This window comes from Phodopus roborovskii, unplaced genomic scaffold (genome assembly GCF_943737965.1).
Source record: "Phodopus roborovskii unplaced genomic scaffold, PHOROB, whole genome shotgun sequence".
In the NCBI taxonomy this organism is placed as follows: Eukaryota; Metazoa; Chordata; class Mammalia; order Rodentia; family Cricetidae; genus Phodopus; species Phodopus roborovskii.
In genome coordinates this window covers 21,335,328-21,621,328 of record NW_026126459.1, presented here as the reverse complement: position 1 = coordinate 21,621,328, position 286,001 = coordinate 21,335,328, and the positions used below count along the sequence as shown (strand labels likewise).

The window sequence follows — 286,001 nt, the reverse complement described above, 5'->3', positions numbered from 1 at the left end:
ATAACTCATTCCTCTCCCTCTGTTCCCATTAATCCTTCCCTCTCAATCCATTTCCCTAAGTGAAGAGACTTTCTGGTTGTCTCTGCATTTTCCTTTCTTGCTCATTTGAGAAAAATTAAGAATGTCTCACAGAGGCTTATGAATATATTACAATGAGATAGACTTTTCATTTTCTCTAAGATCTACAGAATAAATGGAGTTAAAAGAAACAGAACGGGAGTTAAGGACATGACAATGTTTTTTCTTTTTATGAAACTGTCCTTAATTAAAATATAGTTTTGTCACTTCTCCCCTCCTTTTCCTTCCTCCAACACCTCCTGTGCCCCCCATTACTCATTCTCAAACTGATGCTCTCTCTGTACAAAGAACTGCAAGCAACATGACAGCTATTCAAGAACTTTCTGACCTAGAAAACCTCTCTTTAAACAAACTATTGAGATCAAAAAATCTTAAAAGCTCTTTTCTAACATATATAGTTCAAAGAAGAAAAGGAAATGGTGAGAAGGATAACCACTGTTCGTTACTCACAACAATTTTAGTATTTCTGTTATCCATTCATCTTACACCACCCCACACAGGAAAAGGTCTTAGCAGGGTGCTCTTACCAAGAGGCAAAACTGAAATGTAAGTGTGGTTTGAACTTCTACAGCCTGAACACACAAGATACAAAATGCTAAAAGTCCAAACTTGTTGAGAGTCCATATCAATCACTTGACTTCATGTAACCAGTTGCCTCAAAACTCAGGGACAAATCATAATTTATTCAAAGGGAGAGATGACCCTTCCAGTCCCTTCAGCCTGGCTACACCTTCCGAGAGACATGGTCTTGAGTGACTGAAATAGTTAGCCCTTTGCTTTACGGTGGCTCAAAGTGCACAGAATCATTAAGACACTATATTAAATCATTTTCAGTCTATGTGCATAAGGAATATATTAAATATAAGTGAATTTTGTTTTTGGACATGGGGGTCATCCTCAAGCTATTTCATTGTATACTGATATGAAAAAAAAATGTGAAATTCCAAAAACACTTCTCCTGTCGAACATTTCAGGTAAGAGATACTTAACTTGGTTTATCTAAGTTCAAACCCTGAGCTCTGGGCACATATCTTTAATATCTGTCTATGGTTTTCACATATAGATAATGAGTCTCAAACAATGTATCTTTTACTTCTAATTCTGTCCATGTCATTGAGCAGGAAACCTCTTAGTTCTTTAAAAGCCTTTCAGATATGATAACTTGAACTTCTCATCTTATGTTGGTTATCTCTACAATCAATATATATTTTCAAGTTGGCACAACAGGGACTACAGTTCACACGAACTATGGTTGTGCTGAGATCACAGGAAAGAATGCTCTTGCTATTATCAGTGTCAGAAGCCTTTATGATTTCTTTCAACCCTGTTCTGTACAAATAACCAAACCCTTTATGTCTAGAGGCTGAAGTCTATGCACATATTAACTGGCACACTTTCCTTATGTTTCCCTGAGCCTCTTAGGGTTCTGAGAGTTTGAGTATGTTTTAGGAAAGAGAGGTTTTCTTTGTGTTATCTTTTCTTTCACATTATTTAAAAGGGGATAATTCTCAGAAGGACATTATGATCAGGTTTGTTGGATTGTTTTTATTTATAGACAGTTTTGGCTGGCTTGGTCTTCTGTGTGCAATCATAGCCCCTGTCAGGTCACATATGTGACACTGCTGTCCTGTCCTGAAAATACTGTTTTGTTGCAGATGTCCACTCATCTGGCTTTAACAATTTCTGCCATCTGTCACTATGATTCCTGAGTCTTGGGATGAAGGGGTGTTATATAGATGTCCTATTTAGAGCTGATACTAATTTATTAGAGTAAAAGTTTTAAATGGATCCACCTACTTATTTAGTAAGTTTCTCAATAGCATTATGCGCTAAGCACTGTCTCAAAAATTTCATAAGAATTGTTCATTTTGTCCTCAGGTTAATCCAGTGGTATTGGAGCCATTATTATTTTTGTTTTGGAGATGAGGAAACTAAAATCTGGTAACTTAAGTTACTTATATTACACAGTTGGGAAAGTGGGGGAGCCAGGGTTTAATTCTAAGCCCTTGAACTTCCCAAATAACCGATGGTCTCTACATCACAGGAATGAATATATTTTGAATAATTCTTTGAGAATCTCATACCATGTATTTTGACCATGTTCTCCTCCAACCCTTCTTTTATCCTCCAAGAGCTGCCCCGCTTTCCAACCCCCTGACTTCCTGTGCTTTCTGTCCTTTTTAAAAAATTTAATATTCCATCAGCTTGAATTAGTGATGTCCTTATGCTTACTAGTGTGAGGCCAGACTCTGGAGTGGGGTTGCCCTCCCAGGAACCACACCCTTAAGGAAAACTCTGTCTCTGTCTCTGTCTCTGTCTCTCTCTCTCTCTCTCTCCCTCCCTCCCTCCCATCTCCCTCTTCCTCTTTCCCCCATCTTCACCACCACCTCCACCACCCTGGGCAACAAGTGCCAATAAACCTCAGTTAGGGACTTGTTACCCTCTGCCTCCATGTGAACGATCATAGACGATCATCACCCAGATTAAGTGCAGACAGGCCAACTATGTCCAGGTGACACTGTTCGTCTCCAGTCTTCCCAGGCCCCTAGCTCTTAAAATTTTTAAGCTCCCTCTTCCAAAATGATCCCTGAGCCTTGAGGATAAATAGTATATAGATGTCTATTTGTGTCTGAGCCCCTGTGAATACTTATTCTCTGCATTTTGATCAGTTGTGAAGTTTCTGTGTTAACCACCCTCTACGCAAAGAAATTTCTTTGATGAGGTCTGAGAGCTACACTAATCTATGAGGAAAGAGATGAATTTCATACTATGTCCATTTAACAAAATAATAGTAGGTTGTGCTGGCTAGTTTTATGTCAACTTGATACCAGCTAGAGTCATTCTGGAAGAAAGAGCCTCCATTAAGAAAATGTCCCACCAGATTGGACTGTGTTAACAAGCCATTTTTTTCCAGAGTAGATCCAACACCAGATGTTCTCCCTGGGTAGCTCAGCTTCAGGCATCATGGAGTCCTCTCTCTTACCTGCTGCTGTGACTTTGTGACTGACCATTTTAGTCACAGCAACACAATGAGGTAAGACATAAGTCATTAGTAACAGATAATCTGACTTACAACTAAATAAATTATACTTAAAAACAAACAGTAAATAGTCAAAAAAGCATCATTTCCTAATTTGGTTACAACAGTTTACTGTTACCTATGCTTTCGGTTTGTATGTACAATGTGTGTGCCTGTGTGTCTGTGTGTGTGTTTGATGTGTGTTTAGATGGGTATATGCAAGGAGGCCTGTGCATGTCATGGTACATGCCCAGAAGTGAAAGGACAACCTCAGGTGTTGGCCCTCATCTTCCACCTTGTTTGAAGCAGAATCACTTGGGGCTGTCTGCAGATGCATAGCATACCAAGAAATTACCTGTCTCTATCTCATAAGGAACCTATGAGCCCTGGATTAAAGGCACACCCAGCTGCACATGGTTTCTAGAGACTGAAACCCAGGTCCTTCCTCACACTTGTGCAGCAAACACTCTCCCCCCTGGGCCGCCTCCTGAGCCCTGTGCTCTCAGTCTGTATCTTTATGTGGTGGGAAACACACTTAGTGTTGACCAGATTGTATCTCCTCATAAGTAGCAGTGTTACATTAGTAGCTTGGGGTACATCATGCTTGGTTTGTACCATAAAAATTCATATTATGAAGAAGGTGCCCCTACCTAAAGCCCTTTGTTAAGACTATGATGCCACAACACAGCTTATTTAATTTGTCTAGGTTTGTTTTGTTTTCTAGTGCTGATAGGATATCTGAAGCCCATAAATAATGTGAGGATATCATTGGCATGGAAACATCCAGGGTCTCCTGGTTTGAATTTGACCTTCACCACTTACTGTCTGACCTTGGGAAAGGCATTGGTTCTTCCTATAAAACGAGGGTGAAAAACAGACTACCAAGCACACAGGATAATGGCAAAGCTTAAAGGAATTATGATGTGCGTGGAATATGTAGCACCATTTGTTTTGCAATTATTTTAATGTAGAATCAGATAATGTGGTGGAAACACCTTTCTAGTCTTACTTTACTATGAATTGTTTAAAGTGGGTACTAATGTCTAATTTTATCAAATGGCCCTAAACACCTATGTAATTAGAGGAATTAACTTTTCGTGTATTAATACAATGAGCCATGTAGTGGCATTCCTACTTGAAGACACTCAGATCCCAGCAATGAACACCCATGGGCCATGTTATGATCCCCTTAAGTGCAGTGCTGAATTCTATTCAGTAACAGTTGTTTGGCCATTTCACCATCATTGCTACATTCTCTTGGTTATAATTATCTTTCATGTAGTCTTGAAGGTTTTGTTCTTAGTAGCTTGATTGCTTTATGAAGATGTTAAGGATCTTCTAATTTATATTTTCACAAATTTCACTAGCCTTGGAAAACATGAAACTTGCTATAGGGTAGAAAGGACTTAACCTATGGAGTTACCAGAAGCTAGGACTATTAGGACCTTAGTTTTTGTCACCTTTACCTATTTTCATGATTCTCAGGTAAGGCTTGATTGCACATTAGAATCACCTGCATAACTTTTAAAATTATCATGTGGGGGTGATTGATATGTTATCATTTTGATTTATCCCATAATACAGACATATGTCAAAACATCATGTTGTACTTCACACACACATCTATCACCTATTTATCTATCCATCCATCCATCCATCTATTGCTGTCTCCATTCATCCATCTGTCTCTCTATCCATCTATCTCACCATCTATCTGTATATCGCTATCATCTACCTATAGCTCTCTGACAACCTATCATTTTTCAATATATATACTTCATCTATACTTATCTATAGGTCGCTCTCCATCCATCCATCTACCTATCTATCCATCTATCTATCTATCTATGATTATTATTGTGTATTTAAATTTTAATGTGCTGATGCCTGAATACCTCCCAATATCTACTTTTTTAATGGTCTGGTTAACAGCCTGGGCATAGAGGTGTTTTTAAATTCTCTAGGAAATCATAACATGTAATTAGCATTTAAAATATTCAGCAATGAGAAATTTCACTTAGAATATTAGTCTAATTCCATCTTTCTTTCAATGAATTTTAGTGTTTTGTGTTAATCCATAAAAATGACCATTTCCTCTCTGCTTTTAAACTGATTCCAGAATTTTGCAAAAACACTGTCGAATGATTTTTTTTTTTTTTGCACTATTGGAGTCTGGTGTACTTATTGAGGTTTCACAGGAAAAGTAAATTCTCTCTTCTTGATGGGAAACCTATTCACACTTAAAGAGAGCTCTCAGATTCTGCCCATGTCTTCACTTCAAAGTTCCCTTAAATGCTTTGTTATGCTGTTCTAGATCCTGTTTGTCTCTAAACATAATCCCACCAATTTAAGACCACTTCAGCAGTCCATAAGCACTATGAAATGATCAGTCAAGGAGTTAGCTGGGCACAGGGGATTAGTGGATGAGTAAAACTAGACTGGACACTCTAGTGTCCAACTTGTCACTGATTCTCCAGTGCCCAGAATATATAGCACCAAAGTGAACCAGAGTGAACTGGAATGTAAGCTATTAATGTTGGTGCCTATGGTGTGTAGATATTGACTTAACAATCATCAGATACTCCACTGTGCTATGAGATGTTGACAGTTGGGGGTATGTGCATATATTGATATAGAGACTAAAGGTAATCATTAATCTCTCTTCAATTTTGCTATGAATCTTAAATTTATCTCTCTATATAACTGGGGAGAAGTAGGAGAAACTGAAGATGGCATTTCAGGACCAAACCAGTAGACACAAAAATCCTACAAGCAATCCTTGGTTGATTATTACACTACTGAAGCCTACAATAGCCCTGACATGTTCTGTGCCTTTAATAGAATTTAGTGTAATTATAACTTGCTATCTTTTTTGTTCATTTACCCCTAAACTATACTTATACAAGTATGTTATCCAAATAGCTTCTTATACTGGGTAATCTTTGTCAACCTGAAGCAAATCTTAACATACCATGGAAGGAGGGTATCCGTTAAAGAATTGTTTCCATTAGATCTCCCTGGGACACACCAGTGGGGCACTGTCCTCATTGTTGCTTAACGAAGGAGGGCCAAACCTATGGACAGTGCCATGTTTGGGAGTGTGTGCTTGGCCTGTGTAAAAATGGTAGCTGAACAAAGCCAAGTAGAGGAAATAGTAGGCAGCATTCGTCCAGGGTTCCTTCTTCAGTCTTCCCTGTGGGTTCCTGCCTTGAGTTCCTGCCTTGAGTTCCCTTAATGATGGAATACAACCTATAGCCAAAATAAGCCTTTGCCTCCCCAGGTTGTAGGTGGGAGTTTTCCCATCCTGGCAGCCACTTCCTAAATAACAAACACAAAGATTTAATATTAGTTGAAAATACTTGGCCAATAGTTCATGCTTGTTATTAACTAGCTTTTACAACTGAACACATTTCTATTAATGCATATGCTACCCAGAGGCTTGTGGCTTTTACCTCTGTCCCACTTTGAGTGTTCTGTGACTGATTGGCGACTCCTTGGTCTCCACTCGTCCTCTTACCACATTCTTAGTTTGGTTGTATACTTTCTGCATGGCTACTGGCCAATCAGCTTTTTATTAACAATAAAAGCAATACATATTCACAGTGTACAGGATTATTTCACAGCACCAGGTTGCTTTTTAGTCGGTGTTTTTTTTTTTTTCCACAGCAACAGAAAATCAAAGTAAATCATTCCTCCATACTGTTCACTCACATGTCCTTCCTTTCTTCCTTTCCTCTCAAAGCAAACTCCAAAGGGTGAACCAACAGAACACCAGTGCAGTGACAGAGTTCGTTCTCGTGGGCTTTGAGCAGAGCTCCCCTTCCACACGGGCATTGCTCTTCACCCTCTTCTTGGCTCTCTACAGCCTCGCCATGGCCATGAATGGCCTCATCATCTTCATCACCTGGACTGACCCCAGACTCAACAGCCCCATGTACTTCTTCCTTGGACACCTGTCCTTCCTGGACATCTGCTTCATCACCACCACCATCCCACAGATGTTGATCCATCTGGTGACCAAGAACCACACTGTCTCCTTTGCCTCCTGTTTGACTCAGATGTATCTGGTCTTTGGTGTGGGTGTGGCCGAGTGCATCCTCTTGGCTTTCATGGCCTATGATCGTTATGTTGCAATCTGCCACCCACTGAACTATGCCCAGATCGTAAGTCGGCAGATGTGTGTCAGGCTGGTGCTAACTTCCTGGATCTTTGGGATGGTCAATGGCATCCTTCTTGATTACATGACATTTCAAGGTCCTTTCTGCAGAGAAAACCACATAGAAAACTTCTTCTGTGAGGCCCCCATAGTGATTGCCCTCTCCTGTGGGGACCCTCAGTTCAGCCTGAAGGTGATCTTTCTTGATGCCATTGTCGTGCTGCTCAGCCCCATGGTGCTCATCGTCACCTCCTATGCCCGCATCCTGGCCTCCATCCTTAGCAGAGCCTCCTCCTCAGGTAGGGGGAAGACATTCTCCACTTGTGCCTCCCACCTGACTGTGGTCATCTTTTTCTACACCTCAGCCATGTTCTCTTACATGAATCCCCGCAGTACACATGGGCCTGACAAAGACAAGCCTTTCTCCCTCCTCTACACCATCATCACCCCCATGTGCAACCCCATCATCTACAGTTTCCGCAACAAGGAAATGAAGGGAGCCATGGGGAGGGCCCTTGGGAGAGGCAACCTGGCTCAGGCAGAGTCTATCTAGCCCGAAATTCCCTGGAGGGGTTCAACCTACTGTAAATAGAAGTCCATCCCTTTTCCAGTCTTATTCCCCAGCACTGTAGGGCTCCACAAAGGACACTCATGTCTTCCTCAACACCAGACTTAGACCTTGAAGTCATTTATCCTGATGTCTAAGGCCCAGGGCTTGAGTTGACTTCCAGCAAAGAGCCCCTTTGATATCTCTTGGTAATGTTTTTGTGTGATTAGAGGGACTAATGCAATGCAATAGGAGCTAGGTTACTAACTGAGAAGAGGCAGGCATCCTTCTCAAGATAAAACAATTAGTGTAAAAAACAAAATTACTTGGAGAGCTTTTGCTTGGGGAAGAGAATTGTTTGAAAGTCAAAGTATGGAGACGGCTGGAGAAATACTGTGCGAGGTACGCAGAGTCCTATTCCTGTGTGGCGGTCTATAAATTCTTTAAGTTTATAGAGGAAAGGGGCAATTAGTGTAGTTTTATTACTTGCCAAACCCAGCAAGAGGAGGCATGAAATTCTCGACTAATGTTTAAAAGGGAGACTAGGACTAGGAGTCAAGCCTGAAAGCACCAGCTGGTCCAGCTTGTGACCATAACCTGGGAGTTCCATCTGTATCACAAATGGCCCCAGGGTCAGGGAGTCTTTGAGGAACTTAAAATCATTCAACAATAGAATAGGGCTACTTTGACACATTTGTACATTTGTTGTTGTTTTTATCTTCTTGCCCCTGCTTCCTAAGTAGTGAAAATACATGCATGGGCTACCATGCCTGACTCCATTTGAAGCTTCTAACACCACCCTAGTCATATGTTGTACCATTTAATACCCTTGTTTTCCTCCTAAGCTGGGTCCTGGTAGCTGGGCCTTTATTAAGCACCTCCATGAGCTTCCTTGCCTTCCTTACATGACATCTTCCTTGCCTAAGAAGAGTTGCTGGCGGGGTACAGGAGGGTACAGGAGACAGTGTGTGGGTACATGTATTTTCCTGGCTCCTTGGATTACCCAGGTTCTACAACCTTGCTCCCAAAGCCACTAATATCTCTGCTCCCTTTCCTCTCCTCTTAAGGAGGTTCATGATTGAAGAGGAAATAGGAAACATGACTTATCTACAAGTACACCTTTAAACCTGTAGTTTAAATATTCCTATAAATGTAGAGACAGACACATAATTGTAACATTACCAAACAGTCAAGAAAAAAATGAGTCTGCTTTTGAACATTGTTATAGTTAGGATCTTAGATGTCCATAAGGCTCATATGTTAAAGGCTTCATTGTAGTTTCTGTCTGGGTTTTTCCCCCACAGGCTCCTGTTTGAACTCTTGGTCCCCAGCTTGTACACTACTTAAAAGGCTCTGGTGGTTTTAGACAGTGAAGTAGGGCACCAAGCATGTGCTTATAGAAGCCATACTCAGCCCTGGTTTGGGTCTTGGGCTCTGCCTCCTGGTCTGTACTATGTGAGCAGCTGCTGTCCCTAGCCCCCACTGCCACAGATGGAGTCACTCCTGTCTCCATAATTTCTTCCATCTTGATGCACTAGAATCTCTCTGAAACCATGAGTGAAATAAATTATACCTGGACTCAAGAAAACCTAAAGCAGACTTAGTTCCCACAGTGCTGCCATAGAAAGATGACAAAGAGATTGGGCCAACGGGAGCTCTTTAAGTTATTGGTGTCTTGCCTTTCAATGGACTTGTGAGGTCCTGATTTCTTTTTTACCCTCTTTTGCTTCCTGGTGATAAAATAAGAAGACTTTTCTGCCGCACATTCTGGCAATTGTCTGCTGTGTCACCACCGGACTAAGTAAACAAGCCATTCAATCATCAACTAAAACATTCAACTAACTGAAACAGACTTTTTCTCTGTAAATATTAATTACTTTGGGTATTTTGTTATAGTGATGGGAAACTAACTACACAAATACAGTAGAAAGGGACCAACTGAACTTTGGAAATGATGTTTACCTAACATTGAGACCAAACTTGACAAAACCAAAATAATCTCTTTGTGAACATAGTTGCAAAGTTCCTAGGGGAAAAAAATTCAATGAATTCTATCCTATACTGTATTAACAGATGTTTTATGACTTCCTAGGGGAAAGTGAACAAACATCCATTCATCTCAGAGAGGGCAGAACAGACCAAAGAAATTATTCCATCCAAATCTAGGGTAGTGAACCAATGAATTTATTGGGGTTACTGACAGGAGCATGTGTGACTCAAAGGCAGGCATATCACCAAAAAAATCACCCCCAGAACAACTCACAAAAGCTGCTGTCTCCCATGAACTCTTGGCCCAACTCCCAGATGGAGAGTCTCCTCTCCTTTAGCACATGCTTATGCAACATTGGGGAGGGGGCCTTATGAATCTGCTAGATTCCATGAACTTCCTGAGCCTTGTGAGTTTCCCAGGCTTTTCAGTCTTATGATCTGCCCCATCCTTCACCCCTTCAGGAAGTCCAAAAGAAATAGCTATAAGAATTGAGACTTACATTATAGCCTAAATGCAGCTCATCCTAGAGCTTCAACATTGAATGAACATTAGAAAAATAATTACTATAAATCACCACATTTCCAGAAAAATTAAGGAAAACACACAATCAACTCTGCTATAGCTTCAGGAAAACCATCCAGTCTTACTTATAATTTTCAAGGAAGGCACTTTGAGGGATGGGGGAAATGTTCATTAAATTATTAAAGATATTCTTGAGAGAGGGATGGTGGTACACACCTTTAATCCCAGAACTCAGGAGGCAGAAAGATGTCTGTGAATTCAAGGCCAGCCTGGTCTACAAAGCAAGTTCCAGTACAGCCTGGGCTGCACAGAGAAACCCTGCTTTGAAAACTAAACCCCCTCAAAAAGTGTTAAAGAGGTAACTACATGAAAACCAGCTGGCAAACAGCATCTCTAATGGTAATCATCAAAACCATTACCTTAAAGAACAAATAAATTTAACTCTAGGAGCATCACAGGAAGGGAAAGAACTTAATTATCAAGGAATGAGGAGTGTGGTGATACTTTATGATATAACAAAGTTTCCCTGAAGATCAGAGTACAAAGCTAGCCACACTAGCTATCCATAGAGGCCAGACAGTAGTGACACACACCTTTAATCCCAGCACTTAGGAGACAGATGCAGATGGAGCTCTGTTACTTCAAGGCCATCCTGAGCTACAGAAAATTGATTCAGTGTAAAAGAGAAACAGAGCTCACATGAAGATGATCTCAGTACTTGGGATCCCTCACCTTTCATCCCAGCACTAGACAGGAATACAAGGTGGAAAGAGACAGGAGTACGTTGCAGTCTGAGGTTTGGTGGAGAGCAGTGCAGTCTGGAGATGCGATCTGAAGACAGGATCGCCCCTTCAGTCTGAGCATTGGTAGAGGTGAGAACTCTCTGGTGGCTGGCCAGTTTACTTCTCTGATCTTCAGCTTTAACCCCAATATCTGTTTCTGAGATTTTTATTATTCGTGCTACAGAGGAGTGCTAAGAAATGCTGTCACCTGGATATGACATGACTGTTGAAGTCATCAACTGACACTGATTCTGTTTACCTACACAAGACTGAGCCTGTAAACATTCCAGCATGGGTGGGGGAGGGGCTCATGAGGCCCTACTCCTAGCCAAGGGACAGTTAGTGGGTACTAGTAGAAGAAAGCCATTTTTTTTTCTAGTACAAAAAAACAGCCATCGACTGTAGGTTTTTATTAGAACCTTTGGTATGTTGAGATATGCTCCCTCAATACCTATCCTTTGCAGGACTTTTGCCATGAAAGGATATTAGATTTTGTCAAAAGCCTTTTCTGTGCCTACAAATATGATCATGTGATTTCTGTTTTTGAGTCTATCTCTGTGAATGACATTTATTGATCCGTTTGTGTTGATTTATCCCTGAATCTCTAGAAAGAAACCACCTTGGTCCTGATGAATAAGGTGATCTTAAATTGGTTTGCAAGTATTTCACTGAGAATTTTTGCATCTATGTTCATTAGCAAGATTGATCTTAGTTTTCTTTTCTTTGTTGTTGATGTGAGTTATCTACTTATCAGCACAATTCTGTCTTCACAAAGAGTTGGGATGGGAAAGGTGGCTCAGAGGTTGAGCATGTACTATTGTTGTAGAGGACCCTTGTCCAGTTCCCAGCAGCCACATCAGGTGGCTCACAACTGCCTGCAGCTCCAAGTCCAGGTGAATCTGACTCTTTGGGCCCCTTCAGACACTTGAACTCACATGCACATACCTAAACACACACACATGCATAGAGAGAGAGAGAGAGAGAGAGAGAGAGAGAGAGAGAGAGAGAGAAAGGGTTCTGAAGCATTTCTTCCTTTTTATAATATGTAATAACTTGAGCTGTAGTTCTTGCTTCTTTGAAGGCCTTGAGAATTCTGCAGAAATATATAGAGAAATGGGCTCTTTTAGTTCGGAGACTTTTTTTATATATTATTATTACTACTTCAATTTCAGTGCTTGTTGTAGATTTTTTTAAATTTACTTCATCTTGGTATAGTTTGGGTAGGTTATGTGCATCTAAGTAATTCATCTAGTTCTTTTAGATTTTCCAGTTTAGTGGAATGTAAGTTTTTAAATGTTTTCTCTGAATTTCATTGGTATTTGTTATAATATCCCTCCTTTGATCTCTCACCTTATTAACTTGTATAATTTGTGTCTTTTTTGGTTAATTTTCCCGAGTGTTACCAATCTTTTCTTTTCAAAGAACCAACTTTTTGTGTCATTGATTAATTTTAATGTACATTGTATATGTAAATGTGGGAGTGTGTGTTCTACAGTATACATGTGGGAGCCAAAAGATAACTTCCAGGAGTTGGTCCTCTTCCTCCACTTCACTAAGACAGGGTATTTTTGTTTTCTTGTTTCTAACCACTCTCTGGATTCTTGGTTACCTGTCCCACAAGTTTCCAAGTCATTGTCTTGCCTCTGTCTAGACCATCTAGCCATAGAAGTACTGGAACTACAGACATGATCACCACATACAGCTTTTTGTGAATTTGAGATCAAATTCGGGTTATCAGGATTGTATAACCACGAAATCATCTTGCCAGCCCTGATTCTTTGTAGTCTGTTGTTGTCTCATTTCGTTCATTTCTGCTATGATTTTAATTTCTTCCTATCTACTGCTTTTGAGTCTAATCTATTCTTGTTTTCCCAAAACCTTAAGATCCATCCCTATTGTTGAATCTTTCTGTTGTTGCCTTTTTTAAAAAATGTAGGCTATACTGTGTAAATATAGCTATAAATGTCCTTCTGAGGACTGCCTTCTATATTCCATAGGTTTTGATACACTGTAATTTCACTTTCATCCATTTCTAGAATATTTTTAAAATTTCTTGATTTCTTTGATGATTCATTCATCTTCCAGTAGTGTGCTTGGTGATCTCTATTACTTTTTTGAATATTCCGTATTCTCTTGCTGGTGGTATTCAGTTGTGTGGTCAGACAGAATGTAGAAATTTTCCCGTTTGCTGAGATTTGTTTGTGTTCTCATATGTGTCCTATTTTTAAAAATGTTCCATGGACTTCTGAAAGGAAGTGTATATTCTGTTGTTCCTGGTCAGACTATTCTACTTATGCCTGTTAGGTCTATTTAATTTATAGCATTACCTCCATTGTTTGTTTAGTTTTTGCCCAGATGAGGGTAGGTTATGTAAATCGCCTATTGATATGGTAAAAGCACATGTTACCATTAAAAGGAATGTTAATATTAGAACAAAATAAAAGATAAAACACTGTGGATAAAAGCTGAGTATGAGATAACCTCAACAGTTGGACACTAGGAGATAGAGATAGATAGATAGATAGATAGATAGATAGATAGATAGATAGATAGATAGATCAGATAATAGGATATATAGAATAGATATACCAGATTAGATATAGATAGATACATAGATAGATAGACAGACAGATATATTAGGATGATTAAATATAGGCTGATTAATACATAATTATAATTCAAATTATCTCAGAGTCAGGACAGTAGAAAGCTGAACTTGATCTTTCCTGATGGTAGTGACACAGACAGGCTGCAGTTTACCTACATTTTCTGCTTAGGGGCAGTCTTAGTTAAGGTTAGTCTTGCTGTAATGAATGACCAAAGCAACTTGGGGTGGAAAGGGTTTATTCAGCTTACACTTCCACATCATTTTTCATCATTTAAGTAAATCAGGACAAGAACACAAGCAGGGCAGGAATCTGGAGACAGGAGCTATTGAAAAGGCCACGGAGGGGAGCTGCTTACTGGCTTTGCTCCCCATGGCTTGTTCAGCCTGCTTTCTTACAGAACCAAGGACTACCAGACCAGGGGTGGCACCACCTACAGTTAGCTGAGCCCTCACCCATCAATCATCAATCAAGAAAATATCCGATTTGCCTCCAGCCTGATCTTAGGGAGACACTTCTCTTTTTAAATTTTATTTACTTGTATTTTATGCACGAATGCTCTGCATATACACCTGCAGGCCAGAAGAGGGCATCAGATCCTGTTATAGATGGTTGTGAGCCACCATGTGGTTACTGGGAATTGAACTCAGGACCTCTGGAAGAGCAGTCAGTGCTCTTAACCTCTCAGTCATCTCTCCAGCCCTTTTAAAATTTATTTATTTATATCTTATGTATGAGAGGGAAACATTTCCTAATTGAGGTCTTCATCTCTTAGATGATTTTAGCTCATATCAAATAGATATTAAAGCTAGCAAGCACAGGGACTAAAGAGTCTGGAGGCCCTAATAAACACCTCATAAATATTCATAAAACTTCTTTAAAGTCCACAGTGCAGGCCTAGGCTGCTCCCTTAGTGGGACCATCCACACCAATCGCTCTGTAGAGGGCCCTGCTTAGCTATACTCACTATGCTACTTGACCTGTCTGTTGCCTGATTTTACTCCTTCAGGAAGACTAGTAGCAAGGTACGGTCATAACATGTCACACAATTAAACTGTCTTGGGATTAAACTGTGATTTCATGTCTTGCAGTATGTGTTTTTATGAAACACATTTGTGTTTGGTGAGCCCAACGTTTAGAAATGCAACATCCTCTTGATGAATCGTTCCATTGTTTAGTGTTAAATGACCCTGTTCATCTCTTCTGAGTAGTTTCTGTTTGAAGTCTGTTTCTTTTTGCAGGCATTAGAAAAGTGATTGCTGACTGTTTCCTGGTTCCACTAGCTTGGAATATCTTGTTCTATCCTTTTGCCCTAAAGTGATGTCTGTCGTTGATAATATGCTGTGTTTCTTGGAGGCAGTAAAAGGAGAGAACTTCACTTCTAATCCAGTATGCTAGCTTGTTCATTTTTTAAAGAGAATTTAGACCATTAATATCCAGTTGTTTTTCTTCCACGTTCACGAGGCCTGGTTCTGTCCTGTGGTAGTTCCCCAGCTGTTGAATGGACTTTAGGAGCCCATCCTCCATGGAGGGATACTCTCTCAGCCTAAATACACTGGGGAGGGCCTAGGCCCTGCCCCAAATGATGATTCCCCCATGGAAGGCCTCGCCCTCCATGGTGGGTGGGGTGGGGGACATGGGAGGATGGGGGAAGAGGGAACTGGAATCAATATGTAAAATAAGATTGTTTCTAATTTAAATTTAAAAAAGAAAAAACAAAAACAAAAAATATATACAGTTGTTATTAAAAGATCCATATTAATTCCTGTCATGTTGATTTTGTGGTGTTTTCTTGGTTTTCATTTGTCTAAACTGTCCTGGCATTGTTTAATTGTCTTCCCTGTAGCATCTTGAGATGTTAAAACACCTCCTTAAATGTTTTTTCTCTTCTCCGCAGTCAGAAGTGTTCTTACATTGTCTGCAGAGCTGGCTTGGTGGGCATGAGTCTGCTTAGCCTGATTTTGTCCTGAAAAATTTTTGTTTCACCTTCAACTGTGGCCAGATACTTCAGGGTATCATGGCTTACATGTGCAACTGTGGCTTTCAGAATTTGAAATCTCTCTTGGAATATATCCATTTCATCTTTGGGATCTTTGAACATATATATATATATATATATATATATATATATATATAATCACTTATTTGAATTTTTGTCTAAGTCCCTCTCATTGGAGGCCATACTTACAGGATTGATATTTCATGGAGATATGTAGTCCTGGTTTTAAGGATATCTTGTTTATGCACTAGAGCCTTTGTATCTGTTATTAGATTTATGGTTATGTGTAAACTGGCATTTCCTGTCCTGGCTGCCTGGTCCCAAATAACTGACTCACAGGCTTAATATGAATTATGAATGCTCAGTCAATAGTTCAGGCTTGTTACTAGCTAACACTTACACTTAATCTATATTCCTTATTTACACTCTTCCTTCTCTCAGTATGGCGTGCCCATCTTGCTCTTTCTGTGTCTGGCTGGTGACTCTAAACTCCACCCTTCTTCTTCCCAGCATCCTTAGTTTGGTTGCCCCACCCATATTTCCTGCCTGGATACTGGCTAATCAGTGTTTTGTTAAACCATTTCGAATGACAAACCTTTATAGCAGCATATAAGAAGCTTATTCCACAGCAATTGTGGGTGGTTCATATTAAGTCATCTTTCAATGAAGATGTTTGCAATGTACAGGGGGAATGTGTTATAGTACGGTCGAAGTGTCATTTTCCTCTATTAGACTGGTGTTCTAGAGTGTCTTAGTGAGGGTTTCAGTTGATGTGAAGAGACACCATGACCATAGCAACTTTTATAAAGGAAAATGTTTAATTTGGAGTGGCTTATAGTTTCAGAGACTTAGTCCATTATCATCATGGCAGCATGCAGGCAGGCATGGTGCTGGAGAAGGAGCTGAGAGGTCTACGTCTTGTGCAGTCAACAGGAAGTTAACTGTGTCACTGAGTGTCACTTGAGCATAGGAGACCTCAAAGCCCACCCCCACAGTGACACACTTCCGTCAACAAAGTCATACCTCCTAATAGTGCAGAGCCATTTTTCTTCAAATCAACACATTCCACCTCCTGGTCCCCAAAGGCTTATAGCCATATCATAAGGAAAAAATGCATTCAGTCCAAATTCCAAAGTCCCCATAGTCTATAACAGCCTCAAACTTACTTAAAAGTCTAAAGATCAAAGTCTCTTCTGAGATTAATGTACTCTTAACTGTAATTCCCTGTAAAGTCAAAATGAAAAAGCAGATCACATACTTCCAATACATAATGGCACATGATATACATCACTGTTCCAAAAGGGGGAAAATGGAGCACAGTGAGAAAATACTGGATCAAAGCAAGACTGAAAGCCAGCTGGGTAAACTCCAAACTCTGTATTTCCATGTCTGATGTCAAAGCACTCTTCAGATCTCCAACTCCTTTCAGCTTTGTTGACTACAACGCACTTTCTCCCACAGCTGTTGGCCTCTCCAACATCATTGGGCCTCCAAGGAAATCCAGACTTCATCTTCACAGCTTCACACAATGGCTTCTATGGGCCTCCATTCAGGGACACCTCTGCCACACACCTGGTCTTGGCAGCTATTCCTTAGTCACAGCAGAAGATTCCATATCCCTTTCTTCTATCCTTGATTCTAAAACCAGAACCATGTGGCCGAAGCTGCTAAGTTCTGCTGCTTGCTAGGGCTGGAACATGGCTCTCTTGTCCAATTACATCTTCATCAGATTTCTGCTTCCATGGTTTCCTTTACCACCTAAGCTTGGCTGTCTTGGGACTGAACCTGTAGACAAGACTGGCCTTGAACTTAGAGAGTTGCTTGCCTCTGCCTTTCAAGTGCTGGGATTAAGGGCATGCATCATCACACCCTGACATGAAACTGCAGGTACAATGATCATATTTACTAAGTCTATTATCTACAGTAAACACAAATTTCTCAAGAAAGCCATGAGAATGGCCTCTCAAGGGAGCTCTTAAGAGGACCAAGTAAAACTAACCCCCAGAGACACACTTGGAATGGTCAGACCTCAAAAATGAATAGTTGGCCTTATTACAGTTGGCTGCCATAGTAACCAATTCCTGTCTACCTGGAGGAAGGGGGGAGGAGGGAGTTCATGTGCTCAGGCAAGAGCACCTGAGACATAGGATGGAGAACAGTGGGAGGGAGGAGCCCAAGTGCCCAGCCCTATAAATGCACAGCTGGTCTATAGCAATGCCCTGCACCCTCATTCTGAACCTCTGGACTTCTTTTCTTCATCCAAGACCAGCACAGACAATGTCCTCATCAGCGTGCCCCAAACCCCAAGGTCAAGGTCAGTGAATGATCTCTCTTCTTCTATGAAGCTAACCTTGTCTTTGACCTTGTCACCAGAGCCAAGCATTCTCTGGATTTCTCAGTATTTACATCACACAGGACTCTGTACACGAGGGCTATAAGAGAGGTTCCAGATTTGACTCATTAACCTTTGTCTTGTTCAGTTTCTCCCTTTCTAGAGTCCACCAGCGTCCCTGTTATCCTTGATCTTTTGCTGGTCACTTCCTCCTCTGTGTCCCCTGCATATGTCCATCAGGATTGCCACCTGCCCACCTGCCCTCCTGGCTGAGGCAGAAGGCCAATAGTTTGGATGTGACTGAGATGCAGAGTCCAGTTTCCAAGGCAGGAAGAAAGAGGCATCTCAATTTAATCCCGTCTTCCTAGAGCTTGGAGAGAACCCAACTCCTTAGTTTTGCTTCCACATCACCGGACAAGCATGGCCAGCCTCCCTGGCTCCTTCCATAATGGGTTTCTTGTCTTGTTGCCTGGTGTGCATCTCTGTATTAACCTTTCCTTCATTTTCACACTTCTCTTCTTTCACATTCGTATTAGCTCATTGAGAATTTGTATGTTTTGATCACATTTTCCCCTTCATCCCAGCTCCTCTCAGACCCACCTCCCCTTCTCTATGCATCCAACTCAATGCACTCTTTTTTTTTTTTTTTTTTTTTTTTTTTTTTTTTTTTTGTTAACTTGTCAAGTATAACTTGTGCTGTCTGCACTCTCAAGTGAATGGTTTTCCACTAGAACATGAACAACCTACCAGGGGCCACACCCTTAAAGAAAAGAGACTCTCCTTCTCCCGGCAGCTATCAGTTGCTTCCTCCCACCTTCCCTCTCCATGCTGGGATTTTATCTGCCTTGAGTTTCTGCAGATCTTGTATATGCTGTCCCCACTGCTGTGAGTTCCTATGTGCAACTGCCCTGATATGCCCGGAAACACAGCTTCCTTGCAGTCATCCACTGCCTCTGACTCTTAGGATCTTTTAGTTCCCTCTTCACAATGATCCCTGAACTTCTGAAGGAAGGGGTCTGATAAAAAAATATTGATTTAGGATTAAGCATTGTTCAGTGTCTCTGAAGTTTCTTTGTTATTTGTCATTTCTTGTAAAAAGAAACTTCTCTGGTGAGGTTTGAGATATATGATGTCTATGGGTATTTACACTAAGTTGTTAGGAGTCTGTTTAATTTTTGTGTCCGTTTAACAGAGTAGTAAGGGCTTCTTCTTTGGGCTTTGTGACCTGTCTAGCCACAAGTTCCTGGCCTCAGTAACAATGCCAATTTGTGAAGCAGGCTTTTTCCAACCAGAAAGTGGTAGGTTGCTCTCACGAAATTAATGCCACTATTACACCAGTGGTCATGGGCTGTCAGGTCAGTCATTGTTGTGGCTCTCCGCATTCACAACTGGGAACAGCTGACAGTAACTTTTCTCCCCTGTAGCATATATACATTGCCTCCCAGAACTAGGAAAGTTAGACAATAAGAATGACAATTCCAGGTTCAATACATGCTTGGTTTCGTTCCTCACTGTTTCAATCAGCTGAGTTCTTTGTTCTCCCCCTTGTCTTTCTATATTGTTTAGTGCAGTGGTTCTCCACCTGTGGGTCACAGCCACTGGGAAATACTATTTCTGATTGTCTTAGGAGAAATTTACTTTTGCTGCCACCTCATAACTTTAATTTTGCTGCCGAGTGGTGTCTCGGTTCTTAAGAACTTCGAACCTATGTGTTTTCCAATGGTTGCAATGCACAGGTTGAGAACGACTGGTTTAGTGGGCACTCTCCCTCTCTCTGATTACTTTGTCTCATTTCCGTAGTTTGTGTTTCTGTTTCTCCATTTGGCACTTTTCTTTCTTTTCCCTTGGGAAAAGGAGGCTAAGAAGTGACTCATGAACAGCCTTCTCCTTGAGGCTGTAGTATAGAGCATGTGTTCCATACTATGTTGTTGTCGTGTGTGTTTCTTAGGGAAGTGGAGGGAGATTATTACTAGGAGGCAAATAAAAGGAAAGGCTAGTTAAATATATCAGCAAATGGACAAGTCAGGTGTGTTATGTCTGGAATGACGAGCCCAAGATTTTGCCAGACAAAGATTTTATATGAGAATTTTTAATAAAGAATAGAGAGTGTAGACAGAAACAATGAGAAAATTCTCAGAGAGAGAGAAGGATGGAGAGGGCAGAGAGAGAAGAATGTAGATGGAGGCGGGGATGAAGGGAGATATGGGGAGGAAATCACTCTTCTGAGGAGAAACAAGGTCCTTTCTTAGCACCCGGTTTCTTGATCTATTTGTGCTGAGGTATATTTGGACAGAGAAGAGGTATGCAGCTCACAAGCTTGTTAGAAAGCACATTTTGCATCATCATTTGTCTTTCCTTGAACTGGTCATTGGGGTGAGGTACCAGTGGCCGCAGGTTCTAATTGTAGGCTATCCCAATTCTCAGGATCACACTCCAAGCTGCTAGGGATGAAGTGTTAGTGAGAGGAGATTTTTTTTTTCTCTATGCTTTTGGCTTTCTCGTCTTTGTATTTATCCCTTGACAAACCAACAAGAACAAGTCACTGATGAGGGACAGTTCTCTTTTCTTCTGGCACTGTTTCAGAGATGAGAAGGAACAGGTACATTGTTGATGTGTTACAAGGTAAAATTACTATGAGTCTCAGGGACATGTTTAATAGGAGGGCTATGAACAGCGAGGAAATTTATCTAGAAGGCTGGATGGGTGCGGTTCATATGGAACACATAGGCCAAATCTATTAAGTTTCCTATCTGCCCCCAGTTGGAGAGCCCTAAGTGAGAGCAATGATCTCAGGTTTGGGGGGTGAGATGGAATGACTCAGAAGGAGCCCAAAGCATATGACTAATGCATATCCAAAAGCCTGTGTCTTGCTACCAGAAGACTTCTTCTATTTGTAAGCTGGCATTTGGAATGTTGGGATTCAAATTTTGGCAAAGTTTTACAGTGAGTTCTGGAGTTTGTAGGAGAGTCTAGCCCTTGTTCATTCTGTTATCTGGTGCCCAATAAAAGACCTTTGTGTTGAGTGCTTTATAGTTATCTGGCAGGTTTTTAAATTTGGTTAAGTTGGTCTTTTTAGGGCTTCTAAATTATCAGGTCACCTGCTGGAATCTGCTGAGGGAAACTGGGTCCTCCTATAGATGCTAAGAGAACTTGTCTGCCTGGTCCCCTGGGCTGTTTGCATGGAGTCATATCAGAGAGGAGGAGGTGGATGATCATGTTCTTGTTAGTGAATTTTATAGTGCCACTGTAGCCTTCCTATGCCTGCCCATTTGGAGTGAGGTGCATGAGTCGTTAGGAATTAGGCTCTAATTGTGTGGTTTGACAAGTCACTAAGTGAGCCTCTAAGAAGCTGAGTACTGACGATCAAAGAGTAGGGGGGTACACTCTCCTTGAGAGTGAAAGGCAGGAAATATTGGGGAGCATTATAGAATGGCATTCTCTTCTCTCTCCACTAATAAGGAGCAACTGGGCTATGAGTGGGAGGCTAGACAAGTCTTTGTAGCATTCCTTCCATAGGAAAAGAGACCACAGAGAGATAAGGGGAAAACTGAATCAGAACTAATATATATTGTCAAATCTGTGCCAGAAGGCCACTAATTATTTGAGTTAATTCTCATTTAGTAGAAGGAAAAACCTGAGACTCAACTAGCCCACACTTATCTAGAGTTGAATTTCAGATGTGCCTGCCTCAAATCAAAGTCCCTCTGCCATAGATGTATATTGAACCTCACTGTTTCCTAAGAAGGTGTATGATTTTGAAAGGGGTGTGTGAGCATTTACATATTTTATTTTTAAATTTATGTGTCAGTTTTGAAGATATATCTGAAGAAAATGGGTTACGTATTCAAGAAGAATAGCTATATAGCAAGCCACCTAGTTAGGGATAAGAAAGGCTTTTGTTGCAAAATTTAAGGTCCCAGTCTGTGCCCCAAGAAGTCAAGTTTGATCAGCCATCCTTGATAAGGCAATTAAAACAGCCTTTGGGCTGGAAACATTCAGTTGTTAAGAGTACTTGCTGCTCTTGCAGATTCCCAGCTTCCCTATCAAATGGCTCACAAGCATATATAACTCCAGCTCCAAGGGATCCAACACTCTCTTCCAGTCTCCATGGTCACTCATGTATAAGTGTCACTCACTCACACAGATACACACACATACAAACACACATGAAATAACAATAATAAAAACCTTTTCAAAAGAGAAAAGTAGCCAAATTGATAATGAAAAGCAGACAAAGGAAAAGTATTCAATGTATTAGGCAAAGTAACAAATAGGTCCAGGCATCCTGAGTTCATCCTTGGGTCCTGAAATGAAATTAAAGTTTTAATAGATGGTCAGAGATATACCCCAAGTAGTCCTAGGACAAGGTGTGGTCCCACCCATCACTGTCTCTTTGTTATGGTGATCTAATATCATCTAATCTCTTTCCATTCTGGTTGGCCCAGACTTTAGGCTTTCTCTTCTGTCAGCATGGGATTCCTGGGGGATTCTTAAGGCCCATCGTTCAATAGCCAAGATAACAACACAGTGACCCTTGAAAATTGTGTCACTCCTGCCAGACTAGTTACAATTTAATTTTGTGTTCTGACTCCGATTCAAAGCAAGACTGAACTCCGTGTGTGTGTGTGTGTGTGTGTGTGTGTGTGTGTGTGATATATGTGAGTGTGAGTGTGTGTGTGTGTGTGTGTGTTTGTGTGTACAATGTGCTATTTCATTGCTTGTTTGTTTTCTCAAGTACTGGAGATAAAAGCTAGTGCCTTACACATGCTAGGCAAGCACACTACCACCGAGTTATACCCCCAGTCTAACATGATGTTTTCACATATGTGCATACACTATGAAACAGCTAAATCAATTTAGCTGTCATATCTATTTGTTATGGGGAGCCCACCAGAAATGACCACTCAAGACACAGTCTATAGGAAATTGAAAGTCTACTCCAGCCAACTGGGACTATACTCGGGTATTCAGGATCCAAGTGTTGCCCCAAGCATTTATAGCAAGGGGCTTTTAAAGGCAAATACGCTCTACCCAAACCCCACATGTTGTGATCTTGCTGGGAGCTAGGGGAGGGGTGTAAGCAAGTGTCTAACAGAAGCTAGGATAAGCAGTTAGCTTGAGAGGGAGGCTTATACAAAGAGTCAGTTTAATAGAAGCCAAGATAAGTTTAGCTGGGCCATAACTCCAGGTTCCTAGAATAGAACTTGGTAATTTTTCACAGGCTTCTCCATCAATGACCTCAAATTTCAGCCAAACCTAAATGGCCTCTGAAAGAATACAAGATGGAGGAACCACTGCACTGTCTTGCCTGTCACATATTACCTCACATAACTATTAATCCTTTTGTGGTAAGAATGCACAAAACCCAATACCTCAGCATTCTTCAAGCATATAACGCATAAGTCGCCATGCTGTATAATAGCTCAAACTTTGTGCCCTTAGACAAAACATCTTCCCTATCCCACCTGTACCCCAGTCTCTAGGAACCACCTTCCTGCTCTCTGTGTCCTTCATGTAGGCTTTACAGGTCCCACATTTAATGGTATTATATAGTATATGTCACTGTACTTATTTAACATGATATCTTCCAAGTTCTTCTGCATTATCCCAAAGAGTAAGATTTCCTGCTTTTTAAAGGCTAAATGATATTTCAAAAAATAAATGTCATGTATTTCTGAAGTCTGCTCATGTGCTGATGGATATTGTTACAGTAACAATAAAGATCTGGTTAAAGAAAACCATTTTCTCCAGTCAAGAAAATGGAGTATCTGACACAGGTGGACACTTAACATTCCAGTAGGGCAGATCAGTCATCTGGCTGAGGGTGATTACTTCCTCAGGAAATGAGACCATTTCTCAGCAAGTTTGGACTACTTCCTAGGATAGTAAATATCCTTAAGTCAAGCTAAAGAAATGGGAGGAAATAATTAACCCTGTCTATGAGAAAACAAAAAAACAAGCAAAAAAAAACAAAACAAAACAAAACTCTCATCTTAAAGGGAATTAGAAATAATTTATTCTGGGGCCATTTTGAGTGACCATGGCCTGGGGCACAGATTTAGGTTACCTTAAATTCCATGTTCCAACATGGAAGCAGTTTCATGAAGTAGTACAGTTTACAGAACAAAGAAGGTCACAGATCAAGGTGTGCTGGCTAGTTTTATGTCCATTTCTCAGGGACCCTTTTATGGAGTAGAACCATGAGTAGCTGCAAAGCAGGTTTACAGAAGCTAGATGATGGAGCAGTTAGTAAGTATAGGAAAATCTCAAGAAACAAAAAAAAAAAAAAACCCATCACCACCAAAGTCATCATCATGTGGTCACTGGAAGGGCCAGGGTATTCTCAAAAACAAGTCAAGGTCATGGGTTGGGGCAGGCCAGGTTCCAGGAAACAGAAACTTAAAAATAGAAATTCAGTTCTTACCGTAAATGGAAACTTGTTTTTAACAATACAACAAAATGGCTCCTGCCTTCAAAATGAAGTCAGGCAGGTTCCCTGGGAGCCTCAACGGAGGAAATGCCTCCATAAGATCAGGCTGTAGGCAAGTACTGAGCAGGCCAGTAAGCCGCTGCCCTCCATGGCCTCTACATCAGCTCCTGATCCAGGTTCCCACCCTGCTGTCCTGTCCTGACTCCCTTCAGTGATGAACTGTCAAGTAGAAGCAGAAGCCAAATAAGCCCTTTCCTCTCCACGTTGTTTTAGTCATGGTGTTTCATAACAGCAAGGCCAGCTTAAAGTGAATTGGTAATATATCAGAGAGTTGGTTACAGAAAGATGAGGTAACCTTTTATACAGGCCTGTTTTAGGGTTTCTATTGCTGTGAAGAGACATCATGACCTTGGCAATTCTTACAAAGAAAAACATTTAATAGGGGAGGCTCGATTACAGTTCAGAGGTTTAGTACATTATCATGGTGGAAAGCAAAGCAGCATGTAGGCAGACATGGTGCTGGAGAAGGAGCAAAGGTGAGAGAAGGAACTACACCTTGATCTCACGGGCAACAGGAAGTGGTCTGAGACACTGGGAGGTATCTTGAGTGTATATGAGACCTCAAAGCCTGCCTCCACAGTCACATACTTCCTCCAACAAGATCACACCCACTCCAATAAGGTCACACCTCATAATAGTGCCATTCCCTTTGGGTGCCATTTTCTTTTCATACTATCACAATGCCCAAGATGCTATTGGTGACATTTTTAGGTTGTGGGTTGGTGGAAGCTAGTGGTTACTTAGTTAACAGATTCCAAAAGGTTTTTATCTATTAACTGAGGGATGTTAGTTCTGACAGAGATGGACAAGGAATGATAATTCCAGGAGCTAAAGCTAGACCAATAGAAGTTAGCCTCTGGAGCTGTAACATTTCAGTCTCTCCACAGTCCGGCAGCTCTATGCAGTAAATCAGTCTCTGCAAACACAGCTTCTCTCCAGGAGTTTTCATTCACAGCCTTTTAATGAGATATTTTAGGTTCTTCCCCGAGCCACCATGAGGCTCTGTCAGGTCTGCCCACCCTTTTGAATCCTCTCTCAGAAGGACATAATGTTCTTTTTTGGTCACTGGCCATAGTGGAATATGCTTCCTCTGGGACTTTGGGCCTTTCTTTCTCTAAAGCCCTCTTCCCCATCATATATCTGCTTATAATTTCCTCTTTTTCTCTTCATTTCCCTTCTCTGGGCAGCTGCCAAGGTTTACATCTTGCCTGCCCTGGGATTTTTCATTTAAAGGCTAATAAATGTGTCCTTGACCTTTCTTCAGAGTCTGTTCTTAAGTTCTTTTATTAACAAAACTAAGAACCCCAAGAGGATCCCCTGATTTCCTGGGTAACATTTGGTGACCATGGCAGGTCCCCCCAAAATTTCCAGTAACAAGACCTTTGATTTCATAAACATAAACAGTGGCAGTGAACATGGAAGATGCTCTCCAGTATCCTATTTATGCTAATTTAGTCTCCTTCAAACAAGGTACTGCTGCATCAGATGCTACACCTACTTCAAACTTGTTTGGGAAACACCACATTTAATATAATGGCAGGACTCACATCCCCACCAACAGTGTGCAAGAATGATACTTTTTCTCCACATCCTTGCTAACACTTACCTTTCACCTTTTTGATGGCAGCTATTCTTGTTCTTAACAAGTATGAGTTCATATCTCCTATGGCTTTGCATTTCCCTGATTGTAAGCTGTTGGGTGTTTTCTTCATATTCCTATTGGCTACTTGTCTATATTATTTTGAGAAATGTCTATTCAAGTAGTTTGCCCATTTTCAAATTTATTATTATCTTTCTTACTAAGGAGTTGCTTTGAACATCTAAATTGTTTGAGCTTATAACATTGCACATCTAAAGATCATCTATATTTAGTCAAGGACTCTCTGTGTTTGAGTTTCTCTATTACACTTAAGGCCTGAAAGGTCACCTTTATGGTGAATAAGACCCAGTGTCATTTCCTGATTGTTATAAACCCACTATTGAATTTTTTCACTCCATTCCCATTTGCTTATTGATGTCCTTAGGTCATTTCTTCTTTTAAATGTGAAGGCAAAATTGGATCACAGGCCTGTGGAGGAAGCAGCCTAGAGTGTTCTAGCTACTTTTAGCATTAGGCCATTAAGAGCTCCAGGAGAAATAGCTCATCATGCAATCACCCCACTCATGAGATCTAGGACCTCTCCCCCATAAGAGTTGGGAGCCAAATAAATGATTTCCCTAGACTTCTCCTGAGAAGTCTTTCTCAAGAAAGACCTGGTGGTGGGATTAGATGCTCATTCCTGTGAGAATCTCTGCGACCACCAGGGCCAGAAGAGTATAATCCATGTAAAACAAGAAAGAAATTCTGTTCAATGTGAGTCAGTAGGTGGTGTTGGTACTAGGGTCTCACACTGGGCAGTTTATTTTAGGCATATTTAAACACAGCACACTTTTGGAAGAAGTTTTCTGGTGATAATTAACTCAATACTGTGTATACAACAAAGCTAAAGATATGATTACATGTGACCTCTTCCATAAAAAAAGAATAGGACAGTTTTTCAAATTTCCCTGCTTCTGAGATGATCTGTCAGACACTCTAGGCCTTAGCCAAAGTTGGTTGCCCCGATGTAACTGTGAGACTGTAGGTGACTATCCAGGTAGCCTGTTGTGTCTGTCATTTCTTGCACCTTTAGAAAGTCACCCACTTGCACTTCCTACTTACCCAAGTAATGTTATTTCCCTTCTCAGGTCTTTGATGAGATTGAAGACTAGACAGTCACAGCTAGTATCCTCTCTTATCTTAGCTAGAGCATATTAGGTACAAGACTTAACGCTTTCCAGAATAGGACAGCTATTGGAGTAATCTCTGTTATATGCCATTACCCTGGAACTAGACATTTAGTATGTGCTTCTTGCTTAATGTGTCTCTTTCTGGTTGTAGGTCTAAATTTGTGTATGTTTTTAACTTTTCTTTCTCCTGGACTATACTTGCTATATGATATCATTGAATATAGTTTTTATATCTGTATAAAACCCTCTTATTTAGACAAAAACGGGAAATGTAGCGGCACCTTGCTTAGTCAGTGAACTTGCAGGGGTAGCCACATCTAGGGGCGTGGCACCAGGTGCAGATGTGACCCCTTATAAGGAAAAGGAGGAGCTGGCAACTCTTGGGTTGTGGCGACAGCATTGGACAGGCAGAGACTGCATCTTTTGGAGCAGGAAGACCATGGTGGTTATTTACTATTATTTGTGTAAGAGCTTTCCTAATAAATATCTGTTTATCATTTATCTTGGGTCTTGCAGGTGCATTTAAATCCTGCCTTCAAATTGTTGCTAATTTAACTGTGAGCACAGAAACCTGGAGTTAGGCAGCCTTTGTTCTCTAGCCATTGGTAGCTGTAGATGGCAACAAAACCTCCCAAATAGGGACAGAGAATGCCCTAGAGCAGTTCTCAACCTTCCTAATGCTGTGACCTTTCAGTATAGTTTCTCATGTTGTAGTGACACTTCCTACACCATAAAATTATTCCCATTGCTACTTCGTGATTGTAATTTTGCTGTCTGTGTTTCCTGATGGTCTTAGGTGACCCCCCCATGAAAGGGTCATTTGATGCCCCCCCATAGGAATCATAACCCACAGGTTGAGAGCCACTGTCCTAGAGAGAGCCACTGCCAGGAGAACCAGAATAATCAGAGGAACAACAAGTTTTTTTTTCTACAAAAACAAGTTAGGGAGGTATATCCTATCCCCTGTGGTGGTGTGATTGAAGAACAGACACAGGTTAGGACTGTTATGTTATGACAATTACCTTCAGAAAACAGTTATCAGGACATCTGCAATGGCTGTCATTGGTTGTCAGCTTGACTACATCTAGAATTAACTAAAAACCCAAGCTGCTGGGCACACTTGTGAAGGATTTTCCTTAATCCAGATCATCTGAGTTGTGCAGACCCACCTTAAATCCAGATCATTAAATGTGGACAATCCTCATTTAATCTGGGCCACACCCTCTTGTGGAAAAAAGAAGCATTTGACTTTCTCCTGCTCCCATTCTTACTGTCAAGTTCACATATCCTGCTGCTGAGGCATTCCTTCACTGGCATTGGAGCCTACTTCTTTGGATTCTGTCATATACAGAAGACCAGCTGAGACATGCAGCCTCATTGAACAACTACTGAATTCTTGAACTTTCTGTCAGGAAACAGCTATTGGTGGACTAGCTGGACCATAGCCTGTAAACCACTCTAATAAATTCTCTTTATGTATGTATAGATCATTCTATCACTTCTGTTTCTCTAGAGAACCCTAACTAATACAACTCCTAGCAGTGTATAGATTTTATTTCCCTACCCATTAAGTCTATGGTAAACCAAAGGGGCAGTAACAAAGATGGCTATGCTCCACTCACATGGCTGATCACCTAGTACAAACAACTGCTCTTTTTAGAGGTTCTTGAACCTTTGGGAAGTTTCTATTTTGCTTGTAGATGGTTCTGAAAGGGTCAGAATAGTGGGTCAGTTAAATCAACTATAACAACACAAGATTTACAGAAAAGTCTTTCTTTATTCCTTTCTGCTATAAACTGTATTACTTCATTGTCCAAACTAAATTACCCATGACTTTTCACTCAGATTAAATTTCCTTATAACAGTAATAAAATAGAGACTCAAATGTCATGATATTCATAAACTATGTTTTAAATTGTTGCTAATTTACTGAGATCAAAGACCCTTTGGTCTTTAAGAATCGGTAGAGTTGAGGATGGTATTTTTTCTCTGTAAAGTCTGCAGAAGACCATTATGATGCCCTTTAGCCTACCAGAAAAATCGCAATCATGAACAAAAAAATTTTAAAGGCAATAAGGTCAAAATTTATAATCTGGAGGGGTGGTGGTGGTGAGGTCTTTAATCCCAGCATTTGATAGGCAGAGGCAGGATCTACAAAGAAAGTTTCAGGACAGCCAGGACTATTACATGGAGAACCCCTGTACTGAAGAACAAAAACAAAAATATATACAATTTGAAAAGCAAGCAGATAAGAGTGTGCATTACCAAATGGCAATATGAGACAGAGAGCCCCCACCTGCTCTATAATGAGCTGCACATGCAATGTGGTAAATTTGCTTAAGAAGACATTTGCAATAGCATTGATGTCACAGAACTGAAAAGGTCACCACATACCACTGTCTTGCAGACTGGCCCACCAGCTCAGACCATCCTCCCTGGAGCAGCTCTTCCTCAAACACTATGCCATCTCTGTTACTGGGGACAGTGATTCGGTGACAACGCATGAGCAGCAGAGCCACGGAATGAGGTAGGTGTGGTTTGCTTTCTAAAATCCTGTGTCTTTACACAGATGCCTGACTGGCCAACTGCTGGTGGTTTCCACCAAGGCACTGGATGCTGGCCAGCACAGAATGTTATTTCTTCTCAGTGAACTACGGGCAAGCATTTGTCCTTTAGTGGGACTTGGTGAGTCCTCCAGTTAAATTCCAATTTCTTTTTGGCTGAGTCCAAGAATTCTATGGATTGTAGCTCACTGATGACTTATGTTGCCCAACCATTAGCTTTAGTCTCAACATACCTGCTGAGTACAGGATTGTGAGCCCGTATTAAATTATGTCCTTTAATTTCCCTTTCCTTTCCAGATCACCAGAGTAGCCCTAGGCACCAGAACTTTCCAAAGTGAAGATGATAGGAATAGTCCCAGCTGATACCATGATCGACCAAGAAACCTCACTTATGGCCAGGTGGTGGTGGTGCATGCCTTTAATCCCATCACTTGGGAGGCAGAGGCAGGTGAATCTTTGTGAGTTCAGGACCAGCCTAGTCTACAAGAGCTAGTTCCAAGACAGGCTCCAAAGCTACACAGAGAAACCCGTCTTGAAAAAGAAAAAAAAAATGAAATCTCCCTTCACTTAGATGGAATCTAGCCCTTCAAAGAGTAGTCATGACAAGGGAGCTAGTCTGGCCCTTCAAGGAATAGCCATGACAGGGAATGGAGCCTCCATATGGCAGGAAGAATATTTGAGAACTTGAAAGTTAAGAGAGCTCAATTGGACTTATATAGTTGAATGATAATAATGAGGGGAGGAGAAAGGCATAAGAATTAGTAGGAGTTGGAAGCATGAAAAAGGGGGATCACATAGAAGACAAAATGATGGTATCCCAAAGAGAGAATAGAAGAGGAAGAACTGAAGGCAGGTGATGAAGAACATAGAGTTCAGCAGGCATACAATGGCCCTCTGAAACATGTGCAGGTAGAAGGGATCTGATACATCATTTGTTTGTTTGTTGTTTGACACAGGGTTTCTCTGCATAGCCTCAGCTATCGAGGAACTCACTCTGTAGACAAGGCTGGCCTTGAACTCAGAGACCTGCCTGCCTCTGCCTCCAGAGTGCTGAATTTAAAGGCTGTGCCACTACTGCCCAACAGAATCTAATACATCTTAACTCCAAACAAGATGAAAGTATAAGAGATTTAATCTGAACATCATGATTCCCTAAATGTTACAGTAATGAGAAAATGAGTATACAAATTGTGAACACTAACTCTCGAAAGTTATAAGATAAATACTATGTACTCACAGGTGTGAGGGTGGCCAACATTCCCTACAGTTCAGTTCCAGAAAGATTAGTATCTGTGATCCCTGCTCATTCATCCCCCTCTTTGAAAGGTGGTTGGATTCTTTCTGCTCAGTGGTATGCACATCTGACTGTAAAGGAAAGGTGACACCTATTAAGGAAGCTCTTTCTCCAGCTAGGCTCCTTTTCCCTGTGCACAGTATGATGGATCAACCTCTCCAGGTAAGTGAGTCTGGGAAAGCATAGATCACTGGAATGATCGATAAATGACTGCTACTCACTGTCATCTGAGTGACTTGACTCCTACTCTTTAAAACCCCAAGCCTTTCTTCTCCTTAAATTAAGTATGTAAAGACAGAATACAGTGTTCTAGAGGACACTTCCTCATGTACTTCATACCAATTTCCTTTAAAAACTATCTTATTTTACACACCAATCCCAGTTCCCTCTCCCTCCATTTCTCCCATTCCCCCCAATCCCCCATCCACTCCTCAGGGAGAGTGAGGCCTTCCATGAGGGATCATCAAAATCTGTAACATCTTTGGGGTAGAACCTAGGTCCTCCCCCATGTATCTAGGCTGAGAGAGTATCCCTCCATAGGGGATGGGCTTATCTGGCATGAGTCACAGCATTTAATGTTGAAGCAGCCCTTTGATGGTGAAGGACCTGGAACACTTGCTCCATTTCACAGGGTGTCTCATCAGTCCAGACTAAGGGGGACCATCATCACTTCCTCAACTTCTAAAATTGGAATTTATATAGAGAGCCTCTAGTGACCCTGGCATTTTCACTATACCATTCCTCCACAGATTTACCAGAGACTACTAAGCTCCAAAACTTTTACTGTCACCTGGGTAAAGCCGCTTGCTGGGTTTCTGGGTCCAGGGGAACATCTCACCTTCCATACATCTGTGTCCTTTATGCTTTTCCTGGCCCCCTCCTCAAACAGGCCCCAGACAGCTGCCCTGAGGAACAGCAGCACAGTGACAGAGTTCGTCCTCGTGGGCTTTGAGCAGAGCTCCCCTTCCACACGGGCATTGCTCTTCACCCTCTTCTTGGCTCTCTACAGCCTCGCCATGGCCATGAATGGCCTCATCATCTTCATCACCTGGACTGACCCCAGACTCAACAGCCCCATGTACTTCTTCCTTGGACACCTGTCCTTCCTGGACATCTGCTTCATCACCACCACCATCCCACAGATGTTGATCCATCTGGTGACCAAGAACCACACTGTCTCCTTTGTCTCTTGTATGACTCAGATGTACTTGGTCTTCTTTGTGGGTGTGGCCGAGTGCATCCTCTTGGCTTTCATGGCCTATGATCGTTATGTTGCAATCTGCCACCCACTGAACTATGCCCAGATCATGAGCCATCAGGTGTGTGTCAGGCTGGTGTGTTCTTCCTGGATCTTTGGGATGGTCAATGGCATCTTTCTTGAGTATATGTCATTCCGAAATCCCTTCTGCAAAGACAACCACATAGAAAACTTCTTCTGTGAGGCCCCCATAGTGATTGCCCTCTCCTGTGGGGACCCTCAGTTCAGCATGAAGTTGATCTTTCTTGATGCCATTGTCGTGCTGCTCAGCCCCATGGTGCTCATCGTCACCTCCTATGCCCGCATCCTGGCCTCCATCCTTAGCAGAGCCTCCTCCTCAGGTAGGGGGAAGACATTCTCCACTTGTGCCTCCCACCTGACTGTGGTCATCTTTTTCTACACCTCAGCCATGTTCTCTTACATGAATCCCCGCAGTACACATGGGCCTGACAAAGACAAGCCTTTCTCCCTCCTCTACACCATCATCACCCCCATGTGCAACCCCATCATCTACAGTTTCCGCAACAAGGAAATGAAGGGAGCCATGGGGAGGGCCCTTGGGAGAGGCAACCTGGCTCAGGCAGAGTCTGCCTAGGAGGAAGATCCATAGAGAAGTTTCCTGGGCCTCACCACCTCTGCCAGACTCCAGGAATGAATACCCATGACCTCCTTAACACTAAACTCAAGACGAAATTGTTTCTGTGTTCATATCTCATATCTCTAGTTGGCTTTCAGCACGGATGGATCTTCTCCAACTTCCTTAGTAACGGGGAGGGAATATCTCTGTGACTTGAATGGGCAACAGAGAAAAAAGCTGGGGGAGGCAAGGAGGCAGTTCAACACATGTATCAGTAGTCAAGGTTGGTTCAAACATCCAGAGTCTGACCCCAAGTTGATTATTTTAGGCATATTTAAATACAGCATAATCTGGTGAAAACTATTCTTGTGGTGGTTAACTGAACCTTGCATACACAACAAAACATACCTAGGTCTCTGAAGAACAAGTAAGCTAAATGCAGATCAGATGTGGCTACATCAAAACTCTTTGTAAAAACACATGTGACAACTTCCAAAAAGATAGGTTCTATAGAGTGACTGAGAAAAAGGAGTGTACTAGCAGGTTGTGGAGGAGGCTCCAGTCCCTGAAAGTTCCAAGTCACATGTATTGTACAAAGGTCACCCAGCTAGAGAGCAAGTTCATTCCAGCCTTCTGGACATAAAACAAATTTAGTGTTCCTTTCCTTGGAAAAACAACCAGATTCCCTTGGTGCATGTCTGAATACAAAAACCTCTGCACACCCAATGCCTTAGTAACACACTTTCATTCTTGGAGGCAGATGTGCAAGGCAAAGAAACATATTTCATAAACTGAGAGACAGGTATGGTTTTCAAGGAAAAGCAATTGCAGAAGATAATCTGTTTTGTGTTTGGGGAGCAGTTCTCTCTCTCTCTCTCTCTCTCTCTCTCTCTCTCTCTCTCTCTCTCTCTCTCTGTGTGTGTGTGTGTGTGTGTGTGTGTGTGTGTGTGTGTGTTTGTTTGCATGTTACTTATGTGTGCAGGTGCAAATGTGTATGCACAGATAGGATTAGAACATTCTGACATATGCTCATACTTATTCATATTTATTTTCAGATGTTTTAAACTTTTTTCTTTTGAAGTAGAGTCTACAAGTCTTGATTCTCTTGGCCCAGTCTCTCAAGTACTGGAATTACTTGATTGCACCACCATAGTTGGTTCCACCTGGCAATGTCATCATTATCCTAGATATACATTGCATAATTTAACCTTATAGTATTTGATGATTCCTTCTTATCTTCTGCTGTTTTCAAAATTCACTCACTATTGTTACAAGCAGTTTCCCCCACCCCCAGATCCATGCCAGCCTCAAATAACACACAGAGATGTTGTATTAGATATAAAACTGTTGGCCTGTTACTAGCATTACTTATTGACTAGTCTGTCTTAAATATAAACCCATTTCTATCAATCTATGTATTTCCATATGGTCTTGGCTTACCAGAGAGAGGGTCTAGAGTTCTACTCTCTTTGCCCTACATTTTGAATCTTCTCCTAGCTCTTCCAGAATTCTCCTTGTCTCCTAGTACCACCTATCTTGCTTTCCTATTGGCCAACAGTGCTTTATTTATTAACCAATACGAGAAACATATTTACAGAATGGCATCTCCCATCACACTATTGGTGAGTCTGCCCTGTCCTTTCCCTTGCATTTCCCAACCTCTATCCCTTTTTCTATGGTCTAGATCAACCAATGACAATTTGACAGTGTTGGGAAGAGTTGCTACTGGCATCTTCAGGTTACAAGCCAGAACAGGTGCTTAGTATCCTAAAATAGTACAGACAACTTCCACATCAAAACTTAATGTCCTAAGAGCTCAATAGTGAACAGAAGTTGAAGAAGGTTGATCACAAGGGCAGTAAAAGGAAGCTAATTAGAGATGGTGATGTGATATGGGAACCAAGAAAGAGAATTAAAGTACTAAATTCTGTCTGCAAATCTTTAGCTGTGTGTGGGCAGGATTTTTTTTCTTTTTTTTTAAATAAGTAAAAATCACAAGTAGGTTGATCTAATAACTAATGTGTTTGAACATTTCTGGCATATTGGTAATATTTTTTCTTCTTTACATATCGATCCCAGTTCCCTCTCCCTCCCTCCCATGCCCCCCTGACCAACCTCCCATCCCATTCTCCCCCCACTCCACAGGGAGAGTGATGCCTTCCAGGAGGGATCCACAAAATCTGTCAAGTCATTTGGAATAAAGACTAGGCCCTCTCCCCTGGTGGGCAGGATTTTCAATAGCAATGCTCTGTATATTCACTTCTAACAAAACCTGCTTCGAAATGTCTGTTTATCTCCATCTGTCTACCCCTACTCTCCAAGTCTCATAAGACCTCCCCTGTCCTGTTATACCCCCTGTCTGCTGATAGCCAGTTTCCTATTTGATTCCTGTACATTCCCCCTGTGATTTCAGACCATGTTTCATCCATCCAGAAGCCACCTTCCTTTGACTTCACCATCTTCACATTCCAGTCTAGCTCATTCCCACCCTTGTCCCCTTTGCTCTTCTGCCCTGAGAACTCAAAAAACGCTATAATATGTGAACTAAAAAAATGCTATAATCTGTAAATTGCTTCCCTGTAGGAATACTTCCTAGAAATTCAACATTTTTCTCTCATTCTCTTGCAGTCTTGCTTTTACCAGTACCTGCCTTTTGTTCCCAAGGACTCTTGTTCTGGTTTGTTTTCTGTTTCTGTAATAAAGATCACAAGAAAAGGCATCTTGAGGAGGAGAGGGTTTATTTGGTTTACACACCCATTGCTGAAGGAAGTCAGGATAGGAACTCAAGGCAGGAACTTGTAGTCAGGAATTGAAAGAATGAATAGTCATAGGCATGGAAGAGAGCTTCTTACTTGCCTTCTATCCATGGTTCATTCCGCTTGCTTTGTTATGCAGCCCAGGACCACCTGTTCTTGGGATGTGTTGCCCACAGCTATCTGGGCTCTTTCACATCAACTGCTAATTAATAAAATGTCCCCAGAGAATGATCTTTCTGGTGTTTTCCTATATTCAGTTGACAAGTATTCTAATGATGCATCATGTTCATTGAGGAGATTGATCTATAGACTTCCTTTTATGATCATGCATTTGTCTGGTTTGGGTATCAAACCAGTATCAAAGCAATACTGGTTTCATCCAAAGAGTTTGGGGGCATTCCTTTTCCTTTTTATGGAATAATTTGAGAATCAATTTTTAACTTGTGAATTTTTTATTACTCCTTTCTATCTCATTGCTTGTTACAGATATTTAAGTTACTGATCTCATCATGTTTGAACTCATTATGATACATCTAGAAATTCAGCAATTTCTTTCATTTTCCACCTTAGAAGGATTGATTTTTTTTTAAAGTGTGTCCTTAATGATTTCCTGAATGTGTTGACCCTTTTTCTCTAGTTATATTAATTTTGGTTTTCCCTTTCAATCTTCTAAGGGCTTTGTCAATCTTCTCTATGTTTTTGAAGAACAACTCCTTTATGTTATTGACTCCAGTGTGTATGTGTATGTGTACATGCATGAATATGTGTGTGTGTGCATGCATGAATATGTGTATGTGTGTTTTTCATTTCCATTTTGTTAATTTCTTACTTGTCCTTAATAATTTCTTCTCATCTACTCCTTTTGGTTTTTGTTTGTTTCTGTTTTTCCAAAAACCTTAAAATGCATCACCATTAAGTTTTTATTTTATTTCTCTCTAATTTTGGAAGATTTATTTTTGTTATTTTTGATTATGTGATGTGCCAGTATGTAAGTATGTATACATGAATGTAGTGTATATAGGGTCTAAAGGTGACAGATGTTGCTGGAGTTTCTTGTCCCGCCAGGTCCTGCCACCCTTCTCAGCCCCAAATAAATACACAGACACCATATTAATTATAAAACTGTTGGCCAACAGTTAGGGCTTCTTATTGACTAGCTCTGTCTTAATTATTAACCCATAACTACTAATCTATGTATTTCTACATAGCTTTATCTTACCAGCAAATGCCTGGCATGTTCTATCCTCCCTGTGTCTACATGGCATCTCTCGTGGTCTCTCTCTGCCTACCTTTCCTAGAATTCTCCTCATCTCCCACTCCCACCTATCTTCCTGCCTCTATTGACCAAACAGTGTTTTTATTCACCAACCAATAAGAGAGACATATATACAGAAGGACATCCCCATCAGGCAGATCCTCATGGAGCTGGAGTTTTGGGCAATTGTGAGACAGTCCATGTGGGGGATTGTAACTGTATTTCTACATTGTAGTCTTCTGCAACAACAGTACATGCTCTTAACTACTGAGCCATCTCTTCAGCCCCCTTTCTGTTTTTGTAATGTAGGCTCCTAGGCTAAAAAAAAATCCCTTTTAGGGACTGCCGTCACTGTCTCATGGGTTCTTTATTTCATTCTTAATTTCTTCAATGACCCATTCAGCACATTCAGCATCTAACAGTATGTTGTTTAATCTCTATGAGTTTGTGTGTTGTCTTAAGACTGGATCTCATTTTGTAGTACTGGCTGTCTTGTGGAACTCTGTAGACCAAGCTGACCTAGAATGTACAAAGATGCTGTCTCTGCCTCCTGAGTGCTGGGATTAAAGGCATGTGCCACCACATGCATTGTTTCTTTTGCTGTAGATTTCCAGCTTTAGTTCATGGTGATCACATAGAAAACAAAAAGTCTTAGTTAATGGTGATCACATAGAATACAAAAAGGTATTTCATTTTTCTTAATTTGTTGAGACCCTCTACCTCTGGGGAGGGAGGGTTAACTCTTAATTTTGAATCAATTTTCTTATGAGGGTTTTAGCTGACTCACTTCACATTTCTTATGGCCCCAGCAAACATTTTCTCATATCACCATGCTATGTCCAACCAAACAACATCAGCTGAGCACCAACATTGTGTCAGAACCATAAGTGATCTAATCAGGCGATTAAGCAAAGATGGAAGGTCTCTCTGATAGAGCAAGCGTGTCCCATCATCCTTTCCACATCTTCTATATCACCTCTTCTTTAATGGAGCATGACCTCCACCCCAATACGTATCATTTTTCCAAAACCTGGAAGCCTGCTGAGTCAATTCTGTATAACCCCCAAAGCATCAGGAATTCCCTTGATTCTCAGTGGCTTTTCTACTCCTGAAAACCTTGGACTGCTATAAAATTGAAATTTATGATGTTTATGTCCTGACTTGGTCTAAGTGTAGAGGAATTCTTCCATCCTTTAATCTTCTACCATCATCTCCCAGTGTGGGTCTTACTAAATCAAATATACTTGGGACATTTTGATAAAATAACCATTTGTGCATAGTAAGGTACAAAAGCCAGGCATAGACTTTTGAAATATGGAATTTCTGATGCTCCTTCACGTGAATATTCAAAAGCTCTCAAAGAAAGCCAATGATTCAAACTCCTTAAAGGAATCTTCTGTGAATTCTTTCCCTGAAAGGTCAGTTCATTGATATGCTAAAAAGTTCATTGTGTTCACACCTGTTACTGCAGAAATATTGTCTTGATAGCATTTCACCCAGGCATGATATTTATACCATCTGTTCCCAGTGACATTGAATAAAGTAAATTAATATTTATTCTGTCTAAGATTATCATGTTAAAATATCACATCTTGGGTTCACCTATTTAATGTAATATTTTAGGGAAAATTTTAGAACAAGAGTAGTCTGAAATATGATATAATTCTAGGATCTATGAAAGTGAGAAAACATTAACTTCACATGTGTTCTATAAATTAAGTTTCTGTATTTTCTCATTTACTTAGATTTTAACTCATTCACTTTTTCATGAGATTTATTCCTATGTACTGTGTATCTTGGATACCATCTAATTGCTATCAGTAATGGCTATTCTTGGTTGTCAGTTTGACTATATCTGGAATGAACTACAATCCAGAAATGGAGGGCACACTTGTGATCAGGATCTTGAGACAGGAAGTTCACATGCCTTTAATCCAGATCTTGAGGTGGGCAGGCACCCCTCTAATCTGGGCCACACCTTCTACTGGAAGAAGAAAGTACTTGTTTTCCCATGCTGTGCTCACCCTGACCTTGTCAGCACATCCATTCTTTCACTGGCATTGGAGTCTACTTCCTCAGGATTCCAGCATATACAGAAGACCATCTGGGATACCCAGCCTTGTGGGACTGAGCAACTAGATTCTTGGACTTTCTTTTCACAACTAGCCATTGTTGTGAAAGGACATTGCAGCCTGTAAGTCATTCCAATAGATTCCCTTTATACATATTGAGAGAAAGATTTATTCTATAAGTTCTGTGACTCTAAAGAACACTGACTATTACGCTCTTATGTCATGCATATGTTGAATTAGAAAAAGCATATGTTGAATTTAGAATAGTGGTTACCAGATCCTAGAAAGGGAAGAATGGTCAGAGGGTCAATCCATGGGTACAAAGTTACAAGTAGATAGAAGGAATAAATTCTAGGGTTCTATTGAGCAGTACAGCAGGATTGGCTAACAATAATGCATTTATGTTCCAAAATTGTTTGAAGTTTGTAAATGCTCAAACCATAGTTACACACACACACACACACACACACACACACACACACACACACTGTGATATGCAATTAGCCTGATTTTATCAAATCACCTCATAGTTAGCTTTAACTGTTAATACAATCTAGAATTACCTGGGAAGAGGATCTCAATAAGGAATTACATAAATCAGGTTGTGTTGTGGAGCAGTTGTTTACATTGTGGGAAGATGTGTTACTGTGATTGGTTTAATAAAGAGCTCAATGGCCAATAGCTAGGCAGGAAAGAATGGATGGAATTTCCAGGGAGAGAGACAACTTGGTGAAGAAGAGAGGTGGGGAAACGCCAGTGAGACTCAAACCAAGTCGGACAAACAGAACAGAGGAGGTAACCGAGCCTTATGACAGAATGTAGACTAATAAAAACAGATTAATTTAAGTTAAAAGAGCTAGTTAGGAAAAAAACCTAAGTGAAGGCTAAGCTTTTATAACTAATAATGAGTATCCATGTCATTATTTAAGGCTGGTGGCCAAAAACAAAGTCTGACTACAAGGTTGGTCTGTGGGTATATCTGTAAGGGATTGTCTCAATTGCTAATTGAACAACCCATTATAGGCAATACTGTTCCGTGGTTTGGGACATTATATAAGAGTAGAGAGGGCTAACCAAGTGCCAAGCAAGTAGGCAGCATGGGTTCATTAGGTCCTCTTGGCTCTTGATGGTGGATGTGATCTGTTTAGCTGATTAGTTTCTCCTCAATTTCTTTCCAGAAATGAACTGTGACCTTAAACGAAGCCAAATAAATCCTTCCCTCCCCTAAGTTGCTTTTGACCAAGCTGTTTCGTCACAGCATCAGAAAAGGAACTAGTACCATACCCAATAAATACTTATAACTTTAATCCAATTAAAAATAAATAACAAAAAAATAATTAAAATAATTAAATTCCATCTTAAGTATTATATTTTCTATTTCTCTTGGACTGGGTCTTAATTATTTTTCAAATGCAATGACAAAACACCTTGACCAAAGCAACTTATAAAAGAAAATGTTTAATTGGGCTTAGAGTTTCAGAGGGTTAGAGTCCATGCTAGTGAGGCAGACACTGTGGCAGATAAAGATGAGAACTCATGCCTTGATCTTCAAGCAGCAGGCAGAGAATGCTAACTCAAAATGTCACTGTTTTTTATTTCCTCTAGCAAGGCCACACCTCTTTCTAATCGTCTCCAGGCAGTCACTATAAGGCCAAGTACTCAAATATATGAGCCTATGGGGGCCATTCTCATTCATACTGTGACATGCTGAATGGCATTTTGGGGTACATGTGAACAAACTTGACCTTTATCCCATATAGAGAACCAACGACAGACCCAAGTATAGGGACCTGGGTGACTCAAAGGACAGACATCACAGTAAAGCCCCCTCCAGTATGGATGATGCCTCATAAAAGCTGTATTCCTGTAGCTCTCTTCATAGCTTTCAGTCAGCTCCACCAAAGACACCCCACCTCCCACCCCATCACTGCCAAGACCTCCCCATAGCAAAAGTTTACTGTTTTTCAAACCTCAGGGAGGAGTCTGGTAAAATATGTGACTTCCTATTTTGCTTGAACCTTTCAAACCTTATGAGGTCCCTGAGCCCTGCAAACCACTTTATTCCCTCCAGAAATAAATGCTTCATTTTAGAAAGGATACCTAGATATGCAACACCTGTGACAGACATGCAGTTAAGCTTTTGCACATTGATTGTGTACAAAGTAACTTGGTTGAATCTATTAATTTCAGCAAATTACCATGCATTCTTTTCGTGTCTCTATGAATATGATCAAATTACCTGCACTTGAAGAGAATTTCATTATTAATTTCTGTATTTTCACACAATTAATTTAATTTCCTGCCCTATTGTTTGGCATGGAACCTATCAGTGCAATATTGAATAAAAGTAGAGGTAATAGCTTTCATAGGTTTATTTGCATTTTAAGATGATGTTTTTTAAATAACTATTACAGATGGTGTTTGCTATAAGGTTCTGAATTAATCTTTTAAATATTTTTAGTTTTTATTAGCTCTTTGAGAATCCCATACAATATATTTTGATCATATTTATTTTTCCTTCTCAACTATTTCAAGATCTACTTTCCTTCCCTACCCACCCAACTTTGTGTCCTCTTAAAAAGAAACTCAAGTCCAGTCTGTGTCACCCATATACTCTTGGGTGTATAGCCATACACTGTAATATGGTCATCCTACCATGGGCCACATCCTTAAAGAGCATTTACGTTCTCTCTCTCTCCTGGCATCTACCAATTGTCAATAACTCCTCAGCTGGGGTGGGAGTTTATAACCATCTCCCCTTCCATGCTGGCATTTCATCTAGCTTGAGCTTGTCTTATATATGCTATCACAACTTCTATGAGCTTATATGTTCAGTTACCCTCTTGTTTCTGGCAGATACTATTTACTTGTAGTCACATACCCCTTCTGGATCTTACGATCTTTACACTTCCTCTTCTGCAATAGTACCTAAGCCTTGAAAGGAGGATGTGTGATACAGATGTTTCTACAGGGTTGAGCATTCTGCAGTCTCCCATCCTCTGCACCATGACCAATTCCATGTCTCTGTATTATCTGCCATCTACTGCAAACAGAAGCTTCTCTGATGAAGGTTGCATTAATCTATGGTTATGATGATAAGTCATTAGAAGTTCATTCAATACTATGTCCATTTAGTATAATAATAGTGTGAAAACCTGCTGTCTAGTCACAGGTTCTTGGTTCTAATAATGGTGCTAGGTGTAGGTTTTATCTTATGAGGTGGGCCTTAAATCCAATCAGAAAGTGGTTAGTTACTCCCATGACATTTGTGCCACTAAAGAGCCAGTGGTCATGTCATGTCAGGCTGGCTGCTGTTACAACTCAAAGGTACACAGCTCAGTAAGGTTGGTGATTACTTTTCTCCTCTAGCAGCATTCATAGTACCTTCTGGCATGGCCATTAGGAATAAAGCTTCCAGGTCAATTAACAACTTGATTTTTTTTTATGCCGTATGACTCAAGTATGTGATATCTTCAGCAATAGGGTCTTATTGTCAAACCCTGTGATATTTGGAGATTTGTGGGATTTTACTGGCCAACAACTCCAGAACAGGCAATCCTTTCCTGAAACTGGGTTTATAATTGTTAGACTGTAATCTTAACAGCTTAAAAAGTTCATCCACATTCCTGGTTAGCTGAAAGCTTTTTTTTTTAATTAAATATTGGTATGAATTTTCAATCAAATATATATATTGAGATCAAATATCCTTTCCTTCATTTATCTGTTAATGGGGGTATAGCTCAGTGGTAGAGCATTTGACTGCATTTATCTGTTAATATGGTGATTTATATTAATTTACTTTCTAATTTTCAATCAACTTTGAATCATTATGATAAAATCCATTTATAATATAAAGTATTAATTTTTAATACATTGTAAGATGCAGTTTGCTGCTGGGCAGTGGTGTTTCAGGCCTCTAATCCCAGCATTTGAGAGGCAGAGACAGACAGATCTCTGTTAGTTCCAGGCCAGCCTGGTCTATAGAGCAAGTTCCAAGATAGGCTCCAAAGCTACAGAGAAACATGCCTCAAAAAACCAAAAGAATGTGCAGTTTGCTAAAAATTTGTACAAAAGTTCTGTAACTATAATTCTAAGAAAGTGTATTTATTTTGATTTGTGAGATGTTGGTATTGAAGTTATGTTAGCATCATTTAAAAATTGAGATGTTTCCCTTTTTCTAATACATTTGCCTTTGTTTTTGTTTATTTTGGTTTTTATTTTTTTCCATTATCACAAAGTACTTAAGATAAGGAATGTATGTGGAAGAAAGATTTATTTGGGTTGATAAGTTGGATTGACTGTATTAATTTTTTCAGGCCTATGGCAAGGCAGTGTGATATTGCCCGAGCATGAGGTGATGTGAAACACATCATGACTAAAAAAGCAAAATAGAACAAGGTTATTTTATTTTATTTGAGGGCTTTTGTGAATGGGGGTGTGTCCATGACCACCTTCTCTATATGTTTGTTGTCAATATATAATAAACCTAATCAAGGAAGTGAAGAACCTCTCAATAAAAACTTTAAACCTCTGAAGAAAGAGATAAAGAAAGTCAATAGAAAATGAAAAGGTATCCTATACTTGTGGATTGATAGACTTAATATTGTGAAAATTACTATTCTGCTTAAAGCTATTTACAGATTTAATTCAATGCCAATAAAACCCCCCATCTTATCCTTTGCAGAAATAAAAAGGGGGAAAACTATCTCAAAATTCATATGGACCCACAAAAGAGCCCAGATGGCCAAAACAATCCTCAGCAAAAATAAAACAATGCTGGAGGTATTGCTATTCCAGATCTTAAGATTACTATGGAGCCATAGTAATAAAAACAATATGCTATTGGCAAAAAAAAAAAAACAAAACAGATACTTAGACCAATGGAGCAAAATTAAAACCCAAACATGAGCACATGTAACTTCAGTCGCTTAATAGTTTGGCAAAGACCCCAAAAACATACTCTGGGGAAAAAAAAACTATCTTCAACAAATAGAGCTGGTAAAACTGGATGCCACATTCAGAAGAATGAAATTAGACCTTTATCCATCATCTTGCACAAAAAGTAACACCACATGGAACAAACACCTAAAACTGAAATTTCTGCATTGCAAAGGAAACAATTGTCCAGGTGAAGAGGAAACCCACAGAAAGGGAGAAAATCTTCCAGCTGTACATCTGACAGAGGATTAATATCCAGAATATACAAAGAACTCAAAAAGCAAAGTATCAAAAAGAAAAGAAAACAATGACTCATTCAAAAATGGGCCTGAGACCTGAATAGAGAGTTCTTAAAAGAAGGGGAAACAATGGCTAAGAAAGATCTCAAAACAAAATTTTTTTTCAGCATCCCCAGCAATTAGGGAAATGAAAATTAAAACAACTTTGAGATTTCTTCTTACCCCAGTCAGAACGGCAAAAGTCAACAAAACAACTGACAACAAATGCTGGGGAGGATGAGGGGGAAAGGGAGCCCTCATTCATTGTTGGTGGGATTGCAAAAGGTGCTGCTACTCTGAAAATCATAATGGAGAAGTCTCAAAAATCTAAACACAAGTCTACCAAATGCTCCTTGGCATATGCCCAAAGGACCTGATGTCTGCTACTTGGACACTTGCTTGGCCACATCCCTTGCCACTTTAGATAGGAAATGGAAATGACCTAAATGTCCTATGACCAGTGAGTACTAGTCAGCTGTAAAGAAAAATGAAACCATGGACTTTGCAGATTATGGATGGAACTAGAAAAGATCACACTGAGTGAGGAAACTCAGGCCCAGAAAGACAATGCCACACATGTTCTCTCTTGGAGGCTCCTAGCTCCAAATCTTCAGATGTGAATACATAACCTGCAGTAACTACAGAAACCAGGAGGGCAAAATGGGATTGCCAGGATATGGGGGTTGGGGAACAACAGAGAAGAGAATGTCAAATACAAGATCAAGGAAATGGGAAAAGGGAGAGGGAGGAAGTAGGAAGGGGGTAAAAGGGAACAGGATACAATTGATCTGATGGGGAAAATGGAAAGGGGAAGGAAAGAGACTGGAGGAGGGAGGGAAGTAAAAAAGTAATATAGATGCCTGGAAAGCCACTAGAAATCATACTGTTAACTATTTGCCTTTAAAAATAGTAAAAAGTTATGTAAATTTGGTGTATAAATATACACATACAGTTTTAATGAACTTTTCTCATCTGCACTGATGACACTCCCTTCAAGAGCCAAAGACCACCTAACAAAAGCCCCAATATCAGACATGAGATTTTAAGTTGCTAGCCAGGGATGTCTAAGACTCTCCAAAGCATACAGCCTATTGCTATTGTCCTTGGTTACCACTGTCACCCCTAGAAGTGGGAAGTTAGTCCCTACTGCTGAAGACACCATGCACTTCAGAAATAAGGCTCAGAAGTCCCTGGACAAGGTCCGACTTGAATGCTTTCTCCCTGAGGGCTAGTTTTCATGGTACCAGAAGGTGCCAGGCAAGCTTCCAAAGGAGAGAGGCCACCAAAAATCCTACCCAGATGTAACCTTTATGAACCACATCAATACCTAGCATGGCACCATAACCCTAAGGGTGCTGTAGTGGCATACATAACTTGGTGATATCAACTTCTCTCTAATTGTACTTAAGACACCTTCAACAAAAAGGAGAGCATGCCCTAGTACTGGAAACCTAGCTAACTACACAGTGCTAATGGATTCGTGGCCATTAGATCTACAGTCACTAAATTACCAAACAACCATAATCCCTAACAACAATCTGTACATTTTCCCATAGAACCACAGATAAGTTTGGTCTTCACCTCTCATCAAGGAACTTCTCTTTGAAACAGACAGAAACCAGCACATAAAACCACAACCAGTCAACAGAGTGGTGGTGCCCAGTCTCAGCAGGAACATCTACAGAACACTCCCACACCCAAGGCTTGGAACATTGCAGCAGAGGGCAGAAAGATTTCAAGAACCCTCAGAGGATCAGTGTAGCAGGCTTTCTTGGACCGCCAGCCCACAAATCATGACACAGAGACTTATTAGTTATGAATGTTTGACTTTAGTTTAGGCTTGCCCCATTAGCTCTTATATAACTTATTTTAACCTGTTTATCTTTGTCTACGTTTTGCCTTGGGGCTTTTTCTCTTTCTAGGCTGGCTGGTGACTGCCTAGATTCCTCCTCTTACTTATTCTCTCTGCCTGCCAGTCCCACCTGTCCCTCTACTGCCTTGTTATTGGCTGTTCGGCTTTTTTTTTTTTTTTTTAGACCAATCAGGTGCTTTAAGCAGGCAAGGTAAAACCAATGCAACATATCTTTACAACCAGCTAAGACTCCTAGCAATAGCAGACAAGGTGCCTGAACTGGCCTTCCCCCGTAATCGGATTGAATGTCCTGTCATCATAGAACCAGTAACTGATGGAAGCAGATGCAGAGATTCACAGCCAAGCACCAGGCTGAGCTCCAGGAGTCCAGTCAAGAGAGGGAGGAGGGATTATATAAGCCAGGGGGTTTCAAGATCATGATGAGGAAATCCGCAGAAACAGCTGACCAGAGCTCATGGGAGTTCACAGACTCTAGATTAATGGCTGGGGAGCCTGCATGAGAATGAACTAGGCCCTCTGCATGTGGGCAACAGTTGTGTGTAACTTGGTCTGTTTGAGGTGCCCCGGGCTGGCTCTTTGGACCCAATTCTATGGTGGAAAGCCTTGCTCAGCCTTGATATGGGGGGTTGGTCCTGCCTCAACTTAATGTGCCAGGCTTTGTTGACTACTCTCATAAGAGGACTTACTCTTTCTGAGAAGTGGATGGGGAGTTGTGGGGGGAGATAGGGGTGAGTGTGGGAGGAGAAGAGGGAGGAGGAACTGTGATTGGTATGTAAAATGAATAAAAAATTTAAAAGAAACAAATGTAGCACATCTTTACATAATTAAACAAATGCAGCATAAACAAGTGTAACACATCTTTGCCTAGCTAAAAGAATGTTCTAGTCCACCTAAAGAAAGGTCTAGAGACCTACAAGACTGCCGCCAACTAACAATTTGAGCAACTGTGGAAAGGCTACCATAAATGCCCTTCCCGGATAGTGAGAGATAAAAAAACTAACTTATCCATGGATCCCTCTTCTAATACCTGTTGGAAGCGGAAGCCAACACCAATAACTAAACACTGAGTCAAACTAGAATCCAGATGCAGACAGAGAGGACAAGACCAGGTGCAGAAACACATAGAGACAGCTTATCCGAACAAGGAGGAGCTAACAGGCCCCCAGACTGATAGCTGGGGAGCCAGCATGGGACTGACTCAGGCTCCTCTGAATATGGGTCTCAGCCAGAAGGACTGAGCATCTAAGGGACCTCAGACAGTGGAGCCAGGATGTATCCCTGGTGCACAAAAGGACCTTGCGAACACATCCCCCATGGAGGGATACTGCCTAGAGACAGGAGAGAAGTCCTAGTCCCTACTTCACATGACCCGTCAGATCTACATGACCCCACCTGGATGGCATTGCCCTACATGTAGAATTGGGGTGGGGGTGGGAGGGGAGGATGGTCAGGGTGCATGTGAGGGGGCAAAGAGGGTAAAAGTGAGGGAGGGAGGGAAGGAAGGAGGGAGGAGGGAGAGATGGAGGGAGAGGGAACTGGGATCGACATGTAAAATAATAAATTAAATAAATAAAAAAAAAGAATGTTCTATTCCCCAACAGATCAGGGACTGTTCTGTGAGATTGTGCCTTCTAGCAACATCAGAAATTATACCAATAAAGTCTGACCAGCAGGACTGACCAAACATTCCCAAGCAAGGCTGCTGCTAATGAGCATGCCCAAAGTGGATGCGGGAAAGCCCATGAGGCCTCAACCCTACTATAGACAACTGAGGAAAGCTGTGAACGGGAGAGGTGGCCCTCAGAGAAGAGCACACAAATTGGTGGTTCAGTGCCATATGGTCAGCCCCCTGAAAACACACACACAAGAAATATGGATGCAACAATATATTTGGGAATATATATGTATAAATAAATATATATTCATAAAACAAAAATTGATGAAAGGAAGCATGAATTTGGAAGAGAGCAGGGAGGGATATATGGAAAGGTTTAGAGGGAGGGACAGGAAAGGAGAAATGATGTAATTATAATCTCAAAAATATTTTTTAAAGAGTTAAAGGGCTTCCTGACTTGAAGGTGGAGGTACAAGGATCATATTTGCCAGGTCTCTTATCTACAGATGAACACATATTTCTTGAGAAAAACTAGGAGTGTGTTTGGTCCTCTAGGCCACTAGCAATGAGCATGGCCTCTCAAGGGAGCCTAAAAAGGACCAAGTAAAACCATCCCCAGGGACACACTTGGAATGGCCAGGCCTCAAGAATGAATAGTTGGCTTTCTTACAGATGGCTGCCATAGTAACCAGCTAGAAGCTCCTGCGTGTCTTGAGGAGGAGGAGGGAGGGGGTTCATATGCTCAGGCAAGCACACCTGAGAGATAGGAAGGGAGGGAGGGCAAGTACCCAACCCTATAAATGCACAGCTACTACAGCAAATGCTCTGCACCCCCACTCTGAACCTCTGGATTCCTCTTCTGCATCCAAGACCAGCACAGACAATGTCCTTATCAGTGTGTCCCAAACCCCGGGGTCAAGGTCAGTGAATGAACTCTCTTCTGCTATGAAGCTGATCTTGTCTCTGACCTTGTCACCAGAGCCAAGCATTCTCTGGGTTTCTTGGCATTCACATCACACAGGGCTCTCTACACGATGGCCATGAGAGAGGTCCCAGATTTGACTCATTAACCTTTGTCTTGCTCAGTTTCTCCCTCTCTAGAGTCCACCAGAGTCTCTGTTGTCCTTTATTACACACTTCTCTGTGTCCTCCCTACATATGTCCATCAGGATCTCAGTCTGCTCATCTGCCCCCGTGACTGAGTCAAACAACCAACTGCATCACTTAGAGCACAGGGAGGGCTCCTTTGCCTTGCTGACTCCAAGTTTGGAAGCTGGAAAGGAAGAAAACCCAGCTTGACCTTTCTTGCTAGAACTGGCTCCCTAGCCCCAGTGCTGTATCAGCACCCAAGCACGGGAAGCCTTCTGCCAGCCCCCCTGACTCTCCATGTTGGGACTTTGTCTCATTTTCATCTCATCCATAGAGGGAAGCTCCTAGAATCTCTCCTACTGTGCTTCTCTGTACTGACCTGTTCATTTCCATGGTTCTCATAGCTCATTATATTTTAGCCAATTGAATTTCTTGGTTTTCCACACCTTTCCTTCTATACTGTTTGGTGAGAACCCTCCCTCTCTCTGATTATGTTCTCCTGTTTTTGCTTTTCCTACATCCCTATGTTTGTGCATCTTAGCACTTTCTGTTTCATTGATACTTTTTCCTCCTTCCCTGTGGACAGGGGGGCTAGTACGTGTCTCAAAGATGTTTCTCTTTCAGAGATAAGGAGATTGTGATAAAAGGAATGCCTTCCACGTTTTACCTGGGATTTTTCTGTGGTGGGGGCTGGTGTTTGTAATGTCTATCAGAGCCAGATAAGAGGAAAGACTAGTTAAAACAGAAAACAAACAAGTGAGGTGTACAAAACTACCTGACACTAAGAAGCAGAAAGTATTAGGGGAGAGTGGAAAAGGTGGTGAGGTCCTCCCTCCTCTGGATGTCTACCCAGCTAGGGCTTGTGAGTGGGAGGCCAGGCAGTCTTTGAAGCAGGCCTTTGATGTGTGAAGTGAAGCCATAGGAAGACAAAAGGAAACTGAATCAAAACTAATTATATGGTTTTAGTTAATCCTCATTTCCTAGGAGTAAATCCTGAAACAGCCTGTCAACTCACCCCTAGAGTTGAATTTTAGACATGCCTAACCCAAACCCAAGTCCCTCTGCCTCTACTGGAGATGAAAAGTGGAGTGTGTAGTTTTTAATATGTGAAAATTAATGTATTTTATTTGTCAATATAAACATGAGCTTTATAGGTCACTTCTAAATAATCGCATATGGTGGAAAGATCGTAGATTCATGGAAATTAATTACCCCTAAGGCATTGGCTTGAAGTAGGTAATTTCTAAATGATTACATATGGTGGAAAGATCATATATTCACGGAAATTAATTACCCCTAAGACATTAGCTTGAAGCAGCAACGTCACTTCACTTTGTGGTTTAAATCTGACTCAAAATAAGAATAATTTTTCATTTACAAATAAATGTCATATACCTTTGTGTTATGAAACATGGCGTTTCTTGGCCAGGTGTGGTGTCACACACCTTTAATCCCATACTTGGGAGGCAAAGGCAGGTGGAGCTTTCCGAATTCTTGGCCAGCCTGGTCTACACAATGAGCTCTAAGACAGCTGGATCTACCTAGTAAGAGCCTGCCTCAAACAAATGGTTTCTTTCACTTTTTTGTCTGTTTTCTGAAGATCTTGAGATTGAAATCAGAGCTTTACCCCTAATAAAAAGTATTGTAAAAAGATTAAATTAAGCCAATTGATATATTGATCACCTCATGAAAGTATCCATCTGAGGTGAGGATGGTAAAAAACCATTTACTCAGCAATTTCCAAGTATATAATACATAATTACTAAATGTAGTCACCATGTTGTACAATAGATTTCATGAATTTATTTCTCGTGACAGTTCTCAAGTTTTATGTCTTTAGACATGCCCTGCCTCTGCCCTGCCTCTGAGGGACACCTCTCTGCTCTCTGTGCCTTTGACATGGAGTTTTAGATGCCACATACTGTGACTAGCTTAGTGCTGCCTTTCATATTGTTTATAGTGTATTTTTATATATGGGATAACATTAATATTAATGATAACTACTTGGGAGTTTGAGGCGTCCAGTGAGTACTTACTTCTCTTCCACCTTCTACTGAATAAACTGAAGAAAAGTGGAGTGAGAGAGTCAACAGAGAGGGGTCAATATATTATCTTTAGCAACAACAAAAAACAAACCGACATGGACTTCTATATGCCTGAAGTTGGGTGGGCTCATTCCACAGCCATTGGCAGCACCAGACAATACCAGAGCCTCCTAAACAGGGGCAGCACCCACCCTAAAGAGCACAAGAAACAGGTTTCTCATTTTAAAAGGACAAAAAGCAAATTTTAGGTGGCCACTTCCTATCATCCGTGGTGGAATAAAGGAAGTGAGATGGTCCCTGTCACGTGGAAGGAAATTGTAAAAAATGTAAGAGAGGTGCCTCCCTTCCTCCCCTTCCCTTTCCCTGCTCAACAGTGTCTATGATTTTATTCATCTGCCTGTTCTGTCTATGGTTGACCACCTTTCCACCCTCACGTAACTGATCCCCCAGTACAAACTGCTGCTCCTCTGAGATGCTCTTGGACATTTTGGAAGTTCGTGTTCTACTTGCAGATGGTTCTGAAATGATCAGAACAATGGGTCAGTTACACCAACTGTGACAACACTAGACCCACAGAGAGTTCCTTCTCTGTTCTGTTCTACTGCCAAACCATGTGCAGTTTCATTGTCCAATATCACTTATCAGCAAGTCTTCAATGAGATTAAATTGCCTCATTAAGGGATATTAACAAAATACAAGCTCAGACAATACGCTCCATATGAACTACTCAGAAAATTGCTGCTAATTTAAGAGATCACAGATCCTCCGGTCTTTGAATAGGGAATCAATATAATAGCAAATGGTACTTTTTCCATATGTGGCCTGCAGAGGACAATTATGGAGGATAATTGGGACATACTTCTGGGTTAGCAAAGAAAGCCCACAAGTGTGTTGTGTGTGTGTGTGTGTGTGTGTGTGTGTGTGTGTGTGTGTGTGTGTGTGTGTACAGAGATATCATTTGGAAAGATATGTGTATGGATACCACCATTTCCATTAATTAAAACCATTGTAAATCATGTTAGAGCTTCAGATTAGCTACAAAAGGTGTAACAACGATTTCTACCAGTTAGTTTTTAATTTTCTAAGATTTATTTTAGGCCTGGAGAGATGGCTCAATGGGTAGGAGCACTGCCTGCTCCTCTAGCAGACCCAGGTTCAACACAGCAACCATATGGTGGCTCATAACCACCAAAATTCCAGTTCCAGGGAATCTGACACCCTCTTCTGACTTTTGCAGGAACCATGCATGAAAAGGGTACACAGACATACATGTATGCAAACATCCATAAACATAAAAAATAAAATACATTTATTTTTAAATTTAATTTTCTTATTTTTTTAAATATTTATTTATTTAAAATATTTATTTATTTTTATTTCACATGCATTGGTGTTTTACCTGCTTGTATGTCTGTGTGAGGGTGTCAGATCCCCTGAAGCTGGAGTTACAGACAGTTGAGAGCTGCCATGTGGGTGTTAGGAATTGAACCCAGGTCCTCTGGAAGAGCAGCCAGTGCTCTTAACTGCTGAACCATCTCTCCAGTCCCTATTTTATTATTTTTAATTATGTGTAGGTGTGTGTCTACATGTGGGTGTGTTCATACATGTGGGTGTGTTCATATGAGGGCAAAAGCCCGCAGAGGCCACAGGCATCAGACCCACTGGAGCTGGAGTTACAGATAGTTGTGAAACACCAGAGGTGGGTGATGGGAACCAAACTTGGGTCCTCTGAAGAGCAAGTGCTCTAGACCACCAAGCCATCTCTCCAGCCCCCTCTACAGTTCATTTTAAGACATTCTTCATCAGAATAATATTTTTTGAGAATAAGAATTTTTGTTCATTTTGCTTTTACAACAGAATACTATATGCTTATCTAAAACTAGAGAGTTAACATTTTCTTTTTTCTTGTATTTTTTAAATCAACACAAGAGCATAGGATTTTTAAGGCAAGTACAGACACAAAAACTTTAAAGGGGCAAGAAGGTCAAAATATACAATCAGAAAAGCTAGCAGATGGGTGTGTATAACCAAATGATAGTATGAGCCCTCTCCTGCTCTATAATGAGCACATGCAATGTGGTAAATTTGCTTAAGAAGACATTTGCAATAGCATTGATGTCACAGAACTGAAAAGGTCACCACATACCACTGTCTTGCAGACTGGCCCACCAGCTCAGACCATCCTCCCTGGAGCAGCTCTTCCTCAAACACCATGCCATCTCTGTTACTGAGGACAGTGATTCGGTGACAACGCATGAGCAGCAGAGCCACGGGATGAGGTAGGCGTGGTTTGCTTTCTAAAATCCCCGTGTCTTTACACAGATGCCTGACTGGCCAACTGCTGGTGGTTTCCACCAAGGCACTGGATGCTGGCCAGCACAGAATGTTATTTCTTCTCAGTGAACTACGGGCAAGCATTTGTCCTATAGTGGGACTTGGTGAGTCCTCCAGTTAAATTCCAATTTCTTTTTGGCTGAGTCCAAGAATTCTATGGATTGTAGATCACTGATGACTTATGTTGTTTAACCATTAGTTTTAGTCTCAACATATCTGCTGAGTACAGGATTGTGAGCCCATATTAAACTATGTCCTCTAACTTCCCTTCCGTTTCCAGATCACCAGAGTAGTGTAGGTACTAGAACTTTCCAAAGTGAAGGTGATAGAAATAGGCTGAGCTGACACCTTGATCAGTCAGGAAACCTCACTTAGAGGGAATCTAGTGCTTCACAGAGTGAGAAATGGGATGACGGGGGCAAAGGGCTCACAGAGAAGGCTGAGTGAGGATGTACAAAAAAAAAAAAAAATGAAACAGAAGAAAAACTGGTGGGAAGGCGGAAGTTAACCAGGGAAACTCTGTCCCTTTAGAAGCATATGACATATCTTAACTCCAGAAAAGACGAAAAGTACAACAGATTTCATGTTGAATGCAGTGACTTCCCAAAGGCTACAGTAATGATAAGAACTAAGTTTCTGGAGATGTACTGTGAACACCATTTACTCACAGAGGCAAAAGGATTGGAATGTGTGTGGCTTGCACATAGATTCTTTCTCCCAAAGATGGTTGAATTATTTCTGCCAAATAGTGGGTAAATTCCAACTGCTGGGGGAAAGGTGTTTCCTGATGTAAAAAGAAAAAAAAAAAAAAAAAAGGCAATCAATCGTAATCAGACCTCTTCTCAGATTACACTGCAGAGCCAGTGTGGCAGCAACAACTACCAGAGAGTGAGTCTGGGGAAAAGTGCATGGCTGCATCCAGACACCTGTTAGACATTCCTCCCCACTTCAGAGACAGCCATCCTTAATTTCCCCCAAAGCATCAACCCATTCAGTATTTCAAATTAGGTATGTAAAGACTGAACATTGTCCGCTTCTAGAAAATACCACCTTCATGTTGGCTATAATGGCAACTGCCTGTAATTCCAGTACTTGGTAAATAGAGGCAGGAGTTCAATGTCATCCTTGGCAATATAGTGAGTTCAAGACCAGCTGGGGCTACATGAGACTTGATCTCAAAAAAAAAAAAAAAGAAAAGAAAAAAAAAAGAATGGAAGGTAGAAAGAGGGGGGAGGGAGGGAAATAATGAGAGAAGGAAGGAAATGAATTGAAATGAAAAAAGAAAAAGATTATAAAATACACCTTCAACTATATCTCAGATGGGTCCTACAAATGACCTCCTTGAAGCTAAGTATCTGGCCCTCTTTAAGCCAAACACCACCATCCTTCCACTATACACTCCATCCCTCAGTTTCTTAACTTTCCTCATCTGGCATGAGTCCCAGACATACATATTTTATTATATTCCCTCTGAATGCATCCAGCCATAAGCAGCCCTTTGATGGTGAAGGACCTGGAACACTTGCTCCATTTCACAGGGTGTCTCATCAGTCCAGACTAAGGGGGACCATCATCACTTCCTCAACTTCTAAAATTGGAATTTATACAGAGAGCCTCTAGTGACCCTGGCATTTTCACTATACCATTCCTCCACAGATTTACCAGAGACTACTAAGCTCCAAAACTTTTACTGTCGCCTGGGTAAAGCCGCTTGCTGGGTTTCTGGGTCCAGGGGAACATCTCACCTTCCATACATCTGTGTCCTTTATGCTTTTCCTGGCCCCCTCCTCAAACAGGCCCCAGACAGCTGCCCTGAGGAACAGCAGCACAGTGACAGAGTTCGTCCTCGTGGGCTTTGAGCAGAGCTCCCCTTCCACACGGGCATTGCTCTTCACCCTCTTCTTGGCTCTCTACAGCCTCGCCATGGCCATGAATGGCCTCATCATCTTCATCACCTGGACTGACCCCAGACTCAACAGCCCCATGTACTTCTTCCTTGGACACCTGTCCTTCCTGGACATCTGCTTCATCACCACCACCATCCCACAGATGTTGATCCATCTGGTGACCAAGAACCACACTGTCTCCTTTGTCTCTTGTATGACCCAGATGTACTTGGTCTTTCTAGTGGGTGTGGCCGAGTGCATCCTCTTGGCTTTCATGGCCTATGATCGTTATGTTGCAATCTGCCACCCACTGAACTATGCCCAGATCGTAAGTCGGCAGATGTGTGTCAGGCTGGTGCTAACTTCCTGGATCTTTGGGATGGTCAATGGCATCTTTCTTGAGTATATATCATTCCGGAATCCCTTCTGCAAAGGCAACCACATAGAAAACTTCTTCTGTGAGGCCCCCATAGTGATTTCTCTCTCCTGTGGGGACCCTCAGTTCAGCATGAAGTTGATCTTCATTGATGCCTTTGTAGTGCTTTTCAGCCCCATGGTGCTCATCGTCACCTCCTATGCCCGCATCCTGGCCTCCATCCTTAGCAGAGCCTCCTCCTCAGGTAGGGGGAAGACATTCTCCACTTGTGCCTCCCACCTGACTGTGGTCATCTTTTTATACACCTCAGCCATGTTCTCTTACATGAATCCCCGCAGTACACATGGGCCTGACAAAGACAAGCCTTTCTCCCTCCTCTACACCATCATTATCCCCATGTGCAACCCCATCATCTACAGTTTCCGCAACAAGGAAATGAAGGGGGCCATGGGGAGGGCCCTTGGGAGAGGCAACCTGGTTTAGGCTGCACCTGCTTAGAAGGAAGCCTTCTGAAGAAGTTTCCTTCAATGGGGATGGAAGGTTACTGAAACATAATCTGAATCAGTCTTATCAATAAAAGCCCAGAGTCAGATATCAATGTAAAAGCTGAAAAAATCAGAGAAGCAAAGGAACATCCATAGCCACTTCTCACCTCTCTGATTCCTCAGCCTGAAAGGGTCAATCAAGATCATGTCTATACCCTGCTTTGTTACTTCCTGTCTCACTCCATGTTGTCACTTCCTGTCTCCACTCTGTACAGACCTCCAGATCTCTATGGTTAACTAGTAGCTAACTCTGCCCTCTGATCTCTTAGCAAGCTTTATTAGTCAGAACACAAACAAAATATCACACAACAGGTTACTTTTCCCAGACCTTGCTTTCCAGTTCTGGAAAGGCACTAGAAAAGACTGCAGTTTCCTTGGCACTAGACTCAGACCTGAAAGTGCCTCTTGATGTCTAAGGCTCATTTCTGACTTAATTTCCAGGATTGTTTTTCCATGAACGTTCCTTAAGAAAGTGTGAGGCTTTCCTGAATTTTTCCTCTGTGATCCTCAAGATTCAGTGAATAAGTGCATTTAACTCTATCTTGTTTGTGTGTGTGTGTGTGTGTGTGTGTGTGTGTGTATTTTGTGTGTGTGTGTGTGTGTGTATATATATATATATATATATATATATATATATATTTTTTTTTTTTTTTTTTTTTTTTTGCAGGCCACCTCCAGGATAATTTTTGTACTACATGTAGGAATAAATGATTTTTAACCTTTTAGTATGCCATATTAGTCTGGTGTTTTAAATATTTTTTTAACTGAAACAGAATTACATTAATTTAACCTTTTGAAGTCAGGTTCCTACCCCACCTTCAGACTGAGAGACAGGTATCATCTTCCTGGACCTTCGGTAGCTCAGGTCCTGGAAAGACCTTCCCTGGGTCATGAAATAGGCAGTAAGTTTCCAAGATGTATATATGTCTCAAAGTAACAGAGGAAAATAGCAATCACAAGTGTTTTGAATCTGCAAGAAAAGGAAGATGAGAGACTTACAGCCAAGAAAAACCCTTTCTAAAGTTATCAGACTGAGGGGAAATATAGACCTTCCAGGTCACCATGGAGAAAGAGAAGGCCTCGTCTTCTCCCCTGGAGGCCTGGCTTCTCTAAGTGTGAAATTCCAATCTGCAAAAATCCTTTGAAGAGGAAAAGAAATGTGGTCATTGAAAGGAGAGAAAAAAGAAAGCATGCTTTGAGAAATAACTTCGCAGCCATACATCAGGGGTCCTCATCCTTCCTAATGCTGCAGACCTTTAATACAGTTCCTCATTCTGTGGTGACCCCCAACCATAAGATTATTTTCATCGCTACTTCATAACTGTAATTTTGTTACTGTTATGAATCATAATGCAAATGTCCGTGTTTTCCAGTGGTCTTAAATGACCCCTGTGAAAGGGTCATTAGACCCTCCCACCAAGGATTGCAACCCACAGATTGAGAACCACAGCCTTAAAGTTACCTGGTACTGATAGACAAAGAGATTATGAACTGGCAGTTCAGCAAAAGATCAAGCATTACTACACAGATAACAGCAGCACGTATTTATTAGGTCCTAAGACCTTTGCAGTTGATCCCCATAATAATGTAGGATCTTTATCAGATACTACCACCCTATTTGATATCAAAACCGGTAGTCCCTAGTGGTGGATCACGCATTATTTAAAGGGCTTGGCTGCCATTCTCACTCAGGTGTCCTGACCCCAGAACCTGTTCCTCCTCTTCTGGCATGACACTACTGATGTCCTCTTGACCTCTTCCTCAGCAGCTCTGATTATCTTTAGGTTACTTAAATACACCATTGACCGCATCGCTGAGGGGCGGGGCTTATGAGGCCCCTTCCCCCTAGAGACATCTGGGTAGTTAACGGTTAGAGGGGGCAGGTTCTCAGGATATCCAGAGTTAAGGGTTGCAAAGACAGAAACCTTTTCTTTAGTAGCGCACGTGCCCCTAAGTTGGTGATGACCTCAGTTAAATTCATTGGTTCACCAGCTGCATTGGAATGGAATTTTGTTATTGTCCTCAGCTCACCTCAGAGGTCCAGAAGAATGCCAAGGAAGTGATGTTAGCTAAGCCATGAAGAATACGGAGGAGCTGTAGGGTGCAAAATGGAAAGGGGTGTTCGATGTTAGGACTAAAATTCCAAACAAACAAACAAAATAATAATAATAATAATCTATTCCTTGTAGGTGTGCGGTCAACAAGTATTTCAGAAGGTGAGTTGGGGTCAGGAATGCTGAGGAATCAGACCCGGGGTGACCTCGAATTGTCTTTTCAAGGCCTCCCAGTTGGAAGGGAGCGTTCACAAGCCAAGCTACTGCCTGTGCCAAGCTCTCCCCACCTGCAGCTTCGGACTGTCCCTTGGTAGGGAAGAGCCCTAGGGTCCACAAAAAGCTATACAACTACTAGAAGAAGCTGCCCTGAAAGTGCTCGCCTGGTCCCAGCACATAATTAAGCTCTAGAGTAAACTCAGCCCCGCCCTAGGAAGCAAGGGATGGGAAGAGAACCTAGATGCTCCCTCTGACTCTTCAGCTCCTTCCCAGAGGAGGCCAAATCTCCCTGCCCAGCTCCACCTGGCGGCAGCACCCTGCGACGCTGACCTGATTAGAACCACCGAGCCTGCGACCAATCAGCCTCTCGGCGCGCCGCTGCGCAGCCAATAAGCGCCGTCCCCGTGACCGCTCCTCCTGCACCGAATGCAGATTTGTCAACCTCAGAAACAAGGTCTATTTCAGGAAGTGTCTGCAGGGGCCTCGGTCCCCAACCCGGGGCTTGAGATACCCACCCGACCAAGTACCCCTCCCCTGGGATGTGGGCGGAACACAGCCGGAGACCTCGACCAATCACATTAGTCTTCAGTAGCTACCAGTCCAGTCCGAGGATGCGGAGCCTAAATCTTTCCAAGCGATAGCTCCATTTTTAGCGAATTGTGTAATGCTGGACTGCACTTTACCGCCTGTAAACAACTGCAATGTCCTCAGCCGACTTATGACCCCCTTTCAGTTAACCGTTCGAGGAAAACTTCTTGACATAGTCAGTGGACTCTCTGAGTTTCCATAATTTGTGTCTTATCGCTAAACTCCCTTCGTTTTATAATTCATTTACTTTTCTCTCTATCCATCTAGTACGTGATTAAGCTTTCAAGCCTTGGCACAAGTGCTTTGACAGTAAGGGCATGTTGTGAAAATAAGGGGGTGTTGTGACGGTACACCATACACTCGAATCCCAGTACGTTAACCAAACAGAAGCAAAGCTTTTCTGACAGGAAAAAGAGAAAGTATCCAGAGACCTGACTCCACCCAATCTTCCACCTCCCACCCTCAGTCACCTCCTCTGAAATGGTTTAGCACATAGAAATATGGTTAATCAGGGTCATGAAAATTAAACACACAAAGTATTTGTTGGCATTAAAACTAAAAATTTAAGACTAAATCTAAAGACCTATATATATTCTGTCTGGCCCTTCAATTCCTCGTCCTTGACATCTACCTCAGGGCATGGAAGACTGACTTATGTAAACTGTTCCTGTCATCTCTGCTTTCCACTGGCTTCTGCCTATGAAAGGCAAAGGCCGAGTATGTAGTCCTCTGGCTTTCTCTTTAGGGAGCCCCTTTACCTACGATTTCTGCTGTTGAGCCCCACTGTCCACCTAGCTATATCTCCAAGATCTGGAACAGAACTCACTCTGCTTCTAGATTTCTTGTGATTTTCCCACACCCTCACCGGACCTTTGTAAATAGCCCTTTGTTAAATGATAACCAAATTATCCCACCCTAATACAAGACCCTCCCTCCTCCTTTATTGGGTAGCAGAAACAATCACCTCAAATAGGAACATTTGAAAGTGGCTTCAGGAGCTCTGGAGACAGGCAAACCTGAGTATAGTATTGTGTGGTTCATTAGTTCATTTAATGAACCTATGGGTAACGCGGTTAAATAAGGATCAGGATAAACAAATAGGCCGAATAGATGTTTATTCAGGGAGAAATAACTTACAACCTAGACAGATGAACACCAGGAAATTCAACCCGATCCTCTCCTGTCCAAGTCAGGCCAGCAAGAGAGCTTTTCCTCGCTCTCCCTCCGACCTCCTTCCACAGGTCACTCCGCCCGTGGTTCCACCCCCCAATGGGTGTGGTCAGTGCCACAGAAGGACTATCCCACTACATATGGGTATGTTGTAGATATTTTGGAATATGTCTATTAACTGCACAGCCATTGTTACAAGAACAGGGTGGGCCATTGTCACCAAGAAAATTCTATAAGATATCATGTCCACCCACCTTCACCACAGCTGACCCTGCATGATAGATCAATAAGTAACTTTTCCCCCCAGAAGGTGTATTGCTATGTAGTAGACAAGACCTGGTAGGAATGGACAAAGAGCCTCAAGCTATGGAGCACCTAACTTCTGCCATATATTCACAGAAACAGAAGAAAGTTGGTGTGAAGAGGCAATTCGTTGAAGTCAGAGGGAAACGGAAATAAAAGACAATGTCTTTGGAGAAAGAGCCTAAGACAATGGCTTTGTGTCGGCCTTACACTTTTGCTTCTTTTCTGTGAAGTAGCTTTATACCCTTATAGTAAACTCCAGAAATATGACCATGCACCCATAACAAGTATTAGCAATATCCTGTGTGTCCTGAGCACCACACATTGCTCCTTTATACCTACTTGCAATAATGAGTTCATTTTGCTGTCAGATTTTTCTCATCCAAACCCTTCATCTTCCAAATATTGTTCTGATATATTTTGGTTATGTTTTGTTTGCTCCACAAGGGACAAACTTAACCATTACTCCAGTTCATGGCATGCACTGTTATTGATTTCTACAAGTTAAAACTCTCTTTCATCCATATCTTTTGTCTCTGCTCTTGTGTTTCCCCTTTCATGGTAGGTAATAATGTTCTACTGTGTATGTTTGCATTTAGTTGTTTTGTGGAATTTTTTTTCTCTCCTGTACTGGGGGGTGGAGCCTAGGACTTTGCCCATGCTCAGTAGATGCCTAATATGGAGCCATATACCTGTTCCTAGACACACAATTTTCAAGTCCTCCAAAGCTGGTGAGATATACACCCTGTCCTGTGTTTTGTTTGACTGAGTATGGTTTCTAGCCCCATGCACTTTGTCAGATGCTAGCATTTTTACTCTGCTTCACATCAATGCCTCCCTTGACCCACTCTTGCAGTGACAGACTCCAGTGTCACCTCCGGCTCCAGTCACTGCTTTATAACCATATGCCAGATGCCCCTGATCACTCCATTCTAGAACTGTAAAAAGATTTATTTCATATTATATAAAGCCACTGCTTGCAGCTCTACTTGATGTGTCTAAGAAATCCTGAGTGGCTCTGCAAAGCTGGTGAAATGGGTACATGATTGTAAATCCAGTTGCGATTTTGCCAACTCCTGTTTTTGCAGATTTGGTAGATACCAAAGGATACTATATTCTTGGTTTAACTTGTGTTATACCACTTTTATTAAATCTCCATATGCTTATTAATCTTTCCTCTTTAGTAAGTCCATGTCCTTTGTTCCTTCATGCCAGTAGTCTGCTATCTTGTTCCTGTTTCTTTTCAGGTGTTATTTGTATGTTCTAGAATGATATTTCATTCTTGCTAGCTTTAGACAAAGAAAATATTTATTCTATTCTGTCATCAACTCACAGAAAATGAAATATTTGTTACAGCTACAATCAAAACTGAGTTTTAAACATTTCTATCTATATAACATTAGCATGTTAAATAGTTAACTTTTTGTTTGTTTTGAGACAGTTTAACCTAGAATTCTCAGAGAACTGAGAATATTCTGAGTGGTGAGTAGTGGGATTGAAGGCATGAGCTTTTAAAAGACAGTTATTTCATGCATTTATATGCAGGGTGTGTGTGTGTGTGTGTGTGTGTGTGTGTGTGTGTGTGTGTGTTTGTGTGTGTGTGTGTAGTGCCTCCCAAGGCCAGAAGAGGGCATCAGATACCAGGAGCTAGATGTACAGGAGGTTGTGAACCAACCAAAGCAGGTTGTGGGAACTGAGCTTAGCTCCTCTGGGAGAGCAGGAAGCACTCTTACCCACTAAGCCATTTCTGCCCCAGTTAACTTTTATTTATGTCCAGAAATTTAAAAATTTTTGTAATCAGAATCTTTGTGTTGCTTTTGAAAGGACTGATGTTGGTTTTCTACACATCCGTGCATCTGAGTTCTTTTGGTGAGCTCCCACGAGTCATGACATACACTCCTCCAAAGAAATTATATTGACTAAACATCTTTTAACCTTCATTTCCATAGAATTTTCCAACTACAAAAATTTTATCATTTAAGTATTTAAAGTCAGGTTTGTTTACAATTTATTTTTCGTTATTTTCAAGACTTTCCTCTGGGGCACAATTAGAGCAAGAGTAGCAACAACTACTGCTGTTAGCTCCTTCCAAATCAGTGTTCTAAACTTTCCTGATGCTGCAACCCTTCAATAGAGTTCCTCATGTTGTGCTGACCCCGAATGTAACATTTTCATTGATACTTTCATAATTTCACTACTGTTAGGAAGTTTCCAATGAGAGTGGTGACACAAGGGCTAAACATTTTTATGAAAGTGTTTCACCCTTCTTTCTGATGGTCTTAAGATCTGTCCTGACGTTTTCCTGGTTTTGTTTTGTTTTGTTTTTGTTTTTGTTTTTTACAGATTTTTTTAAAATATTTACATCACATATACAGTAATGTATGCCTGCATGCCAGAAGAGGGCACCAGATCTCATTATAGATGGTTGTTAACCACCACATGTTTGCTGGCAATTGAACTCAGAACCTCTGGAAGAGCAGGCAGTGCTCTTAACCCCTGAGCCATCTCTCCAGCCCCTCTGGTTTCCTTTACTGAGGTGGATCCCTTTTGAGTTGAACTTAACAGCTCCAAACAGGATGTTATCTTCATGGTGGGAGCGGATTACTTGTGAAAACATGGACTGTGTCTCATGGAAACAAGCCCTTCCACTCAGGACCTAGCTCCGTTTCTCTGGACCAAGGGTCCAGACCCTTTATCACACCATGTTTCGGGCAAGAGCCCCAGCCAACCATGTTTCTCTTTTATTTGTGATATTTTATTTTTTCTAATGGTGTAAAATGCAAGGATTTTGTTACTACCTGTACTTGGTACAATGGTGCAGATGTCATATGTAGGTTTATTTAGGGAAGTTTTGGAGGTGATTTGACCATTGTCACTACAGTGTGGGGATGCTGTCTCTGCTACTGTCCTTTGTAGTGTAACTTGTTAAAAATTTTCTGTGCGACATTTTTTACTTCACTCCTATTTTACCTTTACCTTGCCCTACCTGCATACACATCTTTCCGCACATACGCTGCCATTTTTTTTTTTTTTACATTGAAATGGTCCCAATTCAGTCAGCAATACTCACAGAAAAAAGGTCTTCCACTCCATCTTCTGAGAAGTATATTGCCCTTACTCAAGAACATAGCTTTCTCCTATCAGTAGATTGTGAACTCTTTAAGGGCATGGGGGTAGGGGAGGAAAGGAGTATGTGAAACGTACAAGCTCCAGTGGACTTTCCATGATTGTCCTTCCTTCTCTATCCACTCCACTTTTCTAGTTGCCTACAAAGAAAGGCTTAGAATGTCTAGTAGAACTGTTTCCTGATGGAATCAGTAAAAGGGCTACTTTGTGTAACTTGGAGTTACTAAGTGATTATGCTGAGGCTGCCTACAAGGGGTCAGGGTGTGAGTGCAAAGGGAAATAAACCACCAGACACTGCAGAAGCTATCTTGGATTCTGCAGACTTCCCTGGCTTGGGAACTGGAATTTGTGTCAAATTTAGTCAGATCTCTAATTGACCTGGGAAGTCCCTTTGGGCATCCAAATTCTATATAAAATAGCAGTATAAACATCATCACCAAGGTTTCTTTCTGAAGAAACTTTGAAAGATTCTGAGGGATGATAACTTGTTTCAGTTAAATTCACACCTCTGCTTTCTTAAATGTTCATTTTCACTCTTATTAACTAAACACTTTCTCAGCTTATGATCAAGATGGTCCTTTATAATAATATAAATTTTGCTTAGTGTGGTAGTGCAAACATTTAATTCCAGCACTCTAGAAGCAAAGACAGGTGAGTTTGAGGCCAGCCTGATCTACATAGTGAGATCTTTTTCAAAATATAAAATAATAATAATGTAAATCTCACCAAGTCCTGAAACTATTTTTCTTCCACATTTAAGCATCTTTGAAATAGAATGTCCCGTATACCTGATGATAGCTCACAATCCCTACCAGCTCCCAGAAGTCATGACACCATACCTATCAGACCTACACCAGTCTGTCCCTAGCTATCATGTAAAGTGGCATAACTGGAAACCTCCGATTCCTCAATGTTTCATTTCATCAACCCTCTAAGGACCCTCTGAAGAAATATTAGTCTGGGTGTTGTTCAACTTAAACTCTCTCTGGCAAGGTTAAAGGAAGTGCCAGCATAGAAGACTGGGTGCTGGGCCAGAAGGAAACTCCAGGAGGCAACAGTTTCTTCACAAGAAACTCAGCATTGCTAAAACTCAGTGTGGCCCCTGATAGAAGTGCATGGAAAAATCCAGACAACTTTGGATCAAAAGTTGAAGATTCAGGCTCAAATTGAAGTAATTATAAATGTGGTAACGACTTTCAGTTATAATTGTATAGACTTCAATGGTATTTTAAAGTTGTTTTAAATTAAGAATAAATGATATTTAAATAAGAATGAAACCTTAAAAGCCAAGTGATAAGAAAACAGGGTCATTATTGACAGTAGTTTTTCCTTTCATCAAGGTTTCTAAAATGAGGTGCCACTCAGTTGGTGGCACCTTAAAGTCATTGGTAGACACTTCAGAGAGTATAAGATACTGTTGCAGCTCTCAAGGTACCCATACATCTAGAAATAGATGGACAGTGTGCTCAGAGTTGAATAAAAGCACACAATAGAAATAAGACAAAATAAGGTTTTTTCCCCAAACAGTTACAAACAAAAAGATGTGGCCACTTAGAGGAAGGTGAGGTCACATTCTGGTAAGGGAAGCACTAAAGGGCCTTGAAGAATGGAAAGGATTTGAACTGGAGGACAGGGACAGGACAAAGTAGAAAAGTAAGATTTTTTTTACCAAATGCTTGGAAAGGGAAGTGTCTCCAGGGAATACAAAGCAGTACATTTTGGCCACAGAGTTCATCATTCCTTTTGACTTTACCCATTAAGGAGCCTGATGAAAATTATGAACCTTGCTCTTAGAAATAAAAGCACAAATTCATAATCAAAACAGGGTTGCATAGTATCTGTGGGGATTTCTCACTCTCAGGCAGCATAAGAAGAAAACAGCTAGGGAGATAGCAAAGTGCCAATGGCTATGGTGTGTACCTGACTTCTCTGGAAAGAAATGGAGACCCATCCAGACTGCTTACCTAGGAACTGACAGAGCAGGATACACTTGGGAATCGACTCCAGCACTGAACTGGATGATTTGGGCTTCTGAGCAGGTAAGACAGTCTTTAAAAGGTAGCTAGGGAATGAAATGCCCCCCCCCACACACACACGTTTTATATTTAATATAAGAAGCACTGAGGAGAAATTACAGATTGTCAAGGAGAATATTCAAAACTCTGGTTTAGGAAGATTAATTTTTGGAGTGTCAGTATATGAGGCAGAGGGGGCAGTTAGTTTATTGCAGTTGCTTTTTATATTCTTCAAACCCATCCTCCTTATTCAGCTTTCCTGTCTCTCCTCACCAACCACCACATGGCTTTTAGAAGGCATTCACCAGTCATGAAGTGAAAGACAATCACCTGGAGGTCCCTCCTGCAATGCCTCTATTTCGCGACAGGTGGCACCATTACAGCATTATTTACAAAGCTGGTTCTTTATCTAAACATGGTGCTTCCATGCAGAAAGCTCTTTTTCAGAGGGAATTCACCCTCTGAGGACAATGTAGAATGTGAGGGGGAATGAGAGCTAGAATAAGATTGATGGACACTCCTTCTGGGTTCCAATATTCCAACTATAACAGCTACCCTGAGTGAAGCTCTATTTCTTGGCATTTAAATAAGAGGAGATGTTTATGAAAAGCTGTCTTTCAAAACAAGAAGTTTTATGTCTTTCGACGAGTATAGACTTAAATATGTTTGTGGGGTGGTGTAGCTTGGCTCTAAGGGAATTTCCTTTTATAGATGTCAAGCAGAAATTATAATCTGCAACACCAGTGAGAATCACAGGGAAGCAACAGGTTCTCTAAGAGCAGATTTATTGGCACCAGGCTAAAGTTGTAATTTATTTCTATGAAACAAGATGTGCTTTGTCATTGAGATAAAGAGCTAATTTTTAAAAGAGGGTCCTTGGACCAGTTAGAGATGGGAGTTCTCACAACTGAGACATGCAATGAGTTGTATGTGGAGTTGTGTTGGTCCCAAACAGAAGAATTTACCGTGAAGGCATGGAGACTGATGTGGAGTTGTTTCCTCTTAAAATGTGACCCCCTGGCAGGTGGTGCTCGCACACACCTTTAATCCCGGTATTTGGGAGGCAGAGGTAGATGGATCTCCTGGTCTACAGAGTGAATTCCAGGACAGCCAAGGCTACACAGAGAAACCCTGTCAGGAAAGGGGGCTCTTCCTGAAGAGAGGGTGGAGGCTTTGGGAACTCAAAGCCCAGAAAGTTAGGACATCACAAGACCCACCCCTGAAAGGTTATGTAAGCAGTGGCCCTGGTGTGTAAGACTCTTAGCTGAAGCTGTCTGCAAGTGGGGCAGGGATGCAGCTTTTGGGGGTAGTCACTCATGCTGGAGTAGGCTGTCTCCTGATGCAGTAAGTAATATCTCCCCCTCCCCCCGTTAAACCACCCAATCAAATCACTGGTTCACTAATGTAGACTTGGATGGAACTGCCCCCTCCATTTGTCTTTGGTGAGTAGAGGAGTCCATTCTCAGGAGACCACAGACATTCCTTAGGCTCTGGGGCACCAGCAGCACTTTGACAGATTTCTACTATTGTGGGTTTGAAAGTATTGGCAGGATTGCACCTCCTGAGAGGTGTCGGTGTAATTAAAATTCATCAAGTAAGTGGAAAATAATGAGACAGAGACGGCCATTTCACTTCCTGACAGGAAATAAGCTGGAGGCTCCAGGAGGCATGGATGCTGGACATCCCAGCCTCACACAGGTCTTCGTGGATATATTTTTAATTGAAAAGTCTCATTACACTTTACTCAATGGCTCTTACCATTTTTCTAAAAGCCTGATTCTTAGTCTTTAAGGAATAAGCAGAGACAATAGCCCTTTCTGAAACTCTAGAAAAAATATATATCTGCAGGATTTTTTGGGTTTAATTTTCAATGGCTGTGGCTTCGTGAAATTCAACAATGAGGCCTGCCATAAACCCTGGGTGGGAAACTGACTGAAACTCACCAGCAGTCTGAAGAAGAAACCCCAGAGGCCAGTGGGAAATAGGGAAGGCAGAAATGAGGGGCGGGGTGGGGCAGGGCAGCCTGTGCAGAATCTCTGTGAGATGCTGGTGTAGATAAAAGGTTGAATCATTTCTTTCCGTAGGAAGATTGTTCTCTATCTGGACTTGCAGGTGATAACTATGGGGCTGGGGGCACACACGCATAGAAATAAAACTGAAGTTGGTGGCTAACGGACTCAACCAGAACTTCCTATGGAGTCTACATGAGCTATGAGCTATGCTGCCTTTGGGAATCGGGTCAAATGATGGAGGATCTGAGCCACCAGGAACAGAATGGGAGCTCACCTGAGGGAGGAAGGAATGCCTGAAAGCCTTGAACCTTTCCCTCCAACAGCAGATCCAGGCAGCCATCCGCCCCACGCAGTTAGTAGGTTATCATCCACTCGATGCTGAGAAAGGTCATGAACCAAAACATGAACTGTGATCCCTTCAAACTGAGAAGGTGGAAACTGACTAAATGAGCTTGGTTTCTTTTTCAGGATTCTCTCGGGCTCTTTGAAGATCCAAATACAAGAGCAATTAGAAAGATGATTTCTATCTAGGGTTCTTTTAAATCGGGCTATCTTGGGGTTAGGCTTTGTCGATCCCAGTCTGTGACCTTAAAGTCTTAATTTTGTGTCTGAACTGTTATGTAAAAATAGTAACAGTTCTACCTGATAGAGTTGCTGAGAGGTAAAATTGGAGCTCAATAACTGATCATCACTGTGGTAATCGATGCTGAATGTTGAAACGGTATCAGAAACCTATGTTGCTGTCCTACTCTATCTGCTATCCTGAGGGTCCCAGCACCCATACCCAGGATTGTATACCTCAAGGCTTTCTCTGGCTTTTTCTGAATACAGAGCTAGTCCTCTAGCCTTTTGGGCTCATTCCTATTTTCGCTCAAAATAAAAAGGCCCATGCTATCTTGAGAAGCTAATCATGCCCTTTTCCTTAATTCTGTCCTCAAGGGTAAGGGCCCTTTACATGGGAAAAGATTATATTAAGATGAGAGTTTCCTCAAGAGGCAAAAGCAGGTAAATCTCTTGAGTCTAAGCCCAGCCTGTTCTACATAGTGAGCCCAGGCCATCCAGGGCTATGTAATGAGACCCTGTCTCAAAAAGAAGAAGAGGGTAGGAAGGAAAGGGGAAAGGAGAGCTAGAAAGGAAAAGAAAGGGGGAAGTACAGATTTGACCTGCAAAATAAGGGCTAGAGAAATGTTTTGACTAATATGAGCACTTCCTGCTCTTCCAGAGGACTTGAATGTTTCCCAGCACTCATGTCTCTCAGCTTACACCTACCTAGACTCCAGTTCTTGAGAATCTGACACTCCTGGTTTCTGTGAGCACCATATGCATGTATGCACACACACACACACATACATTGAAGAGTCTCTGGGACCTTCCCTGTGACTTCCTGGTTGAGTCGGTCACCGCCCTACGTCCCCAGGAGAACTATAAAGAAACTCACATTTACTCAAGACCTCCTAGGACTCATATATTTTTTTCTTGCCAACAAGTTTTTCTTCCTGTCATATGCATTCTGCAAACCAAGTCTCAGGCAGTCAATTCAGTATTGGAATTTAAAGATCCAACCCCTTATCTGAGTCTCTATCCCTCTTTGGACCTCTTTGTAATAGAACCAGTTTTACATGCTACACACACACACACACACACACACACACAAACACACACAGACACACTCACACAAAGACATAGACACAATACACTCACAGATACACAAACATACATACACAGACACACACACAAAGACACACACAGAGACACACTCACACACAGACAAACACACAAAGATAGAGACACACAGACACATACACTCACACATACACACACAAAAACACACACACATACTCATACAAAGACACAGAGACACACACAGACATACACTCACACATAGACACACACAAAAAAAAACTCAAAGACACAGACACACATACACACATTCACGCACACACACACACACACACACACACACACACACACAGACGAGTCTGCTCTCAACCTTTGTTCTGGGGTAGCCTCAGAACATCTCCATCACCCAAAGGAGCTGCTTGGAGATGATGTCAGTGTTGACTCTCGGGGGAACACCTTGCAGGCATCTTCCACTAGAGGCCTGAGGCAGTTACTGTGATTTCCTCAGTGATGTATCACTCCACTCCAGAAACCCTGGGCAACCCCTCCAGAATGGTGAGTGCCACTCCATCCCTAGAACAGGTGTCATGCCCGCTGTGCCAGGGCTCTCATTCAGGAGTCACTCTATGGCAGGGTTGATGAGGGGGGGATGCTTCACGGAAAAGAAGTCTGGGTTGGTGGGGAAGGTTGGGGGGGGGATGCTTCATGGAAAAGCCGCCTCAGGCAGGTGTAGAATGCTGGCTACTAAAAGCCCTTGTACTCTGAGTATTTCTGTGCCAATCTGCACAATTCCCAGTCCAGGTCTGGGGCAGAAAGGAAAGCAGGCAGAGTTGTCAATGCTTGTCCCAACCAGGCCAAGGTCAGTTAACTCTTTAGGGCTGGAGGCAAGAAGAGAGGAGGGAAGGCATGGTCCCTACGTTTCCTATTAAGCACTGACCCACACAGCAGGCCCAGAAGCCCCACCCTTAAACCCCCTCAGTACCAGTCAGCAAGAGGGGAGATGACATCTTTTTATTAAGGTTGACACCAAGGAAAAGCATTGAGAAAGGATACACAAAGGAGGGGGAAGGGCACACAAAGTCACCACTTCAGAAGGTAGGAGGGAGGCACATCAATTAAGGAACCTCAGGACAGCCACATGCTCCATGCCCTGATGGAGGAGTGGGGTAAAGGGGAAAAGAGAGGGGAAAGCTATGATAGCCAGGGGTTCGCAGAAGGGTCTGCAGCCCCCTGAACCTAATACTAGAGCCACAAGCCCTGCCCCTGAGGGCTCACACACTACACAAGTGGACACACAAAACACAAGACATTATGGAGGCAACACCAAAAAGCAGGGGGTGGTGACATATCGACAGAAAAAGAAACTTAAGTTTAAGCAAGTATAGCCAGAAGAGACGGTTTTTGGCTGAAGACCACCCCCACACACAGTCCCTCAAACATTCCCTAAATCTGGGCTGTGCTGAACAGCCCCAAGTCTCTGCCTGTAAACTGGGCACTTTGTTCTCTAGGTCCAGTGAGTGGAAAACAATCCCAGATGAAGCCAGTGACAGGGCAGGTTCTACTCTGCATGCAAAATCCAAGAGCTTGAGCTATTGTGTCTTCATGCACATTCATAGCCAGCTCCTCCCAGCCCAGGGGCCCTTGGAACCCCATGCACCCAGATTGCTAAGGCTGCAGTTCCCTCCTCGAGCTTCCTTTACCAATCAACAGCCGCAGAGATCTGTGAGGGGAGAGGCTTCTGCAGAGTACTGTATGTCTTGGATTCCAGCAAAGGGGTGAATTTCCTGTTACCAGAACAGAATATACCCCAATTCCTTAATTTCTAGGTAAATAGAGATTATTTGCCAAAGTCCTAGATGAGTCCTTGTTCAGAATAGAAAAAGCAGAATTTTATTTACATAATTCAATGGTCCTCCTGTTTCCTGGGAAGAGGGGAAAGGACAAGGTAAGGGGGATGGATGGGAGTCCCAGAGATGGACACATCCTCTCCGGGAACCTCACCTTTCTGCAGTTTAGGTATGATGCGTGGTTGGGTGGAATTCATGATGCTTCCAAAGTCTTTCACCCTACAATTTCTTAAGTGAGGGAGTCTCTCTCCCTGACCTATAAGAACCACCACGTTTGGAGTGAAGCACACTGCACTGCACTGTTCAGTCCCCTCACATTAAGCGCTTGAAAACCCAAAGCCCAGGTAGTTGGTGACCGAATAGGGTTTCCCTTTACAGAGAGACCTTGCCCTCCAGCTGCAGCAGGGTAATGTCAGGCAGGTCGAGGGGCTCCACAAGTGGCCCATCCTCCCCAAGGAGACCAGCACAGGGGCTCTCAGAGCGCTCACAGTGACTGGTGGGTGTGGCGGGGCTGGGCATCCCTTTCTCTTCCTCTTCCTCTTCATCATCCTCCTCCTCTGGATCACGACCCAGCAAGCCGCTGTCCCCGATCCCAAGCGAAGGTGTCTCCGGCTCGTGGGGAACACTCGGGGAGCTCCCCTTGCCGCCAGCCACGCCCAAGCCTCCCTGGCGGGGCGCGGTGGTCATAATCTGGCACATGGAGACTATGGCCCGCTGGTTGGCGCACACGTCGTCCGACAGAACCTGGATGTGCGAGGCCTGCTCATCCAGCGCCCCTCGCATGGCCCTCACGTCCTCAAACAGGGCCTGCAACTGGGCCTTGAGGTGCTCCATCAGTTCCTTCATGCCACCGTTATACTCCCCAGAGATCACATCCCCCACGGCTGGCACTGTGGACACCTCCAGAGGTGCCGGCATGTCTCCACCGTCCTTGGTCATGATCTCCAGCAGACTGTCCTCCATTGAGTGTCAGAAGCGGGCTGTGGCAGCTCTGGGTCGCGTCCAGCCGGGTCTCCAGGGTGGGGGGAAGGGTGTAGAGGGAAAGAGGTGCTGAGAGGGACGGGATGGTGCCTAGGACACCTAGGCTCCCTAGAGGGGCGGTTAGCCGACGTGAAAAGAGCGGTCCCAGGCAGAGGGCGCCGGCAGGATCAAGGAAGACAAACAATAGTCCACGGAACGAAGAACCGTCTAGGGTCCTGGAGCCAGCGTCTTCGGGCTTGCCCAGGGGCAAAAGTGCATTGCCAGCTCGCCTCCGGGATTGGTGCCTGTGTCCCAGCCGCCCTCCTGGCAACCACCGGCAGAGTGCCCGCAGGCTCTCCGGGTCACAGAGACGCTCGCAGAAAGATCGGGGTCAAGACGGGAACCTGCAGCGCGTCGTTCTCGGGACTCCCCCCCGCACCCGGGCTATCCACCAGCAGAGCCCGCGAGTGCGGCTGGAGCGGCAGGGGCGGGTCTCCCGGCCGCGCCGCGGATGCTCCCCCGTTTCCTAGGCGACGCACGGCACGTAAATGACGTGTGTCTCCATGGCAACGAGGAAGTGGAGAAGAAAGGGAACTCGGTTCCTAAAGCTGCAGTGGAGCTCTCTTGTAAGGGCTGACGGGCGGACGGGGCGGGGACGCTGCAGTGGCCTCGGAGAAACTGCAAAGAGCTTGTGGCTGCAATGTTTAATAGGACAGCATGAGAGAGCAGTTTGCTGCACGCCCCCACCCCCACCCCCAAAGCCCGAGAGAGGCGGGTCTGCCTGGGAGGGCTTTTCACCAGCTCTCTGCATTCCTTCCTAGGAGAATGGCACTAGAGTCAGACCCTGTGCTTGTCCTCCAGCAGTCGGTGGGACTGGGTAGAGAGGCGATTGTTAATAATCCCAGGCGAGCTGGCCATGCCAGGCTTGGCGGTTCGGAGGAAGGCGGAGGGCACGACCAATTTCTTCCTCTCCCTTCTGCTGCATAAAACAGTTCTCTCGCTCCAGAGAGCTCAGGGTGAGATTCTGTCGCTTTTGGGACCCAACTGCTTCTACCCAGGTTGCTGGGAGTTTTTGAGAATGGTGAAGCTAACTAAGTACTTAAATTGTGAGAGTGAAAACTCCATAACAGGTTCCCCTCTCCTGCACCCTCCATCACGGAATCCCCGGCGCTTAAAATAGCATCTGAGACGCAGAAAGCAAATGCTCGATGTGTCTGTAGAATGGATACTTAAATAAAAGCCACCAAGTACCATTCCCTTTCCCAGGATTCACCACCCCACACAGAAAGGACTTAAAGAGACCTAAATACAATTTCGTTTCTGCCCTTAATGATTCAGAGACCTCAGCTGAATCGTTTCGCTTTTTTGTTTTGTTGATATGTTGGGACACTGGACTGTAGTGTTTCTAGATCTGACTAAAACTGTACCTTCACGCAACTGAGTCAATCATCCATGGCCATGGGGCCATTGCCCCAGTTCCTATGTTTAGATATCCACTAAATGCCTTTGTGGAAACTCCTCCCCCTACTTAAAGGGTAGAGCAGGAGAGGAGGAGAAGGAAGAAAAATGGGTTATAAAATACTTAAAGATTACATAAATTAGGAGGGTTGTCATCTTATAGGCCAAAGCACACTAGTATAACTTCAGTAAATAAGAAAGCCAACTGATTATAACCCCAAGTTTACAAGAATCCAGGAAGGAGAAATAAATGAACAGCGTCACCTAAATACAGAAAAAATTAAGTGTTGGTGAGTGTATTGGACACTAGTAGTTCAGCAAAAGCAAATGTATTCTTGAGTTTCCCTGGTTTTGTGTGTGTTAGTGATGAAGGAAATTTTTGTGGCACCAAAGATAGGTCTATGCCTGTCTTAGTGCTGCTAAAAATAAAAGTAATTTAAAATATCCTAAACTATCCAGCATCAGCAAGTTTAAATATATAACCTAAGGCATATATTTTGGGCAGATGTGAGGAATTTGATTTCCCAAAACAAATATGCACTCACATGCACACACACACTTGAAATGGGCAGTCAATCTTATTTGCTTGCCCTTTCAACAAATTCATGGCACTCTCCTTCGTTACCTCTCGCTTCTGCCATTTGTGCCATTTGTGGTTAATGAACTTTAGATGAACCCTAAATTCCTGGCTCATAAAAAAGTAGAAAGCATAGGGTTGTGGTGGTGCACACCTTTAGTCCCAGCCCTCGGGAGGCAAAGGCAGGTAGAGTTTGAGGTCAGCCTGGTCTTCAGAGAAAGGTCCATGATAGCCAGGGCTGTTATACAGAGAAACCCTGTCTTGAAAAACAAAACCAAAAACCAGAAAGTTTTTCCTTGGTATTCCTAAACACAAAGAAAACTTTTTTTTTTTTTTTTTTTTTTAACATAGAAGCCAAAGCCCACAATCTGAGTTTGACCTCTGAAAGCCACATGGTAGAAGAAGAAAACCAATGTCTACCAGTTACCATTTGTCCTCCAGCATGACATGTGTGTGCTTGCATGCAAATGTTCGTTGTTTGTTTTTGTTTTTTGAACTATAGAAAAATCTAGGGATGGGGAGATGGCTCAGAGGTTAAAAGCACTGTTTGTTCTTCCAGAGGTCTTGCGTTCAATCCCAGCAACCACATGGTGGCTCACAACCATCTGTAATGAAATCCAGTGCCCTCTTCTGGCCTACAGGCATATATGCAGCTAGAACACTGTATATATAATAAATACATCTTTAAAAAAAAAGAAAAGAAAGAAAGAAGAAAATCTAGAAACACAGCCGGACACCACTGAGCTTACCCAGAATGACTTCTGATCACATTATAGCAAAGGTTCTCAGAGCTTTGCAGGATCCATCCTGCTGTTCATAGTTCCCATGAGAGCCTTGCTACAGCAAGAAAAGCCTGGCATGTTCTTCAGGCTTTTTGCCATGGTTCGCTACTTCCCATCCCTTCAATGCCATGTCACATGAAAGATTCTATTTCAGTTTCTCGTCTAGTGTGTCCCACCTTCGACTTGTGAAGAGTAACCTGTACCTGGTGAAATGCTTCTCATCTTTGCTGCCAAATAAGCCTACATCAAACCAAACACAGCCCCACACAGTAGGAGCTGGCTTATGCCATCACACAAGACCCTTTGCCGCTATTGTTGAGGGTACTGTGTATGTCAAGGCTTTCAGCATCAGAATGTCATGTTGCTTAGAGGCCCTGACCATGTAGTACACAGACAGCACAAGGGGCCTGGGCCAAGAGGGAGGGGAAGTTACTGAAGAAGCACCAAAGATCATGGGAAGCAGGTGCGGAGGCCCAGGGGTGTGGCTGATCCAGGCCAGTTCCAGGTCAGACATTTGAGAGGGTAGGTGGGAACTTGGGAAGTGGAACTTGAAAATATAGGGAGGAAACATTGGTTGTGTTTGATTTAAAAACTGATCACTTCATAAATTCTGCATGAAAAGTGGATGATAAAGAGTAGGTGTGTCTAGTCTCAGGAAAAAAAGGGTAGTGTATACAGGGAATGAAGTGCAGTCTTCATTAGCTGGTTGGGTTATAAGGCTGAGTCATTGGGATGCTAGGCCATGTAGATGAGTACCCCAGGCATATTACTAACCGGCCAGAGGAACTTCCCATGAAGGAAAAAGAAAGGCCTTCACAGCCTTCAGCTCCCTGCCTTAGTCTCTGGGTATCACTGTAAGGGCTATGTTCTATCATCTCACTCTCATTATCCTGTAGGGAAAGAAGACTTCGTGCTGGAAAGGAAGTCTCTACTTTGTGTACCCAGTCCTTAGTGTCACATTTTTGTGAAAACTGCAGTTCTGATAGACCCTGCTGTTTTCCTCTCTGGTGTCAGCTGTTTATCCCCATCTTATATAGCTGGACTGCTTTTGCACAGTAAATCTGATGAAGATGCTTCTGGATTCAGGTCTAGAAGAATACACTAGCAGGGTTCTGGGGGCACATGCCTTTAATCCCAGCACTTGGGAAGCAACGGCAGGTGGATCTCTGTGAGTTTGGGGCAAACCTGGTCTACAGAGTTCCAGGACAGCAAGGGCTGTTATACAGAGAAACCCTCTCTCAAAAAAAAAAAAAAAAAAAAAAAAAGAAGAAGAAAAGAAAAAGAAAGTACACTAAATAAAGGTCAATTGAAAGTCTAGTTGCTGTACATTAGTCTAAAATACCCAGACAATACTCCCCAAATATAACTTAAGAAGCTCTGTAACCTATGGCTCATCTCAATATGATCCCTGCACCACTTTCTTTTTTAAACTTATATTAAAGACACCTAGAAGGAGGGAACCTCAACTGAGGAATGGCTGCCCCTAGTCTGGGCTATGGACTTGTCTCTAGGACACTTTCTTGGTTTGCTAATTGATAGAGGAAGGCCTACCTCACTGTGGGAGTTGCCATCCTTGCCACATGACTCTGGGTTGTATAAGAAAAGTTGCTGAATGTGAACATGGAAGCAAGTCAGTAAGCAGCATTGCTCCATAGTCCCTGCTTCAGTTACTGCCTCCAAGTTCCTGTCTTAGGCCCCTGCCTTGATTTCCTGCAACAATGGACTGTAATCTATAAGCCAAATAAACCTTTTCCTCCCAGGTTGGCTTTGGTCAATATTATATCACAGCAATAGGGAAGCAAACTAGCAAAGAAATTTTACCAGGAGTGGGGTAGTGCTGTCATGGACCTGGCCATGCGTTTTCAAGACTATTGTAGAAGCATTTGGAATTTTAGGCTGAAAAAGTTTTTAAGTGCTTAATTCTTAGTGAGCTGGTCTGCGGAAACTTGGAAGACACTTCCAAGAGGACTGAATATGATGGAGGTCTGGCTTGTGAAGTTTCAGAGGGAAGCAAAGACTATCGGGGATGTTTGTGTGATATTTTGGGTTAATAGTCTATGGAAGTGAGAGCTTTGCTTTACTAGGACAATCATAGATGATTGACTGGGCCTCAAGAATCAGCTGCGGTTAAGAGACCAGTACCACTGAGGGAAAATTTTCTGGGGCATATTTTCTCAGGATCATCACCCAGAAGGACTTCTAGTTCATCGGGAACAACTTTTCTTGACAATTTACTTCTCACAGTTTCAGTCAAATAGGAAACGAATCAATTATCCCTGTGCCTATGTATGTGTACTACTCTCCCTTTCTAGTTTGTTATATTCTGAGGACATCTTTTTTTGTTTGTTTGTTTTGCTTTTTTAAACAGGGTTCACTGTGTAGCCTAGGATAGCCTTGAACTCTTTATCTTCTTGCCTCAGACTTGGAGGTACTAGGATTGTAATGCCTTATATTTACTTATTTATTAATTAATTTTATTAAGGTGTTGTACACAGTTCAGCCATACCTGTGTGGAGATCAAAAGAATTTGCAGGAGTCGGTTTTCCCCTTTAACTTCAGATCTTCAGGCTTGGCAGCAAGAGCCTTTATACATGATCCTTCCTACCAGTGTCCCAGTGGTGTTTTGACTGTGATAAAACAGACGCCTTTATGTTCCCTGCTCACCTCTTTTCCTGTCTGTTCTAAAATGAAACCACACAAGAACACTCCGCAATATATAACAGAGAATATAAAAAGCTCAGGGCTGCAAAACTGAATCTAATCAAGAGCTAAACATGGAGCAGGAAAGTGACTTCCTGGGGATGGAGGTTAGTCTTGAAATAGCCCAAGGTGGCCTATCTTGCTTTCCACAGCCTCCCCAGGTCTCCAGGAAGCAAAAGCAAACTTCAAATGAAATTTTCTGGTGACTGTCTGGATCAAATGAATTAAACTGGGACCAGATTGTCCTCAGAGGGTCATCCCAAGGATCCATCTGGCCCATCCATCACTATTATTTTCACACCCACCTCCAGTTGCTTGTGTTATTAAAATCTGTTCTCCCTCACCAGAGGCATTAATGGCACTGCTTGGCAGAACAGGCCATTAACCATGAAACTGTCCACAATTTCACATAATTCACACTGAAATTTCTGGTGTTGAAGTTTCAACAAGGTATGTGGGTCATAACACCTCTCTCTTTCATACTTGTAACTTTTATTAGTGTTTGGGGGACATTCTCTTTCACAGAATATTGTGGAGAAAGGTTCCAAGATATGGAGATGGTGATTGGAAATGATGTCAATTGGAACCTAAAGTTGTAATTTGAGGCCTAAGCTAAGGAAGACAGGAAATAATAGAGATTTGAGAGAGAAAAACTTCTTAGTAGATTTTGAACTCTGAAGCAAACTATTCTTTTTATTCTTTTATCCCTTGGAAAGATGGAAACCTAGGCAAGATTTGTTTGTTTTGAGACAGGGTTATCTATATAGTGCTGGCTGTCCTTGAACTCACAAAGATCCACCTGCAGCTGTGTCTCCCCCCAACCTCCATCACCCTCCCCCCCCCATGCAGGGATAAAAGGTATGTTCCACCACCACCCAGATTTTAGGCAAGATTTTAAAGAACTTTACAATTGTGATGGAGGAATGAAAAGAAGGAGCAAGAATCCTCCATTCAGGGGGCCTTGAGGCCTGGAGACAGTCGACAGTTTGTAGCAAAGTGTTCTACTTTGTGATACAGCCACAACATGGCTGGCTGCAGAGTAACCACAAACCCAGAGCTGGGAGTCCTGAAGTCATGATACATTCTCCAGAACAATATGGCTACAGTCTCAAATGAGACCAAACACCATTCCTTCCTAGGTCCGCAAACAATTCCACATTCCACATTTCTGGCCAGGCACTTTGCCTTTCATGCCATGCCTTCCCCCACCCCCAACCCTACCCCACCCTCTCCATTACTCCCCTTTCACCAATAACAAAAGTCTTCTAGAAATGCCAACTAAGCTTCTCCACCCAGTTAACAAGTTCTGAAGACCTCCCACAGCCACCAGCCTCCACTAGGCACTGCTTTCCACCTTTATTTTCAGTCCCACCGTGGAATTCTGGTGGCTTTTAGATCTTGTAGCCTTTGCACAGCATATTTGTAAAAGGTCATCAGTGTCACCCAGCCCGATTTTGTTTGTCTCATTGTTCTGTTGTATTCTGTTACATGAATGTGCCATATTGTATTCTTAAATATTTTTCTTGTATTTTTGATGTTATAATTACATTTTTCCCCCTGCCCTTTTCTCCCTCCAACCCCTCTCATATACTCCTCCTTGCTCTTTCAAGTTCATGTCCTCTTTTCTTCTTTAATTGTTGTGTGTGTGTGTGTGTGTGTGTGTGTGTGTGTGTGTGTGTGTGTGTGTTCCTGAATACAAAAGGACAACCTGCTTAGTCTGTATGATGTTACTCATATGACCATTTGGTATTGCATAACCAATTGGTATGTTCTTCCTTGGGAGAGGGAAGCTATTCCTTAGTTGCTTGGAGTCCTTTGTGTAGGGTTGGGACTTGGTGAGCTTTTCCCCACATTGCATTTTATCTGAATTCTACTGTGGTGTTCTGATGTTGTCAGGGAGTTCTGCTGATCAAGCCAGGCAGTCACTGGCAATCATGCTCTGAATATTCTGGCACATGCCTCTTGGTGTTTATCGAACAGGCTTCTCTAAACTTTATGCATGGGTGGATTTGCAGAATCACAGACTTCAGCTCTACTGTAGCAAATTATCAAGTCAACCAACAAGGTGAAAGTTCTCACAGCCCACTGTCTTAGTCAGGGTTACTGTTATTACAATAAAACACCATGACCAAAGCAGGTTTATTGGCCTTAAGCATCCATATCACTGTTCATCATTAAAGGAAGTCAGGACAGGATGGCTATGGAGTATGCTGCTTACTGGCTTGCATCCCATAGCTTGTTCAGTCTGCTTTCTTATAAAACTTAGAACCACCAGCCCAGGGATGGCATCATCCATAATGGGCTGGGCCTTTCCCCCATCAATCACTAATTAATAAAATTCCCTACAGGCTTGCCTACAACCTGATCTTATGGAAGCTTTTTCTCAACTGAGGCTCCCTTCTCTTTGACAACTAAGCTCATGTCAAGTTGGACAAGAAACTAGCCAGTACACCCACATTCTCTCCAACACTTTGTATTGCCAGACTTTTAGTTATTGGTTTGCTTTCTACAGAATTCCATTTTCTCAGAACAATACTTGTAACATAGTGGGTATACATTAAATATTGAGTAAATCAGTGTGTCTTAAATTTAAAGCATAAAAATTGTCTGTTTTGTCTTTTTGTTACTGATGAAGAGCTTAATTCCATTGTAGCTAAAGAATTCTTCTTATGTAATTTTAGCCTTTTGAAATGTGTTGACAGACGAATTAAAGCAAGTTGCTACTTATAACTCATGCACACATAATGTTTAAAAATGTGCTCTGTTGATATATGCCTATTTGGGCAAGTTTTTAACAAATGTATACATTATCTATAAAATATCCTGTCCTGAGTTACTTTCTTTGCTTACATGGCAAGAAAGAGTTGTTATCATCTTACCCCCATTAAGTTTGTGAGCTTGGTCTTGCATGTTTTGAAGTGATGCACATATGATCAATATTTAATTTAATAAAATATTCATTTATTTAGTCTTACGTGTATGAATTTTTTTCCTTTATGTATATGTACCCGGCTTGCATATCTGGCATGCTCAGGGGTCAGAAAAGGTCATCAGATCCCCTGGTCCTGGAGTTAGGATGGTTGTGAGCCACCATGTGGGTGTTGGGAGTCAAACCTGGGTCTTCTGTGCTTGAGCCATCTCTCTCCAGGCCTATGATTAAGAAATTTTGTCATGTTTTCTGATTGAATGTCTTTATGGTGAAGTGGTTTTTCTGTTCACTAGTAATAGTGTCTGATTTAAAGTCAAATGTTGACCGATATTAATAAAATTGTACTAACTTTCTTGTAAACCTGTTCCTTTATGTTTTCAGTGCTTAAAGTTTCAATGTAAAAGTCCCCATAGATGACTTTCATAGTCCTGTTTTCTCTTGTTTTTCTCTTTATTCATTTTGACATGCCTTGTCTTTTGTCAAGATTGGTTTATTTGTCCTTATATTAACATAATTAATTATTGGACTTAAACTGTTTTCTGAATAGTCTACTCAGCCCCTTTGACTTTCTCCCTGTAGTTCAACCTTCTTTTACCAGATACTTAGCAATGTAGATCTAGTGTATTCTTTGGCCGAATCCATCTCTTTATCAATAAGAAACAAGCGGTGGATCGATGGCTCAGTGGTTAAGAACACTTGTTGCTCTTCCAGAGGATACAGACCCAGTTCCCAGAACTTTCTTATTTGCATTTGTCCACTGTGGTAGCCACAAGCCAGATACGTGACGAAATGTGACGGTCATGATCAAGGAACTGAATAATTGGTTTTCTTTGCCTTGAGTTTGTAGCAGGTCTTTCTCTGGACTGCCAGCTCCTGAATAACAACATGAAGATTTATTATTAAGTATGAAAGCTCTGCCTTAGCTTAGTTTTGTTCCCAACTAGCTTTTATAACTTAAACTAACCCATGTATATAAATCTACTGTACATCTGACTTTCTCTGTGTCTCACTGGTGAAGCCCCTCCTCAGATTCTTCCCAGAATTCCTATCTCTGCCTGGAAGTTCCACCTATCCTCTCCTGCCTTGCTATTGGCCCTTCAGCAACATCTCTCCCTCACGTCCTTTTGTTTTGTTTTGTTTTGTTTTTCGAGACAGGGTTTCTCTATATAATCCTGGCAGTCCTGGAGCTTGCTCTGTAGACCAGGCTGGCCTTGAACTCACAGAGATCTACCTGCCTCTGCCTCCCAAGTGCTAGGATTAAAGGTGTGTGCCACTACTGCCTTGTGGTTGGCCATTCAGCTCTTTATTAAACCAATCAAAAGGTGTCTTAGGCAGGTGAGATAAAGCAAAGATACATCTTCACAGTGTAATCAAATATCCCGCAGCACGAATTAGTCTTTTTCTAAATAACAAGCAGCCATGTGTGTGACCTGAGTACAGAAAATTAACAAGCCAGATGATTGACAGCCAGCCATCAGGAGCTCTACAGTGCAACTGAGCTTCAGTTAGGCCAGGAGTGGATGATGTCAGTCTAGTTCCGTTCATTTAAGTCACTGTTTACTGTTTAACTTGAAGTGTTAAGTGGGTATGAGTTTGCAAATGCACTTTCAATAAAAAGCATTAGGTCCTTATGCTAGGAAGCCATACCTGTTGAGTAGCTAGCACAGAAGATGGTAGAGCTACACATCTTACAACTAATTCTTCAGCTTATTTTGTCCACGTCCTCACAGTGTAAGAATCCTGTACAGTGTGTTTTCAATGTCTCTCATAGCCTTTGAGGATTTGTTATCATATGCATTTCATTTACATGTCATAACACACCAATGGCTTTATTATTTCTATATTTCTTCCATGATAAGCTTCACTATGTAGTTCTGTCATTTCCGGAACTCACTATATAGACCAGGCTGGCTTCAGATTCTCAGAGATCTACCTGATTCTGCCTCTCGAGTGCTGGGATTATAGGCATGTACCACTATGCTCAACTTATTCCTATTTCTATTTTATTTTATTTTTTTAAGATTTGTTATGTATACAGTGTTCTGCCTTCATGCCTGCTTGCAGGCCAGAAGAAGACACCAGATATCATTACAGATGGTTGTGAGCTACCATGTGGTTGCTGGGAATTGAACTCAGAACCTCTGGAAATGCAGTTAGGTGCTCTTAACCTCTGAGTCATTTCTCTAGCCCCTTATTTCTATTTTTAAAATAGTTATCTTTTCAAGAGATTAAAAAGTAAGAAAAATATTTTTATAGTTCATCTCTAAATGTATCACCATTATGCCTTTATATTGATTCAAATTCCTACCCACTTTTATATTTCTCCTGCCTAAAGAACTCCAGCAAGCCTCCTTTCTTGTCTCACAGTATCCCAACTTCATTTGAAAGATTATCACTTGCTCTGGAAGGTAGTGGCACACACATTTAGTTCCAGCACTCAGAGACAGAGGCAGGCAGATCTCTTGAGTTTGAGGCCAGCTTGGTATGTGGAGTGAGTTCCCGGATGCTAGGGCTACACAGAAAAACCCTCTCTTAAAAACAATACAAAAAAGAAGAAAAGAAAAAGGAGGAAAATGAGGGAGAGAAGGAAGTAAGAAGGGAAGGGAAGGAAGAAAGGAAGTAATGAAAGAAGGAAGGAAAGAAGGAAGGAAGGACAAATGGATATTGTTTGCTAGGGAAAGAAAGCCAACAACAAACTTCTGGGCTGGCCTTTTCTTTTGCCTTGCATAAATTCTGTGGGAAATGTACCAGTATTATTTTCTTTCTTCTACATCAAGACTTTAGGCTTTGCAAGTCATATAGTCTTTGTGGCAACTACTCACTTTGGTCATTATGTCATAGCTTAGCAAATACATAAATGATGTGTGTGGCTATGTCTCAATAAGGCCTCATTAAGAGAATGAGAGACCATGCAGATTTGACCCATAGACCTCAGCTGGTCAATTTCTCTAGCCCTGTATGTGTCCTTATTTGCCTGCTTCTGCATTTTTCTTTACTTTGGTTTTTCATTCCTTTGATTATAATGTGCTTTGACATAGTTCTCTTTATTCTACCTGCGTTTAACTGAGCTTCAGAATTGGGGAATTTATAGTTGTTTCTTTGAATATTCTTTCAGCCCATAATTCTTCTGAAACTTCAGTTACATGTATATTGAACTATTATATACAAAGTCACTTTTGTTCTAGTCCCTTTCTTCTTAGTCTTTCTGTCTTTGGTTCCCTGATTTTGTTTTCTGTCATCTATATTTTGCTCTCAATTCTTCCTATGGAACCTTTAATTTTTATTCATTTTAAGATGGCATCTTCAGGGCTCTGGCAACTTGAAGATTTAGTTTAAACATTAGACCTTTATATTTATTTTCTTGTAGATATATATTACAGCACACATTAAACTTACCTGCTTTCTGTTGTAAAATTCTAAACCGGTTTCACAGTATCAGTCTTTAGTACCAGCAACAAAGTAACAAAAGCTTTGCAGCTTATTTTGTCCTTAGAATACTTACCACTAAAGAAATGTGGGGGTCTCTGATGTGAGGCCAAGAAGGAAATCTGGTTCAGCATCACTTAGCAGCCAGTGTTGGTTCAAACTTCTAGTCTGATCCAAGCAGTTTGTTGTAAGCATATTTAAGAGGGTACAATTTGTGGGAAAGTTTCCTGGTGTAACTCAATCCCCTGTGCACAAGGAGGCACCAAAACTTCTCAGAGTACATGTCATTTCTTGCATGAAGATGGGATCTAGAGACAGGCTGCATGTGTTATCTTACCGGCCTGAGGCAGGATCTGGTGTGTGTCTGTTATACAGGTAGTGCAGAGGTCACCTAGGCTATTAGCCACCTCTGGTTCTGGTTGGGGGAACTTGGGGGAGCCCTGGGCCAAACCCATAGCACAAAGCTCCTCTAAATTATTAGTATTAGTCATCTAGACTATTAGGTATCTCCCATCCTGTTTATGGGAGATGAATATGGCCTGGCCCTACAGATAGACCAGGATATTCCCTTCCCAGCCTTCTGGGTGGAAATACAGGTTATACATCTTTCTTGCTGAACAGACTGTCCTGGTCTCCTTGGTGCTTATCTGTGAGGGTAAAGACCTTTGTGCTCCCAGCAAAGAAAGGCAAAGTGCTATGTTCAAAAGTCACTTGAAATCTGTTTGGTTATGCTACCAATTTCATATACATTTAGGTTTATTTATCTCATTGATTTTTTGTTTCTGATTAATCTTTGGGGTTTTGTTTGTTTGTTTGTTTGTTTAATTTACTTCCTGGATATATAAAATGATTGTAGAGTCAAAAATATACTGGGATGCATGTATGTTCAGAGGCATCCCCCTGCCAGTCGTTATTTAACATGTTTGTTAGTTTCTGGAATATCCTTTCAATTGTTTCACTCTGCACACTTGTAACTTCTGCATATCCTCTCTCATGCACTAGGACTCACACAATCACCTGGCAATTGTCCTCCTAGAAGTGTAAGCAAATATCCTCATTGGGTCTGTAGTCCAGAGTATTCCAGCATACACCAAGCTTTATTTGCCTACTCAACTCCTCCCTGGTTAATAGATATTTGAGTTGTTTATAGCCTTTGTCACTAAAAATGCCATGAGAACTGCCTACATGCACGGTTTTCAAAATTGCACAGGTATATACTTTCAGCAGAGATCTCCAGAATGTGCAATTGCTGGGTTTAGGGATGGGTCCATAACTTGCAATTCTGTGTAATGGTACCACAAGCCCTTGCTTGGGTGCTGCCATCTCTTCTTACTCCACCAGTAACATAGTTGTCAATGTATGTCCATAGTTTTGGCAACACCAAAAGAATCACTATACTAAAGCAATATAATTTCACTTTCTTTTTTGAATGAATTGAGTATGCTTTAATATTTTAAAATCAAAGTGCATGAATTTTAAACTATTTTAATGGTCAGTTTCATTACTTTTGTTTGTTGCTTTTTCGAGATGGAGTTTCTCTGGATAACAGCCCTAGCTGTTCTGGAACTAGCTCTGTAGACCAGGCTGGCCTCAAACTCACAGAGATCTGCCTGCCTCTGCCTCCCAAGTGCCACCAGTGCCCAGCTTTACATGACTTTTAAAATTATTTGTGTCTAATTTTCAACTATGTTTTTGTCTCGTTGTTTCCAGGAGCTCCTCGGACATTAGAAAAATTACCTTTTCCCTGTGGTGTCTTGAGCAAATACTATGTTCAATGGACCATTTTCCCTTTGGTTTTTCTAATAGTACTCAGGTCATACAAATTTTAAAATTACATCATAGAACTTAGCAGTCTTCTATTGATTTTGGACTTTAGAAATGCTTTGCCCGCTACCCCTGTGGATCCATTCCACAGACTTACCCACATTTTCTTGTAAATATGAAGGGCTTTCTTTCTGGCTACACTGTTTAACTGACCTTTTATCTTGGGGTTTGTTATAACTATGGATTCTACTTTACCTTCTTTTCCCCACATAGTTGTGAGCACAAGAACCTTTGTATTGGGGAAACCAGGAATGGAAACATTCAGAGTTGTTTTTTCAAAAAAAAAAAAAAAAAAAAAAATGTCTAACTTGTTTTCCACCCAGAAGGCTGGGAATGGAAGTGGCTAAGAGCCTGGTGATCTGTGCTATCTGTAGAGCCAGGCCATATCAAGCCCTCACAAACAGGACAAAGGTGACCTTTGCATTATCTGTATGGCCAGGGGCTCCCCCAAGCTCCCACAACCAGGACTGGAGGTGCCTAATAGTCTAGAGGACCTTTGTGCCATCTGTCTTGCCCGGGGCTCTCCCAAACTCCCCCACCAGAACCAGAGGTAGCTAATAGCCTAGGTGACCTCTGCACTACCAGTATGATGACACACGCCAGATCCTCCCTCAGGCCCTTAAGATAACACAGGCAGCCTGTCTCTAGATCCCATCTTCATGAAGAAGTGACGTGTAATCTGAGAAGAGTTCCAGTGTAATTATGCCTCCTTGTGCACAGGGGATTGAGTTACACCAGGAAACTTTCCCCCAAATTGCACTGTACTTAAATATATTTACAATAAACTGCTTGGATCAGACTAGAAGTTTGAACCAACAGTAGCTACTGAGATGTGCTGAACTGATTTCTTTCTTGCTTTTCAGAGGTCATGGATCTTTACTCTGATGGCCCTGATATTTGTAGGGACCCACACACACACAGACTCAGACATCCCAAAAGAATTTATTTTATAAGTTTTTCATGTTTTTTTATTTTATTGAATAGTGAATGTGAACATATTTTAGATTAATATATAGACATTTTCTTTTATTCTGCCAATGAATCTATCCGTATGAACCAATTCTATACCCACTTAATTATGATGGTTTAATATGTTTTTTGTCAAGACAAGGACTCTTCTCAATTGCTTTGTTTTTTTTTTGTTTGTTTGTTTGTTTTTTTTGTTTTGTTTGGTTTGGTTTTTTTGGGGGTGTTTTTTTTTTGTTTGTTTGTTTTTTTTTTTTTTTTTGTGCTATCCTGGATAGTCTTGCTTATTTATCCTTTTTTATGTGAACTTAAGAGTCAATTTGTGTAACTAAAAAATCAAGATGAAAATCAAATACACTTGCCAGAAATCTTACTGGAATTAGAATTTATTTTTATTAACCTTGTGTGTTTTTCGTTTATTTATGTCCATTTTTATATCTTCAGAGAATATTAAAAATATTTCTTCACAAATTTTACACATTTCTTTTTAACATTAGATCAATATTTTTAACATTGTAATTGTAGCTTCTTTGGAAAATTGTATTTTGATGCCCACTTCCACATCCTCTTTTTTTTTTTTTTTTTTTTTTTTTGGTCTTCAATTTTTTATTCTTTATGTACAAAGACTAGCATGATGATCTGTTTCACTGAATAATCCATTCAAGATTGCTTAGTTCAACTTAATGAAGCCTATGTCCTTCGCGTACTGATGGAAACACTGACGGCACATGTTCAGCCCATTATTTCTGGATCGGACCGTGGCAGTTAGAGCAGACGCGGCAAGAGCGAGAGCCCTGGCCAAACTTCCGCGGGTGACTCCAGGAGAGCTGCTCGTGACCCATCTTGACTTCAGCCGGTCAAAGAGGAACAAGGCCCACATACTCTTCTTACTAGATCTTTCTTTCAAGTACAAGAAGCCTGTCGGCCCTCTCTATGGCCGCCACAGCTACTTCTGCACTGAACCATCTCCTCTTTTACAGTACTGTCTCACTTTCTTTTTCTTTTCTTTTTTTCTTTTTCTTTTTCTTTTCTTTTCTTTTTTTCTTTTTTTTTTTTTTGTGTGTGTGTGTGTGCGTGTGTGTGTGTGTGTGTGTGTGTGTGTGTGTGCTTTTCTAGATGTACCATCTAACCAAATCCTTACAGGCCCAGCTGATTTCTTCTGTAAACACACATTGGCAAGCAAGTGTGGTGGTGCACACCTGTAATCCTACTAGAAGCAAGTGGGCTGATAAGAGTTTGAGGACAGCCTGGTCTATGAGCATTTGCCATGTCAGCTGGAAGTGTATAGCAAGACCATGTCTCCAAAAAGTAAACACAACCACAGGGCAAGTGCCTCCAAAATTATGTGGTGTCACACTGATGACTGGACATTAGAAGCACCTCCCGTGTTTCTGCATCATTACAGTAAACTAGACGAATTGTGATGCTATGAATGTATGCCTTTATTCTTCTTTTGTAAATTATTGTATTAGGAACTTATTTTGAAGTTTTCAAATGCCTTTTCGCCATTTGTGGAGATAATAACAAGGCTTTTCTTCTTATATACAACATTTAAATTATATTAATGGATTTCCTAACATTGACCTATCTTTGTATTCCTGAAACAATTATGACATTTTGTGCTTTGGTTTCATCTCCAAATATTTAGCTTTTTTGCTTTCTCTGTAGTTTTCTCCCTTGTATTATCTTGTATTTTAGTGGCAATGTTGTATTGATATTTAATTGGAAATGTTTAAGTTTTCCTTTTCTTTGCTTTTAAAGTTTTAAAGTTCCATTTTCAACCACTTTGGTTACTTTTAAGAAGATTTTCAAAAGCAAGTATACTGGGCAGTGACAGAACTCAGCTTCATTAAGGTTACAGAACTCAGCTGGGCATAGTGGCACATGCCTTCAGTCCTAGCAATTAGACCACCTTTGCTTGTCAACCATCAGTGTATAGTGCCAAGCATTGTGCTGGACATGTAGTAGGAGCCTCAATGAATAGGTGATGAGTCTACCTTGAAACAGATTGTTCCAACCTAACAAAATGGTCTCCGCTCATCTTCTTCCTGTCATTGTTCTATAAGTGGCTCCTTAATTCTTGCATGAGCACCCAAGGGACTGGAGTGTGGGGAAGGAGCCATTTTTGGCTATCATCCACTTTAAGCTTATAATCACCACCAACCCCTACTAATTCTGACATTAAAATATATCAAATTCTCCCACATCTCTGTGGAAGCCACCTTCAGCTCCCATCATTTTTGCCTAGATCACTTAGGCTACTGTTTTCAATTCTTTGATCTTTGCCCAGCCCCTGTATAAAGATCTCCAGGAAGACAGAATGACCCTTTAAAAAGGCAGGCATAGTGATTTACTTGCATAAAACCTGGTAGTGGGCTCTGCTGTAGACTATTATTTTAACTGGGCAAAGATGTGTCATATTTGTTTATGCTTTGGAATATTACTTTAACTGTGTAAAGGTGTGTTACATTTGTTTATGCTGTATTTGTTTAATGATGTCAGGATATGTTACACTTGTTTGTGCTACATTTGTTTAATTATGAAAAGATGTGCTGTTATTTATCTTTCTTGGTTAGTCTAATAAAAAGCAGAATAGCTGATAGCTAGGCAGAGAAAGGATGAGGAGGAGAAAGAGAAGGACGCCTCTGGGGCCAACCAGGCAGCTGCCAGACAGACACAGGAAGCAGTAAGATATACAGAAAGGAGAAAGGTAAAAAGCCCTGAGGCAAAAGGTAGAGAAAGAGAAACAAGTTAAAAGAGCTAGCCAGAAACAAGCCAAAGCTAAGGCTGAGCATTCAAAACTAATAAGTCTCCGGTGTCATGATCTGGGAGCTGGTCAGTACAGGGCTCCCAGTTTTTGGAGACACAGTTCAGAAGCCCCAACATGTCCCCCAAGACTCCATGTGTTTCTGGGGTCTCCCCATTGTTCTTAGCCTTAGTTTGTGTGGTATACTTTCCATTCTGGTCTCCTTTCCTTCTAACTTCCTATGCTCCTTGCCTCTCCAAGCATTGGCACTCTTAAGGTGCTTGATTTCCTTCTGCATCTCTCCTTGAACCTTCTCACCTTTAATCTGTTCTTCCCACCCATCTTCCAGATCCACACTGGGAAACTGTCTTGACCTCCCTCCCTGAATGGTGTCCTTCGTTGAATAGTCCTATTACTCCTCAATTTTCTGTCTTATTCTACTGTGCACTGTAACAAAATAGAATGTGCTGGGTCATTTATAAGTAATGTATTCATCACAGTCATGGACACTTGAAGATCAAGATGCTGATTCATGTGTTGTGAGGGCTACTTTCTCATACATCATCATCCTTTTACTTTAATCTTACAGAAGGATCTCTCTGGGGTCTCTTTTACAAGGACATTAGCCACATTCATTAAAAATTACTCTCAAGCCCTCTCATCTCCTGATGCCCCATCCTAGGGGCTAAGATTTAATTAAGTATGTGCATTTTGGAAAGACATACGCATTTATTTCGCTGCACCTTTTCTGTAACACAAATAATAAAAGACCCAGAAGCTGAAATATTGGGCTTCAAACTTCAAGCTGAAGATCAGAAAAGCAAAGCAGTCTGCCACTAGCTTCTTACCTTTACCTTAGGCTGAATGCACTGATCCTGTCTCCACAAGCTCTCACCAAGCCTCAGACGGTAAACTTTCCTCATTGTGGCTGGAGTATGAAAGCCTCTTCTGAATCCTGATACTACTGACTTACATACCTCTCATGAGTCCTGGCATTAAAGGTGTGTACCACCACCACCTCTTAGCTTCTGGCTCCTGGGATTAAAGGTGTGTGCCTGGTTTCCATGGCTGTGGCTTACTTTGCTTTATGAGTCTTCAGAAAAGCTTTAATAAATCATAATATTTCACCACACTTTTCTTTATGGGGCATATAATGATTCTTTAGGCATTCAAATGATTCTTGTAATATTTATTTTTCACTTGGAACTGTAATTTTCCTGGAAGAGGGGGGGGTTGTGTTTATGTCGTTCTTGGTGGTACCTTCAGCATCTCTCATAGTTAACAGCCAAAGTAATAGTGTTTTCTTGGTATCTGTTGAACAGAAGGATAAACGAATGAATCTATCAAAAAAAAAAAAAAAAATAGTCAAGGAGTCAAGGAATGCACTAAACTTTGGGGAAGCTGCCTAAAAGAACAATGCTCTCTTTGCCCTCCAGGGGGCGACTTACTCCTATTAGAATTGTCATGAACCACCCAGAACAGAAAACTGAGATGGAACCTAATTTACTTCTCAGGCCCATAGAACTGGTTCCAGACAATCTGGTTGCTTCTTACTATGACACTCCATGCCAGAGGTTCTCAACATGAGAGCCACCACCCCTTTACAGGGGCCACCTAAGACCATAGGAAAACACAGATATTTACATTACAATTCATAATGGTAGCAAAACCACGGTTATGAAGTAGCAATGAAAATTGCTTTAAAATGGCTTTAAAGTTGGGAGAACTATATTAAATGGTGTTCCAGCACTAGGAAGGTTGAGACTCGCTGGTCTAGACCAGTCAGTGGTATCAGGCATTTCAAAACTCTGCTGTTCCCCTCCCATAGGCAATTAACCCCCCCCAAAAAAAACTTTCCTGAAAGAAATTTGTCCATTTAAGTATTTGTTTGACAGACAAACTGCATTGTTTATGTTCTTGGAAAATAACATGTATAATTTATTTAATATTATCTTTAACATTGTGTTTTACTGTAATTCTTTTTCAAAATCCCTGAAGCATTCTGTCTCTATGAAGATCTGAACATTTTAAAATTATTTCTGGTAGTGGAAAATATTGAGATTCTATAGGACAAAAAAAAAAAAAAGAAAAAAAACATGAAAATAGAGATGTAAGGCAATTTACACTTCAAAACCAAAATGATTCATTTGTTTCCCTGAGCCCTGGAGAAAATGAAAAGCAAAAAGTGGGGACAGCATCTGAATGTTGAGAGGGTTCCTGCCTCAGGCTGCTTCTGAAAGATGCCCTTGTTTAATCCTAAGGTGTCCTGGGAGCTCTGGCCCCCACATAAATGCTGCTCTGCTCCTATGGAGTAACTCTCCCTGAGCCTGCCTTCTGTGTCTTCCCAAGTCCTTTCTCTTTATTCTCAGGCCAGAGAAGTCCTATTGTCCCTATCTTTGGAGGTCACTGCTCAGTAGTGCACGTTACCTTGCCTTTGACATGCACCTACTGCCTTGGTTGTGGCTATGGCTGCTGTGATGAAAGCATCATAACCAGAAAGCAACTTGGGAAAGCAAAGGGTTTGTTTGGCTTATAGATCATGAGCCATGGTCCATGGAGGGAAGCCAAGACAGGAACTTAAACCAGGCAGGAACCTGAAGCAGGAACTGATGCAGAGGCATGGAGGAGTGCTGCATAGTGGCTTACTATACCTCATGGCTTCCCCAGTCTGGTTTTTGTTGTTTTGTTTTGTTTTGTTTTTGTGTGTGTATGGCTATATGGTAAGCACATGTTGAATTTTTTTTCTTGAAAATAGATTTTTTTTTTCATACCATGTATTCTGATTATGGTTTCTCCTCCCCCAACTCCTCCCAGATCCACCCCCAATCCACAGCCTTTCCTCTCTCTGAGAATTCAAACAGATATATAATAAATAAGATTTAAAAAACAAACAAAACTGATAGGACAAAACAGAAAACAAAAAGTGCCAAAGAAAAGGCACAAGAAACACAGATGCTCGCATACACACACACACACACACACACACACACACACACACACACACACACAAAGAGAGAGAGAGAGAGAGAGAGAGAGAGGAGAGAGAGAACTCATAAAAACAAAGTTGCTGGACAGTGATGGCACACACCTTTAATCCCTGTACTCGGGAGGCAGAGGCAGGCAGATCTCTGTGAGTTTGAGGCCAGCCTGGTCTACAAAGCTAAAGAAAGAAACCCTGTTTCAAAAAAAAAAAAAATTAGAAACCATAATATGTAATAAAAAGATCCATAAGACAAAAAAAAAAAAAAATACCATTGAGTTTGTGTTGGCCATCTGCTGCTGGGCCTGGGGCCTGGGGCCTGCCCTTAAGTGTTATTTGTATACCTGGTGAGACTCTGTTATAGAGTGGTTATCAGTTGGAGAGAGCTTCCGGATTAGGGATGGTGGGGGCTTGGGTCTGCTTTCCCTCTCAACACTGGGACCCCATCTGGCTTAGAGCTGTGTAGGATCTGTGCATACTGCCAGTCTCTGTGAGTTTATATTGTGTCTAGACAGTCTTATTTCCTTGGTCTTCCTATCCCTCTTGGCTCTTACAATCTTTCCGCCTTTTCTTTCAGAGTTTCCTGAGCCCTGAGGGGAGGGATTTGATGGAGCCATCCCAATTAGGACTGAGTGTTACAAGGCCTCTCACCTTCTACACACTGTCCAGCTGTGTGAGTCTCTGCATTTATTCCCATCTGCCATAGGAAGAAGATTCACTGATAACGGCTGAAAGAGACACTGATTTTTCTATGGTAGAATGCCTTCAGGAGTCATTCATTTTATTGCTATGTTCCTTTAGCAGAACAATAGTGTTTGGTTTTTCCCTAGGTCCATGGTGTATCTAGCCTCAGGTTCTTGGCCATCTGGGCAGTGTAGGGCATAGGTTCTTATGGAGTGGGCCTTAAATCCAATCAGATAGTGGCTGGTCACTCCCACAGCTTTTGTGCTACTATTGGACCAGCATGTCTTGCAGGCAAGTCACCATTGTAGATCAAAGTGTTTGTAGCTGGGTTGGTGTTTACCTTTCTCCTTTGGTGTAGCATGCAGAGTACCTTCCAGTACCAGGACACCAATCAGCAGGGGTGAAGGCTCTAGGTAGGCACCAGCTTGATTTCCCCATGTTCATTGAGTTAGATAGGTATTGTCTTCAACAATACAGAGTAGCCATCAGTTTGTAGAGAACAACCAATCGACTTGGCTATAGACTGGATTGTTTGGGGTTTTCCATGGAGTCCCTCTGGCCAACAACTCAATTAGATGTAACCCATTCCCAGCATCAGAGGTTCTATTTGGGGGTTTACTTTCTTATAGTACCCAGGACCACCAGCCTAGGGGCAGCACCATGCCTCAATCACTAATTAGGAAATGCCCTACAGGCTTGTCTACAGCCTGATTTTATAGAGGCATTTTCTCAGTTAAGGTTCCTTCCTTTCAGATGACTCTAGCTTATATCAAGTTGACATAAACACTAGCCAGCTATGTTCTGGGACTTTGCTATGCAGAAGGAATGAACATAGGAAATCTATCTCATCCTTAATGGGGCCGAAAGAACAAAACATTTGGCAATCTCTCTAAACAAATGCAAGATAATATCAATATGGCATTGATACTAGTCCATAATGCTTTATTTAGCATATAAAGCTGCTCTTCACAAATATGACCAAGGTTTTGTGAACTGAATCCTTGGGTTAGGTATTCTGTAGTCTCATTGTATGCGTCAGTAAACCGAGGCTGAGAGAGGGAATGCTACTTGCTCAGAATTGGAATGTTGGGGCCTGGCAGTGGTGGTGCACACCTATAATCCCAGCACTGGAGAGGCATAGGCAGGCAGATCTGTGAGTTCAAGGTCAGACTGGTCTACAAGATCTAGTTCCAGGACAGTTTCCAAAGCCACAGAGAATCCCTGTCTTGAAAAAAAAAAAAAAAAAGTTGAGGAATGTTGGTTCCTACTGTGCTTACATGGTATTAATGACTACCCTAAACACTGTCTGCGTTCAGAGAAAGGTAAAATATACTCTTGTGTCAGTGGGGGAGGGTTTTCCCCAACTATCTAGATAGTGGATTACATTGTGGATCTTATTTTCTCCCTCTATCCTATACTTTTGACCCACGCCTTTTCTCCTTCAAGTTTGAATATCTCAAATGTTCCTTTGGTTTTTATTCTTTTGGTGATAAGAGTACTGGAAAAGTCCCTTATGTTTAAGATGCCTTTCTCTAGAAAGGACATGCCATCAACATTAGACATGTGATCCTGAAGGAGGAGGTCTGAGGCAGAAACATACTTGACGAGTTTGGCCAGAGTCCAGAAAGCAGTAATGAAAGGCTTTCTGTTACCACATAGACACTACCAAGGCAGAATCCCTCTGCTTCAGCTTCCTGTCACTCCAAAGGATCTCCTTAAAATCAGGAAAATATTTGGAGCCAATAAGAGAAGAAAGACAGTTTTATTCCTAAAGGTTAATTATTCACATGGCTTAAAAGGCAGGGCATCAGATCTATAACCTGCTTCATCATCCCCATGGCCTCTACTTGGTCTGGATACTAATCCATGTTGATCACTGCTAGCAGCAGTGGGTACAAACTATAACAGTGTTATCAAGTTTCCAGCTCAAGTTTACTGGCAGCTCTGAAAATAGAAATGCTAGTTGGACTGTCTGCCAATTGACACCACCTACAGGGCCCTTCCTGAGGGCAGAATTAGAAGGAACAAGAGTGGGAATGCCCTATGGCCTTATGGAAAACACAGTATACACACACAAATCCCAAACCAAAAACTCATGAGTCACTTCTATTCAAGCTACAAAGGACAGAAATAACTACATATAGTAAGTACCTAGGCTGAAGTTCAGATGTGGGAAGCACAAGTCATGGGGTATGATCACATCACAACTTTGTTCTTTAGGCTCTTTTCAAATGTTTTGCCTAGGGTTTAGGTTGTTATCTTCTTGGTTCCTAAATAAAAGTTTTACTTTTTGGCTCATTCTTTGCTAATTGATAGTCTTTTACAGAACAGTCCCCTGAAATGAAAAAAGATGGTCTAGATGAGTTTACTTAGTAATTAGAATGTTTCCAGAACAAAATGGTAGTCAGATTCGCAGACCTTCATCCTAAGGTATTGTCAGTCCAAGACTGTTCTCTCCTTCCACACAGGTAGGGCCCATGGCTGGTTGCTCCTAGCCTCCAGTCTTCTCCTCACATGCCACCAAAGCTCTCCTCCTCCTTAGCTCGCTGCTGTTTTATCTGCTTGTGTCCTGAGTCCAGGACAGTTCTTTGGAAGTTCAGCACAGTATCTAACAGATGGTAGAAGCTGATTTTTTTTTCCATAAAGGAAGCCTTTAAGCCTTCTTTGGAGATTCCCATTATTAGAGGCCTCTTAAGAAAATGTATTTGGTGTAGAGAGACATGGAAGTGGTGGCCTACAACAAACTATGGATTTTAGGATTCCTTTGGTCTGTCTCTGACTTTAAGCCATCTGCTTCCTCCATGCCTCTAGACCACCCTTTAGGTTCTGGGCAACTCTGTATTGTCTGTCTTCTATGTGGCCCACATTTGGTGCAAGGACATATTGATAAACTCATTTTCTGCAGGTGCAGCCTTCTTTCACTTATAGGCAAAAATGTTGATGTGGTTCTTGAATTTCTAACAGGGAACACTTTCTGAGCTCAACGGTACCAGTGAAGTTCACTTTATGCTTGAGGAGAAAGAAAAAACTATTTGGGTGGGTGGACAGAGGGGACTCAACAACACAAAATTTTCTCCTTAAAACTCTTCACAGGTCTCTCTCCTTCCTATACTCACCTAGTTTCATTTTGGAGTAGAACGAGTCTTCAACATTGACTCTGTTGATATGGTCAGAGCAATTCCTCAGTGTTGACTTTGTAGATGTGATGATCTCTAACTGCAATCTGTTCATCTTCCAATTCTTAATCAAAAGGAACCACACTTCTTCTCTGCCCCTTGAAAAGCTGAATCTATACAGAACTCAGCAGATGTTCTGTGATTGGGCAAATCTAAAACTTACTTTTGTTGGGATACCAGTCTCCAAGACACTTCAAAATAACTTTGTCACCTACTGGCAAAATAAAATCAGTCATACATTTATAAAATATTGATTTTTTCCTTGTAATTTATAGTCTTGTATTTACCAGTCAATACATTTGGGGAATGAGTCTGGGAAAGGGAATACCATAAAGATAAATAATCCAGTATTCTCAGAAAAAAAAGCAGCAGGAATTAGAGATTTTTTTGAGTAGTTTAATGGGGGGGGGGGGGAGAAGAAAACCAATAACAACCTAAATCTTGAAAAAAGAGCAAGAGAAGAACAAAATTAGATTTTAAATGTGACAAACTATCAATGTTTTACAAATGAGCGGTGGTTATAAAGATTTCATGTTACTATTCTTTCTAGTTTTCCCTGTATGTTTGATTATTTTATAACAAAAGTATTTTTAAAATTTGAAATTGAGAATCGTCATTGTCCTTACCTTCCTTTAGAAAGAAGGCACCAGCGGAAGCAAAAAATGGAACGGATACTGTAGACTTTGCAACTTTGTAATGAAATGATCACGGGTTCCATTTTGTTGTAGTGCAATAGCATCAAGATAGCCATAAGAGCTGTTCGAATTTAGACAACCGAGTAAGCATTTTGGAAGCAAGACCTTTTGCTTTGGAATTACGTAAAAATGAAATTCCTAGAAATAGAAGGATTTGTAAGTATCATTACAGTCAACATGGAGAAAGTTAATATTCAGAGAAACTGAGTGAAATAATATCATTCTCGGAACCAATACCCTAGCCTTGTAGTCTTCCACAGTGCTGCTTGGTGGACCAGAACTGCCAAGGCCCAAAGAGAGTCACCTTCCAGGTTCTAGTACCTTGTGTTGCTGGATCCTTTGCCTCTGTCTGTTGGGTAAAGTGGAAACCTGCTTTAGTTGTGTGGTGAATTCTCAGGGAGCGCTGTGCTTCAAGTAAGCTGGCTTAATCAAATCGAGTAGAGGCAGTCACCAGCCCCTCGCTAGGTTATGTGAAGCTTGTACTCCACTTTGAAATAGATGGTGCTAAAATTGTGGGGATGAGGTGTCCAGGATCGTTTTAGGATCTAGACACAGGGAGGCTGTGTCTAGACTAGTGGGATGGTCCTACATTATTGATCTGGCCCACACAGACGCAGCCTTATAGGACAGGTTTGAAAGCCGGGATTTGTGAATTTCCTCTCCACCATTGGACCAGGACGCTAGGCCGGAGGCTGGGAGTGAGCTAGAGATTGCGCCCGAGCCCATGGCTTTTATGTAGCAACGACGGGAGAAAAGCAACAGACTCCCTTGGTGAAAAAAAATATCTAAGTACCTTCAGCTTGGAGAGTCTGCGCAAGCGCGCAGGCGCCTACGCAACTCGGTCGTCTAGCGCTAACTCTAGGGCTGCCTGCCGCGGGCCGCTTCTGCTTCCGGGTCACGGCTTGACAGCGGCTTCCCGGACCGAGCTGTGCCCCACGGTTCGGTGAGTGCGGCCGTGGGTGTGGGGACGGTATGAAGCCAGGTCCCCACCCGGGTGCTCCGCAGCCATAACGTCCCTGGCCGCCTGCCCCGCCCGGGCTACGAGCCTCGGAGCTGCGAGCCTCCGGACGGCGCCGCCGTTCCCTGCCTTTGCGGGTGGTGGGGGCGGGGACAGTTCAGTGTCCGCGCCCCGGGGTGCAGCCTGAGGCTCCCGGGGCTCACCGGGATTGCTGCGAGCTCCTGGGGTCCCCGCTGCAAGGGACGTCGCAGTCCTGGCATTTCGTGCCCTTGTCCAGGCTCCTGAGCTCGGCCAGGCCCGGCGGCCGCGAGCCTCCAGCAAGCAGCAGGTGTCCTGGGGTTGGATGCTCCGGGTCCGGGCTGACAGTCCCCACTGCGGCGAGGCTCAGGCCTGCCCAGAGAAGGAGCTGTTGGGTCTGTTGAGTGTCTTTCCTCCCCTCTATCCCCCCATGGGGTTTCCGCTATATTCCATAGGGAAAGAAAACAGGGCATGGGTGCAGGTGAGCCACAGCTAAGAAAGGACCCTCAAGGGATCAAACTGCAGGTAGATTATTTTGACCCATCCTGAGTGCAAATGTTGACCTTATTTCAAGTAATGCTGTTTCACCTGGAGCTTCATGGTAGCAGGAGAGGCACACCTGTCATGCTCTAGATTAGAGTTCTTACCCTGGAATCCAGGAACACCGGTCAAATGAGGGCAGGATTCATTGTCATCTACTTAACCGTATACCAGAAACTTAACAGAGCTACTTCAGCCCAAGGCATCCGCTTTACATAGCCTGGGTTTTGTCCCCTCCGTCCACACCATTCTTGGGACCCCTTGGGGGGGGGGGTGGGTGAGTGTGTGTTTGAGTGCTAGGAATTGGAAAAAGAATTTGCTAAATTCTAAGGAGCAGCAACTCTACTGCCAAGCCATGCCCACAACCTTGCATACCTTGAAACATATAAATGGCTACTGATTAGCAGAAAGAAACCAACAGAATTTATTCTACAGTATATAATGTATAAAGGGATACCCCCCACAAAAGCAAATCTATGTTACAGAATTCCTGAAAGTATTTTTTCATAATCGTGCTATTAGTCATTGCATGTGTTATTATGAAATTTTTTAGGTTCCAAAGTACAAGCTTTTGCTTCTGGGTCACACCTTGACAGCAGCTTTTCTGACCCAGTGGGTGGATCCTGAGTGCTGGATGGTGTGAAGACAAGTCAAATATTGGGTTAACAAATGTATATTGAGAGCACATGCCTTTCATCTCAGCAATGGGGAGGCAGAGGCAGGCAGATCTCTGTGAGTTCAAGGCCAACCTGGTCTACAGTCTGAATTCCAGGACAGGCTCCAAACCTACACAGAGAAACCCTGTCTGGAAAAACAAAACAAACAAAAAACCCCAAATGTATATTGAGGACCTTCGTGTGCCAGGCACTAGTTTAAAAGCCTCCCATTAACTTTTGAGGAGTTGATATTTAATAAAAACACAGATTCCTAAGTAAAACACTTAAGAGTTGGAGCTGCTTATTATTATACTTTATACATTACATTATTATTATAGTTATATTTTTCTCCAGTTTTGTTTTGGGTTTTTTTTTTTTTTTTTTGAGACAAGATTCCTCAGTGTAGCCTTGGCTGTCCTAGAATTCCCTCTGTAGACCAGGCTAGCCTCAAACTCATAGAGATCTGTATGCCTCTGCCTCCCAAGTGTTGGGCATCTCCCTAGCCCATCAAGCAAACAATATGTGTTAAATGTCTACATCTTATGGGATGTGGCAGTTGGCTTTACTGAGCAGAAGACAAAGCCCTATCTGTCCAGCTGATTTTAATTCAGATGGAAAAACAACGATGTGTGCATAGCTATATTGTGAGGCAAATACATTAAGCACCTTAAAGTAATGTTGATAATAAATAACAAAAACTCAGAGGCTGAAAAGTGTTTCCTGCTATCTTCAGGCTTTAGGAACCCATCATATGCCTTGTAGCTGTGTAGACCACGTGGGGCTCCATGGGGATCTTAGTACTGGGCCTCTTAGGGAGATCTTCTAGTCATTGGAGATTATCCAGGTTTACTTAACCTAGCAACTATTATAATCTGCCTTACTATTACAGGAGGTGGCACTAATTAGCCACTGAGCTCCTTGGCATCCGTTTTTATAGTGGGAAGCCCTCAGAAAATGCTTAACCCAGAGAACAGGCATACTCACTCAGCAATGTTGCATATGCCTAAAGCTTCTCTATTTCAGGCAGTTTGGAGCATGTGGACATACTCTGAGCCTTGATGAGTTCCAGTATGTGGTACATTATGCAGAGCATTCAGAGCAAATACTCCCTCTCAGAACGCCTGATCCGAACAATCGCTGCCATTCGCTCCTTCCCACATGACAACGTAGAGGACCTCATCAGAGGGGTGAGTGGGCCGTTCTTGATAGAGCAGACCTTTGAAAGGAGAAGTGTCAAGAGTCCCTGCAAAATCCCCATAGGTTTTGGAGTTGCAACCTTGATTTGAGCATGTTCTCCATGTCCATCAGTGTTTAGTGTGATCAGTAATATATGTTCTCCCTAACTCTTGCTTCATCTGCCTTTATGTCCCTAATGTTTTTCTCCATAACATATGGTTTTAGATAGCCCTACTCTTTTTAAACCTGCTGGGATACAGTATATGCACATGTGTGAAAGCCATTCAGCTTAGAGTCTTCAGTACATGTTTTAGGAAGGGTCTTAGGAGGCAAGCAAAGTAGAGGTCAGGTTTTAAGTTCTTGGAGGTTTCCTTCAAACCTGGGTGATGGCAATTGCAGGGAGAGATTTCTGTTTCCTGCTTGGTTACAGCAGCTACCAGTTTTAGTGCCATAGCAGACTCTGTACCCTAAAGTGTGTAGTAGCTACAGATTAAGAAAATAAGGGTTGGAGAGCTGACTCGGTGATGGAGAGTGTGCACCCATATCAGGCAGCTCACAACCACATGAAACGGTAGCGCCAAGGGTTCTGATGCCCTCTTCTGACCTCTGTGGACACATGCATTCATATGTAGAGCTCACACAAGGACACATAGGCATACATGTCCTTAAAAACAAGTCTTGCTTCTTTAAAAGAAAGGAAGCACTTTCTCTGATCTCTAAGCACTGCAGTCATTATTTCTGTCACGTGATTAGTACCCTAGAAAGTTTTGGTACCTTTCACCCTTTGAAGAGGAGAAATTACAGAGTAATGTTTTGGAAAATGTAACCATGTAGTTACTCTGCACTCCACCGTTTAAAACAACTTTAGGATCTTCTCTCTGGGCCAGAGTTGCACACCTGCTGAAGGAAGATATGCCATAGCTTGTTCTCAGCACAGTGGCGTGAGAACCCTCAGCAGTAGTAACTGTTCTTGTCCAGCTCTGCTGTGGAGTCACTCAGGCTTTGATGTGAACAGCATACTTTGAGCCTTCTTTAACAGTAATGCTGAGACTCAAACCACCTTGAAGAGTTTGTAAACATATTAAAGCTGCCTTATAGTTAGTGAGGGTCATTGTTGAATTGCAAAAAGAGCCTGATAGTTCTGGCTTCAGTCTAAGACACATTTTCATAACTTGCAAAGTGTCCATAGAAAGTGGGTAGCTGGGCCAGCTTTCCTGCAGCTTTTATATATAAGGCAATGTCCTCAGAGGTGTCTGAGTAGGAGACTGTGTTGTGGAGAAACTTAATAACTTTATCTGGGGAAATGACTTCCTTTTTTTTTTCCCCCTTTCAATATTCCCTTGGTTTGAGTACTGGAATAAATTACTGGGAATAATAAGTAATTGTAGTTAAAGTATATTCAGGCTTAGGAGTCCCTTCCCCATCAAGTTCCTTCTGCGGCTTCTTCATTCCTTCCCATAGGGAGCAGATGTGAACTGCACCCACGGCACGCTGAAGCCCCTGCACTGTGCCTGCATGGTGTCAGATGCTGACTGTGTGGAGTTACTCCTGGAAAAGGGAGCAGAGGTGAGTGATGCTTCTGACACCTTCACATTAATGAGCCATAAAAACGTGACCTTCACAATTCTTAGAATTTCCCTTTGTACCCTCCAGCTTAACTCATAGTGACATTGGCATATCTGATACTAAAGCAAGGTATAATCATAAATCCATGAGTCTAAGGATTTTATCCCTTGGCCTTTCTTTTTTCTTTCACTTAAGCTGTGCATGGCTCTCTTTCCTTCCTTGCCTTCCTCCTGGGGGTTGTTCATATTTCCATTGACTCCTCACCTGTGGACTATACAGTTACCATAAGTACAGAGACTTCTGAGCTCTGGTTAATTCTATGCATGATACTCTTAGATGTATGAAGTTCTGGAGACTTTTACCTACTTTGCGTCTTAAGATAAAAATAAAAGGTTAAGTTTTGAAAGTAGACTCTTGGTATTGGCATGCAGCTACATAATATAAAGAATGATGAAAAGAATAGACTTTGAGCCAGGCATGATGGTATATGTTCACCTGTAATCCTAGAACTGAGAGGGATGGATGAGTCAGGTGGACTGTGAGTTGGAGGCCAGCTTGGCTATATAACAAAACTCTGCTCCCTCAAAGGACTTTGGAACAAATTTCACAGATCCCACTTCCAGCACAAGTGCTTCTAGTTGGGGGACCCCAAACAGATAACTGTAACCCTTCCTTTGCCTCAGTTTCCCCATCTATAAAGAGGGTATGTTGTAAGGTGGTAAAGTGTTTAGATTTCTGTCCTGTAACAGTTGCTACGTAAGTACATGATAAATTGTTGGTGAGCTGTCTTGAAGGTGGTATATGCTGAGTTTGAAGCAGACAAGCCATCAAGCGAGTGCAGTCGCAATCATGATGGACAGTAAGCAGAAGAAGCAAGTCTCGCTACAGCACCATATGGCCATGTTGTTCTCTGCAGCACCAGCTAGCCTATAATCTTGTGGTTAAACCTTTTTGTAATGTAAGTGACCATGAAGTGAAAAACCAGTTATGCCCTGAGTGACTAATACCAGTGACCATCGGGAAAGTGGAGCGTAACAAAATAAAACAGTCAGCTCCATTAAATGGTTTGCTTTGGCTTTAGTGCACCGTGTGTATGGAGGAGGTCTTAAGCCATCTATAGATCAGGAATATGAAGTAGTGATTGACTCAGTGAGGCAACTGCCATTTCAGCTCTGGAAGTTTGTGTTCTTCCCACCACACAAGTTCATCTGAGATCTCTGTAGGGTTAAAAGGATGACATGACAAAGCGGAAAGGACAAAGTTTTGACTACATTCTTTCTTTTCCTGGTGTCCATTAATCACAGGATATAGAAAGAGTCCGGTCAAATAATCCAGAATTTCTTTCAGAGCAGCATTAAAGACGGCCTCCATCTTTTCCCTCTTCATTCCCTGCTGTATGACAGAGACTCCTGAGTAGAGAAGTGGACACTACAGTCCTCCCAGTCAGTTAGGATGATAGCTGGCTGTACTCAGACAGTTCCTATTTGTTTCTCATTTATGTCATCTTGATCACCAAGACTTCAGGAGAATTGTATATTACCTTACTGTTGAGAGCACTGCATGGCAAATTCACACAGTATTCTTTGCCTGCCTCTTTCTTCTTCCTAGTACACTGCCCACTGTAAAACAGTTCCTTCCTTTCTGTAGGTCAATGCCCTGGATGGTTACAACAGAACAGCCCTCCACTATGCTGCAGAGAAAGATGAGGCTTGTGTGGAGGTCCTGTTGGAATATGGTGCAAACCCCAATGCACTGGATGGCAACAGAGACACCCCGCTTCACTGGGCAGCCTTTAAGAACAATGCTGAGTGTGTACGCACTCTCCTAGAGAGTGGGGCCTCTGTCAATGCCCTGGATTACAACAATGATACACCACTCAGCTGGGCTGCCATGAAGGGAAATCTTGAAAGTGTCAGCATCCTTCTTGATTATGGTGCTGAGGTCAAAGTCATCAACTTGAAAGGTCAAACACCCATCTCCCGCCTGGTGGCTCTGCTAGTTAGAGGACTTGGAACAGAAAAAGAAGACTCCTGCTTTGAGCTCCTCCATAGAGCTGTTGGACACTTTGAATTAAGGAAAAATGGCACCATGCCAAGAGAAGTGACCAAAGACCAGCAGCTATGTGAAAAACTGACTATGTTATGCTCAGCACCAGGAACTCTTAAGACACTTGCCCGCTATGCTGTACGCCACAGCCTGGGTCCCCTGTACCTGCCCGATGCGGTAAAGGGTCTTCCACTGCCAGCTTCTTTGAAGGAATACCTGTTACTCTTAGAATAGCCTGGAGGAGAAATGTCCGCCATCATGCAGACAACTCTGGGTGAGGTTTTCTTTGCAATACTGTCTCTTTGTCATGGAACACAGAAAAGAACCTGTTCCTGTCATGTGGTTTATAGGTTTTTGAGGCAGCACATCACAGCAGTAATGTGTGCACCATCTCCCCTCTCCATACCAAGCAACCAAACCCAAAATAACAAACTTCCTGCACTTCTGTTTGCTGTTTTATTGTTTAGTTGCCTCTTGATAGTGAACCCTGCAAAAGAGGTCTTTCCCACCCCCTGTAGGACCCTGAGAGTCAACACTAACTAAATTGCCTAGGAAGATGTAAAGAACTCAGAGTATGGTTTTCCTTTGGGGCCATGGTTTAGCATTGTGAAGGAGTGTCTCCTAAAAATTTTTAGTTAAATCTGAAGTTTAAGAAAAATCACAATTCCAATGGACAAGAATTATGTTCCAGGGATGAATGCTCCAACTTCAGATGGATGTAAACTCAGAATTGGGCATTCGGAAAGAACTGGCTTTTTTCTCCTCACCAAAAGAAATAATTCTTTGCCTTTTTCTATAGTTGTGCCTGAGTGCTAGTCATCCAGCAGTATGATTTCACAGAAATACTTTGCTGTTCCCCACAAGAAGAGATACAGAGTCTCAGCAGTCCCAAGATTGGCAGACCATTCTTCCAATGGGGCTCTTTTTCCCTGAGACTCCTCTGCACTAGCGGGTTGAGCATGAGTTCCCTGCACTTAGATGAATGTGTTTCTCTAGCAAGACAGGGTGGGGGCCACTGCCTTCTCTGTGGAGCTTCTTTGTTGGTTTTGGGGTTGTTTTTGTTGTTGTTTTGTTTTTTCCTTTCTTCCACCCTCTTGGAACTTTTGCTTTTTATTGAGCTATAGAAAATGGTAGGGAAAGTAGAGCTGGGAACAGAATATAAAAGGGGCTTCTTTGGAATTGGCCTGCCTACCCCAAAAGGACCTGTTGCAGTGAACAATATTCTTCTTTTCATGTTCTTAAGCTAGATGAAGTTGATACTGACCTTAAGTTATCTGTATGCAAGTTTGGAAAGCACTTTTTAAAAAGCTGGCTGAAACTACCCCCAAATGAATAGGGCAGTCTGGCGCAGCTAACTTGAAATAGTATGCCTGCTTTTGTCCTTCTCTGTTGCCGGGGGATGCCCATTTGAAAAAGAATAAATAAATAATTCTAGAAGCAAACTTGGCAACTTCCACTGTCTCTGCTTTTCTCTACTTCCTCTTCTGCACATTTATAAGAAATTTCTTGCTTCTTCGGCAGACCTTTCCATCTCCTCTCAGCAAGTGATTCTGGACTTGGGTGAATAGGAAAGCTGGGCACGGTGTTTAAAGGCTTCTGTTTCTGTCATACATCCCCTTACCCCAGAGCTGAAATTTCTGCTTTTATTCTTAACCTCAGCTGTGGGTGTAACTCAGTGATAGTGTATGTGACCAGCATGCTCAAGGCCATAGGTTCAGTGACTAGCACCATTACAAAAAGGGACTAGCAAGGTAGCTCAGCTGTAGAAGACTGGGGTTCAGCTCCCAGCACCCACATGGTGGCTCACAACCATCTGAAACTCCAGTTCCAGGGAAAATCTGATCTCTGTAGGATCCTACATGCAAATGGCACACTTAGACTCACGTAGGCAAACATGTTAATAAAATAAATTTTATAAAATGAAAAATGCTACACATTAAGGTTCCAAGAAAGCTTTAAAAATGCTAAGGCCAAGATTTTATCCCATACTGCTTAGGCTTTCTGAGGAAGGGCTGCGTTCTTAGAGGATTCTAAGGTGTAGCCAGGAATGAGATCCACTACTGTAGGTAACAGGTCTCAAACCTAATAGTTTTGAGGGAAATGAAATGCTAAAGCCCAAACTCCACCTACCAAGGTTGAATTAGTTCAGAATGGAACTAGGCAGCCAGGCTTATGCTGTTCAGATAGGTGTGTGAACCACGATCTAGATGCCATTCCCTTTCTCATCAGTGAAAACATTTTGTCCAAGTGGGTTACCTGTTTCTCAGTCACTTCATAGCTACAGTTGGTGACTAGTAATACATTCATTCCTTTAAACACATTTTCACCTATCTTTTTAACTTTGAGAAGATGGAATGTACTGTTTTTCTTTCTAAGTGGTCTTTGTTTACTATATTTGTTTTCTTATTGTGATCCTAAAATACTACTCTCTGTGAAGTGCCATTTTTCTTCTGTGATTGTAGTGAGATAGTCCTTCTGTGGCACTGACCACGCCCACCTGCCCTAGGATTAACTATGGGAAGGGAGCCTGTAAATGACGGGCAGTTGGCACTTGTGTCCCAGTGTTTGCTGGTGCTCTCTGTCTACTTTCTTTTTGGTCTGTATGGTTGTTTGAATTTGAGTAGCATAATGCAGGTGGGCTTTCAAATCAGTTTGACTGGGGCTAGAGAAATGGTGCAGCCGTTAAGAGCACTGGCTGTTCTTTCAGAGGACCTGTACCCACATGGTGGTTCAGAACCAACTGTAATTCCAGTTGCAGGGGGGTCTGATGCCCTCTTCTGACCTCTGTGGGCTTCAGGCATGTATATGGTGCACAAACAAACAAAAAATCTAATTTATTTTGTTTTGAGTCAGAGTCTAACTATGTAGCTCTGGCTGTCCTGGAACTCACTAAGTAGACCAGACTGGCCGCAAACTCAGAGATCCACCTGTCTCTGCCTCCTGAGTACTGGAATTAAAGGTATGCATCACCACACCCAGCTAATATGTATGTATGTATGTATGTATGTATGTATGTATATATACACTTTTTTTTTTTAAGATCAGTTTGATTCCTAATTTTGTTAGACTCTAAGCCCAGGAGACATTACTTAATCCACTCTGAGACAGTCCTTATCTCTGGAAAGGGTTGTCAGCACTCTCCTCATAATGCTATTTTGGGGATTCAATGGTAACATGTAGAATGCCTAACACAGCACTTGGTGTTTAATGTTATTTTCTCTGGCCTTTAAGGAATGCCAAAGAGCATTGAGCTGCTTCTACTTCAGACTTTGGCAATACCTATTTAGAACTGTTACAAAGATGTAAAGTAGTATTTCAGATAGCCAGACACCTATTGCAATATTGTGAATGTCTTTCCTACTCAAACAGGCAAGGAGGAAAGCTGTATGGATTGGGAAGAATAGGTACATATGTAACTGAGAGTTACAGTCTGGTGTATGGGGGCTAATCTTAACTGCACATTCAAAATAGGACACCCTCCTGTCAAGCTGGGGACAGTTTATAGTCCCAGTTCTAAGGCCCAACTGCAGTGGACACTTCAGTAATAATGACACAGCATCTGCTGTGGACAGAAAACAAACTGCAGCGGAGTAGGATTCCAACTGACCCACCAATGCAAGGCCCAGAACCAGGTGTGTCTATTGTTGAGGCTTCCAAAAACGTGCATGTTTGTCAGAGTCTGGCTTTCATTCAAGACAGGGTTGAAAAGGAGGAATGTGCTGGGCTTTAATCCCAGTGCTCAGAGGCAGAGGCAGGTGGATCTCTGTGAGTTCAAGGCCAGCCTGCTCTACAGAGTGAGTTCCAGCACAGCTTGGGCTGTTACACAGAGAAATCCTGTAGTGAACCGTTCCCCTCACCCCCCCCCAAAAAAAAGGAAAAGTACTGAGTTGAGGAGCAGAGATTATGGGATGACATGGAAGAAGTGAGCCCAGGTAATGGATAAATAATCAAGAGCTACACCATAACTTCATGCTTGGAGACAGGCACATCATCTTGACTGTAGAGGATGATAGAGGGACTTGTGGGAGATGGGCTATGCCATGTGTTTGGGACACTATACACCAAGATATGCTGGAAAAAATAAAATAAGAAACCTCCAACAAGCAGAATTGCACAGGACATCACATGTGCTATTCTCCTGGGAGTTCTGTCTGGGTAGGTGTGAGACATGGGGCTGGTATCAATACACTCCCTTTGTGAAGGTAATAATGACACCACCAAAGCACAGTGACCAGCTGGCATTTATTAGTGTAGTTATACTCCATCACTGTGGTAAAACTACAGGGATCTAAGACTCTTTGTTATCACAAAGAAATAAATAAAGCTTATTTTCAGGAAAACTCTGGGTAACTGAAATCTAGCAGTAACACTGGAGAAATCCAGCCTATGTGTGGGGAGAAGCAATGACAGCTACCTAGAAGGAGATTCACTCACTGAATCTCCTCCCCCAACTCCTGGCCACAGCTGATCAGGGTTGCGGGTACAAGGAAACCTAAAAGAGTAGAGGGCTAAGGCTAACACACTGAGCAATCATGGACTTAGATGTACCAGAGCTGACCATGATCAGACTCTCTCCCTCCAAAGAGGTCTAGACGGCAGCTTCTCCAGACCGCTTCCTAGAAATGTGCTCCAGATGAGCGTGGTCAGAAGTGTCCAAATCAATCTCATACTTGGCTAGGATTTTGAGGATTGGCCTCAGCTTCAGCCACCACTGTTCTTTAGGGATTCGGTGCCTACAGAGAGATGAAATAATGGTGATGTGATCTTATCATACGCCAGCAAACTTCTACCAAAGGCTTGAAATAATGGTGATGTGGTCTTATCATATGCCAATAAACTTCTACCAAAAGCTTATGGAAGAAGCTGTGCAAAAGAGGCTGATTTAGGGCATGAGTACCTATAGGTGTGAGTTACTGCAAAAAGAAAGGCACTGGAGACAATAGCAGGCTGTGGAAAGTAGGGCTTGGTAGCTATTGGCAGGGAGACGGCCATTCTAGAATGTAATGACTTACTCAAAATCTGTCTGGTCCTTCAGCTCGGTCACTGGCTGAAAGACCAGGGCCCTCTTACGCATTCCCAGAACACAACCTGAGTCTGGAGTATTGGCAAAGATCCGTCCTGGAATGAAGGATGGTCGGTTAGTCTCTCAGCAGTGGAGTGAAGTTGTGGGGAAGGGGCTCATCCTCCCACCTCACATACCATTACGGTAGCTCTCTTTGATTTTCCCAGACATCCAGTTCATAGCCTTAGCGCCCATCTTAGTGGCAAAATTCCTATCAAAGGGAGTCGGGCTTCCACCCTGAGGGAAAAATCAGAAAACATAGAAGTCAGAGATCTAAATATACAAAAAGAATGGCTCCTGAATTAACAGAAAAGGACTGCAGGGACCCAAGGTGAGCTGGTCCGTTATCAGCACGGGCAACCAGTTAAAGGACATGATAATCACACGGCTCCCTCCACTCCACAGTTGTCAGATCCCATTTCAGTGTCACTGTCCACTGTTTAGCTTAGCAGCCACCATAATCGCTGTTACGGAGGTGTCATTGTCCCCTGTGGACCAACCTAGCTGTCCCAGGGAGGACCTCACAGTACTGCATCAGTTTTTCTATGAACTAAGAGAAAGCAAGTAGAAAAATGGAAGGGAGAAAAAAGGGACACAGGATTAACACTCCATTCCTGCAGAGGCTGCACCTTCCTCAACCTGAGATACTGGCAATTCTTTGTGGGTAGAGAAACGCTGGTGCTTAAGAGGCATCACTGGGGCCATTTGGAACCAGTAGTAGTAGACATGTGAGGCCTTTCTCCTAAATCCCACTTAATGGAGAGGGAAGTCTACATTCATTCATCAGGCTCAAGAAAGGCCAAGGTGTGGGAAAATCAGCTAGGCTCATGAAACACTAATTCACTCACATTTGTAAGTGTCCCTGAAAATGTTTTTCTCTCTAGACCCCATTTTTCTCATCAGAACCACTGGTTCTCAACCCCAGGTCCATCTGGCCATGTTTGGGGGTGGTCTTTGTTTAAATTGAGGGTGAAGAGGAGGTATGACTGGCTTATAGTAGGTAGAGGTTAGGAGTGTTGCTAAGTTCTTACAATGCACAGAACAGCCACCCACAGCAAAGAACTAATCATCCCCCAATGGCAATGATACCAAGGTTGAGGAACTATATCCTAAGGGAGGAGGATGGTTCGCATCTCTGGGGTTGTGTGGTGGTTTGAATAAGAATGGCCCCCATAGGCTCATACCTTTGAATGTTCTATCACCAGGGAGTGGTACTATTTGAAATTAGAAGAATTAAAAGGTGTGGCCTTGTTGGAGGGAGTTTGTCACTGGAGGTGGACTTTGAGGTTTCAAAACCCTAAGCCAGGTTTAGTCAGTCCTCTCCCTCCTTTTCATTTCTCTCCCCTCCCTCTCTTCCTCCCCTTCCCCCTCCCCAACCCTCTCTTCCTCTCCCTCTCCTCTTTACCTGCAGACTAGGATGCATCTCTCAGCTATTGCTCTAGCATGTGCATGCCTGCTGCCATGTGTGCAGCCATGATAATAATGGACTAAGTCTCAGAAACTGCAAGCAAGCCCCTAATTAAATGCTTTCTTTCATAAAGAGTTGCCTTGGGCGTGGTGTCTCTTTGACTAAGCCATGTTTCTTCTAAGATAAAGATGCTTTAACCCAATCTTGTTCCATGGTGACAGTGGGGCCCAAAAGATTGGAGAAAGCTGATGGGAGCTTGTATAGCTGTTGGGGGCTCTGGGTAACTAGTGAAGGCAGGACTGGGGTGTCTCACTACCTGCTGCATGTGGCCAAGCACATTTTTCCTGCTGTCGAAGATGCCTTTCCCCTCCTCAGAGTACAGGTTGAAAATGAAGTCAGTGGTGTAGTTCTCATTGCACTTCTCATTCCTGCCAGGGAAACCAGAAGCCTGAGTCTGTCCTTCATCCCTGCCTTTTGCTTTCCTAGGCTCTTCTGTCTCCTCCCAAGGCTCCTCCACCCCCATGCTCTTCTATATCTTCTATATCCTTCGTTTGTCCCAACCATAGATCCATCAATGGATTAGTGCCACATTGACTGGTTTCTTCTTAATTTAGGAACAAACTATTAATAGGTACCTTAACACCAAGCCTCTTTTCACAGTTGTTTTCATCTTTTGCACCAGATGTTCAACATTCGCCTAAAAATGAAACAGTGAATCCTAAGCTTAGCTGGGATTGGTCAGGGTAGACAAATACCCTTGTCCCTCTCACATATCAAGCCTTCCTGAGAGGGGAGAGGGCATGGAAGAAAGTTGTTCACAAGCCTAGGCTTGCACTGGTTCTGTGTCCTTTAAGAAGTTTAGTGCCTGTGGAGCTTAGAAAGACCCAAACTAAGACAGGCAGGTCTGAGAAAGGGGGCATTAGAGAAGCTCCCATGATTCACCCTCTCCCACCTCTGTCCAGGGGCTTCTGGCTCCCCTTCCCTCTGAGAAGTGACTGCTCACAGCCTGTGTCTCTACACTTTTGACACATGCTGCGTATATGTAAAGCAGTGGTTCAGCGGTTGGGAATGTGTACCCTCATTAGAGCTTTGAGATGCGCATGAAAACAAGACTTCCACTCTCTGCTCTTGGCAGGGATTGGCTGGAATCCTGAGCTGGGAGTTCCCCTGACCTGCTTCTAAATCTCCACTTTATAGTTTTCTTCTTTCACTGAACCTAAAACTAGATGAGTAATGATAATTTGATCCCTCTGTGAATATGGGGTCATGGCCAGAGGTGAAGAGATAATTCCCTCAGAACTGGAATGGCAAGAGAAATCTGAGGGGAAGAGATCATGCACTTCTTAAGCATTTAAACTACCTGCTCTCTTACGAGTTTGAAGTTTTGAAACCCTCTAAATCTTTCTCCCCTATAATATGGAAGCAATAGCTTTACATGCCTGTTGTGAACATAAAATACAAACAACACCAAAGGGCATAGCAGCATGCTACCTGACAAAATGCAGTCCCAAAATAGTAGCTATGGTCATGTATGTGAGACAATACTGGAGAACTTGCAAGGAGCCCTTCTAGTTTTCATGAGGCTGAGCCCATCAGCTCCATCCTTCCCTAGAACGCCCATAGTTCTGGTTACTCTAGGAACAATCAGGAAGATAGACTGGAATAGGAGATTGACCCCTAGAAAGCTCTGGTGGCCATGTACCTGTAGATCTCGAATGGTGAAGGGCTCCTCAAAAATGTAGGCAGCATCAGCCCCAGCTGCTAGCCCTGCCATGGTGGCCAGATAGCCACAGTAGCCACCCATAGTCTCAATGATAAATACCCGACGCTTGGTGCCCGCTGCGGACTGCTTAATCCGGTCACAAGTCTGTAAAGACAACAGGCCACAGAAAGAAAGAAGTCAGATCTTTATTCTTCTTCAGCTTTCATTAATTCAACTCCAGAGCTATATCCTTCTGGCCAGTGAGACCCCTGAACCTCATCAAGGTCCCGCATTCAAAGAGGGTACTACATTGGAGAACTTCTCTCCTGGGAAGAAAGCTGTACCTGTCTTTGATGTTGTTTGGAATAGGGATATTAAACTGTATAACTTCAGAGGACATAACAAAACAGGCCCTTTGGTAACAATGATATGTTTCTAGGTGAAGAGAATGAATACCAGCACAGATGCCTGGTTGCACAGAGCATTTCCCAAACACCACTATTTATTAAAAAAAAAAAAAAAAAAAAAAAGACTCACTTTCCAAGACCAAGACCCAGAACAATAATCATGCTAACTGAGATGAGAGGTGGTGGCAGGTGCTCACCGTGCAGATGGTGTTTAGTGCAGTGTCAGCACCAATACTGAAGTCTGACCCAGGAACATTATTGGAAACCGTGGCAGGAATGACCACAAAGGGGATGCAGAGCTCATCAAACTGCTTTCTGCCCTCCATCAGTTCCAAGCCCCCTGTGTAAGCCTAAAAAGAACAGCAGATACAGACGTGAGAAGGAAAGGGAAGGGGGCGGGGGAGAAGAGGGGATAGTGGGACACTCACCTCAAAGCCCCCAATGATGACAAGACCCTGAATGTTAAACTTAGTTATGTTGGCACTGATCTGTTCCAAGTTCTTCTTGGGCAGAGTCCTAGTTGACCAGTGGCAAGGAGCAGGGAGTAGGAAATTAGGGGTGAGATAGCAAGACAGAAGGAGAGAAAAGTTAAGAATTAGAAAGTGAGCCAGGTGTGGTGGCACACGCCTTTAATCTGAGCACTTGGGAGGCAGGGGCAGGCAGGTCTCTGAGTTTGAGGCCAGCCTAGTCTACTGAGTGAGTTCCAAGACAGGCAGGCTACACAGAGAAACCCTTTCCCAAAAACCAAAACAAACAAAAAGGAATTTAGAGTGCTTTCTTTAGTGTCTGGGCCTGTGGCCCCATTCTTCTCCATACTCTCACCACCCTAGAGTGCACAGTGGATCTCTAGTGGTCAGATCTGCTACACGATGTGTGGCTGGGCCTGTCTGTCCTCACTGAAGACACTCAGTGAGTTTTCAGAGCAGTAGATATAGGCCCTAACCTAATGAATTGATGACCATATTCAAAAACATCTTGAAAGGTTAACTGGGAGAGGGTGCTCCCAAAATACCATTTACCTTTTAGTACCAAGTTTGGAACCACCTTGACCAGTCCAGCCTCCAACATAGCTCCAGCCAGCTTCTTCAATCTGCAGGGAAAGTCCACATAGCTCTGTATCATGGCCAGTGCCAGGAAACCCATGTGTGACCGAGGCCACTTCCTGAGCTCTGACCCTACAAAGTTCCTCTTGGTTGGAAGCTGACACAGCTACTGGCTTTTCCCCCTGAACTTCCACCCTTCTGACTCATCTGGGAATAATAAGCACCTTATGATAGTAGACACTGTGCTAAGCTCTGGGACAGAGAAATAAGATGTGATGTTTGGAAAGGTTTGTCCCCTATTACCCTAAAATTAACTATGCTCCCTGGAGAGACATCAGGGCAGCAAGGAGGCAGAGGCATGGACTGATCTTCCCTGGCCCCATATGCATGTGCATGTCCTTCTTCCTTTGTGTTTGCATACCTGACCTTTGGCCAGACCCTCAAAGCCATCATGTACAACCAGCACACGGTTGCCCTGGATAAGACCAATCCTCACAGTAGAGCGGACTGCAGCGTTCATGCCTGCAGCTGGGGCCCCCACGTTCATCACAGCCACTGTGTGCAGTCCACCCTATTCAGAAAGAAGCAGGGAGAAAATGAAGAAAGAAACACCCCCAGAGGGGAGATCAACAAGAGAAGCAGAACTTTGAGTCACTGAAATATGTGTGACAATACGCATCACTCCCCCAGGGAAATCCAGTATACAGCCTGCTACTTTGAACTACAGAAGCAAAATTCTTTACCACAAATCAACACATAAAGCCTGAGTCATCATTATGTAACAGACAGAAGACCTTGAAGGACAGTGCTTCCCAAAGTGTGGTCCTTGGGCCACTTGCATCCCAATCCACCTGAGGAACTTATAGAACAGCACATTGCTGTCTGCTGCTCCACATCTCACTCTCTGCTGAAGGAAGGGCCCAGGAATCTGCATACTTCATGAGCATCCCAGACAATTCTGATAAATAATAAACATTGAGGACCGCTCTTTCAAGGTAGATCTGGGTGTGGTTACACCCATAGGTCAAAGCCCTCTCTCTCGTGCTTCAGAGTGCACTTTTGCCAACCCTGAACTTGGTGTGAGTCTTGGGTTCTCTAGCCAGGACAAGTGAAATCACAGGAGTAGTATCTGGGGTGGCTAACAGAGTCATCACACAGGGTCAGGATTCCATCACTGAAGAAGAGTAGGTACAAAGACATGGCAAGGTTAGGGTTGTGTGGACTATGGGTAGCACTTCATGAGGAGAAACTGAACAGGGAAGGGGAAGTTGCCAGTACCTTAGAGACTGGGGGTCTGACATGAGCTAGAAGCTTGTATACCTCCCAGTTGTTCATGAAGCTCCTATAAAAAGTACAAAGAGAACAGGCTGTCTCAGGCCACTCCTTATGGCAAGCAGCCACAGGAATCCGGGTCAGGAGTTGGGTCTCCATGGATTTCCACAGAGTAAACCTAAGAGGAACTAACCAGGCAGAGCAGGGACGAGGAAGAGCCTTCCAGAAGGGCTATTCATGCATCAAACACTCCCCCAGCATGTTTGGCTCAGGTGTTGTGCTCAGGGAATGAGACAGTTTCTTGCTTAGACACCCAGAACCCAGCTGAGGGCCGCATTTAGAAATAACACACTAGAATGAAAAGCTCTTTCCAATGAGGCATCCCTGGATGAGCTGAGCCTCTTGGGCATCTCACAACTGATTTCCTTGGGGAAGAGACTGTTGCAGACAACAATCTGAAAAGGCGGCTCATGTCTGGGCGTAGAGTGACACAGATCTTTGGCTTCATTCTGGTATCTGGTTGCTATAGTTAGCCAGTTTCTGGTCATTTCCTTACCGGCCTCTCAGCTTCATGGCTTCATCGAATCTCTTCTCATCCATAGCCTTGGTCACGTCCTTGGTCTAAGGGAGGGACACAACAACAGTCACAACTCCAAGGCATGATTTGCATAGCCAAATCTCCTTTGATGGGATCCTGCTCATCTACACCCCAACTTTTCCATGTCCCCCAAACTATCTCTGAAGCATTTTTATTCTTAATTTTTCTGAGTAATGAACAGGAAAAGGGGAACTAAATTAGAAATCTGGACAGGGTAGAGGAGTGCTCACAGGTGACAGAACCTTTCCCCATCTATGCTCAGGTCCCCACCCAGCCTTGGAACTACTAAACAATGAAGAGATTCTACCAGGTGAGAAGGGCTCCCACCATGTGCTCCTCAATGGCTGCCTTCCTTAGAACCCTGGCTTCTGTACTGTGGAGATGTAGCCTCAAACATGGCTACAGGTTATTGGGTTTCTCAAGTCTCAGAAAGAAGCAGTCCCCAAAATAGGGGAAATTCAGGCAGCCCCACCAATCAGGACCAACACGCTAGCTCAGTAACCAGTGACACTAAGGGAATCGCTACCCTAGAAAACCCAATGTTTTCCAGGCACTGTGAAAATGCATCTCTCCCGTCTTTATCACCCTGGAGGTGAGCAGTGGTCACCCTGTACTGATTTAGAGAAACACATTTAAGGTGGTTGTCATATGGAAATAAGAGGTAATTGGCTAGAAGTAGCATTCCCCAAGTCTTAGTATTGTTAGGAGGGACACTGAATTTGTGTTCCTTTTACATAACTACATGAAAAGGGTCTGAAGTTGGTGCTTATAAAATATTAGAGAGTAGTATATAGACCTTCCATCTTCCTAAGGAAGGCTACAGCTGAGGAAACTGATGCTGAGTGGTGGTCATAGCTCTTGGGATTGCAGTCCACTGTGTCCTTTTCCTTTGTCTCTTACTCTACCACCCTGCCTTTCCACCTTTTTCTCTACTGGGACCACAGAAGTTGATCTCATGCCTCCCTTGAGCTCCCAGGAAAGGGTATAAGACTGCTGAGGCACAGAATGGGGTCATCACTTACCACTTGGACACACTCCATGAGGGGCAGGCGCACTGCCTGGTTACCAGAGAGGCTCACCACACAGGCTGGGGTGTCTGGGGTCCCCTCCAAAAGTGCCATCACTGCTTCTACACCCATCCTGCTGCCCTGAATGAGTTCATTGAACAAAGAATTTGCTTAGGCCTCCTTGTTTGGCTTAGCTAAGAGCCAGGATGCTCCAAGCTTTTTCCAAATCCTAGGACTGAGTTCCACATTGAAAGGCCACATCCAGATACCTGCTATGCTTTACTTCCCTACCCAGATCTCATCTATAGCTTGATGGCTCTCTGCGCTTTTGCCATTAGAACCCTAAGAATTATACTTGGTTCCAGAGAAGTATATCCATGTGTGTGATCAATAGATTATAGGAGTTTAGCAATATTCTCTTCTTATTGCTAAAGAAGTAGATTGCCTTCTTTCAAGTGAAACAGGGTAAGAATGATAAACTGAGTATCCAAGGTTAGATCCCAGGAGCTTCATTGATCTTAGTGCTTGAAGACAGTGACCCGCACAACTAGGGGTGCTATCGCCTGTCATCATCTTATTTTATGGGAATAAAGACCACTGTGGCCTAGGGGCTGGTAGATAGATAGCATGGCTATCATATAAACCCCATAGAAGCAGGATAGCAGGGCTAGAAGTTCTAAGGTACAGGATCCACAGAATCCTGTGACTTACCAGAATCCGATCAAAGGCTGATGGTGTCCCACCACGCTGCACATGTCCCAAAACAGTGACCCTGGTGTCATATCCAAGACGCTTTACAACCAGCTAAAAGATCCAAGAAAGAAACACAAAGACAAAGGGAGAAAATAAACAGCTGCTTACTTAAACTATGATGACAATGCTTTGTGACAGTTCCTAGTGGGAGGCAAATAAGGGCATATGCCTTTGGAGAAGCTGTGCAGAAGGACCAGGAAGGGATACAGTGTCAAGACTCAGAAGCCACCAAGGGAATGGCCAAGCATGCTGGGGACAGGGTTTCACACTAACGTTCTTGATGTCTTCTGAGGTGATTGGTTTCCCATTCTTGTCGATTGCACCCTCAGCAACAATGATGATGTTGAGACGAGAACCACGGGTCCTTGTCTGGTCAAGAACAGGAGAGAAAGTGGTTAATAAAATTAAATTGATGGGTAGAAAATGGATCACCCATAAAATAGGGTGAGGGTCTTTTTCCTCTCAAGGGCAGGATAAAATGCTGGTACCTCACTGAGCCGACGACAAAGGTGCTCCTCCCAATCATCATCTGGTGGACATTCAGGAATAAAAACCCAGTCAGCCCCACAGGACAGAGAGGTGACGAGGGCCAGGTATCTGAAACGAGAGCCAGAAGCATGAACTAGGAACCTTTATATTCCACAAGCAGCCTCATCATACCCAGGGAGATCTCTTAGTCCCCGTAGTTGATGAAAGATACAGGGACCCTGCATTTCAGTCTTGAGGCAAATGAGCACTAGGCCTGTCAATGAGATGCTGTCCTTGAAGGTCACCACCCCTGCCCATCCTCTCACGTGTACCTGAGCATGGCCCATATGCACATAATAAGTTGGGGAGATAGTGCACTGGCAGGGAATGAGGGTCATGTTGTGTGGACCATATACACTTCCACACTCCATACGACTCTGGGAAGAGGAAAGGGCCATCTCTAGGTCTATGCAAAATACATGGGTCAGAATGGGGATCTTACCCACAGTGACGGCCCATCACTTCTAACACAAATGTCCTCTGGTGGCTGAAAGAGAAAGATGGGGTTTATAGTCTGCATGTCCCTGCCTCTCTCCCATCTACTGCCTCCCTCTCCTGTACTGTCTCCCTCCTGGGTGCTTTTACCTTTGAGCAGTGGTAGTGATGGCATCTACAATCTCTACTATCCGATGCAGGGCAGAGTCAGTACCAATGGTCATATCAGTGCCACAGAAGTCATTATCAATTGAGCCAACCAGGCCCACAATATTCAGGAAGCTAGACTTTGTAGCCTCCTCAGCTGTGATCTTCCCTGTAAAAGAAAGCGAACCAGAGGCCACCAGCTGAGAAATCTTCCACACCTACAGAGCAGATTACTAGAGACTGACTGTAGGCAATGGTAGAAAGGAGGGCCAAGATTGTTCGTTTGTGTGCAGTTAACATTTTCCTCCTACGGAAGTTAAAAGTACATTTACATAACACATGCATGCACACACAGTTACAGGAAAAGCAATACTGATGAAAACATCTCACCAGCTTTCTGGAGGTCATTCAACAAGTCGCTCCACTCTGAACGGAAAGTGTCAGCCCCCGTAAGGCTGCCATCACCTCCAATGACACACAGATTGGTGATTCCCAGCTTCACCAGGTTGTGGGCAGCCCGGAGTCGTCCTTCTCGCTCCCGAAAGTCTTTGCATCGGGCACTTCCAATCACTGTGCCTCCCTTTAGGGGAGAGGTACAATTTAGGTCTTCAGATGGCATGGCCAATTTTGAGTTCAACAAGCTAAGATTTCCCTATTCAACCCAGTGATAGGCCAGCATAACCATGCCTCTCCCTTAAGTTCCTGACATCCCTAAGTCACTTGTCCCTTACAAAGGAAAAGAAAGTAATGCTGGATATCATAATGTTATGCCCATGTTCTGTCACACATCTTAGGAGACTACTAAGATAACTATTTCATTGGACATTTTATCATCAAAGTGATTACTTTCAAGAATAAGGAATTTTGTATATACATTAGTTTCTAGTCTAGGTTTATCTCCATCTTTCACACTGACTTCAGACTAGATTTCCCTTGATGTCTGGCACATTAGATTATATCAAAACTATTTTAAGGGTTTCAACCCCCAAGTGCTTATAGCATCTCTCCAACTCTAATACACTGTGTAACTAAGGTTACCCAGACAACTGTCCAACTGGTTCTCTTTAGTTCCTTGGGATCTATGGAGTTAGTGGCAAGAGCCACAGTATCTGGGTATTCACAAGGGGAACAATTTATTGTTCTACACTTGGGGATGGGCACTATTGCCTGTATGGAAGCAGCTTCCCACGGAATTTTTAGTGGATTTAGGTAAAGAATGGGATATAAATGTAATTTGTAAATTTCTCACTAAATTGGCAAGTGGTTATGGTTCTAAGCTAGCTCAGAGTGAACAGATCTTAGAAGAACACTTAAACAACATGGAATAATCATAGAGGGCTGCAGATAGGAAAAGCCAGTATCACTGGGATTATTTGAGATGCTGCAAGACAGTCTCGAGTCCCTAAATAGTCTCAAGCTGTCACATTTCTATCACATGAGAGCTGGTTGACTTCAACTCTGCTGGCCTTGGTCCTCTAAGGTTATTTTCAGGGCCAGACTTTCCCCGTGACCCCAGAGTGGGGCTTGCTTATGATGTGGCAGTTGCAGAAGTCTTGCTATGACCTTTCTATAAAGGGCAAGCCATTCTGAGACCACGTTCCCACCTCCTTCACCACTGTAAGAAGTCAGGATGTTTTCAAATGCACAGAGTAAAGGGCAAATATAAGCCTCTTCTGTCACCGAAACCCTTCATACCGAACCAAGTGGCAAGAAATCTGGGATACCAGAATGGGATGAGGCAGGGATAGTACAAACAGAACAGGAGTTCTCTGGGACATACCAGCTGAAGCATCATGGAAACGCTCTCCCAGGTGGCCTCCCTGATGTGCTCGCCACCATCCACCAGGCCTTGATAACCCTGAAGGGAGGAGCAGTATATCCAGTAAGCCTCCATTAGGATCCTCTAGATGGCCAAGACTAGGAGGAGGTTCAAGCCACACCCTCCCATTCAGTGATCCCTGAATGCTCATAAGAATGCTGTATTTAGTAGATCAGTCCAAAGTGGGACGTGTCAACTTTTCTGATGTTTCTCTCATTCTTTTCTTTGAGACAGGATCTCACTGTGTATCTCTAGCTGGTCTAGAACTCACTCTGTAAACCAGGCTGGCCTCCAACTCATAGGTGTCCCCCTGCCTCTGCCTCCAGAGTACTGGGATAAAAGGCGCAGGCCACCATGCTTGGCTCTCTCCCATTCTTGAAAAATCAAAATACCCTTCCATCTTAATTCCTCCTCCACCCCCAATTATCCTATTTCCTCCAAGATGTTTCCCAGGAGAACTAGAGGACAGCTAGTTTTGATAGCCTAAGGGGAAAGGAGGATGGAGGAAGGGAGGGGGGAAAAGGACTTATTATAAAACTACCAAACTTGGCAGAAGGGCAAACAGACTGTATGGGAAGAGTGGGTAAAGCATGAGAGAGACTGAGCAAAGGGAGCCAAGAAGGAGCTGGAACCTCAGAAAGCTTGGAAAATTTAGAAGCACAGCAAGACTCTGCCTCCCTTGGGGCTCTACCCTTATGTATACTAAACTTGCTGGAAAAGACATTCCATCTCAGTTCTTTCTCTGTGAGTTTCTTCTTTTAAATTCAACAGGCAATGTGAGGCTCCAGTTTGCTGAGATCAGAAGTGGGAAGGAATGATTCAGTGAGATGGAGAGCCAAGGAAAAGCAAACAGCAATGCAACTAGGAGGTGAAGAAGAGAAGGCGGGAAGAGGGTGGGAGGCAGATGAGGCAGAGAACAAAGTAAAAACCAACCTCATGGACAAAGAAGACACGGGCCCCAGTAAAGATACCAACTCGAACCACAGCCCTGACAGCAGCATTCATACCTGTGAGGGAGGGAGGAGAAAGTCACAGACAGGTCACTCTGAATAAGCTCAGCCCTGGAATGCATAGCAGTTATATCTGGCTAAAGGCTGGAGTTAGTCCTGTGGCTAGGGTTTGCTCTGAATCTGGACTCCTCTCCCCCAAGTCTTCTGCTCTCCCCAGTTTCATATGATGCTAATGGAGCTCCAGACACCCCATCCACTTCCCTCCAGCCCCTAAACCTTGACCTTTTCCTGCCAGGGCATCCTGAGAATAATGACAGTGATAAAGCAAGCACTCTGTCAAATGTGTTTTGTAAATCACATACCACTAGACTTGGTCAAATATTGTCTCTTTAATCCCCATCCCCCATAGCCTAGAGATTCCTCCATTTCACAGATTTCAAAATGGAAGCTCAAAGGTGTCAAGGTTATAAGGATACAAAGTTTAAATTGGAACCTAAGGTGTCCATGTTAGCCCTCTAGACTGCTATTCCATGCCCACTAACCTCAGCGGTTTCACTAGGTTTACCTTGCTTTCTGCACTGAATAGAGACATCCAGCTTTAGGACCATGTTCATGGAGAAACATGACTGTTCTATGGCTATGTGATCTGATGGAGTTCAGTTTGTTTCTAAATATGTTTATTACTGGATGGTGGATTCTTTCAGGGCGCGTGCACGCGCGCGCGCACGCGCGCGCGCACACACACACACACACACACACACACACACACTGAGCTACCATTTGAGTTTTCTACATCCCTACATGTGCCACACAGTGTGACTGTCTAGCTCCCTCAGTGCCAGCAAATGTGACAAGAGAGAGTTGTGGGGTATGCACTCCCCACTGCCCTGCCTTGTAACATCACCAGGGTTCATGGTCATGCTTCTAAATAAATCTTCTTCTAAAACTGCTGTAGCCACCCTCTCTCAAATATTTTTGTTTCAACACAAAATGTATCATATGATTCTTAAATCCTGCCTGGAAAAACCTCCTAAGCCTGAAAATACACGGAAAGCCATACTCTTGGAACCCATGCAACACCAAACCATCACAAACTATTGAATAATCCAGAGCTACTTAGAATAAAATAAGAATAGGTCTTCCTTTCTTTTCCTTTCTTCCATCCTACTCCTTGCATGTAGACATAGTATCTATTATATGGTTATTAACTCCAAATCAGACTTCAGGTCCATTCAGCCCCAAACAAAGATGAACAGAACATACAGCATGGTCCTGATGTGGTGCTGAGAGCTAAGGGTATAGCAGTGAACAATACAGTCTAGGAACTACTGTCTCAAGATGTACACAATTACAGTGTGGTAAAATGGCCCCGAAGGGAGAGGGATGTAAAAGCACAATCTGAACAGGAACATCTAAGCTTGTCAGGAGTGGTCCAAAAATGCAGCATTTGTCCTGAAATCTAAAACACAATTCCCTGCCTTTTTGTCAGATAGACAATTGAGGAAGACCCTTGTAGACAGGAAAAATTGCAGAAAGGTGTAAGGGCCAAGAAATAACTTCAGATAATTCAGTATTGTAAAGTGTAAAAAGCAGAATAGAAAGTGATGAGAGATAACTCTACAGGAGGGGAAGTGCCCGTATGCTATTTGAAGAAGACTGACTTTTATCCTGTACATCTGGATCTAACTGGGGATCCATGGATATGGGATCAGTTTCAGCAAATCCATAAACCCCATAAAACTATACTATATGAAAGTTTTATGGTCATAACATTTCTTCTGGGAGAAGGTCTATATCATTCATGATTTTTAAAGGGGTTTGTGACTCCTCTCCTGCACAAAAGTAGTTACAGATAATCAAGAATCTCGAAGAATTTCAGGAGTTGAGGGACATGATAAGATTTGCATTGCATATCAGAAAGGCTGTGGCAACAGGGTGACAGGCAGCTGGGTAGAGGGATCCCTGGGAATAGGGGGCCTTCTGCTATCCTAGATAAGACATGAGGAGGCCTCCCTGGAAAGGGGCATGTGGGACAAAAGAGATAGTGGACAGAAGACACTCAGAACAAAGAAAGGGGCTTGGATCCCATAGACAAGGTGATTAGATTTTACACCCTGAGGAGAGAGGTGCCTCCCTTAGACTAGGCAAAGAGTACACTGAAGTGCCTTTAACTGGCATGCTTTGGTTTGGAAATGTGGAGATGATATGTTCATATTAGGATGTGTTGAAATTAAAGTCCTTGTGGGACATGCACAACAATTTGGAAGAGAAACCATATATGATTAGAAAGGCAATGGACAAGGAGCTGAACTCTGAGAAGTGACTGTGGTTGTTAATGAACAGTAGGAAGAGATACAAGAAGAAGCAGGGCTTAGCAACATCTTAGAAGCCAAAAGAACCATTTCAAAAAGTAGGATCAGTTTCAAATACATCTAACAACACATCTGAGATAAACACGGAAAGGTCGGGCTTGTCAGCAGAGGTGCCTGTGTGAGCACAGCTTACCCGTGACATCTCTTAGGCAAATTCCCATGAAAGTTCACATATTTAGTTGGAATGATTTGGAACAACAAAATTCTGCACAGGCAGAGGCTTCTCAGAAGCTTGAGGAGATCCAGTGTGTATGAAGGGAGCATGAGAATCAGGGCAGAGCCCTTGAAACTTCAGGACAGATGAATAAAGCTAGCTCAATGCAGTCATTGCAGACGTGAAACTATGACTTATTTTCCAGGCTGCTACAGCCTACAGGATTCTTTCCTGAATCTGGAGCTCTGGACTGCACATTGGTAATCTGAGGCAATGAAGAACTGTTGTTCTGAAATGTCAGAGTGGAGTTTTCTTTCTGAGCTCCAAGCTGAGTAAGGTGTGTGGGGCACAACTAAAGAATAATAAATGACTTAAAAGGTCTTCCCTATTAAGCAAGCACTAGTTGGTAGGCAGGGAATATTCAAGACCCCACAGTATGGAAAACCAGTTCTCTCCTCTCCCTTCCTACTTCCCAACTTCAGCCCTGCCAATCTGCAGAGACTACCTATCCCGCTTCCACAATGATGAGTGTTTCCTAGTTGGATCCCCTTTGTTCTCCTGCCCTCTAACCCTAGATGCCTAAAAGCACCAGAGTCCCCAGAGTGTTTGGTCTCTTCTACCCATCCTCACTGCTTAGTCTCATCTGGCCCTAAGCCAGTCCTGGCCCAACTTTTCTTGGCTGTTCCATGTTTCCCTAAATAACCCTCTATGAGCAGCTGCATGACTTATTAGACGCAAGATGAAGGATACGATTACAGGGCGCATGCAAGAGATATTCTGGGGACAACTCAGAGGGGCTCTGAAGAGGCTTGCAATCTGAAGCAGCCAATGGCAGCCTCTGAGAAGAAAGATCCTTAAGGGGAATTTCTGGGTCTCAGTGTCTCCATGAGACGAGGCAGAAAATAGAAGCTAGTAAAAAACCTGCTATATTGAGGATGACCTTGCATTTCTGATCTTCTTGCCTCTACCTTCCAACTAGGATTCCAGGGGCACACTACCGCACCCAGTATAATATGTGGTATTTCATGCATCTAGACAAGCATTCTACCAACTAAGCAACATCTTTAACCTGATCACAATGGTTTGGGACGTTGGTACTGACAAGGTTCTTCCTGAGCTTTGGAAATGTTAAAAATTATGACAGATTTTTGTTATATGTGAATTGTACTTTCTAATGGATGCATACTAGAAATTATAAACCCTAGAGTAACTATCCAGAGAGGTAATAGAATCCCAGTCCTGTACTCCTTTGAAGATATGATATACATGCATTTGGAGCTATGGCCTGGAGACAGAAGGCTAGAGGAGATGGCCGAGGTCCTTTCAAGACTGGATATACCAATGTCAGGAGGATTAATGAGGTGTGGATCAGTAGGGCTGTGGCCTTTTGGGGTTAGAAAAGGAATAAGATTTAGAATTTATTCCATCCAGCCCAACATTCCAGAATTCTTGATATTTGAGCTCAAGACATCTAATTCATGGTCATATTCCTACTTCAAGATATTGGCATTGCTGAGCTCCAAGAATGACAGCCATGGCTTCTGTGGGTCTGATGGAGTTCAGTCTTGCTGTACCATGTTGCTTGTGGCCCCTTGGGAAAAGCAGCATTCCTGTGCTTCTCTCCTGGGAGACCCAGCCCATTGTCTCTGGGAAAGCCACCCCCATACTCTGGGACTTCTCCTTCAGCTAGGATCTGTCAACAGTATTTCAGACTTCTATTCTGGTTTCTTGTCGCCCTAGAATTTCATTTTCTATCTCTCTTGATCCTTGCTGACACACACCTATTGTATTATGTGGATTCACAGGTGATACACTGTAAGATCAGAAAGTCCCAGAGACTGTGGCTCTCCTCTCTTTTCTTCTCCCCTCCCCTCTCTCCCTTCCCTTCTCTTAACTCTCACTTCTGCTCCTCTTCTCTCCAAAGGTGCTTTTCTTTTATTCTTTTCATATGGTCTCGTGGATTTTTTTTCCAGGTTCTCTCTTTTCCTAATCTAACCATCTAAGTACACAGGACACAGGATCACCACTAAAAAGTGTATGTTGATGATCACAGTATGGCATGGATTTCTACCAATAGAGAAGAAGCAATAGAATTTCAGTTAGCAGCATTTCCAGCCACCTGCAGAGTTCTGTATTCCTAATCTGATCACTCAGGCCTCTGTGCCATGTTCTACCCCTTGTTTCTCCACTATTAATTCTGATTTGTTACATACCTCATAATTATAATCAATAAACATGTTTACATTTTAAAGCCTGTCTTTTAAATATGCTAATAGAAAATACCATGACACAGGGTTTGGGGAGATAACTCAACCATTTAGCTCAGATCCCAGCACCCATATAAAGCTGGGCACAGTCGCATGCATTTATAAACCCAGTGATGGAAATCTTAAGACAGGTAAGTCCCCAGAGCTGGCTGGCCAGTGTGCACTAGCTATGCGGGATACACTACAGAGTCAGAGACTCTGTCTCCTAAATAAATAAATAGACTTCTATCCTACACACACACACACACACACACACACACACACACACACACACCAATGAGAGCAATTACCACCTTTTTCAATGATGTATCTTTAGTACCTGCCATTCTGTTTGATCACAGAAGTTGCTCAATAATTAATTTTATTTATTAGCAATTCATTTATTGAGTGTGTACTATGGCCAGCCATTCTTCTAGGTACTATACTTAAATAAAGGGATCAGTTTTTGTTTTTTTAAGCATTTTTCTTGGGAAGTATTTCCCAATTACTCTCACCAGGACTTAGCATGCCCATCATGGTCAATGCACACTGGATTACTTTTATTCATGTGCCATGTGCCTGAGTAAAAAACCCAGTGACAGATGGAAATCTCTCTCAAGAGAAGTCAGCTTCTTCACAACAGGGCTCTACACAAAGTGAGTGCTTAGTACTGAGTCCTAAGTCACGAGTACCCTAGGAGAACCTGGGGTCAGGAGCACCAAAGGAAACCTTACATTTCTTTTCCTATCATTGTCTACATGTCCTGTTAACCCTTCAAAGAGATTCTTCTCTACAGAATACTATCAACTGGAACACATAAAAAAATGAAAGTGGGAATTTGCTCTTGAATCATATATCCATCTCTCCCACTCAATATTGCCAGCATGCTTTCTTTTTATAGCTTCTTCAGAGGAAGGTTCTCTCTCTTTGCTGCCCCTCCAGCCGCACTGGGTCTGTAGTGATTAACTGATGCTCTTCCAAATTGTTAAAGGGCTGATGGAGGGAGGGGAGCAGGGTGACAGAGAACTGGCTGAAGCTGATGAGTGCAGTACTCCTTGGGAAAAACCTGAGGATCCAGCTGGGGTTGCCCAATACCAGCTCCCAGGCTCCTCCCTTTCCCAATATCTCCCAAATCCTTGAAATGAATCCATCTACTTCTTTCTCAACTATCTTATCTCAAATTCTCGCCAGTGCTGCTCAAGGACCAACAGCATTAACTTCCAGAGAAACTTGGATAGAAGTTCTAGGAAAGTTCAGGTCAACAGTAGCAGAGCAAACAATATATAAATATGCTTAGAGGTTTGTGTCGGAACTTCTAGGAAAATCCAGGATTCAGTGTGAGCCTACATGAGAATAGTTATAGTCTACAGTCTGAGAGAGTCAAGAAACTCATGGGCCATAGCAACCATATTTCTATCCCCTTTCACTTACCTTGGGCATCTCCACCAGAGGTTAACACGGCGATGGCCTTGCCGATCCCCAGGGTTCTAGCTGCATGATGTTCTTCATGGGTCATGATCCACTCTAGAATTCAAGACAATGATCAGTTAAGATGCACTGGATCAAGGTGCCACTTGCTCAAGAGGTGTCTGACTTAGACTGGCTACAGCTACCCAGTCAGACTCTCCCACTAAAGCTGGGCTGTACAGCCACAGAACTTTGGAAGACTTCCAGAGGAAAGCCGCACCCTTTCAGAGTGACAAGCTAAAGTGTCAGAGTAATCTAGACCAAGGCCACATAAGTCCTGGCTTATCCTTCCCTGTCCCCTTCCACCCTAATTGGAACCTGTCTTCAAAACAGGCTAAGGTCAAAAGGAAAGGGCACTTGACTTGAAAGAAATGAGAAAGCAAGGAGGAAATCTGACTGCATCTTAGGGTCTTCCCTTGGAAGGAAGGAAGGAAGGAAAGGGGTGCTGCGGAGGGCATAAACCAGGTGAGGTTTGAGGTCCTCACACTTTAAATGGTTGCAAAAATACTTTATAATATGAAAAAGAATTGAAATTCAAATCCCCATAGAGCCTATAGTCCTAGTTATGCTAGACTGATGGAAGTCAAGATTCAAGACCAACCTGGCAGCTTATCACAACCCTGTCTCAGGGAGGATAAAAAGAAAAGGCATGTCCACGCTATCAGTGTTCACTCCTGTTCTGTGCTCTAACACTGGGCAGGGGCTACAGCAGACCTGCTGGTGTGTAAAGCTTAAAATTCCCTTTTAGTAGTAAAGCTTCCTGACCACTGAACTGTGTTAGTGTTAAATGCACTTTCTCTAACTAGACTGAAACTTCCTCCAAGGCAGGGAGTATATTTACTTTTACAACTACTTCCAGTGCTAGAGAGATGGCTCAGGCAGCTCTTCCCAAGGATCTAGGTTCAATTCCCAGCATCCACATGGCAGCTCACAACTGTCTGTAACTCATCCCCACTGGACACTGTCCTCTAGCCTCCACAAGCATGAGGCTCACATGGGATGCACTAACTTATATTCAGACAAAACACTTATAAACAAAATTAAAAACTAAAACAAACACAGTTCCAATTCTACCCATTGGAGTCTATGCACACAAGGAAGTTCAGTAACACTCGCTGAAAAGCATCAGTGAACTGATATACCAGAAATGTATGAAGAAAGGCCTTGGGAGTAGATAGAGCTCCATATTCTACTCCTAAAAACTCAGGGCTGGGGAGACAGTGCAGTTGTGCAGCACTGGCAAGACCCTGGGTTGCATGCATCACAGATTAGGAATGAAAGAAAAAAGGAAGGAAGGGAGGAAGGAAGGAAGAGAGGGAAGAAACAGGAAATGGAATCAATCTAGATGGCCATCAACAGATTACTGGGTAATAAAAATGTGGTACATATATAATGGAATTTTTTTTCAGCTGTAAAGAAAAACTAAATGATTAATTTTCAGGAAAATAGATGGATCTGTAAAGTGTAATATTAAGTGCAGTGACCTAGACTCAGAAAAACAAAAACTGCATGTTCTCTCTCATATGAAGATACTGTTCTGAAAAGTGTGCCTGTATCCGAGAATGCAAGTAAGTGTGTGTAAAGCCTAGAAAATTAGAAAGGAGACTAAGAGAGTGCAAAAACAGGTGATGAAGGATGGAGTGGGCGTGGGGCATGAACAAGGAAAAGAGACAGCGGGGTACAAGGAGAGATCAGGGTACAGGGTGGTGGGGGAGATAAGGGGAAAGGAGAATCTACTAAAACACATTTTGTTCTAAAATGTCATAATGAAATCTAATAGCTTCTGTGCTAATTTTAAATTAAATTTAAAAAAATACCCAGGCACACCTAGGACTTAGAAAATGACAATCTGGGAAAGCAACATGAACATACATATACCTAGAATGTTAACGTCTGAATTTCAGGTCTTCTTGAGAAAGACCACATGATTGGAGGAAATAGGAACCCAAAATTTTGGAATAGAAAGAAACAGACATCTGACTATGTTGCTCTTTAAAACCTTGAGGTTTTCTCTCCTCTTTTCCCTCCTGGAATTCACTACCAGACTGGGAGGTTGTTCATCCCCTGTAGAAGCCTCTTGATGCCTTGATGTAGTAGTTTCAGTGAGGGACAGAGTTCACCCTACCAAGGTTAGGAGTGCTGACCTGTAAACAGCAGCTCACCTCCTGAAACTGTATTTCAGGAGGCACAGGACACAAAAATGCATGCAATTATGCACACCTTTTATAGACCCACAGTGACAACACGCATGTGGACAGAGTCACAGATACTAAATATAAATATACAGCATCGTGTGTGTGTGTGTGTGTGTGTGTGTGTGTGCACACGCAGGAGGCAGGAACGCAGCCTGTGTGTGTGTGTGTGTGTGTGTGTGTGTGTGTGTGTGTGTGTGTGTGTGTGTGTGCACGCAGGAGGCAGGAACGCAGTCTGGCAGCATCATAGGTGCACCGATTTGAACTGAATGTGTGCCAGGGGAGGCATCAGGCAGCCAAAGGCAGCTGAGCACCCCCAGGCCGCCCTGCATCTGGGACCTGAGCCTACAAATGCTGGGAGGTTAACCGAGGGGCTCTGCTTCTTCACGCGTCGCCAGCACCCATCCCCCTCTCGCCTGCGATTTCGGATGCCTTGTCATGTCTGGCCCTCTGTTGTTTTCTGTCCTCCCCACCGCTCCCAGCATGTTCGCTCCCACCTCACTCTTGGCTTCACCCCTCGCTCTCCACCCAAGGCCTCCCTCTTGCCTTGTTTTAGCTCTCCTCCGCCGCTGCTTTCTTGCAGATTGTCCTTGGGGAAAGGGGGAGGGGAGCTCGGCGAACTCGGGGAGGAGCCAGGTGGAGGCAGACGCGGGAGGAGGGGAGGCTTCCAAACCTCTACTGGTCAAAGCTAGTAAGGAGGCTCCGCCTCTCCTTTCTCTCTTCTCTCCTCCTCTTCCTTCTCCCCTTAAGAACTCTGCTGCTTTTTGCACCCTTGCTTCCCGGGTCTGCATCTTTATCTTGGAAGCTATCAGCTCATGTAGGTGGTGAGAGTTAGAAATTACGTAGTTGCTAATCTTGTTTCCAACTGAACCAACTTTTCCCTTCCCGGACTGCCTACGGTTCCTTGAATACAAATATCTCCTGCCACTGTTAAAATCCTTGACCACCCCCGTCTCTCTTTCAACAAATATTTATACGGAGTCTGTGTGCTAGAGTTTGTGTTAGACAGATCCCTGCCCTTAAGTATCTCTTACAGAATAACCTCAAAACTCCTTCTACATTTGCATCACCTCTCTGAGAGAAAATAGGGCGAACCCAGCTAGCATGGTACAAGAAGAAAGGGCCCCTTCTCAAGTCCACCACAGCAGGGTTGAGGGTTTTTTTTTTTTTTAAAGTTAGCAGGCACCTTCGTGAGACTTCAGAGTAAGCAGCACGCACTGTGGGAACGGTGGCCTACTGGTCCCTGAGCACAACTGGCATTCCAAGCTCAGATCCTCTGCTCCCCTGGCTTTGCTCCACCCACCATCAGCTACACTCCTGTTTCTTCTCTACTGCCCTTTCTCTTGCCAACTCTTGCCTCTGCCCAGCACATTCTGGCTGCCAACAACGGAAACACAAGTGGACAGGCAATGCAGCCTTTTGACTGAAAATTTATTCACGTTTATGTGCAAATGACACCATCCAGAAAGTAAAAAAAGACAACCTATAAAACGGTAGAAAGTATTTGCGAATTATGAATCTGCTAAAGGGCCAGTTCAGACCTGCTTGGTAATCCACCTCATGCCTGCCTTTCTGTACTGCCTTCCCCACACACCTACCAGATCAACGCATCTCTCAACCGGTATCTGAGAAGTTTCTATAGATGGAGATTAACACTGCGACCCACAAATGGACAGAGTGCAACAAGGAAGAGATTACACCTCCACCCCAGAGGCTCAGGAATCGTGTCCAAAGAAGGGTCAGTAAGAATGTAAGAGCCAGAGGTGGTGGGTGGCTACAAGGAAAATTATCTTCTGAACATATCAGGGCACTGCAAGATATGAATCCATAGCAACTTCAACAGCATGCACAAAACCTTTGCCAGCCAAGGCCAGACCAAATAAATCCCCAGCATGAGAGGGGGGCTGGACAAATCCCAGCCTTGGAGCCAATGGCAATTGTTAGCAGCAGAGAGGGAGAGACAGTTTTCTAAGACTGTGGTCTCTGGTAAGCTTACACCAGTGAAAGATCACTTCCAAGAGTGTTTGGACAGCACAAATAGGTCTTGAAGGGCTAAAAGAAAAAACAAAAAACAAAAAACTCCCACAAAGTTGGGTGTGTGGGGAAGGAGGTAGATCTGGGAAGGGTGGAGGGATAACTGTAGAAAACAAACTCTCACAGAACTAATTTTAAAAATACACATGAAAACCCCTATTGTGGCTCAATAATAAAAAGGCAATAATAGCTCAATTAAAAATGAGCAAAGGATCTGAGCAGAAATTTCATCAAAGAAGACATAGAGGTAGCTGATGGGAGATGTCATTCTGTATATGTTTCTCATACTGGTTAATGAATAAAGCACTGTTGGCCAATAGGAAAGGAAGATAGGAGGGACTAGGAGACAAGGAGGAAATAGGAAGTAGGAAAGAGGGGTCGAGATGGAGAGTCGGGAGAAAGCAGTATGCCGGCCGGCTCCCCGGTAAGAGAAATACATAGATCAGCAGAAATGGGTTAATAATTAAGGCAGAGCTAGCCGATAAGAAACAAGTAACCGGGCCAACATAATTATATCGGATACAGAGTCTCAGTGTGTTAGTTGGGGCTGGCGCGGGACAAGACCGGGCGGCGGGTAGAAAAACTGTACGCATTACAGGTAGCAAAAAAGCATGTGAAAAAAAATGCTCATTTGTTCTATCACCAGGAGCTAAGAGAGAGAGAGAGAGAGAGAAGAATTGAGAGATACTTGCCTGCCTACCAAATAGCTCAAAGAAGAAAAGATGATAATACCAAATAATGGTGATACTGCAATGTTACAGGAGATTTATTTGTGTTGTTGCTCCAAGACCATCAATAGAGTTAAATCCTGGTTCAGAGGGTGGAGTTCACATTCAGCTAATCAGAATAAACCATAGTTTTCTGGTGGACCTGGATGCAGATAACACACAGGGAGGAATAGAGGGACTTGGAAAGATTTATGGGCATTTTCTATCTGGGAAGGTGGAGAAGAGGATCAGCTGATCATTTCTCCATTATTCTGTGAATCTATCAGGTTATTCCCTAGTATCTGACCCGAACTTTATTTATTAATAGAACAATAAAAGTAGCCACTACATCTAGCACTAAACAGCTTCCACCCCACTCATCCCAAACCCTCCCAGCAAGCCATGTGCTTTTTTCCTAAGATCTAATTACACTTTAAAAGATTTGCTCATTCTGCCAAATGTACAAGCTACAAATGCTTACTCAGCAGCTAAGGAGCACAGTAAGTCTGTCTGAAAAGTTATAAAAATCCATACAAATCAAATATTCAAAGTTTCCACAGGAACACAGGAAGTGTGACCCATCTCCTAACTTGTACAGTTGGCAGAATGGGCCAAAAGCCAATGTTGTGACCTATGTTGAAAATAAACTATCTTGAAAAAAAAAATTTGCTCAGCTAGGAAGTGGTAGTGCCTGCCCTTGATGCCCTTGATCCCATCACTTGGGAGGCAGAGGCAGGTGGATCTCTGAGTTCAAGGCCAACCTGGCCTACAAAGCAAGTTTCAGGATAGGCTCCAAAGCCACACAGAGAAACCCTTTCTAAAAAAAAAAAAAAAAAACCTTAATAAACAGAAAAGGCGTAATAAAGACCCCCCCAGAAATAGATTACACAATACTCTATTAACTTTAAATTTTAAATGCTAATGAGAAAGAAATGACAGCTGTTGCAGAGACATTGAATAGTATTTTTAAAAAACTGCTGAATTAAATCAGCCTATACACTTCAAAGATGTGTTGACCGCATAATAGAAATCAAGATATGTATTATACTGGGGAAGATGTTATGCTTTGTTTCCACAGGAGAAGAAAAGCTATGGATACCATCAAGACTAATAAAGATTAGATTCAAACAGGAGAGACCTCTTGATTAGGAGATGTGATATTTCATCAAACAGCATAGCTATTCCATATAAATTAACTTCTAAGACTAACAAATGCCTTTCATTTCACCAAAAAAGTGAAATTCCCCAAAGTTAGGACTGGGGTAGGGTTTTGTTTTTGTCTTCCCAGGACAATAAAAGCATCCAACTAAGGAATCTGAAGACCACTGGACAAATAAGATATTTGAAGAAGAGGATTAATCATCCAAAGAAAATTTCCCAAGAAAAACAGTAAATTGGAAGAAGAGGAGGAAGAGGAGTAAATTGGCTTAATGGTATAGCACATTTCCAACAGGATAAAATTTCCTAAGTCTTCCCAAATGTTTGTTTCTTCTGTTCTCTACAGACATATAAGGCAAAATGGTCTGTTTATAGTTCCAGTTCAATTAAAAATTAAAGCTGGCTTTGGAGTTGGAGCATGGCTCTCTCCTTCTCTAAACCCAAGCATACTTGTTCAAGGAAAATCCAAAATCTCTGTCTCATGTCAGAGGAGCTACCTGGTATGGGTCAGAAGAAAACCAAAATTAATGGACTATTTAATTATCACTAGTTTTCCATAGTTATTATAAAAGATAAATTAGATATAAAACTTTATACTCACAAAAATAGAATAGATTATATTTTCTTTAAATTTTGCCAAATGTAAATGGACTAAATATTTTAACTATAATTCTCACTTGATAACTGTTTTGTTATGTGTATTTTTACTATATTAAAGTTAAAACCTTCCTTTTTAATTAGACAGAAAAGGGGAAATGATGTGGATGTCCTTCTGGATGCTGTGAATATGTGTTGCTTTTATTGATTGATGAATAAAGTTGTTTCTGCCAACAGACAGGCAATATATAGGTAGCTGGGAATTCCAAACAATGATATATATAGAGAAGGAAGGCAGAGTCACTATTATACCATATAGCTGCTGGGGAGGCAAGATATCAGGGTATCACCAGTAAGCCACAGTCACAATGATACACAGATTACTAGAAATGAGTTAATTTATGAGAGAGAGGGCTAGCCAGTAATAAGCCTAAGCCATTGGCCAAACAATTATAAATCTATAGTAAGTCTATAAGTTGTTATCTTATAAGCCACTGCAGGGACCTGATAGGTGGAGAGAAACAAGTCAAATGGGACCAGGCTAGATGGAGAAAAGTCTCCTTTACATCATTATATCTTTCTTGGGTCTCTGATGGGGTTCAAGACTAAATAGTTATAGTTACAGTTTTGCTTATTATGAGAGAAAGTAAAACTTTGAACTCACAAAGAGGGGATAGATAAAGGAGTATTTTCTCTGAATTTGCCAAATGCAAATGGACTGGACGTTGTGAATGTAATTCTTAATTGATAACTGTTCTTACTGTATATAGTTTCACTTTGTTAAATTTAAAACCGTTCTTTTTATTTAGACAATACCTGATAATTGTTCTTATTGTATATAGTTTTACTATGTTAGAGTTAAAACCTTTCCTTTTTATTTAGACAAAAGGGGGAAAATGTGAGAGATTTGTTTATATTGTTGTTCCGAGACCACCAATGGAGTTAAACTAGAATAAACCATAGAGCTTCCTGGTAGACCCAGATGAAGATAGAGAGACACAGGGAGGAATAAGAAGGGGCTTAGAAAGATTCGTGGGCCTTCTCAATCTGGGAAGGTGAAGAGGAAGGTCAGCTGATCATTTTTCCATCACTCTGTGGATTTATAAGGTTTATACCCTAATATATGACTCCAGAGTTTCATTTATTAATAGAACAATAGAAGCAGCCACTATACTGCAAGGCCACATGAACACAAGTGAACATCATTCATTATTGGCAGAATGCACATTAAAGACAGTTTAGCAGTTTCCTGAGCAAGTCAGAGTGGGTTTACCACAGGGATGGTACATTATGCTCACACACACACACACACACACACACACACACACACACACACACACACTGCACATACATATATACAGCCGCTTTATTCATGGTTGCCCAAACTAGAAGCAGCCAAGATATCTCTCAAGAGGTAAACAGATAAAGAGACCATGGTACATTGATGCAACAAAATATTATTCAGCAATACAGGGAAATGAATTATTAAGCCATGAAAAGACATGGGGGAACCTTAAATGCAACTTTCTCAGCAAGTTGGGCAGTCTGAAAAGGCTACATGCTATATAAGATTCCAGCTTTCATGCCCGGTGTTGGTGGTGCATGCCTTTAATCCCAGCACTCAGGAGGCAGAAGCGGGTGGATCTCTGTGAGTTGGAGGCCAGCCTGGTATACAGAGTGAATGTCAAACAGAGAAACCCTGTTTCAAAACACCAAAAAAAAAAAAAAAAAAAAAAAAAGACTCCAGCTTTCTGACAATTTAGAAAAAGCAAAATAAGGCAAAATGGTGAAGATAAAAGATCACCGGTTACCAGAGCCTTGAAATAGAGGGGAGAGGAATAGGCAGAGCATAGAAAATTTTAAAGAGATGAAATTCTTCAGTAATGTTGCAATATGGATATATGTATGGCATTATGAACATCTCAAAACTTGTAGAACTACTGACTTCAGTTAATAACACAGTATCAATATTTGTTCATCAGTTGCAACAAATGTGTTCTACCCATGCAAGATGCCAAAAACAGAAGAAACAGCAGGGTAGAACTCTACTTTTATGTTTTTAAAAGGAACTTTTTCTCTTTGGGGTTTTATTTTAGTTGTTTTCATTTTATTAGACTTGGAATATAACTGAATAAATCAATAACACCTGCAATTTTTCAAGTTCTTATGACATAAACATGTTGGTTGAAAGTAAATAAAGTAAAAAAGATCAGAATAGTTAAGTATTTGGTGTTTCTCATTCAGTACTGCTTAGAGGGAAGGCACCAATTAAACAAATATTCTAGCATTAAATAAACAGAGGATGTGATCCCACAGGGACAGCTCATTACAAGTGGCTTTTCCTGCCTCCTAATTTTAAACTCCCAAACTGGACATTTTTCTTTTCTCAAGGTTTCTTTCATCAAACAACTTTTACATTAAAAAATATGATTTTCCATGAATATTAGCAACTTGGATAAGGCATTTTAGCTAGCTATTGTCAATTTACTTAGTGAGTCAACGTTTGAATTCATAAATTGCTGGTGGACTGGTGATGGAGACAATATTTGGATCTAAGTAGTTTTAGAAAATATGGTGTGTGCTCAGTCTCCATCTAACTGGAGTTGAGAAGCATCCCTAAGAGCAGAACATTTGTGAAGGGAACCTGTGGTGACTAAGGAAGACATCTAGATAAACATCGTCATACAAGCTAGAGTGCCTAAAGAGAGGGTCAGCAGACTTAGATGATGGATCAGAAAAGGAATGCAGAAAGTTAGATGATGCCACAAATTCCTGAGAAAACAAAATTACTGTCATTCTTATTGCTGGAAAAGTATTCCCCACACTCTTCTTCAAATGCAGGAAAAAAGGAAGGAAGGAAGGAAGGAAGAAAGAAAGAAAGGAAGGAAGGAAGGAAGCCAGAGTCTTGACTTGCATTGAAGAAGAGCCTGGGGACTCCTCAATTTGTCTTTCTCAACAAGTGAAGTACAAGAATTAGTCATGATACTGTTTGAAAACTTGGTTTGAAACAAAATATACTTCAGATTTCTTCAGCTTTTGAAATTGACCATTTGGGGTTTAGGGTAGTGGACCCCAGCAAAGAGAAGGGAAGATATTGAACATAGAGACTGAATGTATAGGAATGTAACAAGAATGTTCCAGATAAGATTGTAGTATGCCATTCCTCTGCCTTCCATTACCAGGTAGTCTGCTGGTATTTAGCATCCAGGGAAAGTTAACATGTGCAAAGAATGGCCAGAATATGTCTTACTTTATACCATACCCCAGTACCCAGAAATAAAAGGCCTATTCTTTTTCCTTTTGCATGTGTATGTATATTTGATAGATGGATGTTCACATGTATGTGCTCATGTGTGTGCAGGTATACATGTGTGCATGTTTATGTGGAGGCCAGAGGCTGACACCAGTTATTTTCCTCAATTACTCTCCACTTTATTTATTGAGGAAAGGCCTGTCACTGTATCCAGTTTGGTGACTCAGCTAATCTTGCTAGCCAGCTTACCCCAGGGATCCTGTCTCTGCCTCCCGAGCTCTGAGACTACAGGAGGGCCACTCCACTCACTTCCATGTGTGTGCTGGGAATCCAAACTCTGGCTCACATTTCCATGTTTTATCCTCTGAGCAAAGGGCTTTCTTTATGTTGATCCTCAGTGCATAGGAAGACACTCAGAAGCTCTCAGACTCTCTGGGATTCAGCCAGTGACTGGGGCATCATGTCCAAGTAGACAACAGAGGTAAGAATCAAGGGAAGATATTGTGAGAGATATAAGTGTAAGATGTTTAGAAAATTCTCACTTAAGTACAAGCCGGAGCACTTAGGTGAAGAAGCTGAGATACTCTGGATTACCTGGCTCCTGCGCTCTGCTTCTTGTTGTAGATAGATGAAACCATGAGGAACGGCCTCCAAGCCAGGAACAACTCCACTGGAGAGCAAGAGCAGAGCAGGAACGCGAGAGGGGGAGTTAGAGCGAGAGTGGGAACAGCTCAAGTGGGGAGAGCCAAGCTATAGGAAAAGGGGTGAGGGAAGCTCTGGGCGTCAGATAGCAAACAGCAAATGCAGAGTCTGAGGCAGTGACAAATTAGGAGTGTCATATCAGAGGACCCCAGATTTCCTAAGGACTAGAGTGAATTATAAATGGATGGCAATAGCTTGGTGACTTGATGTGAAACACTTCTAACAAGAAGACATGGTCCTCTCTGGGGGAACAACAGGCTGTTTTCTTGCCCCATTAGGATTCTATAGACACCAATGCCAAGCACAGACACAAAACCATTCTCTACCCAAGACTCATGGCTCTAAGGGTGGTAGGGTGAGCCTTGGAGACACGTGTGCCTGCCCCATCTCACTTAGAACAAGCAGGTGGGACTGTTCCATGTGCTCTGTGTGGTTTGAGACAATGGCATAATGATCATCACCTGGAAAGAGGTTGAAATGCAAGTTCTTGGGTGTGCGCTGGGATTACTAAATTGGGAATTTTGGGGGTGGGGTATACAATGTATTTTAACAAGCCCTCTAAGTGATTCTGACCTAAGGGGTCATTTAAAAACCATTGCTATAAGCTATCACTTGAAGAGTGAATCTGTTTGTCTGGGGACTCATTTATAACAACTACAGTAAACCTAGAAAAGATAGTTCAGGGAAGAGGCAGGTCCTAAGCAACTAGAGGACCCCTATCCTCAGTTGAAAGCACTATTTTCAAACTTTAATTAGGGCAAAGGTAAACAAATTTGTCAGCTGAGGTATAAAACCTCAACTTTGGATAACAATGTTTTTCTTCCCTTAAGGAAGCTTTGGGGGGTTCTGAGACAGAAAATCCAACTGTTGTCTAGAACACTCCTGGGATTCTTTCATGTACGAGCTGCCAGCACTTTGTCAGCACTCCTGTACTCGCATAGCATATGGCCAAGACATACACTTTTATCTTGTAGAGAATGTTTCATTGGGTGACTGAGAGGTAATGTGCCTTGAGGCTACCCTTAGGAGGGTAATTTGGGACATAAAATGGGGATATGTTCTAAGAAATGCATTTCCAGGGGATTTGATAATTTGGGGAACATCATAAGCCCTATTTAAGTACACCTAAATGGTATAATATACATCACCTATCAGTTGTAGACTGCAAGACTGTAAAGCATGTGACTAGTGAGTATCTCAGGGATTATAATACAAATAGCAATTACTTATAGAGCCAAACATATCCAAACAGAAAGTTAGGTGATGGAAATGTTCCATTGTAATAGTCATTGTATGTGTGATCTGTCAGTGATCAAAATATAATGCAATGCATGATTATGTCTATATAAAGGGTCCTTCATATTAATCAATGAAAGTAGTATTCCGCACACTACTATTCTTTTGTTTTTGTTTTTTTGAGACACAATTTCTCTGTGTAGCCTTGGCTGTCCTGGAACTTACCCTATAGACCAGGCTGGCTTTGCAATCACAGAGATCCACCTGCCCCTGCCTCTCAAATGATGGGATTAAAGGCATGTTTCAACTCAGTCCAGTTTACATTTTATCTTTTTTTTCCTTACACTACTATTCTTATCTTTGCATATTTGCCTGGAAGAAGAACATGTAATGCTACTTGTCCCACCCAATTATCATCCTAACTGAGAAGATGTTAAAAGTTAGTTTTTTGTTTTGTTTTTTGTTGTTGTTGTTACAACACAAACTAGAGTCATGGCTGGGTGGTGCACACCTTTAATCCCAGCTCTTGGGAGGCAGAGACAGGCAGATCTCTGTGAGTTGGAGGCCAGCCTGGTCTACAGGGTGAGTTCCAGGACAGGCTCCAAAGCTACAGAGAAACCCTGTCTTGAAAAAACAAAACAAAACAAAAACAGCCCCACAAACTAGAGTCATCTGAGAAGAGGGTATCACAATTAGATAGAACTGTATACAAGCCTTGGGGTATTTTCTTAACTAGTGATTAATGTGGGAGAGCCAACGCCATCATTAGAGATGGTGCCACCCCCTGGCAGGTGATTTTGGCAAGCTGAACAAACTATGGCGAGCAAGCCAGTAAACAGCATTCCTCTGTGGTTTCTGCTTCAATCCTGCCTGAGTTCCTCCCCTGACTTCCTTCCATGATGAACTGTGATTGGGATGTATACAATGAAATCTTTTTTTCCTCCCCAAGTTGCTTTTGGTCACAGTGTTTTAATCACAGCAATCGTAACCCAGACTAGGACAAGCTGTTGGAATTTTAGCATCATGAAAACTGAAGTTCTGTGAAACTGATTCTGGAGTGTTACATCTTTACTTGGGGAGATCAAGGCAGTCTTCAGAGAGCCAGAATTCCTGCTGTGCTTTCTTCAACAGGAATCCAGGTTTTTGGATTCTTATAATAGCATATAGATGGAAGCACTTGTCTTTGATGCAGAAAGCAAGCTGCTTGCCAGTGAAGTCATTAGACACAGAGGAAGATGTACACTAAGTGGTCTGTCAGTTCTGCTGGACCAGAGCCTGCCCCACAAAGCTGCATATTGTCCCAAAGCTCTGACCCTGCAGGTAGCCCTGTCCCACATTCTGGCATCTTGGCTTCTGGTTTTGTGTTTCTTGCAGCTTAAATGAGTAATCATGTTTTCCCTTGTGTAATAGGAAGTCTAATGATAAAGACAAATAAATCTAAGACCACTACCTATACATACACAAAAAAAGACCACAGGGTAATCAATTGTGATTTCCCTGCAATGCCCTCTGGAGTGGAGTTTCTTTTTCATGGTGGTCACAAGAAGGACCTTTTAAACCTAGATACCAGATTCTTGCAAGGTGAGAAGTAATGAAAAGGATAAAGAACACAGCACTTAGGAAATCCGTGAAAGTATTCTCAGTGTCATGTAGAGTAATGGGAAATGGATCATAATTGTAAGACAACTTGTATAAGACACTTAAAATACAGCACACTTTACTAATCTGATAGAACCTGGATACTTTTGCTGGGGAAGCAACTAGACATATGTTGAAGTCTTGGCCACACAGATATCAAAGACATGTATGATGAAGACACACGGTAACTGGGCATGATGGTGCATGCCTTTAATTCCACCACTCAGGAGACAGAAACAAGCAGATTCCTATGAGTTCCAGGCCAACCTGATCTACACAGTGAGTTCAAATACAGCCAGGTTGAGAGATCCTGTCTCAAAAAAACAAAACAAAAACAAAAAAGACATCATAATTTATTTGAACTAGATACAAGATGTCATCAAATACATCATATGATGCTGAATATTCTAATGGGTAAGTTATCTAGAGGGAAATTGAGATACAGCCATAATTAAGCTATGATAAAAGTATTATGTATACTTTGATAATGAAGAACACTGGTTATTTATAGAAACACCATCTGAAGAATAAAGACTAAACACTAATGGGCTGGGATCAGTGTTTATACTAAAACATTGAAAACCTCGAACTCTTCCAGTGAGAAGTCTCACATGCCTGAGAAAATTGTGGTGAAACTCTCTCACACAGGAAGGAGCAACAGCATCATAACCCTCACCTCCTGAAAGGACTGCTACAACTTCCAAACATTCAAAAAGAAACTTCTCCTAGTGTGACTGTTGGTAACAATCATAAAAACTGCAGCAAATGGCAGAAATAGCCAAGATTATCAGTCTCAGCAATACTGTCATTTAGGGGCACGTGGATCTTTGTTGTGAGGACTCCTGTGCATTGTGGATGTTTAGCAGCATCTTGGGTATTTGGAATATTAACTGCCATTCTTTCCAAAAGCTAGGGAACAGATCTTAACGGTAGGAAGAGAGGCCTATGTGACCCATAGGTCATATTCCTTGAAGTACTTTAGTGCAGGACAAAGTACCTTCTGTTGGTTGGTAGTTGAGTGTCTGTATTTCAGAAACACACATGCACACAGCAGCCTCATGATTGCACAGGGCACAACTGTTTATAGCAATGGGCAAAGAGCTAGAAAAACAGCAGTTATGGCTGCTCCTCTACCAAGCACAAAGCAAACGTGTGCTCTATTTTTCCGGAGACTTGAATGCACTATCTCCCTCTATAGCTGTACTTAGAACAAGGACTAGAATGCTCTGGGAGGAGTGTCTGTGAGTTTTTCTTTTCTTCAGAAAAGCAGAAGCAGCAGTAGTATAGTAGGCCAGGGTCTGCGCACATTTTTGTGTTCATAGCTCCAGATTCACTTATGTTATTTGATGATGTGACTTCTTCAACAATACCCTGTATGCAAAGAACAGAGCAAGGTAGTGGCAGCCACCTACTTTTGTTTCCCTATAAACCATCACCTGCCAAATGTCTGAAGATCATTTTAAGTAGCATATATGAGGGCTGGGGATGTAGCTCAATGGTAGAGTGCTTGCCTCTATGAGCTCCTGGGTTTAACATCTAGCACCATAAAACAAAACAGAACAGAGAACCTCTTTAACCCTGTATCTGTTAATTAATTTGTGGCAAAATGTTTTTTGTTTTTGTTCAGTTAATTTTCCCATAGTACAAAAGTGTTAGCCGAATCTAGAAGATACTGTATGGTCTTGTTCTTATAATATCTTTGGGCATTCTTGACAGCCCTCGGGTCTTAATTAACCACACTATCTTTCCAATGAGCCAGTCTCCTCCCAGATTGAGCCAGTCGTCCTTTCTAGAAATGCCTCTCTGCTCTATCTTGCAGTCATTCCTCTGGCCTTCCTGAGTTAATCCCCTGCTGGACACACTGAGTTTGTGTATTGATTTCCTTCCCTGAATTCACACTATTCCAATTCTATTAACTATGAAGGACATGTTTGTGCCTGACATAGTATGTGATCAACAAACTTAAGTAGTAGGAAAAGAAAAAATAGATAGATAGATAGAAGAAAGATAGGCAGGTAGGTAGAAGAAATAATAAAATGAAAGAAAAGATGGAAGCAATCAAGAAAGAATGCATGGAGGCCTCCCTGAGGCTGGAAGGTGCTTGATTTCCTTGCTCTTGGAGGAAAGCTAAAAAGATTATGAGTGGCTTTTACTTGAGGCCTCAGTCTTCAAATGCAGAAGCTGAAGATCATAATTCTGTCCATGAGATAATGGTTAGGGAAAACCAGAGAAAGAAGTTGAAATTAGTTCATCAGGGCAAAGGTGGTATGAGGTGAATATTAGGTATAGAGCAAATGAGGATGGGAAAAGTGGAAAAGACAGGGCGACTGGGAAACAACCTGAACACATTCGATGTTAGAACCAAGCTGCTGGCTGGGGTTACTGTTTGGTGCCAGCTGCTGACTGTGTAAGGACCAAGTCAGATTAAAGGAAAACCCACAGTTGCCAAATAGGTGCCCCAAGTATTTGAGTAAGTTAACATTCTTGAATATAAGCCATTTTCATGAGTTTTGTTATGCTGTATAAACTAAGACCATTAGGTTTGAGATCATGTGGGCTAATAGTCCCTGCATCCATGTTAGACCTATCCAGACAGCCTAAGCACTGTCCTGGCATGACTTATCTCTACATCTCTATGGGATCTTTAGAAAGATCTTTTGAACCAGCATCACCAACCTCTTAACTTATGTGCGATCTCATCTATTGCCTCTCTTGGAACGTTGGCTCCCAAGGAATAGGGAAAGAAAGCATCTAGTTCATTTTCTCATCTCTTATTGAGTCTGATACAGTGAGTTCATATAGCATGTTCTTTAAAAGTATCAATAAATATTGTTATCTACCGCTTAGGTTCTGGAATAGTTAATTCAATTCTTAACCTTTATTTTAAATTTTATTTTACTTTTATGTGTATGGGTGTTTTGCCTTTATGTATGTGTGCACCATGTGTATGCAGTGCCTATGGAGGCCAGGAGAGGGCGTCAGACCCCCAGGGACTGCAGTTATAGGCTGTTGTGAGCTACCATGTGAACTCTAAGAAATCAAACCAGGATCCTCTGAAAGAGCAGCCAGTGCTCTTAACTGCTGAGCCATCTCTCCATACCCCAGTTTTTAACTTTTCAAGGAAAACTTTTTAGCCCTTGAATTCCTTCTGGAACTACATGGAAGTTGAGCTAAATAAAGTCTGTGAGGGGGCTCGCAGAGTGTTAGCTGAGAAGGGAAAGCTGGTCCTGTGTGTTGCTGGATTGGATAGGCTGGAATCCTGGGCAGAAGAAGAGGGAAGAGAGATGGAGGGACTCCAAGAGCACAGCCTTCACCCTTAACCTCCAGGCACCCTGATGTGAACTGCTCTCCCCATATGCCCTCCCCAGGAAAATGGACAGAAACACTGTGAGTACAAATAAGCTTTCTTTCCTCAAGTTATTTGGTGAGAGCATTTTGTCACAGCAACAGAACAAGACATCATGTTTTATAATGTATCATTTCTAATATGTCACTGGCACACAGTGGAAACTATGTATTTTCAGTGAACTCCAATATAGATATATTAGTTGAGAGTAGACATGTAGGTGTGCTTCTAAAATTTAATATGAAGTATTGATGAGTTGCATCTTCATTAAAATACACAAGAGAAACCTGTTATTCAGTTTTTCCTAGGGTAAAATTTACAGTCTTTGGAATAATTTTGTAATGTAATAATAACTCCTTACTTAATTCATTAGTTGAAGTTTCACCTTTTATTGTTTTTTGTTTTTGTTTTTGTTTGTTTGCTTGCTTGCTTTTTTGAGACAGAGTTTCTCTGTGTAGTCCTGGGTGGCCTTGAATTCACAGAGATCTACCTGCCTCTGCCTCAGTGCTGGGATTAAAGGCATATGCCACCATTGCCTGACAGAAGTCTCACATTTTTACATATCAAGTTTACTAAAATAAGAAAGCCAGATTAAATAGCTTATAGTAACATGGGAGTCAAATGACTTAACATGGCCATGGCTTGGAAATAGTTTGAGTGTATCTTTCAAGGTTTCATGTGCTGAAAATGTGGTATTCAGAGCAGTAATGTTAGGAATAAACCCTTAAGAGTGGGGTCTGGTGGGAGACAATTAGATTATCGGAGATACTGACCTAGGAAGAAATTAATGAGGTTGCTATGGACCCCAGTTAGTTCTTTGTGAAAGAAGGGCATTATAAAACAGATGAATTGGCCCCTCCCCCACTATTTGGCTTTCTGTTTCACCGTGTGATCTCTCCTTGCTTATATTCTTGCTATGATGTGGCTCAGCCAAGAGAATCCTCGGCAGAGGCCAAATAAAAGGAGCTGCCCACTCATGGGCTTCTAGTTTCCTAAGCTGGGAATAAATTCTCTTTGTTTTATATATTACTCACCATTTAGTATTTTGTTACAACAACAGAAAAAAAACCAATACAAATATTGAGGAAATTAAATAAGTATTGCCCATACAAATAACTACTCTTTCTACAGTTTTTCTCCCCCCCCATTCATACTTTCTCCCTTGTGCCTTAAATTTAAACTTTGACCTACAGGTGACCCATAATGCCATGAATAAACTTTTTTGCTTTCCAGTACTTCTTTTCACACCCATCCCCATTGTCCCCCCCCCCCATGCCTCACCAGTTTCAATAATGGGTATATGTCCCACGGCGTTTGGATCATCCACAGTGCCTAGTTTCTTCAAGGAATCTGTCTTTGGTTGTAGCTTTGGTATGATCATGTTGGAAGTTGAAGCTTCTTCAGCTAAGAAGCAATATCTGGAGGTCACCCTCAGGGTGGGAGTAGGGGAGGTGCCCCTTACACGTTTATTTTTCCTAAGAGGCTTAGCTATCAAAAACTTCTTTTCCATAAATGCAGTGGAAAAGATTAAAAGAAGTGATGATTGTTCTCAATAAATAACTAGTTCACCTCCAAAAGACTCTATTCCTTTGATAACAAGAGAGGCAAAGCAGAACCCATTACTACTGATTAGAGGGGAAAACCACTTTTCCTTGGACCTTGACTTACATATTTGGGGGGTTCCTGTTACAGTAACAACCAGGACTCCCACAAATGAGCCCAGACAGATTAGAATAATCCATAACTTAAATTGAAATCAACACCCATCCCATGTTCCCCAAATCTTGTTCTTACTCAAGTCCCAAGTCTTATTTGCCTGGGACAAGGATAACAACTCCCTTATACTTGCACAGTGGAAAGACATAACACAATGACAAATATTTTTTTCAAACTAGGAATAGAAATAAACAGGTCAGTTGACCCCTGAAGTCTATAATTATACTAGAATCTCTGAGAAAACTCATCCTTTGCCTTGAAGCTTAATCAATGGTACCTGTGTTCTGAGTAGTCCTGACTACTTGTCGAGACTGAATCACACACATGAAAAATTTCAGCTGAATTTCGTCTTTATGCATGGCTACTTCCTAGAAATAAAGAGTTTAATACAAATAAATGTATCTGTAGAATAATTAAAGTGTCAAAGGTTGACATGGTCTAGGGATACTTAACAATGCCAGGTTTTAGGACTTGGCCATATAAAAAATCAGTATATAGTATATAAGGCGATACCATAATCTACTTTTATAGATACAAGTCAGGATCCCTGAACAAGCAAGTTCACCTCCTTCCTTGTCCCGGTTGCTGATAGTATAGAAAAGGCTGGGAGTTTCAGAGGCTTTCCCTACTTCAAGATTGAATTCAGACAGGCAGTTAACTGGGTCTAGAATTCTGAAACACCTCTCCAAGGCTTCTAAGTAGGGTCTGAGCCAGAGACCTACTAAATTAGGGAGCTTGATAAATAATTTGAATGAACAAATTTATTTCTTCATTATTCCCTCTAAAAAAGTCTGGCATGGGTTACACGTTTAAGATCTCTGGTGAGCCCCATTAGAAATCACTGATTTAAATTCCTCCAGTTACATAAGGTTCTGCATGCAGAGTCTCAGCTAAAGTGTTCCCAGAGTTTCTTTTCCCAGTCTCTGGTTGCTGCTCCCCCAGCCCTACTTCCTGTGATCAGTCAAGCGCGACAAGATGCACACTAATTTCCAGAAGATATAGTTTGAAATAGACTTATATCTCAAATCCTCCTTTGTCAAGTAAGGCACAAGTATGTAAGGCCACAGCGAAAAGCTGCCATGAAAACCTAAGCTTAAAAAAAAAAAAAAAAAAAAATCAATGAACGGAACCAGATGACAGTGGGTAAGGGAGCGGAGGGACAGAGAAAAGCAAAGGACGGCGGGCGCACTAACAGCACTCCAAGTGTGAGAATGAGGAAAAGCCCGGTCTGGGGTTGACGGGCAGATTAAGACTTGACTTAAACGCTTCCTTGCCCCTCAGGTCTCGCCACCTCGCGCAGGCGTCCCACGAGTCCGTAACTCTGCTCTTTGACCTCTTGCCCCACCCCCTTTCTCCCTCGGCAGCTGCCCAGCCGTCTTCCGGTGCCGTAAAGACGGTTCCGGTTCACGGAGGTTCCCGGGCTTTGCGTTCTGAGCCCGGCCGGAAACTCCTTTGCCTAGCAGCCGGTTCCGGTTCGGTGAGTGGCGGCGGGAAACTGGGGGAGGGGTGAGGATGGAGGGAGACTGGGCCGGGAGGCTGTGTCGGACCCGGCCCGCCGGCTTCCGCGGGGCTGAGCGGCAGCGAGGACCGTGGTGGGGACAGCGCTTTTTCTTCCGCCCCGCCCCCTGGGACCACCTCCACTCCCCCCTGCCGTCCGGCGGCGGCTGTCTGGCCCGGGGCTGGTAGCTGGGCTTCCTGAGGCCGCCCTTTGAGGCCTCAGCCTCCTGACCCGCGGAGAGGCCGTCTCCCTGCGGTCACAGCAGGCCCCTCTCAGCGCCCAGCTCTACTTCTCCACGGAGAAAAGGGCCGGTTGGGATTCCTGGAGTTTCCCGCCAGAGCAGGGTCCTCTCCAAGGGAGAGAGAGAGAGAGAGCTGTTTCCACCAAGAAGTTCAGCTCTCAATCCCACCTGCTTCACCTTTCTTCTTCTTTGAGACCTGAATGATACTTCTCGACTACTTCTGTGTCCCACGCAAACAATTCTACAACTCTTTTACCCCGTGGTATTTCCCCGAGATGCGATATCGTTAGTGCCACCACCAGAGAGAAACGTCTGGACTCTTCTGCACAGGTTATGAAAACTCCCTTAACTGCCACAGTTTTCTTCTTACCTGGCTCATCACCTCTTGGTAATTGTCTTGAACCTTTTCTTCGTAGACCCTAACGTGATCTTGCTGGATACGTACTAGGTTTCCCTGGTCTTGAGCTTGGTGATTTCTGTTTTATCAGCACCTCTACAGTTTTTCTGTTATCTCGTTGGCAATAACTCGCTCCCTTATCACTTTAAACTCACACTTGTTAAAAAATTATTTAGTTGGTGTGACTTACTTATTGTGTTGGTATGGTGGTGATTCTTATAAAAATTTATGTCGTCTTTTATAGTCTGTCAACTGTTTGACTAAAGGTTTTTGTTGTAACCGAAAATTCTGGATGAAGTAGGCAATATGTATAAGTATTCCCCGTAAAGATCATTTGTATTCGATCACATGTGGAGAGTACACTGCCTTTGACGTTACAGTGACACCTTAACAAATGACCTTAACCTTTCAATTAGTCTGCCTGCTCCCTGTCCCCGTCCCTTTTAAAGTGCTTCATTCATTCATTTTTACCTGATTTCAGTTAATTATCCCAACTGCAAATGTGGGTATCCTGTCATTCATCTGCTGAATTAAGTCTAGAGAGGAAGTGGATGAGTATACAAACAGGTTCTGCCACTTGTGGCCAAAGAGTGATGTAATTTCTTTCTTTCATTGACTTCTACTTCTCCTACCAGTTGTACCAGTTTTGCTGGATCTGTGAATACATCTGGCATCCTTTACTAACCTATAAACTTATTTTATTTATTTATTTATTTATTTGGTGTTTTGAGACATGGTTTCTCTGTGTAATAGTCCTGGCTGTCTTGGAACTGACTTTGTAGACCAGGCTGGTCTAGAACTTACAGAGCTCCACCTATCCCTGCCTCCAGGTGCTGGATTAAAGGTGTGTGTCGCCGCCACCACCAGGCAAGAAAGATTTTCTTAAAAGAAAACATTGTCATCCTTGCTAGAATTTGATGACATCTAGACTCCTTATCTAGGACTTCATGCAGAATCTTGGTTTTGTTGTCTGTTTTTTTAATCTCTTCTTCCAGCACTATCACAAACGTAGGTACTAGAAGCACACGGCAGAAACAAGATGTATCAGTGTTAAGATATAAACATAGAGCTTTAGTCATCTAAACATATAAGCTAGGATAGATGACCAAAGCTAGCTGGAGGTTATTTTTCAGTTGCCCAGATAAGTCTTTGGATGAGGATGTTTGAGGGATGTGAAGCTGTGCTGTGCTGTGCTTGAGATGTGCTCTTGCTGGCGGACTCTTGTGCTTTTCTCTTTGCCCCATCTGAGACTTCATACAAGTCATTGAACTTTTCTGAATTACTGACTTTGTAGCTTGTTTTCCCCTCCCAAATCTCTAAAATGAAAAAGAAATTAACTGGGGTTGTTCTACTGGATGGCAGATTTTCCTTTTCTTTTTGAGAGAGCATCTTACTTGGAATCTTTCTACCTTCCAAGTTCTGGATTCTATACTCTTAAATTGGCCTTGGTCTTCTTCCTTTCAGTCTCCTCCTCTTTTTTTTTTTTTCCTTTTGTGAGGTAGGGTTTCTCTGTGTAACAGCTCTGGCTGTCCTGGAATTCACTTGCTAAACCAGGCTGTCCTAGAACTCACAGAGATCTGCCTGCTTCTGCCTCACAAGCAGCATGCTACCACCACCAGGTTTGACAGTCTTCTTTTTAAAACAAGGTGGGTGGAATGGGCTAGTCACAATTAGAAGGTGGTGACCTTGGTTGATAGGATTTTTTTCCCCCTACATTAATCTGAACCCTAAATAATTCCACTGTAGAGCAGGGGGAATGGCTCAGTTGTTAAGAGCTCTGGCTGCTCTTGCAGAGGACCCAGGTTCAGCTCCCTCAACCCACTTGGTGGCTCACAACCATCTGTAACTTCAGTTCCCAGGGATCTGATGCCCACTTCTGATCACCACATGCACTAGTCATGCACAGCCTCACATTCAGGCAAAATACTCATACACGTAAAATAAAATAAAGAAATAAATAAAAGAATTCTACCGTATTAAAAAGAAAAGGGGAGAATAGACTGGAGAAATTCTAAGTAGAAAGCTTTTTGCTACATTGAACATTTAGAAATAGTTGAAACCTAAATCTAAGACTTAAGCCCCTGGGGGGATCCTTCCTGGAAGGCCTAGGCATTCTGCTCACTGAAGCAGCCTTCCCTGTGTGATCTTTGTTATTGTGACCATTGAAAAAGCCTGTTGATATCACAGTCCCTTGAATACTTGGAGGATTCAAGATGGCTGTGGACTTGATAACCAAGTACTTGATAACTATGGTGCTAAAAGTGGGGGTGTGTATATGTGTGTGGTTATGCTAATTGAGTACTTCCAAGCAGTTAGGCTCTTAACTACCCCAACCCTTTTCTGGGAAAATTCATTATCTGTAACTTCACTTTCTGCAGTTATAGTTACAGTCAACTATATTTAGAAAATAAAAAGAAAATTCTATATTTTGAGATAAACTATCCATGGGAACATATACACACAGTGTGTTTTGCTCTGTAATACTAGCTGTTCTAGAACTCACTATGTAGACCAGACTGCTTCAAACACAGAGATCTACCTGCCTCTGCCTCCCAAATTATTCTTAATTACTGTTATTAATCTCTTGTTCTAATTTAAACTTTCTTAGAAATATATGTATAGGAAGTGTGTATGTATGTGTGTATGCATATACAATTCAATACCACTTGTAGTTTCAGACTGTTGTTTTCTGAGGCTCTGACTTCAACCCAAGTAGACACAAGAAGTTACCTCAAGGCAAGATTTAATGGAGGGCAGCACAAAAGAAGCTGGGAGGGGAGGACTGATCCATCAGGGCCACAGAACAGACCCAGGAACTGAACTGTGGCCCGAGTGCCAGTTGATGCAAGTGTATAAACATAAAAATCATAAACATTTGTTGCCAGTTTACAATTACAATTTTTCACCAATCAGATTTCAAAGATTAGGGGCTCCCTTGAATATTCCATCATTGTCAACTGATATACAATGCAAGCATTTCAGTTCAGCCAATCGGATTCATTTATTCTATCTTTTGTGGAAGCAGCCATGTGTTCCTAGAGAACTAAAACTGCATAATGGCTATTTCTCTGGTTTAAGGAGGGGATGGGTCAGCTATTGGAGAGTTCCCAGCTCCCCTAGGGCTTGGGAACCTGAACTTTGTTTCACTCTACAGGTAAAATGGAGTCTGAAGTCTAAAAAATAGCAGTACTTAGGACAGGGTGGGTTTTTTTTGTTTGTTTGTTTTTTTGTTTTGTTTGTTTTTTTGCCTATTCCCAACAAGATATATAGTGGTAGCTTTACTACATGTCTCTTACATGAGGAGAATTTCTATATATAAAGGAGCTTTGGTTTAAGCAGGTTTCATTGTTTGGTTTGGCACTAAGGATTGAATAAAAGACCTTGTACAAGCTATGCAAGGGTTTACCATTGAGTTGTTTTCCAACCCTGGTTTTTAGCAGTTTGATGGATAATGTTGGAGGGGGAGGTAGAAAGGGAGTGCTTTGTACAACTGAAAGTATTCCTTGATTGTACTGAATACATTTTTGTCATGTTTGTCTGCTAATAAGGTTTATGGAAGAGAAATCAGGATCACAAAAATCTGTCACTTGCATAGAAGAATGTTTTAGTATGAGGTAATAGAAAAAGCAATGGATTAGGAAAAATTTCTAATTGTAATTCCATTGCAGCCACTGACTGTCTAATCTTTATATACGATTCAGTCTCCTGAGGGCTCACTCAACTTGATTTCTGCTTTCATGATCCGTGATTCTCTGGGTTACCTGTAATTGCTGTTTAATGCAGCATAGTTTACAGCAATGTTTGGCAATATCTGAGACCAATCTTATATTTCACTTTTTTCTCAACAAATCAATATAGCTTTTGCCATTTTTCTCCTTAATGATTATAACTGTCACCTCTGTGTAAGTTCTGGTTATAAAATATTTGAACTAAATGCTTCATGTATAATATTTATGTCGTGTGTCTTCTTTTATAGGGTTTTGTATCTTTGCTAAAGTCAGTGATGTGAAAAGACCTGAAATGGGTAAGACTAACCAAGCAGTCATTCGGCCCTCTTAGTTACTGACTAGTTAGGCTGGAGAGAAAGAGCAAGCTTTCCCAGTATTTGCTATGTTTGTGTCTTTGTGCACAATATTACACAATCTTAGTCCAAAGTAAATACTATTATGTACTCAGTATTATTTTCCTTTGGTTAATACATTGCATACAGAATCATTTAAGGTTACTTTCTTATTCACTGTATTGAAAAAACAAATGCACACTAGCAGCATTTGTTACGCTTACTCTGTATCTACTCTAAGTACTTAATATACATTATCTCATTTCATTGTTTCAGCCATCTTACAAGGACACCTAATAGTGTATACAAAATATACAGGATTGTACCAACAATGTATTGTATCAACAAGGAGAATGAGATGCAGGTTAAGAAACCTGTTTAGAATATTTTGCTCTATCCCTGAGTTGGAGTCCCTGTCCTTTAGTACTGTGTTGCACTGCCTCCATAGATTAAGTTATTTGAGTAAGGTAGACATTTTATTTCATGTAGCTAGTGATATTGAAACTTTGCAATCAGAACATTTCCCTGTTTCATTTGCAGTAGTATATCTGTAAAGGAGCTCAGTGTCCAGGAAGGAATAGCAGCCAGTTTAGGAATAAACTGCAATGGCTGCATCCATGATTATTTCAGATTCACCTGAACCTTTATTTTCTACATTTTTGTACCCCTCCACTACCACTGGGTACTCTCTTCCTTCCCTTAGTCTACTCTCTCCCTCTCTTTATTTGTTTCTATTTTCTTATTGCTGTTATTAGTGTAAATTGCTGAGTTCTCATAACTCGATTGTTCCTGATTTAGCTTTTATGTAAAAATGTTTCTAAAGTAAGATTCTGCCACGGTACTATAGTCATTGAGATGATACTTACTAAGAGCCATAAGAATAAATTCTACCTTTTTACAGAAAAATCAAGTGGATTGAGTTTTTAATGGCTGGTATGTGGGGAAGGTACTTAACACATGTATTTGTAGGTATGCTTTCCCATGGGATTGTATGTACAGTTTTGAGTATGTTGTCTGCCTTATTCCTTTAACACAGGGACTTTCACTGCATTGGAAGCTTACTGTTTTTGCTAGGTTAGCTGGTAGCTTAGTAAGCTCCCAGAACCTGCCTGTTTCTACCCCACAGTGCTGGGTACAGGCAAACACAGCCATATCTATTTTTTTACATGGGTGCTGGGTATTCAAACTGAGGTTCTTATACCTGTACAGCAGGCATTCCTACTGACTGAGCCATTTTCCTAACTCCTGGCTTCAATTTTAAAGCACCTTTTTGAGTTAAGATAGGAAATGAACTAGTATGAAGAGGGTTTTGAATGGTGATATACATCTACTCCTTCCCATTTTTAAATGACAGGGCTTGCCGTGTTGTCCATCTCGTGGATCAACTGGTCTGCCTTTGCTTTTCAAGCATGGCTCTTTACCCAGTATCCTGTTTTTTAAATATTAAATTTATTATACTTAAGATATTAAAAGTTTTCTTTGGGGGAAATTTCATTATTTTAAGAAGTATAAACCAGACTGCTTTTTTTTTCTTGTTTAAGTTTTGAGCTACTTGTCAATTCTAGATGGGCCAGTGTCTTCACATGTTAAGAAAGAGGGTTTTATTTGACTGTAAAATTCTTCCTTGAAAGTCATTTTTATTAGGTGAAAAGATTGGCTCATAGGAAACTATTATTGAAGGATTGTGTGACTTGATCTAATCCGGGCTCTTTCACTAGACGATATTGCCGACGGGATGAAGATGGATGCTGGAGAAGTAACTTTAGTGAACCATAACTCCACCTTCAAAACCCATCTCCTGCCACAGTCATGTTTTCCAGAGGACCAGCTCTCACTTTCTGACCAGCAGGTTAGGAATATTTTTTTGTTTGTTTAATCAACTGATTGTTTTGTTATTATAAATATTCATCTGATAACAGTTTGAATGCCACTCTAAAAAAATCCAAGCATGTGAACTTTTCAGAATAATTTTAGTGTTTTGGTTTCTGCTTGGTTTAAAATAAGAAAGTTAAGAAAAAGCAGATGATATATGAATTAAGAATAATGTTTTTTTAGAAAGCTCTTCATGGTTCCTCTGGATATTAAACTGTTGACATGTAGATCTTCGTTCTTTTAAACTAGGTCTTAAAATTACTGAACACTAGCTTAGGGGAGGGAGACTGCACAGCCATTTGGAGCTTTGGCTGTGATATAATTCAGTTTTTCAGGATCTGTCCCAGAATGCAGCATGTGCATTGCTGGGGGCCTGGTGGAAATGCAGAATCTTAGTATCTCCCACTGGACAGAAGCCATACTGTGAATGCATATTAAAGGAAACCTACTGAGAGCAGTCTTGAGCCAGAGGCACCAAGCTGGTAAAGACAGTCTGCCAAGCCTGATGGCCCTAGTTTGATCCCTGAGACCCACATAGTGGAAGGAGAGAACTGACTCCTTTAAGTTTCCTCTTCCCTCCTCACTTATACAGTGGGATGTACAATAAATAAATGTAATTTTTAAAATTAAAACAAAGAAAATAGTCTTGCTCAGTAGAAAAGCCATTGGTAATTTGCATGAGGTAATTTGTTGCTGTGTGAATGTGCTTAAGTGTAGCAGTTAAGTCCCCCAAAGTCATGTGATTGTTACATATATGTTTACATGTTGTGCTTATACTAAGATTGCAGCAGCAGTCCTGATAAAAAGTGGTCTGTAAAGTGTTCAAAACCAAGTTGACTTTCTCAGCTTCCATAACAACTTATTTTCTGATAGAATATCAGATACACCATCCAATGAATGTTCTTTACATGTAGAGCAGATAGTTATTTCCCTTCTTTCCCTTAAATCTGAATAATTTTGCTAAATTGTCTTTTTCTTGTTAGTATGCAGCTTATTTATAATACAATAGACATATACATAGTGTATTGAGTTGCAGAGTGTATCATAGTCCTGTTTAGTGATGTTTTCCTTAGTGTAGACTTTTTTCCTCTTTAATTGTCAAAATTATGATTTAAGAAAACAATCTTCTGTTTTAGATCCTGCCTTCCAGGCAGGGGACTTTGGACAGATCTTCCACGTGTTCTACAAGAAGTGTAACTTATAATCCAGATTATTATTCAGGTATGGCTCATTGCTTGTATTCAAGTCACTGTACACCCTTCATGTTTCTTCATAGCAGATATTTCGTGTTTACCTATAAAGTGAAAACAGTATCAGGTACTGGGACATGATGCAGTGGTAGAGGACTTAACCTATTGCTGAGTTTCCTCCCCAGCACTGCTAAAAAATAAAAGATGATAGCATTGTCAAAAACATGGTCTTTTCCCATTAAAGCATCAATTTGATAAGGTATTTATGTGTATGCATTCATTGCTATAATAGATTAGATTTAATGACAACCAAATACTAATTTTTGTAATCTCCTTATTTATTTCATTATAGAAAGTAAAATAGTTTCTTTGTTTTGTTTTACTATGTGTATGTAATACAACAGTATTTGTTTCATACTGATTTAAACCACATGGCTAACTTACTAAATATTTCTGCCCAAGTTTGTTCTTCCTTCAGTGCAGGAAATGTTAACTACATGTTTCTGTCTCACACCTGCCACAGCCATATGCTTGTGTATTCAAGGACTTTGCTACTCAACCTGGGACCCAGGATAAAGATATCCTCTAAGTGACTCTTATTCCCTGGCTGGCGGTGGACTTGTTGTCTGCCCCTTCCTAAGGTTTAGACTTCTGACAGCATTCTGCCTCTGACCTGGATAACTTAGACTTTCCATAATAGTCTCTGGGCACCATAATTCAGAAGATTACAATGACCTTCTCAGGTCTTTTTACTCTGTTACTTAAAATCCCCTTTTACTGCAAGTACGGGGGTAATAAGAATACCATAGAGCCTGTCTACAGGAGAGGGTTTTTTTTGTAAGGATAAACTTATGATAAATATGAAATACATATGCACATAATAATTATTATTATTTGGCTTCCTCAGGATTCTTTGTCAGCAAGATGAGATCTCCTCCCCTAAAAAGACGTTAGTATGATGTTCTTTTAGACCTATATTATATTTAAGTGTGCATTATTTAGGTGGGTGGTACTATACCTTGGGTACTACATTTCCCCTCAGGATGGGCAGTGGCCTCTACATACATAGTATGAATAATTTTAATGGTAAAAAGAAACTCAGAAAGTAACTCTTTTGCCATTATTAATGAAAAGCGCTTTTTGGTGAACAAAGAAAATTGATGTGATTAGATAGTTCATTATTAATCCTACAGAAAAGACAGTAGTTAATGAAGTCAGATCATTAATATTTCCATTTGAATCACACTGTGTTTGCTTGCTATTTCATATACCAGTTTGCCATTGATAGAAGCATTCCACTGGGTTTAAAATAATTGGTTCTTAATAAACAATTGCATAGTATAGAAAATTAGACTTAAATCCCTTGATTAAAAACCAAATCTTACTTAACTCTCCTCTCTTTGGCCTCTTCTGATTTATCTCTGCATATGTTCATGGTACACATTATGTGATTTGACACTTAAAATCTTTATAACTCTAAGTTTGTATATTTTGTTTTCTGTCTGCTCACGTGTTCTTCCTCATATTTATTATTTTCTGTTCATTTTTAATCTGTGGCATTGTTATGCACAGCCATAATCTCTTATGTGTAGTTTCAAACTCCAAAAGCTCTAAAAAAAATGTTTTTTTTTTAGATTTGACATTAAAATCTACATAAACTAACAAGAAGAATTTTCTGTTTTGGCTTCACTTACCCCTACAAAAAAGTACATACCCATTTTGCTACATGTACCAATATTTGTTTATAGAGTGCTGCACCAGATTATACTGGCAAGTGTTACATAGAATAATGGATTATTTTGCTAAAATTGTAATTCTGATGTACAATTGGACCCCAAGGCTTTATGATTTGGGGTAAATGCCCAGTGCCTGCATTTGTGCCATCATTATTTTTCCTAGGGCTTAAGTCCACTATACTTTTGTCGTTGTTAATTATTATTAATAACACCACTTAAAAGTGTTCATATATTTTTTTCTCTTAAATTTTAGTTGAACCTTAGTCCTGACAACAATATATTTGAGATCACCCCAGATCTTCTTTATCTTCACTGTGGCAATATTTGACCAAATTCCTGGCTTTCTTCTTAGCCACAAATTGTTACTGAGTTATTACACTTTGCCTGTGTTTATCATTATACCACAAGTTGATCCTCATACCAAAAATCTCCCATTAGAGTTTATCTTGCACTTGAATTGATGACTTTCTTAAGAAAATAAAAGTATTTTGTACTTGTTTTGTATACGTGAGAAAAGAATAACTGGATAGTGAAGTCATGCGGAAGAGGGAATGCTGAGCTCTCTATTACGTTTATTCCCTGTATACGATCTATAGCTTGAAACAGAGTCTGTTCATCTATCAGATCACCTAGTTCTTGAATAAACAAACTTATGGCATGCCACAGATCTTATAGTCAGAATTTTAGATCCAATATACAGACACAGGGCCCAGGGTTTATTCCCCAGCACTAAACAAAAACAAAGCTACTTTTTACTAGGTACTTTAAAAATAAAACCTTTTTCCTTTGCCATATCCATTACATTACAAGCCCTGCACAACTTTGTTACCTGCTTAGATACAGTCAGTCACGTGAGCCACCTCTGCTGTTTTACCAAGATGAAAATAAAAATAGGAAAGTCCGCATTGTAGGATCTGGAGCCAATGATTTATTGTTCTATTGAATCTATGTCTCTGGATAAAGCCTTTCAGAAAGTCTACTCAAACTTTAAAGAAAGTAACTTTTCTGAATTGTTTAGAAAACATAAATGCAACACTTTGACTTTAATAGCCAGTCTTGTGAAGAGCACACTGAATGAAAAACTTTAAAGTGTTTTTAATTCAAAAGAACAACCGAAAAAGTAGATTGAGACAAAAATAATTTTCTGTTGCTTTAAATTTATCAGTATCTTTGGAAAACATGTTAAATTAGGTTACTAAGCTAACATGTAGTAGGTTTTTAGTTTTTGTTTTAGTGTCCTGTTATCTCAGTAACTAATAAATTTCAATGTAAGCAGGAGAAATAGTTACTTTCAGTGAATGATATCTGACACATTCTTCCTTGTTTTTTTTTTTCTTTTGTGTGTGTATGTGTTGTAGAGAGCAGTTTATTATAGATTCTAGGGGAGGTGAGCAATGAGCCCCTGATTAGTGGGAGCACACTCTTGTTTTTTAATACAGCTTATTATGTTCATAAACACATTGCCCATTTCTGTAGAAAACTTGCAGAGAAAAGTGCTTAGTCATTTTATTAGAACATAACCACAATTACATTTTCATTGTATTCTAGTTTTTGTATGCAGGTATGAGTATATAATAAATTACCTTGTTTCTGGCTTTATAACTCTAATTTATTAGTGATGACAACATAGCAGATTAAAATTCAAAGAAAAAAAAAAGATTTCCAGCCTGTTATTAGTCTCCTATCCCCACCAGCAATCAGAGAATTCTTCAGTGACCATTAGCTGGGGCTAGACTACCTGCCTGAGACCATGCTTCCCCCTCTAGTGAGTGCTCTAAGGAAGGCTATTCTGACTTGTCCTTGATCTCAAATTTCATGTCTATCAAGATTATTTATATTTTTTAACAGATTTCTTCCTCAAAACATCTTTAGTTAAATCATTTAGCAAGAAGTTATGAAAGCCTATTATTTCTGCTGTTACTGCTTTGCATTTAGCAAACACTGTTTTCTGGGTTTCTTACTACAACTGTCACTTACCTGTCCTTAGAGTAAGAGTAGCCACATGGGTTAAGCCCTTTGTTACTACAGAGGACTAAAGTTCTGATTCATTTTGAAAATGAATTTACTTATGTCAATTGTAAGACTAAGTAACTGCACTGACTAGTGAATCATTTGACATTAACAGCACCGAGGATGCCTTTTTTCCCCCTTATCCTGTTTTCATGGTTTACTTAAGGGCCTTCTTTTTTAAGGCTGTTGGGTAGAGTGTTAAAAGGCAGACAAGCACCTATGTATGTGTGTGTTGAGACAGTCTCACTGTAGCCACAGCTGGCCTCCAACTTGTGGTTGTCCTGCCTCAGCTTCTCAAGTCCTGGGATTGCAGGTGTATATCACCATACCCACCCTGAATACTTTAAATAACATAAATGCATACTGTTGTGCAAAGGTCTTTGTTAATGTTCTTTGGAAGGAACACTTCAGAATATTATTAGTATAAGAAAAAATTCAAACACTAGAGAACTATCATTCTTATTTTTTCCACTGAAGCTCCTTGGAATTCCATAGCCTAATGTCTGAAGTTATTTTGTCAAAGCTGTTTTAATGTATCTGGGCCTCCTGATAGAGAAAGGAAGGCATAGAAATTATTCTACTACTCCTAGCTAAAACTTGAAGGGTTTTTTTTTTTTTATTCTAGTTTATAATCCAGAATTCATAAAATTAAAATAATAAACAATCCTCAGTCTGATTGCAGTATCAAGCATTGATGATTGTGGCTTAAAGAAACTGAAGATCACACTAGAACCACAGGTATATAGTGATCATTCCTGCCATAAGCCAGCCAGTATGGGCAGCAGTTAGATCTGTGCTCTGAGAGATTCTCAGAGTCTGGAACATGATAACCACACAGAAGAAAGTGACACCAACTGCTTATTAAGCAATAATTGTTGTTCATTTGAATTACGATCTCCTCGGCCCTCCACTTGCTTTCTTACTGGTCTGGCCTACCTTCTTTCAGGCCCAGGCCTGGGAGTGCTTGCAAGATATAGTTGGGGTAAAATGTTGACTTTTGGTGGACACCACGGAGTCACATTGATGCAGATAAGGCACATGGCTGTGGCAGGATTCAGCTCCTTCATCAATTTTCAGGTTAGTATGGCTGAATCAATTATAGTTTGTAGAAGTTCCCTTGCTGCAGATTTATTGGCAGTTGAGACTGGGATCTTTTTCCATGAGAGACATGGTGATATGCAATGATGGAACATGGTTGCAATCATGAAAAGACCTAGATCTAATTATTTGTTCGACTTATTCAAACTTTTTTTTTTTATTTTATTTTATTTTATTTTAGATAACCCTTCCTCAGACAGTTTCCTTGGCTCAGATGACACAAGAACCTTTGGTCAAAGTGTAAATGGACAGTGGAGAAATTCCACTCCAGCATCAGTCTCAACATTACAAAAATCAAGAAATAGCAGAAGTCTTTACCTCGAAACCCGAAAGACCTCAAGGTTAGTCTTTTTTTGTCTACTTATTTCTCAAATACTTCTTCAGATATAAGAAAAAGTGTATAAGATGGATACACATTAGAATTTTCAGTGAGTAATATCATTTTAGGGCTAAACCTTAACAAAATATACAAATCTATTTCCTTTGTGTCTCTTATAAATCATTAGAAGAGACACTTTTGAAGGAAGTCCTGGTGGGTCTAAATGTTGACTCTTTAGGATAGTGTTCAGATAGTCAGTACAAGTTTTAAAGAAGAAATTAAGTCAGTCTCTGCAGCAAAGTCTACAGCCTTTCATGGGAGCTGACTCAAACCTGTTCTGAAGCTGCTCCAAAGCTGCACTGGTTAGAGCCAGGCTCTTGTAACTCGTAGGAAAAGGGTCTTAGAGAATCTCACCCCTATTCATGAGTCTTACCTGTTCCCCTGCCAGAGTTATATTGGTCATTAACAGGTACCTTAGATTCTTTATTATATTTAATTTTTGACAGTGTTGGGAAATCATACCCAGGGAATTGTGTACAGTATGAAGTACTCCACCACTGAGCTATATTCACAGGCCATCAATATGTTTACTTTTGTTTGTTGGAGATGAGATGTCATGTAGCTCAGCCTGGACTCAGACTCAGCATGTAGGCAAGCATGACATTGAACTTCTGATCCTCCTGCCTCTAACACCTAGGTCCTGAGATTACAGATTTACCACCATGCCTGACTCCCAGCCCATGTATTAATAAAGTTGTTCTATAACTTTTTTTTAGTCCTTGACTTTTTATTAATTCTTTTTCATTTTACATATTAAAATTTTCTGTATATATCTGAGGAATGTGAAGTCATTTAACCAAGTTAACCAATCTTTGTGATTTACTGAAACCAACAGAATGGCTTTTATTTACTTGAAGATTATTAGCACATAGACTCTGGGAATATATGTTATGGCTCCTAGGGATCATTTTCACTACTTTTTAAATTTTTTATTTGTATAAGAATTAGTACATTTATATTGTAAAAATTAAAATATTGGCAATAAAGTGAAAGCCTTTGAACTCTCCACAAGCTCCTTCTCCCATTGGTCTTTCCTTCCAAGCCTTTTCCTATTTCTGTCTTGTAGGTAGCAACACTCATGTTGTATACTTTCTGTGCAAAACCTGGTTTTTGTCTTCACTAAAGATACTCATGCATTATTTAACAAGCTACTTTTTTAAAATTGATAACAGCGTACTGTTATTTTTAATAAAGTTACTATAGAAGCAATACATATCCTTTTAAATTTTTTTTTAAAATATTGATAAGCAAAAATAAAAATAAAACATCATACTTCTACCACCTTGAGGACACTTGTAAAAATCCTTTCAAATATCATTGGTGCTATTAGATCTGTTTTCAAAGACTAGTTCATGCCATACATATGCTTTTTTAAAGTACTAATTTATTATTAGTATGTGATATGTATATGGCTTTGTGTGTTATGGCAGTCATGTGGAGATTAGAGGACAATTTTGTGGAGTTGATACCTTGTGCTTTTACTTGAGTCCCAGGGGTCATCAGGTCATCAGGCTTGTTCAACAAGTACCTTTACAGTTTACACCGTTTCATCAGCTTTATACAGTGAGTGCATACTCTTCTGTCTTCGACTTTTTTAGTAGCATTTATGTCTCATTTATCCAAACCAATATCCTATGTAGGATTGCACTTGTCATTTGTCTCCTGTAGTCTAGAATGGCTGGAGGCAGGAGGCATGGAGTTGGTTGGTTGTGTTTTAATGGCACGACTTTTTTCTGTATAGTTGCCCTTTGAATTTGATTTGATGATATTTCTTCATGGTATTGTTTTATTCTCCATCCCCTGTGCTTTTGTAAGTTAATTTCTTGACTCAAAGAATTGTGTTATACTACACTAGAAAACAAACATTATCATGTTCTGGAACTTCTGTCATTAGTGATGGTAGATTGACATTGGACAAGAGAGTTCATAGTCTGGTCCCTGATTGTACAGTTAGAGCTTCCGTGATTTGAATATAATCTGGCATTATGTAAGTGAACAATTTTACTTTGCCTAATCCCTTAGTAATTATTACTATCAATTGGAAATCCTTATCTAATGATTTTTTTTAGAGTTATTGAACCTTTTTTTCTTCCTATTAGTTGGCACTGTTTTTTCCATAAGTTAAGACTATTTGATTACCCTGAAACACATTGTCTGTTATGGGACAGGTAGGATAAATGATTAGTTCTTTTTTTAAATTCCAATTTTCAAAGTAAGTTTTTTTTAAAATGACTACTTCATATAGTTTAAATGAATTATAATTATCTTGAGGAATTAAATAGCTTTTGAAATTCCCTTAAGTGTTTGGTGCTGTGGAACATGCACCCAGGGGCTCAGTCCTGCTAGGCACCCCCAGCCCCCTTTTTACTGCGTGAGTCACCAGGCTGGCCTTGAACTTGTGATTCTCCTGCCATAGCTTCCTAGATAGCTGGACTTAGGGGCCTGGGACACCAAGCCCATCCTTGTTAGTCTTTTAATGCTAATATTTTAACAGCTTTGGTTTTGTAACCTAGAATAGCTTGGGGGGGGCGATGCCAGGGATTACTTGCATGTTTGCAATTTTCTTGTTTGTTTGTTTGATTTTTACAGGGTTTCTCTATTGCTTTGGAGCCTATCCTGGAGCTAGCTCTGTAGACCAGGCTGGCCCCGAACTCACAAAGATCTGCCTGCCTCTGCCTCTCAAGTGCTGGGACTAAAGGTTTGCTCCACTACCACCCAGCTGTATGTTTATGTTTGCATTTTAATGACATAGCTTCCTTGCCATGTTCCTCTTTGGACTTGCTTCTGGCTCTGTTAGAGTCCAGTTCATTAGATATGGGTAGGATACTTGTTTTCTGGCATTGCAAGATATCTTCATTTTTTTTTTTTTTTTTTTTTTTTTTTTTTTGATTGGATCATTTTAATGTTGAAAAGACACAGGTCAGGAAGCATGGATACAAAAGGCACTGTAGAGAACACATTTTGTCTTTCCTAGACGCTTGTACTGCCACTGCTGTCTAATCAGCCATGTCTTCACAGCCTGAGAACACAAGCCTGAGTGCAAGACTGGGGCTTCTTGCTCTTCCAGTACTGTATTATACATAAAAAGCCATAGGTAGAGAATGTATTTCCTTTTTGTTGTTTCCTAGATCTGGTCAGCTCATTTAGATTCAGACCGTGTAATTAGTTTAGTTTATTGAATCTAGCTTAGTCAGCTGTGCAACTGTTTTGAGTTCTCAGGGGGAAATGAATTAGAAGAAAAACTTATTTTGGTTAGAGTAACTACCTCAGGCTTGCTAGGAAATGGCGACGAGAAGCATCCTGTAAGGAGGGAAAAGCTTAAAACTAATGAGCTTTAGGTGGGCAATTGAGGTTTTGAGTTCACAAAGGTATTTTTTATGTCAGTTTTCTCACTGGAAAGGTCATAAATAGTAAGAATCCACAGTGTGCCATGTAGCACAGAGCATGTACAGCCTGTAGATCATAGCATGAAGCTATACATGCCTGTGGGGGAGAGGGGGACCTTCTGGTTTCTTTTCCTGAAGAAAGAGAGCCCTCTATTGGTTCTGTAGGAAATTTTATAATTCACTGTAAAAGTTCAGTTGTGAGACTTCAGTTTGATTCATCCTTGTATATCTGAAATAATTCCTTCCAAAGAGCTTTAGGGACAGGATTGTGGAATAGAAATGTGAAGTATGATTAGGAAAAAAAAAAGTATGTGGTTAATGTACCTCTACTCTGGATTTTCCAACAAACACTAATCTGGTTTGTTCTCCCTCATTCCATATTGCTTGCTGTTTTGTTTTTGAGAAAGGAAATTCTACATTGTGGGTCCAAGAAAATGTTTTGATTATTTGATAAATATATGATTTAGCAATCTAAGACCTTTGAAGAAGCAGAACCTGATGTTATAACCTCATGTGTTATATCTTACATACTTATGTTGTTCTGTCTTTATTATTATTTCTTAAAATTAAAAATAATCACTAGATTTATCTTCTTTTTTTTTTTTTTTTTTTTTTTTTTAGTGGATTATCAAACACCTTTACAGGAAAGTCAAATCATCACTGCCATGTGTCTGCATATGAAAAGTCATTTCCTATTAAGCCTGTCCCAAGTCCATCCTGGAGTGGTTCATGTCGTCGAAGTCTTTTAAGCCCTAAGAAAATTCAGAGGCGGCATTTCAGCACAGTAGAAGAGGTAAGGAAAAAGCTGCAGCCAGACATGCTACGAGCAGCTAGTACCCTTCATGCAATGAGCCATTGTTGCTCTCACCCTTGGGGTTATGAACCATTGTACTTACCTCATCCTCTGTGCTTTTCCCCTTTTTGAAATTATTCTTTTTGAAATTTTGCCCTAAGTTCTAAAGTGTTTGAAGAACATTATTTTTTTGTACAATCTTCTGTCCCTGTTGTTTCACAACACTTCTAAACTGTTGTTTTCTTTAGTAAAATTGTGAACTTTGCTCAACAGTTTGGCTTTAATAAAATTTGATTTGGTAGAACATCTACTTGTCTCACTAGGAAGAGCTTTCTTCAATATAAAAACAAGTACATGATAAAAAGAAATTAGTTTTTAAAAAGCTAGCTAGGGACTAGGGAGATAGTTTAGTCAGTGAAGTGATTTCCATCAAGTGTCAGGACTTAAGTATTCACATAAAAAGCCCAGTGCTGGAGAAGCAGGACAGGCAGGTGCCTGGGGGCTCACTGGCACATTGGCCTAACCTACTTGATGACTTTCAGACTAGTGAAAGACTCTGTCTCAACAACCAGGCAAAACAGCTGCTTGAACAACACCCAGGGTCAACTATGGCTTGTACATGTATATAATATAGCACATGATCTGATGCATGTGCATACACATGAACATACACACACACACACACAGATTATTTTTTTAAAGCCAGTTAAATTTATTTACCTCTTTTTTGTTATGAGTAGGATCTTGGAAGTCAGACTTTCTCAAAAGAAAGCTGTTTTGTTGACATTTGAGCTGTTCTTTTCACTCAGTGACCTAAAGGGTGAGATTGTGATTGTAATTTAGCATGGAATTGGCATAGCAAGAAGTATGTGTCTATTCAGTTACATATTTATTATGCATCTTAATAGTTTTAGCTGGTTTCTGTAGAGATACAAATGAGTACTAATGACCTTACACTTATATAGCAGTGTTTTAATGTGCCTTCTATATATTAATATATTAAATAATTGAGTTCTTTTAATCCTGTGAACTAGGAAAAGGTGAGTTGGTAAATTCATACTTCACGGATTTGGAAAGAAAGGTCACCTGGCTCTTAATAGTATTGCTGGTCTAAAATGCAGGTGTTTTAAAGTTTCTTTGGAGCGCTTCCTTTCACACATATGGTGATATGGTTCCTGCCTAACTTTGCTTATAAGTACAGAGTCAAGAATGCAGCATTACATTCTAGGTGATTACAGAATATCTTAATTGAAGATGGATGACTATTTGAAAACTGACAAATGTTTAGTGAAGATATGCTCTCTTAAGTTTTAAGTTTGTATTGAGCCTGAAATATCTAAAAGGAGAATGGCAGAATAATCATTTAATAGAGCAAAGACTACACAATAAACTGGAACATTTGCCATTGCTGATGGAGCTGAGCCCAGAGCCTCGTTCATGGTTTCTGCTCAGCTGACTTCTCCACCCAGTTCATCTGTCCTTCACCTTTTGTGTTACTGAATTTTGTACCAAGTATATATTGATAAGCACAGATACAGTTTTCCTTCTTGTTTTCGCTTTATTGAGTTTTCCTTTTCTTTCCCCTTTTGTTTTTGTTTTATTAAGGAGGTTTCACTCAGTAGCCCAGGCTGGCCTTCAACTCATTGTATAGTTCAGGCTGGCCTCAAATTCTTGATCCTCATGCTTCAGCCTCCCAAGTGTTGGGATTACAGGTGTGAGCTACCCTCCCTGGCTTAATTTCTTCTTGCTAGACTTGAAGGGTTTGTGCTTACTCTAGAATGAGCTATAGAAAGGCTCTCTGGGAGAACCATTAGCACAGTAGCTGAGTAGAGGCTTCCTAGAAACCCCAGGGTCTGTAAGTTCTCTGTCAGCTTGTCGCTTACCAGCTGTCCCTTCCCAGCTCCTGCCAGCTACACTGTCATCCCAAGGACTTGGGCTAACCAAGTTAGTTTAGTTTAGTTTTGTTTTGTTTTATCTAGCCAACCTTCTAGGCCACAGACTAGGTGAATGGAGAGCATGGAGCTGGAGTTCCCTTTCCTCTAGCAGCATAGTGAGATGGATGAGGGCTGGATCTCAGCTATGAAATGAGGTGCAGGGAATTTTGTGTCAAAGGATTTTTTGTCTATGTTCTCTAATTAAGCTACTTGTAGTCTAGAATAACCCATATGCGTGAGATGAAATATTAGAACAAACACCATTATCAAATGTTCAACAAATTATGTATGAATTTAATTATAACTATTACCAGTGATTCAGACATAATGCTTTCTACCCACTAGAACTAGAGATTTTTTTGTTTGTTTGTTTGTTTGTTTGTTTTTCAGAAACAGGGTCTCCTATATAGCCCTGCTATCATGAAACTAATTATGTAGGCCAGGCTATCCTCAAACTCACTGAGATCCACTTGCCTTTGCCTCCCAAGTGCAAGAATTAAAAGTGTGTGCCACTATGCCTAGCCGGAACTACAGAATTTTTTATGGGAATTTACAAACTGTAAAAAAAAATATTTCCATAGAAATGTTGGAATCTACAAGAAGAAAGTATTTATTTAACGTAAAGAAGGAAGATTATGTGTTAACACCTAATTAAGAATCAGATTTGCCTTTGAACTTCTGGATTGTAATGCTGTGTACAAAATTGATGGTTAAGATACCACCTCTGCTAGAGTCAGTTTTAAAATAGGACTCTTAAGATGGGGATTTTAAAAAGGGTTAAAAGTGGACAAGTCATAACTGATTCCATTGAAGAGCTGAGTTATCTAGCACCATCCACGTTAACTAAACCTCAGCCACATGTGTTCACTGTGTCAGCTGCGCAGATGTAGAGCCTTCTGTGCTATTGTAGACCTGTGTAGTACTGTAACAGAGAATGCAAGTGTTTGGAAAGGAGAAAATGATGTGACAGTAAAATGTTTAAATAGTGGAAATGTAAGTCAAGGGCCAGCAAGATGGCTCAGCAGGTAAAAGCACTTGTTGCTAAGCCTGACAACTTGAGTTTGATCCCTGGGACCCACGTGGTAGGAGAGAACTGATTCCTATAAGTTGTCCCCAGGCCTTCACATGTGCCCACTCCCACACTAAATAAATAAATGTGTGAGGAGATTTTTAAAAACCACAAATCTTTCTTTAAGTTAGGTGCTGCTCTGAGACAGTCTCTGAGCAGCATTTTGTGACTGGAGCCTCATGCTCTGGAGTGTGTGCCTCTGCTTCTCTTTGTGTGATGCTGTAGTTGTTTCACCATAAACCAAACCTTGTGGATTTACCAAAAACATTTTTAACCATTTTGCTTCCGATATTTTTATATGTAAAGCTCTTATATTCTGCAAAATGGAATGGAAACTGTGAAGTTAGGATTCTAAATCACAATAATTTGTAACAATAGGTTATTAGCTTGCTGAAATTCATTTTGTTATTTTGTTTATACAGTCTTGAATCACAGTTTTATGCTGTACTCTTATAGAAATGGCAGCTAATTGCAGGAGTTAATCACATATTATTAATAGACTTCCTCTGTGTGAGTGTGTAATGAACATATGTGTACCTGCAGGCACATAATGAACACCTTTTATTCACCATTCCAATTTTCACCTTCAGAAAATCTCTTAATCACATAGAAACTGCATGACATTAATTGTCGCAAACAACATTTTCTTGTTGGCCAAGCTGCTTGAAACCAAAGTAAACCTTTTTAAAGATGTATATCTTCTTGTTTCCTTAAATGCTTTCTATGTGATAGTCTGCATTCTATATTAGTATGTGTCCGTTGTGCATAATAATAAATTTCATTGTAGCATTTTCATTCATGCATGTAAGTCTTTGATCATATAAGCTCCCAGTTACCCTCTCTTGTTGGCTCCATTCCCTGGGTCCTTTTGCTCTGTCAAATTAGTTCATTGCCCCACCCTTTCCTTTTTTCTTCTTGTTACTTTTTTGAGACAAAGTCTCAAGTGTGTATTCCTGGCCTGTCTTACCACTTTGAAGCCCAGAGAGGCAGTCCTCCATGCTCAGCTTCCAGAGTGGTAGAATTACAGGTGTGTTACTGTCTGGTCCTAGGCTTTTCTTTGTTAGGAGACTTTGATTAGTGCAATATCATTATTGATTTGTTTAGGATGTTGTTAAACCTACTTCATTGTTCAGTTTTGTTAGGTCAAATCCAAAAATTTATATAGTCCTACTGGATTTTTCCAGTTTGTTGTAATACATACATATAACCAGATGTTTCCTGTCCCAACCACTTGGTCCCCAATAACTAACTCAGAGACTGAATATGAATTATAAATGCTCAGCCAATAGCTCAGGCTTATTACCCACTAACTCATATTTAAATTAATCCATTTTTATTAATCTCTATATTGCCATGTGGCTCCTGACTTTACCTGTCTTCTAGTACGTCTTGCTTCCTCTGTGTGTGTGTGTGTGTGTGTGTGTGTGTGTGTGTGTGTGTGATGCATGCGTGCTCATGCATGTAGAGGCCCAAAACTGATGTCGGGGTTTCCTCCATAGCAGTTCACCTTATATATTGAGGCAGGGTCCCTCAGTTGAACACTGAACTCTGCCATATAACTAGTCTAGCTGGCCAGCTTGCTCCAAGAAGTCCCTGTCTACACCTTGTGAATACTGGAATTGAAGGCTGGCTGCTGTTGCCAAAGGCACTTAGTTGGTTCTGGATATCCAAACTCCCATCCTACTTACATGGCAAGAGCTTTATCCTCAGCCTGGATGGCTGTCTTTATAATTTTATCTGGGAGGAGTGGTTTTTTCTCGGGGACTCAATCCTCTTATCACTCAGAAGGGAAAAATCAAATTGCTATGACAGCAACAACACAGAAGCAAAACAAACATTAAAAACAAAACAACAACAAAAAAAAGCAATTATGATGACTACTAGACCACAAGCAGTTATGAGGGAATGTCTAACTCTTTATTCTGAAGAACTTAACCAGTATCTGAAACACTAGACAAGGTCATCAGTATTGTGGCTACAATATGAATGTGCCAGTAGTAAAAGAGTGTGGACCCCAACGCCCTGCAGAGAATATCACAAGCTTGTTTTCTCTTGGGATCTGTTTGTCTACCAAATACTTAATTCTTCCTTTTTTAAAATCACATAGCTGTTCAGATTTCAGGAAAGTTGGAGTTGTCCTGCTTCACAATTTAAATGCATCTAGTAAATGAGTAATATTATAATGACAACATAATTATAATTTACTTTGCAGAAACAGTGAGAGATTCAGGAAGAGAATTGTTAGTGTCTGTCCATTTTTGTAGTTAATTGCTTTATTTAATTATGTTTTTTCCTTTCTTTCTTTCCTTCTTTCTTTCTTTCTTTCTTTCTTTCTTTCTTTCTTTCTTCCTTTCTTTCTTTCTTTCTTCCTGTTTTTCAATACAGGGTTTCTCTAGCCCTAACTGTCCTGGAACTCACTCTATAGACCAGGCTGGCCTTGAACTCAGAGCTCTGCCTGCCTCTGCTTCCCAATTCATTCTACTTTTAACAAACATTTGTAGGGCTGGAGAGATGGCTCAGAAATTAAAAGCACTGGCTGCTTGCTCTTTCAGAGGTTTTAAATTCAAATCCCAGAAATCACATGGTGGCTCATGGTCATCTATAATGAGATTTAGTGCCCTCTTGTGGTGTGCAGGCAGACATTCAGGAGAGATTGTACCTCCTTGTTGTTTTCCCCTCCATCAGTTTGTATCCTCCTTGCCCCTTTAATTTACTTCATGCTATGAACAAGTCTTTGATTGACAGCCCCTGTAATAACTGTAATATAAACTCCACAACAGCTAGAAATTTATTTTATTCTATGTCAAATCTCAAGTGATTGAAGCATAGTAGATGTACACGTCAGTGAGTAAATGTTACAGACTATGTTGGTGTTTGTGCTAAATACTAAATTGAGACTTAGAGAATAATAAGTAATTAATGGTGGAGATGGACTCCATCTTCAGAAAATACTTGTACCTGCATGGAATACAAGATACCTTCCTTTGACAGAGCCTGACTGTGTGCTTATCTCCTCAGGACCTTTATAATTGGTATCAGGACTCAAGGAACTGTTTGGAGTTATGATTCAGGAGTCTTAAATGTTTTATTTCTGGACTCATCGTTTGAGTGATTAATTGCTTTGTGGCTTTCTGGTTTCATATTTAATAGCTTCTCAGCACTATAATATCCACCATAATTTTCCAAAACAAGCTATGTCTGAGAATTAATTCTGCCTAGCTCCTTTTATGCAGCGCACTTTGAGAGTACCATCAGTGTATAGTATTTCCTCATCTTTAGGACTGCTAGAGCTTCGGCAGTGATCCTGAGAGTATCTGCGTGCTCATCTGAGAAGTGTTTGCCTCATGTTTAAGATATTTCTTTTCTCTCCCTTACAGACAGTTCAAGAGGAAGAAAAGGAGATCTACAGGCAGCTGCTGCAAGTGGTCACAGGGAAACAGTTCTCTGTAGCCAAGCCCACCACACATTTCCCTTTGCATCTGTGAGTCACAAAAGTATCTTTCATGTGAACTTAACTTGACAACTTGCTATTTGATACTGAAACTGTATCCTCCTTCTACTAGATCTCGGTGTCTTAGTTCCAGTAAAAACTTTTTGAAAGACTCACTGTTGAGAAATGGAAACTCTTGTGCATCTCATGTCATTGGCTCTGATACTTCATCCTCTGGATCAGCCAGCATTTTAACTGCACAGGATCAGTTGTCCCACAATGCGCGTTCCCTATTGTCCTATACCCCAGATGCTGCATTTGGATCCAGAGACTCTGATCCTCAACATCCGTCTCACCATCACCTTTCTACTCCACATCAGCCAGATAACTTGCCAGCATCAAATACTCAATCTGAAGGTAAATAATACTAATAGCCAATTAACTAGTCATCGTATCTGTTGCAGGCACAATTGTAATATATGTAACTTAATACATATGAGATTTTAATGAAACACATGATTCAGTTCGCCATGGTGTGGTGAAACCAAACAATTGCACAAATACAATTCATTTCTCTCATTCCTTTTTCCCTCCTTCACCTCCATCCCTTCTTCCTTTCTTCCTTTTTTTTTAAAGGGTAGTCTTTTTTCCTGCATACAGATGACTTGTGATATAATATTTTAGTTATTTATTTTTTAAGGGAATTTTACTATATACCCCTGGCTGCTTGGCACCTACTATATAATGGGCTGGCCTTGAACTTGGGCAGTTCACAGCCTTGGCTTCCAGAGAGCTGCAGTTACAGGCATGCTCCACCTTGCTAGGCTAAATATTGTATTTTAACTTCCTGAGCAAAACCAAGAGTCAAAGCTCACTGAGCCCAACTGCCTCAATGATTTCATTTTGTTTCTCTTACTTTACTATGCAAGTGAGGTTCTTCGAAGTTCTGAGAATTTTCAAACGTTGAACAAGTATTTATCATATAATCCTTAATTTTGATAGAAGATTTGTGCATTTCAGAGTGGTTGACAGTTGTAGAAATAAGAATCTCCTGCCTAACTCTCAGCTAACCCAACTATCCAGGCTGAGCATTGGTGGTGGTGACAACTTGTTATGTAGTTATTCTCATTTTAGATTAGTGGTCAGATAGTAGGGTTCTTTTAACACACATAGTACCTATCTCTTAAGGTCCTCCCCTCCTTCCTCAATTCATTTCGTTTACTATTATTATTGTTATACTCATCACTTTCTGAAAATTCTTGTTCAGGGATTTAATTTTTAGTGATATCACTATTTAACTAAACATGAAAACTTGTGTTACATTTTGTGAAATGATTTACTGAGAACTATATTTTTCCAGAAATCTAAAATTAAAAAATTTTAAATCTCAGAAATACATGTCATATAGTAGATGCTGAGCTAATGCTAGATTGGAGCAAATACTTTACATGGCATTGTGTCGTGTCCTTGTATTGTTTATTAATAGTCTAAGTGAGGGTATAATCACAGTATTTAGAAGGATCTGAGCCCTGCTCTTGACGAGCATTTAAAATACACAATGATAAATTCTATGCTCTTAAAATTATTTCTATACATTCTACCTTGGTCTTTGATCTCCTTCCCTTTTTTTCTGTTCCCTTCTCTTCACCTTATTTAGTACATATTAAATCATAAACTCAAGACTTTTAAAATTGTAGCATGTTCTTGTTCCCTAAAAATAGGCAGAGGGCCATTGCTGCTGGACAGATATGCCTGTGTTTCTAATGACTTCCTTATTTGTGAGACGAAGCTCTTCTCAGGACTTGTCTCTGGTCTCAGTAAAGTGAAACTGTTCCTCTCTTTCTATCTGTAACTTTATCTTTACACTATCTGTCATTTGCTCCATGTTTAATCCACATTTGTGGCATAGAACACAACAAAGTATAGAAACTTAAACCGAAATAAGACGTGGTAAATGGTGGGATTTCACTAATAATGAAACGCTCTTGTGTTTCTTTGCTTAGGATCAGATTCTGTGATTTTACTCAAAGTGAAAGAATCTCAAACTCCAGCTTCCAGGTAAATCTAGGGGAAGGGTCAGCCATTTCTCCTTCCTTGGTTACAGTTTCTTTGCTGAAAGTCACATAGCATAAAACTGTCCCGGTTCAAATCTCTTTCATGTTTTTCAAATTATTTCACTGACTTCCTGTTCCATCTTTTTCCCTTCAGCCTTCACTCTTACGCTATTCTTTGTTATATCTTCCACCATACCAAGTTCTCCATGGCCTGCCGTCCATGCTGTAACCAGTTACCTTTCTGAAATCATATCTGATCATTAAAGAGGTTTAATGATGATTAAATTACTAAATCATCTCAAAGATACCTTATTAAGCTTAGGGTTAAGTCATAATATGTTAAGTCATAAGTGTGATGTAAAAAGAGCTCCTTCACAAGTCTTACATTCTCTGCCTTTCCTATAGCGAGTATTTATTTACCGAGAACCTCCTGGAGATCATGAGGCTTAACAATATATAAAACTACTAGAGCAACTTTACATATAGAGCACTAAGAACAACTGTGTTCAAATATTCTTGCAGCTCTTACTGTGTGCCTCAGTTATGTAAGAAATGCTATGTAATCTCCTTAGCAATGCGGTTTCCCTTATAATTTTCTTTCTGGAATCAACATATATCCCAGTCCGTTGGAGAAAAGTACTTGTCCCTACATTATTAATTTATTCAGCAGCCATAGTCTAATCTGTACCAGACAGTATTCTAGTTGTAGAATCCATTCCCAATCCAATTTATATTTTCATAAGGAGTGCAGACAAATTCATGACCTGTCCATGTGAATGATTCTTTTTATATCTTTGTATCATGTAATAAATATCTTCTCATGTTGATTCGTTTTTGTGTCATACACTAAAACCACACTCTACAGATGATTTCTGAGGCTTTCTGTCTTGGTTGTTATACTGGGTATTCGTTGTTGCACAGGTGACCAGCTCTCATTAACCTAAGTGACACTGAGGAGCCAGAACAGTGTTTTCATTGCCAGGTCACAGTCTAAGGGTGACTAGGGACTCAAAAGAACTCTAACCACACTGTCTCTTAACGCCCATAGAGGTGAAGTGACTTGCTCGGAATCACAGAACTAAATGGAGCCAAGTCTTCTAACTCAGTTTGATGCTCTATTGACTTGTTTTTATGGACCTCAAAGGTTTCTTTTGGAAAAGTGTTCTGCTAACATTTGTTTCTGTGATAGAGCCCTCAGTTAGGGCTTCACAAAGAGATAAAGCAGTCGAGATGGGGGATAGCTGTTGGAACAGTTAGTCTTCCTGTGACCCTACTCAGCGTTCCTTGCAGCCTTGCAGACTGGGAGTAGGCCTCACATGTTTGGAGTAGAGCTGATCGCACATGTCTGCCTTGGCATGTTGATTCCCTTTTACATATGCATTCTCTCATACAAGAGAACTGGCTCCTTCATTCTCCTCTGAGTGTGGGGCATCCTTTTAGTACATGTGTAATAGTCATGTCCTTACATTTTCAGTTACTATGTGTCATTTGGATATCTTTTACTCCATAATTGCAAAGTAGTTTTACAAACTGTTTAAATGATTGCTTTTGTTGGTGAAAATATTTGAATTTCCCTTAACTCCTGTTTATTTTATTTCCCCATCAATAGTTCTAATTTCTTCCAAGCAGAGCTATGGATCAAAGAATTGTAAGTTATTGTTTTTAATATTTTTTTCTTCTCACTTTATTTTCATTTAGAAAGAAATCAAACAATTAATTATCTTAATTGTTTTTGCTCAGTATGAATTACCTATTTGGTATTGGGCTTCTAAGATTTGTCTTCGAGTTACAATATTTGTTTGTTTTTCAGACTTTTTGTATTTTTATTTTATGTGTATGAGTCTTTTGCCTGCATGTATGTGTGTGCTTCTTGTGCATGCAGAGGCCAGAAGTGGGTGCAGGGTCTCCTGGAACTAGAGTTACATTGTCAGCCTCTATGGGTACTAGGAAATGAACTGAAATCCTCTGTAGTTCTTAACCCCTGAGCCATCTCTCCAGCCCCAGTTAGGAGATTTCTATTTTCATATTTGTCAACTATGTAACAATTTTTGAAACTAAATTGAGTTGGGAAATATTCCAAAGTTAGCTATGTATAAAAGTAAATGTTTTTATTTTTGTCCTTAAACTGTTGGGTTGTTACAGAGTTTGAGAAATAATTGAAAGTATTTAGTTTCAAGCACCAACACCTTTTCAGTTTTCCTCAGCTCTTGATCTTTGTAAGTCTAAGTACATACTGTTTTGCTGTAGCCTTGTCAGAATACTCTTTTCTCTGGGGCTCAGTTCTGCTTTTGAATTTCTAGACTTAAGCTTCACTCTTACCAGCCTTAAGAGGCACGATTTTGAAACAAGACTATTTATTTACAAGTAGCCATAGAAGTCACACCTACTATACTTAAATTACTCCAGTAAACATCATAGAATAGTTTAAATAACCACATTGTTCTACTGTGTCTTAAAACGTCAATGTAGAGATCTGAGTGGAGTCTGCATGGGTGAGCTCTATTTATTGCTGGTTCCCTACAGTTAACTACAGCAGAGACTTGGTCAAGTTTAGATGCTGGTCTTACTCTACTGCTCTCCATTTTCTAGAACTAGCGTTTATGATTCTCGAGCCCGGGAAAGATTGCGCCAGATTGAAGAACAGAAAGCCCTAGCACTACAGCTTCAAAACCAGGTAAGAAACAAAAAGTGTGTTAAGAGTAAAGTAAGAACTTCAGAGATGGCTCAGCAGCCAAGAGCACTGGCTGCTCTTACAGGGAACTCAGGTTCCATCACCAGCTCCCACAAAGCAGTTCACAACCATCGGTAACTTGAGTTGCAGGGAATCCATCACCTTCTTCTGGCCTACTCACAAACCAGACACCCACTTGACAACACATGCATACATACAGGCAAAGCGCTCACACATAAAAAGCAAAAATAAGTGAAATCTTTTTTTAAAAGATTATAAAATAAATAGCACATCCAGAGAGGGACTGCCGGGGAGGTTAGCTGTGCTTGAGTGATAGCTGTAGTAGCTAAGCATTTATTGTCAGTGGCTTATGTCCCAGACTGACTCATCTCACTGAAGTCAAATGGTAGATGTCTTTGTCCCACTTATGCTGAAGTTCTCTCTCCAGAGATTGCAGGAACAGGAACATGCAGTACTTGATTCCATAGAGCTACACCTTCGGGTACCTCTTGAGAAGGAGATTCCTGTCACAGTTGCCCAGGAAACCGGGAAAAAAAGTCATGAGTTAACTGATAATGAAGATGAATTTCCAGAAATTACAGAGGTAAAGTACACACTGAAAATTCTGTCGGGGTGGCAGTGGCACATGCCACTAATTCTAGCACTCAAGAGGCAGAGGCAGGTGGATCTCTGTGAGTTTGAAACCAGCCTGCTCTACAAAGCAAGTTCCTGAACAACCAGAGCTGTTACACAGAGAAAGCCTATGTCAAAAACTCAAAAAATTAAAAAATAAATTTTTTTAAAAAGAAAGAAAATTTCTACAGTAGATCTGGCACATGCCTTTAATCTCAGCATACCAGAGGCAGAGGCAAGTGGATTTCTGCATTTGAGGCCAGCCTGGTCTACATAGATGTCCAGACCAGCCAGAGTTACATAGTTAAATCCTGTCTTGAAAAAAAAAAAAATCTACAATTGCTTTTGTTTAGAAAGGATGCATTGGGCAGTTCTAAACAATTCAATAGAGTACCCTGATTAGTACATTTAAGTTGTATTTGTATAACTATACTTTTGTTTGTATTATGCATCAATGTTTACTTTTAAAGGTATTTAAAAATTATTAAGATGGAGTCAGGTGTTGGTGGCATATGCCTTTAATCCCAGCACTCGGGAGGGATAGGCAAGAGGATCTCTGTGAGTTCCAGGCCAACCTGGTCTACAGAGCAAGTTCCAGGACAGGTTCCAAAGAAATACAGAGAAACCCTATCTCAAAAAACAAACAAACAAACAAACAAATAAATAAAGATGGTTATGGATGGGTTTTAGCAGCTTCAATGAAAAAGTATATAATACATTTATATTTTATATTTCAAAAAATAACTTTTGTTACTGGGTATGACTCAGGAGATTTTGTTGTGTTTTGATTGCAGTCATGGGAATTGAGCCCATGACTTTGTATATGCTGGCTTCTCCTCAGGCTCACATAGGAAATCATTGATAGCACATTGTAAGCTGAGAAGTACTATTTCTTTTTGCGTTTTTGTCTTTTTTTTTTTTTTTTTTTTTTTTTAATTAGCCTACAAAGAAATGGGTTTCATTATGACATTTTCACACATTGTTTTTGTAATATTTCTTTTTAAGCAATAATCATTGTAAACATTTTAGAAGATACTTAGAAGTCTATGTGTATTTTTAAAATGTGTTCCTTAATTCACACCTCTTCCAAAACATTATGCACCTTCGTGGTGGAGTGTTTGCTTCACATGTGCAAGGCCCTATGTCCTAGATTTGATTGCCAGCACCATTAATATGAAAAGAACTGCATGTAACTAGTGACCATCATATGCTTCTTATAGTGTACTAAGTTCCCTATTTTATCTTTAAAGTAAAAATATTGTCTGTGGAAAGGACATCCAACTAAACCCATGGTGCCTTTACCCTGTGGTGCCTTTTGTGAAAGCTTCCGTTTCTTGGGAAACAATTTGAACCAGAAATATAAAACATAAAGAAGCCTTTTAAAGAACTTGGGAGAGTTGAGCAAAGGTTATTTCAGCCTTCAAGAACTGAAGGAAACAAGGTTCTGAACGTTGTGTGAAAAAGAAAGGAGTGGACTAGGAGGGTGGGCAGAATAACCAGGAAGAAAATGTTAGATAGACACAAACTGATGACAATAAACTCATAGGTAGTTGACTATGATAAATACAGTCTAGGGTCTAGTAGGAAGCCAAACCATTGTGTTTGATTTTTGTTTTAGGAAATGGAGAAAGAAATAAAGAATGTATTTCGTACTGGTAACCAAGATGAAGTCCTCAGTGAAGCGTTCCGATTGACTATTACACGAAAAGATATTCAAACTCTAAACCATCTAAATTGGCTCAATGATGAGGTAATGTTACACTTACTTTATATGCAGATAGTAGGTAAATATTAAGTGAAGACTAAAGGCATTATCTCAGTGTTTCTGCAAATGTGGTTCCTGGATGACCTGCATCTGAACCCCTCTCACAGCTTCTCCATAAGAGCAAATGAGATACAGGGAAGAGGGGCCTCTAACAAGCTCCATGCTGCTTCTGTGTGCTTTAGAGACTGAGCGTCTCTGGCTTCATCTGCTTTTGTGGGTACCAAAGGGAAGGGCACTCACACAGGGGAGTCTCACTCTGCCTAAGGCATCTGCGCTGCAGTTTGTATTTCTGAGCAAATATTTCATGTTTGACCTTATTGTAGCATGAGGGAATACTTTGGGATTTCTAGGAAGGAACCAGGTCTGCTTCCTTTGCCTCATCTCTTTGCATTAGGTTACTTACATTATACATGATAAGCTTTTCGAAGTAGCCTTCATTTGTTCATGATGTTTTTAAAGCTGATATTGAAAAAATAAATTATTTTTAGTGTAGTCAATATGTAACAAGAGGGGAATGACTTCACCTCCCAATTTCAATTAATTATATTAATTATGGCATGATCTTTAAATTGACATGTCTTCATCCTAAACCTTTAAAAACATATTACATTTTAGAAGGATTTATTGCTATTTTTTATTTATTATTATTGTGTACATATGACAGATTGAACATGTAAAAGACAAAGCACAGGAAGATTAAGAAACTCCCAGGGTCATGGATCTTATAGTAAATAGCAGAGTGGGGCTCAACCCAAGCAGTGGTATTCATTGTAGGTCGCTGCCTCAGGGTCTTGAATTGGATCTGTTAGGGATTAGATGTGTAGAACTTAAAACCATACATCATGCTCAAGACGTTGATTTCCTTGGAACCAACTGACATAGTCCATTGTCTGTGGCAGTAGTTAATTTATAAGATAACAATTTCAGAGACTTACCATTCCTTGAGTACTGTTTTTTGACTAGCAGTGGTAAGGAACATGTGATTTGATGTTAGAAACCTCACTCACATCTTTTTGGCTCCCAGGTAATAGAACACTGAATTAAATTATAGTAGATAAGAGCTCACCAAATTAACAAGGAAAACTAGTCAATAATAATCAAGTGTTCTCTTATAAATTGTTTTTGATCTATAATCATTTGCCATTTTTCTTTTCTTGCCACTGCTGGAGAAGAAAGTGACTTATTCCAAAAGGACTATCGCCTGTTTGTTATAAATTATGCAAAACCTAGGGGGCAGCGGTGAGTAGGGTATAAGCACAGTTCTTGCCTTTCACTGTGCAGTTAGAGAGATTCCTTACAGAGGCAACCTTCATCAGGGCATGGTTTCCATTCCCCAGCCCATGAGAGGCTGGACTTTGAGATTGCAAAGTTAATGGAAATTACGCGATTTAGAATCTGTTTCCCTACCACACCGTCCTGTAAAGTCCTCTGCTGTGTCCCTACCACACCGTCCTGTAAAGTCCTCTGCTGTATCCCTACCACAGCTTCCTGCAATGTCCTCTACTACAGCCCTACCATGGCTTCCTATAATGGTGGAAGAAATATTTTCCTTTTGAATTCAGAGAATTAACTTTAAAGTATGTATAAAGTCATATCTTCAAGATGATAACAAGAATTATTTTAAGAAGCACCAGTTTTAAAGTATATTTCTTAGGCTTAACTAGCTAACATTCTGATGAACTATTAGGTATACTTAACTTCTGATGTTTATTTTTTTTTAAAAGATTTGTTTATTTATTATGTATACAACATTTTGCCCCCATGTCTGCCTCATACCAGAAGAGGGCACCAGACCTCATTATAGATGGCTATGAGCCACCATGTGGTTGCTAGGAATTGAACTCTGGACCTCTAGAAGAGCAATCATTGCTCTCTTAACCTCTGAGCCATCTCTCTAGCCCCTCTGATGTTTATTTTAAGATACTTTTTTTTCATTTATGAATATTCAGTCTTTTGCAGGTAGTTCATATTTTTCAGTTCTTCCCTCAAATAAATACTCTTGTTAATAACCATTTTTGTTTTGTATGACCTGTCAGTATTATAGGATATATTGAAATTCTCTGCAAAATAAGGTAGCTCATAAATTATTCTTAACCATTGACAAAGGAATCAGATTTAGTTTTTAAAGAAAATAAAATCCTCAGCTCTCCAAAAGAAAAGAAGGAAGGGAAGGAGAGAAAATCCAGGCCAGCAAGATGGCCAAGCAAATAAGGATGTTCGCTTTCAGGGCTGCTGACTGCATTTGATCCCCAAGACGCATGTCGTAGGAGAGAACAACTCCCACAAATTGTCCTCTCACCCTCCACTCATGTCTGCCATTGTACACATATGTCCAAAATAAAAATAAAACCTAAGTATCCTATATTTGGGATATGTATAAAGCCATTATACTTCCTTTTCCCTGGTCTCCCTTCTTTTTTGAGACAGAATCTCTCTACATAGCCCTTACTGTTTTGGAACTATGTAGACCAGACTAGCCTTAAACTCACAGAGATCCACCTGCCCTTGCTTCCACAGTACAGAAATAAAGGCGTGAACTACCACTCCTGGCTGGCCACTGTTCTCTTTTACAAAAGAAAAATGTAAACCTTCATGGCTGTTTATTCAATAGATTATCAATTTTATTTTCATAAATGAACTTTATTTAAATTCTGTTCAGTTTCAAAGAACTAATTTGAGATTTTTACTGCCACATAAGAAAACCAAACTCAAAAATAGATTATGGGAACTGACTACCCTGTAAAAAAAAGAAAAAACAGACACTATAAAAGATTGATAAAATTGATAATGTAGATGAGAATCCTATACTGGATCAGGAAATCAGTCATTAAAAATGTCTAAAAAGAGGAAAGACAAAACATACCTGCAGAAGTAGATGGGAAGTAAGCATGAAGAAGCAAGTATTTTCAAATGGATATCAGTACCAGCAATTACTAATTCCTAGAGATTGAGTTCCATGACTTCTAAAATCATTCAACTTTAAGATTCTGTGTTAGTCATTCTGATAAGAGAACTATTTTAGACTAGATGCTTTTACTTCTTTGAAAACATGAGCATTGTTTGGTTTTGTTTTTTGAATTGTAAGATAATTTTTATTTTATTTTATCTTGTTATTTTATGTGTATTGGTGTTTTGCCTTTATAGATGTTTGTGCCCAATATGTGTATAGTACTCACAGAGACCAGAGGAGGGTTCTAGATTCCCTGAGGCTGGAGTTAGCCATTTTGTGAGTGCTGAGAATTAAACCCGGTTCGTCTGGAAAAGCAGCCAGTGCTCTTAATTACTGAGCCAACTCTCCAGCCCCTTGAGCATTGTTTTATAGATCATTAAATAAATTTAGAAATGCATGGAAATAGTTTAGGTTTTTGTACAGAGATAAAACTTTTGCTTCTGCTCGGGGTTTTGTAAAAGGGGAAAGATTTACCCTTTCAACTTACTAAAAAAGAAAAAAAAAGTTTCCTACATTCCATGAAAGTAGTACAGCAGTGGTCCCTGAGAGAAGTGAAATAAAGAGGAAATGTTCTATAGTTTATAAAAATGTGGTTGTGGAGATACCCAAGTTGAAATATGGAAAAAAGTTTGGCAAGACTATCTGTGCATTCTGGGATGTTATCAAGAAGCCTGGGTTTGCAATTGGAATCCTAGAATGGAAGGTGGAAGCATTAGCAATGTCTAAAAAACTGTTTAAGAAACTAGTGATGGTTTTTTTTTTTTTAAAAAAAAATTTTTTTAATTAGAAAAAAGAAGGAAAAAAAAGAAACTAGTGATGGAAGGTGTCCTATACTTGAAGCCTAGGGACTGACATCATTTATGAAATTTAACATATCCAAAGTAGAGGAAATGTCATACTAAAATTTATAATTTTAGCCAAAAGCCAGTATTAAAAGAGGAAATATTAAGTGCAGCAAGAAAGAAAGAGACATGTTAGTGCAGAGGACAAGGAATAGTTTGTTAGAAGCCATACAAGCCAGAAAATATTTTAAATACTGAAGAGTAAATTATCATGAATGCTATAACCAATAGCATTGGTTTCAAAGTAAGCTTTGCCGTTTTACTATTTATTCCTTGTAATGTTTGCACATGTGCACAAACTAGAGTGTATTTGAAATCAGAGGACAACTGGTGGGAATTGGTTCTGTCCTTCTACCTTGTGGGTTCCAGGGATTTAGCCCAGGTTGTCAGGTTTGGCAGCGAGCACCTTTACTTAAGGAGCTGTCTAGCCAGCTGAAAGCTCTGCTTTCTTACATAAGCTGCCAGCCGACAGGTGTTAAAGAAACGCTACATGTTCTTCAGGAACAAGGACATCAAGTGACAATCAGTCTGCAAAGGAATGAAGGGATTAGGGATGTTCTCATCTCTAAAAGAACGTTCACTAAAGCAGAACTAAACAAAGTATTGTTTTAATGGGACTTATGTAAGAAATAGATGTTTGATAAGCATAGCATTAAGGAGAAAACAAAACAGAAGTTCATGCTAACTACTGTCAGAGTCTCTTCCTTCTGTATGTGGTAGTGTAATGTTATAAACATAGATTGATAACATTAAAAACCTACATAATTCAAATCCTAGAGTAATGACTGAAAAACAAAAGCAAAAGTATAGTTATAAGTAATAGCACAGCTAAACTGCAATTAAAAAATCCAAAAGAAGGGGAAAAGATGAAGAAGAAATGCTACAGACATAAAAATGAGTGTGGTAGTGGATTTAACTCAGCCATATCAGCATCAAATGAAAATGATCTAGACCATCCCTGTCTCATAGAAATACACTGTGAGTCATGTGCCTTACTTTCTATGGAAAAGTAGTACCATTTTTAGAAGAGTGGTTGGGATGTGGTTCAGTTGATAGAATACTTGCTTTGCGTGAGGCCCTGGCTGTGACCTCTAGCATTAGATAAAAGAAAAGAAGAAGAACTAAATAAAAGAAATGTTTTATTTAACCCAGTTATATCCAAAATATGTCATTTTTGGTTCATAGTCCATATTAAAATATTAATGTCATTTTACTTCCTTAGATGTAAATTTTACATCTAAGTTTGTAATAGTCATAACTCAAGAAATTAGCCTTGGTTAGTTGCTGTCATATTGAACAAGTATGAGTGAAAAAAAAATAAAAAAGCATTCGTTTTCAGTAGAGATTGTCTATAGAAGCATCCCCGCACTCCTAGGAATGGAACCCAGGACCTGTGTGTTAGCCATGTGCTCTGTAGTGATCTACACACCAACCATGCAAGCTCCTATTCTGAATGTAAGGAAATAAAAGTGACTATTAAAGTACAAAGTTTATTTTAGAGTGAGGACTGATGGCAGCACTTGTAATTTCACAGTAATAGACGTCAGTTCATTAAGAAAACCTAAATGCATATACATTTTAATAACACTCAAAACATGTAAAGCAACACTGAGAGGAGGAGACAAAGCTGTACTTGCTCCACAGGTTCCAGCCCTCCTCTCTCCCTTGGTAGCTGATGGAACAGGCAGGGACTTGGTGTGGTGTGAAGAAGCAGCATGCCTGGCACATTTCTTACTTTCATTTGTTCTCCAAGAGCCTAGTTTCCAAGTCATTGCTAGCAACTAATTTACGTGGGCAAACTGGAAACTAGCAAGAAGATATATCTGTCCCTTTGGGGGACAGGAGTTTTCTTTGTAAACTCATACTAATTATTATTGGCTGTTTTCAAAGTAAAATAATATTGAAATATTAGAATGTGGTATTTGTAACTTCATCTGGGAAGGAAAGGTCATGGGGAAATTCTCAAATGTGAGATGAGGGAGAAACCAAGGGGAGTCTATAAAGCAGACTATAAGTACACTGAGGCCATAGCTAACCAAGTGGGCTGTCATTTGTAAGCCTCATCTTTGAAGATAGATGCCTTTCAGCTTTTCAACATTGCAATGGCCTTATATAGAGTGATGGTATTTCTATTTGATTGGTTGTGGGAAAGCACAAAAGCTGTTACACAGCTCTGTAGATCAGGCTGGTCTCAAACTCACAGAGATTCACCTGCCTCTACCTCCCGAATGCTGGGATTAAAGGTGTGTGCCACCACCACCCAGCAATGGATTTTTATGACAAAATTGAGATCTAGAGCTGGAGCTCATGCTTTTTAGCCAAGAATTCTAACTTTTAGAACACACTATTTAGTCAAAGTGTGGGCATAATATTTACTCAGTGGTAGAGCTCCTGCCTACCGTGCACAAGGCCCTGGGTTTTAGCCTCAGCGTGCTCATGCACACACATACACATAATAGAAGGGGCAGGGGACAGGGGTCAGAGTTGATAATTCTCTCCTGGAAATAGGTAAAGCCTAGTAATGCTCAGTAAAGAGGAAACAGTCCACAAAACAACCCTGAGAATAAGGTTTTTTATAGGGAAGAAATAACCTATGTAAAAATGAGAAAAAACTAAGGATGAAGATAATTAGATAATTGAATATAATATGATAGATCTGCCAGAAGTGATGCATCCATGAGAATGAAGCCACCAGAGTAACTATTGTTTCTAGGATTGCACACATCTTCTTCCCCATTCTTAAGGGCTGACCTCTGGAATGTTCCCCAAACCACCTTGATAAAGCAAGATCTTATGCATGGTCATTTGGAAAGTAGTAATTCTCCATAAATGTAGGTGTTGCCTGCATGTCCTTTTTACTCTCCATAAATGTAGGTGTTGCCTGCCTGTCCTTTAAAACTTTAGCAGTAATTCTGATCATTTGTTCTTGAATGTACACATGAGGAGACAAAATCATATACAGTAGGGAAGCTGTATTTTCTATATTACTACAGATCTTGACTAGATGGTCTCTGAACTATTAATAATCAAGTGCAGCTATTTTGTTACCTTTTTGTCTCCGTGTCTGCTCAGGAGTATTATTGTGCCCATTTCTTTCTAAGCCAAGTGATGGGGTTCAGAGTAACTGTGGAAGAGTTAAACATCATGACTTACTGCTAGCCAATATTTTACTTCTAGATTTGTCTAGTTTGTTGAGCAAGAAAAAAAAAAAGATACAAATACCAGTGATCTTTCATGTCATCCTGTCAACATGCAGAGGGGAAAAATGCTTATCTTTGCAGAGGCTTCATTTGAAAACACACTAGGATTTTTCTCAGTGGGAAGCTCTTGCAGAAGACCCAAATTCACTTCCCAGTCCCCAATTGACAACCATCTCTAACTGTAATTCCAGGGGATCCACATACAAGTGGTACATAGACATATATTCAGGCAAAACACTCATATAGTGTTTCCTTTCAAAAAGGAAAGACTGTAGAATTTTCCTTTAAAGAGAAGCTTCTTTTGGTGTTAGGCTGGCAACTCATCAAACAGAATATAAAAGGAACAAAGACATTGTAAACAGTTTTCCTATCATCAAACAAGGCTGCACAGAAAGGCAGACATTCCCAACCAAGTCTCTTCAGACAGTGGGGAGACGGTCCCTTAGGCGCCAGCAGACAAGTGTGCACCAGAAAGGGTGGCAAGTAGTTTTCAGATGTGCTCTAATGTCAAGACAAACAGTAAGACACAAAACTGGTGTACTTTCGCCCCTTTTTTCAAAGGGGATTTAAGACCTGCTGGACTAATAGGCTCTTGTGTGTCATGCACAGTTCTTCAAGTGAAGAAGGGAGGGACTTTTGTTTTTATGAAACACAGGCAAACGTGGTGGTATTGCTGCTTCTCTTTCATCTTGAACACTATGATCCCTTCTCATTTCTTTTCCCTTCATCCTTAGCCCTCCTCTGTGGGATGACTTGTAGGATTCTTTGTGTGTGTTATTTTGAGTATGATTGTATCTTGGCTGAACTATGGCAATTTTTTTTCACTTGAGGAGAGAAACTTGTATCTAAACTCAGCCTAGATATCAGATTGCAAATTCTCAGCTAATGGGAGGAAATGTTGAGGCCACCAAACTCCCTCTGCTGGAATATAGAGAATGTGGAAAGGAACCCAGGTCATTCTATAGAGCTAATTAACTATTGGCTAACAGGAAGAAGCTATTTTCCTCCCCATTAAAATAAAAATTTAAAAAAACTGGATGATGTTGAGACACAAGCAATGAGGAAAGGGTTCTCTGCTCTTGTCAATTAGCTTTATAGTTGGCTCTTTCAAGGAGCAAGGAAAAGCCTAACTATTTTAAAACATGTTTAGTTTTTAGAACTTTTTCCTTCTGAAAAATAGGATACTTATATATAACATGTCAAGCCCCGCTTTCTTTTTAAACTTGATGCTAATGATTGCAGAAGTAATAACTCTGGCTAATAACTGGCAAAGAGATGCCTGTGTGTCCTTGTGAGCTTGACTGTCCTTGTTCTTTCACCTTTCTCTGTAGTCCATATCGCCTGATAGAGTGTGTAATCTGCCAGCCCCTGCAAAAAGGTTTGTCTCTCAGTGACTGGTTATCTGCCTGTATACTGTAGCTTTGGGTACAGTAAATATATAACTACAATGTATATTTATAATATTTTAATATGTACCTCATATGAATAACATAGTAGACAAGGTAGATTCTACCCAGTTCGCTGAGAAGTTTATCCATTCTGGTTAATTTTCTCTCAGTGGAGGCTGTAGTTTACTATCAAGGAAACTGTGCTTATTGGGCAGGTATACCTATATACATCATTTAGGACCATTACTTTCTGGCAGTTAAACTAAATACATAGATTTGAAAACATACCATCTGATTGTACCTTGATTCCTTTTCATTATTTAAAACAACTAAGAACCAGTTAGCGTCAGGACATAGAATTACCCACAACCTAAGTCCTCTGCTTCTTCAGGGTCTAATGTACAGTGATCAGAGCTCAGACAGAACAGTGTGTTCTGTCCTGGCCCCCCCACACCTTAGAGCCTTTAATGCAGTTTCCCTGAAACCGCCTCTGCATCTGTATCTATAGGCCCTTTCTCTGGTCTAGACCATGCTCAGCTCTGTTCCTGGCAGTGTTCCCTGCTTTGGACAGTGGCTCACTGCTCTGGCATCTTGGTGTGTAAATATTTGTCAAAGGACAGGGGCATTTTCCCGTTCCTCAAAAAACATTCTGAAAAATGTGCCTGTTTTCATAGTCATAGTTCCAAGCTGTGGCTCATTTGGCCCATTCATTCCTTTCAGTTGACAGACACTGGCCTGGCCTTAGCTAGCCACATAAAGTAAGTATGCTGTAATTTTTGGCCCAGTAACTTTTAAGATTTAGTACCAGGGAGTTCTGGACCTAAAGGAACCACAGACAGCATAGTTACTGTTAGAAAAGACATTGCTTTGACAGAAAGAATCATGTGTCTCTTCTATCAAGCATTTTACTTTGCCCTACTCAGGCTTGCTATTGAAGGAGTAATGCAGTCAAGAAATGAGAAAGCTAAGCATCTAGATTCTTCATGATTGAGACTTGGTGGTTAGGACTTTACATAAGTGAAGTTGCTGTGCTATTGCAGGTGTTTTCCTAGTTTGTTTCCTGGCTTTCTGATTGCTTAAATCTGCTTGGAACCTAAGCAGTGAACCACTGCAGTATGAATGATACAGCTTTGGATGTGGAACCAGATTTTCTCTTCATACAAGATCATGTCACCTTCGAAGTCTTTAAAACCGACACTCAAGTCTCAAACAGGAGATGTTCCACAAGTTCAAGGCTAGCTTGGGCTGTATAAAGAGTTCAGGCCAGTCTGCTGCTACAGAATGAGACCCTGTCTCAACAGAGGGAGTGAGAAAGAAAGGGAAAGTGGAGGGGAGGGAGAGAGCCAGGGGAAAGAACTGAGCTCAGGGTCCACCTGCTCAGCACAAAAGTAGTACAGTGCCTATCAGCGCACTTCATCTTTCCTTTTCTCTGCAGCTTTACCTTCCTCCTTACTCTCAGTTTTCTACACGTCTGCCTAGTTATTTGATACTTTCAGAAGTATGGTTGATAAAATCTCATTTTAAGTAAAAACTGTATATTTTAAATCTGTCTGAAGCATTTTTGATTTGTTTGGGTTTCAAAACATAATACACAAGCATACGTTAATGGCATATTGTTATTCAGTGTAACAGCTACTCTTTCCCTGTCATGCCACTGTTTTGACTATTCTTATGTATAATGTTTTCCTGCAGATCATCAATTTCTACATGAATATGCTAATGGAACGCAGTAAAGAGAAGGGATTTCCGAGTGTACATGCATTTAATACCTTTTTCTTCACTAAGTTAAAAACAGCTGGTTATCAGGCAGTGAAACGTTGGACAAAGAAAGTGGATGTGTTTTCTGTTGACATTCTTCTGGTGCCCATTCACTTGGGTGTGCACTGGTGTCTTGCTGTGAGTAACTCCTTTATTTTTGATGACATGAAAAATAAACCCACAAAGACAACATAGAGAGTTATGACTTCTACATCTTTGCTTGATTATAGGAGAAAGTAGGATTTAATAGGTAGGGATAACTTGGCTAAGAGTCAGGTAAATGAGTGAATTTCCTTCCTATCAGAGTAGGAGATGCTTAGACTTGGCAGCTGTAGGCCAGCTACTGGCCTCAGCATAAGACAAGGGGAAAGCATGTTTGTAATGCTGCCAGCTCCAACTCTGGCCACTGCTTCCTGCCTAGCCTCAACCTTCTTTGTGTGGTTTTTTGTTGTTGTTGTTGTGTGTGTGTGTGTGTGTGTGTGTGTGTGTAAGAGAGAGAGAGACTCTGGGAGCATGAATATGTTAATGTTAATAAAAGTTATTGCACATTCTGTTTGGAATTGCATTTTAAAAATATCAATCAAAAAAAGAAATAATAGGCTATTGGTGGTGGCACACATCTTTAATCCCAGCACTCAGGAGGCAGAGACAGGCCAGCCTGGTCTACTGAGCGAGTCCAGGACAGCTAGAGCTGTCTGGGGGGTGGGATGGGAAGAGGGGAGGTAGAAAGAGAAGAACGAAGGGGGAGAAGGTGAAGAAAGGAAATACCAAGATTAAGGACAAACCCAGAATCTTGTCATCTTCTTAAACTGTGGGAATGATCTTGAGATAGTTAACTAGTCTTCTTTGATCATGTGTTGTTGGTCATGGAAAACTGAGCTGTAGAATATATTTCAGACCAATTACTAGGCCCACCAATTGGTGAGCCCTCAGCATCACTCTATATAAATAATCAACTTGTTACTAAGACATTATAATACAAACATCCTCCAGCTTCTCACAGCAGTGTCCTCACTGTTCTGTTTTGTCCCCAGGTCATAGACTTTAGAAAGAAGAATGTCACCTACTATGATTCTATGGGTGGAATAAACAATGAAGCCTGCAGGATCCTCTTGTAAGTGCGAGTTGAGGGCAGACAACAGGTTGTTGCTTCCTCTGTCTTTCCAGCAGTTAAACTCAGCTGTCTGATCCCTTCAGAAAATTGACTAATGATGACACCATTATGTCTAGTTATAACATTATAACTGCATATTTTAAAATTCAAGTAAAGTTTAGCATTATAATACTACATTATGTATTAGTGAGGGCAATTGCTGTCTGGACACACTAAGTACATAAAGTAACTATATATGTAGAGATTACGTCAACAGAACTCGTTTAATTCAGCTTTCTGAAATTTTACATGAAAAAAATCAAGTCCCACAGAGGTGACTTTGGTTTGCTTGGGCCTTAATACTTAGAGTGAGTGGTTCACTTGGAAATTAGAATAAAAGTCTCTTGTACCCTACTTGTTTCTCTTTCTAAAATACCTATTCTTTGCTATGCACCTGGCATATGGCCAGGGGGCAGTAAGTTCCTGAAAAGTGAGCATTTAATACCTCAAAGGAATGCTCTTGGGCTAGGGAGAGGCTCAGAGTTTAAAGGGCTTGCTACACAAACATGAAGACCATACTTTGGATCTCCAGGAATCACATCAATGATGTGTGGGCATGGCTTCATCTGAACTCTGACCTTGAAAAACAGAACTCCCAGCAAGACTGGTAGTATCAGTGAGCTTTGGATTTGATTGAGAGACCCTGTCTCAATGAATAAGGTTGGGGAATGATCAAGGATGACTCCTGATCACTCCGGCCTCCACGTGCACACCATACATATACACATACTGTACATAATCACACTACAATACATACACACCTGATACGTACTCTGATACTGCCAGAGACATTTTTAATAATTTATATAATTTAATAATAAATTATCCATTAGATTGAAGACTCTAAAAGGACCATACAAACCAAGAGAAGTATTTGAAAGTTGTTCCTTAGAAAGATGAGTAGAATGAAGAACTTTGGAAGAAGACTGTTACTATCTTGAAATCAGAAGCAGAGTTCCTGGGCTTCATGGGTTTGCAGAGTGGGCTGCTGGTGGGAGTTTCAAGGTTGGCTACCAAGGATTGCCAGCCCCATTCTGTGGATGGCAGCTGCCATCAGAGCTCCACACAGCTCATCTCATTCTCTTCTGATGCCTTAGGCAATACCTAAAGCAAGAAAGTATTGACAAGAAAAGGAAAGAGTTTGACACCAATGGCTGGCAGCTCTTCAGCAAGAAAAGCCAGGTACATTTCTTGTTGATCTCGTATAAATCATTTAAAAATAGGGCATGTGGGGAGGAGGTTTTATCTGCTGTTTGATTCCCAGGGACTGTCTAGCTTCATGTAAACTGTTTCCTAAAGGCTGTTTTGCTGAGTTTCTTACTCCCGTGAGAAATACTTGACTATTTGATGCTTAGTGGAAGGACCAGTTATTATACCCTTAGGTACCATGAAAATCTGAGATAGTTCCCTCATGTGATTGCTAGGAAGTAAAACAGAAAGGTGAGACTAAAATACTACATTTTTTTTTTTTTTTAAGAAAAAAAAAAATCTCACTCTTAAACTTTTCTTTATTGTCTTAAAGAGGAGACCCAAGGTCATATGTTCAAAATTCAGGGAAATGGTGTAAAATTTATAAAGAAGCTTGCAAAAAATAGTATGTTTTTGTTCTTTTAGGAAATTCCACAGCAGATGAATGGAAGTGACTGTGGGATGTTTGCTTGCAAATATGCTGACTGTATTACCAAAGACAGACCAATCAACTTCACACAGGTGAGGTGGGCCTTCAGGATGGAGCCTAGGCTCCTGATACCCAAGCTATACATAGCTGTTTTGTAGCCTCTGCCATACCTCTGCATGCTTCAGATTGTATCTTATAACACTGATCACTGTCTGTAACCCTGCACCAGAGAAGACAGTGACAGTTCACATCTTGGGTTACCACATGTCACATATAATAGTGAGTGAGTTTTAGTTTAAAAAAAAAAAAAAGCTTTATTCTCTATTCTCTGTCCATCTCCTCCACCTACCAATAATCTTACAAGAAACACGAAGGAGAACATTCATACAGACAAAAATATATAAATCTTTAAAAAGAAGTATGAGCTTACAATTTGTTTTCACCCAAGTTTTTGCACAACCCTAGATATATAGATATATTAAATAGATAAATGAAACATATACTGATAATAAATCAAAGAGTTTGTTTTAAAACAGTTCTCTAATACACATATACTTTTACAGTTGATTAAAAACTAAAGTGACTTTGCACATAAATGAAATGGAAGTCCTTGTTTTTACATAAAGAATTGAAGTTGGCCGAATCTTTGCACATCTTCATTTTTTTAGAGCTGATTTTATAGCTTGGCTTTATTAGCAGCAATGCTGAGAATGCTGCTGCACAGAAATAATACCAAATGGCTGAAGTTCAAAGTCAAACAACAATTTAAAAAAAATGTTCCTTTTTTTAATTTTGGGGGGGAAGGGAGCAACACACATGTGGATGTCTGAAGACAAGCTGATGGGAGTTGTGTCTTTACCATGTGAGTCCCCAGGATGAGTCTCGTGTGTTATATAATCAGAGTCAGAGCAGTAATGATGTCATGCAACACAGGGAGCTCTGCCAAAAGCACCTAGGACTCACTGTACATTTGAGCCTGAATTCATTTTTGCACATGGTGTGTACTGAAACCCTTTACTGCTCTCAGATTTTTCACAATGCCCATATTCAGATACATATTCAAGTGCTTATATAGGTCACAGACCAGAGTTTTAAAAAAAAAAAAAAAACTTGGGAAAACTGGGCATGTTAGCACATGCCTTTAATTCCAGCATTTGGAGGCAGAAGGAGCCTAATCTCTCAGATGACACCCTGGTCAATATAGAGTTCCAGGTCAGCCAGGGATACATAGTGAGAGCCTGTCTCAAACAAAACAAAAGTAAAAACTGAGACAATGAGATCTAGACCAAACTGAGGTAATGGTTGGAGTGCTCTTAGTTCTACTCTAAGATAGCCCTTCTCATTTTCAGGCCTTAGTCTCATGCTCTCTTAAGACATCACCATAAAAGACTTGATAGGTGCCGTTCTCAGAGTTCTTGGAGTCATTTGGGCATAGCCTGAAGACTCCAGATGATGCCCACTGTAACTCCTTAAGGCTGCAGAGTGAAAATGGTGGTAGAAAGGAACAATGAGAAGAAAAGGCTACACATAACCACGAATGAGCAGTAATGTCACTGAGTCTGTTGGTTGAAAACCTTATGAGAAAGGGGGTATGCAGAAAGGAGTACAGTCCCTACAAAAGTGAAGATTAAGAGTGTGTCTGTGTCCCTGCAGCAACACATGCCATATTTCCGGAAGCGAATGGTCTGGGAGATCCTCCACCGGAAGCTCTTGTGAAGACTGTCTCAGAGAGCAGACATGACAGTGTGGGGGACCAGCCCTTTGCCATCTACAGCCAGAGACCTTGGGACAGCTGCCCCTTACCCTGTTGGTGTGCCACCCTTGATCCTGGAGCAGCCCAGGCGAGACGCACTCACAAGCACATCTGCCTTTCCTTTTGTATCTCAGATACTATTTTTGCAAAGAAACTTTGGTGCTGTGAAAGGGGTGAGGGACATCCCTAGGCTGGAGAGAGACTGCGTTTCACCTCAGCTCTGCCGTCTTGTTTCCAAAGGGCTCCAGCCTCACTGAGTCCCTAATTAAGAGCCCAAGGAAAACTTGGAAAGAATCTTGGCTTCTTATAAACTCTTGTTGCTAGGCCTTACCAAGAAGTAGGAAAGGGCATGGACAGCAGATAGACTAAAAACACCAGCATGTAGACACACATATGATTCCCAAGATGCAGAGTTAGGAATGGGACTGTAGACTGGACTTTGAGGCACGAGCTTAACTCCCCGCCTCCAGTACCCTTCCTATTTATATGCCCTGATGTGAAACCCAACTGCTTCTCCTCAAAGCTGTTTTATCACTGGCAGTGTCATCCCATTGTGAGCACAGTGCACATACCCTGGCAGACCCTAAAGTCGAAAGCAGGCCTTCCCTTACAAGCAGGGGTTTGCTTGTGCTAGCGCATGTGCTGTGGGGAGGACCCACCCAGATGTGCTGAGTGCAGCAACAGAGCCTTGGTCTTCAGCATCAGGTACCAGAGGTGGATGAATACAGGTCTAGGTGGTCTGTGGCTAGTTAGTTTAAATATGTTTCTAACCACAGAGAATTTTATATACATAAATACCTATCTATATGTGTGTATACATTCATTTATACACACACGTGTGAAATATATATTTCACAGGGATATGCTTTTAAAAGAAAAGAAAAGACTGAATGTGTTCACCATTTAGTCTGTAGGTTTATTTTCATTTTTCAAATTACAGTACACAGTGATCCCAACAACTGCTACATATCAAGTGTTTGTAGACTTCCTAAGAATATTTTGAGGCCTGGATAAATTTTGGCTTAGGAGTAAGGGTTATCAAGGTAAACAGCATTTTCAGCTTAAAAAAGGGGGTGGGTGGGAGGGGTAGAGTTTAGATTGATAAGCCTGAGATTTTCAAACTGCTATTCCTTTTGTTCTTTGTAGCATCTCTCCCACCCTCTGAGAGCTCCTAAGGTTTAGATGGTGAGATGATCCAATGCCAGTGTCATTTTGTACTTAGGTTCCAGAAGGGAACATTTTATACTTTTTCTGTATTGTAATAGGTAGTTTTATATAAAATTTCTTCTCCTCTCCCCTCATGCCCATCCTTTCCAGCATTGTGCTTTCTCCTCGGGCTATTGGAAAATTTTACTCTGTTTTATACCAAGCTTGTTTAGTACATTTTTCTATGTTTTACCACAGGCTACAATTTGAAAACAACTATTTTTTTTAATATTCCATTGTTAAACTGAATGTTACCATCTCCACTCCAACAACCAGTGTCCCTCCTCTTCCTTTGTTCCCTGCATGTTGAAGGAAGAGACCCCTTTGTACATTTATGTTTCCTTCTTCTTGCTACTCTTCTTCTCCATCTTCCCTCCCTTTTCTTTTGATTTTCTATAGGAAATAAATAGCTTTCTGTATATGAGTTGCTGGGACCTTTCACACTCTCCTTTAGAAAACTGTGGCATGCAGACTCACTGTGTGATTCTTGGTACTTACTGTATGTAAGTGACAGCTTACTTGGTGGCACTTTGGACTATTAATATAAAGACAAGCTTTCAGACTTTTCCCACTATTATCTGGGGCTCATCAAAGATAGTTTTGTGTGTTTATTGTTTGTTCCTTTAAACGATATCTGTTTTATCTTCCTCAGAGACTTTTTGTATGGACCAAAGTAACAAATATTTATTGCAATGTATTTCAAAATATGAGACATGCAACAAAAGCACTTTGCAAAATATATAAGGAATTCTTGAGCCTGTCTGAAGTCAGCTCCCTTTCTCCAATGCAATTTAAATATGCACCAGGTAAAAGCTAGTGATCCCAAGGCCACTGTCCATCCCAGGATTAATAGGAGTGAACAGATTTGACAGGGTGGCTTAATGGGAATCATGAACAGACTTGTATCCTAAGCCATTCTAGAGAGCCAGCCAGCAAGAAGAGAGCAAGTACTTGGAAACTTCCTTAATTCAAGAGTGAACTTTGATGACAAAGACTGAAGATATTTCTGTATTCTGTGGCCAAGGGTATGCTACCAGTATCTGTTTAACCTGCTTTAAACTAAATGTGCCTGTTGTTTTACTTCTGTTGATCTCCTTTCCCTGGGTTCAGTGCTCATAACATCCCCCCTCCTCTACAAAAGGAATATTTGAAAGATGATAAGCATTGTGTAGCAGTTACAGACTCTTCAACAAAAAACCACAGTCCTAGCTGTCATCCCTGGACTGTGTAAGCAGAAAATAAGATGTGTTTCCATCCTTTTGAGAATATATGGGTATGGTGTATGGAAGATAGTTACATCTGGTTGATCACTTGAGACCCACTGTGACTGCCAGGAGTTCTGTGTAGTGTTCTCTGTGTTTCTCCATCATTCAGCCTAGAGACTTACCGTCAGTTCACTCTTCTAAATAGGAGGTGTACTTCCTTGTGTTATCAAGTTTTGTTTTCTAGCCAGTGTAATCATACTAGCCTCTTTTGCTCACTGTCCTCAGCACTGGTAGGTAGTTTTAGTGTTTTAGTGGTTTAAGGGTAGAACAGATAACCTGGAAAAACATTTCTACCCACTCCATCCCACAGTCTGCCTGTCATCACCACCTGGTTTTACACAGCCATCAGCACAATCACTAATGGGTCTAGAAGGAGAGGGTTCATTCAAGAGCTCCATTGTTTTCAAAATTCTTAACCTCTGATCTTTCTCTGCCATCCTCCAAGCTCTGAAAAATGTCAGAGTGACTAGCACTTGGTTGTTTTGTTTTTCCTTGCTCTGCCTGCTTGGCTGATGCTAGATGGAATAATAAGATACTTTCAAGTTGAAGATTGGTGTGAACACTGGCTTGGTTGTAGAATTAAAGTCTACATCAGAACCTTGCTAAATATAACAGACCTAGATGCAGGCTTTTCTTCCTTCTAAGCTGAGGAGTAGCTGTAAGTTATTTTTGACTTCTAGAGATTGTCTTGTCCTTGATAGAATCCAACAGCTGGGAAAGGTGAGTGGGAGAGAGGCACCCAGGAGCCCAGACTCCCTTCTGCTCAGACACCCTCATTCAGTTTAGTCCTTTCTTAAGCACCTACTAAGTGTACACACCCAAATCTGATCTTAAAGCCCTCAGTGGTCACGTTATCTTAAAAATCTCTTGTCTGGACTTGTGTGGCCCTGTTTGCCTTCGGGTGTGGACCAAAGCATAAGAACTGTCAAGGCCAGGAGAATGGGTTGGTGCTGTTTTTCTAATCAAGAGTACAAGCCTCTGTGTTCTGGTCTGCCAAGGATTCAGCAGGGCTCACTCTCTGAACCATTTAGAATAATAGTGTTATAAGACTGTGAGGAAGGATTCATTATTCCTCGTCACTTCCAAATGCTGGAGTCCCAGAGGGTTCTTTAGATCTCAAACAGTGCTCCCCTTGGCCTCCAGCAGAAGCACCTTCCTCCTCATCAGTTCAGTGTGCTGCTGTTTGGGGTTTTCAGGCTCTACCCCAAGAGGCTTATCACAACATCTTTTTTTAACCCTTTAAGTAGGTTTCTCCTCCATCCTTTTTATTGATGGTGGTACCCCTTGCACACCCAGATGATGTGTAGCTCTCTCTGTCTTGCCGCTTAAAGGCACTTCTGTACCTGAAACACGGGAATCCTTGTTGGGTTGTTTCCTAAATGTGAGGCCAAGCACTGGACTTAAGAGCCCTGAAATGGGGAGGAAAGATGGTTTGACCAAGGAAATAAAAGCCACTTGTCCTCAGGGCCTTACAGTCTATACATTTGTAGTTTGCTTGATGGGGGAGGCTAAGCAAACACAAATATGCCTTGTCATTAGCATGTAGTTGACAAAGAAGCTAACGTGAAGGCAAGGGCAGGGGTAGGGGTGTGTCAGGGGTATTGCCCTTTTCTGTATATGTCACTCCCTAGTTTGGGGTTTTGTTTTGTTTTTTTTGTTTGTTTGTTTGTCTGATTGTTTTAATTGATTTATTTAAAATAAATTCTGTGGATTTTGCTTCTGTGCTTTGACTGGGGACTCTGGACTCACTAATATATTTGTCTCAGAGACTGTTTCTGTCTCCTCTCAAATATGAGAGAGTTTGTGTGGGCGTGGGTACACACAAGTGTGTACATATACATTATATAGATAGATATCCCCCTGTCTGCTGATCAAAACTGGACCAGTGATTGGATCCTCACTGTGGTCTGGATTTCTGAATCCACCCCTTAACCAGGGGACTGAATACTTTTCATTCATTCACTCATTCCGCATACCTGGAAGTGAAGCCTGTAACACAAATAGCATGCAAATGTGGCTTTCTGGTGCTTTTAAAAACTAAGCCTGTCTGTAGAGGCTGCCAGAGAGCTCTCTCAGGACTCCAGACCACCATTTGTCTCCTTGCTTTCCTGCATGCCTTTCTCACCATGTTACTTACCTCTCAGTGCTTCCCCTACTGCTCATGCTCACAAGAGTGAAACTACAAAAGTATGGCTGTTCACAGCCTCGTGGAGAAATACATCTGTCCGTTGATTAGGAGAGCTCAGGTTGTTCCTGGACAGATTTTGGAGCTCTTGGAGGTTTTGGGCATGATTAAGACTTTTCAAACATCTCACAATGGCTGCAGTGAGAAATGAAATCTTTAAACCATGTCCTTCCTGACTGGTTAGGTAGCTGGCAATTGCCTGACACCAAACAAAAAGACTGTTCTCAAAGTGGGACCTTCACAATGTCCACAGACTCTTTCTTGCCAGCTCTCCTGAATAGTTCTCTGGTTATGGGTCTGCATAAAGCCCCAAAGGAAAGGGGACCAGGGCTTGTTCTTTATGCACTGACACTTCTCAGACCTCAGGGACGTGTTCGTTCCTCACCTGCTTGTGTGCATTTACCGTCAGCCCATTGCAGACCAGACCTCTGTTTCTGCAATGGCCTGGCAGACTCTGCATTTGGCTCACTCATTCTAGCTGCCTCCCTGCTCCTGTCCCAGCTGGCCTCTGCCTACTGCTTCCTCTAACAGGATTGGGTCTTTACTGGCTCTTCTCTTGGGAAGTTAGGGAGAGGCAGTCTCTCTGCCTTTGGGTTCATTGATTCCTTGGCTTGTTTTTTTGTTTGTTTGTTTGTTTGTTTTTGTTTTTTTTTGGGGGGGGGGTTCGAGATAGGATCTCCCTGTGTAGCCCTAGCTGTCCTGAATCTCACTCTGTACTCACTCTGTAGAATCCCGGAGATCTGCCTACCTCTGCTTCCCAAGCACTGGGATTAAAGGCATGCACCACCACTGCCCAGCCTCCTTGGCTCCTTCAAACATATTCATGCAAGTGGTAACAAGGTTCTTTTCCACCCTTCCCCCAAGGGTCATTTCTCTCTCCACTACCTGTCCAATCCTTTCCCTTTAGAGACTCATCTAACCCAGAAAACGATAAGCCTAAAGACAGAGGGAGATGAAATGTAGAGATGCCAGGTGGTCCCAGCCCATCCACATGGCCTCAGGAAGCAGGCAAATTAGGGGTGCGCACGCACACACACACACACACACACACACACACACGGAGACACGCGCACACACACGCACACACACAGACATTTCTAGCAGTCCATTATGTCTTTTCACCACTGCCTCACTCATTCTTGTCAGTGTGGAGTTTCTTCTACCCGGGGTTGGGAATCTCAGGAATGCAGAACCCAATGCAGTCCCTCTGTCTCCCACCCCCACCATCCCAACATACACTAAGCTCCTCTGCCCTGTGAGGGAAATTGTATTCAAGGAGCTAAGTGGGAGGCATCCCGAGCCTCTGACTGGAAAAGAAAAGCCGTGTGCTCTCAGCCCTACCCCCATCCTGTGCTATTCCCCAGACCATTCTGCCACTTTCTTCACGGATGACTTCCACCACCACCAGAGGCCTCTCTTGATGGTAATTGCTCCTAATTGTTTTCCCTGGCTTCCGGGGCCTTTCTTGGCTGCCCAGAGCCAATAGTTCTCTTGTATCTGCTCGGAGCATGGACTCAGTGAGGGAGGCCAGCCTCTTTGGGCCTCAAACCTGGGCTTTCCGGGTAATTTAGATGGAAGGCTAGCAGAGAATAGTAACTAGACTTGAAGAGCAAGGACCTGGGGAGCCTTGGACATTTGCTTACCTAAGACTCTCAGTACTGTGGATCTTTTAGAGGGAATAGCAGCACTCCTGAGTGGAGCTTGAGGGTGCTGCATAATGGCGTTTTTCTCCTTCAGCCGGGCTGCTAATCTGACTCATTCCTCCTCCAAGATAAGAGTAGTCATATACACCGGTTAGAAAATGATTTGGGGGTAACAATGAGAGAGAAAGCATAGAAATGTTTTATTGGTTCAGTATTAACTGCAGTACCTGCTGTGTGCCAGGCTTCTGCACTAGAAGCTAGCTGCTTCCTGCCCCCTGGTGCAAGCACATGGCATCTTGCTATAGCGCCATCCCTGTGTTATACCCAGTACCATGACTCCTGAGCTACTCACTCCATCCTGACTCACTACAGCCTCACTCAGCTTCACAGGGCCTCTTCTAGTGAGCACTGCATCCTTGATGGGAGGAATCTGGGGGGTAGAAGTAACGATGGAGACTGGATCAGTTTTTACACAGCTCCAACCTCTAAGGTAGTCCCATAGACATGCCAGAAAGGGTCTGGTCTAACAACATTCCCTTAGATTCAGTGATGGATGTTTATACTGTCTCTATTAAGCCTTTCCCGTGTTTGGGTAGACACCAGGTAAGATTGTGATAGAAATATCTTTATGGGCAAATTAATCTTTTCTGCTCTATACACTCATCTGTCTGTCTACTGCCATCTACTCAACCATTTACTCACTTAACTACTCTAGGTCCTATTTGGTGCCAGGCACTGGGGGTGTAGAGATGATATGGTATGGTTGCTGGTCTTCATGGGTCTGTCCTTCGGCCCCCAGGAACCTCTCTCAGCTCCAGTTACTTTTCTAGAAGTCAGATCTCCCATTATGTAGGGGACTAGACTCCAGCTGAGGAGGTCTCCTAGTGGATAACTAGAAGTCTTAAACCAGAGGCCATTGGTAACTGGGGCCAGGATAGTGGTCGGAGGTATGAGGAAGGCACCCAGCCAGGCCACTAAGCCCATCACTGTGGTTTGGCTCTGCTGGTAAAAAAAAAAAAAAAAAAAAAATTGACTCTCTGTATCCTGTGTTCCAGGCTGCTCCCAGACAGGAGTCACTCCATTAAACAAACTACAGCCAAGGGCAACAGGGGCCTGGGCCCAGAGAGGTCTGGAAGGCGGAGTGGGAGCATAGGGCCCCTGGATAGGACTTGAGCCTGCCTGTCTGTTACAATACAATTGTGCAACTGAAGCTGGCTGGCTGAAAGTGTGAGCATACAAAGTGATGCTAACGCTGAGGCAGGAGAAAGCCATGCCCAGGGTTTCAGACACTGGAAGGGGAACACACTGAGTGAAGATGACATGGCCATGCACATAGGTTCATTTACTGGAGAGATAGTAACAGAACATTGGGTGGGGTGTCAACATAGACATTGTTCGGAGCTGCAGTTTGTGTATTCTGCATATTTTACTTCATTCTAAATCAGAAGGACTGTGCTTTGGACTTCTCAGGACTCTCCCCTTTCTTCGTGTGGCTGAGGTTGAGTTAATGGGACCTGCATACACAGAGGCTCACACAGCCTAGAAGACAGAGGCCCATTCATTCCAGGAGCTGCAAAACACCTCTCAGGCTGGCCTGTAGTCCTAGTCCTGTCCCACCAATGTGCAAGAGAGCGACGTGCATCTTTGCACATGCAGCCTCAGCACACACACAAAAGCCACACTCAAGCTCTTTAACCCCTCCCCACCACATGCCTCTTGGCTCAGACCCTGGCTGTGCCTTTTTCAATCTTTTACCCAATGCTGGGCCCATCGGAGTTACTGCTAACAAACTCCTGGACCCCAGACAGCTCACCTTCCCAGATCTTGGAGGAGAAATAAACATCTTAGTCTAAGAACAACATGCAAGCATCACCTGCCAGCAGAGGACTAGGGTTTAAGTGACAGCCATGCCACGAGCAAGCTTTGAGACCTTCAGCAAGATATCTTACCCCTCTGGGTTTCAGTCTCCCTGCTGTGAAATGGGAGAGAAGAGCTTGAGTAAGAGCCCTAGATAAGCCTACTGGGATGATAGGCAAGTCACAGAGACCTTTGAGACCCCTTCGATCTGAGCCCGTAGAGGTATGTGGCCCAGTAGTTAAGAGCACTGGCTTTTCTTGTAGAGGACCTGCCCAGGATCCCAGCACTAAAGCGACAGTTAACAACCATCTCTAACTCTTATTTCCAGAGGCCCTGAAACCCTTTTCTGGCCTCTGTGGGTACTGCATGTGTGTGGTGCACAGACATACATGAAGGCAAAATACCCCTACACATAAAAATCTTGTTAAAAAGTAAGCAAATAAATAACCAGCTGACTTTCTGAACATTTCAAGAGTCAGTTTTTTTTTTTTTTTTTTTTTTTTTTTTTTTTAAGTGACGCAAGCTCTGCCATTTAAGCCCACACAGTCCTTTAGGGTCAGAGTCAACATCACCCTCCCCTCCAGTGTCTTCATGATCCTTGTTCCTACACCTCAAGCTCTGGAAACAATCTCCTGTCTCACATGAATGATCTCATCTAATGGACCAACTTCCTGGATTGGATCCAGCTCTGCAGGGACCAAGGGAAGATGGCAGATGCTGGAAGAATAGCATGCCATGTGTCAGGAAGTATATGATGACAACTCCATGGGAGCCTTGATTTCTGGATGTTTCCATGCCTGTGTAAGGGTGAACCTGAGGACATCCCAAACAGGAGCTTGGCTAGCTTTTCTGAAGACCTTCACCATACATTTCTTGGGTGTTTCCATTTCTGCTCTAGCACAGGCTAACTTCCTACCCTGAAAAGCCCTTGGGGGCCTGTGTGATGGTGGGAAATATAGTCAGCATGATCCAAAGGTGGCCCAGAAACACCTCAGCACACTGGGAAAGGACATGTGCTACCTAAAATGTCAATGTTTAACTCCACTGTTCGATTATTTTTTTCATTAAAATAATTGATCCTTAAGGAAAAAAATCAAAACTTCAGAAGTCTTCACCATTACAATTGCTTTCATGTTTATTTATCTATTTATTTTTGGTTTTTCGAGACAGGGTCTCCCTATTTAACAGTCCTCGCTGTCCTGGAACTAGCTCTGTAGACCAGGCTGGCCTCAGACTCATTGAGATCCACCTGCCTCTGCCTCCTGAGTGCTGGGATTAAAGGTGTGAACCACCACTGCCCAGTCTGCTCTTATTTTTTAATGCCCATCTTTCAATGATTGGCATGTGGCAAGGTTTTAAGACAGGACTAAGGGCTCTGCATTGTTCCCAAACAAGAAAAACACTCAAGAGTCACTCACCATAGATAGTCCTTGGGGGTGGAAAAATAGCCTTGTACAATGGAAGATCAAAGAATGTGGGTCCAAGAGGCTTTGTTCTAGCCTCAGAGCTGTTACTTGCTAACTAAGGTGCCTCTGGCTTGCCTTCCCTGTACCCCACCTCAGCCACAATATTTCTAGCTCTTACCTATATGAATGACAGTGTCTGGTTTTATATAGATATATGGCAGTAACAGCAGATGAAAGCACACTGACATTACTTACCAGGGACATTTCCTACCGGGAAAAGGGTGGAAAGTCAAAGAATGGCCACTAGACAACTTATGATGTCATTTCTCTACATCTTGGCTTCAAGTCCAGCTCAAAGATCCCCAGGGAAGGACACCCCAGACCTCTCCGATTCTGGGCTTACAGTTTACGGAAGGTAGTCTAAGTTGCTAAGTAACCGTGTTTTTGCTGTTGTTGTTTTACATGAACAATATAGATTTCATTCAAGGCATATTTCTAAAAAGGTAAGCCACAAAATTAGGGCCTCTCTTTAGAGGGCCCCACAACATATTCTGCTTGGTCCCATGGTGCCCATGAGTACTACCCTTCCTACCATCTTCCCCCTGGTTGTGGCAGAATGAAGTTCAGTGTAACCACAGTCAGACACATGGTTGTCCCAGCCTATGAATTGAAAATTGGCTCTCTCTGGACAGCCCCCAAGTGCTACATATTTTTTTTTTCAGTACCTCTCACCAGCCCCATAGATGAATTTATCTTTTCTACATGTGCCATTTGGCTGTTTCTATTGCAGGAGACCACGGGTTCAATGGGTCCTACTGTTCTGCCACACCGACAAACAGCCACCGCTCTGTTCTCCTAGCCAGCCGTGGGGCCTGGAGGCCTGCCTGTGGGAATTCCAGAATGTTAGCACTAGCTGAGACCACAGCCCTTGCTTAGTGCTGCCCCAGCCACTGCACAGGGGGAAACTGAGGCCTGGGGGATGTGTAAGTTTAAGGAGAAGGGAGTGTGACACATTCCTGGCCCTTCTTGGGCAACCTATGACCACCAGACTGGAGAGAAGGCTGCATATCCTGGGTCTCGTGAAAAATCTGACTTTTATAATGGACTTATTAACTCACAGAACTGAAAATCATGGGTGGTTCAGAATAGCTTGACTACACTTAATTTGTTTCCAGTAATTCCCTTGGCTCTGTCTTCCTGGTATATTGGCCCCTCACAGTAAGGGCCCCCTGCAAGCCCAGAATGTCCACACAAATCTTGCACTTGAAGAAAGAGGGCTCCTTTCCTTCTTTGTCTTTAAACTAAGCTTTGTCTCATTGTGGTAGGATATTGTTTTAAGGTGTGTGACTCTTGTTCATGCTGCATTTGTTTAACTCTGTGAAGCTGTGTTATTTTGCCTGTCTAAAACACCTGTTGATCCTAACAAAGAGCTGAACGGCCAATAGTGAGGCAGGACCAGGGACAGGCAGGGCTGGCAGGCAGAGAGGATAAATAGGAGAAATGAGGAAGAGGAGGAGCAGCAAGAGAACAAGAAGAGGACATCAGGGCCCAGCCACCCAGCCGCCCAGCCGCCCAGCCAGCCACAGAGTAAGAAGGAAATTAAGAAACACAGAAGAAAGATAAAAGCCCAGAGGGAAAAAATAGATGGGATAATTTAAGACAAGCTGATTAAGTCAAGTTAAGACCAGGCACTAAGAATAAGCCACCATGTGTAATTTTTGGCGGGGAGCTGGATGGTATGCCCCTCAAAAGATCCCGAATAGCCAAAAGAGCAAAAATGCCACACAACATCCCATACTTTCTATGGACCAAACTGAAGACAGCTTTTTCTTGGCTGGAGAGAAGGTTCGATGGTTAAGAGCACTTGCTGCTCTTCCAGGGGACCTGCGTTCAGGTGGCTCATAACTGCCTGGAACTCCAGCTCCAGGAGGATCTGATTCCTCTGGCCTCTGCAAAATGCCTGCACTCACATCCACAGAAACACACACTTAAATTCTTAACAAAAAATAAAAAAAAAAAATTCTTGTGTGGGTCTTGGAATTAACCCAGGCTAATCAGGTCCTTTCTGTGGACACTAGGGAATTAGTATGGACTCTGTCAAAATAGCAAATTTCTAAACAGTGGTATGGACAGATGCTGGAGCCAACCAGAGTATCATTTATAGGGGGCATTCATAAGGGTTAAATGAGATAATGCATACAGGTTTCAAACAGCACCTGGCACATAGGAAGAGCTACCATTTGTATTAACTGTTAGCATTATTGCTATCCTGAACATGTGCCATGAATCAGTTTCCAACAGTCCCTAAGGGCTAGCTTCGGGATATGTTTGCTGTAAAGTACATGTGTGTGGAATACAGATAGAGAATTTAGTACATGTGCAGGGTATAATGATCATATATGAAGAGTTAGGATTCTCATCGCCCCACACATTTAAATTTTGTGTATGTTGAGAATTGCTGGATTTCTTTTCTTTTTTTCTTTCTTTCTTTCTTTCTTTCTTTCTTTCTTTCTTTCTTTCTTTTTTTTTTTTTTCCTAGTTGTGAAATGTCTCCTAAATAAGAAGGAATTTCTCCAAGGGTGTGGAGGAGAAATTTCTTGATGGGCAGTGGTGGCACAGGCCTTTAATCCCAGCACTCGGGAAGCAGAGGCAGGCAGATCTCTGTGAGTTTGAGACCAGCCTGGTCTACAGAACCAAGTTCCAGGACAGGCTCAAAGCTACACAGAGAAACCCTGTCTCAAAAAACAAAACAAACAAAAAAGAAGAAGGAGGAGAAGAAGAAGAAGAAATTTATCTGTTACCCACAGAGGCAGGAAGAAAATAATAAATTCCCTAGAACTGGAGTCCCAGATGGTCCTGAGCCACCATGTAGGTGCTGGGAATTGAACCCAGAACCTCTACAAGAGCAACCAGTGCTCTTAACTGCTGAACTATCTCTCCAGCATCTCAAAGGAATTTCTTTGGTACCCATTATCTCTATTCTCACTCCCAGAGTCTTGCGACCATTATCCAACTTGCTTCTTTTCTAATATTGACATTTTTGGCTTCCATAAAGGAGTGAAAACATGTGGTATTTGTCTAGCTGTGCCTGGCTAATTTTAACACTAATTATCCTCAAGTTTCATTGCCACAAATGACAGGGTTTTATTCTTTTTTAAGGTAGTCTAACACTTCATATGTGTATTACCAATCTTTCTTCATCCGTTCATCTGCCTATGAGCATCCTGGTTGGTACAAGCCTACCTCAGTGTTCCAGAGTGGCCCCAGTGCATGTTGCTTTCTCTCTTAAGCCCCTGACCTCAAGGATTTCCACCATCCCACTCTGGGTGATGGTTTCTGTATCCCCCAGCTGCACCCAGCAGCTATTCTATCAAGATAGCTTCCTTTATGGCCAAGCCATTTTAAGTTCTTCCTCTCACAGTTATTTGAAGGCATTCTGGACCCCTGATCTGTTCTGTCCTTTGATTTGTGTTCTTGCAACACCAGTCCTGCAACTTTTGGTAGATAAATAAATGTCACCCTTTACTGAGCTCCTGTTCTCTCCAGGACACAACCTTCTCTTCTAGACAGAATGTTGGGGGCATCTTCCATGGCTTCTTCAATGGTTCCTACCAACTCCTGGGTCTATGTGGGTTGATCACAAGTTTGAAGGATTAAAACCCCATGGGAAAGTTCTTCAAGCCAAGGCCTCGGGTGTAGTTCACACCTCTTGTTGTCTAGTCCAGATAGCTGTTCTATGGGCTTCTTGTTGGCCTTCTTGAGATAGCAAACACAGCCAATCCTACAGATTTCTGGACACAAGTAGTGCTGGTTCCTACGATTCTGGTGGCTTCTAGGTCAGCATAAGCCAACTAACTTGCTGTGCCTAGAGGAAACTGTCCAAAGGGGTCAGTCCCTCTTGCTTTGGGGGCACCAGATAGTCCATTAAGACCCTGTGCTGTGGATTTGTTCGATGGCTCAGTGAGAAGGCAAGGGAAGTTTATTGTTTGTAGTTTGAAAACATTTAAATGGCTTGCTTAAGACCAGCCAGCTAGACCGTGGGAGAAAGGGCCACCTGCAAATCAGGTCCTTCTTTGTTTTTGTGCCTGGATCCTGGGCAAGAGAACCTTGAGGGTCCCAAGCATCATGTACCTAGCCCAGGGTCTTACCTGGTACCCACCAGACAATCCTTTGTCTTTTCTGTAGCAGTGGGAACTAGGCTGGGCAACAGAGCAGCCAGCCAGCTTATTTCCTGCCCTGTATTTGGCCTCAGTGTTGAGAAGATAGTGGGATCGAATTCTTAGTTATGTCTAAAGTAATGGCCATGGTGACATGCTACATTTTTAGGCTCTGTAGTTCTCAGGTTGAACATGCCTGGCTTTCCTCTGACTCCAGGCTCCAATCACCCTGCACTCCTCCTCTGTGGCGCTTGATTTTCCTTTCTTCCAGGCTCTTTGTCTCTACAGCTGCTCTCTGTCAGCTTTTCTCTCTCGTTAATGTGCCTTACCTATGCCTCCTTCAGAGCTTCTAGACCCAGCTGGCCTGTGAGAGGCCTCCAGTTCTGAGAATCCCAGCCCTCCATGGGACCTGCCCCTCCTCACCTTAGCTGCCCCTCCTGGATGGTGGAGCTGAGGCAGGCATAGGGCTGAAGTTAGAGCCACTTCCTCGGATACAAAAGGTTCTTTCTCCCCCTCAGAGATGAGGTTTCCAGGCAGGTTATTTTTATAGCAGGATCCTTCAGAGAAAATAAGCAAAGTCACACACACACACACACACACACACACACACACACACACACACACACGCCTCCTTTACAACCCTTAGCCCCTTCCCTGAAGAGGGGCCCAGACTGACTGAGCCAACATGAGGATGCCCACTGGCCCAGAGTGGCTGTCAGTCCCAGAAGTAAGGGTCCAGGCTGGAGGAAGGTCGCCTCGGCTGGCAATTGAACTGACAAAGGTCCTCTGCCCCTCCCCCCAAGCAGGAGGTTGGGGTCAGCTGGCACTCTGGAGGGACTCTCAGCACAGGGCCAGGGTAGGGTTTCCAGCTGTGTATCTGTAGATGTAGATTCAGCCATAGTTGATGGTGTCCTAACTGCTCATCAAGGGCCAGCCAGGCTTGCAGCTCTCAAGCACATTCCCCACATTCTCCATTCACTGAGTCCAGTAGGCTGGAATTAGTCAACACTTAGTACCCACTGCTCTGTGCCAGGCACTGTGTTAGGTGCTCAGCAGACAGAAATAAACAAGACACATGGGCGTTCTGTGAGAGCTTACCAGCTGGGGAGAGGGACCCTTATGGTCACACCATGACAGCTTGAGACATAAATTTTTACACTTCCCTTGCAGTTAACAAAACTGAGACTTACTGAGGTCAAATGACTTATCCTAGGATATGTGTGTCTTTGAGGTCAAGGGCATCAATACCAGGGATTTGGGGATCTCTCCAGCAGGTTTCCCCACAGGGAGACTTTCAGTTAAGACAGTATAGGGAACAAGAAGCCTGAGAAGTATAGGCTGGTGTGTGGATTCGGTGGGATCCTGGGCTGTTCCAGACCTAAGGTGGGCACAGCATTCCCTAATCCTTGAGGGTGGGCAGCCAGTGGTGCCTCCTCTGACAGAGCCAAGAAAGGAAGGCTCTTCTCAGAAAGGAAGGTCTTTCATAACCAGTCCACTCTGCTCACAAGGCTTCTTTATGACGAAGCCTTGGGTTTTTGAAAAAAAAAAAAAAAAAAACATAAATCATGCACATTCCCGGCCAGGCATGACAAAAATACATGGTCGCGGCAGGTCCCTGCATAGCAAAGGCAAACAGATCCCTGGAGCAACACTGGTGTCTGCACAGACAGCCACTGTCCTCAGCCTCCCTCGGCAGAGCCTGTGCCCCAGCCTTGGGGAGCTGCCCTCCTCCTTGGCACGACAGAGAACTCCAGATACCGGACATTCACACTAATTTCCCTGCAAGAGAAGCAGAGCCAGTGCCAGCACCACCCCAGCCTCAATGCGCATTTGACTGCTTATGACTGCCGAATGAAGGGATGTGCCTCTTGTTTAGAAGCTCCACGTATCATGGCGAGTTTGAGCGCCAGTGAATTCTCCCAGAGCCCAGAATAACACATCCAGGTGTCTGCTTCCTTATCTCTGAAACAGCTATAATCGTGTGTCAGTGGAGTCCTAAGGACTTAGATGGGCAGGGACAAAGCCAGCCCTGACCTGAGCAGTCAGCAGTGGTGGAGTCTCACCTGGCCTCCCCAGGACCTTCATTCAGGCTTGGGAATGGCTATACTGAGGCTCTAGGATCCAGATTCCCGGGCTCTGCACCGACTCCAAAAACTTGCATAATGAAGGCTGCTCCGACCTTATCTCCTGTTATACCCCAAATCAAGCATGAGACCTGGCAGTCCCTTAGGACCCAGCCTGAGCTGGAGACCCTACCCCCCAACTCTGGTTACCACCCTCCCCTCTCTGGGCTGACCTTAGTTTTGGTTTTAATAGCCTTTTCTTGCCTTGGCCCCTCTTCACTGACACCTGGAATGCTTCACTGAGCTGCCTCAGCCTTTCTGTCACTGCTAATGAGATTTCTAACAAAGCCATGAGGAGCTGGGAAGTCCACTTACAGAGACTGTTGACTGCCAGCCACCTGGGGAACCAGGGTTCTAAGGGAAGCAGGCAGGGAGGGAAACAGCATTTCTTTCTGAAAAGGCCATGGGGCAGGGAGTGTGGAATTGTCTGCCACAGGGGCCTGCTTTTCTTTTGGCGTGCTCCAGAGTGCCCCTCCCCCCCCACACCATCATTATCACTGGGGAAGTCCATATACTACCTCCACCATATACCCACTCCTGGGAAGATGACAGTTACTGGGCCTGAGAAAGGGCTTTGGAGATATAACTACACAGAGAAGAGGAGGCTGTGGGATGACCAGGGATAGATAGTCATCAAGTCTCCACAAAAAGGGACTCAGCTCTCAGGCTCTGTGGAACCTTCAATCAAGAGAACCCATAGGGAACCCACACAGGACATACACAAGCAACCAACAAATGTTTATCATATACCTGCTCCATGGAAATGAGTGTCAAGATTGCTCTTGGCAGGAGCTGGGCTCCTCTAGTTTTTTTGTTCTTGCTGTTTTGGTTTTTCGAGACAGGGTTTCTCTGTGTAGCTTTGGAGCCTGTCCTGGCACTCGCCTAGCCTCGAACTCACAGACATCTGTCTGCCTCTGCCTCCCGAGTGCCGCTGCTTGAACTCCCATTGCCCAGCTTGAACTCCACTTTCAGTGAAGACATGGCATCGCTGGTCACCTGGTAGTATAGGTCTTATTCTGTCCCAGGAGCCCCATGTCATTCGCTTCTCCAAACAGAGCTGGGAAGAGGTAGCGATTGTTGCAGGTGAGACAGCTAGCTGACCGACTGAGGGGACACAAGAGCCAGGATCACACTGAAAGCCACTCTTGATTGTGGGCTGAGCCCAAGGAAGACCAAAGCAAGGAACCCACTGCCCCCAACAGGAAGCACCAGGGTGTAATGGAGGGGCTGGCCTGGGGTAGAGATGGGACTGAGGGCCAATCCAGGACTTAATTGCCGTTCTCTTTGGTAAGGGCAGCTCTTAAAAAGAATGAGCCTGGCCAGTACAGACAGGCAGAGGATAGGAGAACCATGGACACATGAATCACCACAGGTCACTGGAGCTCTTTAGACCTGGAACATCTCTCCAGAACACACTCTCCTTGTTCAGACCAAATTGTGTCTATCAGTCATCAGAGTGCCATCCATGCAGTGTTAAGGACTGGAATCAAGTATGGAGTCAGAGGACTCCACAGACTGCTGTTAGCTTAGTAGTTTCTTTAGTTGGCTTCTCTGTCCCCCAAGCTTTACCTTAACCATTTCAACAGAACCCTCCCCAAATTACTCAGCAGCCTCTGCTCTCAGGAAGTGTTACCTTGTTACCTGTCTCTTGTGTTTCCAGCTCAAGTGACCTCATTAGAAAAGGCATGTCAGAAAATCATTCAGTGCCAGGGGAGGGAAGGGAGTCCTGCATGGTGGTGGTGGCCTGGGATCCTCTGCAAACAAGGCCCAGTGGGGACCCTAGAGTATGAGACTGAGGGACCTAGGGAAGTGAATGGAGCCTTATAGAGGGCTCCTGAACGGCAAGGCCATGTGCAGAGAAGGTACTGCCAATGAAGTTTCATAAAATACTTTAATTTTAAATGTATATGTGTGCCCGGCTGTATGTATGCGCACCATCAGAAAAAGTGTCAGATCCCCAAGAGCTGCAGTTGGGAGCCACCACACAGATGCTGGGAACCAAACCTAGGTCCTCTACAAGGGCAGTAAGTGCTTTAGCCCCTGAGCCATCTTTCCAGCTCTCTCCAGTAATTATAGATGGTTTCCTAATAAACCCAGAGCTCACTGTCTGGATGCTGTCCCCGGCATCCAGAGACTGGGGGAGGGGCTGCTATCTGCAGGTCAAGACTCTGCACCTCCTCCCACTGAGCCTCTCACACTCCCCTTTTGTCCTTTTTCCGACCCAACATAATTAGAACAGCTCCTAATTGCTTGTGACCTGAGTAGTATTGTTCTAGATTCCTTCTCTATTTTGTATTACTTAATCATGTGAACACTTCAAAAGTAAAAACAAAAAACAAAAAAAAACAAAAACAAAAACAGAAACAAACAAATGAAAAACAACAATTACAAAACAGCTGGGCAGCTGTTGTGGCTCTCACCTATAATCTCAGCACTCAGGAAGCTGAGCATGAGGCTTATCACTGTGGATTTGAGGTCAACCTGGGCTGAATAATAAGTTCAGGACAGCCTGGGCTACACAGTGAGACATTGCCTAAACAAACAACCCTCCTCTCCAAACAAAATAAATTCATGAGCAAATGAACAAATAGACAGGTTGACCATCCCAAACTCAAATTCCAAAAACCAGAAATGGTCCAATGCCTGTCCCACAGATGAGACCACAAGTAGGAGTTTCTCCCAGCCTTATGTGACAGGTCTCGGTCTCAGTCAAGATGCATAAGTACTAACAAGTGCTATCTAAAGTTACCTTCAGGCCCTTGGGATGTAGCTCAGTGGTAGAGCCCTACCCAGATTGTGCAGTTGGGTTCAGTCCTCAGGGTTGAAAGAAAAATTGCCTTCAGGATATGTGTTTAATATGTATAAGAAACAGTGTAAACTTCATGCTTAGATTTGGGTCACATCCCAAAGATATCATTATGCATATGCACATAGTCTAAACTCTGGGACAAAATTAGAAATCAGAAGCAATTCTGATTCCACATCCCTGGGGCAGGAAACATAAACATATCAAGCTGCCTAGCATTGAGTGGAAGAGCTAGTTCACTGTCTGGACCCAGATTTACAGCTGAAGAGGCAAGCCACTCGAACCCTGGTAACTTCTATGTCACTCTTTCTCAACCTCTCCAGAATGATTTCCTTCCTGGCTGTCTCCAGATTTCTTCCCAGAGCCAACCACAGATAGTGTATCACCAAAAACACCTGCGGAAATCCCCTTCCTATGTCACCACATCAGAAACACGATATAGGTGTAAGACCGTTGCTCCCCGGTGGCTGGCTTTCCTGGGATGGGCTGATTAGCTCAAACCAAGCAAGCTTTGTAACCACTGAAAGCTTTTTGGATTTTGGATTGGCTTTCTATACATAGGATGGATGAATCTCAGCCAAAAGCAGTGTTCTCTGAGTCTCTCTCAGAACTTGACACATCAAAGCTCTAGTTGGAAGTACGGACTTCCAATGATGCGCCCAGCATTATCACGGGAGCTATATGAATTGATGACACAGAAATTTTAAGATGTAAACATGCTCAAAGTCATCACCAGACAGAATAGACAAGGAAGGAAATAAAGTTCTGAGATGCCAAGAGACAGAACAGTGGATGTGAGGCGTGTCACTCATGGCCCCACTAAACTGTGTTCTGTCAGCATCCAGGCTGCTGGGACAACCACACAGATGACAGCAGTTTCTTGGTTTGAAGCCTTTTGTTAGTCTTAGTTGCAAACTCCCAACATGGAGGCGGTGAGCTGGCAGCGCTACCCTATGGACAGTGGGCCATGCAAGCCCAAAGACCAGAGTTTGATCCCCAAACCCATTGTGAAAGGAGAGAAACACTTTCAAAAGTTGTCACTCTGATCTCCACATGTGTGTTGTAGCACCTCACTCACTTACATACATCACACACACACACACACACACACACACACACACACACACACTTTTAACACTAGCTAGGGGATCTCCCAGCAGACAAGCCCAAGTAAGGGCTGTTCATTCAGTGGCAAGAAGATGTGGTAGAGTCAGACCTAAGAACTGGTCCAGTACCTCCCCTTGCCTGTCTGTGAATGCTTTCTCACAGGAAACCCCAGCCAACTCTCTTGAAGTCTTCCCCGGGACAGAGAGCGCTTGTTACCAAGCAGTTCCTTCGGGGTTGAAATCTGACTTCAGGTCTCAGTGCCTACAGTCATTTTTCTTCCTTGTTTATGTTTCCTGTGGAAAGTCTGAAGAAAAAAAATCCACGGAGCATCTTTCAAGCTTGCATTTGGAAGGAAGAAAATAGGCCCCTTCTCTGCTGGACAAACACCACAGACATTGGTGTTTTCACAACTCAAACACAAGCTGGTTTTCAAAGCCTCCGGCTTGGCCTCCCAGGCTCCAGGGAGCTAGTGAAGGGGACAAGCGAGACATAGCCACCTGGGCTGGGGAGTTTGCTTTGGGATCAGAACTTGGAATTTGTGAATTTTCTACTTCAAGCACATCCAGACATGTGGTCCTCACTGTCTCCTGCGCAAGCTCACCCAGCCAGTGTGGCTCCTTCCTGGGATGGAGGGGCAGAGCCCTAGGCCTCAGGTGACCCCTTCCCTGCCCCCACATAGCTCTTGATGGGAGATTTGACAGAGAGGGTGCAGATAGACAAAGATGACCTCAGGACTCTTATCCTTCTCTCTACATGATACAGGGGATAGAGGGTGGGGTCAGGGGGAAGGAAGGAATTTGTGTCTATACTGACAAATTTTCCAGTTTTAGGATGTTACAAAGAGACAGGTAGGTTTCTGTCTTAGGAAGCTAGATTTCACACTGTGGGCTGGCTAGGCCTTTTGATGCAAAGTAGCACATTCAGTCCATCCCTTCCCCCTCCCCTCCTCCCATGTCCCTCCATCTTTCATGAGAGAATAATATAATAAACTTCCAAGTACCCGTCACTCACTAGCTTTAAAATCATGGCAAAGCTATTTAATCTACAGCTGCACTCTGCACTCTGTCTTTGCCTCCCCCAAAATACTTTGGACCAAATCCTAGAGTCTTGTCATTCTCTCACGGATACCTAGTTTTTGTGTTGGTATTGGATTCAGGACCATCAAGGAGTCTCCTTGTCCCACATCTTTAAAAAACTGTCTCTGTTCCAGGCCTGGCTGTAAGGTGCCAGCCACAGCCAGGTACAGGCTCCTGAGAGTTGACTTCCCATGCTGTGTTCCTGTGCTGGTGGGGTGTTAACACTCTTGAAGGAGGTGACTCTTTGGTGGTGGTTGTATTAGTGGCAATCAGCATTGACTGAATGTCTGGCAGCCATCCTGGGACCGGGTAGACAAGGAGAAGGGGCCAGGGCCTATAGGAGACTCAGGGAACCCAGTGCAGGAGGCAGCTGAGCAGCCTACCTTGGAGCAGACTCTGCACATAGAGGGAGGAGCAGAGAAATCTCAGCAATGGTTATGGTGTTTGTTTGGGGTCCTTGTAAAGTCTTTAAGATCAAGGCTAGTTGAGTTTATATGGGGCCGCAAGTCCCGGCTGGAAGCTATACCAGGCACCTTCCAGCTCTTCTTCCCTTTCTGTCTTTCTTTTTGAAAAAAAAAAGCAACTCATAAGGACCAATTTAATTGGGGCTGGCTTACAGTTCAGAGGTTTAGTCCATTATTGTCATGGTGGGAAGCATGGCAGCGTGCAGGCAAACATGGTGTCTGGATCGGCAGGCAGCAGGAAGAGAGAGACATTGGGCCTGCCATCTGAAACCTCAAAGCCCACCCCCCAGTGACACACCTCTTCCAGCAAGGCCACACCTACTCCGAGTCCATACTTCCTAATAATGGCACTCCCTCCCCATGAGCCTATGGGGGTATTTTGAGTCAAACCACCACATACAGCTTATGTTTTCTGTTTTGGTTCTGTTTGCTTGTTTGTTTCCTATTTATTTTGAGACAGGGCCTTACTATGAGTCTATGGCTGTTCAGGAATTCATTGTGTAGCCCAGGCTATACTCTAACCCATAGCACTCTGCCTGCCTCTGCCTGGAATTAATGCTTGGCTGTTTCTCTTTTGAGAAGAATTACCAGCAGAAGCATTTACAGGTGTGTTAGTGGGGCTCTTTGGAGACAGCGACGGGACCTGAATACTCAACGCTTTCACTGTTCCCCCAGCCCTCCCATCACTGCCAAACTCTGAAAGCCCAGGCTCAAGAACAAGCCTGCAAAGATGTCCAAAGAAAAGAGCGCGACTTTGGTGCCAAGGTAGTGCAACCAAGAGGCAGGGCTGAGATGCCTCAACACATCTGGGGTCATCTTAGGGTAGAGCTGTCTTCCCAGACAGGAATGCCCTCAAGCCACAAAATACCATCAACTGTGTGCAGGGCAAAAGTTGATGGCCAAGCTGGGCAGTGGTAGCACATGCCTTTAGTCCCAGCACTCAGGGGGCAGAGACAGGTGGATATTTGTGAGTTTGAGGCCAGCCTGGTCTACAGAGTGAGTTCCAGGACAGCCAGGGCTACACAGAGAAATTCTGCCTTGAAAACCAAAAAGTAAACAAAGTTGATGTTTCAGTTGAGTGATAGTGATATATACCTTTAGTCCCAGCCCTCAGGGGGCAGAGGCAGGCAGATCTCTCTGAGTTGGAGGCCAGCCTGGTCTACATAGTAAGTTCAGTTCTAGGATGTTCAGGGCTATAGAGAGAAATGTTATCTCAAGTAAATAAATAAATACAATCCCAAAACAATAAATAAACAAATTAATTAATTAATTTTTGAATGTAAATATGAAACCAGAGAGAAATTCAAAGGCACCAAGAGAAAATTTGAAAATATGCAAAGGAAGCCATATGCCAAAAACCAAAGCATAGGGCAAATTTGAACATATGACAAGAGGTGTTTGAGAGCACTCTGTGTGGGGACTGAAAAAGGGAGAGGAGAGAGCCAGAACTCAGCTGCTGGGCAGCTACTGGTAATTCAGGACCTGGCCACACAGGACCACCTGGCGGTACAGTCATTGCCAAACTAGACGAGGCGCCCTTCACATGTGTTTGCTGGGTTTTCATTACTGTGTCCTAAGGCGGTTCTGTGCAGCACAAGCTGTTGGTGCAGAAGACAGTGTGGGGAGGAATGGAGGCTTCCTGGCTTCAAAGGCAATACAGGTCAGGAGGCCATTTGGGGAACTGGTCTATACTTTTGCATGCGTTCCTGTGCCTCAGCTCTCGCTGCAACAATGTCTCTATTTTATCAGCAGCAACTACACCATATCTAGGGACAACATGAAGTTTACTGAACTTTAAGGTGTCTGCTTCTTTGGCTGGACAATAACGTGTGAATGAGTTATGCCACAACTTAGAATTCTCCGCTTGCTTGGAGAAGCAGGGAAATACTTGGGGTTGATGGGCAAGAAGGAAATGGACAAATTACTTCTGCTCTCAGTTTACTTCTGACATTAGTGTCACCATGGGGAAGTCATTACTCTCCCTGCCAGGACCTGGCTGAGAATGCAAACTTGCTTCCCTCCCTCCTTCCCTTCCCTTCTTCCCTTTGTCCTTCTCTCCTTCTCTCTCTCTCTCTCTCTCCCTCCCTCCCACCCTCCCTCCCTTCCTCCTGATTCCTCGCTCCCTTCCTTCTTCTCCCTCCCTCCCCTCCCTCTCTTCCTCTCTCTCTCTTTCTCTCTCTCTCTCTCTCTCTCTCTCCCCCACCTCTCTGTCCCTTCTTCTTCCCCTTTCTGACAGAGTTCCACTTTGTGAGTTCGATCCTCCTGCCTCAGCCTCACGGACTCTGGGATTACAGCCATGTCCTACTGTACCTGGTGTACAGAATCAGAGTTGGGTTTTTATTGTTGCATTTATTTATTTAGACAGTCTCACTGTGTGTTGTTGATAGTTGCTCTAGAACTTACTATGTAGACCAGGTTAGCGTTAAACTCATAACAATCTGCTAGTGTCTGACTCTTGAATGTCAGGGTTACAGGCCTGGGCAACCATACCTAGCTTTTATTTATTTTTCTAGTGCTGAGAATCTAACCCAGAGCTTCACAAACGCTATGCAAGAGTCCTTTGACTGAGCTATTTCATCAACCCTCAGAGTACACACAAATTACTATCAATCTGTTAGCATCAAAAACTATAGTCATTAAGATGAATAATATATATCATATTTCAAATATATAGTAGTGTAAGAAATCCATGGTAGCTGGGCAGTGGTGGTGCACACCTTTGATCCCAGCACTTCGGAGGCAGAGGCAAGCAGATCTCTGTGAGTTTGAGGCCAGCCTGATCTACAGGGCTAGTTCCAGGATAGGCTCCAAAGCTATACAGAGAAACCCTGTCTCAAAAAAACAAAAAACAAAACAAACAAACAAACAAAAGAAACAAAGGAAGAAAAGAAAAGAAAGAAATCCATGGTAAAACATCAAAAATTTAAATAAAGATGGGCCATTATTAATGCATTTTCCTTTGGTTTAGCACTGCCCAAAACACACCCACCCCACTCCACCCCCATCCTCCCACTGGAGGGTCTCTAAGTCAAGAGGGTTAAGGCATTTGACCATCAAGGAGCCAGCTAGGCTCTGATGTTTTATAGCTTGGAAATGAAGTGCTTTTGAAAAGGAGAGAACATTTACAAAGTGCTAATTGTGGCTAATTATGGAGCCCAGGCAGCAGCAGGGCCTGGGGGCGGGGCACCATTTCATTGAAACAAGGAAACGAAATTGTGTTAAAGCCCCTGAAGGAGATAAAGACGTTTGAAGAGCTTTCTCCTGCTGTTCCCACTGGGAATAGGTTGCATGGGAGGGGAGACCATGCTCCCTGCCTCTTTCCTGACTCTCCTTGGGAACTGGGCTTTGACCTAGTCAGAGCACAGAGAGGCTTCACTCAGGTGTGGCTTGTGGTTCAGGGAGCTAATGGTGACAAAGCTTTCTAAGGATACCTCCCTCAGAGGCCAGGGCAGCAACTTACCAGTGATGGTCCTTTCTTCTCCCTTGCCCCAAGACTGGCAAAGCGCTATGGCTTGCTGTTTTGTAATCTCCCTAAGGGTACTTTTGTCTTGACCAAGTCCTTTATGCCCTGTTGAATGAAACCCATGCATGAGGAGAGCTGTGATTATAAAGCTTAAGGAATCCCACAGGCCTAGTGAGACAGCTTTGCTAAGCTAGAGATCGAATAGTTGGGGAATCCCTTTCCAAAGTGAAGCACTTGCAGGTCTGCCTCGTCTAGGTCAAAGATGCTCTCCCTCATGAACCTGTCAGGTGATGGATGTTCCACTGGCAGCTTAGCACTTGGGACAGCTTTAGTGCTCATGGGACTCAGTTTCCTCACAGCTGACTTCAGACTGGACTTTCTCAAGCCCTCATCACCTCAAAGACAGAGACTGCTCCCTGTAAATATTCACTACTAGAAAGCACGTGGGGCCTCCAAAGCATGCTTCAGATCAACACCATGAGCGATCCCAACTCTTCAGGAAAACTCGCCTCTTCCCTCTGGCCCCAGTGCCCCTTGGACACTTGCTGAGGTGCAGCAGAAGGAGCCGGAAGGCCCTCCCAACCTTGGAAAAAGCAACAGCCTCCCTCCACCCTGCATGGGAAGAATGGTTCTCTTCATGGGGACTGCTCTGGGATGCCAGGGCTCTGCAGGCCCCAGAGGGAGGAAGTGAATCAGCCTCCAGTCACTCAGGCTTGTTCAGTACCCTTTCCTGGTGTGGTATTTAGACATGTTTTGTCAAAAACTAATGAACATCTCACTTAGATTCTGGAAACAAACACAGGCCCCAGCCAATTCTTACACTTGCAGAGGAATGAATAAGCCCTGTTGGCCTCCCAGCTGGCTGGAACCAACAAGTGAATTTAGAGGCTGGGAGGAGAGTCACTGGCTCTCACACAGACTCACCTCTTAGAGTAATCTCAACTGACTCATGGAAGAGCAGTGGTTGTAATCACCCGGGACCCTCGAATATGCTTGTGCCTTGGGGGACCCATCCAAGAAATTCTGCTTAAATTAGTCTTGGTGTTAGTTACAGAATTAGGACTTTCAAATCTCTTTGAAGGGATTCTAACATGCAAACATCAATGGGGACCACTGCCCTAGACCACAGTCAAGTCTTAATGTGTAAACAAATGCCCCCCAGGACCCTATTAAATGTAAGTTCTGATTCTGTAAGTCCAAAATGGAACTTCATCTGAAGCAATACTCCTTGTTGCAAACCACACTGAGTAGTACAACATGTTCCATGGTTCAGTATGGTAGCTCTCAACCACATATGGCTACTTAAGATGAAAAGCAATCAACACTAAGCATACTTTAAAAACTCGATTTTTCCATTCCTAGCCACATTTCAGGTGCTTAAGAAGACACCTAGCTATAGTCATCTTACTGGATTGCACAAAGAAATTTCTGTCATCAGGAAGGATCCATCAGGCCATGTGGTGATATATTATTTATGATTTATTAAAGCTTGCCTGAGGATTCAGAAGCAAAGTCAGCCTGAAGTTATAGATATCAGGCAGTGGTGATACACACCTTTAATCCCAGCACTGAGAAGCTGGGAGGTGGTGGTACACATTTTTAATCCTAGGACTCAGGATTAAGAGGTAGATGGATCTCTGTGAATCCAAGGCCACCCAGATCTACATAAGATTGATCCAGTCCTATAGAGAAACAGCTCACACAAAGATGATCTCAGCACCTGGGATCACACGCCTTTAATCCCAGCATTACAGGGGAATAAAAAGGTAGGAGCAGGGTCTTCAGTAATCAGTGTCAGGCATTCATTCTCCAGCCACACTGAAGATAGAAGGACATTGAAGTGTCAGGATTCTCCAGCCATACTGAGGAGAGGTTTCAGTCCGAGATTTGGTGGAGCCAGGATCACATTTCAGTCTGAGGTAGTGGTAAGAGCTAGTAGTGCCTAGCTGCTTTGTTTTTCTGATCTTCAGCTTAAAGCCTCTGGGTCTTTTAATTTTCATGTTACAAGGCTGCCAAATTATAGAGCAGTGAGCCCCTCCCCCTCGGATTTCTAAAATTGCATCTATTCATGCAGAAGGACACACACAGTCCCAGGAGCATGTGTAGAGGCCAGAAGATCATTTTCTGGAATCTCTTTTTCTACCATGTAGGTCCCAGGAACCCAACTCAAGTCCTCAGGCTTGGTGGCAAGCACTTTTACCCATGAAGATCTTGCCAGCCTAGAACCTTTTCTCTTAACTCCTGCACAGTTGTTGTGTCTTGGATTGTGGATGGAGGACTTTCTTGGTGGCTGGAACTCTGAAACAACTCTTTTGTACTACTCACAAAGTGGCTAGACTTGTAGTAGGTACTTAGTAAATTCTAGCCCCACTAGGGGGCTTATGTTTTGTCCAAAGACTACTGTCAGGGAAACACTAGCTAATTAGCTGCTGTTTGCCTGAACATTAATTAAAGTGCTAATGGAGTTGTACAGAGGACACAGCTTGGTGGCTGTCAGCTTGGCAGAGGCCACTGGTGAGGTTGCAATGTAGATGCCTCCCTCATACCTAACAGGTCCATGGGGCAGGCTGTTCTGTGACAATCAGGAATGTAAGTGGTCTCCTCTGCCAACAGATCTACCTGTTGTTCATCACTAAAGGCCAGGAGATGGGCCAAGGTGACAGGTTCAGCTAATTGGGACTTCTGGGTATCTTGAGGCATTTCTCTTGGACCGTGGAAAGGAGTACATAGAGAGGGATGGCTTTAGCTCCTAGCACATTGCTCTCTCTTTAGACAAGTGCCACAGATGCAGGTGAACCTATGTGAGAGATACTGAGTCTTCCCAATGGAAGGAGCTGTCTGTCATAGCCACACCAGGTAGGAAAATCACCACTCTGGCTGAGCAATGTCATGTTTTAGCTTCTCAGTGGTTTATTTTAGTATCTGATCCAGGGGTTACTGAAAGTGCAAGAAGAACCCATTAGAATTGTGCCAGGGCTGGGGCCTTGTTGTGGAATATTATTTTAACTGGGAAAAGATATGTTACATTTGTTTCTGTTGCATTTCTTTAGTTGTGAAAAGATGTGTTGCTGTTTCACCTTGCCTGCCTAAGACACCTGATTGGTCTAATAAAAAGCTGAATGGCCAATAGCCAGGCAGCAGAGGGATAGGTGGGGCTGGCAGGCAGAGAGAACAAATAGGAGGAGGAATCTAAGTTTAAAAGCAGCAAGAAGAGAGCCAAATGGTGGTGGTGGTGCATGCTTTTAGTCCCAGCACTCGAGGCCAGTCTGGCTTACAGAGCAAGATCCAGGACAGCCAGGGCCACACAGAGAAACCATGTCTTGAAAAACAAAACAAAAGAACAAGGAGAGAAGAAGGAAAAGACAATGAAGGAGAGATAGGAAGAATCCCTAAGCCAGCCAGGCAGCTACAAGCCAACACAGAGTAGGGCATTCAGAAAGAAAGATAAAAAGCCCTGAGGCAAAAGGTAGATAAAGAGAAACAGGTTAACTTAATTTAAAAGGAAAAAAAGCTGACCCCTGTGCCCCCCCCCAAGCCACCTCCTTCTATCCACGGAGAATCTGAGCCACAGAAGAAAACAAGTTGACCAAGGTTACAGGGAGAGTGGGAGTAAGATTATAATGCTCTTTCTCCCCGTTTAACTGGGTCCTCTAGAGTCTCTTGACAAACAAAAGACAGCGCAGGTAACTCTTCCCCCTACGGATCTTCCCAGTTTTATCAATCCATCTCAGTTTGCTATCCTGGCCTTCCTAGGCTGCAGGACAAACTTGAAGGATGTTATCCCTCTGGGGGAAAACGGTGTTGGGATACTGACCAAAGAAAGGGGCTGTAGTGACATGAACCTCCCCTGTGCCTCCTGGGTACTGTGGAAACATCCCATTTGTCCCTTCTACACGGACCACACAACGTCAGGGAAGGAAATGTGACGCACACAGCATGCTTTGCTCTTGGCCTCATGAGAATACAGTCCAGATACAACTGGATGAGGATTGCAGGGTAAGATCCAGTCCCCCAAGAGATGGAGCAAAGGCCACCAAGGGCCCAGAGGGCAACATGCAGAGAAGCAAGTTTCTGGGGGTCTTAAGTATTACTTACCCCAGGGGACAGATGTGAACAGGCTGTGTCACTGCCCAACCTGTATCAGGAAGAGAACTTTCAACTCCCACAGGCAGACAGATTGCCCTGGGTTGACACTCTGTAGCAGAGTGGACCACACCGCCACCTCACAATAAGGTGTGTTACAACTTGTTCACTTCCAAGTTTGACTCCTTGTCTGACTATCTCCCCTCCCTCGAGAGAGCTAGTGGGCTTTTGGGAAGGATCCACTCAATAGATAACTCCCTGTGTCCCACACCTCCTGGAAAGTGCCTGGCACATAGCTAGTACAGTGAAGCCTGGTGTGCGGGGTGGCGGGAAGGAAAGCAGGGTGAGGGGGAAGGAAAGCAGGGTGAGAGAGACAGTCAAAGTGTGTGTGTGGGGGGGTCAGGGCAGTGGCGCTTGTGAGCACTAGAATGTGTGTGGCTGGAGTCTAGCTGAGGATGTAGTGGACAGTGACACACTGGCTGCCCCTGGGGTGGCAATAGGCAAGGTGTCCTCCTGAACTTATGACGCCGTGTCCTTCTGTTGCTTTTGGCAATGGATCCACTAGGAACTCACCAAATGTTCTCTTGAGCTTCCCAGGGACTTCCTGGAAGGCCCACCCCACCCTGGAGTGGGATGAGCATGATGTGTGGGGAGCTGGTCACAGTGAGGAGGGTACTGTAGCAGAATCTTGTCTCCTCTCCTTTCTTCCAAGACACTGTGGAACATACGAGCCAAGGTCTCACCCTATGTCGGTCTCTCTCCCAGCGTTGGCCTCCCCTTTCCTACTGAAGGAACAGAGCACAGAAATGACCTGTTACCTACTTGTAAAGGAGGGAATGTTGTGAGAGATGTCACAGCCACACCTCTGAAATGGGCCTTTTTCCAACACTCTGTTCACAGCTCTGGAGACTGGGAAGTGAGTGCTTGGTACCAGCAAGGGCTCCCTGTGGCTGCAATTCTCAGCAGAAAGGAGGAAGGCAAGCAGGTGGAATGGGAGAGAGAACCTGAGAGGCATCCTCTTTGTGATAGCTTACTCCCATATCCCCTGTTAGTATTCCAGCATCTGTACTGGTCTGCCCTTGGGTTCTGACAGGATACGCCCTCAGCTGCAGCCACTAAGAGCACTAAGAGCTCTACGTTCTCTTTTAAAAGGGCTCTGCCCACCTCCATCTCTCTCTCCTCTTTCTTTCTCTTCTCTCTCTCCTCTTTGTTCCTCTCTCTGCTTCTCTGCCTGCCTGTCTCCCCCCCCACCCTGCCCCTCTTTTCTTTTCTGCTGTTCCTGACCCCAGACGTCAGTCTCCCTCCTCCTCTCCCCTTACCCCATTCCCTTTCTCCTAATAAAAACCCTTCCCTGTGAGCTGTCTTATGGTGTCTTTCTCTTTCATGCCACTTTTAAAATTACAGCACCCTCACCATGTCCTAAGGGGTCGTTTCCAAACACTGCCACAGGGTGAACTCCATGAGCTTCAGGTGAACAAGTCACATTCAAACCATATCACTTTCCCTGACTGGCTTCTTCTCTGCCACTGTTAGCTCAGCTCCTGCTCTTGCCCTCTGACCAGCCTACATCTAGGACACATGAGCCCGGGTATCTGTAATCGCTGAACATGGCTGACCACACCTTCTCTGTGGCCAGGTCTACACATGGCTACCTGTCCTCCAGGATGTATTTCCTATGTGTGTGCAGATGTACATACAATGAGTGTCAGCTTGTGTGTGGAGCCAGAAGTTAATGTCAAGTGCCTTCCTTAATCACTGATCTCTTTCCATCTTATTGAGATAGGGTTGGATCTCACCAAGTTCAATGTGGGATGATAGACACTGCTGCCACCCTACCCAGCTTTTACATGGGTGCAGACATTGAACTCAGGTCCCCATGCTTGTGTGGCAAGCCCTTTACTAACCGAGCTGAGGGAGAGAGAGCCGACTAAGGCAAGTCTCCATAGTGCTTGCCATGCCCAAGTGCACGAAGCATTAGAAGAAGCCGGAGAGACAGGAAATAGAAGTAGATGCCTATCTAGTCTTGTCTCATGAATTATCAACCCTTCTAAGGTGTCTCCTGGAGCCACCATCTACATGGTGTTTGATGCTCTTTGGCTCTAGGCAGCAGCTGCTTTTGATGCAGAACCTGGTCTTTCGTGTGCAGCTTCTGCTGGGAGTCTCCTCTTTGAGGCCTTTGCACTTTGCCTTGTGCCTCTAGAACCACCGAGAGCCAATGAGAAATGCACATCCATCCCTAAAGCCAGAAGACTACAAACTTCAAGAAAGTACAAGGCTTGGTATGAAAGGGGTTTTTGTTGTTGTTGTTGTTTGGTGTTCTGAAACAGGGTTTCTCTGTAGCTTTGGAGGCTGCCCTAGAACTCACAGAGATCCACCTGCCTCTGCCTCCTGAGTGCTGGGATTAAAGGCATGTGCCACCACCACCTGTCGAAAGGGTTTTGTTTAAAATAAATAAATAAACAGCACAGGAAAATCCTTATGGATAAAAGGCCTTTTTCCCCCCAAAAAAGGAGTCTAAAGTACCGGACATCTTTATTTCCTTATCTTTATTCTCCCAACTCCATTCAAAGGTCTGGCTCTCAAGAGGAAACAGATGTAATACAGGCTGCTGGGTGGTGGTGGCTCATACCTTTAATCCTAGCACTTGGGAGGCAGTGCCGGGTAGATCTCTGTGAGTTTGAGGCCAGCCTGGTCTATAGAGCAAGTTCCAGGACAGCTAGGGCTACAGAGAGAAACCTGTCTCAAAAACAAAACAGACAAAAATAAATAAATAAATGTAACACAGGCAACTAGTACATTTCAAGGAGACCCCAGGCCTATTTCTAATTCCTTCCCTTATTTCTATGTCTTATCCCAGAGCCTCCTGTAGTTTATACTGTTCTGGACTCCTTGTCTCCTGTCTCACCCCATCCTTCTTTGCATTCATACAGAATTTTATTCTCACTGGACATCTGCATTTCCAAACCCAGGCATCCTCAAACTCACTTTCCCCAGGAAACCTGCTTCTGCTTAGTCTTTGTTTCCTACACTACTTCCTTTCCCCTCCTTTTCTCTTCCCACTTCCTTTGCACCAGTGTTCCTTTTTTCTCTCCTTTTGAAATACAGCTTCTTTCCTATATTTTTCACCATCGTATTTTTCTTGTGTCCCCTTGGATTCAGAGGTAGCATCTAAATTTGCTCTGTCTCTATTTTGTGGAGAAGAGGTTGAGTGCAAGTACTAAACTAGATTTGTGTGGTACCAGGACAGGCTTGAGACTGGGTGGGATTCTTAATGCTGTTTGCATTTGAGAACACATAGTAGCACATTATGCTCCTATGGAATGGAATGTACGCCATAAATCTGGAACAGCCCTCTCCTGGACAGTCATGATCCTGTTCCTCTGGCCCAAAAATGCCAAAATAAAACATAAACATGCCTTGAAAGGCCTGAAAGAAGCCCAACCAACAGAGGCTGAGTGTCTGGGGGGAGCCAGGTCCACCCTCCTCCAAGGCTGTGTGAAGCATGTCATTCACCGCCTGCCATATTTGGGGTGGGCTTACCTCTTCGGAATGTGGATCCTTCCTTACTTTATCACTATTTTTAAGTGGATTTAGGTAGAGGAAGAGAAAGAGATCTTTTCTTTACAGTATTCCTATTAATATCTTTCCCAATAAGGTAGTGTCTACCTAAGTCTAAATTTAGGCTGAGAATATAGCTCAGCGGTAGAGTGCTTGTCTAGTATGTGAGAGTCCCTCAATTCAATCTCTAGCACCACAGAAAAATCTAAATTAATATCCTCGTAAAAGAAAGAAAAAAATAGTGAACTGCTTATTTTGTCTACACAACACAAAATCACTGACTTAATTATCTATTTCGTTGAGTTGTCTGATTTAGGATAGATACAAATTGTGTCTGTTTACTTTCTAACTTCCTAATGCCTACTGTGTGTATTCTTCTAAAGGTGTGAGCAAATGATGATATCGCATGGAGCCCTCACTCTCTGACAAGCCTACGGAATGGGGAAACGGAATTCTTTGTTCAAGTTTCACCTGGAATTGTGACATTTCCTCATCAATCTGATGTTGGCAGAAAAGTTTGTCACGTTCAGAAAATGTGTGTAACCCAGGCAATGGTGGCCCACACCTTCAATCCCAGCACCCAGGAGGCAGGCAGATCTCTATGAGTTCAAGGCCAGCCTGGTCTACAGAGTGAGTTCCAGGACAGCCAGGACTATACAGAGAAACTCTGTCTCAAAACAAACAAACAAACGAAAAAAAAAAAAAACAACAAAGGATGTGTGTGTGTGTTAGGAATGTATATTTCTACACATAACTACAACTTCCTTGGTCTAGATAATATTACTTGCATGTTATGTTTTCAGGACTGATCATTTGGCTGAATAACCATTGGTGTGTTCTTCTCTGGAGGAAATTATTTCTCCCACTCTCAGGATTCCAACTGTTCTGTATTTGTGGGGGGGGGGGAGGGCTGAGGCCTCCTGGGCTCTATCCCACCCACCCACCCCCACATTCTTGTTAGCATGTCTATCATTGTCTGTTCAGCTCATGTTGAGGTAGCCATGTTGGTGAGACTTTCTGACATTTCAGGAGACACAGCCTCACACTCAACTCCCTGTTCCTCTGGCTCTTACAATCTTTTGAGCAATGATCCCTGAGCCTTAGGTGGGGGAGTTGCATTGTAGATGTATCCATTGGGACAGGGCTCCACAACTCTGCATTTTGATTGGTTGTGGTTTTCTGTAGTGGTCTCTGTTACAAAGAGAAGTTTCCTTGATGAGGGGTGAAGACTACACTTATCTGTGAGTAGAAGGACAAATATTTAGAATGTAGTTAGGAATTATGCTGGTTTAATAAAGTGATGGTTGTAGGCTCTCCTCCAAGAGACATGATTTCATTAGCCCTAGGTAGTTAGCTAAGTTTCCAGTACCAGGCATGATTTCCCTCTTTTGAAGAAGATCTTAAGTCCACTTAGAGAGCTGCTGGTTACTGCCAATGTATTCTTGCCATACTGAACCCTTAGGGTTATCATGCCACTCTGGTCATTGTGTTTATGGGCATTATAGCTGTGTGTGGGACTCTTGGCTGCTCTCTTTTTTGGAAGCCTGCATTGTACCTTCTGTTACCATGAGAGCTAGCCATTAGAAATGAGGCTTTAAGATGAGTCTCCATCGTAAGAAGAAGGAAAAAATGCAGGCAGCTATACATAGGATGCTCTCTAAGCCATTGCCACCTGTTGACCCTGTTTCCTGCTGACTCTAGGCACTCATGTTTTCTATTCTCCACATCAGCTTCATATTGCTTCTCTCTCTTGTCTCAATGCCATTTGCTTTTTTTTTTTTTTTTTTTTTTTTGGTTTTTGTTTTGTTTTGCTTTGCTTTGGTTTTTAAATCACCTTCCCACCTTCCAGTGTTAGGGATAGAACCTAGGACCTCATGTATGCTAGGCAAACTCTACTACGGAGCCACATTCCTAGCTCTTTTGCTGTATTCATTGTATTGCCTCAAAAGAGCCACTCTATTTGTGTGTATCAAGTTGGTGAGGTCAGGTGGTGACACTACCTTTGGAACAATATGTTAACTACGAACCAATAGACCAGTAAAACGGATGCATAACTTCTGGCTACTCAGATGTTTGCTTCTCCGTCCTTTTCAGTCCCATCACTATACTCTGCATAATGAGATTACATAGCTGGCTGTGGAATTCTAATAATTTCCATTTGTTCTGACCTTGTCAATTTAAACTTTAAATTGATTTGGTCTTAATTAGTTCCCAACTCTGATAATTCTGTTTTTAATTACAGGAAGCTGAGAACTTGATCCAGAGTTCTTATACGTTCCTTTGGTCAGAGTGAATCAGAGTTAGAGGAGAAATTAAGAATAACCCACTTTTGTTGCTCATGGAGCTAGATCATTTTCATATAGGTTTCCATTTTATTCATCTACTTTAGCATTTTCTTCAAAACTTTTACTGTTGAGTTTTTGTGACCACTTGAGTTGAGACCAATAATTTGAATGACTAGCTATATAGTTACCTACGTGTTACTTGTATCTTCTATCATTAGATTCCGTTTTGTAGGGACTGGTGAGATTGCTCAGGCAAAAAGGCACTTGCCTACCGTCATCGTTGGAACCCATGTGTTAAAAGGAGAGAACCAGTATGCACACATAAAAAAAGAAATAAACGTGTAAAATAAATTCTGTTTTGTTAATCTAAACAACTTAGTCCACAACAGCTTACTGAAGCTTCCTCCTTTGTGTTAAAAAGTGTGCTAGGTACAGTTGTGTTCTCACAGACCGCCCCCACTCCTTGAAGTAAACTCAATGGATATAACGGAGAAAATGAAAATTATACAAAAAGAAAAAAAGGGCTGGGCTGAGCCTAGGACACTGGCAGTTTGGGCTAAGAGGGGGGGGGGCAGGAAAGGCGAGTGAGGCTGCTAGCCCAGGGGTGGGGGGAAGACACGGAGGGTGAGGGGGGGGGAGGGCAACTGGGAAACTCTGGCACTTTTCCCACCCCTCACAAACTGAGTCCAGCTGGAGCAGACTCCAGACTCTGGCTAGGTCCTCAGAGTTGCCCGCAGTCCCTGGCCAGAGCTGCTCTATCTAGGCTGAGGGTGCCCACGTCCCTGGGGATCCCCTGGACCTGGGCCAGGAAGAGAATGAACTAGATGCTGTCTCCAATCCCGCTGCACGTACAGTTTTATCTTGGCTCCCTCGCTTCTCTGAGGTTCCTTTGGTCCCTTCCATGGCCTGCCCGCCCCCGCCCCTCCACACAGGTCTCCCTGGGTGCAGGAATACGCCAGCCCCTGTCCTAGCCATTGGCACAGCCCAGCATCTGCCTAGGTTATAGAGGAGGCTTTTTCGTAGCCACTTGAATGGGGGATGGGTGAGGGAGGATGTCGTTAGGAACCTCCAGGTGTGAGTCCGGAGCCAGGTACTCTGCAAAGGGACTAGAAGGCAAGTCTGGACAATTGTCCCCCCAGATTTAGGATTCCGGAAAACTTCCATGGGTTCATACTTAGGTCCCCCACTCACCTCCCTGGCCCCTAAATTTCCCACCTCCACCTTCCTTGCTCCTTTCGGTTGCTTCGTCCTTCCTAGTCTTTTTTTTTTGTCCTGGGTCTAGAGCTCCAGGCTTATGCCTCTGCAAACAACCCCCTCCCCTCTAACCCCAGCAGAACTTCGAGGGGAGGGGCCAGAGGCCCCCCTTCCCGCCTGTGGTTGAAGGGGAGGCTGTGCGGCAGTCCCAAGTGGGGGCGACTGGAGTCCGCCTCTGTGCCCCGCCCGATCAGGCCACTGGGCACATGGGGGGCGGGAAACTGGGCTCACGAGAGGGGAGTCTGGCCTTGGCAGGTGTGGGCTCTGGTCCGGCCTGGGCGGGCTCCGGGGGCGGGGTCTCAGGTTACAGCCCCACGGGGGGCTGGGGGCGGCCCGCGGTTTGGGCCCGTTTGCCAGCCTTTGGAGCGACCGGGCACATATAACGGGAGCCTCTGCAGGCAGAAGACGCAGAGCGCTGCTGGGCTGCCGGGTCTCCTGCCTCTTCCTCCTGCCCCTAGAGCCTCCTGCATGAGGGCGCAGTAGAGACCCGGACCCGCTCCGTGCTCTGCCGCCTCGCTGCGCTTTACCCGGGCCAGGCTCTGCCAGGCCCCACGGTGAGCCATGATCCGCCTCGGGGCTCCCCAATCGCTGGTGCTGCTGTCACTGCTCATCGCCGCGGTTCTCCGGTGTCAGGGTCAGGATGCCGGTAAGTAGTCCACATCCCCAGCCCGTTTCCCTGACGTGCATCCCTTCTCCTCCTACACTTCCCCCCCCCCCCGTCCCTCCCTCCCGCCCCAGTCCCGGTTAGAGACCTAGGCGCACAGGAGTCCACTGAGCCGAATTCCGCGAGTGATAAACTCTGTGGCAGCACCCTCGGTGAGAGTTGCGAGTGGAGACATTTGCAGGTCCCTGCGTTAAGCAAGGATATGAACTTACAAAGTGTTGGATGCGACAGGTTTAAACACAGATGTAAACGTGCCCCTTTCTACCAGCTTTGATCAGGAGGCTTCGAATTCAGCAAAAGAAGCACCACATTCAAAAGGAGAGGGATCGAGAGACGCCTACGGTTGACTTCTCAGCCTAGTCCAGGGGTTAGAGGCGGCGGTACGCAAAGGGATTCTAGACAAAGGGCTAACTCTGACACTGATGGGTTGAAATCTGAGGCCACAAAGAAAAAGAGGTTCTTCAATGCTGCTCTCGAGTTCCCTCCCCCTCCAGGCTGGCCCAGAGTAAGGTGCAGTCAGCCGGCCTTACTCTGAAACTCCTCTCTCCCGGTGCCTTCCTTGGGCTTCAGGAACTTGATGTGTGAAAAGCATTGACACTCCAACCAGACCAGCTTTCCAAATGTCCCCCCAAGAGCACTCCCTCCACTGTCTACCCTCTCCCTTCTGAGGGTCTACAACGAGTTACTTTACTGTGTTTGTAGCAGCGGATGGAGGATGAGGGCTAACAACTGCTTGTGGCTATGGTTGCAGCTGTACAGCCCTGGTCCAAGGGCGGTTACCCGCACCTTTCCACCTCCTCCCTGGGTAAGATCCACTGTCTGGGATTATATTTAGGACAAACGAAGCCTGGAAAGTGTATTAGGTAGAGAGAATTTTCTTCCACGTGTTTGGGCACGTTTCCGAAGGCTAGGATTCCAGCCTTGTCTTTTTATGTTACAGACTGTAAATCAATCGCAGGTGAAACTGGGTAGTAAGTGGGGGCCAAAGACCCTCTGCCTCTAAGATTATGAGCTTTCCGCTGCAACCCGGCTGTCTCCAGAGATGCTTTGGAAGGCGGGGCCCCTGGTGGACTTTCTTCTCCCTGGTCTGGCAGGCGCCGCGGGGGCAGGGCTGCAACGGAGAGTGCAGCAATGTAGAGCCCAGGATGGCATTTTCCAGCCCCATCGCTCAGGGCAGCGAGATAAGCTGGGGTCGTGCGCTCGAGCTCTGGGGAAATATAGTTTGTACGTGGTCTGAGCTCGGCCTGACTATATTTTTGTCCAAATTTTAAAAGCACACATCTACAAAGTTATGGTCTTGACCGTGCTCTCTGTAGCGAGCAATGGAGTGAGTTGTGTCTAAACTGTTTCCCTAATTCTCCATCGGATAGTAAAGGCTCTCGCTTAGGTGGCGAATAGCTCTCTCCGCTGGGTCCTTCTGGGCAGAGAGTGATTTCTACAGCTTTGGAGGGATCTAAACCTTCCAGTCTCCTCCTTCTAGGAGGAACAGATTCTGCATCTGACTGGTTGATTTTGCCCTCGGGTCGTCCCATCTACGCAAATCCCTCCACACTCCAGCCTTGGGTCCACAGGTCCCAAAGACCTGATGTGGGGAAAAGACGTAGTCTGCATGGATGTCAGTAATGTCAGAAACCTAGCGTCCACTATGCTCCTCCTCTCCATCTTTCCATAAGTTTGGGAAACTTCTTGGTCCCTCGGAGACTTTGACCCACATCTGCATTTCTCAGTCCTAGCTTCCAAAAGTGCTGCTGGCTGAGGCGGGAGACCTCAGTCCTCCTTTGTGAAGTGTGTTTGCGTTGGGGGATTGGCAGCGATGGCTTCCAGATGGGCTGAAACCCTGCCCGTATTTATTTAAACTGGTTCCTCGCGGAGACCTGTGAATCGGGCTCTGTATACGCTCGAGAAAAGCCCCATTCATGAGAGGCGAGGCCTGGCGGGTCGCCCCCCTCCATACTCCGTTCTCTCCGACGCCCCTCTCCCACAATGCCCCCCTGTGCCCGCCTGCCGCCACCTCCCGGGCTCTGGCCCGGTGCGCAGCGGCGACGAAGGAAAACAGTTCCCCGAAAGAGGTTGCTTTTTAATTGGCTGGCCACAAAGAATCACTTGTGCGGTGCGGCCGTAACGAGGGGAACCGGATCGTGTGGCCAGGATACTATCTGCAGCCCCTTTCGTGCCACAATTAAGGTGGTGCTGGCTTCCTCCTACCGCACCTAGGGGATCTGGTTACGGTGTTGGCTCCTCTCAGGGGGCAGGCATCTAATCCCACTTTTTACTCTCCGGGTGTCTGTCTGCCAGAGGTGGTGTCCGGAGCACCAGCCACAAAGAGTCAGCCAGCGGCTCTCACACCCAGGGCGGCCGCTCCACCCCTGGCCCTCACTGGCCCTGTGGCATCCTTCCTGGGGAACGCGATCAGCTTTCACGATGTAAACCCCCCCCCCCCCCGCACACACACACACACACACACGGCTCCTTCAGGCACTCTTGGATGATAGAGTATTCTTTCTAAGTCATGACTGGACATCATTAGCTGACACTAGGCTTTCGTCACCTCCAGCTATTTTAGTGCCCCCTGGGGAGGGGGGCGGAGTATCCAGCAGCTCTTTCCCCTTGATTGTCTCGCCTAGAGACTAAATGGGTTTCTTCCAGTGGAAAGGAAAAGGGAGCGACTTTACTCTTTGGATTCTCGCTCTCCTGAAGAGTAGAAGGCAGGCCTGTTTTTCTCCACGCCCCTTGGGTTTGTGGCTCTTCGCTATTATTCATCCTCAGCTTTTGCCATTGCTTTTGAGATTTTAATGAGAAAAACAGCGCTGGGAGCTGCCTAGCACGTGGTGCGGCCTCTTCAGTCCCTGGCACTCTGAGAAGTTTGCTTGTCAGCACAGTTTTCATGTGCAGGGAGAATTCCAGACAGCAGGATACTGGTGGGGAGGGTCCAGTCCGAGATATTCTTTGCATTCTTGGAGGACACAGGTCTAGACTGGTGAATCTTAGCCACAGCCAGAAGTTTGGAGCCTCCTGCCACCCATATTGGAGTTGACATTTTCAGACTGAGGCAAGACTTGTGGCAGGAGGGTCACTGCCTTTTAAGTTATTATTTATATATTGTTTATAGCTTCTAATGTTTGTGGGTAGAATTCTCTGCACTTTCTCTGAATTTTAGCCGTCAGCTATATTTAGAAAATCTCTCTCTTTTTTTTTAGAGGATGATAAAAAAAAAAAAAAGACATCTTTGCTCTTGAGTGAGTGCCTCACAGCTCACAGTTTCTCTGTATTCTTCATCTTTCCTGCCCCTAGATCCCTACCCAGGGTGTCACCTCCTCCTCCCACCCACTTTCCCCTTCCCACTTATCCTTCCCTGTCTCCAGCCCCCCTCTTCCATTCTGGATGGATGTAGAGTAACAACCCTCCTTTCTTGCTGGGTCAGGATTCACACCCTCCCACCCCCAACGTACACATCTTGCACAGTGCAAGACACATATGAGATATCATGGAATTCGTAGAAAGATGAGTTCTATTTGCCAAAGCTAATTTGCAAGTTCGGCCTGTCTGGTGTGGTCTGACTCCCCCATTCCTTTGAATCATGTCAAGTTGATGGCAACCTCTTTGTCTTTCTCTCTGGCTCCCTGCTCTGCCATTCCCATCCCCGCTTGGTGCAGAGGATGCTGGCAGCTGTATGCAGGATGGGCAAATATATAAAGATAAGGATGTATGGAAGCCCACATCCTGCCGCATCTGTGTGTGTGACACTGGGAATATCCTCTGCGACGACATAATCTGTGAAGACAAAGAATGCCTCAACGCCGAGGTCCCCTTCGGAGAGTGCTGTCCCATCTGCCCAGCTGACCTCACCCCTGCCAGTGGTCGTAATTTATTTATTTATTACCCAACATAAATAAATTACTTGCAGCAGATAGCTTTCCATGGATGTAGGTCTTCTCTTTGATCTGAGAAGCTGCTTATCCACTTGGCCCCAGCAGTAGGGGCAAGAGGGCAAGGCCACTTCTCGATTGCAGATTGAAACCTGGCGAGACTGTCACCAGAGAGACCCCCCCCCTCACCTAGTAAATACCTCAGGCATGTTTCTAACACTTACAGGGTTACAGATATGGTTCCACAAAATTTTCCCCTTAGGTCAAGCCTGCTAATTACTGGAACCACGTTATGGAAATCAGGCTCTGCCTAGCTACTGTGTCACCCACATCTTGTTTTCTCTAAGACAAGGGCTTTTCGGACACGGTCATGCATGTGGAGAAGAAACCTCTGTCAGGAAGCAGGGGTACAGACAGGGTTCCCACTTTGGGATAGAGAACAATGGTGGTGCCCCCTCTTTGCATTGATCCCTGCTTGGTGTTGGCCACCATTTAAGAAGCAGAAAACCTGAAGGAGTGCCTAGGCTCTGGGAGTTGAAAGTTTGGTCACATTTCTGCATGAAGGTGACAATTACTATCTCCCAGCTAGAACCAGTGCCCACTATGAATACCTGTGACTGCTTCCCAGCTCTCACACAGTGTCCCATCTCCCTACAGGGAAGGTGGGGACCCACACACAAGTCTCTTTGTCCCCTTCCTACTCATATAGAGAAGAGAGTTGAATCGAGAAGTTGCCTTTCCTGAATGCTTCCCCAACACTGATGCCTTGTATGGGGCAGACTCTCAGATCCTGTCAAGGTCTGAGGGGCCCATGCCAGGGCAGTGTTGGTGGCCCATAGGTCTTTGTGGCTATGGTGGGGAAGGGACTTATCAGTTTAGAATGGCCCTGGCTGCAATTAACTTCTGTGTCCTGCTCTTTTTTTGTGCTTGCTTCAAGGAGACTCCATGCTAATGTAAGGCTTCCTCAGCTTATAACTCTTCTTTGGGAGGGCGTGGGCTGGGAAGGGGGCCTGACTTCTGGGTCTCTTCTGCTTTGCCCCCTGGTTGCCTCTTTCCTGCTCACAATTATCCCTGGACACCATGCATGCTTTTTGACTAATAAAGTCAGAGACACCTCCATTCCTTGTGAGTCCTCAGAAACAGAAGGGCTCTGGGATCCTAACATCTCCCTCACAGAGGGATTGGGGGAGCCACAGAGGGATCTGCTTCCTCCCTTGGTTGTGGTCTTTTTAGTTTGGCCCTCCAAAGAGAGTTTGGATGACAAGAAATGGTCCCTGTCTCATCTTGTCCTTCTCTGTTTTCCCTTATAGGACAACTAGGACCAAAGGTGAGGCACGCTGTTTTTAATTTAACTATATCTCCCTCTCCCATGTGATGCATGTGGGGCATCCGGAGGATAACTCTGAGGACGTGGTTCTCTTCTTCCACCATAGGCCATCAGGCTGGTGCTGCTTCACTGGCCCCGGATTGTGCTTTCCCATGTTCTTCCTCAGAAGTACTGAGATGCTAATCCGGTCTATGCCTCTTCTTTAGACCTCAGAATATGTCAGTCTAGAGGACACACAGGGTGGTGGGGTGGGGCTTTTGTGCTGGGGCCTATCTGCTCTGCTCAGCTTACTCCTGTCAATGTGTCATGTTGCAGGGGCAGAAAGGAGAACCTGGAGACATCAAGGATGTAAGTACAAATTATCCCCACTGCAGCTCATATGCCTGTTGTTCTAAATGTGTCCCTCTAACCAACTGGTCTGTGATTCTGTCTCACACAGATCGTAGGACCTAAAGGACCTCCTGGCCCTCAGGTAAGAAAGGAAAATGTCCCTTGCTCCATGCTTCCCTTACTGCAACTGAGCCATTGTGGTCTCTAGTCTCATGTCACCACACCATGTTCCTCACCTTCAGGGACCGGCTGGTGAACAAGGACCCAGAGGTGATCGTGGTGACAAGGGAGAAAAGGTATGTAGACCCCACCAATAAGTCTTTCCTTCTGTATTCCCAAGGTCCTCTACAGGCCTGATTGCCTCATGGCAGCTGCCTGGGGCAGATGGCTCTAAAGATGCATTGCTCCACTAAAGCCTTTTTCTCTTCTGACAAGGGTGCACCTGGACCTCGTGGCCGAGATGGAGAGCCTGGTACCCCTGGAAATCCTGGTCCCCCTGGCCCTCCAGGCCCCCCGGGTCCTCCTGGCCTTACTGGAGTAAGTGTCCTTATTTCTCCTTTCTCCAGGCTGTCCCTCCAGAACTGTGGCTTCTAAATTGCTACTTTCAGTTACCTGACTGACCCCACTATGCCAGCAGTATGTACATAGCCTGTTTGTAGGCTTTGCCTCAGGCCTGTAATTGAGTGGACTCACACATGAGGCTTGAAGCTGTGGGGCTGAAGGTTGGCTTTTCTACTCATTGGGTTTCTGTAAAGAAGGCCTTCAGCTACCTGGCTTCCTGGCACCCGGTCATGAGGTTGAGTCTTGGGGGTGGGTATAGGGGTGTGGGAAAAGAATGACTGGGCACTTGTATTTCTCTGGAAGAGCAGTGACCACTGTCCTTGGAAGACATTTGTCTGTGGTCCTTGCCAAGTACATTCCAAGCAACTATTCATTCTCATGAAAGAGCCCCACTGAGTGAAGGTGTGTGGCTACTGTCGTGTTTGGAATCACACCAATCAACAAATTATATGACTGCTCAGCTTTTGTAGATGTGCCATTTAGAGGTTTGCTATGTTTTGAATTCTCCAATTTAAGTGGGCTCACAGACGCCTGCTACAACCCTTCCTGAAATATTTCAAGACCAGATTTCAGGCCTTTTCCAGACATCAACATCTTGGAGAACAAAGAATGCCTTTTAAGAGTGATGTTTTGCTTATATAACATGTAAGACTATAAAAGTTTACAAAGCAGAGTGTGAGGGGCTGAGACTACTACAAATAGTCCTTGATTCTCCAGGGAAGGGATCCGGCCACTGTCTCGAGGACACATCCCCAAAACTTTATCAGTGTCTCTTGGTAATAACTAGAAACTAGATAGAATTCTTTCTCTCCATATAAAGCAAGCTTCCTGGCAAGCAGGGATGTCAGGGCCTCTCAGCCTCGTAACACTGTTTCATTGGTTTGCAGAACTTTGCAGCCCAAATGGCTGGAGGATTTGATGAGAAGGCTGGTGGTGCCCAGATGGGAGTGATGCAAGGTCCAATGGTAAGATAGCAGTTCTTAGCTGCCCAAATGGGAGGCCATTGTTTGGAGCATCTCTTCTCTATCGGTTATGTAGAAGCTCTCATTTAGTTAGCCCAAGGAGTTTGGTTTTTAATGGTGATGGATGCTGGTTTTGAATGAAGCTCTAGAGTGAGCAGAAAGAATGAGGATGGAGAGAGGCATATAGCTGATGTATTAGAGGGCCAGTTGCTATTGCTCTTGGAATGAGAACTGAAGAATGCAGACAGCAGCTACTGTTCTCCAGCATCCACAAGGCTTCCAGCAGGAAATCTCACCCCGCAGTGCTGTCTTGGCACATGCTAAATGAAATTCAGACTTTAGTAAACATGGCAGCCATCCAGGAGAAAGCAAGGCCAGCTTCTTGGTCCAAATGGTGCCTATAAATAAAAAATAGATGGTTGAGCGGAGAGTGGGACAGAAGAGGGCACAGCCACTGGAGGCCATCTGGCCCCCACCCCTACAGTATCATTTTGTCCTTTGTCTGGCTGCGGGCTAGTAGAAGGCACAGCCCTGAAACTGACGACACAGCAGGCTCAGTACGTCTCTCATTTTTCTGTCCCAATGCAGGGCCCCATGGGACCTCGAGGACCCCCAGGCCCTGCTGGTGCTCCCGTAAGTGTTCATTCTTTTTCTCTTGGTGGCATTGCAGATGCTCATCAAGCTTCTGCATTTTGGGGGTCAACGTGGTGCCTTACTTTCCCTTCTAGGGCCCTCAAGGATTTCAAGGCAATCCTGGTGAACCTGGCGAGCCTGGTGTCTCTGTGAGTACCACAACCTACCCTCTCTCAGGAGCTTCTGGGGACAGTCTACCATCCCAAGATACTGTCTCCTTCCAGGCTCTGCCGGCTCTTTCCCACAGTTGGCAGGCCATAGGAAATTCAGCTATTACTCCCTATCCATGGAGCACTCTTTCAGAGAACCAACATGGCAGGAACCCCATCATGATACTTCCCCTTCTGGGGGTCACCAGCCCACACTGTCCCCTTCTCCCGCCATGATCTCCTTTACCATTTTGTTCTAACCCCTTTGCCTTTCTTTCTCGTAGGATAACTAGCTTCTAAAACTACCATCTTGCATTTTGCCCATTGTGTTTCTCTTCTAACCATCTCTTACATTCTCTTTTTGTAGGGTCCCATGGGTCCCCGTGGTCCTCCAGGCCCTCCTGGGAAACCTGGTGATGATGTGAGTACACCTAAGAAGCCCCCAAACCCCAGGGACGGTGTGCGCTAAGGCTTCTGGGTAGAGAGGCTTCCCAAGGAACAAGGCTGTCCAGTCCTAAATTCCAGCTGTCTATCACCCACACACCTACTTGCAATTTAGTCTGCTGGGTCTCTGGGGACTGTTTCAGATCTGATGAGAAGGAGAATAATTAAAACATCATTAAAACTTCAGGAAGATAAATTGAGAAATCAGAGAAGGGACAGGAAAACGCAAGGCACAGAGCTGTAGGGTAGAAAAAACAAAGAAAGAATCGTTCAACAAACACCCTAACATCATCTCAATTGGTAATGAGGTAGGAAAGCTCAGTCTGAGCCAAGATGTCTACAGAGGCTGAAAAGGAGCAGAGACAGGAGCTGGCTTTCCCGAGCTCTGGAGGTCAGGGCCTACAGGCCAGCCCACAGAGCTCTGGGGAGGAAAGCAAAAGCTTGCTGGAGAAGTTGGAGACCAGTGAGGATGGAAACACATGACAAAGAATAAGCTGCGACTCAGGAGAGGCATCCAGGCAGGAGGCATCCAGGGAGGTGATTAGGGGACAGGCAGCACAGACACAGACATGGAGGACACCAGTGATGCTCATGGGACTGTCGAGAAAAATGAGACCCCTCTCTTTCTGTTCAGGGCGAAGCTGGGAAACCTGGAAAATCTGGAGAAAGAGGCCTTCCTGGCCCCCAGGTAAAGCCCCACCTTTCCTAGTCTCATAAGGCTTTTCCAGTCTCTCCCCTTACTTAGACCATACAGCTCACCTAGCTTGATTGGCTCAGGGTAAAATTGGGTAATAATGGTTCCTTCGTATATCCTGCCTTCAAGTTGGCGATCATATTTGTGTGAGCTCAAGGTGATGGTTTGGGTTCAGCTGAGGAAGCTGTGGAGATGTCTGGATGCCTGCTTCTCATTGGTAGCCTGAGTGATCTGGATCTGCAAGCTCTCCAGCAGCCAACAGCAGCTTTTGCCCAATTACTTCTTTCCCCTGAGTATCTCCTCTTTGCATTGCAGGGTGCTCGTGGATTCCCTGGAACCCCAGGCCTTCCTGGTGTCAAAGGTCACAGAGTAAGCATCATGGGTAATGGTATTGGAAAGCAGGAGCTACTCGGGGGAGATATTTGAGGGTACACACATTATGTCCTGTGTGAGTTCCCAGATGTAATGAAAGCTTCCTTTTGTTTCCCAGGGTTACCCAGGCCTCGATGGTGCTAAGGGAGAGGCTGGTGCTCCAGGTGTGAAGGTAAAGAACCAGGAAACACACCTGGATTGGTGATGAAGGACCGAAGGAGATTTCCTATCCAGCCAAGGAGATGTTGAAGGGTTTAGGGAGTTAGAACATAGTTAGGAATACCCAAAAGTCCACATCTTGGTAGATGAACAGCAAGCCTTGGAGCTTGGGGGGAGGGTGGATATCTCTGCTAGAATTGAAACTGGCATGTCTCAACCCGCACTGAACCACCCAGATCTTTCAACCTAGGAAGTTTCTGGAAGCTAGGACTCAACACATTGACCCTATATCTTTTTATCCCAGGGTGAGAGTGGTTCCCCCGGTGAGAACGGTTCCCCAGGCCCAATGGTGAGTATGAACCATCCATAGGAAAGCCACCAAATGCTCTTAAGACCCCTGTAGGTATAGGGGAGGAGGAAAGGGGAATGGGGGAAATATATAACTCAATAACAAAAAAGATGGGGGTAGAAATAAATTAAATAGTCTGGAACATCTTTTTTAAAAATGTACCCCTAACAGCTGTCAGAGGGCCACATCGCTAACTACAGCATCCCTTCACGCATTTGTGCAGAGCAGATACCTGGCTTTGCAGGTTTTTCTGATTATGAGCAAAACCAATGTGCACTAGACAGGTTGCTCAGACTTTCACCTGCCTGCACATCCTCAAAACAGGAACTGTTAGACACATTTAAAATATGTTTCAGGATTTTAAAAAAACCTGTTTGTCCTCAGTGCTTTGTGGCACTCATCTGTCAGCTTGTAAAAAACGAGCCCCATAGGCAGCAACAGGAACACACATGGGTCTGCTTGGAGGAGGCTCTGCGCTTTGCTGTGCCCTGGGAACAGGGTTGCTGTTCTTTGCTTCCTGGCCAGCATGGGTGGGGAGGACCCTCCTGTGCAGTCATCACACAGCCCACCATTATGCCGACTTATGCTTGGACCGTGTTGGTTGCAGGGTCCCCGAGGCCTGCCTGGTGAGAGAGGACGGACTGGCCCTGCTGGAGCTGCTGTGAGTAAGCCCCCAAAGCCAGTTGCTACCATGTGTTCAACACTTTACAGTTTACAAGTAGAGCTCTCAAAACAGCTCTGTGATAAGCTGGGCTGGGAGGCACAGACCTATGGTCCTAGTACCTGAGAAGCTGAGGCAGGAGAATGACAAGTTCAAGGCCAGCCTGGGTCATATAAACAGTGAGACCTTTCTCAACCCTCCCAATTCCCAACAAAGAAAACCCAACTTGGTGAGATATATGGAGCACTATCATACCAGAAGGTTCCACCCTGAGTCTTCCCACTCCTGAGCTTGGGGGGAGGGGGCTTGCAGAGAGGAAGGAGTCGGTTGTTACAGGTGAGTAGGGTATAAGAGTTAGGGTCTCTTCAGCAGTCTGGCCTCTTCAGGTTACCTATCCCTTCAGTAGCCTCTACCTCCTTCCAATTCATGCAGTCAGGGTTCAGGAACAGATTTGGATAGTGGTAGCTGTCCAAGCTATGACTCTGTCCTTTTTCTTGATTTGTATGACAGCACCCTAGAAAAAGAGAAAGGAGGCTAGCCTAGGCTCACAGGCCTCCATGCTTGATGCTGGCCCGGGTTGTGTTGCGATATAACACTGGTGGCCTCCACCCTTGCGTGCTTTGCTTTGTCTAATCTTCCCCTCATCCTGTGAGATGGGATCGGCTATCCTTATTTTAAAGAAGAGGGAATTGAGGCCCAGAAAGAATGAACACACTGGGCACTGAGGACCCAGACTTCTACTGGCTTCTAGTTAATGTGGGAATCCACGAGCTAGGGGTCTGGCAGGAATGGAGGGAATAGGTGCCAGATGAAGGCGGTTAGCTTGGATCCCCAGGCACCAGAGGCCTTGTAGGTGCTTGGTCAGGCAAATGATGTGATGAAAGCCCTGTTTAGGGAAGATTATGGTTTTCTGTTGGTCTACTCCCCTGCCAACTGAGCTCGGAGGCCCCTCCTCCTAGGTCCCTGCAGGGCAACTGAAATAAATCAGCTTGCTGTATGTTGCTGTTTTCCAGACCATGCATCTGGGTGGAAGAAACTTCCCTCAGTAGCAGGTCTGTGAACCAAGCAGCCTTGACCCCTACTATCAACAAGAGCGGCTCAAGGACCTCGCCCCAGGGTCATTTTGTGTCTGGGGAAGGAGGCTAAGGGGCTGCTGCTTCTGCAGAGTGGGGATGGGGGGCTGGTACCAGTGGCTCCCTGTGAAGGGCTGAAGATAGCCTGCTGCCTCCCTCTCGCATTACCCCTCCTCCTAACCAGACAGAGAAGGTCCTGGTCCGGTTCTTTGGTGGTTCTTGTTCACATAGTGATCATGCTGGCAGGATGACTGTGAGATTCGGCTTAGACTGCTCTCTGCATTGTGTTGAGGCTTTTTGTGACTCTCCTCACTCTTACTGGTCTCTGTTGGAGGTCTCCCAGAGGCCTCCTAGTCTAGGTGTTCCTAGGCCTTGCTGACTGACTCTGGAGGGAAGGTATACTAGGGTTTCCAGAGTAGTTGACTCAGCCAGGAAGAGCTGCTGGAGAGCAGACTCTGCACTCTCTGCCATTTCTTCCACTGAGTCTTGCTTCCTTGTGCAACCCCATCCCTGGTGGCCAGGCTGGAGGCTCTGTGAGGAGAGATGGCCCACACCAGGAAAAAGACTGTGTCCCACAGAGCATGCTTCCCTTGTGCTTCTGAGGAGAGATAGAGACCTACAGAAAGCCTTCCCTTAGCCCAGTGGTTCTCAACTCCGGACAAACCTCTCTCTCTATGAGTATTTACATTATGATTCATAACAGTAGCAAAATTATTTACAAAGTAGCAACAAAAATGATTTTATGGTTGGGAGGGTCACCACATCATGAGGAACTGTAATAAAGGGTCGCAGTATTAGAAGGGTTGAGGGCCACTGCCTTAGCTTTCTGGGTCCTAGGCCTGGCTGTACCCGATGTTAGAGTAGAACGGCTTCATAGTAGGCACTTGAGAGGGGACCTCCGAGGTTTTCACCCCAAACTAGTGGGACTCCCAAAGTCCAAGTCCTGTAGAGAAGGAACAGCCTCAATCGCTTGGCAAAGACAAGTCACTCAGAGATACAAGCTCAGGTGTGGTTGTGGGTCTGGGCTGATGGCCTGTCATGGAGTAGGTTTCTAGGCCAGGAGAGAGCATCCTGGGGATATTTCTACTGTCCTGAACAGCACTTGTCTGGGAGGACCCGGAGGTTACCTGGGAGTTCATGGAGAGGAGGCTTGGCCTGAGCCCAGGGTTCCCAGCAGAAGGGCAGGCCGCCATCTTCCTTTTGCCTAGTTCACTGGCTTTCTGAATGGTCATCCAGCTCAAAGTCAGGAATACTTGGCACCTAACGGAAGTTTTAGAAGTGACAGGACTATTGAGAAGTTGCCCAAGCTTCATTACCCATGAGAACAAGCCCCCTGGTGCCCTCTGTTCATCCACTCATGCAGATATCCCATAGGGATTCCCTTGCTGCAGACACATACCCTGCTGATGCTCAGCCTGGGGCACCCCAACGCCATGTCCCCACATTTTCTGTGAAGGTGGGCTGTAGTGGGCACAGCTGGTTCTGTGGACACCTCTTACATTGGCTTTTTTCTTGTACACAGGGTGCCCGGGGCAACGATGGCCAGCCAGGTCCTGCTGGACCTCCGGTAAGTTCCCCTCATCCTTAAGTGGTGACAGTAGCTGAGGTCTGTAGGGTTGCTCCTGTAGTTGCATAAAGAAGGAGGTGACCTTAAGAATATCAGAAACACTGCAAACAGCGTACGTCCAGCTGCAGTCTTTTCTGAGAAGAGAGGTCAAGGCCTTGTGACTTCTCATAATATGTAAACTCAGAAACTTACTAGGCAAAACAAGGCATCACTCTGCAGTTCCCCGGGGACAGCAGCCAGGACAGGTTCTTCTAGCACAATGGGCTAGAGCAAAAGTCCAAAGCCGGGAGGGAGTGTGAGATGGGGTGTCTCTCTTTGAGGGCTGGGAGCATTCACCTTCACCCCTTCTCTCCAGGGTCCTGTTGGTCCTGCGGGTGGTCCTGGATTCCCTGGAGCTCCTGGTGCCAAGGTATGTGATCTGCTGGTCGAACTGAGAATCTCAGAGAGTCAAGGCACTCTCTCACCCCATAGCCCTTGCTAAGATCCCTTGTTTCACCTCCTTCCTTTGAAAGAGTCCCTGCTTCTAGCCTCTCTAGGTATTTCCAGAGTGTCTCTCTCAAAGAGAGAACAAGGTTTGATGATAGGCTGGAGGTCCACCTTGTAGAGAAAGAAGGAATCTAGAGACCTGTGGGAGAAGGCTGGGATGAAGAGGGGAAGAAGGGTGTACAAAAGCTGACATACCCAGAAGGGGCCTGAGGGGGAGGGGCCGAGGCAAGAAGACAGTTCTGTGCCCTTTACCCCTTTCTATTTCTACTTCATTTGCGCTCTGGGCCCTTGCTAATATGGTTCTTCCAAGGATTAATAGAGGCCAGTGGGAGGCCAGCCAGTTCAGGGAAAGGCCCTTGTGGCTCATTCCAGTGTGGACTTCCCTGGGAATGAATAAGGAGCCTCCCTGTGCCACTGGCATCAGGTTGCTTTTCCACTCCTGGGAGTTTCCATGGCAACCAGACAGTGTCTGAGGCCTCCGGGAGCCTGGTGAAGGAGACCCATTGTGAGGAGGGACAGGGGAAGGTGAGGGGGCCTGACCTTTAGAAAATAATAATTACCAAAGTGAAGCAAGAATGCTATGTGAAGAAACCTGAGGAGGTTCTGACCTCTCTCCAGGCCAGCAGCCTTCCCCAGGGGCTTCGGTCCAAAGAGCCAGATCACAGCAAGCCGTGACTTTTAGGGAAAAAAATGAAGATAAAAAGACAGTTTGTGGATAGGAGAGGCCTGCCAGTTAACTTAAAGTAGAGTCGGGGAGCCTGTCCCAGCTTGCTCCTGCCCTGGCTTACTGGCACTTCCAACAAGTTGAGCGGAAGCCTGGAGCAGCTCTGATAGCCCAGGCCACACAGAAATGAAGCCACTTCTGAGCTGAGATGCTGAAGGAAACAGAAGACCAAGAGCCTGGGAATCACCCTTTGGCTTCTGTTCTTCCGTCTGAGAGAAAACACAAAGGGGACAGGAAAGGGATTGCCCATCTGTCCATCATCCCGTGGCCCTAAGATGACACATCCCCTAACCCAGGCGTCTCTGACAGGGGCTGACAGGGCAGAGGTTAGGTGCAGAGTAGAGAAGGCAAACATGGGATGTCACCTCACCTCACACCTGCTCCCTGGCAGGTGTGTGAGCATGTGCAAGAGTCATCCACACAGCTGGCTGAGCGCTGCTGCCGCCCCTCCTTCCCTTCACCCGCTGCTCTCTTCCCAGGGGGAAGCTGGCCCCACCGGTGCACGCGGTCCTGAAGGTGCTCAAGGTCCTCGTGGCGAGCCTGGCAATCCTGGGTCCCCTGGGCCCGCAGGTGCTTCTGTAAGTTCTGACATCTGTGGCCTTGGCCCTCCTGAGTGCATGTGGGCCTTGAAGGGGGCACTGGGGCCTAACCACTAAACCTTCCTGCTGGCCAGGTACCTCCCACTGACCCCCAGACCTGTCTCCCTTCACCCATAGTCCACCTGATGCAGCAGGAATGTCGCTGAAATGACAACACTTGTCCCTGACCCTTAGGTTGGGGCCTGGTGGCGGGTTGGTTGGGTTGGTTCTTTGCTGTATACTACAGCCATACCATCTCCTCACCAGGGAAACCCAGGAACCGATGGCATTCCTGGAGCCAAAGGATCTGCTGTAAGTACTGCCCGGGGCTGTGTCCTCAGGGTGGCTCAGGTCTTCCTCGTCCTTTCCTCACCTTCCTCTCATCTACTCATGCTAATAGGGTGCTCCTGGAATTGCTGGTGCCCCTGGCTTCCCTGGACCCCGCGGTCCTCCTGGTCCTCAAGGTGCAACAGGTCCTCTGGGTCCCAAAGGTCAGATGGTAAGAGTCTGTAATGATCGCCATGTCCTACCCACACACCCCCTTTCTGTGCCTTCCTGCCCTGGCTCACCACAGTAGGATTCCAGGGGTGGGGTGGGTAAGAAGGCAGGCTCTTTTGAGAGAACCCAGTGTAAACACTTTTCTTTCTCTCATTTAGGGTGAGCCTGGCATTGCTGGCTTCAAAGGTGAACAAGGCCCCAAGGGAGAAACTGTGAGTATCTGCCTTCAAGTCTGTCTTTACTATAGTTCTGCCCCACAGATCTACCTTATGCCCCACTGTTCCCCATCCCAGGCCCTGGAGAAGGGAGCAAGATAGGGTAGGGGAGACCCTGATGCAGCTTCCTCTCCCAGTTCAAGTAGCTTGAGTTCCAAGCCATCTCTTTTTCTTGGGCTGCTTCTCCTCTTCCATGGCTGACCCCATCTGACCCCTTTGCCCAAGCCCTCCTCCCTCCCCGAAATATTCCTAAAGCCACTTCCTCTGCACACCAGGCCAGTGCTTTCCCCAAGACGAGGTGAAAACCTTATCCTGTTTCTCTTGTGTTTGTCATCAGGGTCCTGCTGGGCCCCAGGGAGCCCCTGGTCCTGCTGGTGAGGAAGGTAAAAGAGGCGCTCGAGGGGAACCCGGCGGTGCTGGACCCATTGGTCCCCCTGGAGAAAGAGTAAGTATGCAAGAGGTCCCAGGTTTACAAGTCCAGGCCTGTGGCTCTTTGATTTGGCCATGTCCAATGACTTCTCTGGATAATGTTCTCTTCTCTGTCCCCTCCAACACTAGGGGCACAAAGCATCCTTATGCTATCTGTGCTCTGTCCCAAGGGTGGTATAAACAGAGAGCTTCTTCCTAGAGAGGTGGGAACAGGTACTAGATGTTAGGTTAGCCTCTCAGGGTCTTGCAGACTGTGGCTACCTATAGATACTGTGGTAGGAGGTGGATGGGATGGCCCCCTGGAGACTGGTGGATCTCCTTCCAGCCGTGCTGGTGAACAGCCATCCTCACCCTCTGCCTCTTGCCTACTTCTCCTAGGGTGCCCCTGGCAACCGTGGTTTCCCGGGTCAAGATGGTCTGGCAGGTCCCAAGGTGAGTGTCAAAAGAAGGGCTTGGTCTCTCCCCATTTCCCTGGTTATAAAGCATTCCACTGACTTTTTGTCTCGTCTGGTGTAGGGTGCCCCTGGAGAGCGAGGACCTAGTGGCCTGGCTGGTCCCAAGGGAGCTAATGGCGACCCAGGTCGTCCTGGAGAACCTGGCCTTCCTGGAGCACGGGTAAGGAGGAGGTCACTGCCGCTGTCCTTAATTTTGGATGCTACGCAGACCCCTGCACCCTTCCCACCTGCATCATCTAAGCTGTGCTGCTAGAACTGGGAGATTTAGGGTCTGCCCCTGACTTAATCAGTCTCTTCTCTCTCCTAAACAAAGGGTCTTACTGGTCGTCCTGGTGATGCTGGTCCTCAAGGCAAAGTTGGTCCTTCTGTAAGTCAATCATCAGAGTAAGGCTCCTGGGAAGAGAGAAAGCGGGTATCCTTCAGGAGACAATGGGGAGAGGGAAGGGAGCCTGGGTGAAGGCAGCCTAGGATTCTGTACAGTTTAGGGGTGGTGTAAGAGATAGATGGTAGGTTTTATGGGCATATGTGACCTGTACTTTGAGCTCTTAAACACACACACACACACACACACACACACACACACACACACACACACAGCATTTGAGCATCTTCTAGGAAGGGCTTCAGGGAAGACATCTGAGCCAGGAGAGCACCTTCCTGTAGATGGGTGTATGTGTGTGGGTTGGTCAACCCTAGATGTATGTACATGTCTGGTACTTCATTCCGTGCCTGTCACACAATAGGCACTTAGCTACTGGTGGGAAAATATTATCAGAGAGACTATGGTTGGAGAATGGCATCCTATCTTTCAGGGGGCTCCTGGTGAAGATGGTCGTCCTGGACCTCCTGGTCCTCAGGGAGCTCGAGGGCAGCCTGGTGTCATGGGTTTCCCTGGCCCCAAAGGTGCCAATGTAAGTAACAGTTTTCTCTGTTACCTTCTTCTATATCCTTTGGAGAAAAAGCTGGTTTCTGAACAGTTAACTCAGGGCAGGTGGCCAATGGGCTCTCAATGTCATGGGCAGCTCTGTCTCCCACGTCCTACCATGGACAACACATGCAATCTGGGGGAGACTTAGAACCTTAGGACATCACCTCTGGATGTTATACCATAGAGTCTAGTAGCCTGGATGCCTCTGAATATGAGAAGGGGCACAACCTTCAGTTGTGCACTGGGTTGGGTTTCAGACCCCAGGCTCCTTAGCCTACTTTATGTTTCACGCCATCCTCAACTATCCACTTCATCGTTTTCTCTCCCCTTCCTTCAGGGCGAGCCTGGCAAAGCTGGTGAGAAGGGACTGGCTGGTGCTCCTGGTCTAAGAGTAAGTGCTCTCCACGCTGTCTGTGGCTTGGTGTTGGTGGGATACCTATTGGGAACATGAGTTGTGCACCCCTAGACATGGTCTTCAGAGTCTTGGTTATCAAGACTGATGACAAGCTGATCACGTGCTAGGCTGTGCCTTCTGGGATCCACCCAGAGAATCTACTGGCTGCTGAGGGGTTTCAGAGGCAAAACTCAGGTACAGAGGAAGATGTCTATGTAGAGAAAGTCTGAGGGAAGTACAGGGAGGGGCAAAAAAGTGCAGTTCTGTTGAGGACCTTGTTGATCTGAAAACCTCAGATCCCAAAAATACATCTGCTGGCCTCAGGTGACACCTTGGGACCTATGTCATCAAACTCCTTCTCCTCTGCCTTGTAGGGTCTGCCTGGCAAAGATGGCGAGACAGGGGCTGCTGGACCCCCTGGCCCTGCTGTAAGTACCTACCCAGCTTCTCCAGGTGGCTTTGTGAGAGCTACAAACAAAGAACCTAACATCCATCGAGAATGGAGATGACAGACATGGGTCTGGGATGAACCGTCTCCAGATGAGAGAGGATTGCTGGAGGCAGTGGAACCTGCTTAGAGGATGGAAGTGTGGGTGGATGATGGAGTGCTGGTCAATCCAGGGAGGCTTCTCTAATCCACTCCCCGGGACCTTAAGTTCTCCAAATTCCTAGCTTAGCTTACCTTTCCCCCCCTTCTGCAGGGACCTGCAGGTGAACGAGGCGAGCAGGGTGCTCCTGGGCCATCGGGCTTCCAGGTAGGTTGCTGGACCACACTTTCTGTGCAATGCCCGGCCCATGTCTAGAGTTCTCTGGGCACACACTATGGGTAGCAGGCCCACCCCTCTCATGTCTGCCCTGTGCTGCGTCTTCCTGGAGGCTGAGGCAGCAAACACAACTCTTTGCTGATCCATGTCACTTTGACTTGCAGGGTCTTCCCGGCCCACCTGGTCCCCCAGGTGAAGGTGGGAAACAAGGTGACCAGGTGAGTGTGGAGCTCTTTGTACTTGTTTAGCTGATGTCTAGGAGATAAGAGAAAGCGTGTGTGAAGAGCCCCACGAAGCCTGAGGAATGTCCCAAACCTGGTTCCCAGCTCTCCCAACAACCATCTAAGCTCAGCCAACATGTGGGCATGTGGGCATGTGGGCATGTGGGCATGTGGGCATGTGGGCATGTGGGCATGTGGGCATGTGGGCATGTGGGCATGCACAACACGGAGGGAGGCATGTTCTGGGGTCTGGAGTGTAGAGCACTCAGCTCTCACTCTTACACATCTTTTGTTCTCTAGGGTATTCCTGGTGAAGCTGGAGCTCCTGGCCTTGTGGGTCCCAGGGTGAGTGTCCTGCCATCCAGTGCCAGGGTCTCCTTGGGCCTGCCTTCTCTCCATTCAGTTTTTCCCATGCCTCCCAGCACTGCAGCCTGCCTTGGGGGGGACCCTCCCCCTCCCCACCTCATCTTCCCCTTCCCCACCACTGCCGCCTGATTGCTGCCCGGTGTCTCTTCCACAGGGCGAAAGAGGTTTCCCAGGTGAACGTGGCTCTCCTGGTGCACAAGGCCTCCAAGGTGCTCGTGGCCTCCCTGGCACCCCTGGTACTGATGGTCCCAAAGTAAGTGAGGCTAAGTCCTGCAGCGTCTTCCACCAGCCCTAGGGAGACCTGCTGAGAGGAGGGAGGAAAGAGGAGGGCCATGAGGGCTTGCTGGGAGGTGGCGCTGGAAAGGGGGCTTAAGGGGAGGAAGGAAGGGAAAGGGGTTTGGGACCCTGGTTTCCTGGGCTGCACACGGTGTGTCCCCGAGAGAGGTACAGCTCACTACACACTCCTCATCTTCCACTCTAGGGTGCACCTGGCCCAGACGGCCCTCCTGGGGCTCAGGGCCCTCCAGGTCTACAGGGGATGCCTGGTGAGAGAGGAGCAGCTGGTATTGCCGGGCCCAAGGGAGACAGAGTAAGTACTGGGAGAACCCCAAAGCCACAGCCGCAACACATCTCCCCCTCACACTCACTCCTTGTGCTTCTGAAGATGAGGGCCGGGTCATTCTTTGAAAAACTAGGACCCCCCCTACACACACACAAAGCCCTCTCTGCTACAGTGACATCTGTTTCTGTGTTCTTTCACTTCTTGATACTTTGTCACCAGCCCCAAGGACTGGGTTCCAGAACCTTAGCCAGGCAGGGCTGAACTGGCAGCTGGTCCCGGAGGGCCCCCTAAATTACCTGGTTTTCTCTTCCGCAGGGCGATGTTGGTGAAAAAGGTCCAGAGGGGGCTCCTGGAAAAGATGGTGGACGAGTAAGTGAATGCCGGATATGGGACTTAGAGCTGGCATGGGGACAGAAGCAAGGGTCCCCATGGGTGTCTGGCACTCAAAAAGAGGGGGCAGGGCTGGGAAACCAAGGGACTTCCTTTTAGAGCTGGGGACCAGGCAGTGAGTAGGGGGGCTCTGAAACCATGGGGGGTACACCAAAGTCTACTGGGTGTGGGGCCCCCAGAATCCTTGAGGAACCTCATGGTACTGACCTGTTTTCCTCCCTTACCTTCATCTTTCTCTCTCCAGGGTCTGACCGGGCCCATTGGGCCCCCAGGCCCAGCAGGTGCCAATGGTGAGAAGGTGAGTTGTGGATAGCCTTCCTCCCTCTGCCTCCTCCAGAATGTACCTCCTGCCAGGCATCAGCCATCACCTTCCTCAATGGAGCCAAGAGGGTGGGGTGGGTGGGGTATGCTGTGTGTGGGGTTGTCCTGTTGGCCTATGACTTGTGTGGCCTTTAAGGTAGGGCAGCTAGCCTGGTAGAAAAGTGCCCTCGGCCAAGGTCTTGAAGAGACAGATGGGGCAGCTGGGACCAGAAGAGAGATGGATGTGGGGGTGGGGTCTAGGGATACCCGTGCCCCTCCCAACATCAGGGCTTCCTCTGTGCACTTAGCTCCTCAGGCCTACCCTGATCCTTACCCTCTCAACCCCTAGGGGGAAGTCGGACCTCCCGGCCCTTCAGGCAGTACTGGCGCTCGAGGTGCTCCGGTGAGTATATTCCTCAATCAGGCTCTCCCTGGCCCCAGCAGTGAGGAAGCCAGCCTGACCCTGTACTCTGGGGCTAGGGGTGAAAGGGAAAATCGACAGAGGTCTAGGCACGGCCAGTTCAGTTTGAGCTGAGAGAAACTTCCTGTTCTGGGTCCTTGGGGCTCAGAACACTCAGACGCCGTCTCTCTGGGGGAGGCTGGACATGAAGCTGGGCTGTGCAGTGGCCTCTAACTCTGAGGAGAGCATAAAGGCAGGCAACAGGACCTGATGCCTCCTGGTCTCCTACAGGGTGAGCGTGGAGAGACTGGGCCACCTGGACCGGCTGGATTCGCTGGACCTCCTGTGAGTACCTCTGTCTACCCAACTCCTATCTGACTGTGTGTGGTCTGGCTCCACACCAAGAACTCAAGGGTACCTTCTGGTGGGGGAGAGAGGGGAGGAGGGCGAGAAGGTAATGAAGGGAGAAATGGACTTTTTTCTTCTCCATTCACATTTTCATGACAACATAACGATACTATCTTAAACCCAATTTCCAGGCCCCTGGTAGGTGCAAGCACACGTACTCTCTAACCTTTTGGTGGAACCTGGGGTGGCCAGCCTCTCCTTCATCTATCCTTTCTTCCTATTACAGGGTGCTGATGGTCAGCCTGGTGCCAAGGGTGATCAAGGAGAGGCCGGACAGAAAGGAGATGCTGGTGCCCCTGGTCCCCAAGGCCCCTCTGGAGCTCCTGGGCCACAGGTGAGTGTTGCTGAGTTCATGAGGCCAAGGCTACCAGGACAGGAGGGAGGCCCTGGTAGACTGGGAGCCTGGGGGACACCTCAGCTGTGTTGGGAGGGGCTTTTGTTAGGTTATGGGGGGCACACAGATGGAGCATTAGGTCATTAGCACTGACCACAGGTGGCCAAGACAAAGCAGCTGGACCCCTGGGGAGTAGAGAGAGGTTTCCCAGGGAGCCTTGCCCAATCAGGCCCAGGAGTCTCCGAGTGTTGAGGCACACAGAACTGCCTGTGACAGCCTTTGTAGATGGGGTCCTAGTGGAGAAGCTGGACTCTGACAGCCTGACCCTCCAGAGTCCTGTATTAAGGGTCAGAAAAGGCTCCCCCAGGCCCACCAGACTTCATTGTCATCTCTCCTTCCCAGGGTCCTACTGGAGTGACTGGTCCTAAGGGAGCCCGAGGTGCCCAAGGCCCCCCGGTGAGTGAATTCCCTGCAAGAGTTCAGGCCTATGATTTCTGCAGTGGGTTGGCTCCTAGATTCTCTGTCTCCTCCCTCCCCAGCCCTAACCAGGCCCAACCTAAGCCCACCCTGCAGCCTAACAGGAGAGAGGGGGCCTCCCTCTGCTGTGTGCACGGTCACCTCAGCTTGGCCACTCAGCTCCCTGAAGGCTGGATGGTCCCTGCTCAGGCCTGATTATGTGGCCATGTGCAGTGGGCCCTTCCCTTGCTGCTTTGTAGCCCCTGACCCTTGACTCCCCAACTCTGAGACATTCTCTCTATACCTACCAATGTGTCCTTCTCCTTGTGAGAACCTGAAGTACTCAGAGACTTCTCCACCCCTCCATGTCCACAGGGAGCCACTGGATTTCCTGGAGCTGCTGGCCGAGTTGGACCCCCAGGCTCTAATGTACGTGTTGTTCCTGGTTTAGACCTACCTTACTCCTGGCATAGGAGACTTGGCTAGGGTCAGAACCGTCTTGAGCAGTCCACCAAACAGAGGGGTCAAAGGCCTATAGCCCCGAGCCCTCTTCTCCATTCCTACCAATGGGAGGAACAGCTGACTGGCCACTGACCAATGAGGGGGAGCACTCAGCCTTCCAGGCTGGCTTAGACTCACCCTAACACTCTGTGTTGGAAGGGCTGGTATGCTGGTATCCTTCATGTTTCCTAAGCATGCTCAATTCACCAGGATCCACACTCTGTAAGGAAGCCCACGAGCCCCAGACCAGATATTGGGGGGTGGGGGCACTTCAGTGCTGGGCGGACAGAAGGCTCAGGTCAGAGGGCAATGTCAGCTGTTTCTGGAGGAACCCGTTATAGAGGGTGAAGACAATCCAGCAGGAAAAGTCCCACATGGGTGGGGAGAGGCCGAGCAGGGTGGTGGAGCCACAGCCGGCTGCCCAGAGCTCTCACCAGGAAGAGGAGAGCACAAGGGCAGTTCGGAATGCCTTGCCCCCGAGGCTACTCAGTAGCTTGGATGAGGAGGATACCAAGTTACCCCTTTCCATATTTGTTCCTCCTAGGGCAACCCTGGACCCCCTGGTCCCCCTGGTCCTTCTGGAAAAGATGGCCCCAAAGGTGCTCGAGGAGATACTGGTTCCCCCGGCCGAGCTGGTGACCCTGGACTTCAAGGCCCTGCAGGACCTTCTGGCGAGAAAGGAGAACCTGGAGATGATGGTCCCCCTGTAAGTACCCTACCAGGCCCAAGAGAGAGCTGTGGGAAGGGAGCTGCACGGAGTGCACTCTGGGTGGGAAGGGCCAGGGCCAGGGCCAGCCTCCACATCAGTTCCTTCTTCTTCTCCTAGGGTTCTGATGGTCCTCCAGGTCCCCAGGGGCTGGCTGGTCAAAGGGGCATCGTTGGTCTGCCTGGACAGCGTGGTGAGAGAGGATTCCCTGGCCTTCCTGGCCCATCGGTGAGTGAAGGATGCTTTTTCTTTCAGCCCTGCTAGGCCAGGACTGGCTCAGTCCCAAAGCCCCTAACTAAGTGTTCTGGCCTCAGTGGTACCCTAAGTCTTCCTTCGAGTCATCTTTAGAGGCATCCCTTTGTCAGCTGTACCCCCGAAGGGGGGGGTGGAGTCCTGGCGGGGATGCTTAGCATGTACACTCATGGTCATTGTCTATATCCTTTCAGGGTGAGCCCGGAAAGCAGGGTGCACCTGGTGCATCTGGAGACAGAGGGCCTCCTGGCCCCGTGGGGCCTCCTGGCCTGACAGGTCCTGCAGGTGAACCTGGAAGAGAGGTGAGCCCAAGAGCTTGGTGTGGTGGGAGGGTCTGGAGGGAAGACACACACACACAGACCAGGACTGCGTGTACAAGGAAAGGGGAGGTGGAAGCTCACACGGGGTGTGTGAGCCCCAAAGCCGTAGCCGAGCAGAAGTGACCAGGCCTAGGCTTCAGACTGAGAGAGCAAAGGGGGCAGATCTAAGTGAATTCTAATGTCCCTTGTCCAGGGCAGCCCCGGTGCTGATGGACCCCCAGGCAGAGATGGTGCAGCTGGAGTCAAGGTGAGTGGCAGGTGTCTGGGGTGGGGGTTGGGGTGCAGGGCCTAACACGCCAGTCTGAGCAGTAAAGGACCTCGCCTCACCTCTTCTGAGCATTCTTTGCTGAACCTGTTACCTTGTTCCTGCAGGGTGATCGCGGTGAGACTGGCGCACTGGGTGCTCCTGGAGCTCCCGGGCCCCCAGGAGCTCCTGGCCCTGCTGGTCCAACTGGCAAACAAGGAGACAGAGGAGAGTCTGTGAGTATCCTGTGTTCAGAGATGCTGTGGTGAGGAGGGTGATCAGGTGGCTGGGGGTGTGTCCGGTTTGCCCCACCCCTAGGAAGGTGTGGAAAAGAGCTTTCATGTCCTGTCCTTTCCCTGACGCTGTTTGTGCTCTCCCCTCACAGGGTGCACAAGGACCTATGGGCCCCTCAGGCCCCGCTGGAGCCCGTGGAATCCCAGTAAGTATCGGAGCATCTTGTCCCGAGTCCCCTGCAGAGACGAGACACCAGGTCTCTGGTGAGGCGTATGAGCCCAGACTTGACTGAATTGATGTTTTTCTTGTTCATAGGGCCCTCAAGGCCCCCGAGGTGACAAAGGAGAATCTGGAGAGCCTGGCGAGAGGGGAGTGAAGGGACACCGAGGCTTCACTGGACTGCAGGGTCTGCCTGGCCCTCCGGTGGGTGTCACTGCACATCATTGTCCAAGGCCTCCCATTTTTCAGACCCTCTGAGATTCCCTTGCTGCTAAAAAAAAGGCTTGGGGTCTTCCTCAGAAGCCCCTGGGTTCTCTCATGTGAAAGTGGAGGAGGAAAGGGGGGAGGGGCACGTACTTGCTTCCCACTCTGAAGGAGACAGCTTTCTATATCCAGTTGTGTTGATATCGACTATTTTCTTTTTTTCCACAGGGTCCCTCTGGAGATCAAGGTGCTTCTGGCCCAGCTGGTCCCTCTGGCCCGAGAGTAAGTGAGATAGTTCTAGGGTAGGGAGTGGCCTTTCTGCTGGTTGGGCCAAGGCCTTGGCCAGGGGATGGAGAAGGGTGGGCAGTACTTCTGTGGGGAGCCTTGGGCTTAGCAGTCCTCACTCAGGAGGCTCCCTGAGAAAAGTAGGACTTTCTTACAATGACCATGGACATAAGCACCTGAGGTCACAGTGACTGAAAGACAGACCTGATACAAAGATGTTCTACAAGTGACTTAGGAGGCTTACAGAGGCGTGGAGACGTCTGCTGGTTCTTGGCTAAATGGAGATGGATTTAGTTTGCGTGGCCAAGATTTCAGAGAACTAGAGGCAGAGGGTATGACCAAGGCCATCACAATGGCCACCTATATAGCTGTGGCTGCCCTGCGGCTGCGCTGCGGCTGCCCTGCGGCTGCCCCTGGGATGGACGCTGTTTTCTCACTATCTCCTCTCTCTTGGCCTACAGGGTCCACCTGGCCCCGTTGGTCCCTCTGGCAAAGATGGCTCTAATGGAATCCCTGGCCCCATTGGACCTCCTGGTCCCCGTGGACGTTCAGGAGAAACTGGCCCTGCTGTAAGTGCCCTGACCCCTCCCTGCTAGTGGTGATGGCATCCTAGAGGCTGAGGGCTCTGTAGAGGGTCACAGGGCTCATGATGGATTCTGGGACTTAGAAAAAAAGGCCAGGGAGGAAATGGGAAAGCTGCTGTGGTTTTCTTGGTCAGGAAGAGGACACAATAGTGGACACAGAGGAGGACCTCTTCCCCATGGTTCCTGGCTGACATCTTTATTTCCTGTTGCAGGGTCCTCCTGGAAATCCTGGTCCCCCTGGCCCTCCAGGCCCTCCTGGTCCTGGCATTGACATGTCAGCCTTTGCCGGCTTAGGCCAGAGAGAGAAGGGCCCTGATCCCCTGCAGTACATGCGTGCCGATGAGGCAGCCAGTTCCCTGAGGCAGCATGATGTTGAGGTGGATGCCACACTCAAGTCACTCAATAACCAGATTGAGAGCATCCGAAGCCCCGATGGCTCCCGCAAGAATCCTGCTCGCACCTGCCAAGACCTGAAACTCTGCCACCCAGAGTGGAAGAGTGGTGAGCCTGGAGGACAGGCCCCTGCCCCTAGAGGGAAGGGAGTCAGCCCACCAGTATGGCTACCTTCAGTAGCCAGGCAGACACAGCCCACTGTACCTTAGTGTGGGGCAGGATCAGTCCTGGAAGGTTCTGGACAGAAGTGTTTCCTGGCCTCCCCACAGATTTCTTTATCCCTGGGGCTTTCTCTCTGGCCCCCTTTGTACCCCGCATCAGCCTCCCCTGACCTGGTCTCCCAGTAGGCTCTCTGCCAAGGTTTGAGTGTGAGCCTGATCGGATGCCACCTCTTCTGCAGGAGACTACTGGATCGACCCCAACCAAGGATGTACCTTGGATGCTATGAAAGTTTTCTGCAACATGGAGACAGGCGAGACTTGCGTCTACCCCAACCCAGCAACTGTGCCGAAGAAGAACTGGTGGAGCAGCAAGGGCAAGGAGAAGAAGCACATCTGGTTTGGAGAGACCATGAGCGGCGGCTTCCACGTGAGTGCCCGCGCTCTCCACCCGGCTGGCCCCACACGCACACGGCTTTCTCCTCGCATGCTAGCTAGCGCCTTCCCCACACTTTCCACCAGTTTTCCTTTGGGCTCTAGAGGAGAGAGGAAAAAGTATTTCCCCCACTCCCTAGAGTCCTCCAAGCCAGCCTAGCACCCGGCAGACGCTCTGAGCCCCTAACAGCTGGATTTTCAGAATCCAGAGTGCGAACCATTATAGCATGGAACCACAGTAGCCCTCGGGTCTCATACTCTGCCTGACTCCTCTGCCTACTACAGTTCAGCTATGGCGATGGCCACCTGGCTCCCAACACTGCTAACGTCCAGATGACTTTCCTGCGTCTACTGTCCACCGAGGGCTCCCAGAACATCACTTACCACTGCAAGAACAGCATTGCCTACCTGGATGAAGCAGCCGGCAACCTCAAAAAGGCCTTGCTCATCCAAGGCTCTAATGACGTGGAGATGAGGGCTGAGGGCAACAGCAGGTTCACATACACTGCCCTGAAGGACGGCTGCACGGTGAGTGGGGTTATCCTGTTCCTGGAGTGACAGGATCATCAGAGGCCTGAGTCAAAAGCTGAGTGGCAGAGGAGGGAGAGGTATATATTTTATCAGCTTGTCCACCTCCTGTCTCAGGGGATGAAGACTCTGGCATGCTCAGGGTGACTCTTGCCCAAGTATTCATAAAGTGTATGCCTACCTACCAGAGGGAAGAGGGCATCACAGGTGGAAAGCCCTTCGTGACGATGGGGAAGGGGCGGGACAAGAAGGCAGGGGAGGGCTCTGCCACCAAGGAAAGACTTGGAGAGGGCTTGGGCAATCAAGAAAAAGTGTACTTCACACTTTGTGGTTGCATGGTTTGGGGGCACTGGGTACTGACCCTTGTAAGACATTGCTGAATAACACCTCCCCTCCCCCTTTCCTCCCTAGAAACACACCGGTAAGTGGGGCAAGACTGTCATCGAGTACCGGTCACAGAAGACCTCACGCCTCCCCATCATTGATATTGCACCCATGGACATTGGAGGGCCTGAACAGGAATTTGGTGTGGACATAGGGCCTGTCTGCTTCTTGTAAAACCCTGAATCCAAAAACAATACAATCCATTGCCAACCCAAAGGACCCAAGTATTTTCCAACCCCAGTCACTCCAGGATCTGCACTGAATGGCTAACCTGACCTGACGTCCATTCATCGACCCTCACAGTTTGGACTATTTTTCCCTTTCTGAGAGACCTGAACTGGCAGACTGCAAAATAAAATCTCGGTGTTCTATTTATTTATTGTCTTCCTGCAAGACCTTTGGGTCAAGGCAGAGGCAGGGAACTAACTGGTGTGAGTCAAATGCCCCCTGAGTGGCTGCCCCCAGCCCAGCCAGAAGACCCCCACAGGTGCTGGGCACAGGAACTGTGTGTCCTACACAATGGTGCTATTCTGTGTCAAACACCTCTGTATTTTTAAAAACATCAATTGATATTAAAAACCAAAAAATTATTGGAAAGAACATCTCGATTTGTGTTTTGTTCTATTTATTTCTATTAACCCTTGATCCTGTAGGCATACCAAATATGGTCCCAGAACTTTCTGCTAACCTTTCGATCCAGGATGGGGTTGCCATATTGCCTCTTCTATAAACTTTGGAGAATCCAGTGGTGACCTGAGACCTGAGATGAAATTGAATCAGGTAGCTTCGTGCTATTGAAACAAAACACTTGACAAGGTTCACTTTGGTTCACAGTCTTGAGGTTCAAAATGATAACAATACAAAGTAGGATTAGAAAATGAGTCTTTTGTTGGGTTTGTTTACAAAATTAGGTAGTCGTATTGATTTGGACCTTTGGTGAAGACAGCCTGTCATATCAGGAACACAATCAAAGCCATTGCTTATGCCTCAATCCAGGAAGCAGAGTGAGAGGAAGAAACTGAGGTCCCATGGGGCCCTTTGAGTCTGCCCCCAGTGACCCAAGGACCTCCACTAGGCCCTGCTTCTCAAGGCTCCACTACCTAAGAGCATCACCCGAGGGGCTGAAATTCAGCACACACGCCTTTGAGGGACACTATACTCAAACTTTAGATCCATTATTTGGGAAGTTCGGGAGAGTAAACATGGAGCATTGCTCTCCAGCAAGCTGGAGAAAAGGCGTGGCACATGGAGATCTTAGAGTACATGGTTGCTTCCTGCTGGGTGGGGGAGATGGGAGGTGGGGGAAAGTGGGGTGGAAAATGGGGAACAGTGGGCAGGAGAGCTAATCCCCCAGGGGCCACTGATGCAAGCCATCTGGATGTTTATTTACATCTTTCTATAACATTCTGGGGCAAGGAGATCAGAAAGTACAGTTCTGTCACCGCCCCCCCCACCCCCTCGCCCTGTCCCCATTCTCCACTCCCTAGACCTTCTCTGAATTCCAGACTAGGAATAGAAAGCCTCCCTTCCCCTATGGCCAGACATCTTTTGCTCTCCAATGCCTTGGGCATGTGTGGCAAGAACAAGCATCCCTTCTCCATTAGAGGGTCATGATGGAGGTGATGTGTGAAGTGGACAGGAGATAAAGTCCAGGACAGAAGATTTCTGTGAAACAAATGTCAAACCATCTCGTAAACATGACAGCCATACTGTTCTCTGCCCCTTTTACCCATCTTGCTCCCTTTCTTTGAAGTTGGCAGCTTTTCTTTTAGAGAAATAAGGAAAATGAATAAGAGAATTTGGGGGGAAGTGTTTGCATTAATATTCAACTTGTTACGTAAAAGTAATTGAATGAAGTGCTAGTGCCTTGGCTAGTTCACGGCAACCAAGAAAGCAAAATGGCAATGTGATGTTTAAAACTCGATTAGTGCCGCGAGTGTAGTTCAGTGGTAGAGTACTTCCCTAGCATAATGCCTGGGTTTGAGTCCCAATGCTATACACTCACTCCCACATAATTAGACTGCTTCACAGGGAAAAATAATTAACACCTATCACTGGAGAGCTAGTGATGGTTGGCAAGAGGGAGGCCCGCCCACTACGTGGGCACACGTGAAACTTGTCTCTGACAGCAGGTGGCGCTGAAGAGCTGCTCTAACTTGAGAACTTCCTGACTCATTCTACTACCTTCAATAGTGACCACTCTGAATAAAATGTCCAGCAGACCCTGAAGGATGGCCTAAAGCTCTATGGGAAGCCATGGTTCCTGCATCATTCCTTGTAACCTACCTGCTTCCTACCCAGGAAAACCAAGACATAAATGTATCTGCTCCCCAGGGAATGGAAGAGAAGCAGCCAGACGGACTAGGTGGGGAGCAGAGTGAGGATCACAGGTCAGTGATAATACACTGCTTGGCATCTTGGTCTGCACCCCAACCTGCTCCAGGGCAGAAGGTGAACATAGGATTATTATCAAGTCCTGGATCCCTGATACAGTCTCTCCAGACAGAATAATGCATTGAGTAAATTCCTGAGCCAGCAGGGCTGAGCAGGGTGATCTGCTAATCACCAGGGCTCTATCGGGTTATTTTCCCAACTTTCTATTCTTTTCTCTGGGAGCATCTGCCATTAAAAGACTTTGGAGTAGGAGCCAGCCATCCAACCTCCAGGTAAGATTTATGTTCAAGTTCCTCTGTTGCTCACTTCAGAAAGACAATTCCTGACACTTCCTCAAAGAGTTTCCCCACTAAATAACCAAAGGAACACACTATCTTCAAAGTAATGAATTTCATTTAGAAAGGAAAAGAAAGATTAGTCTGTCCTGGGGAAACAATCTGTGGCTTGATTTTTGCAAAACTCTTAACAGCAGATCTTGTAATGATCTGTTACATACTTTGAGCTCAGATCCCCAAGATAGTTGACAGAGATATTAAAGGTCCTATGGTGAAGTAACTAGAACAGCAGAATAACTCCTGGAAATAAACCGTGGCCTATATGGGGCTTGGTGAGCATTAAGTGGCTTGTGACATTCCTATCTGTGGGAGAATGTATAGATATGTAACTAAATGGAGATTTCTGTATGTAGTGTGTCCTCAATCAGATGTCTTCATCAGCAGTGTGAAGTCAAGGAAGAAGGCAGTGAAGGCCGGGCTGAGTAACCGGAGGTAAGGCACTTGGCCTACAAGGGTTACGACTTCAACCCTCAGAACCCACATTTAAAAACCTTACCAGGCTGGAGGTTCAAGTCCCAATATCCACATGGCAGCTAAAAATCATATGTAATGCTAATCAGACGGGACTCTCCAGGGCACTGCATACATGTGGAAGACAAAATATTCATACACATCAAATAAAAAATGAGCCCAGTATTGGTGGCACACACCTTTAGTCCCAGCACTCGGGAGGCAGAGGCAGGTGGATCTCTGTGAGTTTCAGGTCAGCCTGGTCTACAGGTTCCAGGACAGGTTCCAAAGCAATACAGAGAAACCCTGTCTCGACAAACAAAACCTGGTACAATGGTACTGGAGGAGACAGGCAGATCCAGAAGTCACTGGACACCCAGCCTGTCCCACTTCATGAACACTATGAGACCATGCCTCAAAAAAAAAAAAAAAAAAAAAAAAACAAGGAACACCTGAGGTTAACCTCTGGCATCCACATGCATGAACACACATGTATGGGCATGCACACGCACAATTGACAGACAGCATGCTAAACCATGCAAGGCATCCCAATGTGAAGTTCAGGATGCTAAGAATATGAGCAGATGTGAGAATTAGCAGCATTAGGAGACCACAATCAACTGTGCATGTTTAAAAGCTTCAAATGCTCTTATTTGATATTAACTGGGTTTTTCAGTAACATCAAGTAGCCTTTTCAAAACTGTATAGCAAATGTTTCAGAGGCGTTTTTAAAAAGTAAACAAGCAAAAAACAAAGTAAGGGGTGGGTAGATGGCTCAGTTAGTAAACACAGAAGCATGAGAACCTGAGTTCAGGTACCCATCAATCATGTAAAAATTGGGCATGGTGGTGTTCACCTACAACCCAGCACCAGGTAGAGACAGGTGGAGATCTGGTACTTTCTGGCCATGCAGTCTAGACAACTGATCCAGTAAGGAACCCTGCTGCAAAAAAAAGAGTAAGATAGAAAGCAACTAGGAAGACACTTTACATCCTCTGGCTACACATGTGCAGGCAGGCAAGCAGACATGGATGGACAGAAAGACAGACACAGAGACAGACAGGCACACGAGGACACACACACACACACAATCTAGAAAGGGAAATGGACAAACTGAAGAAATCATAGTGTGGACCTTTTCTTGTACATTGGGCATACTTTTCAGGGCATTGGTTTTTAAAACAATGTGCTTGCTTTTTACCTGGACATGCCGGCAACCTAATCAGCTCAATTACAGTGCTAAACCCTGTATTTGTGAACTAAATCAAGGCTATTATCAGCAAACTAGTTATCATAGTTTGCAGGTTCAAAGGGTGAAGGTAATTAGGCAAATATTGAAAAAGAAGCCAAGAGAATGGGGTAAAACCTAGTACTAAGCCCCATGGTCATCTGCTGTGGTGCAGCGGGCGGCAAGAACCCACCTCAGCTGAGTTCTGGGCCTAGTCACTTCCTGCCAGAGGCTGTCTAGGTGGTTAGAGTCCAGAACTATGTGGAGAAACCTCCAACCTCAAACCACATCTTCATATTAGGCCTGAAGAATCCGGCAGTCAGTCGTTTGCAGTTGTCGCTAAGGAAACAGCTTCATTCCTCAGGCATCGCTGCCTGCCATTTCCAACCTCCAGAGGGCGCTGTGTGCTCTGCTCTGGAAGTGCAGCCCCACCACTCTATACTGGGAACTGTGAGGCTGCTCCTGGGGCAAGGAAGACACACAGTTGAGGTGGGTACCTTCTCTTTTCTTCCCTCAGCACACCCTGTGGGGTCCCCCTTAGGAAGCAACTCTTCCAAGTTCCTTTCATGGGTGCCTGAAAAGGCACACAGACAATCAGAGACAGTGCAGATCAATCCAAAAAAGCAGTTTATTTTTCTATCAAACCCCCAATCTGTGTCCAGCCAGTGGATCAAAGGTACATCAAGCCCTGCAGTAGACTGTGGGGGGGGGAGGCAATAACTTTGTAAGGGAAAGGAAAAAAAAACCACCTTTCTGCAAAGCCCCTGGGCATTAGGGAACAAATGCAGCCACTGAGGGGCTCCTTGAAGGTCCTCTGCACGACTCTCCTGCTGGTGCTTCTGAGCGCAGGACTGTAGCACCCATACATCTGCAGCTCCACCAACATCCTACCTCCATGTCACCCTGGTCTGAAAAGCTAGACCCCTGGTTTCATCTCAACAACAGCCAAAATGTCTGAATTCAATTCTTCAAACTGTAATTGAGTGCTAACTATTTGCTAGGCACAGACTAGGCACTGGGCAGTGGTTTTGCTGGTTCCAAGAAAAACACAAGGCGCTGCAAAGATGGCTCTCCTGTGAGTGCGGAAGTCAGCTTCCTTCTGCAGGTGGAGCCACCGGAGAACTAAGAGCAGGCTCTAAACAGCTGTGGAATTCGCCCCACAATCCACATAGTGCTGTGTCTCCACGGTGCTCTGGGACATGTGGCCAATGTATGAAATCTTCACAGAAGTCCTAGCAAAAACAAGACCATGAAGAGACTAAACAAACAGGAAAAACTTCTTTCTTCTTCCCAGGTGAGGGCTAATATTCATCTGGGTCCCAGGCACCTAGCTTCATGGTTATGTAACTAGGAGGCCAGTGGACCTATGTCCAAAAATGCTGTGTCACAAGGTGACCTTCTGGGTCAGTGGTTATTAACCGCATGATTTTACCCCATGGGAGCTTTTGGCAACATCTGGGTATCTTTGGGTTAGTTACAACTGAGTTGGGCAGAGGGTGATAAGCACTCCCAGCAGCAAGTAGGAACAAGGGATGCTATTGCTAAGCATGCACAGTGTGGTCACTAGTGACAAAACTCACTGACCCCAAATGTCAACTGTGCCAAAGCTGAGCAGCCTCACTCAGACCCTCAGATTTCAAATGTTTGTTCAACTGGAGTCAGTCATCTTTACATTTAATAGCCACAGTTCCAAGACTAGGAACTCTGGCACGGAAGGGTAAACTGGAAACTCTTAGTACTCACACCTTGAGAGAGCTGCTCTGCTCTTCACTCTCAAGGCTTCTGATGGGGTCACATGTTTAGTTAAACTGGACCCCATTACTGGCAGAACATTTCTTTTAGTTTTTAAAAAAAACTGCTTATTTTATGTGTACAGGTGTTATGCCTACACATGTGTCTGTGCTCTACATGTGTGGTAATCACAAGAGGCCAGAAGAACGTATCAGATCCCCCAAAACTGGAGTCATAGTTGTGAGCCACCATATGGACCCTGGGAATCAAGCCTGGGTCCTCTGGAAGAGTAGCCAGAGCTCGTAACTGCTGAGCTGTCTCCCCAGCCCACAGAATATTATGCTTCCCTATTGCACCAGGAACCTGGCAAACTATGCTCCACCTCTGGAGAAAACCAAGAGGCTGCTGGGTCTGAGCTGCGAGGCAGGTGACGGGTCTCTTTTTAGCCACCCGCCTCTAGTGAGTGTGGGAAGCTCCCAGGTGGCCCAGGCTCGGTGTGCAGCCAGCAGGAGAGAGGACAGAAGACGTACCTCATGAAGATCACAATGTTGTGTACCAGGATGGAAGGTACCGTGCAGATGAAGCTGTGGACCATAAATACAGACACAGTCACTTGGTTGAAGACAGTAAAACAAGAACACAATCTCCCAAGAGAACTGGCAGGACGCTGCCAAACTATTTGGGGTACCTTCTCTTCCCCGGTCCCCCCACTTTGAACCGAAGCACTGCCAAGGACCACTGGTTCTGAGACCCTCAAAGTGTCATTCTCAATGTTCCAAATCACGCTCCTTGTTTCTCAAAGCCATCATGTATTTAAATGCTAGAGTTTGCTAATGTTTCGTGTAGTTTATCTCTTTAGAAATCTCAGCACTTCAGTCATATATCAAGTGATAACTCCTCCCCCAGGAAGCCAAAGCTCCCGAGTCCCCAGACCACATCTGGGGCTTAAGGCAGAGCCAGGGACACAGACAATGGAGGATGACTCTGAATCTTTACAGGCAGACAACACAGTACAAAGAACTCTGTCCTTACTACACGTAGGAAGATGGTCCTCCCACCTCAGCCTTCACAGTAAAATTCACCTGAAAATAAAACAAGACGGGGCATCAGCCTGTGATAAGCAAGCTTGACTTAACAGCATTGTTGCTATCAACCCACAGCCTCTGTATCATTCTCCCATCATGTACAAAGCATCTTCCTTAGACAGCCTAGGGGCCTGGAGTAAGCACTCCCCACCCCTTCCCTTTAGAAGCCTCTGGATTCTGGCTGTGACTCCACCTACTCTTGATTTGGTGACTATATCTCTTATCAATGATTTTACTGCCCAAGGTCTTAAATGCTAGCTGTGTCTGCCTGTTTCTGTTGTTCTTAATTACAGAGCCCATCAGGTCTTCCTCGGGTGGAAGTGAGCGGAGAGGAAAGGAACGGATCCCCACAGCACCTGCCCCTCCCCTTGGTATGTGGGCAGAGGCCCTTCAAAAGCCACATACCAGATGCTCACTCCGAGGGGGGATGAGTGACACATTAGTGCTCACGTGTGTGCCAACCACGGCTTTCATGTACTGAACCTGGCTGAACAGGTTGGTCACTGCCACAGGATAGAAGTTGGAGTTTCTGATTTTCAGGGTGGCCTGGAAAGGGCAAGGGAGTAAATGAGTGTTAAATGTCCCAGTCCCAAGGCTGGCAAGTGCACAGCCTGGGAAGTGAGGCCCTAAGTCTTACCATGACATCAAGCGTTACAAGGGAGTCCTGTTTGTTAACGGTGACTTTCACCACTTTGATGCCATTATCATCCACGATGACTGAATGTGGAAACAGGAAGAAAAACACCAAGCCAGATGCCAGGAGACAAAGCAGGACCGACAGGAGGACATACTGTTTACTGTAAATGACAGCACAGGGTGACCGATGGACAGGCAGACATCAAAGTCTAAACTGTCATAAAATCAGTGCAAAACAGAGGGGGTGGGGGCGAAGCACAAAGAACCCAGAACCACAAACCAAGCAAGAAGGAAGAGAGCACTTGAGCGCCATTTACCATGAGAAGAGAAACTGATCCCTTTATTTCCCAGAACACCTGCTCGTCTCCAGGACACCCTGCTGCTTCCATGCCTTCCAATCCACCCTTCCATTTGACCCTCAACATATCCCAACTGCACATTCCTTTTCCCAGACTGCAACAGTTCAGGGGTATTTCACGTAAGCAGAAGTACCAAAGGAAATGGTGAGAGCTAGACTGTAGTGAGGGGAAGGAGTCCAGCATGCAAGAGAGTCAGGATTCATGCCCCAGCATTACCAGTAGGAATGGCAGAAAGAAAAAGGAAATGAGGCAGATACAAGGGCAGACATCGTTTTCAGATGGTTAACTGGTAGTCCTTCATAAAAAAGAGGCAGGGCCAGAAACAGGCGTTAGGAGATGAGAGCAGGCCAACTCACGTTCTCTGGGGGCGCAGCCTCTGGTCACTGTGGGGGATCAAAGCCACCAACTCCCTGAGTTGCTCTAGAAAAGCAGCAAAGACTCACTGTGTAAATCCCACATATTGGTAGCCCTTCTGTTCACATTTCGATGCAAACTGCCAAAGCAAAGATTCATCTGGGACCAGACACTAAAGAGTACATTTTTGACCAAATGAACAAGAAACAAGTAAATGTAGAACTAGAAAGGACAAAGAAAAGAAAGCTGGGAAAAAATAAATATAAACCTATAGAGAATGGCACAAATTATAAGACTTCTATGAGTGTTGTCTGGCCTTACTGTCTCTGGCAAAGCCACAGAACTTCTTAAAGCCACTGTCTCTTCACTTTTCATTTGCAGCTCTGGAGTACATGGCTTCCAAGGTCTTTGGGACCCCCTTCCCCAGGGCCAATTTAGAAACAGATATCCCTAGAGATAATCCAGTCTCCATTCTTGAGCCTGCCTGTTCAGCCTCTCCCCACCCCTGGTATTCTGTTAACCTCAGGATACTGAGTCACCATCAGAGAAACAGCCTTGTCAACAAATCCTGCAGCAGAGAAATAAATGTTGGAAACCATAAAGGGGCCTTCACGATAGTGACGATTACTGTCAGGAACCTGGGAAGTCTCAATGGGGCACTGTCTAGATTAGATTAGGCTGGTCAGCAGGCATGTCTGTAAGTGATTTTCCTAACTGGGGTAAGTCAAGTCGAAGACACATTTCATAGGCTGGGTCTTCCGCTGCATGAAAAGGGAGGAGGGAAGTGAGTACAAACATTCCTTACTTCCGATGACGACAGTGTGACAGGCAATCTTAAATTCCACCATCCTGACAACCGCCCCCCCCCCTCCCCACCCTACCCCGTGATGAGCTAGGACCCGGAGCTGCGAAGCAGACAAAAACCTTTATTTCCTAAACTGCCTCGGCCAGAGCAATTTATCAGGGCGACCAGAAAAGAAACTAAGAAAGTAATAGAGTAGAAGTTGTTGCTGTTTGCTGTAGCTTCGGGAGATGAAACACGAACCACAAGACTCAACAAACCCATGCGGAGTTTATTGGGAAAGGGAGCAAAAGGAGGGGTAGGTGTTGGCCAACCGGGAACAGAGATGGAAGGGGGAAGGTAAAAGAGGTAAAGAGGCAGAGAGAGAACGGGAAAGAAGAGGGAGACAGGGCGGTCTGCCCCAAGGGAACAACAGGAAAGAGAGGAGAGCAGAAAAGAGATGAGCAGGCAAAAAAGGCCGTTAAGTGGGCGGGATCTTTCTTTTAAATGGGTCCTCTGCACTTGCGTGAAAACTCCATGGAACCCTGAGCTGACCAGGGTACTGCCTGGGTGCATGCTGCCAGGTGATAGCGGCAGGCCAGCATAATAATACCTGAATCCTTATAGAAGTGAAAAAAAATGGAAATGGGTCCAAATATATGATCAAGAGAAGCCTACAATCTGCCAAGGTTATCAGGTCGGCTGAGCTGGCTACAATTCAGGGCAGTCTATGACTATAGAGGGAGGGCTGGCTGGAACAGATGCTAGCACTTTCCATGATGGCTGACAGGTCTCACCTGCTGGGACGTAGCCCGCTCCTTGGCAGGTGTGACAAGTGATACTATTTCTCCCAGTGAATTCCACATAGGGGAACTGAGCGATGGCTTCCTCCTGCTCTCTCTCAGCCTGTAAGTCCTCCAGGTTGTCATCCTTCTTCCGCTGACAAAATGTGCGGGCATTGGAGGAATGCTGAGACCCCATGTGTCATCTCCTACATGGGGTGGGAGGAATGCGAGCGTGTTAGTGTCTGTATCGGGCCACTATAGGAGAAAAAAAATCACTTCTACAAGAAATGTAAAATACTAAGTGACAAGTTGCTATCCTAAGTGTGGGCCTGTGTGCCCAACACCGGCAAAATTCCTACTGGGGCCCCATTTTGCAACGTGTCCCGTGTCGTCCACCTCCCACCGCCAGGTAGCTAGGCATCGCTGGGTCAGGCAGCCTCTCACTGCCTGGAAAACCCCAGCCCCCTGTGGTCTAGCCTCGCCTCGCCTCTTCCTCCCTACTGTTTGCAAACTCTGAAAGGCAAACAGGCGGCAGCCCCGAGCGACAACCTGGAGGCACCAAATCAGTAAAAGGCCTGAGCGATCCCTCTCCTCCTCCACGCCCTGCTGTGAGGGCGAGCTCAGGTCACGCCCCCGCCAAAAGCCACTTTCCGAGCGCAGTCAGGTCTCCTACGCCGAGGGGACGGGCGCCCCCGGACCTGTGGCGCACCAACTCACTCCGGGCAGTTACTCTCGGGACCACTCCTCCCTCCACCTGCGCGCTCCAGCGACTCGTCCTCACGCCTCTCCCGTGCGCACGCGCACAATCGCAAGCGGGCCGGAGGACGCAGGCGAACGCGTGCGCCTGCGCCTGCGCTCTGAGCTCTGAGCTCTGGTGCCTCCCTCCCGCCGCGCAGCTGCAGTGCACCTAGCCGCCGGTAGAGAGCGGCAGAGAGCAGTGGAGACGCTCACCGGGAGAGAGAAATGCACCTCTGAGCCCAAGAAACGCTAGGAAAGGTTCACTAGAGCTTTCAGATCCCAGTGCTTTTGTGCAGGAAAACGGCGGGACCTGTGGCCAAAGCCATTCCCATAGCACAGGGACTCGGAGTGTAAAGAAATCCAACACCCACATCCTGCCCTAGGTCCCGGTCTCGGTCCCAGCATAGGATCTGAATGCCTGAGAGCTTACGGAGACCCACTTTGACAGGAGTCCCAGACCTGACTGGGGGAAGCTTCCACCCCTTCCTGCTAGCTAGCCACGGGAATGAAGCCCAAAGCTCAGATTTGCAAGCTGGTCCTATTTCAAGACTACCACCCACAAAAAAGATGTGATGGACATAAAGAGTTCCAGAGAGACCCCCTTAAGCTAAAGTGCCACAGATGCAAGTAAAACAAGTGAGGAGGGCTAAAGATGGGGCTGGGAGTACCATGTGTATGCCAGCATTCTCAGCGATTGAGAGACAGGCAACAGGGTCGCCACAAGTTCAAGGCTAGCCTGGCCAGAGTTTGAGGCCAGCCTGTAAAGCGAGACTCTGTTTTAAACCAAAACATAGAAAGAAAGAGAAGACTTATTTTGGTAGACTATAACTGGATGAATGAGGGACCCATGTGAATGGAGAGAGACTGGCCACCCGCTCTCTCCCATACCTCCTTATGCCACTGCGGGAAATGTGGATGATCCTTGTAACTGTCTAGACATTATCTAACTGCTGGCCACCACAAAGAGCCAGCACCCTACTTCCAACCTCTGGTTCTCAGTCTTTCCCTGAAATGTCTGTCCACAACTCTGTGGTTTTTACTTCAATAAATCTGATGATGTTGGGAGAAATAAACACTCAACTAAAGATATATTGCTCAGCTCCCATTTGCAGTTATTAGTCATGTGATACTGTTCTGGCCAATGAGGGGTAAGAGTGTACTTTTTTTTTTTTTCTAGAACACATCCTTAAAGGAGATGGAGACTCAGGTAATGCTCTGACTTCTACTTGCACTTTGAGCTTGATATTAGAGATCAGAGCAGCCGTATTGTGACTATGAGGCCACAAGGAATGCTGGATAGAGGGATAAAGGAAATTTAGTCCCTGGTAGAATACCCGGTACTGTTTCCAAGTCTTCACTGTGGGACACAATCCTAACTTTGCAAATAAAAAGGAAAGTCTTGGTTTTTTGGATGGTTGGTTTTGGTTTGGGGTTTTTGTTTGTTTGTTTTGTTCTGTTCTGTCTCGTTTGTTATTTTGTTTTTCCAGACAGGGTTTCTCTGTGTACTCCTGGCTGTCCTGGAATTTGTTCTGTAGACCAGGCTGGCCCTCCTGCCTCTGCTTCCCTGTTGCTGGGATTAAAGGTGTGTGCCATTATGCCCAGCCAAAGACTTGGTTTTAACATGTACAGACTGCCTTAGCCACATGGTGTAGGCCACATAGTTTTATCCTCTGCCAGCTTCAGCTCTTAGAACACCTGCCCTTCAACAGAGGGGAACCCAGACCTGTCAGAGCCTTGCCTGGCTTAGGCTTTCCTACATGAAGAGGCCTCTGGTAAGCAATTCAGCAATAGAATAACCCTGTTTTCTACCAAGAGAACAAACATTACCTCTCAGAGGGCCATGCTCACAAAGGTGTCCCCACGTGTATCCTCTACCAGACACCCTGCTGGTACTAACATGACAAAAACCTGGTGTCCACACCATGTAAGGGCCTTCTGGTGGGAGCAGGGAGAAACAGACACAGCAACTGGACCTGCCAGCTCGAGAGGAAGAAGAGCCTAGAACCCTGTGGGCTGGGGCTGCTTCACAACAGGGGAGAAAAAGCTACAGTCAGGAAGAGGCAGGGCTTAGGTTAGCAGGCTAAGAAAGGGACCCTGGAACATCACCAGCAGAACCCTGAGGTTCTTTGTCTGCTCCTAAAAGTGTGGCTTAGGCAGATGGACCACACACCTGGGGCAATGTTAGCTCGCACCTGGAATCCCAGCATGGAGTAGGCCCTTAGTAAGTCCTGGCATAACTACCCAGCTTGGAGGCTGGCCAGCATGGCCTGAGGGAATAGTCCCTGTGTCTTCTTGAGCCATCTGAGAGAGAGTCTTAATTGGCCAGCACATTCCTGAGGAGACAGCCATCTCTTCTCACCTGTGTCTAGCTTCCAGATTTGTCTCACCATCTGATTTATGAGTAGTGGGGTTATTGTAGACATGAGCTCACTGGGGCTCTCCGGGTGGCCAGGGAGGAGTAGGGGCCACTAGAGCATCTCTGGGCTCCCAGCCTTCTCAGTTTCTCCACAACCATTATGGGCCCTAGCCCCACAGCCTGAGGAGAGTGGGGCCCTGGGAATGCTGCTCTTTCCAGAAACCCTAGAGGCAGGGAAGGTCTCTGCTCCTCCCGAACCCCTCCCCACCCCCACTAACCAAGTGAGGTGCTGCAGAGTTCTGAGCTGTTAACATTCCCTGCACTGATGTAAACTAATGCTCTTAGGTACGTCATTGTGCCCCTTTCATTTATCCATACATGAGAAACTAATGGAAGATTAAATGGCACTCAGGGAGAGAAAAACACCAGAACTGCTGCGTCCTCCCTGGTGGTCGTATGGTACAGAAGAACCTGGCTACTCATTAACACTTGGAGAGCACAGATTTAGCCTCTGCTGAAGCCACTGTGACACACACACACACACAGACTGAATGAATCACACAGGGCACATAAATCCTTTTAAGTTGTTTGTGCTGTCATTTTTCTCACATGGACTTGAGATCTCTGAGCTCCCGTGTCTTCAAAGTGAAGGTCCAAGGGCAGTTGTTTAAGGCAAGGAAGGGAGAAAAAGAAAGCAAAGAGAGAGCCCTTTGTGTATGAGAACTCTGCAGAGGGCTGGAGAGATGGCACAGAGGTTAAGAACACTGGCTGCTCTTCCAGAGGATCTGAGTTCAATTCCCAGCAACCACATGGAGGCTCACAACCATCCATAATGAGATCCTGGTACCCTCTTCTGGCCTACAGGCATACATGCAGGCAGAACATTATATACATTAATAAATAAATACATCTTAGAAAGGAAGAAAGAAAGGCAGGCGGGCAAAGAAGTCTGTAGTCCTAGAAGCAGCTGGGAAGAAATCAAGTTAACAGTCCCAGCTGTGGTGGGAACAAAGTCCTATCAAGGAACGATAACACTCCCAAGCCCCCCAAACCCAAGCTCCAAAGCCAGTCTGCCAAGCCAGGTTCCGCAGCCAAATGAAAAGACATCAACAGAATTGCCTGCAGCGCAGCACTAGGAAGTAGGCCCCACGTGCATGTGCTGTGACAGATGTAGCTCAGGGGTGTACCATGAGTATCCTTGCTGGAAGGGGTGTTATAAATTCCTCCCCAACCTTGGGAACCCCGAAGAAATACTATTTAACTAAAAGTCCAATTCAGAGTCTAGAGTTTAATCCTTGATTATTTGAGATCAACTCTCCTTCCCCAAGGTCACTCAAATTCTGGGATGTGCTTTTTAGAGCCCATGAGGAAGGCCATAGAGAGAACCCTCTTGTTTAGCCTGGAGGCCACTGAACTTTCCTTCCAGCATCCTACAGGCCTTTCTTCTCAGAGCTAAAGTGTGGTTGTTTGAAGGAAAATGATCCCCAAAGGGAGCAGCTCTATTAAGAGGTGTGGCGCAGGTATGGCCTTATTGGAGGTAGTGTGTCATTGTGGAGGTGGGCTTTGCGGGCTCACATATGCTCAAGCCTCACCCAGTGGTTCAGACCACTTCCTGTTGTTTGCACAAGATGTTGAACTCTCAGCAACCTCTCCAGCACCATGCCTGCCAACACACTGCCATGTCCTGCCATGATGATCATGAACTAAACCTCTGAAAATGTAAGCCACACAAATTAAGTGTTTTCCTTTATAAAAGTGTCTGTGGTCATGGTGTTTCTTCACAGCAATGGCAGCTCTAACTAAGACAGTCCAGAACACCAGTCTAATAGAGGAAAATGACACCTCAGCCACACTACAACACATTTCCCCTGAACATTGCAAACACCGCCATTGAAAGAGGACTTAAAGAAATAAAAACCTTTCTTGAGACAATACAGCCAAAAAAGTGATGGATAGATACGCCCTGCGAAAGTGGACAAACTAAGGAGTCAGCAGTGGCAAACCCAGGAGGGAGATGAGCCACACAGGAGTCAGAGCGGTGTCTGAGGATGAAGGGCAGGGATGGGCTGCAAAGGGATTTTGTAAAGCAGCAGCTCTGTCTCATCCTCAGGTGTCCCCCACTCCCTCTTACCTTAGTGCCTGGTGGCAGCCTGGTCCTTTGCATCCATTGAGGCAAATGCAATAGCTTTCTTGCTATTGGCTGGTTCTCTGACTTGATTAAATATGGTAATTTACTGAGTATTATTCCTCAGGCACTGAGATAGCGTCTCTGGACATGCCATCCCATTCGATTTCCCCAACTTTACAGGCTGGATGGCATCTCCCCCATCTGACAGATGAGGTGTGTGTGCCTCCCAGAGTGAAGAGGCTTGCCTGGCCTCACATGATCAGGGGAGATGGACCACAGCATCTCCAGCATGTTTGCAGGCCTTCCTCTTTGTCCAGGGGAGGCTAGTGTCCCTTTGTAGAGTCAAAGTGTGGACATCTCCTGCAACTTCCTAAACATTCCTGCACTACATATGCCTCTGGGCCTAATAGTCAATCCTCCCAGTCACCCTGCTCACACCCCAACATTCCCTACACAGCTGTCAAAGCACAGTCGCTGTGTTGTCCAAATGTATTTCCTGCCCTCTTACACACACACACACACACACACACACACACACACACCTCTATACTCTCACCAACCACTGTTCAGTCAAGGGTTGCTGTTGTGACATCTAGTCAGTCTGTGTTGAACCCTGGCCCTCTAGGGACCCTGGCTCCTGTGTCATCCTGTTAGTCAGCTAGGCTCTGTCTCCTGTTGGACTGGGAACTCTTCGAGGACAGGGATGGTGGTCCTGGAACCTCCTGAAGAGCCTGGCAAAGAGTAAAAATGAGTAAGTCGGTGGGTGAGAGAGAGAATATCTTGGAACAGGGACATTGTCACACTTACACACAGTATCTCCATCACAAGTATTCCTGGAAGCCACTGAACAGGAATTGAATCAAGGGTAACTGAATCGAGGTAAGAAGAGATGGGACTGAAGACCAAGGGGAGTACTGGAAGATTAGACTTAAAAGACCCTGAAGACTACAGAGGACACGTCGTTCCTTGTTCCTTCCACCAGGGGGCGGAGGAGGCTAGTAGTCGGCACCTTGAGAACAAGACTCTTCTCCCCCCACAAAAAACTCATGAGGATTGGCAGCGTACTGTTCACAGAAAGATTCGGGAAGCAGCCTAGTCAGAGAGCAGACGCCCACACAGCCAACCTTACGTGCAGCTGCAGATCACAGGCTGGCCTCATCTGTCTGGCACAGCGGGGCAGTAAGGGATTTTGATGCCGTTGGCAAGGCCACCTTGAAACAGGTAGATTCTTGCTGCCGGAGGCTACCGCTGGGATCGAGTTAATCCAGAGCTGGGAAAGGGCTCGAATTCCTTTACCCATTATGTCACGAGCCATGGGGAGGTTATTTGCACAGAATCCTGGACTCTAGCAATTCTGTAAATCTACCCCTACCACATACACCTTCTATCTTGAGCTAGTTAAGGCCGACTCTTTCTGCCAGGGACCTGGGAGCCCAGGCTCTCATTCTGAGAACCACTTGTGCCCAGACGTAGGTTAGGCCTTGGTACACAGTGAGGAACAAGACATATCCTTGCCCCCCAGACACTTCACTCAAAAGGCAACAGATACAACTCTGCCATCATTAAAAGTGTAGGCTCCAGATCCTGGAGGCCCGAATGTGAGTGCTGGCCCAGCAAGTCATGAGCTGCATGACCCTCACTGTCCTCAACTCTTTCCATATCTTGATATCCTCTTGGAGAGGATTGTTGAAACCATAAAATAAGTTAATCCACAAAAACTTTTAGAGCAGTGTCTGATATTCAGTAGACATAAAATAAAGGTCAGTCATTTCCACTCTGTTGATTGTCCAACAGGTCCTTAGAAGTTTGTGTCTAAGGCACCCGAGAAGCCAGCCAGGCTAGTGTCCTGACTTTTCTGCCACAATTTTTGGGTTAGTCTTGGGCAGGGCATTTGTGGCTAGCTCTCAGATGTAGAAGGACACTACCTATCCAGAGTTCCTGGAGGTCCCAGATCTAAAAGGGTTTATATCTAGGGGTGCTAGGGGCCTCAAGAAAGTTCACGGGGACATGGGGGGACAGATAAGAAAGGCAGAGGGAGGGGAAGACTCTAGCCCCCTGGCCCAGGATACTCTCTCTCCCAAGTTCTGAGGTTTAGATCAGTGTGGTTATCCCGCTGGTCCAACCATCCCAAACAAGACAAGTTGAGGCTTTAGGAGGTGAAAAACTGTCATGACACCAGAGAGAAGGGTACAAATTCCAGGAACTGTGCTGTCATGGCCGGGCTCCACTTGCCTAAGCCAGACCAGTATCCCTTATGGGTTCTGGGCTGTTGTGAGGATGGCCCTTCTAGTGCTGGATGACAGACACTGGAAGATGCCCTTTGGGTCCAGTCTCTGCTCAGTTCTCTAAATTTGCCTGTAAGTAGAGGCTCAAAAGACTCACTGTGTTGCCAGACACAGCTGTTATTTTTTTTTAACCCTTGTTGTAAAATATTATTTTCACCAGGCAAAGATGTGTTACATTTGTTTTTGCTGTAGACTATTACTTTAATGGTGTAAATGTGTGTTGCTCCAGTTTATGCTGCATTTGTTTAACTATGTAAAGATGTGCTGCTTCTGTTTCACCTTGCCTGCCTAGGGCACCTGAGTGGTCACTTGCTAGGCAAGAGAAAGGATAGGTGGAGAGAATAAATAGGAGAAGAAATCTAGGCTAAAGAGAGAAGGGAAGAACGAGAAAAGAAGGAGGAGAGACTGAGAGACATGCCCCGCAAGAAGCCAGGCAGACACCAGACAGCCACACAGAAGCAGGGAAAGTAAGATATACAGAAGAAAGGCAGTAAGCCTCAGGGCAAACAGTAGATAAAGAGAAACAGGTTAATTGAAGTTAAAAGAGCTAGCCAGAAATGAACCTAAGCTAGGATTGAGTATTCAAAACTAATAAGTCTCTGTGTCATGATTTGGGTACTGGTTAGTGGCCCAAAAGAAAAAACCTGGTACAGATACTCCCCCAGGGACCACCTCACTTGAAATCTCACGCTGCTTACACAGTAGGCCCTCAGCAAGCTCAGGGATTGGAGTCAGGATTGCTCATGTCCTTTATGTGAAATGGTATGGTCATTGCATTCAGCCCATGTATATCCTGTGTGCCTGGAACTATTTTTAGACTGTATATAATATGTAGTGCAATATAAGTCATTGTTATACTGTATTGTTTGGGGAATAATAGCAAGAACTTTGTTTCCAAATTGATTGAGCCTCCTCAGTTTCAGTGGGTCTGAGGCTCTATCCAGCCATAAACAAGGTTTTGTTCTTTCATTGTGTGTCGGTGCCCATGTACACTGGGGGTGTGTGTTTGTGAATGACAGAGGTCAGTGTTGGTGTCCTTCTCTATCATTCTCCATTTTATTTCTAGGGCCAGAAATGTCATTGAACCTGTAGCTCACTGATGGGCTGGATTGGCTGGCCAGTGAGCTCCAAGGATTTGCCTGTCTCTGCCACACTAGGGATTAAAATGATCCATCATAGGTCAAGGTCTACTGGGCTGTGATCATTCCCTAATACGTGTCATTGAAGAGTCCGAAGCTAAGTCCTAACCTTCTTGTTATGTCCATTACTCTTTTATTAAGCCAGCTGTGTCCTCCACAGTCTGGTTCAGGACCTGGAGCGTGGCATCTCTGCTGGCTATTTGTGGAACTGGGGATGGGCCATTTGTCCTCTCTGGCCTGAGTACCGCCTGCACAGCCCTGCAGGAGGCCTGTCTCAAAGGCAGAGGCCCTTCCTCCCACAGCCGGCCAAAGCCAGGCAACTTTTCTTGGCAGCTCCCACATTCTAGACTAACTTTAGGGTTTGTTTCCAGCTGTGGTTAGGTTTTTCTGTTTGAGAAATATTTTAAGCAGCTGGTGGGGAAGGGTTGGAGAGGTGGGAAGAGAATCATAAATGACCATGTGAAAGGAAGATTGTCGGCATGGCTTGAGCTGTCTCTGCCCACAGCTTGGTCTCTGGCAGTTATGGAGGGGACACTGGGGGCTTCCCAGGCCAGGAGAAAGACTCTGGGCTCCTACATGCACTTTGGAGGGTTGCTTGTGAAACAAAGTGCTTGCATTTTCAGTGTGTGAGGGATTAACCCACAAGAAAAGGTAGACAAGATTGAGGTTAGACACTAAGGAGAACTTCCTCAAACCACAGGACCCTGTCTTTCTCCAGAACTCGACTTCCTTCTCCACTCTCATTCTGTAAGGCCTCAGACAACCCCCACCCGGCCCAGTGTCTTTTCACACACCTACAAATGTGAAACTCCCCCTTAGTTCCCCCTATTCTCCATCCTCCTGCTCTCAGCTTTATCTTCTTCCTCTTCCCGGCTCTCCATTGCAGCGCTTGGAGTCAGTCACTTCTCCGGGGTAGACTTCCTGAGCCGGCAGTGACACAGGCCAAGGGCCTGGATCAGAAGCCCTGGCCACCACACAGGAGGATGGCTGGGATAGACTGCGGACACAGAAAACCCCGGATGGGAAAGAAACCAGATCAGAGTCAAATAGAAGCCGAGACAGGGAGAGACGGAGTGAGAGTCACCCATAGGGGTGTGAGTGGGGGTGGACAGTCACCAAGCAGGCCCTGGCTGGCCCACACAGACATTCCTGTGGCCTCTGATGGCAGGGTGGGCTCAGTCCTGAGGGCTCCTTGGTGCCAGTGTGGGGGGCCCAGCATGGGGTCTTGGGCCAGGGTGGCAGGAGGGCCTGCCCTCTACATTTTGAGTCTTCTAGGAGCTGTCTGCCCTTGGCTGGGGGAAAGCCTGTTGGCCAGAGTGGACAAAATGGGTGTAGCCCTTATACAGACCAAGCTCTTGAAGCCCTGAGGAACTGTGAATGGTGAATTCTTCACAGTCTAGGGGGACGCGTATGGAAAGGCTCGTTAGAAGTGGGCTGGGAAAGCTGGGGACCTTTGTCTGAGGACTCCTGGCAAGTAAGAGGGGAGGCCGTGCAGCAAGAAATGCTGACCCTGAGGACAGGGAAGGGCTGTACCATCGAGTGGTACAGGTGGGCAGGCGTGACAAGAAGGGTATCTAGGTGGGCAGGGGACAGTAGAAGGTCAACCTCAGCCAGCCAGCCAGGGAGGAAAGGGCTTTGCTACTCCCAGCAGTCTGCCCTGGGGACAAGCCCTGGGGAAAGTGACGCTAATTTGAGTAAATTGACCGCCTTGGTCCTCCTTCCAGGGATCTATACCCCTTAGGTCCCATGACCTTGTTAGGTAAGCCCCAGCAAGGAAAACAACAACCTTGTAATTTGAAACAGCTTTACTTAGCAGACCCTTGCCACTCAACCAACCAGGCCACAGCATTGTTGCTGTCTACCCTGGGAAGCTGAGCAAACAGCAAGCATCCTAGAGGCTTCCAGAGCGGACAAAATGGGATTGTGTGCTTCCTGATACTACTTTGCACTTACACTTCACATGTGAAATTTCCTAAGAAAGTACGTTTTCTTCTTTCACTATGAAACGGAACATGTGTGTATTAAACATATATGTCCAGGCTTAAAAAGCATCACAAATGAAACACCTACGTTTTGCCACCCAGGTCAGATTAACCATTACCTCACATCAGAAGTCCTTGTCTTTGTTGATTTTATCCCATATATTCCCCCCACTCACCCAACACACACTCTTACTTGAGGTTGTCATTTCCTTGTTTATCTTACAGAACATTTAGAGTTTCTTAGATATTATCATCTTTGTTTCACAGTGGCCTTATTAGTCCCATCTTACAGATGAAGAAACTGAGGCCTAATTTAAAATAACTAGCCTAAGGCCAACTAACAAGTGGCAGGAGCAGGTCATAGTTAGCATTGGCTGGTGTCTTAAGGTGCCTTGTCTGTCAAACAAGAGTCTACAGTTAATTCCAGGGCTGGCCCCAGCTCTGGACACAGGGACCCTTAGCCCACCCAAAACTGTCAACGCTCCTGCTTGTGAGCACCTAGGAAGAAAGGGTGGAAGCCTAGGAAGATATGATGGAGGCTAGGAAGTAAGAGAAGATGGGGTTAATCAGGAATGGGATTGGTACCTGAGAGTGCTTTGGGTCTGAGCTAACACAGCTAAGAATGTCCAGGACTGTGGGTGTGCAGTGAGCATCCAGGACTGTGGGTGTGCAGTGAGCATCCAGGACTGTGGGTGTGCAGTGAGCATCCAGGACTGTGGGTGTGCACTGAGCATCCAGGACTGTGGGTGTGCAGTGAGCATCCAGGACTGTGGGTGTGCACTGAGCATCCAGGACTGTGGGTGTGCAGTGAGCATCCAGGACTGTGGGTGTGCACTGAGCATCCAGGACTGTGGGTCCAGGACTGTGGGTATGCACTGAGCATCCAGGACTGTGGATGTGCATGGAGCCAGGTGTTCCTAGAGTTTGCCAGATTCCCTAGGTGAATCCTCCATGACAGGTTAAGTGTGCTTGATGTGTGGCCTATCTTTAGACTTGATGCTAAGCCACCCCCTCACCTCTCTCTTTTAAATTATAAAGTCATACAGGTTTATGATGAAAGATCTGATCTAAAAATCTGATCTCAGATACAAGACTTTGCTGATTACCTTTCTATACTTCTTCCTCAGTTATTTAGAGCTGTTTATATTGCTTGGGCACACATAACCAAACGTCATGGAATTTGGGTTACTTATGTATTGGTTTGTGTGTGTATGCACACACAAGTGATGGGGGGAGGGTTGTTTCTCTGTGTGTAGCCCTGGCTATCTTGGAACTTACTCTGTAGACTAGGCTGGCCTTGAACTCACAGGGATCCACCCGCCTCTGCCTCCCGAGTGTTAGAATTAAAGGCACGCACCACCTGGCTTAGTTTGTTCTTCTATTGGTTAAACCTTGTTGACAAAAGGTTTAACCAATGGATGTGCCAGCCTGTGCTTTTGGCAGGGAGGATTCAGCTCCCTGTGTTGGAGGTAGTTTCTTTGTAGCTGAGTGGCAGGGAAGGGGGCTGAGAGAGGACCAGTAGATTTGACTTCAGAATGTCAGCCAAGTTCTAGCTGCCTTTGACTCTATAGAGTCCAGCTCTGCCTTTCCTAACACCCTTGCAACTCCACCTACCCAAAGTCCATGCCTCCTTCCCCCTACCTTCTCCCCTCTTGATCCTTGACCTCTACACCCTGCTACCTGTTGGGGTCCCTGGTCCCTGAACCTAACTTCAAGGAGACAGAAGGAATTGGGGCTGAGTGACCCTGAAATGGGAAAATCTGCTCGGATGTCTAGGACGCACAGCTCCTCCCAGGCCGTGCCAGGGGAGGCAGGCATTGCCATGCGCAGATGACAGTTTCCTGTTTCCCAGAAAGCACTTGGGATGGGGATTGTGCCAGGTAGGCATGGTGCCCTTACCCCTACGCCAATGTCATGGAAAATCTGAAGCCTTGATCTTTGTTCTTGATTGTTCCTCTCCGATTTTTATAACTGGAAATTTTCTCGGCATCTTTGTTCCCATCAGCTTGGGAGGGAGGAGTGAAGGGTGAGGGAGGGAGGCGGCTGAGTCAGCAGCTGGTGTAGGAACTTGGTACTTCCTTGGACCAGCATGACCCCTTCTCTCTCACACATCCACACTCATCCAGTTCAACGACCAACAGCCTGCTCTTGTGCCCGAGGCCCTGGGAGCAGGGATGGGTATGGCACAGTCCTGGCTGTCCTTGCTAGGCAAGCCGGCTCCTCTTGCCCTGGATTGACCTCTAGTTACCAGGCTGCCGCCTATCCCTCTAACACCTGGTGACAATAGGTTCCCAGCCCTCCTCCTCCCTCTGGCTTCTGTTTACCACAGGATTCAATTCCGAGTTTATGGCTAGGAAGCTACTTGGTGAGGGTGCTCACTCCCTCTCCCACCTGTTTGTTCCTTCATGGTCCGCTTTCATGGAAACTTCTTGGGTCAGTGGCTCTCACCTTCCTTCCCAGCTCAGGAAGGGGAGGCTAGCACCCCTCCCCAAGGCTGGTACCTTCTTTCTAAGGGGAGGATAAGGGCAGTTGGGGCTGAACCCAGAGCAGGGCCCAGTCTCCCTCTTGCAATGACCTGGAGAGACTTGCTGGAGTAGAGAGCCCTGTCCCTGCCATCTGTTCGGCTACTCAGGAGGCTAAAGCAAGAGGCCATGGGCTCCAAGGCCAGCCAGAGCCATAGAGCAAGTTCAAGGCTATTCAGGGTAACTTAGTGAGACATTGTTTTGGAACATAAAGTTAAAAAGAACACGGCTAAGTGGTAGAGAGTACTTGCCAAGCATAGACCTTAGGTTCAATTCCTGTCCACACCGATACACCACACGTACAATTAGTGATATTCATTCAATGGATCAAACTCTAAGTATTGTGAGGAAACTGAACTCAGGCCAGTGAGAGAGCTCACTGGCTAAAAGTGCTTACTGCGAGAGTTTGATTCTCGGAAGCTTTGTGGTAGAGCTGAAAGTCACTTCCTACAAGTTGTCCTCTGACCCTCACATGTGGCCTGTAATGCCTACATGCAATAATAATAAATAGGACAAGATATAATTTTTAAGAACTGACATTCTGGGGCAGAGGAGCATGTGATGTACAGTGCATTGTGGGGTATGTGTGTTGGGGTAGGTGGGCTTCAAGCCTTCCAACCTCAGGAAAGAAGCTAGAGTGGCCAGGGTCTGCTGGGCGGGCTGGAAGTGAGGGAGACTGCCTGTCTGGTGTGGTCAGAGTGGGAAGGGAGTGGGTTAAGGAGTTGGGAAGTTCCCTCTGGATCTTGGGACATATGATCGCTCTATCTGTCTCTGGCTAGCTGGGGCCTGGCCCCACCCTGCCACCTCTGTCTGTGTGTTGTGGGCTTGGCTGCAGTTTGGAGCAAGCCCTGGCTATGAGGTACAGAAGTAGGTTTTGTTGGCCTGGGGTCGCTGATGGTTTTCCACCAAGGTGGGACCATGTACAGAGCTCCAACATTGAACACTCAAGGACAGGGACAAGTGTCACTCTGTACCTTACTTACCACATCACCCTGTTGTGGGGCATCCACAGCCTGTGCTGAAATGAACCACGTTAAGAAAAGGCCATTGAGAAGAGGGCATCTGGCAGCTTCCTCTGTGACCCTACAAGGACCTTAGTCCCAGCCCCAGCTCCAGCCTGGTTCTGAGGGCTGGCTTCCCCGCAGCAATGCCATGTGTCTACTAGGAATCATTGCTGTTGTTTAGTGGAAGGGCGGGGCAGTGAAGTGCTCTGCTTGGCCCTGCAGACCAGGCCTCCACCCCCACATCCGATTACCTCTCTACCCAAGCGGGACAGATTATTTTCCTTACTGCAAATCCTGCCAGAGCCTTGCCCTCCTCCCCAGAAGTTACTTAGTTACAGGGTCGGTTTTCTATTTCCAGAGCAAAGGCAGACTCCACCTCCACACACCCTCCTGGTGCTTCTCCTCCATTCAGTCTGGGGAGGGGCAGGACTAAAGGCTGGGACCTAGTCCAGGTCCAAGGTGAGCAGGACATGCGCCACTTTCCTGCCATAGAGAAGAAGCTCTCTCTCTCTCTCTCTCTCTCTCTCTCTCTCTCTCTCTCTCTGTCTCTGTCTCTGTCTGTCTGTCTCTCTCTGCTTCCTGATTGGTGGAAGACACCAGGGACCAGCTGCTTCCCACTTCTCACCTTCTCCTCCACACTGGAATCTCTCCTCAAACTGTGGGGCAAAAGAAATGCATCCTTCCCTAACCATTCCTTACAGGTGTTTGGGCCCAGTAAAAGGAACTATTCTAAGCAAGCTCTGAGAGCCAAAGACCTGGGTACGGAACAGCGAGCTTGATCCTGGGGCTGGGACTAAGGTCCTTGTAAGGTCACAGGGGAAGCTGACAGGCACCTGTTCTCCATGGCCTTCTATTAAGGGTAGTTCATTTTAATGCAGGCTTATTGGATACCCTAAAACAGGGTGATGAGGTAAGGTACAGAGATGAATGACACTTGTCCCCATCCTTGAGTGTTCAGTGTTGGGGCTCTGCACATCACTGACACCATAACCCCCCAGACACAAAGGTAGTTACCCATAACAACCCTACAGGAGGGAATGAACAGATTTCATATTTTCAAGGACAAAGATTCTAATAACCAACAAACAGTTTTGAGCTATTCTGTGCAGCCAGGAATTGCCCTCATTTGCTTCCAGTTTACCGTCGTCCACGGGCAGTAGACATCCATCTGCTCTAGTCAATGGTGCTTCAAAGATATTAGCAAGGAATATGGATGAGTAGCACGTTTGAACCAAAGCAAGAGAGGTTTTCACGGAAGCACAGATGTAAGTGTTAGAGACACAAACCCAGCTCCGGTCCCAGTGCACACTTGCAGGGAAATGGATTTACTACACATATTAAATATTGTATATGAAAAGTATGTGTTTACACACAAGCATCTATTTCCTCTGTGTAAAGCATGAACAAGACAGTGCTTCAGCAAGTGTCTGGTTAACTCTGTAAATGAAGACACCCAAAGCAGAATGTAGGAACAGAAATCTATCATAGCTTGAATTACTTGGTTTAGCCATCTATAATCGGAAAATCAATCTGAAAATGGCCGGAGCCTCTGACTTATGCTGGATAGGCACATTTTTATGATGCTCACATGTAGTGAGATAGTCCTTCTGTGGCTCTGACCACGCCCATTGGGGGTGGAGCCATGGGCGGAAGTGACCTGTGGAAGGAGGTCGGAGGGGGCCAGAAAAGGTGGTCTCTTTCTGGCGTGACTCGGACAGGAGAGGATCGGGTTGAATTTCCTGGTGTTCATCTGTCTAGGTTGTAAGTTATTTCTCCCTGAATAAACATCTATTCGGCCTATTTGTTTATCCTGATCCTTATTTACCGCAATACTCACATCCTTACAGATTTTTAGATATCACTCCATACCTTACTATTAAGTGCATCTCCCCACATATTATTACATCTAATATATATTTGTAACCAACTGCACGATTGTCCTCAGATTATCAGGTTCCATCTCTCATACCAGGCTGGTTACCATGTGACCTCACCAGGGATATAGACGACAGAAAGGCTGGCCAGCTGGAAATGGCTGTTGTCACATCTATTATTGTTTCGTTCTCTATTAAAATGAAAGTGTCGCCGTGTTTACTGTCAGGCTGGATTGCAATACTAAGGAAAACCTGCTTGCAAGTTGAGTCGCACACAGAAAATAGATAAAATACAGTAAAGGTGCAGGCCCTGCGAGTGAGGGAAATGCTGGGATTCGCCCATGTCAGTTGGGCTTCCTTTGCGCCATGATGGAGTAGAATAGGTGCCCTTGGGTGGTCCCGTCCAGCTCTAGCATACTGGGACCCCTGGGTATGTCACTCAAGTAGATCATTGGGTTCTAATAAGCAGAGGCCTGACACCAGCAAACATTGCTTCTCAAACTTCAGAATGCATAGAAATCACAGCTTCTTGGGGATCTTGTTAAAACACAGATTGTGGTTCACGTGGTCTAAGATTCTCTTTCCCACAAGCCCCCAGGGCAGGCTAGTGTTGTTGATCCATGGACCATACCTTAAGAAGCAGACTGGAAGCATGGTGGGTCTGGGTTACAAGTCCCCAGTCTGGGCCACTATTTATCTTTTCTGAGCCACCTTCATTCTTTTGCAAAACAGAAACAGTTTTAAATACACACTTCCCAGTGGCTATCATAAGACCCACAAAAACAACATATCTGAAAGCCCTGATACTATGAAGTGCCTTACACGTGTTTGTTAGTGTTGCTTGGAGGTTGCCAGGCTTTAAGGCTCGAGCCAGATGCTGCTGACCTGGCAGATGAGTAGGACAGATGGAGTGATGGCATCCTCGAGTTTGTTCTAGAGATGCTCATGGGATGCAGTTTCCAGGAAGCTGTTATTTGCAGAAGCCAGATTCTTGGTGTCTCTCACTCCACCCTCTGATTGCTAGTCTGCCTATGTGACTGGCCCAGGCCCAGAGTCACCACATGGCTCCCAGCTGTGCTGGGACACCAGGATACATTCCTGTCTCTCAACTGTGGGTTCTCCTTTTTGCTCACCACAGGCTTGGGCTGGTCTAGAGCGGAATCTTGCAATGTGTAGCTTCCCTCCTCTGTTTCTGTCCTAGGCCATCCAGTGCCCTGATGCCCCAGTGCCCTCGACCTAGTCAACCCACCCTCAGCCAATTCTTATTGTAGGAAGACAACCCCTGTATGAACATGAGCAATCTCATCTTAGAGGACAAGGTGGAGCTAGGAGCCACGCTTTGGAGGTCTCCTCATCTCCAAACGGCAGCGCTTTTGGAGGTTCAAAACTCCATTGTCCTGAAACCCCATGCCTTGCCTTGCCATTCCCGTTCTCAGCAGGCCTTTTCAAGCTCTGCTGACTCTGGAGCTTGTTCTTGACCTACTTGGGTGTGTTTGTAAAACGGGGAACAACTCCTTTGATTTTCACAGGCTGAGGTGAAAATGAGACAACTCTGCCTTTATGGGCCACTTAGAAGTTTGGGCACAGCCGTCATTATCTACAATCTGCTTCGTGCCCCCTACAACCACAGTGGATGGTGATACTCATGTGTGGGACCCCTGTTGTGACAGGTAGAGACACAAGCCAAGCTCCAGCTCCATCAGACACTCCTAGGGACACAGGGGAAATGGGTTTACTACGCGTATTAAATATCGTACATACTAAAGATGTACATACGGGGTAATGGCCACTCTGCCTCTGCAGCTATAGCTCCCCTTTCTTTGTCCCAGGTAAAGAAAAAGTTTACTATAAGGAGAATACTGATCATCATTTTTTTTCTAGCATAGTTAGGTCTTTATTCGAAACTCCAATCTACCAAGTTAACGTTTTCCACCAACTCGGGGAGCGGAGACCTTCACAGGCTTCCCATTCTTCTGTTTAGATGCTGCTTTTGTAGGGGCCTTGGCAGCAGCCATTGCTGTCTTCTTGGATGCCTGCTTAGCCTTTTTTGCTTCTTTGGCAGCCCGGATAGCCTGCTCTCGCTGGGCTTTCCTGACTTTGGGTTTCTGATTCCTCTTGACCACAATATCAGCAAGGGATGCACCCGTGATGCCGCGCTGCAATTTGACTGTTCGGCAAGTTCTTTTCTTCTGAATTTCTTCCGACCATCCTTTCTTGTGTTTTCTTCCGTAGAGGAGAGTTCAGTTTATCTGCCGAGGATTCCTTTTGGAAAGGCATGCAGACTCGTATTTTGCATTAAGAAACTGGAAAACCTTCCCATCGGTCCTGGCATAGGGTCGCCCGTATCCCAGGTAGATCTTGTACCCATTGAAACTGCCCAGCCAGCTCGACCATCATAGTGAGTGTTGCCACCCGGCCCGAGGGAAGATGGTGAAGACACCTGATTATCATTTTTAACTGTCCTTAAACATCGGTCCTTTGCAAACACAAGTAATAGCATTATACAATTTGTGTGCTCCAGCCTTAGGGCCATGGACTGCCTGCTCATGAAGGGTTGTCGCCTTTGTGAGACAAACCACAGAATACCTGTTGTGTGCCAGGCTGCCAGCCTTGGAAGCTCCCAGGTTGAGAAGACAGAGTCCTGGAGCAAAAAGGAAAGGCAGCCCATATCCACAGCTGCCCTTGGCTGAGTGTCTCCCGATGGCAGCCCTCTGTACTGACTAGTTTTGTGTGTCAATTTGATATAAACCAGAGTCATCGGAGGAAGGAGCCTCAGCTGAAGAAATGTCTCCATGAGATCCAGCTGTGAGGCATTTTCTCAATTAGTGATCAGTGGATGAGGGCCCAGACCATGGTGCGGGTGGTGCTGGGTTCTATAAGAAAGCAAGCAGGCAGGTTGGGCAGTGATGGCCCATGCTTTTAATCCCAGCACTTGGGAGGCAGAGACAGGCAGATCTCTGTGAGTTCCTGTCTTGAAAAACCCGGGGCAAAGAGAGAGAGAAAGAGAGAGAAGAGGGAGATAGAGAGAGAGAAAGAGGGAGGGAA

General features: G+C 43.9%; 9 protein-coding genes and 1 pseudogene across 23 annotated transcripts; 6 read left to right on the top strand and 4 right to left on the bottom strand.

Moving 5' to 3' along the window:
• Positions 1 to 3,107: 3,107 nt before the first annotated feature.
• LOC127225646 (olfactory receptor 10AD1) lies at positions 3,108 to 7,806 on the top strand. The gene is made up of 2 exons (XM_051189119.1): positions 3,108 to 3,112; positions 6,840 to 7,806. Exons 1-2 carry the CDS (start codon positions 3,108 to 3,110, stop codon positions 7,804 to 7,806), a joined length of 972 nt encoding a protein of 323 aa, XP_051045076.1.
• A 17,168-nt stretch (positions 7,807 to 24,974) lies between these two features.
• LOC127225645 (olfactory receptor 10AD1) lies at positions 24,975 to 33,052 on the top strand. The gene is made up of 3 exons (XM_051189118.1): positions 24,975 to 24,997; positions 29,698 to 29,817; positions 32,038 to 33,052. The coding sequence occupies exons 1-3, from the start codon at positions 24,975 to 24,977 to the stop codon at positions 32,999 to 33,001; spliced, it is 1,107 nt and encodes a 368-aa protein (XP_051045075.1). The 3' UTR covers positions 33,002 to 33,052.
• Positions 33,053 to 52,508: 19,456 nt separating this feature from the next.
• LOC127225643 (olfactory receptor 10AD1) lies at positions 52,509 to 56,015 on the top strand. Its single transcript, XM_051189117.1, has 3 exons — positions 52,509 to 52,603; positions 53,064 to 53,183; positions 55,035 to 56,015. The coding sequence occupies exons 1-3, from the start codon at positions 52,509 to 52,511 to the stop codon at positions 55,981 to 55,983; spliced, it is 1,164 nt and encodes a 387-aa protein (XP_051045074.1). The 3' UTR covers positions 55,984 to 56,015.
• Positions 56,016 to 71,293: 15,278 nt separating this feature from the next.
• Positions 71,294 to 72,056, bottom strand: Ccdc184 (coiled-coil domain containing 184). The gene has a single exon (XM_051189798.1). The coding sequence runs from the start codon at positions 71,957 to 71,959 to the stop codon at positions 71,369 to 71,371; it is 591 nt and encodes a 196-aa protein (XP_051045755.1). The 5' UTR covers positions 71,960 to 72,056; the 3' UTR covers positions 71,294 to 71,368.
• Positions 72,057 to 75,126: 3,070 nt separating this feature from the next.
• On the top strand, positions 75,127 to 104,300 carry Asb8 (ankyrin repeat and SOCS box containing 8). Of its 8 annotated transcripts, none has more exons than XM_051189793.1 (5): positions 75,127 to 75,278; positions 92,922 to 93,017; positions 100,099 to 100,258; positions 101,709 to 101,813; positions 103,461 to 104,300. In XM_051189793.1, the coding sequence occupies exons 3-5, from the start codon at positions 100,130 to 100,132 to the stop codon at positions 104,091 to 104,093; spliced, it is 867 nt and encodes a 288-aa protein (XP_051045750.1). In that variant the 5' UTR covers positions 75,127 to 75,278; positions 92,922 to 93,017; positions 100,099 to 100,129; the 3' UTR covers positions 104,094 to 104,300. The 8 variants fall into 8 exon arrangements, with proteins under 8 accessions (XP_051045750.1, XP_051045748.1, XP_051045753.1 ...); XM_051189791.1 differs by having other exon boundaries at positions 100,095 to 100,258; XM_051189795.1 differs by having other exon boundaries at positions 75,154 to 75,295.
• A 3,782-nt stretch (positions 104,301 to 108,082) lies between these two features.
• On the bottom strand, positions 108,083 to 146,176 carry Pfkm (phosphofructokinase, muscle). Of its 2 annotated transcripts, XM_051189784.1 has the most exons (24): positions 146,086 to 146,176; positions 145,374 to 145,496; positions 127,194 to 127,286; positions 120,974 to 121,047; positions 120,002 to 120,079; positions 118,612 to 118,801; positions 118,225 to 118,390; positions 118,082 to 118,126; positions 117,600 to 117,708; positions 117,385 to 117,480; positions 117,070 to 117,162; positions 116,374 to 116,499; positions 115,310 to 115,374; positions 114,760 to 114,823; positions 113,903 to 114,052; positions 113,458 to 113,528; positions 112,867 to 112,954; positions 112,636 to 112,788; positions 112,032 to 112,196; positions 110,965 to 111,026; positions 110,646 to 110,757; positions 109,059 to 109,158; positions 108,872 to 108,977; positions 108,083 to 108,592 (listed from the first exon to the last, which is right to left on the bottom strand). In XM_051189784.1, exons 1-24 carry the CDS (start codon positions 146,165 to 146,167, stop codon positions 108,448 to 108,450), a joined length of 2,556 nt encoding a protein of 851 aa, XP_051045741.1. In that variant the 5' UTR covers positions 146,168 to 146,176; the 3' UTR covers positions 108,083 to 108,447. The 2 variants fall into 2 exon arrangements, with proteins under 2 accessions (XP_051045741.1, XP_051045742.1); XM_051189785.1 differs by lacking the exons at positions 145,374 to 145,496; positions 146,086 to 146,176 and adding an exon at positions 129,919 to 130,079.
• Positions 146,177 to 147,114: 938 nt separating this feature from the next.
• On the top strand, positions 147,115 to 193,734 carry Senp1 (SUMO specific peptidase 1). 4 transcript variants are annotated; one of them, XM_051189788.1, is made up of 19 exons: positions 147,115 to 147,285; positions 151,921 to 151,968; positions 153,723 to 153,853; positions 155,013 to 155,097; positions 155,974 to 156,015; positions 160,092 to 160,251; positions 164,297 to 164,468; positions 170,849 to 170,952; positions 171,035 to 171,318; positions 172,905 to 172,959; positions 174,565 to 174,603; positions 175,545 to 175,629; positions 176,075 to 176,230; positions 177,878 to 178,009; positions 188,097 to 188,300; positions 189,197 to 189,276; positions 190,413 to 190,497; positions 190,930 to 191,025; positions 192,587 to 193,733. In XM_051189788.1, the coding sequence occupies exons 2-19, from the start codon at positions 151,965 to 151,967 to the stop codon at positions 192,647 to 192,649; spliced, it is 1,977 nt and encodes a 658-aa protein (XP_051045745.1). In that variant the 5' UTR covers positions 147,115 to 147,285; positions 151,921 to 151,964; the 3' UTR covers positions 192,650 to 193,733. The 4 variants fall into 4 exon arrangements, with proteins under 4 accessions (XP_051045745.1, XP_051045743.1, XP_051045746.1 ...); XM_051189786.1 differs by lacking the exon at positions 147,115 to 147,285 and adding an exon at positions 147,299 to 147,935 and having other exon boundaries at positions 192,587 to 193,734; XM_051189789.1 differs by lacking the exon at positions 147,115 to 147,285 and adding an exon at positions 147,299 to 147,877.
• A 35,170-nt stretch (positions 193,735 to 228,904) lies between these two features.
• Col2a1 (collagen type II alpha 1 chain) lies at positions 228,905 to 257,392 on the top strand. Its single transcript, XM_051189783.1, has 54 exons — positions 228,905 to 229,270; positions 232,942 to 233,145; positions 234,465 to 234,481; positions 234,797 to 234,829; positions 234,921 to 234,953; positions 235,054 to 235,107; positions 235,247 to 235,348; positions 236,260 to 236,337; positions 236,923 to 236,967; positions 237,063 to 237,116; positions 237,484 to 237,537; positions 238,195 to 238,248; positions 238,570 to 238,623; positions 238,745 to 238,798; positions 239,090 to 239,134; positions 239,742 to 239,795; positions 242,391 to 242,435; positions 242,791 to 242,844; positions 244,125 to 244,223; positions 244,491 to 244,535; positions 244,624 to 244,722; positions 244,880 to 244,933; positions 245,274 to 245,381; positions 245,744 to 245,797; positions 245,882 to 245,980; positions 246,134 to 246,187; positions 246,633 to 246,731; positions 247,086 to 247,139; positions 247,517 to 247,570; positions 247,844 to 247,897; positions 248,071 to 248,124; positions 248,428 to 248,472; positions 248,648 to 248,746; positions 248,975 to 249,082; positions 249,371 to 249,424; positions 249,690 to 249,743; positions 250,095 to 250,148; positions 250,437 to 250,490; positions 250,780 to 250,887; positions 251,290 to 251,343; positions 251,719 to 251,772; positions 252,389 to 252,550; positions 252,671 to 252,778; positions 252,997 to 253,104; positions 253,316 to 253,369; positions 253,495 to 253,602; positions 253,752 to 253,805; positions 253,916 to 254,023; positions 254,252 to 254,305; positions 254,770 to 254,877; positions 255,105 to 255,393; positions 255,686 to 255,873; positions 256,164 to 256,406; positions 256,818 to 257,392. The coding sequence occupies exons 1-54, from the start codon at positions 229,186 to 229,188 to the stop codon at positions 256,962 to 256,964; spliced, it is 4,461 nt and encodes a 1,486-aa protein (XP_051045740.1). The 5' UTR covers positions 228,905 to 229,185; the 3' UTR covers positions 256,965 to 257,392.
• Positions 257,393 to 261,807: 4,415 nt separating this feature from the next.
• On the bottom strand, positions 261,808 to 267,771 carry Tmem106c (transmembrane protein 106C). 4 transcript variants are annotated; one of them, XM_051189780.1, is made up of 8 exons: positions 267,627 to 267,771; positions 266,941 to 267,134; positions 265,365 to 265,428; positions 264,651 to 264,810; positions 264,419 to 264,559; positions 263,961 to 264,010; positions 263,459 to 263,512; positions 261,808 to 262,429 (listed from the first exon to the last, which is right to left on the bottom strand). In XM_051189780.1, the coding sequence occupies exons 2-8, from the start codon at positions 267,122 to 267,124 to the stop codon at positions 262,333 to 262,335; spliced, it is 750 nt and encodes a 249-aa protein (XP_051045737.1). In that variant the 5' UTR covers positions 267,125 to 267,134; positions 267,627 to 267,771; the 3' UTR covers positions 261,808 to 262,332. The 4 variants fall into 4 exon arrangements, with proteins under 4 accessions (XP_051045737.1, XP_051045736.1, XP_051045738.1 ...); XM_051189779.1 differs by having other exon boundaries at positions 267,646 to 267,771; XM_051189781.1 differs by lacking the exon at positions 267,627 to 267,771 and adding an exon at positions 267,488 to 267,589.
• Positions 267,772 to 284,837: 17,066 nt separating this feature from the next.
• Positions 284,838 to 286,001, bottom strand: part of LOC127225642 (60S ribosomal protein L24-like) — a 1,970-nt pseudogene continuing 806 nt past the window's right edge.

What these genes read in the sequence shown, in the direction of transcription:
- LOC127225645 (XM_051189118.1), top strand. Translation starts at nt 24,975, where the DNA reads ATGGTGCTGGAGAAGGAGCAAAG. An exon ending in GTGCTGGAGAAGGAGCAAAG is followed by an intron (nt 24,998 to 29,697) that starts GTGAGAGAAGGA and finishes ACTGTCTTGCAG; the next exon opens with ACTGGCCCACCAGCTCAGAC. An exon ending in CAGCAGAGCCACGGAATGAG is followed by an intron (nt 29,818 to 32,037) that starts GTAGGTGTGGTT and finishes CTCCTCAAACAG; the next exon opens with GCCCCAGACAGCTGCCCTGA.
- Senp1 (XM_051189786.1), top strand. Translation starts at nt 147,881, where the DNA reads ATGAAAACTCCCTTAACTGCCACAGTTTTCTTCTTACCTGGCTCATCA. An exon ending in CACTACAGCTTCAAAACCAG is followed by an intron (nt 175,630 to 176,074) that starts GTAAGAAACAAA and finishes TTCTCTCTCCAG; the next exon opens with AGATTGCAGGAACAGGAACA. An exon ending in GTGTGCACTGGTGTCTTGCT is followed by an intron (nt 188,301 to 189,196) that starts GTGAGTAACTCC and finishes TTTTGTCCCCAG; the next exon opens with GTCATAGACTTTAGAAAGAA.
- Asb8 (XM_051189793.1), top strand. Translation starts at nt 100,130, where the DNA reads ATGAGTTCCAGTATGTGGTACATTATGCAGAGCATTCAGAGCAAATAC. An exon ending in TAGAGGACCTCATCAGAGGG is followed by an intron (nt 100,259 to 101,708) that starts GTGAGTGGGCCG and finishes TCCTTCCCATAG; the next exon opens with GGAGCAGATGTGAACTGCAC. An exon ending in TCCTGGAAAAGGGAGCAGAG is followed by an intron (nt 101,814 to 103,460) that starts GTGAGTGATGCT and finishes TCCTTTCTGTAG; the next exon opens with GTCAATGCCCTGGATGGTTA.
- Tmem106c (XM_051189780.1), bottom strand. Translation starts at nt 267,124, where the DNA reads ATGGGGTCTCAGCATTCCTCCAATGCCCGCACATTTTGTCAGCGGAAG. An exon ending in CCCCTCGGAGTGAGCATCTG is followed by an intron (nt 264,011 to 264,418) that starts GTATGTGGCTTT and finishes TTTTATTTTCAG; the next exon opens with GTGAATTTTACTGTGAAGGC. An exon ending in GGACCATCTTCCTACGTGTA is followed by an intron (nt 263,513 to 263,960) that starts GTAAGGACAGAG and finishes TATGGTCCACAG; the next exon opens with CTTCATCTGCACGGTACCTT.
- LOC127225643 (XM_051189117.1), top strand. Translation starts at nt 52,509, where the DNA reads ATGTGGGTGTGTTCATATGAGGGCAAAAGCCCGCAGAGGCCACAGGCA. An exon ending in ATAGTTGTGAAACACCAGAG is followed by an intron (nt 52,604 to 53,063) that starts GTGGGTGATGGG and finishes ACTGTCTTGCAG; the next exon opens with ACTGGCCCACCAGCTCAGAC. An exon ending in CAGCAGAGCCACGGGATGAG is followed by an intron (nt 53,184 to 55,034) that starts GTAGGCGTGGTT and finishes CTCCTCAAACAG; the next exon opens with GCCCCAGACAGCTGCCCTGA.
- Pfkm (XM_051189784.1), bottom strand. Translation starts at nt 146,167, where the DNA reads ATGCATAAAGACGAAATTCAGCTGAAATTTTTCATGTGTGTGATTCAG. An exon ending in GTGATGGGCCGTCACTGTGG is followed by an intron (nt 117,709 to 118,081) that starts GTAAGATCCCCA and finishes CTCTCGTTTCAG; the next exon opens with ATACCTGGCCCTCGTCACCT. An exon ending in CCTCAGAAGACATCAAGAAC is followed by an intron (nt 117,163 to 117,384) that starts GTTAGTGTGAAA and finishes TGGATCTTTTAG; the next exon opens with CTGGTTGTAAAGCGTCTTGG.
- Col2a1 (XM_051189783.1), top strand. Translation starts at nt 229,186, where the DNA reads ATGATCCGCCTCGGGGCTCCCCAATCGCTGGTGCTGCTGTCACTGCTC. An exon ending in GTGTCAGGGTCAGGATGCCG is followed by an intron (nt 229,271 to 232,941) that starts GTAAGTAGTCCA and finishes CGCTTGGTGCAG; the next exon opens with AGGATGCTGGCAGCTGTATG. An exon ending in CTGGAGCTCCTGGTGCCAAG is followed by an intron (nt 242,845 to 244,124) that starts GTATGTGATCTG and finishes CTCTCTTCCCAG; the next exon opens with GGGGAAGCTGGCCCCACCGG.
- Ccdc184 (XM_051189798.1), bottom strand. Translation starts at nt 71,959, where the DNA reads ATGGAGGACAGTCTGCTGGAGATCATGACCAAGGACGGTGGAGACATG.